The sequence below is a fragment of the Panthera tigris genome, chromosome E1 (genome assembly GCF_018350195.1).
Source record: "Panthera tigris isolate Pti1 chromosome E1, P.tigris_Pti1_mat1.1, whole genome shotgun sequence".
Lineage (NCBI taxonomy): Eukaryota > Metazoa > Chordata > Mammalia > Carnivora > Felidae > Panthera > Panthera tigris.
The window spans coordinates 1,328,479-1,607,559 of NC_056673.1; the positions used below are offsets into that span (position 1 = coordinate 1,328,479).

A 279,081-nucleotide genomic window follows, 5' to 3' on the forward strand; every position below is an offset into this window, starting at 1 on the left:
GCTCAGGTCATGATCTTACGTTTCGTAGGTTCGAGCCCCGTTTCGGGCTCTGTGCTGACAGCTCAGAGCCTGGAGCCTGCTTCGGATTCTGTGTCTCCCTCTCTCTCTCTGCCCCTCCCCTGCTCACATTCTGTCTCCCTCTCTCTCAAAAATAAATAAACATTAAAAATTTTAAAAAGAGAGAGAGAGAGAGAGAAGGGAGACAAAATTGGCCATCATTCTCCTGAAAGCCTCCAGCCGTCCTCTCCAAGCGGACCGACCCCACTGCCTTCAACCGACACTGGGCGCCCACATCTCCCTGCCCGATCTCACCGGCTCCTCCCTCCTCCATGGGCTCCCAGTTATAGAAAGAGAAACCGAGCCCCGAGTTGGGGTAACAGCCCGCCCCCCAGCACGGGCACACAGCGGGGCAAGGGCACCTCGGGCTTGCACGCATGTGGAATCCTTGCATTTGGGTTTTTTCTCCTGAAACCTGAGTCCTTTCCTCTGGAAAATGGCAAGCGTGGGCAGACGACCTCCCAAGTTGTGGTCACTGAGTCCTTCCATCGGAGACTTGTGTCTTTTGCTCTACAGGACAATTCGTGGCCGAAAGGAATCTGGCTGCTACGTCACCGCCCCCCGCGGTGGCAGCCACCAAGGGTCTCACCGGCAGCAAAGACAATCCCGTTCTTCTGACTTTGGTGCAAACCCAGCAAATACTGCCCCGGTGGGGGGATAGGAACACAGTCAAATAAGCTGTTGCCTTTGAGAGGGAAAAAAAAAAAATCTCCCGCTAACAGGCCAAACACATGTCACTATGGCTACGGTTCTCAAAAGATGATGAGCCAGCCAATGTCGCCATTATTCATAAAGAAAAGATAATGCTTTGCCATCAGCAAATGACGTGCCCACGTCAAGCCACACCACCTGTCCTCGGCGCTTGTGGGAGGGAACACCCTTCGTGGGTCCTCCGGGGACGTTGCGATAATCGGTCCTGCTTCGGCTAAGACCAGGGGTGTGCAGAGGCACCTGTCTTGGAGCGGAGTTATACACCACAGCCGGAAGGGCTGTGGAGGTCGGGCTCCGGCAGAGGGGTCCCCAGCGAGCGTGGATTTGCCGCTTCCCGGGAGGAAACCGCAGGGCGGGCGACTTAGCCGGAGAGGAGGCGGCTGGGACTCCACGTGGCTGCGCTGGGGGGAGGCAGTGGAGGTCGGCATGTGAACCCTCCTTCCAGGGACCGACGAACCCGTGGTCTCCCTGGCCCGGGATGCGTCCTGCAAAGTCCGTGCAAAGTCTGGGCTCCAGAGACGGTGAGCACGGGGTCAGCCTTGCTCTCAGCGGTTCGCAGCCCTCGGTCAGCACTGGAGAGCCCCCTAGAAACACCATGGAGTGAGCCCTGGAAGGAGGTGGCTAATCGATTGGGGCAGGATTGCAAACTCGCCTAACAAGCCGAGACTTTACATAACCTCACGCCTGTTACGGGGAATCAGGTCTGGCTGTGTTGAGTCCACAACCCGACAGAGGGAGACCCATCTGGACCCGGGTGACAGCTGCCGTGTAGACGGACACGGGGTCTCCAGCCCATGCCACAGCCCAGCTCTGCCCTCGCTCCAGAGGCATGAGTCCAGAGCCTTCCGGAGCCTTCTTTACAAAGAAGAAGCTGAGGGATTAGTGACCCGAGGGCCAGAAGTTCTCCAGGCTGAGAGGTTAAGAAAAATCCCGGCCCGACAAGCAGAGCTGTGAGAGCGGATGCACACGGGCAGGGGACGGGCCTGGCATCCGAGTCGGGCTCCGATCGGCCTGAGTGAGGGGCGGGAGGAGCGGGAAGGGGGTCGCTGGAGGGACACACAGGGAGATGGCATCTGAAGTAAACCAGGAACAGAAGCTGAGGAGGAGAGGTGGGAGGGTAGCCACGGACCCACCGCAGACCGGCTGCCCCGCGTAACAAAGCCCCGTGGACTCCGTGGGTCAGAGCTTGCAGGGGGCCCAGCGGGGACCGTCTGTCTCCTTTCTCCCTGCGGGGGCCTCAGCCAGGAAGGCGCGTCGGCTGCGGCTCTCGCGATGGCTGAGGCTAGAATGCCCTGTGGGCGTCTTCATTCACGGGCCCCGGTGCTTGAAGCTGGCTGCTGGCTGGACCTCGGCTGGGCTGCTGGCCAGAGCCCCCCGTGTGGCCCTCCACACGGCCTCGCCACATGGCCTCCCTCTCGGCGCCGTGGCTGGCTTGCAAAAGCATCTCAGGAGAGCCGGGCCGAGCCCACGGCACAGGGATGGACGGTCAAGCCTCAGAAATCCCACGGCACGTCTCCGGCCACGCCCACCGCATCGGTCAGGACCGTCACCCAGGTCTGCCGGGTTCCGGGGGACAGGATGTGGTTCCGCGTGGGAACAGCGTGGAGCCCACGTCGTAAGATGCGAGCGGTCAGACGTCCCGGGGAGATACAAGGTGCTACCTTTGGCTCTTTGGAAAGATCAACACAACAGACTGAATTCCCCGCCCCCAAGCCCCGCTTGCTTGTTCACCCCAAGACCCAAGATCGGGGGAGGGATCTGAGCTGGGAGGGACAAATGTGGGCGTAAGTGGCACCTCAGGACCCGACAAAGGGTGAGGCCACCGAGGGCGGGAGCACAGCTGAGGGAAGAAGAGAGACACCGGGCAGAGCCCTGGACCCCCTGGTGTTTCAAAGTCTGAGAGGTGGAAGGAGCGAGGGAGGGGGTCCCCGGGCCACAGAGTCCCCCTCGGAGAGCTGGGTCTGCGGCTGGAAGTGCAAGGCGGTGTCGGGCACAGGTTGGGGGTGACAGCAGGTGGGCCCGTGTCGCGGGACAGTTGGCTCCCACAGAGGCACACAGGGCATCAGCCTGGGGTGCCCGCCTAACCCCACCCGAACCTCCTCCATCCCGCGGCCCCCAACTTGCCACAGCCCCGCCGGCGAGAGCGGAACCATCAGGCAAAGGTAGGGGTGGGGTACAACCACACATCCCCACCGGGGAGAGGCCGCCTTCCCACGCGGGCTCGGTGGGAGGAGCTGGGGGAGCAAAGCTCTGTGTTATTAATAAGAACGGATTTTCCAAAGGGCCGTGGCAACTGCCTTACAGCCTCTGTTTGGCCCCAATTCATTCTTTTTTTTTTTTTAACGTTTATTTTATTTTTGAGACAGAGAGAGACAGAGCATGAACGGGGGAGGGTCAGAGAGAGAGGGAGACACAGAATCCGAGACAGGCTCCAGGCTCCGAGCTGTCCGCACAGAGCCCAACGTGGGGCTCGAACCCACGAACCACGAGATCGTGACCTGAGCCAAAGTCGGACGCTCAACCGACTGAGCCACCCAGGCGCCCCGCCCCAATTCATTCTTGATCAGGAGTCTCGGCTTTCCTCTACGCGTGTGTCGAAGGCCTTGAAAAGAACAGTAAATGTTAAAGTGAAAGCCGGTGGACAGATTCCCGTGCAGAGGCCCCGACAGAAGGGATAAATGTTCCCAAGGCGTCTGAGCACGTTTTCTTGGCTTCCCCCGTCTGGCTTCTACACCGTACACGCCGCAAGGGCCTGGCTCCCTCTTTGACGCCTTCTCTTTCTTCTTGCAATTGGTTTCGCCCTCACAGCGTGGACTCTGTGACTGGCAAGGAAAGCATGGTCTCCTGGACGGTCAGGCCTGTTCTGTGTCCCCCAGAAATGCAGACGTAAGTCGCTGTGAAAGGACCAGCCACCGGTGCGATGTCTGCCTGTTCGGGGGGTGTCGCGCAGTCCGTTGTTTGTGATGGCGGACGTCTGACCGTCCGTCTGGGAGTTCAGAGTTGCCACGGGCTCCTTGCGGCTCAGATCCGTCCGTGGAGATCCCGGCCCCAGGGTGATGGGGTGAGGGGGGCCCTTGGAGGTGCATAGGGCACGAGGTGGGGTCTCATGATTTTCACCCACGTGAAAGGGTCCCCGAGCGAGGAGCGATCCCACCCCCTTTCCGCAAGGTGACGTCGTGAGACGCTGGCCGCCAGAAGCCCAGGACGAGGGTGCCCACCAGACATCCCCCCGCCCCCCCCCCCGCCGTGCCTGCACCCTGATCTCCGACCTCCGGCTTCCAGAACTGTCACAGGTACATTTCTGCCATCTGTAAGCCACCCAATCTATGACACTTTGTTGTGACAGCCCAGACGGAAGGAGACAGCGTCCCGGGGCTCATCGGGGTGGTTCGAACACTGAGGATTCAACGCCCCAACGCGGAGGGGCAAGTGCTGCCTTAACAAGCTTTTTAGCTTCTGGTTTACTTATTTATGTATTTCCTCTCTAATCCATTGACTTAATTTTTTTTAACATTTTATTTATTTTTGAGACAGAGAGAGACAGAGCATGAACGGGGGAGGGACAGAGAGAGAGGGAGACACAGAATCTGAAGCAGGCCCCAGGCTCCGAGCTGTCAGCACAGAGCCCGACGCGGGGCTCGAACCCACGAACCGAGAGATCACGACCTGAGCCGAAGTCAGACGCTCAACCGACTGAGCCACCCAGGTGCCCCTAATCCGTTGACTTTAAATAAAAAAGATTATTCTGGGGGCGCCGAGGTGCCTCAATCGGTTAAGCATCCAACTCGGTTTCAGCTCAGGTCATGATCTCATGGTTCCTGGGTTTGAGTCCTGCATCCAGCTCCATGCTGACAGCGGAGCCTGCTTGGGACTCTCTCTCTCTCTCTCTCTCTCTCTCTTCCCTCCCTGGCTTGTGCTCTCTCAATAAATAAATAAACTTAAAAAAAAAATTATTGTGGATCCTCTGGGTGGGCCTGATTCAATCAGGTGAAGGGCCTTCAGAGCAGGACTGAGGCTTTCCTGAGGAAGAAGAAAGTCGACCCGCGCACACCCGCTTCGGCCCGGGGAAGAGCACACACGGGTTCCTCGCGGTAGAGCGCACACGCCTTCTGCTTCTCTGTTGGAACCTGCCTGATACAGGGAAGGAGGGGGCACGGCGGCCCCGGAGGTCCTGGAAGGAGGCTGGCGGGAGAATCAGTGGATGCCCCTGTCGTTGGCCGTCACGATGCCCAGAAGGAGGGCTCTGGCCATACCCAGGAGCTGCCTGGGTGTGGCCACCCCCAGACCAGCTGGCCTCAGCATCCAAGAAACTCCAAGGGCCTTTGCAGAATGGCGGGACCTCCCTGGCCCCTACGCCCCCCTCGCCCGCCCACTGGGGGACTGAATTCCAGCCTGGCCTGGAGCCGGGGTCACCATCCCTCCTGGAAGCCTATGCTTGCTGACCTCCGAGCGGCAGAAACCTCGTCTTCCGCCTCCTTCGCGGCAGAGCGAGCCCGCAGCCGGGCCCGGGTCGTCACAGCCCCTTACCGGTGAAGCCTCGGTTTCCCGCAGGTGCACTGTGGTTACCGCCCTCGGGCCGCTCACAGGCCAGCAGTGGAGACAGAGGATAAATGCGGGTGGACAGAGCTGTGCGGTCAGGAAGGTGCTGGAGGGAAGCAGGAGTCGAAGGAGGCAGAGAAGGGGGTGCTCGCTCTGGACCAGTCGACGATGGGGGGTGACCCCGGTGTGGACCGGGAGGCCCAGTTTGAGAACCTCTGCCCCCAGACTGCATGGACCAGACAGGGGTGTCCCCGGGGAGGAAGGACGTCATTGTGCCCATGCCCAGTGAGTGCAGGGAGGCTGACACAAAATCTGCCTTCCTGGGGCGCCTGGGGGGCTCAGTCGGTTAAGTGTCCCGACTTTGGCTCAGGTCATGATCTCACGGCTCGCGGGTTCGAGCCCCATGTCGGGCTCTGTGCTGACAGCTCGGAGCCTGGAGCCTGCTTCCGATTCTGTGTCTCCCTCTCTGCCCCTCTCTCTCCCTCCCCCTCTGAAAAATAAATAAACATTTAAAATAAATCTCCTTTCCCTCCCCCAGGTTTGGGGAATGTCCCTGATACACCCTCTTCCACGACAGCCAGAAAGTGAAATTATAATAAACTCTGGTTTGAGTAAAAATAAAATATTTAAACTTTAAATAATACCACGAGTGTTAATACACCTGCTCCTTTATTTTTCAATATTTAAGCGAACGCTTTGGGGACAAAAACACATCAAACCACACGTGCACGATCTCGCGTTTTCCGGCTCAGAAAATCGGCACGAGAATCGGTAGATCCCAAAATACGTAAAACGCTAACGTTCTTGTTCGCTGTGAACTTTTTGTTTGCATTCGTTTTTATTTTTTTTTTAAGTTTATTTATTTTGAAAGAGAGCTGGCGTGCACACGAGCGGAGGAGGGGCGGAGAGAGAGAGGGAGAGAGGGAGAGAGAGAATCCCAAGCAGGCTCCGCGCTGTCAGCACAGAGCCTGACGCGGGGCTCGAACTCACGAAGCCGTGAGATCACGACCTGAGCCGACACCAAGAGCAGGACGCTCAGCCGACTGAGCCACCCAGGCGCCCTTGGTGTTTTAAAATATTGTCTACCTTGGTCCCTGGGTTTGGAGGCACCTCTTAGATTTTGCATGCAGCCCGGTGTTCCCTCGCCCCGGTCACGGCCCCGGGCAGAGCCAGGAGACCCCTCTGCAGGGCTGGGGTGGCGGAGGGGGGGAAAGTCATTACCAGGGCAACGGAAAAGAAACTCCAGGCCCTTCTGTGCCACAACCAAGAGCTCACATTTACCGTGTGGGCAGCGGGGACCCACAGGAGCATTTTAAGAAAGAGAGAGACAGGGCCAGACTTGTGTCTTGGAAACGTGGCCCCAGCTGGTGGCCTGGAGGCAAGGAGCCCCCCAGGAAGGCTGACACGTTGGTCAGGCAGGAAGGGACAAGGCCAGGGGTGGGGGCTGTGCTGTGCAGATCAAGGCTGGAGTCACAGGGCTCCCAGGGCGAGAAGGAGCGAGTCCCAGATGACCAGGGAGCCCACCCTGGGTCCGGGAGCCCGCAGGGGCAGACACTGGGGGTCCGCCGGGGGACTCGGCTCATGATGGCCCAGGAAACGGCGAATAGTCACCCTGCGCAAAGCCCCCAAACCCTCTTCCCCGCTGCTCCTCAGGGTGGGGTTCGGCGAGAGGACTGTGACGGTCACATCCGGAAATGAAGCATGTAGTCCTACAAATTGTGCAGGACCCCGGAGGGGGCCGATCAGGAACCGGAGGGCATCAGAGACGCGGAAACAGCAGACCCTTCACTTTCAATTTCCCCCCACCGATGTCCAATGACACGTTTGGTTCCCGAGGACCTCCGGGAAGCTGAGGTCCCCTCCTCGCCTGTGTGACAGCCCGTGATTTCACACGGACTCCCCAATAAATAAACGATGTCTCCAGAAGCAATGCCCCGGGCATCAACCCGTCTTTCAGCCTCACGCCCTGTCCTCCTTGCCTGTCCTTCCAGGACCGGCTCAGCTAATGATTTGCCTTCAAGTTCGTACCCAGGACGACCCAGGCCACAGCGGGACAGCGTCTGAGCCAGAAAAAAACCCTAATGATCCTCTTAAAGAGAGAGGGAGAGGGGTGCCCGGGGGGGCTCAGTCGGTTGAGCGTCCGACTTCGGCTCAGGTCATGATCTCACAGTTCGTGAGTTCGAGCCCCACGTCGGGCTCTGTGCTGACAGCTCAGAGCCTGGAGCCTGCTTTGGATTCTGTGTCTCCCTCTCTCTCTGCCCATCCCCCACTCATGGTCTGTCTCTCTCTCTCACAAAAAAAAAAAATAAACATTTAAAAATTTTTTTAATAAAATAAAATACGTAAACATAAATTGAACGATTTTTAAAAGAAGTGGCTGATGTGTGCTGTCCTTGTTGTCGGAGAGGAGGGGACACGTGTGCCTCCCAGATGGGACGGCTCCAGGAATGCCCTGAGCTCTCACAGATGCAGGAAGTTTCCAGCCTTCACTGTCTCCTGGGGAACAGTGCCCGGGGCCGCCCTGCTCCTGAGTGAGGGGACAGCTCCGGACTGGGAGGGACAGACCTTCCCCTGGGAGGGAAACAGGCAGTAGGGGCCTCTGGACCCACCCCTGGCCAGGCTCCGGATGGTTGAGAGCTCCGGTGACCAGCCCAAAGCGGGGAGGTCACGGTCTGAGCACGGGGGAAGCCAGGCGCCACGGAGGGGAGGCCCAGAGCCGCTAGCAATGCTGTGCCCAGGTAGCTGCTAGGGAGGGAGCGGATGTGCAAAGGCCCAGGGGCTGGCACCATGTCGGGAGGCCAAGAGCCACGTGAAAAACGCCACATCGTTACAGGACGTTGTGGTCTGTGTTTGGAAAAAACGGGTTCATCATTTTTAGCACCACAGAGAGGAAGGTGGCTAACAGGGGGATATCATTAATTCCCACTCGAAGCGTGTCTGTACTGATCAAAGGACAACCAAGCAGGACACCCAGGAAAGCAACAGAAAGAGCCGGAATTATTCACGGGAGCGAGGGCCTCTGCGGCCGCTCAGTGCGCACACACAGCGTAGAATAACTCACTTCTGCGAGCATACGGCGAACTCTGGCGCGCGCCAAGGTCCTGGGGTGGGCCCGGGGTGATGTGGCACCTCATCGAGGGAGGAGGCTGTCGGGTGTGAAAGGCTCTCGCCAGGCAAGCGAGACACGCAAAATAGCGAACGTCAGGGCACAGCCCCCCGCCGTTCAGAACCAATGTGGCCCTGACGGTGGGTCCGGGCAAACAGGTGCTACCGGCCTGGGAGGGCCCTGCTGGCGTCTCAGCCCGGGACGGTCCCCTCTGGACACGCGCGCTGGGGGAGTCTCTGGGGAAACGTCCTTGGGGACCTGGGCCCTGGCGTCGGCCTCGTGACCCTGTATTTCTCCCTCGGCTCACCTCACGACCCCCACTTTCGGGAGGTGCCCACAAGCCCTAAATTAAGAGCAAGTGGGTGCAACGTTATGATGTGCTGCTCTCACCTCGGATCCAGCTGGAAATCCCAGGGCGTACTCGGGTGGCGGTGATGGAATTTTAGAAGATTGGTTGAGGGGCGCCTGGGGGGCTCTCCGTCGGTGAGGCGTCCGACTGCGGCTGAGGTCATGATCTCACGGTCCGTGGATTCGGGCCCCGCGTCGGGCTCTGTGCTCACAGCTCAGAGCCCGGAGCCCGTTTCAGATTCTGTGTCTCCCTCTCTCTCTGCCCCTCCCTCTGCTCTGTCTCTCTGTGTCTCTCAAAAATAAATAAACATTAAAAACAATAATAATACATTTAAAAAAATAAAAGATTGGTTAGATTACTTGTGTGAGGCCCACCCAGCCCCCAGACACCTGGCCCTTGCGGGGAGGAGCTGCGACTATACGGCCTCGTATACGCGGAGTTGCCTTCAGAAACTAGTGGAGGAAGCTGGAAATGACAACGTCTTTCTTTCTCATATGAGAGAAGCCCCAAGATAGGCAGTGGGAAGTTTTCCGTGGTAATTAGGAGCTGATGTTCCGTCTTTCCGCCCCACCCTCCGCGGGAGCACGGCCTCCATCCTCAAGACCCAAGATGACTGCTGGAGATCTAGCCATTACGTCTGTGTTCCAGGCAGAAACCAGGCAGAGGAGAGAGAAAAGGGGAAAGGGACAGCTTTCTCGGAAGCTCTACCCAACCACTTCTGTCCCCAACACGTGGGATAAAGTTGGGGTTCCGTGAGGGCAAAGAGGAGGATGGATAGTGGGGAGGCAGCCGGCGTTTTTGCCTCACCCCGGGCCGGCTGAGGACCTCCCGCCTGGAGCGGGGGAGGGTGGGGGAGGGTGGCGTGAAACCTGCCCGCCTCCCTGCCCCCCCTCTTCTCCTCCTCTTCCTCAGCCCCCACCTTCCTTCCCGCCTCCTCCCCGCCCACGTGTCAGCCCCGGACTGACTGTCCCACAAGCGAGGACCCCCGCCGCCCCGCCGCTCCCCTCCCCCGGGCTCTGTGCGCACGTCACCGGCTCTCAGCACAATTTCTGGACAGGTTCACGGGCGCAGAAACGAACCAGGAAAGGCGCCCCCCACCCCCGGGGGCTGAGCTCGCTCCCTGAGGGATCGTCTCCGCGCAGGGGAGCACAGACCCACCAACAGGATCGCCTGGCTCCGCCCGGGACCGCGTCTCCGAGGAACAAGCAGCCCGAAAAACACGTTTGTGCAGGAAGAGGAAGGACACGGGTGTCAATTGCTCAGAAATAAGCCTCTAATGTGCACAATCAGAAGGCAGGAAAAATCGATACACTTCTTCTCATTGTGTAAAATTGGAAAACAAGCTGCATTTTACTCCAGCCCCAGGGAGAAAAGAGCAAATTAATGGTTCCTGTCAGGGGCCCCGTGTTACCTCTCTGTGCCCGAGCCTGGCTCGGGAAGGCGCCCCTGGGTGGGTTTCGAGGGTTCTGATCCGGGCCTGGTCCCCGTGTGATTGCAGGGCGCAGACACGTGCACCCACACATGCACACACACCGTAGGGGGTGCATGCACGCTCATGTACAGACACGTGCACACACAATTCCCAGGGTGTCACCTCTGCCAGGATCCCTCCTGTGGACAGAGCTGGGGGAGGGGGTCCCACTGGGGAACAGGAGGGGAGGTCCCATCGTGTGGTGTGGACAAAACGCACGGTCCTCATTCACTGCTTCACTCAAGCCTCTCCCGAACCATCACCTTCAACGCAAGAACACAGACGGGCCTCGTGCCCATCGGCTGACAAAGACCCAAGACAACAGCCATCCTGCTGAGCACAGCCCAAGTCACTGACCCACAAATCGTGAACGAAATAAATAGATGATGTTTTAGGCGGTTTCTTACAACGGAAACACCCCCTCCCGACCGCACGGCACTGGGGTGTTCTGGGTGGGCTCTAATTCAACTAGGCCTTTCCCAACCTCGTTGCCCCTGGGCTGGGTGATGGGGGGAGGGGTGCGGGGGGGGGGCCCAACCAGCAACAGGGACTCCGAGCCATCAACTTGCTCGGGAAGGGACACGTCACCCAACTGTCACCCAACTGCAGCCTCTGAAGCATATGAGGGAGGGGGGGTTGCTGGAAGACCCTGAGAATAAAGCTTCCTGTCTTTATGAAACGTTTGCCAGAAGCCTTCTCTTCCTCTGGGTTTTACAACGTGTGGATGCGAAGCCAGAAACTGCTTCCTCTTTTTGCCTCCGTAAGCAAAGCGGGTCTAGAGACAAAGACAAAGCACGAGGAGAGCACAGATGAGGTCAAGGCGGGAGAAACGCACCCTGGGCCGCTGCAGAAAGCCAGACCTGAAGCCAGTGGACTCCACATCACGTGAGCCGACCCATTTGCTCGCGGCGTAAGCCGGTTTGGGTCAGATGGTGTCCACCTTGCAGCCAAAATCATCCTCATGAGGCGTCTCCTGCCACACGACGAAGGGTGAACGTCTCCCGAATGACCATGCTTCCTGCCCAACCTTCTCCACTCTAGGAAGGTCCAGTTGAGGACCCTGGTCAAGGAATGACCATCTCCCTCCTGAGTCAATGGATCTCTTTCCTGGGAAATGTTTTATTTTTTTTAAATGCTTATTTATTTTTGAGAAACAGAGAGAGAGAGAGTGCGTGTGAGAGCGGGGCAGAGAGAGAGGGAGACCCAGAATCGGAAGCAGGCTCCAGGCTCCGAGCTGTCGGCACAGAGCCCGACGCGGGGCTCAAACCCACAAACCGCGAGATCGTGACCTGAGCTGAAGTCTGATGCTTAACCGACTGAGCCACCCAGGCGCCCCTGTAGAAACATCTCGATCGTGCACAGCGTTAGCTGAGTGCTCCTTTAATCTGCAGTTACAGGTGAATCAATTGAGTGTCGGTCAAGGCTGAGTGAGCAGACTTTGTTATTACACCATCCGAGAGACTGTAACTCGCCCCATGATTTGGCAACAATGTGAAAACATATAACCAAACTTCAAATATACAGAAGTCCCCCGATCACACCTCTAGAACTGATATCTTGTGAAAGCACAATGTTGTCACGTTGTTTGAGGGGGGGAAATGTGGAAATCATCTAAACGTCTGTCCGCATCTGAATGAATAAATTATAGGACCTCCACACAGCTGAAATTCTACACGACCGTTTTTAAAAGCACCATACGCACAGACTTGGAAAGATGTCTACAACATACTGTAAATTGAAAAAGGAAGTTGGACACTATGTATAGTGTTAATACTCATTCTTTATTAAGGTTTAGTTATTTATTTCGAGAGAGACAGACACAGCGTGAGAGAGGCAGGGGCACAGAGAGGGGGAGAGAGAATCCCAAGCAGGCTCAGCACGGAGCCCGATGCGTGGCTTGAACTCAAAACCGTGAGATCACGACCTGAGCCGAAACCGAGAGCCGGACGCTTAACCGACTGAGCCACCCGGGGGGCCTCGCTCATTTTTTATTTCAAAAAGCCACATGTAATGAAAACTAGCTAACGATTTATTGAACACTAATTTTTTGTCAGGCACTTAGCTAAATATTTAATCGGCAACCTCACGAGATGAACACCCTCATCCCGTGTTTCAGAAGAAGAAGGGAAGGTCCCGTAAATCTCCCAGGGAGGCGAGGTTAGCGAGGGCTGGAGCCCGGACCGAGCCTGGCAGCCTGGCCCCTGAGCTGGCCCCTCCAACCGCTGCTGCACGTGTCGCAAGCAAAGAAAAAGGGCTCAGACCAGGAGGAGGAGGAGGGGCCTTTCCCCACCTGCCACATTCACGTCTGCGTTGTTTGGGTTTGTTACAATGAGCATGTAATTGAAAAATAAAAATGTTATAAAAGCACCCAGCCATGTGGAATCCTTGCCTGGGATGGGAGCCAAGAGGGGGTGGAGGGAACCACAGACACTATCCTCAGGCTGGGCTGAGCTCAGAGCTCACTCTGCATGGATCCCCCCTCCCCATATACACCTTCCTCCTCGACAAGGGGGAGTGGGTGCCAGGGGAGGGACCAAGTTCAGCAGGAGACAACCTGAGTTCAGTCCGGCTGGGTGGCTTTGCCAAGTATGTTGACGTCTCTGAGCCTCTGTGTCCGACCGGCCGAGAACTACTGTCCCTGCTACGGGCTTACCTAGGGACAAGGGTCCGAGAGCAGGTGGTTCCTCTGTCCCAGGCTCCCTGCAGCTGTGGCTCCTGGGGACCTGGCATCACACGAATTATGACCTCATTTGCGAAGGCTTTGCTGTCCCATGGGGCCCTCATCCAGCTCTCGGGTCCAAACCCACTTCAGAGAGGGGGACTTCTGAGTGCACCGGCAGGGAGGAGCCTGCCTGGGATTCTCATTCTTCCTCTCTCTCCGCCCCTCCCCTGCTCGCACTCTCTCTCTTTCTCTCTCTCTCAAAATAAATCAACTTTACTTTAAAAAATATTAGTCCTTCAAATCCATGCAGGTACTCATTGTTACCTGCAGGGATCAGGTTGCCCAGATAATTTCTCGAATTCCCACGGCCCCCAGCCACTCGGAAGGCCCTCGAGGCACCCAGGTGATGCTGTGAAATGTCCCCGGCAGTTTTGTTTATCCCGTTGTGGTTTGTACACATTCTTCGTTTAATGACACCCCTTCAGAGGCAGCAGCGAGGGCACCAATCAGCACTTGAATTTCCAGGAAAGCAGCCAAACTCATTAAGTTAATAAAGGAAGGTGGCTATATAGAGATGCCTCCCTCACATGCTTTCCCGAAACACCCGCAGCCACCCCCCTGCTCCTCGGCGACCGTTAGACCGCCGCCCCCCACCTGCAGGGTGCTGGCCCCGCGTGGTGAGGGTGCCACGGCCGCCTGGGCTGCCCAGGACAGAGCGCCTGGCCACGTGGGTGCACAGGTCACAGCCGCCAGCCCTCTCCTGTGCCCCGAGCCCCGTCTCCCAGCCCCAGGGAGTCCCAGGGAGCCCCCGCCCCGGCTCAAGATTCCCAGAGGAAGCAGCACCCAGCACAGCACCTGGCCTTCACCTGGGCCCCCCTCCCACCCGACCCCACCTCCCCTTGGCAGACCGGGCCATCCTTGCAAGCCATCAACCTATGTCACCCCTCGGCCACACTCCTCGAGTGGCCCCCCACTGCTCTCGGGGGGCGGTTCCCCAAGGCCCCGGGCCAGCGTGGGGCCTCCCAGAGCACCTCCTGCCCCACCTACCCCTGCCGTCTGCCCTGTTGCCTCCCGGCCACCACCGGCCACTGAGCTGCCACATCAGGCCCCGCTGTCCCGCCCACTCCGGGCCTTTGAGCGCCCCCCCAACCCCCTGCCCCCTCCTTTCCCCACGACTCAGCCCTCGAGTCTCCGCAGTACCCCTTGTGAACACGTCCTCCCCTTTCCTGGTCCCCAGGCCTCTCTTGTCCACCGCCCTGGCCCCCATCTGTCCTCCGAGTCCTTGTTCCATGAAAGTCGTGCTGTCTTGTCGAACTGAAGGGGCATCGTCTTTATTTCTTGCTTCTGAGGAGCGACCGGTCCCCCCTGCCCGCGACCCCCCCGACGTGGCCCGCACCCCTCCCCCAAGCGGCCCATGGAGCCCCTACACCCCTAACCCCTCCAGCGGTTCCCAGAGGCCCTTCGCCTCCTGCCGTCCCCACAAAGAGCAGGGAACACCTATGGGGCCAGCCTTGGGTCCGCCCGGCCCAGCCTCTGGCTCCAAAAGCGACACCGTCTCTGCTCCAGGGCAGGGATGGTGTAGTGAAGACTCACTCCCCTTAATAACCCACCCGGACGGACCGCGGGGTTCCGCGGGGCCTCCCAGAAAGGGTTTTATGTTTCTCACTGGCACCCGCTCTCGGCATAATGAACTCCTGAAGCTTACCACCCTGGGAGGGGCTTCCAACACTGTTCTCCAGCACGAGCATCAAGGCTCAGCAGGTCCCTCGCATCCTGGACGCAGGGGTCGTGCACCCGCCCCTACCTCGCTCTGCCGGGATCCGAGACCCTCTGTCCCAGGGCATGGGAGGATCGGTCCGGCCGAGGGTCCGGATCTCCAGAATCACCCAAAGGGAGCCTTACGCCCCATGACACCGAGGGACAGCTCTGGCGCTCACATGGGCTCTTACACCCATTCGCGGGCGGCTTGCAGGCATGCTGTGATCAAGGACCCCTGTGAGTAGAAGCAAGGACAGAGGCTGGTCCAGGACTGGACGTTCAGGGGCTCCAATCCCCAGACTGTGGCGGCCAGGGGCCCGCTGGGAAAACAAGGCACTCCCCTATTTCAAACACAGGGAATTTAATGCGGAGCATGAGGAACCCAAAAGTCAGCAACCATAGCAGGATGCCAGTGTCCCTCCGGGGCTGCGGGACCCAGAGAGGTGACAGTTTACAAACCCCAGGAGCCGGGGCCATCCAGCCGGAGCGAGGGCCCACACGGGGACTGCCGGGCAGGACCTCGACCAGCAGGTGTGGCTGCGGCCAGACAACGTCCTCGTCTGCCCAGAGCAGAGGAAACGCCTGACGTCTCCCTCCCTCTCGTGCTCCGGCCTCCCGCCAGATCTAGACAGAAACGGGTGGTGAGGGGCCCAGGAAGCCGGAGGAGGGAGGGGTGGGTCTGAAAGCAGCTGACACTGGCCAGTCCAGGGATGGAGGGACACAACGACCCCAGGAGCTCATGTCCCCGCTTGGCCCTTCTTAGCGTTTCACAGCCTCTGGGGTGACCTTTCCCTGCCTCTGTCTTTCTGGCGTCTGTCCCCAGGGCAGCCCCTGTGTCCACCCATCCTACAGGCTCCATTAATTCTACAAACCTCCCAGTTTTTCTTATGCAGCCAACACACGCCGGGCACCCGGTGGGGCAGCAGGGGGAGGGGAATAGGGAAAGAAATCAGAAATCGGATACAACCCTCGTTCTCAAGGAGCTCATGGTCGGGGGGCCGGGAAGCACGCGGTCTCTGTAAGGGGGAGTAAGTGGCTGATGTGACACCAAAGCGGGAGCTGTGCTGGCAGATGGGAGATGGCTTCCAGGAGGTGGCATCTGAAGCAAACTTCGGCCGAGGAGGACCCCAAGGACTCCACCAAGTGGGGCGAAGGGGCGGCCTGACCAAAGCCACCAAGAAGGCGGCTTGGGGACACTGAGAACACAAGGCTGGCAGGAGAGGGCACGGGAGAGGGTGGGCCACGGTCAGAGGGCCCAGGGCGCCGCACGGCAGAGTAATCCGTATCAGGGGTTGACCCAGGGTGCGGCGTGGCTGGGGCGAAATTCTAGAAAGTTCTGTGGCTCCCTCGTGGGGGACAGGGCTGAAGCGGTGAGAACAGAGGCAGGGGAAAGGCGGTGGAGGCAAGGGGTGGAGGCCGGAAGCAGAGACCCCCCGGGAAGGGTCCGCGGGAAGGAGGGTGGAGAGACGCAGGGCCTTCCGCGGCTTCTGCGGCCTCGGCGCGTATCCTAGTGGGTGCAGAGACCGGGTCCTGGAGTTGCACAAAGAGGGGAGCTCGCCTTTGACACTGAGTGACGCCTGGCCTTGGGGGCCTTTTGCCGCTGGTCCGCATCGGGGTCCCTGCATCGTACCGGAGCTCACAAGGTCCAGTCGCTTCCCCAAGTGGCTCCGTGGGTCGGCTCCTGGGTCGTGTGTATTGATGGCCCTGACACTCTGTGTCTCCAGCTCTGGATTGAGAGCCGGGCAGCAGGAAATCCCTTTCTCCAGGACGCGTTTGCCAAACCGTGGTCCCCGGTCCCGGGTTCGTTCCCCTAGATGCCCCTTTTGTTCCTGATCGGAACCCTCCTCCCTCTGCCCCCACCTTGTGTCATAGGAGCGTCCACGACGGTGGCAGCCAAACGGAGGCACTCTCTGTTCAAGGCAGACTCGAGTAAACCCCAGTGACGCATCCGTGGAAACAGGGGTCCTTCCCCTCCCGATTCTCAGGGAGCGTTAACTGAGCCATTCCGGGGGCTGCGAACTGGATCCCCGTTTCCCACGCCCCCCGCACGCTCCCGCACAACTGGAAATCACGCCCCTTTGACAGAGCGCCCGCTCCGTGCCTGGAACCGTGCGAGGCTCGCACCCTGCCCCACGGTCTGATTGTTCCGGGGCCGCGCCTCCGTGAGAAGGCGGACCCACCCCCCCAGGGGGTGGGGGTTGGGGGGGAAGCTTGGCCGGTTAAAGGCCCGACTCCCGATTTCGGCTCAGGTCACAGTCTCACGGTTCGTGAGATCGAGCCCCCTCGTCGGGCTTGTGCTGACAGCGCGGAACCTGCTCGGGATTCCCTCTCTCTCCCTCTCTCTCTGCCCCTCCCTGGCTTGCTCTCAGTCTCTCTCTCTCTCTGTCAAAAAATAAAGCATTTTAAAAATTAAAAAAAAAAAGGTGAACCCTCTCCATCTGCCCACAATCCACTGGGCCCTGTCCTGTGATCTGAGCAAAAGTGACCAGCCTGGGGGCCCGGGACCCCCCCGGAGGGGCACGTACTTCCTCCGCTCTCAGGAGAGTCTCGCCCTCCAGAGACAGGCCCCCTGGTGGCCCCGCTGCCCTTCGAGTCTGCGGCTTCCGGGGTGCGGCCTCTGGAGCCTCAGAAAAGCCCACAGACTCACTTCTGCCGATCTATCCCCCACCGGTGGCCAAAGAAAGTGTTGTCAAGAAAAAAGAGCCTTGAGGGATGAAGTCGAGTGGCCGGTTGACCCGAGGATTCGTCGCGTTGTGTGCAGGCTTACCTGGGCTGCCACAAAGGCCTCGCTAATTCTCCCGGCTTAGCCCCAGGTGGCTGAGGATTTGGTCCCTTCCCACCGGCTCGTCACCGCCCGGATCTGTTCCTACACATGGCACGTGGCACACGCCCTACCCGGGAGCGAATCCCGCACCCTCCTGCTGCACGTAAGTGTTTAGTCTGAGGACATCCGTGAGCTGAACACACTCCGGGGTCATCGTCTAATCTCTGTAGTTTCTAGCTCAAAGCTCCACCTTGCTGGGGGGAGGGCGGGAGGAGTGAGAGGCAATCCCCTTAGAGCAGAGGACACAAGTGTGTTTCTAGAAGGCTTAGGCCTTTCCCAGTCTAAGGGCCAGAGCAAGCCGAGGGTGCACACAGGCCCAGGTTAGACACAGGCCCAGGGAGCATTCAGGCCCAGGGAGCATAGAGACCCAGGGAGCACACAGGCCCAGGGAGCACTCAGGCCCAGGGAGCACACAGGCTCAGGGAACACACAATCCCAAGGTGCACACAGGCCCAAGGTGCACACAAACCCAGGATGCACACAGGCCCAAGGAACACTCAGGCCCAGGGAGCACAGAGGCCCTGGGAGCACACAGGTCCAGGGAGCACAGAGGCCCTGGGAGCACACAGGCCCAGGGAGCACTCAGGCCCAGACAGCAAGGGAACCACAAGCGGGTCAGCCTGCTGGAGGTGGACACACTGCGGTCACCCTGAGGGCACACCTCACACCTTGCAGCCCCCTGCAGGTGGCAGGAGGCGCAGGGGCGAAGACGTGAACCCTTGGAGGCTCTAGTCGCCGTCGCCAAATAAAGACGAAGATCCCCCGCTGAGAAAATTGTTGGCGAGGTAAAGCGAGCGAGTCTGCAAACCTGCCCGAAGCCAGTCCCCTCCCACAGCTGTCACCGCCCGCCCCCCCACCCCCACCCAGGACCACCGGGGCCCGGAAAGGTCTGCTCAGCCTCCTCACGTCCTCACGGCCCGTCCTGTTCCGGAAGGACTCGGCGTGCAGACGTGCACGCGTATAAAGACGTAAAGGAAAATTAAAATTGCGTTAAGTCGCTGCACGGGTCACGCGAGATCGCGACGGGGGCCGGGAGGAAACTGGAAGTTACCCTCCTACGTGAAGCCTGTGCTTCAAGACCCCCTTGTGTGCGCGTTTTCAAGACGCGGGCCAAATGGGTTCCTTGACAATTTCCTAGAGGAAATTTTAAGCCAAAGAGGCACAAAGGTGTGCGATGGGGTCCTTGGAAGGGAAAATTAGCGAGTTCCCAGGAAAAGCACGCTTCTGAGCCCAAAGCTTTAAACGTGTGTTCCCTTCGATCCGGAAGTTTCTTTCTTAGGGCTCTGCCTCTCGGAGGGGCTCTCAAGCGAGCTCAGAGACGTCCGGATGTACAAAGCTGAGCCATGGTTGCTGACAGCAGAGTATAAGTGGAAGCTAGCTAGATCTCCACCCAGCTGGACTGATTACAGAAATTACAGGACATGCAGACTATGGGACACCAGGCAGTTACAGAAAGGAGGACAGAACGACAGACCCACAGGTGCTAACACGGAAGGATCTTCCAAATAGTTCAAGAGAGGAAGAACCGACGTGCAGGGCGCCCGGGGGGCTCCGTCGGTTAAGCGTCCGACTTCAGAATCAATTTTTCTTTTAACTACAGGATTCAACTATCGCTGTTCGGTGCGGAGTTTTACCCCAGCCTGGAACACACAGACTCTGGGGAAGTGAACTGGCAAAGGGCCGGGATTCCTTGCTGGGTTCCCAGGACCGACCACACACCCACACCGATCATCCCCGAAGGAGGTGAATTTTGGGGGCTAGGGGGACAGGGGAAGCCTGCTCTCCTGCTGGGGGGTCTGAAGCCACACTGCCCGGCCTCGGAGGCGGGGAGGGGGCCGGGGAATCCCGGGGTGGGGGAGCCGGGCCTTGTCAGAAAGACACCAGCCAGGCCACCCCCGGCCAGCCGGGAAAGGGACGCCCAGAGGACCCTGGCCCGCCAGCTCAGAGAACACGGCGGGAGAAGACACGGTACGCGGCCCTCCGCTGGATTCACTGTCCTTCCCGACCTATCGGTGGAGCCCAGCCCCGGAAGACGACAGACGGGGTCTGAGGCCAGGAAGGCCACAGGAGGCAGTGGACGAGGTCAGGGAGGAGACTGAGGACGGGTGTCCTGGATGCTTCTCAGACGCCCGCTGGAGGGAAATGTTAAGAGGGCCGATTTCCAGAAGTTATCCTGGTTTGAATTCGAGTCATAATAGTTGGAATATAAAAAGGGGGCATCATTTTACTTCGTGGCGTGTGGGATGTATAGCTTACCTGAGTACTAATGTATCTTTTCATAGAAACTAGCCTTATTCGGGGCACCTGGGTGGCTCAGTCGGTTAAGCGGCCGACTTCAGCTGAGGTCATGATCTCGCGGTCCGTGAGTTCGAGCCCCACGTCGGGCTCTGGGCTGACAGCTCGGAGCCTGGAACCTGTTTCAGATTCTGTGTCTCTCTCTCTCTCTGCCCCTCCCCTGCTCTCTCTCTGTCTCTCAAAAGTAAATAAACATTAAACATTTTTCAAAAAGAAACTAGCATTATTTGAATAAAATAAAAATAAATAAAATATAAAATTGTTAACGTGTTTCCAAAAGGCCCAGAAACATCAGACACCTGAGGCACCAGAACCAGGAAGGAAACATCCAGACCCTGGAGGGAACACACCTGTGGGGCTCTCAAGCCACAGAAAGTGCTAGGGTGCCACCCGGTGGCCACAGTGAGCAGGACAGAGAGGAACCGGGCAATTAGCTTGCATGGCGCCGATCCCGATCCCACGGCGGCCGGTACCGCTACAGGTCAGCAAAGTGGCCTCAGCCCGTCTTCAAGGAGCGAAATCCTATCGGCAGGTGAGGGTAACAGGAAGCCAGTGAGCACACCCGTGAGGCCAGGTGGTGTGAGGGGTCTGGCGGGGGCGAGGGGCGCGGCTCTACAGGAGGCGAGCAAACAGACCTTCTGCCATCTGGGGAAGTCAGCCCAAGAGGCGGGGAGAGCTGGTGCAAAGGCCCTGGGGCGCGGGTTCCCCGTGCGTTCAGGGAGCAGAAAGGAGGCCCGAGGGGGCAGAGGTAGGAGAGAGAGCCAGAGACACCAGGGGCCTCGTGAACCACGGGTGGGACTTTGGTTTTACTCCAAGGGAAATGGGGAGTATTGTGCGATTCTGAGCGGGGAAGTGACCTGACCTGCTTCACGACTGAAGTGGGTACTTCTAGCTGCCAGAAAGCAGGCATCGAAGGGGCGACATCGCGGTCAGGGGTGGGGGCCGTGAGGGGGCTACTGCAGTGATCCGGGTGGGAGAGGGTGGCCGGCTGGGCCCCGTGAGGTCAGGCTCTGGACGTGGGGTTTGAGAGAAGGAGAGGGGTCGAGAGAGAGCCCCGTGACTGGGGCCCGAGCAGTTACTGACTGGAGGGAGGGAAGGGCTGGCAGGGAGGGCGAGGAGGTGAAGCCACGGCAGGTGGAGGGGTTGGACAGAGACCTGGAATCCAGAGGCACGATGGGGGCTGGAGACACAGACGTGGGGTCACCACGGAGGCCGTGAGACCGAGTGGGGCCAGCAGCCGGGGGAGGGTGGGGGGGTCTGGGAGCCCGCCTGGGCCGGGCGTCCCACACAGCGAACCCCAAGGCCATCAGGGGACCCGGATTGCAACGTGAAGCCTCCTTCCCCACGGGGGTGACGGGCAGAGGGAGACCGCACCTGCTCCGTGTCTGCCATATTCCCTGGCGGCCGGACGGGGCCGGGGCCGCAGTCACCTGGAAGGCTGCTTTGCTGGGTTTTATTAGACGCAAGGGCGCCTTCAGGGCTCTACCCCAGGAGACAGCAGCGATACCCCAGAAGGCTCGTGCAGCAACGCCCGCCTCCGAGTGTAGGAGTATACGCAACGAGAAAGGGTAAGCGTGTTGTTGAATAAAACGTGGTGTTACCCAGCAAAGCGACATATTTTTTTTAATGTTTATTTATTTTTGAGGGAGAGAGAGAGACAGAGCGTGAGCAGGGGAGGAACAGAGAGAGAGGGAGACGCAGAATCCGAAGCAGGCTCCGGGCTCTGAGCCATCAGCACAGAGCCCGATGCAGGGCTCGAACTCACAAACCGCGAGATCTTGACCTGAGCTGAAATTAGACGCTTAACCAAGTGAGCTACCCAGTCGCCCAGAAAGCAGTGGGATTTTTTTTTAATTTTTTAATGTTTACTTATTTTTGAGAGAGAGAGAGAGAGACAGAGCGTGAGCAGAACAGAGAGAGAGGGAGACACAGAATCCGAAGCAGGCTCCAGGCTCCGAGCTGTCAGCCCAGAGCCGGACGCGGGGCTCGAACCCACAAACCGTGAGATCATGACCCGAGCCGAAGTCGGACGCTCAGCCGACTGAGCCCCCAGGTGCCCCTCATCTTTATGATTTAAAATCTGGGATTACCATCACCCATCCCAAAGGATCATCGTGAGAGCTCAGAACGTAAGGGCCTGACCTAAAATGGATATTCAGTAAATGACAGTTTCCTTCCTGTCTCTCCCCCGCACCCCGCCCAGGAGACCCTTCCTGGCCACTTTTCCACATGCTTCCAAACTCCCCAGACCAAGAATCGCCACTCCAGGAGTCACCCAATGCCCCGACGTCCACGGCGGTGCTGGGGGGCTGGGAGTCCCCACTTCAGCTCAGCCCAGAGGCCAGAAAGCAGGAGGCTCCCGAGGCTGGGTGACCTCTGGCTGAGACGTGCGGAAACTGCGGCACAGGTGAGGCCCTGCAGAGCTCCTGGCACCGGGGAGGGGGGGAGGGGGCCGGGGGCAGGTCCAGCACATCTGAAACCTCTCCCCAGAAACCCCTCCGCGGGGTCCCTCCAGCGGGGTAAGACACTGTTTCCAGGCGCACCCCCTGGGGCAGGAAACACATCAGGCTCCATGCCTGGCGTGTCCCCTGCACGTCCGCTCGGATTTCACAGCCCCGTCTTCCACGGGACGATGTCCACCCCATCGTGGGGATGAGAGAAGCTGGGCTCAGAAGGGTACCGTTTCCCAGTTGCCTGAGGTCGGAGGTCGGGTGGAATTGGCTCTTGTCCTTCTGTCTGAGCCACGGTCCACATCTGTAACCCCCACATCACACTCCCTCTGCCATCTGGGCAACAGGGACAGTCACAGGCTCGTGGGGTCCTGATGCCACTATCAGCCACGGCCGAGCCATCCCCTGAGACCTGTCCGTAATGCTAGGAGATGCCCCCTTTGAAATCTGGGAGGTGTTAAGTTCAAAGGATTCTTTCTGCACCCAAGTAGGAGTGAACTTGTGCATTTTGGTCCTGAAATGTGTGTGGCCCAGGCTCCAAGTGTATCGATTGACTTAACTAGTTGTACCGCCTTCTAGTCAGAAAAGGAAGGAAGGAAGGAAGGAAGGAAGGAAGGAAGGAAGGAAAGAAGGGAGGGAGGCAGGGAGGAAGGAAGGAAAGAAGGAAAGGCAGGCATTTTACAGAAACATACAAATGCAAAAACCTTACAATGAAAAAGCAAATATGAAAGCCATGATGACTAATCATTTACAAATAACTATTAATTGATTTTGAGCATCCTAGCAACCAGGGCAAAAAGGGAAATATAATAGGGTTACATAATACCTGTCACTCAGTAGAAAAGATCAAATCAAGAGAAATACTTTTTCCTGATTCTAAATTCTTTGGGGTTTTTTCCCCCAGCTTTATTAGGGTATAATTGGCAAATAGAATTGTATGTAAAGTGTACAAAGTGATGATTTGATATACCTACACACTGAAGTGATCACCACAATCAAGCTAATTAGCACATCCATCACATCCGTGCGCGTGGGGGGAGAACACTTAAGATCCAGTCTCTTCACAAATTTCCAGTATGCAGTACAGCATTAGACCCTCAGAACTTAGTCATTTTATAAGTGAAAATTTATACCCTCAGACCAACGTCTCCCCATTTCCCGCACGCCCAGCCCCTGGCCACCAGCACTCTACTCTCTGTTTCCATGAATTTGATTTTTTGTTCACATTTCACATCTAGGTGATACTATGCAATGTTTGTCTTTCTCTGTCTGGCTCATTTCACTAAATAAAATGCCCTTCAGACTCATCGATGTTGTCACAAATGACATAATTTCCCTCTTTTTATGGCTGAGTAACATTCCGTTGTCTCCATATGCCACATTTTCTTTATTCTTTTATCAGCCAGAGGACACCTAGGCTGATTTCCATGTCCTGGCGTGAGTAATGCTGCAGTGAACATGGGGTGCAGATATCTCCTCAGGATACCAATTTCGTTCCCTTTGGGTGTATACCCAGATGTGAAATTTACTGGATCATATTTTTTAATTTTTTAGGAAGCTCCATACTGTTTTCCACAGAGGCTGTACCAACTTACATCCCCACGAGGGGTCCCTTTTCTCAACACCCTCACCAATACATGTTATCTCTTGGCTTTTTGGCGATAGCCTTCCAGACAGGTCTGAGGTGCAATCTGATGTGCGTGTCCCTGATGATTAGTGATGTTGAGCAACTTCTCATGGGCCCATTGGTCCTTTGTACATCCTCTTTGTAAAAAATGTCCATTTGGGTCTTTGGCTCATTTTTCATTAGATTATTTGGGTTGTTTTGTTTTGTTTTGCTGTTGAGTTGTAGGAGTTCTTTATATATGTTTTATATTAATCCCTTACCTGATATATGGTTTACAGATATTCTCCCCCATTCCGTAGGTTGTCTTTTCATTTTATTGATCATTTCCTCTGCTGCGCAGAAGCTTTGTAATTTGATACAGTCCCCCTTTTGTATTTTCGCTTTTGTTTCTTGTGCTTATGGGGTCGTATCCAAAAAATTATTGCCGAGACCAACGTCAAGGAACTTCTGCCCATATTTTCTCCCAGGGGTTTTATGGTTTCAGATTTTGCATTTAAGTTTGTAACCCATTTTGTGTTAATTTCTGTGAGTGTTGTGAGGTAGGGGTCCAGTTTCATTCTTTTGCACATAGATATCCAATTTTCCAACATCATTTATTGAAGAGGTGATCTTCTCTGCATTGAGTATCTCAGTTCCCTTGTCAGATTTCATTGACCATATATGTGTGGGTTTATTTCTGGGCTTTTCAATTCTGTTCTGTTGATTTATGTGTCTTTTTTATGCCAGTACCATACGGTTTTGATTATTGTAGCTTTGTAATAATGTTTGAAATCAGGAAATGTGGTCCCTCCAGCTTTTTCTCTTTTCTCAAATTGCTTTGGCTATGAGGTTTTTGTGATTCCAGAAGAATTTCATGATTGGGTTTTTTCATGGGCATGAAAAATGCCATTGGAAATTTGATTGGGATTGCACTGAATCTGTAGATTGTTTTGGGTCATATGGACTTTTTAACAATATTAATTCCTCCAATCCAGGAAATCCAATCTTTCCATTTATTTGTGTCTTCTCCAATTTCTTTTGTCAGTACCTTATAGTTTTCTGTGTACAGGCTTTTCACCTCCTTGGCTAAATTGATCCCAAAGTATTTTATTGTTTTTGATGCTATCTTAAGGTCTCTTTCAGATAGTTCATTGTTAGCATATAAAAATGCAATTGATGTTTTGTTGATTTGATTGATTTATGTCGATTATGTTGATTTTGTATCCTGCAAGTTTACCAAATTCTTTTATCAACTCTGGCAGGTTTTGGTGGAGTCTTTAGGGTTTTTTATGTATAAGATTATGCCACCTGCAAACAGAGACAATTTTACTTCTTTCTTAATGATTTGGGTCCCTTTTATTTCTTTTGCTTGCCTGACTGCTCTGACTGGGACCTCTGGTACTATGTTGAATAGACCTCTGGTAAGAGTGGGCATCATTGTCTCATTCCTGATCTTGGAGGGAAAGCTTTCAGCCTTTCATCATTGAGTCTGATGTATAGCTATGGGCTTTCGTATATGCCCTCCAGCGTGTTGGGATATGTTCCTGCTATGCCCAATTTGTTGAGAGTTTTTAGCGTGGAAAAAAAGTTGAATTTTGTCACGTGCTTTTTCTGCATCTGTTGAGATGATCTTATCGACTTGCCTGTGTTGAACCATCCTTGCATTCCAGACGTAAATCCCACTTGGTCACGGTGTATGATGCTTTTAATGAGCCGTTGAATTTGGTGTGTTAGTACTTTGTAGAGGGTTTTTGCGTCTGTGTGCATCAGGGATGTTGGACTGCAATTTTCTATTCTTGTAGCGTTCTTGCCTAACCTTGTTGTCAGGTCAGAGCTGGCCTCATCAGGTGACTGGAGAAGTGGTTACCTACTCTTCCATTTTTTGGAAGAGTGTAAGAGAGATTCGCTTTAATTCTTTAAATATTTTGTAGAATTCACTAGGGAATACACCTGGTTCCGGATGCTCTTTGTGGGAAGATTCTTAATTACTGATTCAGTTTCCTTACTAGTTAATGGATCTGTGCAGTTTTCCTATTCCTTCATGATTCAGTCTTAGTAGACTGAGTGTTTCTAGGGATTTATTTGTTTCTTCTAGGTTGTCCTGGTGTACGATCATTCACAGTAGTCTCATGGTCCTTTGTCTCTCTGTCTGCAATTTCGGTTGTAATGTCTCTCTTTTCTGATTTACTTACTTGAGTCCTGTCTCTCTCTTTTTTCCCTTAATCTCGCTAAAGGTTTGTCAATTTTATCTTTTTTTAAAAGATTAGCTTTTAAGTTTGTTATTTTTTTGTTTTTCTAACCTCTCTTTTGTTTATTTCTTCTCCAATCTTTGTGATTTCCTTCTTTCTGCTAACTTTGGACTTCATTTGTTCTTCTTTTTTAGTTCCTTGCAGTGTAAAGTGTATTTGAGATCTTTCATTTTTCTTAACGTAGGCATACATCACAACCACATATTCCCTCTAGAACAACTTTTGCTGCATTCTAGATGCTTGGTATGCCCTGTTTCCATTTTTATGTGTCTCAAGATCTTTTTTATTTCTCTTTTAATTTGTTCTTTTAACCTATTAATTGTTTGAGACGGTTGCTTAATTTCCACTTGTTTGTAAATTTTCCTAGTTTCCTGCTGTTAGTGATTTCTAGTTTCATACCATCGTGGTTGGAAAAAATACCTGATGCGACTTCAGTTTCTTAAACTTGTTGAGGCTTGTTTATTATCTACCCTGGAGAACGTTCTGTGTGTGTTTGAGAAGACATACATTCTGCTGCCGTCGGATGGAATGTTCTCTATGTCCAACGTGTATGTTCCATTTGGTCTAACGTGTGGTTCAAGTCCAGTGTTTCCTTGCTGATTTTCTATCTGGATCACCTCTCCATTGTTGAAAGTGGGGTACAAGAAGGTCCCTACTATTATTGGGTTGCTGCATATTCCTGCCTACAGACCTACAGATCTGTTAATGTTTGCTTGACAAATTTAGGTGTTTTACTGTCCTGATGAACTGACCCCATCATTATTATAGGATGACCTTCTTTTTCTCTTGTTAGTTTTTGACTTAAAGTCTATTGTGTCTAATATAAGTATAACTGCTCCTATTGCCTTTGATTTCCATTTGTGTGGAATGGCTTTTTCTATCCCTTCACTTTAGCCTAAATGTGTCTGAAAAGCTGAAATGTGTCTCTTTCAGGCAGCATATAGTTGGGTCTTGTTTTCGTTTTTTTGTTTTAAGATTTTATTTTTAAGGAATCTCTATACCTAACGTGGACCTTGAACTCATGTCTCCAAGATCAAGTCACATACTCCTCCAACTGAGCTAGCCATGAACCCTGTTTTTTTTTACTTTAAAACACTTTTTTAAATGTTTATTTATTTTTGAGAGTGAGATAGAGGGTAAGTGGGGGAGGGGCAGAGAGAGGGAGACACAGAATCTGAAGCAGGCTCCCGGCTCTGAGCTGTCAGCACAGAGCCTGATGCGGGGCCGGAACCCACAGACCACGAGATCATGACCTGAGCCAAAGTCAGATGCTTAACCGACTGAGCCACCCAGGCGCCGCCCCCCCCCCCGTTTTGTTTTTTTAATTTTAATTCATTCAGCCACTCTGTCTTTTGATAGGAGAATTTAATCCATTTACATTTAAAGAAATTATAAGAACACCTGGGTGGCTCAGTCAGTTGAGCATCCAACTTCTTGATTTCAGCTCAGGTCATGATCCCAGGGTCATGGTACCGAGTCCCCCATCAGACTTCATGCTTAGCTCCACGCTGATCATGGATCCTGCTTGGGATTCTTTCTCTCTCTCTCCCTCTGCCCCTCTTCCCTTGTTCTTTCCCACCTGGTCCACCTGTGCAGAAATTCCCACGGTACAAAGTGACTCTGGTCCCAGCCCAGGGGATTTCTGGGGGCCCTGTGTCTCAGAATTGAGAGAGCTTGGCCAACTCAGTGGGCTCACCTCCGGCAGAGGCTCTCTGCCTGTGCCCAGCGATGAGAGAACTGAGTCTGTCCCAGGCCATGGAGCCCTGAAAAGGCAGGTTCCTGAAGGTTCCACGCTGCAGTCTCGCTCACTGCCTGGTGCCAGAATATTCCAGGAAAACCTTCAGGAGCCCAGGGCCTGGAGCCAAGATCCAGCAAAGGGCCTGAATGGACAAAAGACTGCCTTTCCCTCCTGCTTCTGGGACCGCCCAGAGCGCACACCCCTCTAGGTTGCTCCTGGGCTGAGATAGTAGGTCTCCATCACCCATTTAGAGGGAGAGGCGGCAGAAATAGGACACACGCATCAGGGAACTGAGTCTGTCCCCCCAGAGGTCCTATCCCCATGTGGGCGACGCCCCAGCCCCACAGGGAGTCCCAGGACACAGAAACTGATGGGAATACTGGTGCTAAAACTGATCCTAACAACAACCAGCAGCCAGCCCTGCCTAGTGTGCTGGGAACTGCTCTGGACAGTTCTGCAGACAGGGTCACACTTGATGCTTATGACCCTGTGAGTCCAGCGCCAGCATTTTCTCCAATGTTCAAATGGGGAAACTGAGGCTTGAGAGGCGAGGGAACTTGTCCAGGATCTGTCACTGGGCTCCAGGAGCCTGCCCACCTCCAAGACCAGGTCCTGTCTGCCTTTCCTGGGCCACATCCTGGTCTCTGCACGTCCCGGTCTTTATACATCTTGGTCTCTGACTATTTTCCTTTGGAATCTACACACACAAAGCAAGAGACGAAATTCGCAGAGATCAGTGTTATCTCACCCTGCTCACACCCAGCTGAGGAAACAAGCCTTGTGGTTGAGTGAGGGGTGGTTGCGGGGAGGGGGGGGTGTAGTGGGGGAAAGGGAATGTAGGGTAGAGGGGAGTGCAGGGTGGGGAGGGGAGTACAGGGTGGGGGCAGTGCGGGGTGGGGAGGGGAGCACAGGGTGGGGGGAGCACGGCGTGGGGGCACACGGGGTCTGGGAGTGTAGGGCTGGAGGAGTACAGGGTGGGGGGAGCGCGGCATGGGGCGCACGGGGTCTGGGTATATAGGGTTGGGCGAGTGCAGGGTGGCGGGTGCTCGCACCGGAAGGGGAGGAGCACGGAGTGGGGGAGGGGTGCTAGGGGAGCGGGCCATCCAGGACCCCCTGCAGTTGGACTGCAGCCGTTCTTATCCTGGAAACCTTGAGTGCATCTGAGCACCGGCTCTCACTCCGCAGCCCTGGGCCCTGACTAGGGCGCCCCTGGCTGGGGGCTGGGCGCTGGGCAACCAGGATGCCCCAGGATGGCAAGGAGAGAAAGGCCGGAATTGGAAAAAAGCGAAGATGGCCGTTTTTGCATTGTTTGGATGGCGAGATCACGGGGTGGTTTCTTTCTCGTTTTTCCAGACTTCTTGCGCCATCGTTAATGAATCTTCGCGCGAGCAGAGCCGCTAATAGAGAATCCAAGTCATGTGCCAACGGGCCACTCTCAGGATTAGTAATGCCCAGGGATGCCCACCAAGAGTGAGGACCTCCCCCGACTCTCTGGAGGGCCCCACATCGCCTAGCAACCCCTGCCCCACGCCGTTGCTAGGAAACCGGGGACAGAGCCAGGGCTCCTGACTAGTGCCGGTCTCTTCCCGTCCTGCTCCCTAGCACCCGAGTGTCATGGTCCCATCTGGCCGCTCGGCTTCCCCCGCTGCGCTGCCTCCAAATTCCCCACCTGCCTGGGGCTCACTTGCCAGCAGCTCTGGATGGCCCCTGGCAGCCGGACAGCCCACGACCACGGCACAGGTGACCACGGGCTCCACGGGCCCCCCTCCCTTCCCCTGTTCCAACATTAGGGCCCGGACCAGAGTATGTGCATGGCTTAAAGCTCAGGTCTGCACTGTTCTGTGTCATCATCAGAACGAGTATTGCCTGCAGCTCCTCAGGGGCCCTGAGGGAGTGATTCTTTCAGAAAAGCCCGGGGCTCCTCCCCCAGCAGCCCCTGACCCACCAGAAGCCTTAAATCCATGACCCTCGGATGAACGCTTTGGCGGGGGTCACGTGGACATCGCTAAGGAGCTTACTTCAAGGAGAGGAAAATTCCTCTACGGTGGATTCGCCTGCAACACGGCGATTCTGGGCCACCCCCAATTTTCCGTCGCTGTAGAGAGTGATCCATGCTGCTTTGCATGCCTCATTCCGGCACCTTCGGCTCGTGGCCCTAAGGGAGCTGTCTTCCACCGGCCCCCGATCCCCATCCGCTCGATGGCGAGCCAGAGAGCCCTGACCAGGGTGGGCTGAGGCCGACAACCTCCTAGACAGGTCCTCCCCTGGGACCAGGGATGGCTTCTCACAAGTGGGAATGCTGCTGGGAGCGGATGGCTCCGTGGCTGGCAGAGGCTTTCCCGGGGGGAGGCTCCCGGCTTCGTCACCGTGGCACAGACTAGCTTTTGCAGACCGACCCACAGATCCAAAGAATCAGCGAGGTTTCTGTTGCCTATGATCCGAAATGACAAAGGACTGTCCGTGTCTCCTGCGAACCAAGGGAGTTGGGAGAGAGCCAGGTCAAGGGCAGGCCCCCTCTCCTAGCTTGGGAATATGGCAGATTTGACTGTCAGCCAGACGACTCCCAGGGCGCAGGACGTTCAATGTAGAAGAGGTCGTCGGAACTCGGTGCAGGAGACCGCGGCGTGTGCCGTCTAAGGCCAGGTCACAAAAGGATACGGATTCCACTTCTCTCCAGCTGAGATCCGAGCCCTTCCCGATTTTTTTTAAATTTTTTTTTTAACGTTTTTTATTTATTTTTGAGACAGAGAGAGACAGAGCATGAACAGGGGAGGGGCAGAGAGAGAGGGAGACACAGAATCGGAAGCAGGCTCCAGGCTCTGAGCCATCAGCCCAGAGCCCGACGCGGGGCTCGAACTCACGGACCGCGAGATCGTGACCTGAGTCAAAGTCGGACGCCCAACCGACTGAGCCACCCAGGCGCCCCCCTTCCCGATTTTTAATGTCTGGAGCAAAATACAGTTTTGTCGCTGCTTAAGCCATAATCACGGGGCGGGGGTGGGCAGCGAGAATTAAGGGAGAGCATGGTTACAGGAGGGGCTGGGGAGGGGGGTCCGGTGGGAAAGACAGAGCTACCTGAGCCGGCGACCGTTCGGCGGTGAGATGGGGCCAAGCAGAGGACAGAGGCGTCCGGCACGGCGAGGGTCCTCTTCCGCTGCAGACCCGCGGGAGTTCTGTCTGTGGACACCTGGTCTGACTGCTGAGCAAGCGTGCACGTCACCTGTCGGGTGCTTTGCTGGGCTGGGACACAGGGATGGCCGTGCACGTGGGTCAAAACCGTCACCCCCACAGAAGGACAGCGCTCGCCCACAACACGATGCTCAAGGTCAAGGCTGGTCCCACGGGCGGGACCAGCTGGCTCTCAGGTGGTGAACTCCTCCTCGCTTGAAATGTTCAGAGATGGGACGGCCACCTGTACGTGGTAGCACTTCCCGGCTTTGCTGAGGCACGTAGGGCATCCAATAAACGGTAGGGACCTCAAGGGCCACACCAATGGTTCCCCGCGTGTGCAAACCCGCAAACCCACAGCCAATACCTATCGTCGATTCGGAATCCCTCCTCCCACCCCACCCTCAGGCAACCACTAATTCGCCTTCTCTTACTACAGATCTGTTTGCATTTTATGTAAATGAAATCACACGGTTGTCCCCCTATTTCCTCTGGGTTTTTTCACAGCATCGTCATTTGGAGACTCATCTGCGTTGTGGTTGTGTTAAGGTTTTTTTTCTTTTAATTTTTTTTTTGAGAGAGACAAAAAGAGCATGAGGTGGGGAGAGGACTGGAAAGAGAGAGAGAGAGAGAATGAATCCCAAGCAGGCTCCATGCCTGGCAGGGAGCCCAACCTGGGGCTCAATCCCACAACCCTGGGATCAAGACCTGAACCTAAATCAAGATTTGGATGCTCAACCGACTGAGCCACCCGGGCGCCCCAGGGGGTTCTTCTTTTTCTTGTTGTGTAGGGTTTCGTCATCCGGTAGCAAAGCTCTAGCTCCTGAGGCCAGAAAGAGTCGTCTTGTGAGCTCCCCCTGCAGGCGTGGTGGCACCTGCCCCCTTCCCGGCCCTGCTCAGCCCCGAGGGACACTCCCAAGGTGCTAAAACCCATTGCCACCTTCATACTACTGCTCTTTTCCTACCTCCCCCAAATCCTGGCTCAGGGGGAGGAGCCCCGCCTCGGGGACGTGCCCTCACGGGTGGTGCGCACGCATCCCGAACCAGACCCTCTCCCTCCATCGCCCCCATCCTGACCCCAACCCCTCAGCCCTCCAGCTCCAAGCCTGTCTTCTCAGTGGGTCCCCCAGACCCACCCCGCCTGCCCCTCCACCCACACGGCACTCAGGTCCTCCAGGCCGAAGATTTAGGTGCATCCTTAACCCCTTCCTCTCCCCACACAAGTCAAGTCCGTTGGCTCCACCCCCAGAGGGAACCCCGAATCCGTGGACATCCCCCCCCACCCCCCGCCCCGGGAACCTCTGCCTTCTGGCCCGACCCGTCTTCCTCTGTGTCTGGCTACCCTCGCTGAGCTCGGCCACGCCCCCTGTGTGCCTGAACCCTTCTGTCACTCAGGCGTCAGCTCCGATGTCACCTCCCCAGAGACGCACCCTGGACCCCCAGAATTGGGGGTCACCCTCTTACGTGGCCTGCCTGGGTTTTCTTCACAGCCCATTCTGGTTCTCGGTCTCTGTTTCTTTTATGATTTATGCAGGTCTCATCCTGTCTGGATGTCCTCGGGCCAAGGGCGGGGATTTGTCTGCCTTGTGACTGGACTGTCCCCGCCCCTCGGTGCCCCCGTGTCAGACACCAGCGTCGCCCCATCCTGGGCGCGCCCCTCCCCCCAGCTAACCGCCTCCATGCTGGTCTTAAAGCACCATCACTGTCCCCCAGGCCCGCCTCCCGTCTGCCCAACGCCGCCCCGAGGCACGGCCGCAGGTGTTCCGGGCACGACCTCTGACCTGGCCTGCTCACCCCGGGATAATTTCTAGCTCCTCGGAACTGGACACAGTGTAGCGGGAGCCCACGTAGAGGGAGGCTGGGGGGGGGGGGGGGGGGGGGGGCAGGGGGCGGCTTGTGTATCTGCACGAACTGGAACTTGTTCTCTTCATTGTCTATGGCCTGCGGGGCACAGGGAGCGTGGTCAGGGGACGGGGTGTCTGGCGTGTGGCTGGGAGGCTCCGTCCCACGGAATGTGGTCAGAACCGAGTGAGGTGGGACTTAAGCACCTCCCTGCCCCGTGGCAGTCCCTCACGGGGCCTCTGCTGTGTCAGGGTGGGAGCTGGGGCCTCCCCTGGGCAGACGTGAGAGGGGACAGGAGGCGGTTCCGGGCACGGAGCCCTGTCATCCGCAGACACCCGGCAAGAGGCCACATAAGATGAGTCCCGGGGGGGGGGGGGGGGCAGCGCCCAGCCAGAGCCAGCCCAGGGCCGGGCACAGGGACACAGGGTCACTCACCCACCTCCAGGCTCCGCTCGTAGGAGGCCCGCCCTGACCCCGGCTGGCCCGTCGAGGGGGCTCTCTGGTTTGCCCACAGCCCGCCCTGGCCCAGGCCCTCTGGCTCCGAGGCCACCTGGCGAACGGAGCAGTCGCTGGGGATCAGGTAGAGGTGGAAGACGACTTCCTCGGGGCGGGGGTTGGGGCAGAGCAGCACCGTGCAGGTGGCGGGCACAAAGCACAGGGCAGCGTGCAGGGCCCTGAGCAGGACTCCTATGGGGGAGAAGCTGGGGTTCTCCAGGACCACGTGGGACGGCTCCACCCGGCCTGGCTCCTTCACGAGTATCCCCTCCTCCCTAAAGTGGGCCACTCGGAACAGGGAGCCGTCCACACGGCCCCCCGTCGAAGGATGGATTCGGGAGACCGGGATTTGGTGCCTTCATGGCGTCGGGCTGGGTGGGGGCAGCGGGGGCCCAGGAGGGGGGCTCGTGGCCGGCCTGGGGAGGGGCCTTCGGAGGCCGTGGGCAGTGCTGTCTCCAGGGCGAGAGCAGAGACCCCCAGAGCCAGGCCCACAGAAGCCCCAGCCCCTGGCCCTGGAGCTGGGGAGACGTTGCCCCTTTGCACCCGTGGTGGCGTGGACGCCGTGACGACGAGGGCCGGTGACAGAGGCCCGCAGGTGTGACTGCAGGCAGGGGAGAACGAGCCGGGGAAGGGCCAAGGTCCCGCTCTGTGAGAGCTGGTGTGCTGGTTCCATGCATCGCTCTGCAGATGGCCAGGTGGGAAGACGCACCGGTCCCGGCTGCCTGAGCCAGCGCTGTGTTTTCCCCGACGTTGACCCGTGTGGACGCGTCTCTACGGCCGCAGAGCCATCTTGCACATCCCTGCCCATGTCTCACTCTGGAATCTTCCCCTAGTGACCCCGTCTGTCTGGCCAGGTGACCCCGACCCCTCGGTCCCGGCCCCCACGCTCTCCTCCTGCGGCTTCAATGGTTTACTGAACCTTTGCGGTATCAGCAAATGAGGCTTCTGGTCCCGCGTACTGGGCAGTGTCTTGCCTTTCGTTCTTCCTTCTGTCCTTTTTCCTTGCTACGAGTTTGTAAATTATTCCTCTTTACCTATACGTTCTTCGACTGGTGACCGCAGTATTTTTTTTTAATACATTTTGATTTTTTTTTTATGTTTATTTATTTTTGAGAGAGAGTGTGTGTGTGGATGGGAGAGGGGCAGAGAGAGAGGGAGACGCAGAACCCGAAGCGGGCTCCGGGCTCCGAGCCGTCAGCCCAGAGCCCGACGCGGGGCTCGAACCCACGAACCAGGAGATCGTGACCTGAGCCGAAGTCGGATGCTTAATGGACCGAGCCACCCAGGCGCCCCTGTTCTTTCTGTTTTAAATCCCCCTGTGCCAGACACTGTTATTTCTGCTCTGTGCAGTCGGTGTTTTGGTAGATTTAGCCACGCACGTGCTAGCTTCTTTGTGATGACTCCACGTTGCGTCCCACCCCTTCTACGTGGGATGGGATCATTCTCTTTGTGTCCACGGCGCGTCCTTTGGCGGTTTCTTCCGTGAGGATTTGTTCACGGAAAGCTGCCTTGGTTTGCGTGTGCTTTAAACTTTTCAATAGTTTTACTCTTTATTTATTTTAGGCTTAACGCTTAAACGATTTTTCTGTGCTTGCCCTTTCTTGAGGGACGGTTGCTACATCAGTACCTTGGAGAGATCCTCCCACTGCCCCTGCCTCCCATCGCTGCCGTTCAGAAATCAGTCGTCAGCCCCACTGTGGCAACTTTTGAGGTCTTTGTCCTTCTGGCTGATTCCGTGACCCTCCCTGCGGCTTTGGTATTCTATAGTGTCACTATGGTGGGTCCAGATTCCTCTCTCCTCTGCCTGGGTTTTTGGGCTTCCTCATTCTGAGAAAGAAGTTACCTATCCCAGCGACTGCAGAAAGTTTCTCGGCGATTCTCTCCTTGAACGTTCTATCATCCCCATCCTGTCTGCCGCATCCTTCCAGATTCTGATTACATGTATGTTAGGCTTTCTCATGGTCTGTTTTATGTCACTGGATCTTTTTTTCCCCAGGTTTTAAAAAATATTTTCTGAAATTTAGTTTGATTCCAAACTTGATTTACCCTTTTTTTAAAAAAAAAAAATTTTTTTTAACATTTATTCATTTTTGAGAGTGAGCAAGACAGAGCATGAGCAGGGGAGGGGAGGGGCGGAGAGAGAGGGAGACACAGAATCCGAAGCGGGCTCCAGGCTCCGAGCTGTCAGCCCAGAGCCCGATGTGGGGCTCGAACTCACGGACTTCAAGATCGTGACCTGAGCCGAAGTCGGACGCTCAACTGACTGAGCCACTCAGGCACCATAATTGATTTACACTTTTTAATGGCTTTTTGCTTCTTGCTTGTATTTTAAAGGCTCCTCCTTTTAAGCCCATGGAACATAGTTATTTGCTCTTCTGTCTCTGATCATTTCCATGTCTGAAGTCTTTACGGGACTGATTCTGGTCCTGCAGCACTGCTTCTCACTTATGGTGCCTTGTTTGCTATGTGTGAGATTTTTGATTGTGAGCTTATATTTCTTGGAAAGTTATCTGCGGGAAGTCTTTGGGAGCGAGAGAGGTCAGAAAAGATGCATTGCCCCTTATAACTACCGATCCTCCTGGCAAGCCCCTCATTCACGGCTCCGGCTTCCAGAAGGAATCTGGTGACACGGTGTCTTCTCCCTGCCTGTAGGAGTAGTAACGTTCCCCCTCCGGTGCTAGTCCCTGGGAACCCCACCATCCCCGATAGTTCATTTTACCTGACGTCGCAAACAGCCCTGCCTTTGAAAAGCCTCTTCAAAAACCTCAACTGGGTATGCGGTCTGTCTCCTGCTGGGACCACGAGTGATGCAATCTGGGTAAAACACACTTAGTAGACAGCAGTTAACAGTGTTATCAAGGAGACCACTTTCGATTTAGGGAAACTTGCAAGTAATTCAGGCAAGAAGAATCACGAGGCTAAAAACGCTTCCAAAAAGATATGCCCAGAGGACCACACTCCGCTTCTGTAACACTCTCAGTCTTTCTGAGGATGCCACGCACTCCTCCCCCAGGACCCCGCCACCCAAGCCCCTTCCAGGCCCATTCTTACCACCATCACCTCCCCTGCGCGCCTCCCTCCCACTTACCTCGGAGATCCCCAGAGCGCGGGAGGTACACAGCCGCCACGGCCCCTGGCTCGGCCTTGATGTGAAACAGAGGCCCTGCCACCATCCAGCTGTGCTGTGGGACCGTCCTGCGCAGGTGCTGGTTCCAGGCACAGAATTCGATGTCGATGGTCGCTGGCCCTCTCACCACAAAACGGAGACCCGTGTTGGGCCAGTGGTAGGAGCCAGCCACGGGCAAGCAAACCCTGGATGGAGCAGGGAGAGGCAGACACGGAATTAGTCTATGCAAATTCACAGAGCAGACACCAGACCCTGGACAGGGCAACGTGGCTCTAATTGAACGGTCACAAATCCAGACGCCGTAGTCAGAAGGACTTGGGTTTGAGCCCTGGCGCCTCTGCTCTCCGACCGTGGATCCCTGAGCATGTCGTAGAGCCTCCCAACCCCAGCTTTCCCATCTGGAAATGGGGTTGATACTAGCACCCATCTCAGAGTTTTGAGTCCCAGCTGACCCGGTGCACGCGGACAGCCTAACACATGGCCGGTGGGGCGGTTAGCTGTTTCCATGACGATGAGGGTGGTGAGGAACCAGTAAAGTGTCCTGGTTTTTAAAAGGCCTATTTGCTGGGGTGCCTGCGTGGTTCGGTCGGGTAGGCATCCGACTCTTGGTTTCTGCTCAGGTCATGATCTCAGAACTCGTGAGTTTGAGCCCCACATCCAGCTCTGTGCTGAATGTGGGGCCTGCTTGGGATTCTCTCCCTCTCTCTGCCCCTCCCCTGCTCACGCTCTCTCAACATAAATAAATACACAAAATAAAGACAAACAAACAAACAAAAAACCACAGGAGTACATGCCGGAAAGAGATTTAAAGGAGCTCTAAGAGGGGCGCCTGGGTGGCTCGGCCGGTTAAGCGTCCGACTTTGGCTCAGGTCACGATCTCGAGGTCCGTGAGTTCGAGCCCCGTGTCGGGCTCTGGGCTGATGGCTCGGAGCCTGGAGCCTGCTTCCGATTCTGTATCTCCCTCTCTCTCTGCCCCTCCCCCGTTCATGCTCTGTCTCTCTCTGTCTCAAAAATAAACGTTAAAAAAAATTAAAAAAATAAATAAAAATAAAAAAAATAAAGGAGCTCTAAGAGACACAACATTTGATCAGAACCGACCACCCGCAGGGATGCATTTTAGACAAGCGAGCACATTTGAATACGGACTGGGTATCAGTTGACTGGAAGGACTTGTTGTAAATATTAGATGTGCTAAAGGTTATCGTGGTCACAGAAGAGAAGGTCTTTCTTTGCATCTTTTTGCAGTGCATCATTCGGGGCGCCCTGGGGGCTCGGTCGGTTGAGCCTCCGACTCTTGATCTCGGCTCAGGTCATGATCTCATGGCTCGTGGGTTCAAGCCCCAAGCCAGGCTCTGTGCTGACGGTATGGAGCCCGCTTGGGACTCTCTCTCCCTCTCTCCACCCCTACCCCACTTGTACGCTTTCTCTCTCTCTTTCTCTCTCTCAAGATAAATAAACTTCAAAATTAAAAAAAAAAAAAGAAATGCATCACAAAATATTTAAGGGTGAAATCACTCGGCATCTTGGATTTAAAATGCTGTAACAACAGAAGACGGGAAACTGAATAAATTTGGCACAACGGCTGTTGAAGGTGGAAAATGGACACGTGGAAATTCCTTGGACTCTGTTTTCGTGTATGGTGGAAAACTTTTACAATAAACCCCCTTTTCCACAACAAAAGCACTGGCTCCGTCTCTGGGCCGTGTCCTGCCCGCTGGCTTGGAGGGGAGGGGACCCTGTGACCAGGGGTATGCTGCTGACTGGCCGTGGGGAGGGTGACGTGGGAGGCCAGCCTGGGACAGCAGAGTCCCCCCTCCCCACTCACCAGTGTGAGCTTTTCTCTTCGGCAACCCCTTTGGTAGCCACAGGCCCCGTGGGGCCCCAGAAGCCGTCCTCGGGCCCCAGAGGCTCCGTGTGCAGGTCCTCCAGACGGGCAGGAGAAGGCCGACAGAAGGGTCCCACCCGGCGACTTGAGGGGAGCTTCTCTCTGGAACAGGCAGGACAGTGGTCGGCTCTAGGATCTCCTGTCTGGGCTCCCCCAGCCCCTGCGGATGGAACAGCCCGGGCCCTATCCCAAGGTAGGGCTGCCAGGATGGAAAAGAGGTGGCAGGGGGTCTGAGACTCATCACTGAACTGGATGCTGCCTGAGGAGACCCAGCCCTGCCCTCCCAGCCCTGTCCCTGCCCCAGCCCTGACTCCCAGCCCCGCCCACCCAGCCCTGCTCACCCAGCCCTGCGCCTTTACCAGCCCTGCCCACCCAGCCCTGATCACCTCAGCCCTGCCCCTGCCCCAGCCCTGCCCCCCCAGCCCTGCCCCCCCAGCCCTGCCCCTGCCCCAGCCCTGCCCACCCAGCCCTGCTCACCCAGCCATGCCCCTGCCCCAACCCAGCCCTGCCCACGCAGCCCTGCCCTCCCAGCCCTGCCCCTGCCCCAGCACTGCTCACCCAGCCCTGCCCACACAGCCCTGCCCCTGCCCCAGCCCTGCCCACCCAGCCCTGCTCACCCAGCCCTGCCCCTGCACCAGCTCTGCCCACCCAGCCCAGCCCTCCTAGCCCTGCCCCTGCCCCAGCCCTGCCCTCCCAGCTCTGCCCATCCAGCCTTGCCCACCCAGCCCTGCTCACCCAGCCCTGCCCCTGCCCCAGTCCTGCTCACCCAGTCCTGCCCCTGCCCAGCCCTGCCCACACAGCCCTGCCCCTGCCCCAGGCCTGCTCACACAGCCCAGCCCCAGCCCCTGCCCACCCGTCTGCAAGTGTTGTTCTCCCAGCACGGGCTGCAGGTGGGCAGCTTGTGAGAGGCACAGGGCTCCACAGATGGATGGCAGGGATGGAGAGGTGAAGATGGCGGGGCCCTGAAGCCCAGAGTGGCCCTGGAAGGCCGGGCCCTGCTTCAGAGTCTGAGCCTCGCCGCGGATGCTCTGGGAGGAGCGGCCCCAGTCCCCGAGGCTGGGACAGAGGGGGGCAGAAATCCTGCAAGTTTCTAGGAGCGGAAGACTTTGCATGGGGTGGGCTCTACTCGGTGGGGAACCCACCCCAGAGGCAGGGGGATGGAACTGCCCCGGGAGCAACCCCGTCATGACGCCCCCAGCCCGGACCCTTCAGACCACCTGATTCTTGTCTCTGCTGCTTGAGTGAGGACCCGTCACTCGTCTGTCCTTCACCCGGTCCCTCCCTAGGGATCGTCACACTTGGCTTCCTAGACACAGAGGCGTCCACTGTCCCTGAGACCTCAGAGGAAGCTGGGGCCCTGTCCGTGACACCCCCACTTAGACTCAGGCCGTCCCAGTTTGCGCTCGTGGCCCAAGTCCAGGCTGTAAATGGCCTCATCTGCCCAGCCCCTTGTAACAGAGCCGGGGGTCCTCCTGACTGCCCCCCACATCCCCTGTGAGAGCTGACTGATTGACGGTGGAGCCTAAGGCAAGCTGAGGGCCAAGTACAAGCTACCCACCCCCCCCCACTCCGTCCCCCATTTGCGGATCACTTAGTAACCGCAAGAAAGAGGCAGTCATCCCTTGCCCAATCCCCAGAAACCTATAGACTCCGTTTCCTAATATCACCTCATCAAGACGGAAAGGGGTTTAAGCGCAGCCATGGGGATGCGGGAAACTAAGGCAGATGAGAAATTAAACTGCCTTACTGCCTACAGCCACTGACAAGTCCTTGTAACCCGCAGAGTGACCTCCCTCTAGGAGCTCAGCTGCCTGGATGATGACACTTTGCTGGGGGCAAAAGGGAATCTTGGCTCAACATTGTCCTGACCCCCCAGGATCCTGTGAGTCTACTTAACATGAAAATCCCTTTGCAAACCTCCTTTATCTTTAACCCCCAAGTGTATGCTGGCCATCCTCCTCCAAGCTTATGGCCCCCGATATACATCTGAGGGGTCTCGTGACTGGGGTCTTACTAGACGGTAATAAATGATGTTTTGCTAACAGCAGCCCCTCAAGGGCCTGGAAACCTTGCTTCCAAAATTCCTTAGAGACTTACACGGTCCCTGACCCCCTCCCAACCTGAGGATATATAACCAGTTACCCGTGACGACCCAGTGTAGCTCTTCCTGCCCATGGGTCCTGTCCCCGTGCTTTAACGAAATCACCTTTTGTTGCACCAAAGACCAGCCCCAAGGCTCCCTCCGGCTCCCGGGCCCCCCACCCCCTGTTCCACCGTGCTGTGGCTTTCTCAGTTCTCAGCCTCACCCATACCGTTCAGTGCCCTCAGATTGTTCTTCTGGTGTGCAACTCGAAAAATTCCCTTCACCAGGGGTCACTTCAATGGTGAAGGGGCCTCAAAGCGATAGATCCAGTTGGAAGGAGGGGGGGGGCGCTTGAAGCTGTTTGCATCACGTTAACAGTTTTAAGTAAAGCTGAGAAAACACCCATTGCCCATATCGGGCAGAATATGGGAAGAATGGGGTGGAGTTTATGGGATAGAGTTCCATTTCCCCTAGAACTCACCACGGTCTCTGCAAGAGAGGTGTTGTTAGTAACATTCACGCATGCTTGCAAAGAGCTGCTCAGTTAAGAGCATTTTCACATACGTCGTCCTGGCATTTCCCAAATTTGGGCATTCCTCACCTGACCTGATTGTCGCCGTGTCTGTGAGCCATCTGTACAGTTTCATGACTTAAGTTTTTTTCTTTTGTTTGTTTTCTTTTTAAGACTTTATTTTTAAGTAATCTCTACACCCAACAGGGGGCTCGAACTCACGACCCCGAGATCAAGAGTCGCACGCTTCACCGGCTGAGCCAGCCAGGTGGCCCCACATAACTTCTCTCTTTAACTTTAACTCACTTAAAAATTGTTACACTTGTCCTAAACAGTAGTATCTGTGAAATCTATGAAAAGTTCAGCGCACTGGTTATATTTTTTTCTAAAACGCAACAATCAAAGGTCGCTCATCCTTCGGCCTCATCTCTTCCCTCTCTCCTGGGCGATCTCGTCTACACCTGCGGCCTCACCCGTCCCCTCCACACCAGTAATTCCTGAATCTGGACTGCTGGCTTAGACCTTGCACCTGAGGATGCTTTTGGCCAAGGGACCTTGCCCCCCACATCTCCCAGAAGGACCTCAGAGCCAACTCATCACCTTCTTCTAGATCTACTGGGGAAACTTCAGGTACCCACACCTGTTCCCCACCCCCATCAGTTATTGGCAAAGTCCCACCGTAGCTCTCAAACGTCCTCTGCGTTCTCCCCTCTTCGTCCCCACGGCCACTTGGGCCCCCTTTCGGCTCGAGCCTGGTCTAATGAAGTCTTCAGGGGCCACTCTGCCACAGACCGCTGCCCAGCCTCCATACCAAGACCAGAGTGAGCTTTCCAAAATGCCAATCGGCTTAAACCTTCCAGCGGATTTCTAGTGCCTCCAGATAAAGTCTAAACCCCTCTCTGCCTCTCGCACCACGTTCAACCAGCACTCTGTGCTGGTTGGTAAATGGCATAGTGGGTAAAAGTGGGAGCACCAGAATCCGTACTAGCCATGGAACCCTAAGGAAGCGGCTTGACTCTCTTTTTCTCTATAGCAACTCACAGAAGGTGCAACTCACAGAAGGTGGCCACCAGTTCTGCCCATCACTCTGCGGTGGGACTCTGCACGGACTTTGAATCCGGATTTGGCCGTGTGACTTGCTTTGGCCAGTGGGACAGCGAGTATAATGCAAGCGGAGGCCGGAACAGTCCGTGTGCCTTACAGCATCCCCTCTGGCTGTGCCTGGAACCCTGAGACCAGCATATGTGTAAGTTCAAGGTCACCTGCTGGAGCAGAACCAAGTCGCCTGATGGACGGCTTACCCACAGAATCACGAATAAAATCACACCGTTTTTGTTTCGGTTTGGTTAGCCCACCCAGTATCTAGGAAATGATAACTGGGTGTAGTTTTTTTTTTGCTTTTTTGGTTTTGTTTTTACATTTTTGTTTATTTATTTATTTACGAAGATAGAGGAAACTCTATTTAAAAAACATTTTTAATTAATTTTTAAAAAATTTTTTTACATTTATTTATTTTTGAGAGACAAAGAGACAGAGCATGAGTGGGGAAGGGGCAGAGAGAGAAGGAGACACAGAATCCGAAGCGGGCTCCAGGCTCCGAGCTGTCAGCACAGAGCCCGATGTGGAGCTCGAACCCACGAACCACGAGATCATGACCTGAGCCGAAACCAAGAGTTGGACACTTAACCGACTGAGCCACCCAGGTGCCCCAGTGTAGTTGTTTTTTTTTTTAATAATGGCCTTATTGAAGTATAATTCACACACCACAGAAGGCACATGCGTTAGGCATGCACATCAATGAATTTTAGAAATATAAAGAGACATGGAACCATCACCACCATCGGGGTTCAGAACATAACATCCCCGTCACTCTAAAAAATTGCCCTGAGCCTGTCTGCAGTTCCTTTCCTCCCCACTCACCCCCCAGCCCCAGGCAACCAGCCATATGCTTTCTGTCTCTGTAAATAAATGCGTCTCTTCTAGACGTTTCCTGTAAGTGGGATCATACAATCTGTGCTCTTGTGCATCTGGCTTTTTTCCACTTCGTGTAACGTTTCTGAGGTTTGTGCGCGTTGTAGCATTGATCGGTAGCTACCTTGTTTTTATTGCCAAATGTTATTCGATTGCGCGAACCAACCAGCCACATTTCGTTCATCCATTTACCATTCGATGAACGTTTGCCTTGTTTCCAGTTTGGGGCTGTTACCGATAACGCTGTTGTGGACACCAGCTTACGAGTCTCTGTTTTGGTGGGAAAGCACGTCTTCGGTTTCTCGTGGGCAGAACCCTGGGAGTGCAACTCCCGATGTGGCGGGTGCACATTTAACTTCCTATGAAACTGCCAAACCGTTTTCCAAAGCCGCAGTACCTTTTTACGTCCCCAGCGGCGATGTTGCAGGGTTCCACGTTCTCCGTGTCCTAGCGGGCTAGAAGCTCTGCGAGTTGGGCTTGCTAAGCTGCGAGATGGGCTCAGCCATCCATTCCTCATATCAGAATATCAGCAGTATTCTGAGTACCTCCTGCTACGTAGGAGCCTCTGGCCCTGCAAGATATCGCGGGCAACACCCTGAGACGGAGAGAGAGAGCACCCTGGTGACACCGCTCCTGCACCCCGGGCCTGGTTCCCAGGGGGCCTCTCCCTTACGGGAGGCCATGAGTTCCCTGGTGACCGTCTGAGTCGGCTGCACCTGCAGGGTGGCCCAGCGCGCCCCTCCAGTTCCCTGGGACCCAACCCAGGCCCAGTGGCCGTGCTGCCCACATTCCACAAGGCAACCGCAGCCAGCCTTGGAACCTCGGGGGGGGGGGGGGCAGCAGCGTGTGACACACGAGTGGGAGCCAGAGGAGGGCCTGGGGGTGCCCCGAGGGGCCTGACTGAGGGGGGGGGGGGCGTGGAGAAAGCCCTAGCTCCTAATGCTCCGAATCCTCCGAGAGCCCAGGACAGGCAGATACAGATGGCGCTGTAGGGAGAGGGCAAGAAAGAAGGAAGGAGAAACACCATCCATCTCTGGGCCTTGGGAAGACGCGAGGCTTTGTTTCGTGGCTGCACTTGCGCAAGGCGCTTCCCAACTTCCACGTTTTCTGCAAAGATGATGAATTCGTTTCCTCATGTACGGAAATTTAGGTTAAGAAAAACAAAAAACAGAAAGACTCTGAAGAAATCGTTTCTTTTAAGACAACGCCCCTCCCCCCCCCCCCCCCCCCCCCCGGGAAGCTCGGCGCGCAGCTGGGATCCAGGCGCCCCCTGCTCACATCCCTGGGGGGTGATCCCCGCTCGCAGCTCTCCCCCCGCCACCGCCCCCGGTTGCCATGGGAACGCGCCGCGGACGCGGGGAGCGGGTCTCGGGCGCGGGGAGGAGCCGGGGAGGCGCGCAGCCCGGCGGCCCCGCCCCCTCCGCGGGCGGACCCTGCGCGCGGCCGAGTCCGCAGCGACCCCCGCGCCCCGCGCCCACGGCGGCCGCGCTCCTCCGGCACGAGCCCCGGGACCCCGCGCAGACCCGCCCGGACCCCGACGCCGACTCCGGGGGCCTGTTGGACGAGCCGCCCCCGGAAGAGCCCCCCGCGGCCCGCGCGCCCCGGTCGGCGTCGGCCGCGGGCAGGAGGGCTGGTCGGCGCGCCGGCGGGAGGGCGCGGGGGGCCCGCGCGGGGCAGCCCCCCAGGGCCGAGACGCGCGCCCCCCCCTCCCCCGGACGAGGGCTGCTGCCTGGACCATTGCCCGCACCTGTCCGTCTTCGTCTACGCGGCCATCGCCTTCTCCATCACCTCCTGCTTCTTCAGCTAGGTGCACCTGCCGCCGTCCCGAGGGCCCGGGCGCGGGCGGGGAGACCACGGGCGCGGCCTTTCGTGTCCGGGACGCGCGCCGCATCCCCTCCTCTGGCTTCTCACGCTTGTTACTTTGTCCCCTGCTCGCCGCCGCCTCTGTGTGACCGCGCGTCCGCGGGCGCGTCCAGAGCCGCTGCCCTGATGAAAGAAGGGTGTTTGCAGCTGAGATGGGGGGAGGGGACAGTCACACACACACACACCCGGCGTTCAGAGTGTCGGGGTGCGGCCCGGGACCCTACCCTTCAGCGGGTGGGAGCGCGCGCGGGGAGCCCAGCCCAGCCTTCGGTTCCTTAAAGGACCAGCCGGGCCCCGCGGGGAGGGAGGGTGGGCGCCCTGACCCGGCCGGGCCGAGCCCTGTGATGCTGCATCGCCCGCCCCCCAGGAGCGCCAGCCGGGCCCCGGAGCTGGGGCTGGACCGGAGCGCAGGACACGGTGAGTGTGGCGGCTGTCGGGTGGCCCGCCGCGTGCTGACCCGGACTGTGCGTCTCTCCTGCCTGAGGCTTTGCTGCGGCCGCCGGCCGGGGCCGAGACCGCCAGCAGGAGAGGCTGTCCTGGCAGGAGGCCACGCTGTCGCCCTGTCGTGGACGGCGTGGGCCCCAGGGCCTGCGCGGGATGAGCCTCTGGGGCCCTGGTCGGGGTGCGCGGGAGGGCTCTGTGGGGTTGGGGAGTGCGCGGGGGCTTCATCCCGACCCGAGCTCCTCCGGGTCCCAAAGCGAAGGGCGTGGGGTGTCTGTCATTGGCAAGAATTCGTGCGCGAAAACGACCGGACTCCTAGCTGGTTTCCATCCCAGACCCAAAAGGCCTAACCCCAAAACCCACCTGGGTGGGTTATTCGCGCATCTGCCTTGTCCTTTTATTCATGGACGTTCAATGGCATCATCCCTGCGCGGCCTCATCACGTGGATGTGTCTGAGGCTCCTCTCACTTCCCCTGAAATAAATCCCTGTTTCAGCCTCCTGTGTATTCAGTTGTCCATTCATCTGCCGCCGTGCCAGGCTGCCCCGGTTTCACCCAACACCCCTCCCAGCGCCCGGACCTCCCCTCCCAGACACCTGTCATCCCGCCAAGATGGGGCGTCTCCCGCCACTAAGTAGCCACACAGGCCTCTCTCTCTCTCCCTAGCAGCTTCCCACGACGTGTCCAGTTCTGTCCCCTAACGGGCCTGTGACAGTCCCCTTGTGGCTTTACTCCCTGCTTGCCTCCGTTACCAGATACTTCTGCCCCAGTACCGTCCCCTCCCCGGCACTGAGCTCTAGACTTTGCCCCCCTCCGATTCACCCAGGTTGTGTCTCCACGAGCCCTGTGCACTCTGACATCAGCACCTTGTCACTTCCCATGTCCATGTGCCCATGACCCCAGATCGCCGCGGGCCTGCTGAAGTCGGACGCTCAACCGACTGAGCCCCCCAGGCGCCCCTCGGCCCATATTTTCTAACGATATTAAAATTCCAGTACTCTCACACGGTCACGTGAACTGTCGGCGATCGCTTTGTGTCTGACCCGGACACGTTGCCTCTTACACGGTTTAAATGCCCCACGATATTTGAATTACCGCTCCCCTGTTTTGAGCTCCCAATTGTCCCTCAGTTTCTGGGCTTCCAATATGAGGTTTCCTTGTCCAAAATATCCAGCCTCTCCCCTCAAGTACTAATGGACAGCCTTTAGGGTTCAACTGTAAAAACAAATGGACTCATTTTGGGGGGTCCTTTTAACGTGTTGCTCAAGAGTCAAATCCTAGAGAGAGTCTCAGTGACCGGCTAGGGTCGCGTGCCCACCTTTGTCCGGAAGGCGGAAGAGATGACTTAGTACGCAGTCCCAGGAAAATAGCACGCTATAGGAAAGAAATCGTCTCCCGAAGGAAAATCCAAGTCGCCACGACCATGGCGGCTGGGCAGGCAAAACTAACAAGACGTCCAGTAAACGGACTCTCAGCAGATCACACACGATGGCGGGAGAGACGACTATTTAGGGCAGCTTGGTCCTGTTCTGTGTTGGGCTGTCAGGGGTGGGGAGATACACGGAGACAGCGGACAGTGGCTTCTGAATGTCGTGGGACACGAGGACGTTCGCGTTGGGGGAGACAATCGGAACTTAGCCACGTGGGATAGCGGCAGCTCAAATTGGGAGAATACACGGATTAAGTTTTTACGCATCTCATTCTTTCCTGGGAGTCTAGCACGGGAGGCAGTGATTAGCAAAACAGGGAGAAGTCTCACTGTCCTGGAGCTCGCTAAATTCGTTAATAATCGAACTTACCGTGTGACGGGTTTCACGTCTTCCGTGGCTGGAATTCTCACAGCCCCGTGAGGCGTTTCTTTTCATTTCTGCATTTTGCAAAATGAGGAAAGAGACATAGGTGAAGGGATTTGCCCCAGGTCACAAGACGGGTGATGGAACTAGATGAACCCAGGCATTGTTTCTGGAGTGTAATTTTTACCAGCATAATTGACATGTAATTCACCTACCACAGAACCCATTCATTTAAAGTGTACAACTGGGGGTGCCTGGGTGACTCAGTTGGTTAAGCGTCCGACTCTTGATCTCCGCAGCTCAGGTCTTGATCTCAGGGTCCTGAGTTGAAGCCCCACGTTGGGTTCCACACTGGGCATGAAGACTACTTAAAAAAAAAGAAAAGTTATACAACGTACAGTTCAATGGCTTTTAGTATATTCGTGTATTTGTGCAGCCACCCTCCTACTCAATAGTAGGATATTTCATGACCCCTGCACCCCTCACCCATCTCCCTCCAGCCCCCCCCCCCCAGCCCTAGGCAACCACGAATGGACTTCCTGTCTCTAGGGATCTGACTGTCCTGCACATTTCGTACAAACGGAATCGTACAGCGCGTGGCCCTTGGTGACCAGCGTGTCACTCGGCGTGTTTTCGAAGCCCACCCCCAATGTAGCGGGAATCTGTGCTTCCCTTCTATCGCTGAGCAAGAGCCCACTGTACGGACCCCCCGCATTTTGTCCGTTAGGTGGGTTCATTCGGGTGGTTTTCCACTTTTTGGCTACTATGACTAAAGCTGCTGTGAGCATTCAGGCACAACTTTCTGTGTATGTGTGGACACGTGTTTTCATCTTGCTCAGGTTGGGATTGCTGAGTCGTAGGGTAACTTCCTGTTTAACGGTGCGAGAAACTTCTAGACTGTTTCCCAAAGTGGCTGTACCATTTTACATTCTTGCCAGAACCGTAGGAGGGTTCCAATCTCTCCACTTCCTTGCCAAACTAAAGCTTTTTTTTAAGGTTTTATTTATTTTTGAGAGAGAGAGGGAGAGAGAGAGAGAGAGATGGCACAAATAGGGGAGGGGCAGAGAGAGAGAGGAAGAATCCCAAGCAGGCTCCGCACTGCTGTGCAGAGCCCAACGCGGGCTCGAACTCATGAACCGTGAGATCATGACGTGAGCCGAAATCAAGAGTCAGACACTTAACCGACCGAGCCCCCCAAGCGTCTGATAACCTTTTCCTTTTTTAAGACATAACCTTAGTGTGTATGAAGTGGAATCTCATCATGGTTTTGGTTTGCATTTCCCTGATGGCAATGATGTCGACGATCTTTTCCTGTGTTTACCAGTCTACCTTCTTTGAAGAAATATCTTTTCAGATCCTCTGCGCCTTTATAAAATTGGGCCTGTTGGGGCACCTGGGTGGCCCAGTCGGTTAAGCGTTTGACTTCAGCTCAGGTCACGATCGCGCGGTCCGTGAGTTCGAGCCCCGCGTCAGGCTCTGTGCTGACGGCTCAGAGCCTGGAGCCTGCTTCTGATTCTGTGTCCCCCTCTCTCTCTGCCCCTCCCCCATTCATGCTCTGTCTCTCTCTGTCTCAAAAATAAAATAAAACGTTAAACAAAATAAATAAAATAAAATTGGGCCTGTTGAAAAAATGCAAAAAAAAAAAAAAAAAAAAAGCTGGGGGCCCTGGCTGGCTCAGCAGGTGAACCCTACAAGACCTTGATCTCGGGGTCGTATATTTGCAAAATGTTTCTCCCGTGCTGTGGACTGCCTTTTAACTTTTGTGACAATGTCTTTGAAGTACAAAGGTTTTTTTAATCTTTGATTTTTATCTTTTATTTTTAAGTAATCTCTACACCCAACACGGAGCTCGAACTCACGACCCCAAGATCGAGAGTCGCTCACTCCCCCCACTGAACCAGCCAGGTGCCCCATCAAAGGGTTTTTTTTGATCTTTAATCTTGATGATGTCATTGATCTTTTTCCCTTTGCTCCTTGTGTTTTGGTGTCCTAAGAAACGACTGCCTAATTCAAGCTCAGGAAGAGTTAAGCTTATGTTTTCTTCCAAGCATTTTTACAGTTTTAGCATTTATATTTAGATCTTTGATCCATTTTGGGTTCTCTTTTGTACATGGTGTGAGGTACGGGTCCAACCTCAAACACCAATGGCCATTGATGTATGTGACGCAGCCTGAGTACAAACCCCAAAGGAGGGGGTTTGGAAAGCTCCCACATGCCGCCACACTGGCCCCAAATCCCACGGGGACAAAAACTCCTTCGTTTGGGACCCCGTCCTATATATCTCCCCATCTGGCTGTTGATTCATACGTCCTTTGTAATAAACTGTTAGTCTAACGGTAAAAAGGTCTCCCAGGTTCCGAGAGCCACTGGAGCAAATTGAGCCCAAGGAGGGGGTCGTGGGAACCTGTGACCGATTGACAGGCAGTTGGTCAGAAGCAGAGGCTAACCACCTGGGCTTGTGGCTGGCGTCTGACGAGCGGGCAGCCTTGCTGGACTGGTGAATATGATGTTACCACGGCGTATATACGGTCAGAATTGAGTTGTAGGGGACCCAGGTGGTGTCCAAAAGTTACTTGATGGTATGGGGACCCCCCACCATCCCGTGCCGGCACACACGCACCGGAACCGAGCGCGGAACGTCTTACCTGGCCGCCCCTCACGTAGGGTCGGTAGTCAGGAGGCACGCTGAGAACATCCCTCCGTCTTGCTCGTGTTCTCCCCACGACCCTTCTTGCGGCCACGTGTCCCGGGCCCCGTGGAGGTTAATACACATACCTTAGAAACGCCCACCCAGGTCAGGATCGGGGGAGGTCTGTTTCGGCCTCCCATGAATGGTAGGGATTAACGGTCTTTCCCCTCCTGATGTACAGGGAGTGGCGCCATGTGATCTGATCAAAGTTTGGCTGTACATCAGGTGCACGTGAACCCTGTGACCTCACCACAAGGCCCTACCGCTCGTCCCTTGCTCTGTAAAAGTCTGCGGACTGAGGGCCAGACGTGGCCGAGAAGAGCCGGGCAGCTGGATGGTCGGCCGCCCGATCCCGCGTCAGTAAGTTACCCTGAAGGAAACTGTTACCTGTGTGGGGTCGCCTGCTGCTCTCTGGTCTCAGAGCCTTCTTGATCCGGGGGACACTCTACCACCCGTTCCCCACCTTGTAACGGGACCCATGTCTGCTCTTTATTTTCCATTAACACCGCGCCCAACTGTCTACCAGCTGCCCGGTGCCGCGGCAGCAGGATGGGGGTACCCAGCGGGCACGGGCCTGACACCGAGGGGGAACGCGTACTAGGAAAGCAGGGGAGAAGGCGTCCGAGGAAACCGAAGGTTGGGATTCGCGTAGAGGGGAGCAGGGAACAGGGGGAGACAGAGGCTGGATGGGAGGGGCCGGGAAGCAGAGTGGGTAAGCTCTGATTTACTTCTGACTCTTTGGGGGAGGAATTGAATTCTTAGAGGATGATGGGGCCAGGTGGGTGACTGCACCTGCTGAGACGCTACCGGGGCAAACGGTATGAGGAGCGGCCAATTGCGAAGCACTCACTCAACGTAACACGAACTCCTGAGTTCTAAACGCCGTGGACTTCGCCCTTCTGTCCAGGTCACGTCTATATTTTAACAGCATTCAGACAAACCCTCTTACTGCATATATGGGACCACCAGCTTTCAGGCACTGTCTCCTCAATAAACAGCCTCCCTCCTTCCGAGCATGAATATGCTGGTTTAATTAGGTGTATTAGCTTCCCGTGGCTACCATAACGTGTAACAGACCCAGTGGCTTGAAACAACAGGAACGCACTCCCTTCCGGTTCTGGAGACCAGAAATCCAAAACAAGGGGGTCACACTCCCTCTGGAGGCTCTAGCGGGGGTTCTGGTCCCTGCCTCTGCCAGCCGGCGGTGGCTGCCGGCATCCCGGGCTTGTGGTCACGTCACTCCCGCCTGCCTCTGCGGTCACACTGCCTCCTCGTCTCGTCTCAAATCTCCCCGGGCCATTCTCTGATAAACACACTGGTCATCGGATTCGGGGCCCCGTGCAGATATTTCAGGACACTCCCCTCATCGCCAGATCCTTGATTATTCCTGCTAAAGACCCTTTTTGCAAATAAGGCACAGTCACAGGTCCCAGGAATCAGGACACGGACATGCCTCTGGGGGGAATCACCATCTAACCCTCTATACTAGGAGATTTTAAATAAACTACAAGCATGAAGCACCGGGCTGGCTCAGTCAGTGGAGCACAGGACTCTTGACCTTGGGGTCAGGAGTTCAAGCCCCACGTTGGACATAGAGGTTACTTAGAAAAGAACAGTAATAATAAGCTACAAATGCAAAAATAGAAAATTTTCATTTGGGTAGAAGGTCATACTGAAAAAGGAAATATATCATGACATTCTAGACAGCAAAAAATCAAAAACCAAAGCCTTTAAAATATATGCATTTAATGTACAGGAAAAGACTCTTTGATAATACACATATTCCAGGTAAACACAGGCATCTTTAATCTATGAATATTTAATTGCAAATATTAATGCCCTGAGTTCCTCTTCTATATAAAGGAGAAACTCCAAACCCTGTTCTTTAGGAAGACGTGGCAGGCAAGCAGCACTATTTATCCTCTTGCTCTGGGGACAGGACATTGTACGTGGGTTACAGAAGAAAAGTATTAGACTCCACTAAATTTAAGCACAAGACACAGCTAAAATTTCCCACTGCGGGAACTAAATATTTGATGCTTAGGAGTGTCAATAAATAAGATAATTAAATATTAGGCACAGCGCAGATTCCAAAACTAACTGAAGTGTGAGAAAAAATGATATAAATACCTAGCGGTCATTTCATATAAACCTTCCTACTGGCTGCGTTCCAGGCTTCCCTTTCTATTCCAGAGAGATCTGCCAGTTCCTTGTCCACGCACGGTCTTCCACGGCTGGGCTCCCAGACAGCAAACCGTTTCCCGTCACTGAAAGCCTGATCACGAAAGGATTTATTTTAGGAACAAAAACAGCTTCTTTCCTCTTTACTAAAGAGCACGGGTGTGTTTTCTGCTTGCTTCTGTCCCTTGGCTAACTTCCCCACGTAAGACACGGGGGCGGGCACGGGCAGGCAGTCTGTGCTGGCTCTCTCCAGGGGCAGTGGCTGGGTAATAAGGAAGCCACCCACTTAACCCTTTTCTCACTTGATCGCATCCAAAGAGTAAGTCAAAAGGATCAAGGTTACACAGGACTCGTGACCAAGGCGGAACGTTTAGAAACATCCCTGACGGGCCAAGCCGGCTCTGCCTCCTCAGTCGCGCCCCGCGGTGAGCTGTTACTGAACCAGGGACCCTTCCCACCTACTAGAGTCTCTGAGGGACGGACAGATGCTCCAGAGATCAGCCCAGGCGGGCGTGGGGACACCTCAGGAGAGCAGGCCAAAAAAGAGGGGGCTGCGGAGTACAAGAGAGCGCGAACAGAGCAAAGCCGAGAAACGTATGGTTCGCTAGAGTAAGACTCGTCCTTGACATAAATCCTCTGTGACTCTACTGACGGGTCCTGTTACTGCCTAGAAGTTAAGATGCTTTCAGTCTTTTGCCTTCCCTTTCCACACTGTCCCTAATATTCTGTAGTTTCCTGGAGTTCTGGACCAGGAACGCCAGGCTCTCCCTAAAATCACTGGTCCCCTGATCTCTGCCAGCATTCTCAAGCTCGTCAAACAAAGCCAGTGTCTGTCTGAGTTTGGCCTGAACAATCTTCTGTTCCTCCAGTTCTGCGAGCAGGGCCTGCTGGGCGCGTGCTTCAGTCTTGTATCTCTCCTGCAACTCTTCAATTTCTCTCTGGAGAAGCTGGAATTCTTTCTCACCACAAGGGTGCATCTCCTGGGCTTTATCCTCCGGAAGCAAGACGTTTGGGGGGATGCGCAAAACCAACTGTAAAAACAGCTGTTCCATTTTGCCAAAGAGGCTGTCAAATCGTCCTTTCATGAAGCCAAGAAATTTCTCCGTGCATTTACGAATCTGGACGGGGCTGATGTCACAGCCCGGGATGCCGTCCAGCTTCCTCAGGATAACCTGCTCCACGGCCTGCGTCACCTCGAACAGGTAGTCCTGAAACGCGATGTAGGTCCGAAGCATGCACGTCTGCGGCGTAAACCCAAAGAACTGGGCCTCGTAGGCCATTGGGTCCACAGACATCGTGGCTACTTCTGCTGTGTTAATTTCCACGGTGAGAAATCTGCAAATGTCAACAGGAGAAAATCCATTTGGACAAGCAATCATCGGACGAAAGGAGCAGATTGTATGACAGACAGCGGTGAGCGAGCAAGCAAAAGGAAGAAGCCGACAAAACCTAAGGAGTCTGTGCGCCCTGATGCGGCCTGCTCATCCTCGACAGGATACAAACCGGGCCTCCTGGAGGCTCTTCCCGCCCCCCCCCCTCTCCCCCGCCTCATTAGCCAGGGCTCTGGGCTGGGGCTCAGTCTCCTGAACTGTTACCATCCAGGGCGACATTCACATTTGGATGGATGACCTAAGACTCCGTTTCTTGGGTTTTGACGGTTTTCGTCCCTTTTCTCACCTGGCCGCCGCTATTGGTAACCCCTCCCCAGCTGCTCCCACATACTGACCATGACCTCATACGCCATTCTCCAACTCCTCTCTTCCCGTAATCAAATGACACCACAGCCTTCAAGGCCCTCAGTGCTGAGATCCGCTTCCTTGCTTGGTCCACCCACTGCACTTAGGCTCTGCCACCCAGCCCTCCAACCACACCCCTGCCGATGTCCTCAACCTCCCCCCGCCCTGCACCCGCCACCCTACGAACCCAGCCATCTGAAAGCCCCAGCTGCCGCTGACCGAGCCTCCTGTCAGCTTTACAACCACGACCTGATTTTTCAAGGGTCTGGGGGTCATTCCTTTCGAGTGTAAACATCTAGGAAAATAGCACTCAGACCCCCTCCCCCCCCCCCAGCACTGCGGGGATTTAACCAAGGCACCCTTTTCCGAGCTGTACACTACGCTTATTCTAGAAACGGGAGTGGCCTCATCATTCCTTCAGATAAAGGCAGTCAGTTCAAACAAACGGCCAGCTCAACCACCAGGTGAATGCGGGAGAAACTTCATGAAACAATTTGAAGCAAATGGTGCAGGCCACAGGCTCCTGGGTGGCTCAGTCGCTTAAGCACCTGACTTCGGATGAGGTCATGATCTCGCGGCCTGTGGCTTCCAGCCCCGCGTCGGGCTCTGTGCCGACGGCTCAGAGCCTGGAGCCTGCTTGGGATTCTGTGTCTCCCTCTCTCTCTGCCCCTCCCCAACTAGCACTCTGTCTGTCTCTGTCTCTCAAAAAATAAAATTAAAATGTTAAAAAAAATTTTTTTAAATAAATAAATTTAAAAAATGGTGCAGGCAGGGGCGCCTGGGTGGCGCAGTCGGTTAAGCGTCCGACTTCAGCCAGGTCACGATCTCGCGGTCCGTGAGTTCGAGCCCCGCGTCAGGCTCTGGGCTGATGGCTCAGAGCCTGGAGCCTGTTTCCGATTCTGTGTCTCCCTCTCTCTCTGCCCCTCCCCCGTTCATGCTCTGTCTCTCTCTGTCCCAAAAATAAATAAAAATAAATAAATAAATAAATAAATAAAAATAAAAAAAATAAAAATAAAAAATGGTGCAGGCCAATTTTTTTACAGGAAGAGAAGGCATCGTTAATCTCGAGAATTCGTGTTATATGACGGCTAAATCGTGTTCAACTGGTGGGCTGCCTAAAGTGGGCAGAATTTCTGGGGCGCTTGGGTGGTTCAGTCGGTTAAGCGTCCAACTCGGCTCAGCTCATGATCTCAGGGTTCGTGAGTTCGAGCCCAACATCGGGCTCTGTGCTGACAGCTCGGAGCCTGGAGCCTGCTTCGGATTCTGTGTCTCCCTCTCCCTCTCTGCCCCTCCCCCGCTCGCAATCGCTCTCTCTCTCTCTCTCAAAAACAAATAAAACATTAAAAAATTAAAAAAAATAAAAATAAAGTGGGCAGAATTTCTTTCTGCCTTTGTAACCCCACCCACAGACGACACACGGTGACCTGGACATGTGCACCCACGTCTGTAGAGAGGACTGTGGCTTGGCAGGATTTCCATTTCCTCGCGCTCCCCAACGCCTCCCTTCAGATCAAGTTCAAGCTCTTTGGACACGGCTTGCAACGGCCTTCATCCCGTGACCTCCCCCAACAGCTGTCTTCCCGGCTAAGGACCTCGGACGTGCATACGGAGTATTTCCTATTTCACGGCACTTTTTGGTCCTTCCTTACTGGATTCTCCCGTCTTTCAGCTCCCATAGGAACCTGCTCTAGTGTTTTAACGTACGTCTTTTTCAGTCCCCCTGTCATTGATCTGCTAGGTGTCAGATATTCCTGACACGTGGTTTTGTATACACACGCACGCTACGTTTTCACGTCTGCAGCCACGCCACGTCATCACACTCCGCGTTCCGACGAAGTTTTCCACCGACTCTATCACACGCGTGAACCACACTGGACGTGCCCACTCCGCTCTCGGCACCTTGCTTCCAGAACTAACCGTGTAAGGAACACCCTCCTGTAATGTTTCCCCGGGGACCTGCAGGCTATTTACACAGGCAAGTAGTTGCCGGGCCACGCAGCTTACTCATGCGTGATGCCACTAAATACCGCCAAAATGTTCTCCAGAACTCCGGGGGAGGGGCAGAGGTGGCAGTTCAGGCTGACTGACACACCCCCCTCGCAGTCCGAGAACATTTCTCATGTCTTCACCAACACCTGACACTATCCAACATCCTAATTTCTGCCAATCTGGTAGGTGTAACATTGTTTATTTCTTATTACTTTTTGAGAGGGAGGGGGAGGGAGCAGAGAGGGAGAGAGAGAATCCCAAGCAGGCGCCACACTCAGCACAGAGTCCTACACGGGGCTCGATCTCACGAACCCTGGGATCGTGATCTGAACTGAAATCAAGAGTCCATGGGGCGCCTGGGTGGCGCAGTCAGTTAAGCGTCCGACTTCAGCCAGGTCACGATCTCGCGGTCGGTGAGTTCGAGCCCCGCGTCAGGCTCTGGGCTGATGGCTCGGAGCCTGGAGCCTGTTTCCGATTCTGTGTCTCCCTCTCTCTCTGCCCCTCCCCCGTTCATGCTCTGTCTCTCTCTGTCCCAAAAATAAAAATAAAAAAAAACGTGGAAAAAAAATTAAAAAAAAAAAAAAAAAAAAAAGAGTCCGACGTTTACCAGACGCCCCAGGCACCCAAATGTTTTAGAGTGTGGCTTTGTGAAAACCAAAAGTACGTACCCCACACACAGCCTGGGCGCTGAGGGCTGAAACTACCTACACTCTCCCCACCCCCACTTTACTGTTTACATTAGCGTGACTCTACTATCCTGGGAGACCAGAATATTTTCACTATTCAAACGGCTTGACTGTGCAGTATGAACCCCCCAAAAGATGGATCAACTCTTCAACGGGAAACCTCAATAATCTGCACCATGAGATTCTCTGAAACCCTCGCCTCTGCTGTTTCCACCAATGCTAGGCGGTTAGGGCAGGATCCTGACCCAATCCCGATCAAGCCCCCAGGCGGAAAGATCCCCCTTAACCCAACCCTGCGGTTCTCAATACTTTCCCAATTTGCCAGTCATCCCTTTGAGAGACCGACTGCCAAAGCTCCGAGGAGGGGTTCCCACCCCCACCCCCCCCCCACCAGGGCAAGCAATACATTCAGCACGGTTTTACCAAAGGGTCGTGAGGGTGGTACTCGGGGAGCAGACTAACTTTTTTAAGCTAATTTATTTATTCTTTAGTCCTCTCTGCACCGGCGTGGGGCTCTAACTCCCCTCCCGGAAAGGAAGAGTCGCACGCTCTCCGGACCCAGCCAGCCAGGCGCCCCCAGGCGAGACTATTTTAATGCGGATTTCTCTGATCGCTGGTAAAGTTGGGCAACGCGGCGTGTGCAGACCCGCTCCGGGGGGGGGGGGGGGGTTCTCCCCGTGCGGTACCCACTCCTACCCCGTGACAGCCCACCCTCCCCAGCCTTGCGCTCGGGCCCTTCGTCATCCGCCACCACACCTGCCGCTCACTCCCCGTTCCGGAAGCCGTCACTGCTTCCCGACCGCCACCCCAACGCGCCGTGACGCTCCTCGCTTTGCCGGCCAGGACCCGACCACTCTCTTCCACCAAACCCAGCAGCCTTCCTTCCCGAGGTGTTTTCGTCCCCCCAGGGAAGGGCGCCGTGGCCCAGCACCCGCTCCGAGCCGCCGCCACGGCTGGGATTCTCTCCGGTCCGCCCGCCTCGCCTCCGCCGCTCGGGGACCGCCGCGCAGCCCCGACCCCGCCGGGCGGGGACCACTTCCGGCGCGCAGCCCCCTCCCGCCGGGCCCCGCGGCATGCCGGGATCTCGGGGCAGGCGGCGCGCGGCCCGGCGGGCGGGCGCCCGGCGGCGGTGCCGAGCGCGGCCCCGTCCCTGCCCGCTGGTCCCCGGAGGAGACGCAGCCCCGCGGCCCTTACCCGAGCGAGCGGGAGGGGGGCGAAACCGAGCACGCGCCGGCTCCCCGCCACCGCCTTTGAACCACCGCCTGCTGCCGCGGAGAGGCGGCTCCGCGGGCTCCCCGGCAACGGGCGGATTCCGGCCTCCGCGAACGAGGGCCCGGGCGGGACGCCGTCGGGCGCCTGATTGGCCGGCCGCGCGGGGCCGCGCCTCGCTCAGACCCGGGAGGGGGCCGGGCGGGAAAGCCAGCTGTGGCCGGCGCGGATTGGTGGAAGGAACCGGGACTGACACGCCTCTCCTCGACGTTGGTGGGCTGGTGGGTGGGGCAGCTGGGCGGGGCCCCCGCGGAGCCGCAACTCGCGGTTGGCCGGCGCGCTTTCCTCAGCGCTCTGGCGATTGGTGGCGGGCCGGGCGCGCGGCGCTGATTGGGCGGCAGACCTCTCCGGCCCCGCCCCGCCGCCGGGGCTGACTGGCGGAAGGGGAAGTGGGGGGGCAGGCGGCGGTGGGGAAGATGGCGTACCAGAGCCTCCGGCTGGAGTACCTGCAGATCCCACCGGTCAGCCGCGCCTACACCACCGCCTGCGTCCTCACCACCGCCGCTGTGGTGAGCAGCTGCAGCGCCCGCTTCTCGCCGTCCGCGCTGGATGCGAGCGGGGCCTCGGGAGACTGGGGTCTAGGCCTCGGGAAAGCCCAGAGGGGCTGGTCTCGGGGGTGGGCGGAAGGCATACGGGGCTCACTCTGGGGTTCAGGATGACCCCGGGGGCGCCTGTCCAGTGACCCGAGGAGGGAGTGCTGCTCCACGAGGGGTTGAGGATCAGGGCTGCTGGTCAGTTCCTGAGACAGGAAGGCCGGACCTGTAGCAGGTCGGGGATCCGGGAGCCGCCCACCCTGGAAAACGAGTCTCAGAGCTCAGGCGATGGGCAGGTGCTTCCGTGGTGGCTGGTGGCGAGAGGGTCCGCTCGGTGAAGAAACTTAGACGTGGAAGACAGAAAAGTGGAAGTTGTCGAGAGGGGAAAGTCTTGAAATAACGGGAGCCCGGACCTAGGGGTTGTCGGTATGCACCCGGCCCCCACAGCGGCAGGGTCTTCAGTCTCGGTTCTTTGAGTGCTGCGCACAGCGGTTTCAGGTGGTGGCCAGGTGTTCTAACGTGCCTTGTGTCTGAGATGTCACTACCTGCCACCTTTGCCTTCATGTCAGCCTCGACTACTGCAACATGGAACCCAGTTGTGTCCTTGCGTTAGGTGTGAGGGATACAAAGAATTGTGCCACTGCAGCAGAATTTTTTACCAGCCTCTTCCTCCCTCGTTAAGAAAGCCTTAACGGATGGAGCCAAAGCACCTGGGAGTTGGAAATCCTGGGCCTCCTCCTCTTTTGTTGTAGATGTTTTGTTTCTTGATCAATTTGCCTTAAGAAGCTCTTTCTTTCTCTTTCAGCAGTTGGAATTGATCACACCTTTTCAGTTGTACTTCAATCCTGAATTAATCTTTAAACACTTTCAAGTAAGTCGTGCATCACAACCACAGTTAACGTTTCAGTGTTTTAAACTTGCTTTTTGTGCTTTTAAGTAGCAAATCTTTCCATATGCTATCTGAAAAGAATTCAGCGGGAATATTCGATTTTAAGTCTTATTGTCTGTGGGGGGGTCAATAAAGCAGTGATTCTGCACCCCGACTGGGCTTCAGAATCACCTACAGAACTTGGAAGAGATGTTCAGGCACCTCATCATGTACCAAAATCGGAATCTGCAAGGGCAGGAATGAAGAATCTGTATTTTTAATTTTTTTATTTGTAATGTTTATTTATTTTTGAGAGAGATAGAGACCGAGTGCAAGCGAGGGAGGGGCAGAGAGAGAGGGAGACACAGAATCGGAAGCAGGCTCCAGGCTCCGAGCTGTCAGCACAGAGCCCGACGCGGGGCTCGAACCCACGAACCGTGAGATCATGACCTGAGCCAAAGTCGGGGACACTTAACCGACTGAGCCATCCAGGCGCCCCGAAGAATCTGTATTTTATTTGTAAAGTTCCCTGAATGGTTTTGATTTGATGTGTCCAGTTCCTGTATTTAGAAATTACCGGCTCAGAGTTAATATTGTAGTGTGAGAGTAGACTGGTGGTCTCTTCCCAGGGAGGGTCTCACAGGACGCCCTGTTTTGTCCACTCGCCACCTCGGGGTCATCACTGTGGTCCATTTCGGAAGCCCACCTCTCTTAGTAAATTGATCCGTCTTCCAGGGATCAGATGATAATCACAAAAATATCAGTGAACCCTCAGGTGTTTAGTGTATAGGTCTCTGTGAATATTTCCACCTCTCGCTCTGTACTTGTGCTTCCTTATATGCTGGTCTCCTGGCTGAGTTGGGGACTCTGAGATCCTGGATGCAGTTCGCGTGCAGAACGGAATTATTTCAACTTTGTTTCCAATCCTTAAGAATTTAATGATGCGCGAAGCAGGCCCGTGGACTCCCGTCCCTGCCTTCGTCGTTCACTGATCCTTCACTGCTCACCTGGCCTTTGCTGGGAGCTGTGGCTCCATCCAGGCATGCTTCCTGTTCATTTGCTCGGCTTGGTTTTGCCTGGGGTTAAACTCTTGACGACACCATGTATCTGCATTTGGGGTCGGGGTTCCAGGTCCGACTTCAGAGTCTCCCTGGTCCAGCTCCCCTGGGCAAGCCATCTGAAAGCCCTCCGAGTCTCCGTGTCCCCATGTGTGACACGGGGATGGTCGTACCAGCTGTCGCCGCACGTGAGATCATAGACCGTGTTAAAACATTTTAAAATGTGAAGCGCTCTCCCGTTGTGAGTAGCCGTCTTTATTGTGGGTGTGGATGGGTAGGGAAAAGTAAAGGGTGGCCGCCATGAAAGCTAGTGTCCTTGTTTCTGCCGATTAGACTCCAATTATTAGAGCATTAGGTTTTTACTTGTAGGGAGTTGGCCGTTTACTCAAACTGGAACTGGAGTCTTTGCTTTAGAATTACTCTTTCCTCTGGACGGTTCTCACTAATACAGAAACGTTTCTCAGCGATTTATTTTAGATCTCTGGAGTCTCTCTCCGGCCTCTCGAGGCTATTGGTCAGACCCAACACATATGAAAGCACTCTTCTCTATTCTGCAGATTAACGTAGTCTTTCCGTCCAACTTTTTCCATAATTTGCCTGACCGTATGGTATGGGCTTTTTTTTTTTTTTTTTTTTTTTTTTTTTTTAAATAAGACAATGACAGTCTCAAGTTTTCTGTCCTGTTGTCCCTACAGATTTCAGGGGCAAGTGGTACCTTCCAGGAATTCAGCTAGAAGCACAAAAATCCTGTGTCAGATCGCGTGTGCCCCACTCTTTGGCTCAGATGGTGGCATCACTTATTCGTGGCCTTTCAACCATTGCAATCCTAGGATATCTCTTTTGTCTTAATACGGAAACGTTTCCTGGTATATTTTACTTAATCTTTTCTCTTGATTTTTTTCTCTTAACAGATATGGAGGCTAATCACCAATTTCTTATTTTTTGGTCCGGTTGGATTCAATTTTTTATTTAACATGATTTTTCTGTATCCTTTATTAAGTGGGGGTTAGCATGAAAACTTTAGGTTTACTTAGGGAAAACAAGTTAAAGCTATTAATGTTGTTATTTTTGTTACCACCTTAGCTGTAACTTCTGGGTCCTGGATCAGGGGTACACAGAGTAGCTGGTCAGAAAGTCATGTTTTGAGGGTGTCTGTCGGTCCCTGTTCCGAGGGGAGGTATTTAACCATAAGTGATTCCCCTTCTGCCCATCGGTCACTTACAGATCAGATCGAGGGGGAGGAGAGGTGGTGTAGGCGAGGCACCCAGATGCACTGGTAACTGCCAGGGTTTGCTACAGGTTCGGGAGTGGGTTCGGGAGGAAGGGCTAACATGAGGTGTCCCTGGGCGTTGGTCGCCAGCCCTGCTGGCTGAAAAGACCGTGCCCTGCGTCTGCCCGGCCTGCCACGATCTGGTTGTTGAAAGAGAGGACAAGGCCTTCTGTGCTCAGATGGTAACTGGGGCCCCTGAGCAGGGCCTCCCTTCTCCGTGGGGGCCCTCTGGGTCGAGAGGGGAGTTAGAGCTCATCTCACCTGTAGGAGACAGAGGGCCTTGTAGGGGTGACGGGGTCCCTGCCCTAGGGTGGGATCTATCGTTCTAAGTGGCTGATAATTAATTTTTCCATCATAACGTCTCTTCTTGGATTAAGGTACAGAAATGCTGCATCTGCCTGGCCTGAAAGAGTAGATTATCACACAGGCCTTCTCGCCGGGCACTTCTTCCATCAGGTGGTGAAAACGCAAGGCTTGTGCCCATCGTGGCACAGCCAAGCGCGGGAAGGACGGGACTGATTGGAACAGGGGGTTTGTGCAGCGTCGGGCCTCGCTCCCCAGTCGCAAGCAGCGTGTGTAAAATGCGCGGCCGGCCTTGGCCCGCCTGAAAGGCCTGGTGGAGAGGGAAACACGCTGCCCCTCGTGAACATCCCTACAGAAGCGAAGCCGTGGCTGGGTACAGATAGCACGGAGCCCACGTGGACTGAAGGGATACGCTAAATTTTACTTTCTTCACGTCTGTGCACTTAACATTTTCTTAACTTGGAACCCTAAGATACCGTTACTGTCGAATGCTAGAAGAAGGCTCTTTCCGAGGCCGAACGGCAGATTTTGTATTTATGTTCCTTTTTGGTGGATTCTTAATGACTGTATCCTTCAACAAGTAGAGCAAATACAGGAAAACATTGAAGGACACCCTCTGTCTTCCTCAAGCTCTCCGCCTGTCCTAACAACTCACTAGATAAGCTGAACCAACAGATAAAGGCGGACCTCCAGACTTTAGCCTCAGGGTCCCACTATCTGTTTTACAGTGTGCTTTCTGTGACCGCTCTCTGAGCCTACAGGTTGGACAGGATGCTTTTCTCCCGTGAGCCAGTCGGGGGAACTTTTAACCCAGGTGGGTTACGATTAAGTGCGTTAGCTGTATTCTTGTCGACGTGTATATATTTAAGCTAAGTTGCCAAGACATTTATTTGGATAGCACCCAAACTGATAAATTATTATTATTTTTTAAGGTTTATTTCTAATTTAAAAAATTTAAACGTTTATTTATTTTTGAAGGAGAGAGACAGAGTGTGAGGCGGGGAGGGGCAGAGAGAGGGAGGAAGACAGAATGCAAAGCAGGCTCCGGGCTCCAAGTTGTCAACACAGAGCCCGACGTGGGGCTCGAACTCACAGGCCACGAGATCATGACCTGAGTCGAAGTCAGACGCTTAACCGACTAAGCCACCCAGGCGCCCCTAATGTTTGTTTATTGTTTTTATTTATTTATTTTTTTGAGTTTTTTAACGTTTATTTATTCTTGAGAGACAGAGACAGAGCATGAGCGGGGAAGGGGCAGAGAGAGGGGGAGACACAGAGTCCGAAGCAGGCTCCAGGCTCTGAGCCGTCAGCACAGAGCCCAATGCGGGGCTTAAACCCACAAACGAGAAGATCATGACCCGAGCCGAAGTCAGACGCCTAACCGACTGAGCCACCCAGGCGCCCCTAATGTTTGTTTATTTTTGAGACAGAGCACAAGCAGGGGAGGGGCATAGAGAGGAGGGGACAGAGAATCTGAAGCAGGCTCTCTGCTGTCAGCAGAGAGCCCCATGTGGAGCTCAAACTCATGAACCGTGAGATCGTGACCTGGGCTGAAGTCAGATGCTCAACCGACTGAGCCCCCCAGGCATTGCGATAAATGGTTATTTAAAAAAAAAACAAAAGACTATTGTCACGGGTATAACAGAACGCCATCCTGTCTGACAAGGTGGTTTTGGCCCCAGTTGGCTCTACTCGCCTCATAAAGGTGCTGATGGCGAGCGAAATTTCATGTAATTATTGACCAAGGAACTAATATATTTTCCAAACAGCGGAGAACTTCATGGACACAGAATAGTAACTGGAAGCAGCTACCCTGGAGGAGTTTGGGCCCGCGCAGATTTTTGCCTGGTCGCTCTGGGTAATGGTTTTCAGGCTTTTTTTTTTCTCCCCCCTCGAGAGGCGTAAGTACCGTTGGAGCTCCGTGACGCAGACCCGTTAGAGCACAGCTCTCTGTCCTGGCGCTCAGCCTTCCCCGTCACGCTTCTGACGCTGACCTTTTCCTTGACGCCGTGTGCTAGCTCTTTGGGCTGTTCGTGAGTCTGGTTTTCCTGGGCCAGGCCTTCACCATAATGCTCGTGTACGTGTGGAGCCGAAGGAACCCGTACGTCCGCATGAACTTCTTCGGCCTTCTCAACTTCCAGGCCCCCTTCCTGCCGTGGGTGCTCATGGGCTTCTCGCTGTTGTTGGGGAACTCTGTCATCGTGGACCTCCTGGGTGAGTCTCGCCACTACTTCGTGCCCTCCGTAGCCACCCTTTCTCGCGTCTGCGGTCCGGCCCTCGCTCGTACGGGACCGTGTTAGGGTCATGCGCTCCAAGACCCCCCCCCCCCCCCAGCAGTATTTAGTTTTTTAGCGCTTATTAATCGTATCGACGTTTCCTAAACGCGTGCGGTCTGTCGGGGGTCCTCCCCTCATTCTTCCTTTCTCGGGGATTCTAGGCATCGCGGTTGGACACATCTACTTTTTCTTGGAAGACGTATTTCCCAATCAGCCTGGTGGAATCAGAATTCTGAAAACGCCATCTGTCTTGTGAGTATTCGCCACTGGGTTGCGTGTTGCTTGCAGAGAAACCGGTGCGGGGTCCGCGATCTGTGTTCTTGGGGGGCTCCCGGAGGTCCTAAGGACAGTAAGTATTTGCAGATTGAGCCCCTGGCTGCGGCTGAAGAGCGTGTCGATCGGGCCAGAGGTGGTGCCCGAGGTGGGCAGGAGCGAGGTCAGCAGGCTCGGGACGGCCGGAGAGTGGCGTGCCGACGGCCACCCACACCTCCTGTGCCGAGGGGGGGCCCGCTGGTGTCCGGGACAGCTACTGTCTGGGCTTACGGGGGGGAGGTGGCAAAGTGGGCAAAACTGGCCACAAGGAAGTTTCTAGGGGTGGTATTTCTGGCCTTCCAGAAAGTAAGATGAGTAGAGAGAGAAGGAGCAAGCCGGACTGCAACCCCAGTGCAGGCTGTTCTGCCGATCAGCTGTGTGACATTAACACAGTCCCCCGTTGGGGGTGCCCGGCCGGCTCAGTTGGGGGAGTGTGCAACTCCTGATATCGGGATCGTGAGTTTGAGCCCTATGTGGGGTGTAGAGACGACTTGAAAGAAATCTCAAAAACAAAAGTCCTCCTGTGTTTTGCAATTTCCTCTCCTGAGAATAGAGCTTTGATTTGTAAGACCTTTTTCTACTCCAGAAAGTTGTGTCCTTGAGACATATGGCATTTAAAAGGGGCCACCTGAGGGGCGCCTGGGGGGCTCAGTTGGTTAAGCGTCCGACTTCGGCTCAGGTCATGACCTCACGGTCCGTGGGTTCGAGCCCCGCGTCGGGCCCTGTGCTGACAGCTCAGGGCCTGGAGCTGCTTCGGATTCTGTGTCTCCCCCTCTCTCTACCCCTCACCTGCTCACGCTCTGTGTCTCTCTGTCTCTCAGTAATAAATAAACGTTAAAAAAAATTTTTTTAATAAAATAAAATAAAATAAAATAAAATAAAATAAAATAAAATAAAATAAAAGGGTCCACCTGAGGAGTAAAATGTGAATTTTTAATCAGATGTTGGGGGCGCCTGGGTGGCTCAGTCGGTCAAGCATTTGACTTGGGCTCAGGTCATGATCTCACCGTTTGTGGGTTCAAGCCCTGCTTTGAGTGAGCCCAACTTCTCTCTCCCTCTCTCTGCCCCTCACTCACTTGCACCTTCTCTGTCTCAAAAAAAGCCATATGTGTGTGTGTGTGTGTGTGTGTGTGTATAAAACGTTGGTTGTAGAACAGTTAAGCAAAACAGTCAAGTCCTACGTAGTCCTACCACTCAGCCATAACCCTGGCTGTCATGGTTGACGTTGTGATACATATTCTTCAGTCTTTAACTGTCTGCACTTTTTAAAAATGCCGTTTCGTAACCTTTTCAGTGTAAGAAGTCGTCCTCATTTTCCCATCACGAACGTCCTACGGAACTAACAACCGCGTGATAGCATGTGGTCCACAGGCGGCATGGTTTCCTTTGCATCCCTGTGGCTAGACGGCGACATTAGTGGTTGCTTTTCCCTCCCGCGCTTGGCGTGGCTCACATCCGCGGTCGTTTTCCAAGGATGCGTTCCCATTTGTTTGGTGTTGAGTCGCCATCCAGAACGGATGCAAGTCTCCGTGTCCGTCGGCAGGGCAAAGCTTCCGTTTCCCCACAGCCGTGTCGAACGTGGGAGTAGCGGGCTTGCCTTTTCTTAGGTGGACAGCTGTAAGGTGGCCGTGTTTTTATGATGTTCTTAAACGTTTACTTATTAGAGAGAGAGCACGTGTGCACGTGAGCGGGGACGGGGCACAGGGGTCAGCTCCGCGCCCCGCGGCTTCAGGAGTGGTGTCAGCACGGTGTGTGTGCACTTACCCCTTTGTGTGAGGCCGCTTTCGCTCACTCGAACGTGTTTGACATTGACCTCCATCGTTGCACGTATTGGGAGTCAGTTCCTTCTTCTGCCGCCTGGTGTTCCGCCCTGTGAACGTACCGGTCTTTTCCGTGGTTCCCTATTCACATGGACGGTGAGGAGCTGTCCTTTTTTTTTTTTTTTTCCCTTTTTAAGTGTATTTTTGGGAGGGGGAGAGAGGGAGACAGAAGTTCTAAAGTGGGCTCTGCACTGACAGCACAGAACCCGATGCGGGGCTCAAACCCACGAATCGTGAGATCGTGACCTGAACCGAAGTCAGACGCCCAACCAACCGACTGAGCCACCCAGGCGCCCTGAACCCGACTCCTATTATCATGAATGTATTGACTATTCAGTGAACCCCACACGTAACCAGTCTTGCATCGCTGTGCCCCTCACCCCCCACGTGGACGCCTTGTTCATCCTGCTCTGCCTCGGCCCCCCGTGGTGGCCTCTGTCTCACAGGGAACGTCCTCTTGACCCAACTCAGGCTTTGCCACCCTGTACCGGCCCCTCCGTGCGTGCACGCCCCGGTTGGAATTTCGACTCCCTGTGCCAGGATGTTCCTGAAATCCCCGTGTCGCCCTGGGCCACCATGGTTCCTCTTCCTTGCGTGGACACCTACTCTGTCCTGTTAACGTTCGGAAAGTAAAAGTGTCTCGGCTTTTAACATGCTTCCTTTTCATCAGGAAAGCAAACCTTTTCATGTTTATTGGCCATTTGGGTTTCCTGAATGGCCTTTTTACCCCTGTATTTTTCTACTGCTGGGTGTTTGCTTTTATGGTTAATTTGTAAGAATTATTCTCTTTTTTTTGTTAATTTTTAAGAACTAAAGAAGCTCACATTGAAATATAGATGCTTTTTTCTGACCCCAATATAAAACAGAAGTTTCCAGATACATTTCTAATTTTGTCAACTGTGGGGTAAGTGTAATCAGAAACATGAATGTAAATAGTGGATGCTGCTTTAATGGTTAGTTCTTTTTTTTTTTTTTTTTAATTTTTTTAATGAATATTTATTTTTGAGAGAGAGAAAGAGAGATACAGAGCGTGAGCAAGGGATGGGCGTAGAGAGAGACACAGAATCCGAAGCAGGATCCAGATTCTGAGTTGTCGGCACAGAGCCCGACGCGGGGCTCGAACCCACAGACCTGGAGATCATGACCTGGGCCGCGGGTTCCTTGTATGCGTGGGTGCGTGCACCATTTGTCCCTTGTGACAGGCCTGTTTCACGGAACACCACATCCTCCGGGTTCATCCACATCGTAGCAGGTGTCAGAATTTCCTTTCTTTTTAAGGCTGAATAACATTCCTCTGTGATTTTGTCTGTCTGTCTGTCCGTCACTGGACACTGGGTGGTACCTTGGTGGTGGGGAGACATTCATAATAAACTTAGTGAAAATCAGGTTACGAGGTAAATAGTGTGGCCTAAGTTTCTTAAAAGCGTACGTATGAAAGCTCTGCAAGAGTGATGAGAACATGAGCCACGATTCTGGAGATTTAGGATATTTATATATACTTCTTGCTTTCTTTATAGTTAGCATTTATTGCGTTTGTAGTTAAAAAAAAAAAAGAGGGTGCCTGGGTGGCTCAGTCGGTTGAGCGTCCGACTTCCGCTCAGGTCGCGATCTCAAGGTTCGTGGGTTCGAGCCCCGCGTCGGGCTCCGTGCCGACGGCTCGGAGCCCGGAGCCCGCTTCGGATTCTGTGTCTCCCTCTCTGTCTGCCTCTTCCCTGCTCATGCTCTGTCTCTCTCGGTCTCAAAAATAAATAAAACATTTAAAAAATTAAAAAAAAAAAAAAAAAAAGGGTCCGGGAAGTAAAAGTTAACGTAAACGTGAAATAATCGTGAAAACTTCCACGGCGTGAGAAGTGTGTGCTGGGCGGGCGGAGATGTTTGTCCGTTGGCGGAGGCCCCGCGGGACGGGACCTGCCGGGACTCTGGGACTAAACGACCCCCGTTGCCTTTCAGGAAGGCTATTTTCGATACGCCAGATGAGGATCCAAATTACAATCCGCTACCCGAAGAGCGGCCCGGAGGCTTCGCGTGGGGCGAGGGCCAGCGCCTCGGCGGTTAGAGCAGCAGCGCCGCTAACGGGACCGGCCGGGAAGGACTCGGTGACACACCCGCGGGGGTCGTTTTATCCTTTGTGTTGCAAAAGCGTGGACACTTGGCGGCTTGGCAGAGCTCAACTCCAGAAGCACTTTATGGAATGGTACAGTAGTGAACCCAGCGGGCGCCGGGGGCGGTCGGCCCGCGGCTTCTCGCCACGCCGGCCCCGAAAGCGCGACCCCCGGAGCCAAACAACTGGAGACACAAAGCCGCCGCCGCCGCCGCCGCTCGCGAGCAGGTGCGGGAGGCCGGAGCCGTGTGGTGTGGGCTCAGCTTCCCCTCCTCCTCCTCTCTGACAGACGAGGCCGTGGGGTAAATGGAGGTTTCAGAGAGGACAAAATAAAACTGAATTCCGTCTCGCTCTCGCTGAATCCGAGCTTTTGTGTGCGATCCGCTGAATCGCGAGGTGCTCGTGCGGGCCCGGGCTCCTCCCGGGCGCCTCCGGGGTCGGCGCGGCGTTCGCCGGGATTCCGTCTCAACGTGGGACGCGTGTGGCGGGCGCGCCGTGACCGGCGTCCGTGGTCCTCGTGCACGACGTGGCTCCAGCGGGAAGATCGGGTTCCGTGCAGACAGTTCGTTCTCCGGCTGGGTTTTGCAAAACTGCGAGTGGTCAGATGAGCGGAGAAAGGGGGGGGGGGGGGGCGGTTCTCGTAGCAGCGGGAATCTGGTGGCAGGAGGGCCGGCTGCGGGCTCGTGTGGCGTCGTATTTTCTCCGCTTGAGTCTCTCCATCAAGAAACAGCCGGGCCAGGACCGGTCACGGCCGCCCTTCTGGAAAACAACAGGAAGAGCTCTCTGAGGCCTGGAATGTTGACTGTGGAGGCAGATGAACAGGTGCCCGTCAGGCAGGGGTCCACGGGTCTCCGGCTGGTTAACTCTGTCGTTCCGTTTCAGGAAAAGCTGAGAAGCTTTTCGGAGCCATGCATCTGGTTGACCGTCACAATCAGGTAGAAATCAGTCAGGGTCCAGAGGAGCAGAGACTTCATGCCTGTGATTGCATAAAAACTGTCCAGAACATTCGTCTCCCTGGGTCCCAGCGGGTTTGCGCTCACCCGGTCTAAGCTGTCGAGAGCCCAGACGAACGAAATGGACACCCCTAGAAAAGAGATCATTGCACATACTTTGAACACATAGCATGCAGGGGGCGTGTGGGTGGCCCAGTTGGCTTAGCGTCCGGCTTCGGCTCAGGTCGTGGTCTTGCGGTTCATGAGTTCAAGCCCTGCACCGGGCTCTGTGCTGACAGATCAGAATCTGGGCCTGCTTCGGATTCTGTGTTTTCCCCTCTCTCTGCCCCTACCCCACTCACGCTCTGTCTCTCAAAAATAAATAAATGTTTAAAAAAAAAACAAAAAAAAACCGTAATCAACACCCTAGGTGGGGATTTTCAGACGGTGAAGTAGATAGTAATATCTCTAAACAGAACAGGAGTAAGTGATGGGATTTAATACACATGTTCTACATGGTGTCCATAACTTTATGGTTGTTGCAATTTTATGGAATATGGGTTAATGGGACTGCTTTTTTCCCTAAGTGATTAAAAAACAAAATCTTGAGGGGCACCTGGGTGGCTCAGGCAGTTAAGTGTCTGACTTTGGCTCAAGTCATGATCTCACAGTTCATGAGTTCAAGCCCCGTGTCGGGCTCTGTGCTGGCAGCTCAGAGCCTGGAGCCTGCTTCAGATTCTGTGTTTTCCCCTCTCTTTGTCCCTCCCCCATTCACGCTCTGTCTCTCTCTCTCTCTCTCTTTCTCTCAAAAATAAACATTAAAAAAAATTTTTTTAATTAAAAAAATTAAAAAAAAAACAATCTTGAAATGCTAGTCTTAGAATGTACAATCCTTATAGGATTCTTAAGTTTTGTCATGTCTTTGTTTAAGAAAGCTCAAATTTAATTAGGGTCTTAGAAATTCCTTATCTCGGGTCTCAAAATAGGCATCTCTAGTTTTGTTTTCCGTTAGCTAACTTTGAGTTATCCCGTTCCCGGAGCTGTTGTGGTAAAACTGTGATCCTAGGATCTGTTCACTGTTCATCTTAGTAGGGAATGTCTGTACGTATCAGTGATGGTAAAACAGGAAACAGATTTTGAGTCTGCGGTCTGCCGCGGGATTTTCGTTTCCGTGGTGTTATGGGATGAGAATTCCCAGGATGCCGGTCTGTGCACCTCCGACGTGTCCTGGGCAGTGGTGACGCCAGTCACCGACATTGTCACCTGACCCCCGCTTGCCTGGGCACAAGGAAAATTCTCACTTCTCCAGCTTTCCCCTCCGTCTTGATTCTTACAGACCACCCTGCTTTTTGTAATGCATGTCAACCGAAAGTGGGAATCGATACGCAGTATATGGAATCTTGTGCCCAATTTACCCGACACATATAATTGAAGGGACTCCTGGGTTCTACCAGTGACACCGAAAAGCACTAATAAGTCAGTTTGTTGTTGTAGAAATACAGTAGACATTCATTTAAAACAAATGGATGTGTAAGTTGCACCTGACCAGGAGAAACATTTTCTACGCGTTTTGGGGTGTTTTCTGCACAATGGAATTCTTTCACTTCTCTCTTCCACCCATGTTCTTTTCCGTACCTTCGTGGATCCTAATATCTTTCATCCTTTTGTGTGGTCTCTAAGCAGAGAGCACCCAAGTCCCAGATCCTGGCAGCAAAGCCCTCGCTCTGTCTGGAGTCTGTGGAAATTAGGAAATAACTGAGCCACTGGGTAAGGGGCTCCCTGGAATTGTCGTGTCTCCCTGACAGCCTGCGTTTGACAGGTGAGTGCCATCCCGGTCGCCGGTCACGATCCCGCCAGGGATCTCGGTGCTATGGGACATCCCCTGAGCTACTGGCGCATTTCATGAGTTTGCATTAAAGTTGTTGAACTTTAATACGCACAAGCCCCTTCTCTGCTCAGAAATTCATGGTGGCTTCTTAACCCCCGTATCAAAAGCACAGTGTCTGTCTCCCTCTGAACCCTGCCCCCATTGCCACCTATTGGGAACCGAAGTCTCTTCAAGGCCTGGTCCTGTTCCCGGCTTCTCAAGAAATCTTGACTCTACTCCATGGTCTTTCTTTGAATCCCTCGAGTGCATACAACGTACTCTTACACCAAAGTATGTATCGTCTCGTACTGTTGCAGCTGCTACACGTTTACGCATCGTCTCCCTCACGAGAACGTAAGCTCCTTAAGGGCAGGGTCCGTGTCTTAAAGTTTTGTCTCCCACGGTATCTAGCACAGGGCTTGGTGCGTGGGTGCTGAATACGTGCTCTGTTTCTCGATCAGCAAACTATTATCTGGTATTTTTAATTACAGAGGGATCAACGTATGTACGTGCAAACTTGGACTAGCGGCCGAGGAGGCTCAGGGTTGTCTCAGTGGGACAGAGAACTGACCATGATTAAGGGCAGCGGTCTGGTGGTCAGGCAAGCCAGCCAACCACACTGACCACCAGCCGTTATGATCGCGACAAGAGCAGCCAGTCCACAGATCATCCCAGACGAGACGATTCACTTCCTGGGAGAAGAGCCCGGACGTTCTGAATGGTTATTATCTTGTGATCATCTGCATACGCAAACAATGTTAACCACGAGACTTCCTTGGGAGGGACAGCAGATTTCAGACTTCGATCGGGGCGGGAGGTGTGGGTGGGTGGTGCCTATGTAGGATTTTAGTTTTCAGCTCTTAGCTGTGACGCTGCAGAATAGCTGGGCCATCAGGCTGGAGCCTGTGAATGCCTTACCTCCACGTGCGGTTTACTCCGCCTTCCTGCACCATTTTCAAAACTTGAGCCAACACTTAACACGGACAAATGTCACGTGAAAATCTCCATTTTGGGCTTTTCTTGAAAAACATAGGGAGATCTGGCAATGCCAGGTCTCTAAGACAGGCCATGTGCTCTATCAAGAAGTTATTTCATTCATTCCTATTACCTACTTGGGCTCTTTTTTTTTCTTTAATGTTTGTTTATTTATTTTGAGAGAGAGAGATACAGAGAGCAGGGGAGGGGCAGACAGAGAGGGAGACACAGAATCCCAAGCAGGCTCCACACCGTCAGCACAGAGCCTGACGTGGGGCTCGAACTCACGAACCGTGAGATCATGCCCTGAGCTAAAACCAAGAGTCCGATGCTCAGATGCTCAACTGCCTGAGCCATCTGGGCGCCCCCGTACCCAGACTCTTGAAATCATTAGGAACATATCTCCTCCATTAGGTTAGTCTGGGGAAAGCACCCTGGGAAAAAGGACTGATGTCCGTCTGTTACATACTCAGGGTTCGTAATTTGACAATTAACATTTAGTTACTGCTACGATGTGAATGTTTGTGCCCTGCCCCCCCCCCCCAATTCTTATGTTGAAATCCTAATCCTCTATGTGATATTAGGAGGTGGGACCCTTGGGAGGTACTTAAGTCATAAGGAAGGGGCCCTCATGATGAGATTAACACCTTACCAACAGCTCCAGAGAGACCCCTACTGGCTCCCACCGGGTGAGGACACGTCAACGGACCAGGAAGAGGGCCCTCACCAGAAGGCAACCATAAGGGTGCTTTCCAAGCCTCCAGAACCGTGAGCAGTAATGTTCTGATGTTTACAAGCCCCTCAGTCTGTGCTATTTTCTGTTACAGCAGCCTGAGCAAGTTATTTCCCTTTTATTTCCCTTTTATTCGTCCCTTTGCACGGATTGCCGTGCAAGTTCATATTCAGGGGCAGGAAGTGAAATTCTGCCAATTTATTCTAAACAGGCACCTGCTAGTAATTCAGCATGCACATTTTCACTCACCCTTGATCCCTGCACCATGGGTAGCTGGAGAAAAATGGTCTCTTACCTGGAGGATTTTTCACACGTTTACAGATAGGACGAGTTTCCTGGAGCTGGACTTGAGAAGATGCCCGAGGCCCCGGGAAGATTTATGATGAATTCCCTGGAAATCCCATTCCCTGCCCTCAGCTGCCTGCCTCTTTCTGGGGGTAGGTTAGCATCCCAGAGCTTTGGGGTTAGGACGCAAAGGAGGGGCCGGTTGTATCCCCTTTTCCCCGCCTTTACTGGCGTGTGTGGGATGGGGCCAGGCGGCCCCCAGAGACCTCGAGAGTCCGGCGGGGACAGCCGAGGACCGGCAGGGCGGCAGGCAGATTCAGGGCCTGCATCTCGGCGGGAGAGGACCAGGAGAAGACTGCCGCTGGGACACTCTTCTGAGAATATTCGACCATCATAGAGCATGTGCTTTAACGCCCTCGTCTTCTGTAACGCGAGGTGGGCCACATCTGGGCGACTTTAAGGAATTTCAGGGGCTCGGTTTCTTCCCGGGGCCACCATCCACGTAACACCTGGAGAGGACTAAATCATGCAAATGTTGGCGTTCTGCTCTCAGATTTTACAAAAGTAAGCAGAGCGGGGATTGCTGCGGGCAGAGAAGGGGAAACGCGCGTTCACTGGAAGGACACAGTCTCATCTGGACACCGACACTGTCCAGAAGATCGTCGTCTTTATCCCGGGGGTGGGGAGAAGGTCGAGCGGAACCTTACGCGCCGCCCCTCGCTGTTGTCGCTCCGGGCCGCTTTCGCGGTCGTACCACGGGCCGGGTTCTGCCCGCCGTCGCGTGCACGCCGTCCCAGGCGCCCAGTGCATGCTGGGGGGCGCGGGCCCGCCCGGAAGGCCGGTGGCGTCCGTGAGGTCATCAGCGGTCGCCGGCAGCCCCGGCAGGAAGGGGCGGTGCGCGCTGGCCGGCGCCTGCCGGGGCCTCGGCCTCCAGTCACGGCGCGCGCCCGACATGCCGGAGGAGGCGGGCTTCCCGCCGGCCAAGAGGTTCCGGCCGGGCTGCGGGCCTCCCGGGGGGCGCGTGGTGATGCTGCTGACCGCGGGCGGCGGCGGCGGAGGCGGCCGGAGGCAGCAGCAGCCGGCCCTGGCCCAGCCCGCGGCCAGCCCCTACCCCGAGGCGGTGGAGCGGCAGCGCCGGAGCCTGCCGATCTTCCAGGCGCGGGGGCAGCTGCTGGCCCAGCTCCGAAACCTGGACAGCGCCGTCCTCATCGGTGAGTGGCCGCGCCTCGTTCTCCGGCCGCCCGAGGTGCCCTGGCGTGCGTCTCCGAGCCAGCCCCGGAGCGGCCCGGGGGGGAAGCCCCGCTCTGGAGGCGCCCACAGCCCGGGGGGCAGCGACCGAGGTGCCCGGCGGAGAGCCGCGCGGGGGACTTTGGGGCTTGCAAGAGTGTGGGTCCGAGCAGGTGTGGGAGGCGGCCCCGAGGGAGGGCCTTCGCGCCTGGAGGTGGGGAGCCTGCTGCCTGGGAGCCGCCTGCAGGGGAGACTCAGGGGGCACCGAGAGGGTGAGCTTCAGAGGGAGGAAGATCTCGGGAAGCGTAGCCAGAGGAACAGATGCCCCAGCGAGGGCCCATAACACAGGGAGCAACCACGCAGATCCCATCGAGCGCTCCTTCAGCAGAGCTGTGGCAGGTGGGAGTTCATTTGTCACTGGGCTGAGCAGGGGTGAGGGAGGAAAGGCAGTGAGAGCAGGCTCCTGTTGGAGAAAGGGAAGGGAGCTGAGGGATTCGAGAGGAAGCGCTCAGTGGAGAGGGAGGCTGAAGATGGAAAGTGGGCACTAAGAGCAGAGACTGGGGGGGGGGGGGCTGCCAAAGCGGGGGCACTTGGACACAAGGGCTAGATGCCCGGCTGGCCTGGAATAGGAGGAAGGGTATCCAGCAGGCTGGGGGCTGGAGAGAGGAGATGACCATGGATGCGGCTGGGGAAGAGTGTGTAGGGGAGGGGGACTTGGCTTGTCGTGTGGAACAGGTGCAGGAGCTCTGCTGAGCTTGGGAGCCACGGGGCGTGAGGCAGGCCCTGGGGGGAGGATGGGGACAGAGGGAGGCCACAGAAACAAGAACAGGGATCGACGGCCGTGCCTCGGCCCCACTGCCAGCTCACAGATGTCTCGGTCTGCACAGATGGGTGATTTTACCTTAGTAATAATGCTCAGTCGCCTGGTGTAGGAGCAGAAAAGACGGACAGGGAGACGTTGGTCCACTTTTGGGGTTTTGCCCGGTGGGTTCAGCAGAAGGAGTGCAGCAGAAAAATCAAATTCTTAGCCTGCGAGGATAATTGGATTTTGGGCGCTAAGGTAGAAGACGCGGTGGCCAGGGAGGGAGGGATGCCCAGGTTTCCTGAGTTCTTGGTTCTACTTAGGGACCAAGGAACCCACGCGGACAGGAAATAAGGTGTGCTTGCTGCATGTAGGATGCTCAGATCCGGGGAAGAGGCAGGTGGGGACCTTCTCTGCCCTCCGGGAGCTTCTGGCATGGAGGATGGAAACTTGTAGACACTTCTGCACGGTGTAAGGTGGTCAGTGCTGGGAGGCGGTGCGGAGGAGGCCGCCGGGGCAGCCCCAGGGAGAGAGCGTGCGGGTCTGACTCATCCTGTGGAGTTTGCAAGGGAGATGTGGCCACGGCAGGTGTTGCCTAATGGTGCGGGCCAGGGGTCTGAAAGAAAGGACAGTGGCTGCTGTGTAGGAGTGCGTGTGGCTTCCAGTGGTCCATCTCGTTTATGATCTTTCTTTAAATTTTTTGTTTTTTTAATGCTTACTTTTGGGAGAGGGAGACACAGAACTGAATCAGCAGGCTCCAGGCTCCGAGCTGTGAGCGCAGAGCCCAACGCGGGGCCCGAACTCACAAACTGCGAGGTCATGACCTGAGCCAAAGTCGGATGCTTAACCGACTGAGCCACCCAGGCGCCCCTCGTTTATTCTTTTTTACGTAACAGTTGTAGTTCGTCACAGTTGAACATACGTGTTGTTTCCCGTTATTTGCCGTCATGAGCGAAGCTGAATAAAACCTATCTGAAACTATACCTTTACACACCTCTTTAATTATTTCCTCAGAATTAATTCTTGCAGGTGGAATTGTGGGTCTAGGGTGTGCACATCTTAAAGATGTTTCGAACATAATTCGGCCTTCCGAGAAGCAGTCCCACCTAACACTCTACCAGCAGCGCACACGAGTGCCCGATGTCCCGTGGCTTTCTCGGCTCTATCAACTTCCAGTGTTTTATCTTTTTCTCCCGACTTTGGTGAAGTTTGTTTTAGTTTGCACATAAACGAGACGTGTTTCCTCTCTCAGGGGAGACGGGCTCTGGGAAGACGACTCAGCTCCCGCAGTACCTCTACGAGGGGGGCATTGGCCGCCAGGGCGTCATCGCGGTGACCCAGCCTCGCCGGGTGGCCGCCGTCTCTCTTGCGTCTCGAGTCTCGGACGAGAAGAGAACTGAACTCGGGAAGCTGGTACGTCACCTCCTCCTTTAACGACAGCCGCCCGCTCCCCCGCGCTGTGCTTTCCGGACAAGACTCCTGTGCAGGGAGGCCCGCTCTTGCCACAGTCCTTAGGCCTGTCCCCGAGTCTTTCTCCAGCCCCTCACACACCGCAGGGCCGACAGGCTGTCAGTGCCATGCACTTTGCTCTCACAATCTGTTGGCAAGTCGGATAGCTGTTTCCTCGAGCATGTTTCAGGCTTCAGTAACTCCATTAACTGTCTCGTCCGTATATGTGTCTATACATACATACAGCGTATATATGGGTATTGGGAGTGAGCCCCAGAACCGTGTGTAGGTCAGCTCTGTGTGTGCTTGTGCACGCACACACTTGAGAACCTTCCAGTCTTCTCCCAGCTGTACGAAGCGTCACTCAAAATTATCAAGTACCTGGGGAAGTAGCCTCATTTTAGGTTCCTTGCAACGTGTATCCTAATCGCAGCTAAAGGGACCTGTCCTCTGTCTGTCTGTGCCCTGTCCACTGTCTGTCTGTGCCCAAGGGAGCAGGGGAGGGTCGGCGTTGGCCTCGTCCCCCGTGAGGACACAAGGGCCTGCTCGGCGCCGGTTACGCGGGTGCTCACCGAGTGACGGTGGGACCATCCCCCACGCAGGTTGGCTATTCCGTGCGCTTTGACGACATCAGCTCCGAGGACACCAGGATCAAGTTCCTGACGGACGGCATGCTTCTGCGAGAAGCGATTTCAGACTCCTTGCTCCGGAAGTACAGCTGTGTCATTTTGGACGAAGCCCACGAACGGACCGTCCACACGGACGTGCTCTTCGGGGTCGTGAAGGCCGCGCAGAAGCGGAGGAAGGAGCTGGGGAGGCTGCCTCTCAAAGTAGGTGTGGTGCGCTCGCCAGAGGGGCCCGCGCTCTGCTTGCCAGTGCGGGGAGGCTCACTGTCACGGGGAGGGCACAGAAAGGCCGGCCCGGTGTGGCCTCCCCACCGCCCTCTTCCGTCCCGGACGCAGGTGATCGTGATGTCCGCCACGATGGACGTGGATCTGTTCTCGCAGTATTTCGGCGGGGCGCCCGTCCTCTACCTGGAGGGTCGGCAGCATCCCATCCAGGTGTTTTACACCAAGCAGCCTCAGCAGGACTACCTGCACGCCGCTCTGGTCTCCGTCTTCCAGATCCACCAGGTACGGGCAGGTGCGGGCGGGCCCCGCGGAGGTCTGGCTCCCCGTGCCGCCTGGACGAGAAAAGCTACCGACCGGGACAGCCCACGAGCTGTGCCGTTGAGACGAGGGGCCTGTCCGGCCTCTTGTTCTTTTTTATGGCAATTCTCATCTTCCCTGAAAAGAAGAATAACTCAGCTGTGCCGGCATCACGCCTCAGCCGAGCCAGGAAACATCCCGTCAGAGCAGACTGATCGAAAGGCCCGTAAGAAGGGCATGACGTGTAGCGGGAGGAAGTCAGTGAGACGCTACATCCTCTGCTGTTGGCCGCGTCGTTGTTAAAAAAGTTGGCATCGACCCGAAAACGGGTTGCCATTTGTAGCTTTTGGCTTTTTTTTTTTCTTTTAGAAAAACCGAATTAGAGAAACGTGTCAAAATTTCTTCTCATCTTATTAAAGACCTACTCAGAAGTTTGAGTGGTTAAATCCTCTCGTTTTTTTGTTTATCTTATAAAACTCGTACCTTTCTGAGAAAACCAGAGGCAGATTTTTTAAAACTAATTTTTATTCCAATCTAAGTGGTGAGTGTGTAGTTTAAAGTTTAAAAAGTCAGCAGCGGGGTGCCTGGGTGGCTCAGTCGGTTGAGCGTCCGACTTCGGCTCAGGTCACGATCTCACGGTCCGTGAGTTCGAGCCCCGCGTCGGGCTCTGGGCTGACGGCTCAGAGCCTGGAGCCTGCTTCCGATCCTGTGTCTCCCTCTCTCTCTGCCCCTCCCCCATTCATACTCTGTCTCTCTCTGTCTCAAAAATGAATAAACATTAAAAAAAAATTTTTTTTTTAAATAATAAAAAATAAAATAAAATAAAATAAAAAGTCAGCAGCTAGCTGTGTAGGGACCGTGAAACCGGCAGCTGATTTTAGTGCCGTGTTCCAGATCCCGTCTTTCGGTCCCCTGACTGCTTCCTCTGGGTTCACGTTACTATTCGCAGTGTTACCCGCCGATGCTGCTCCTGCCGTGTTTTAAGTTTCCTGCCGCGGTAGGTGAGGATTTAGACACCTGCCTCCCCGCCTCTTGCTCTGTGCATCTGTCTGGACTCTTCCTTCGGCCACACCTCTGGGCCGAACCGCATCCTTGCCTCCCGTGTCTTCCCGGCCTCCTCCCTCGTAGGTGGAGGAGGGCACGGGGTCGCCCGCACCACCCTCGGCTCCACCTCCCCTGACCCGCCTCTGCCTCACTGCCGGGTCCTGGGCCTTCCTTCTCCGGGGAGACGGGCCCATCTCCGGTGGCCGCGGACCCTTCAGACCGCTCCCCGGCTGGAGCGCCTCCGTCCAGCACGCCATTCGCTCCCCGTCTCCTTCGTCTTTCAGAACAGGGCGAAGCTTCTGATCCCTTTCCTCCTCTGCTGCCTTTGTTGCTCCGGGCTTACCGCTTCACTGTCCTTTAGATCAAGGAAGGCGTCCACCTGCCAAAAAGCAAGCTCGGGGAGGATGGGTCCTGAGTGGTGGCTGCAGGTGTGTTCGGGCTCCGTGGTGGCTTTGATGAGTCCCGCGGATGAGGTTTTGACGGTCTCAGATTTGTCCCGTTGTGTGTACTTGTGAACCTTTGTCCTGTTAGTACCGGGCTGTAAAAGCCACGTGCACACCCACGTAAACGCACACACGTTTTCGCATATAGACACGCGCGCGCGTGTACTTAGCACGGTTCGGCGTTTTCAGCTGTCTCGTCACGTAAGCATCTTGCTGATTAAGATACCTGAACAGACTTGCAGGAAGGATCGTGTGCAGGAGTATGTCATTAACGCCCGGACGCTGCTGACCTTGCAGGGGTGACGGCCCGTCAGGTCCGGGGTCTCAGGCACTTGCCCGCGTGCGGCATCGTTTGGCCGTGCGACCGTGCTTTTGGCGGCATCGATGAGTGAGGGCTCCTCTTCCCGCGCGACTGCTTCTGGCCGCGGTTTCCCCAAGGTGGCCTCCGTCTGGCCGGCTCCAGGGAAGGAGGGAGCCTTCTGCAGCTTTCTTGGCCGGCTTGTGCCCTTCGTGGTACTGTCCTGTCACCTTGCCGTCTGCTGACCTTCCCCCGGTATTGCCTCAGCTGGCTTTTGAACACACTCACCGCCGTCCTGGCTTCGTGCTTGACTGGTGGGGCCGCCCCCCCAGGGGAGACCCCCACGTCGAGGCTCATTTACACGTTGTCCACGTTAACAAGATCACCCCGGGAGCTTCACCACTGACCCCTCTCCTGCTCCCCGGGGCTGTGCTTTGGTCGGCACCTGGTAATCCGGCGCTTCCCCTTCCGCAGGAGGCCCCCCCCTCTCAGGACATCCTGGTGTTCCTCACCGGCCAGGAGGAGATCGAAGCCACGAGCAAGATCTGCCGAGACATCGCCAGGCACCTCCCGGACGGCTGCCCCTCCCTGCTGGTCCTGCCTCTGTACGCCTCCCTGCCCTACGCCCAGCAGCTCCGCGTCTTCCAGGGAGCCCCGAAGGTGAGGGCGCCGCCGTCTTGGGCCCCAGGCGGGTCCCACGCCGACGTACGAGCACGGAGACCGTTGTCGGGTGCGGGCGGGGGCAGGGGCGGAACGTGAACGGCAGCACCCCCCAAGTCCGACACGGACCGGCCCCGTTCGCCCACGACGTTGGGCACCGGGCGCCGTGCCGGGCACTGCACGCACCCCGCGTGTATCCCGCGTACGCCCTGTGCACACCCTGCATACGCTCCACGCACACCCCGCGTATGCGCCGCCCACGCCCCCCGTGCGCCCCGCGCACACGGCCTCACCCACTGGAGAACTGACGAGGTAGGTGGCGATCCCATTCTGCCGGAAACGCGGCAGCCCCCGGAGGCGAAGTAACGGTGCTCGGGGAGCACACGGGACGTCCCCGCCGGGGCCAGGGGTCCAGCCCACCCCCGCCTGGTCCGCTCCGTCTCGTCCCCTCGGAATGAGCTTTACTCCCCCATCTGTAGTGGTTACTCGTCAACAATGACACCGTGGGTTCTTGACTGTGGATGGACCGTGGAGGTTGATGGTGAGGAGTGTGCCCTAAAGCTTGTGAATCCCGTGTGCGCCACACGCCTCTTCTGGTTTCTCCTTCCTTTCAGGGCTGTCGCAAAGTGATCATTTCCACCAACATTGCCGAAACCTCCATAACCATTCCGGGAATAAAATACGTAGTCGACACGGGCATGGTTAAAGCAAAGAAGTATAATCCCGGTGAGAAGCTAGCCCGCGGGCGCCCCTTCCCCGCAGTGAGCCCCCCGGCTTCTCCCAGTGAGCGCCTTGTGCCGAGACTCGCCACCGTCGACGGGGGTTCGGGGCGCACGGCGCGAGGGAGCCTGTGCCCCAGGAAGCGGCCCCGCGGCAGCAGCGAGGGCGAGGCAGGGCAGGACGGGAGCCCAGGTCCTGCCACGTTGAGAGGAGTGGCCGGGCACGACCTGACCCCGCAGCAGGACCTTTGTTGGGAGGGACGTCTGGGCTCCGGCTTCCTAGGAAGGAAGCCTCCCTGGGCCGGGGAGGCACTAGCTGATCCCCAAGCGTGTGCAATGCAAGCCGGCCTGAGGTCCAGGCCCCGTCTGCTCTCGACCTTGCTTCGGTCCACAGAGGATTAGAGGCAACGGAAGCGATCGCTCCCAAAAGCCTGATCGAAACGCGCTGCTAAGCATCCGAGGGCACAGACCTTCACACACGTGTTCTTAGGGGTGGCGTGTGGCAGGACCCGTCCCCCAGGCCTGCCATAGGACACGCCTTAATCAGGACGCTCGTCACTCTGCTCCTGGGAGTGACACCATCACCTCGCCTCCCTCTTAAAGCAGAGCCGGGGCCGGGTGGGCGGGGGCGCGCTGCACAAAGGACCGGGCGTATCCGGTCCCCGGGCATTGATCGGGAGGGTGACCGGCCACCCTCGTCTCCCGGGCCCCGGGAAAGCCTCGGTCCGTGGCCTCAGCCGGAGCCTGGGGCTGCGGTCCCGGCCCCTGCAGCACGCACGCGGCCGTCTGCCATTTCAGCAACACGCCTCGCGCCGCCCACGGCTGAGCAGTCTGGGTTCGCTCTCCAGCGCAGCCGGGACTTTTCCGGACTCTCGCGTGGCAGGGAGGACCCCCGGTGCGGCGTCCCGAGGAGCGCCGCAGGAACGGTGGGTTCGCGTGCTGCACGTGGCTCTGACGCGGCCGTTCTCCCCGCAGACGGCGGCCTGGAGGTGCTGGCCGTGCAGCGCGTGTCAAAGACCCAGGCCTGGCAGCGCACGGGCCGGGCCGGCAGGGAGGACAGTGGCGTCTGTTACCGGCTGTACACGGAGGACGAGTTCGAGAAGTTTGACAAGATGACCGTGCCAGAGATCCAGAGGTGGGCCCCCAGCGCTCCCGCCCTGCCGCCGTCCCGCACCCCCGCCCCCCCCGGCCGGGGGAGCCGGCCGGAGCCCGGGGGCCACCCGCGTCTCCCTCCTCGCAGGTGTAACCTGGCCGGCGTGATGCTGCAGCTCCTGGCAATGAAAGTCCCCGACGTGCTCACCTTCGACTTCATGTCCAAGCCCTCTCCAGGTAGGCGGTCGTCCGCGTGGCCCTACAGCAAACGGTAGACTCGCCAGGAAGCATCCGGGGGGCTCTCTGTTTACTTTCGTGTGGTCGCATGGCAGCACCAGCTGTCGGGGGGCGCCCGCGGATCTCGAGGGTACAGATTCTCCCGGGAGCCGTCCTCGCGGGGGTCCCACAACGGTGGGGGGTCCCGGGAGCTGCAGCGGCTCCCAAGGCCGGCGGAAGGGCCGGCGGAAGGGCCGGAAAAGTTCTTTGCTCTGGACTAGAATTTGATGGGTTCCTGGCTTCTGTCGGTGGTCCCCCTGGAGGGAGGGAGGTCACTGGGGTTCTTGCAGACGGTGGCTTTGGCTGCTGGCTCTCTTCAAGAGCCGTTTTCTCTCTCTCGTCCCCTTCTTGCTTTTTCTTTGGTTTTGTTGGTTTTGTTTTTTAACGTTTATCTATTTTTGAGAGACAGAGAGCACACGCAGGGGAGGGGCAGAGAGAGAGAGAGACAGAGTCCAAAGCAGGCTCCAGGCTCTGAGCCGTCAGCCCAGAGCCTGACGCGGGGCTCGAACCCACGAGCCGCGAGATCATGACCTGAGCCGAAGTCGGACGCTTAACCCACTGAGCCCCTCAGGTGCTCCTGGGAGTCTCTGCTTCTGGAGAGACCAGTCCCTGTACCACATACGAGTGTACCTGTGGGCGGGATTCGTGCGTGTGACGTAGCTGGGTTTAAGCTGACACACATCCTACCGAACACAGGCCATTACTTTAGAAGGCAGCGATGTCGTTAGCGGCCTGGCCCTGGGGACAGTGGTGGCTGTGATCGATGCTGCGGCTCGACGTGGCGCCCTCAGAAGCGGCCACGGCGTCTTCGTCTTTGCGACGTGTCGCTCCTTCTTCTGTCCCCGTCTGCAGACCACATTCAGGCGGCTGTGGCACAGCTGGAGCTGCTGGGAGCCCTGGAGCGGAAGGACGAGCAGCTCACCCTGACTCCGCTCGGAGGGAAGATGGCAGCTTTCCCTTTAGAGCCCAGGTTTGCCAAAGTGAGCGCCCCCCCCCCCCCCCCCCCGGCCTCGGTCCCCCTTCGCGCCGCTGCATGCCAGCCCTCGCGCAGCAGAGGGCTCACCGCGGCGCCCCTGGCTTCATCCGCACACCGTGCTTCGTGCGTGACGCGGACTCCCGTTCTGTGTTTGAACACGCATTCGAACCCGCACAAGCACGGGCCCCCCCATCAGGAACGTGGGAATCCGCGGGAGGGCAGTCACGGGCTCTACGAAAACGTGCAGTGACGTGAACATAGGTAGGCCTGGTTCGGGCAGCATGTGCCCCGCGAGGCCTCGGAAGGGAAGCGCGCAAGCGTGTGTGTGTGTGTGTGTGTGTGTGTGTGTGTGTGCGTGTGTGCGCGCGCGCGCGCGCGCGCGCAAAAACCGTGTTCGGATGCCGGGGAGACCGTGCCTCACGCCGTGTGTGCCTTCGACGTGCAGGCCATCCTCCTGTCCCCCAAGTTCCACTGCACGGAGGAGATGCTGACCATCGTCTCCCTGCTGTCCGTGGACAGCATCCTGTGCAACCCTCCCTCCCGGCGGGATGAGGTGCAGGCCGTCCGCAGGAAGTTCGTGTCCAGCGAGGGCGACCACGTCACCTTGCTCAACGTCTACCGGGCCTTCAGGAACGCCGGCGGGAACAAGGTCAGTCTCGCGTCTCCCCCGAACACGCCTCCCTCCCGCCTCGAGATCGGAGCACGAGATCCTTCCTCTCTGGCAGGAGCTCCCACGGAGCCGCGAGCCGACGCGCCTGCGCACGGGGGTCGCCAGGCCTCCGTCCTGCTTCTGTGGAACTGGTGCTCCGAGGGGGCAAGTTCCCCGTGTTTGGTGACCGCGCTTCTTAGCCACAAATGCGTTTTCCCCGCCTGCCCCTGACTTTCCTCATGGCGGCTTTTGCTCGTAGGCTGTTTCGGTTCCTCCGACAGGACGGAAGCGCCCTTCTGGATCTTCTCCGAGATCCGAAAGTGGCGCGTCCTGTGAAACGTTTCCTAAGCCGAAGGGGCGTAAAGTGAAGAAGCAGTCGTTAGTTTATGTGGAACTTTCTTGTGGGTTCCCAGACCCCAACAGTAGCCTCTCTGGGGCTTTCCTGATACGTGAGGTCACATGTTGCTGACGGATACTCGGAGTAACGCAGGTAAAACGCAGGCGGAGCTCCAGGGCCGGGAGCTTGGCGGTGCGGGCACGGGCGCGGGCGCGCTGCCTCCTAGGGGCCCCCGCAGAGCAGACGCGGAGCTGTTTCCTTTCGCCCTTTTCCATCAAAGCAGAGATCCTGCTGTGTTTCCCTCGCTAGCGAACCCGAGCGCTGACGTGAGCCCTGTCCACGAGCGAGGCGGCCCGATGCGCGCCTTCGGAGACGCTCGGGTCCGTCCTTCCGTCCCTCAGAGAGACCCGTGTGGTGCCCGTGTGCGCGCCCTGACTGCGTCCGTGTCGGGGCACGGTCCCTTCTGAACAGCCCCTCTCAGGTCCAGGAGTTGCAGACGTGTTCTGTAGTTGCCTCAGTCTATGTCTAAGGACAGAAAACGCTGTCCCGTCCTTCCGTCTCGTCACTGCCGTCCTGACGTCGGCCGTGTTCCACACGACCGTGTGCTTTCGCTTCGGAGCCCCCACGTGCCACACCGTGAGCGCCGCGTCTCCCCGCGGCCCGTCCTCCCTGGTCATCCGCCCGCGGCCGTGGGTGGACATGAGCCCCCGCTTCGCCGTCCTGACTCTTGGTCGACGGAGACAGAATCGCGTCTGCGTTACTTTGCCGCGATTCCTCAGGGGACGGCGTCCTTGCAGAAGATGATTGGACGTTTGAACTAACTCTTCTGTGCGTCGTCTTTTCTGCCCATTTTTCTGCCAGGTTCTTGGTCATTTTCTAATTGATACGGAGAAGCTTTTTAAATCTGTTCTGGAGGTGATTTATCCTTTATCGGCTGTAGTGATTCGAACACCCCAGTCTGGCTCTTTTATGGCGACCTGACATAAGGAGACTTTTTTTCTAAGTTTCGTTTTTGTCAATCATCTCTACACGCAGCGTGGGGCTCAGATGGGGCTCGAGCTCACGACCCCATGGAGGAGAGTCGCACACTGCCCCCACTGAGCCAGCCAGGCGCCCCCACGTGAGGACGGTTTTAGTTTCACTCTGAGGTGTTACTGTTTCCCCTTACGGTTCGTGCTTTTTGGTATAAAGCTATTTTCCTATTTACCTCTACTGTTTTTTGCTGACTGAAGTCCTCCCTCTGAATTCAGCTGTTCTCCGGGTCCTGTCGCGTTTTTCCCTCGGCAGAAGCGTGAGGGTTGTGACGTCTCTCTCTCTCTCTCTCTCTCTCTCTCTCTCCTGTTCAGGATTGGTGCAAAGAGAATTTTGTCAACAGCAAGAACGTGATGCTGGCAGGCGAAGTCCGAGCACAGCTGAGGGACATCTGCCTGAAGGTACCTCTCCTCCTGGCGCCTCTGGGGCTCTAACCTGTCCCGTTTCCAGGCAGGAAGTCTTAAATTGCTCGTTGCTAATGGTTACGAGAGAAAGCCTCATCATAGGGAAATGTAGAAATAAGGAAGGAAGTAAATATTACCCACAGTCTGACGTATCACCATTTCTGTCTGTTTTCTGCAGCCTTGTTTTTTGTTTTGGTTTTTTTTGTTGTTGTTTTAATTTTCTGTTTATTTATTTTGAATGGAGGGGCAGAGAGAAGGGGAGGGAGAGAATGTCAAGCAGGCTCCACGCTGTCAGCACAGACCCCGATGCAGGGCTCGAACTCACAAACCATGAGATCGTGACCTGAGCCAAAACCGAGAGTCTGACGCTTAACAGACTGAGGCACCCAGGCGCCCCTCAGCGCTTATAAACTTTAAAATTATTTTTCAATTCTGAGATTTACTTTTTTGGTGGGAATATCTTTGTTACTTTGTTCAGATTACTTGGTTGTTACAAGTCGATACAGCGCGGAAAACAGTGGCACGGGCGGGCTGAGGCAACTTCTCCCACATCCTGCCCTTCCAAAGACAGACCAGGGTTAGCGGTCTGGCGTAGATCCTTCGTGCCCCGCGCGACACTCACCCAAGTGCTGGTGACCGTCTTCCTAGACACACATCCATGCTTCATGCGCGGAATGAACCTCCGGGTGGGATCTAGGTTGCGAGACACCCGCCAGATCGCCCCCCAAGGTCGTTTTTCAGTGCGGCTGGCACACGCGTTCCGTCGTTTTCGGGTTTACAGCCACAGTGGTGACCGCGCCCCCGCGTCCCACGTATTTCGCCACTGGGAGGTCGCACCCCCCAAGTGTTCTCTTAGCTTGTGCTCCCCCTCAGAGCCCGTGGGGCTTCCGAGTCCTTCCACACGCACACCGACGGCTGTAGGACACTCCGCGTCTTCCCGCAGAGGCGAGTGGCTTACGTCGGCTGCTCCCGTGGTCGCTCCCGTGGTCGAGCGGTCACGAACTCCGTGGTGGAAGTCCCTGCCTCTTCCGAGACGGCCCCTCAGTGTAGGCCGTGTCCGCGCGTTTCCAGGGGGCCGCTGTCCCCCCGCCCCCGTCCCCAGGCCCGCGTCTGGTGCCATCGCCCGTCGCTGGCAGTTAGGTGATTTCTTGTCGTGATTGCCGTGTTCCGTATCTCACGTGGTTTCCCGGGCCCTCTTGTTCCTGAGCAGTCGTCCTGCCAGGCCGTCCCGTGGCTCCCTGGGTTCTCCCTGTCGTCACCGGCAGCGGAGGCGACGCCCTGCTCCTCGTCCTGAACTGAGGGCACGTCAGCAGCCGGTGGTGCCTCCGCGCCAGGCGTCGGTCGGGGTCCTGGGCTTTGCAAATGGGCCTCACACTCCTCCTCTCAGGGAACAATCCAGAGGGCAGGTCTGGCGGCGGTAACGGTGTGGCTGTGGTCTGTGAAGCGCTCACGAGGCACCGTTCTAAGTCCTTTTCACGCATTTCCTCGTTTGAAATCCTCATCTCGCCCTGATGAGGTTCTGTGTTATTCCTGTTTTACAAATGATGAACTAGAGCCTAAAGAAGTGAAGGCATTTGCCCCGAATCACAGCCGGTGGGCGCCAGAGCGGGCCGCCTGGAAGGAGAGACCACAGCTAGCTGCAGGACTCGGGGGCTCCCTGGAGGTGGTGACAGCTGACCGTGTCCCCAGAGGAGAGAAAGAAGGTCTCGTCAGGCGGGGATCAGCAGTTTGCAAAAAACAAACCCCTCGAGCCATCTTTGTTTTAAAGAAAATAGTTTTTTAATGTTTGTTTATTTCTGAGACAGAGAGAGACAGAGCATGAGCAGGGGAGGGGTAGAGAGACGGGGAGACACAGAATCGGAAGCAGGCTCCAGGCTCCGAGCCGTCAGCACAGAGCCCGACGCGGGGCTCGAACTCAAAGACCGCGAGATGGTGACCTGAGTTGAAGTTGGACACTTAACCGACTGAGCCACCCAGGCGCCCCTGTTTTTACTTATTTTTGAGACAGAGACAGAGCATGAACGGGGGAGGGGCAGAGAGAGAGGGAGGGAGACACAGAATCCGAAGCAGCTCCAGGCTCCGAGCCGTCAGCACAGAGCCAGATGCGGGGCTTGAACTCACAGACTGTAAGATCATGACCTGAGCTGAAGTCGGACACTTAACCGATTGAGCCACCCAGGCGACCCACCCCTCGAGCCATCTTAAAGGGACAAGTGGGGATAGAACGGTTTCTGTGGGAGCCTATGGACACAGTCGAGCCCCAGAGGGACAGAAAGGAAGCGGGAAGCAGAGGACGCTGCCAGGAGCCAGGAACGTTCCGGGTGCTCGTCCCCTAGTTGGCCTCTGTCTGCACGCCCCTCTTCCCCCTGCTTCCTGCCTTCTGCCTCGGCTCACGGGAGCAGCAGAGCGGACAGATTTCCTGCCCTTCCCATCCCTCCCCATCCCAGGAGATCCCTCCCCATCCCCCCATGCCTGGAACACCGGAGCCGGCACTGCAGGGTCAGGCAGGTGTCCACCCGCGGTCTGGTCGACTGCGGCCTGGGGTGTAAGGCGCTGTGACCTTCCCGGGGGCACGTGCAGGTTGACGGAGGCCCGGACTTCCCCTCGGGAGCAGGGGGGGAGGGGCAGGGATCTTCTGGAACCGGTGCGGGAGGCTGAATGCAGGAGGCGGGGCCGGAGCCCTGCTCCAGGGAAGAAGGAAGCCCCTCCTCGCTGGGGGTGAGAGGGCCAGGCCCTTGCCCCGGTCCCGGGTCGCAGCGGGCGGGGTCCCCCGGTGGCCCGTGTGCTTCCCGGTGGCCGCTCTCCTCCCGCCCCGCGGTGTCCCAGGCAGCAGAGGTCGGGGCCTTGCCCGCCAGTGCTCGCTCTGCCGGGCTGGCGCGCGGGCCGCGTCTGCGCCTGACCGCGGGCCGGTCTTTCTGTTTCCTCCTCCCGAGACAGATGTCGATGCCCATGGTGTCCTCCCGCGGGGACGTGGAGAGCATCCGCCGCTGCCTGGCCCACAGTCTGTTCATGAGCACCGCCGAGCTGCAGCCCGACGGCACCTACGCGACCACGGACACGCACCAGCCGGTGGCCGTCCACCCCTCGTCCGTCCTCTTCCGCTGCCGGCCGGCCTGCGTCGTGTACACGGAGCTGCTCCACACCAACAGGTGCTACATGCGGGGCCTGTGCGTGGTGGACGCGGACTGGCTGCACGAGGCCGCCCCCGACTACTTCCGGAGGAAGCTCAGGGCTGCCCGAGACTGAGCCGCTGCGCCCGCGACCCACCGGCACCGGGGGGCGGGGGGGGGGGGGGGGCCCGGGGCGGCCGGCCCCACCGCCAGGAGCTCGAAGCGAGCTTGTCCCAAGCGCCGAGACGGAACCGCGGACGCGCGGCGGGAACCTCGGCCCTGCGTTCGGCGGCTGCTCTGTGGCTCTGGGTGACCGCGAGCCTCGTTCCTCATCCGCCACGTGGGGTGGTCAGAGCGGCGCCGACAGGCTCGGGTTTGGGGAGCGTGGAAAGGGAGTGCCCAGGTCCCCCCCTGGCCCACGATGGGCCGTCGCGCCCGGCGCACCGCTTTCTCCTGACGGACTTGAGTCCAGAGTCCCCGGGGTCCCGGTGACTGAGAGGACTTTCTGGAAGGGACCCCAGCAGGTCGCTGAGCTCAGCTGTCCTGTCGTCTGTCTGTAACTCCCGTAGAGGTTTGAGGAGGGAAATGCCGCGGTCTTAGCTCCTGGGCTCGCCTCCCCTCGTGAGCCTCACCCCCGGGGGTGAGGGCGCACTCGCAGGGTCTCCACAGTCTCCTCCCTGCCCCGTGTCGTGAGAAGGGAAAAGACACCAAAGTTGCTCTTAGCCGTTTCATTATGGGAAGCAAGTAATCTTTCCGCAGACGGTGTCTTGCCCTAAAGGAGGCCGAGTTAGCCTTTCTGTCGTGCTTCATTCTAAACCGGGATGCGCGGGGTCTCGGTCGTTCCTCGCGCAGCGGGCCGTGCGGTTTCTAGGCAGGGGCCACACCGCCCGAGAGACGCTTCAGCGGCTGTGGTGAGTCTGCTCTGGGCCCAGGGGCCCCTCTCCCAGACCGTCCTGCTGGCGCTCTCCGGCCTCACCCGTCCGTCCTTCCGTCCATCTGTCCGTGTGCCCGTCCGGCCCGGCTTCCGGCACCGGCCGAGCCCGAGCGCCCGCGTGTTGGGTCAGCGTGAGGGCCGTCGGGCACCTGGACGGACTTCCGTTAGAAATAGCGACGTGCGGGCCAGATAGGGTCCCACAGGTCCGAGATGCCCCATTTTACTGAATTCTTAGACTTCCAGTCGGCCTTCCTCTGACCGCCTTGTTCTTTACGGTTACTGACTTTCTGACGAGTTTTTCAGAAAAAGTTTTAACTGTATTTTTCTCACTTCTTAATAGAGGCCTGGGATGTTCAGCCTGACTTGGTAAAAGAAAAAAATTGTATTTTTAATAAAACATGAATCATGTTGGTAAAAAAAAAAATTGGGAGTGGGTGATTATGTTCCTCAGAATTTGTTCGGCGAATTCGGTCTAGAGTGTTCTCTGGGGCAAGGGAAGCTTAACCTGCAATAATTTAGTCCCGGTGTAAGTACCAGAACACTTCCCAGAAATGTGGATTGTGCTCTGGGCAGGAGTCAGGGGTCAGTAGCTTCCAAAAAGCTTTCATGTTTCCCTACAGAAATACCTTTATCACCGGAGCGTTCTGGTAGAGTTTTAATACTGTAGTTTTTTTTTATCGGGGTTTTAAAACAGTTAATTTTTAATCCTGCTGCTCGGGGATTGAATCAGATTGGAGAACCGACTCTGACCACGTGTTACTACAAAGAAATACACGGCCGTTTACAGGGGACCCAGTGCTTTCTTCAGAAAGTGACATGTCTCACAACGACGTCGCAGAAACAGTCGTGAGCTCCCGTTCGCTTGGTGGAACCTCTGAGGGGAGACCCCTCCTCTCCACGCCGTGAGATCTCTGTCTGGACGGGTCGCCAGCTCCCAGAGCAGCTGCACGTAAACGCACGTCCGCCTCCCGGGGTCTCGGGGGAGCAGCGGGCAGGGCGGCCCGGAGTCCCGCCGGGAGGAGCCGCGGACCCGCGGTCCCGGATGACAGCCTGACTGTGCGCGGCCTCTCTGCCGCCTGTGCAGAGTGCCTGCCCTGGGGGGACGCCGGTGACGTGCCGGGACGCCCCGATCCGCTCACTCCCGCCGTCCGGAACCACGTGCGTGCGTGCGAGGTGGGGTCCCTTCCGCGAGCGAGGGGACGCCACACCCGTGGGCAAGCAAGGGTTTGGTTAGGGTTTGATTCGAATGTTCCAACTTGCGGGAAAAAACCCAGCTTTGTTCAGGTTTCTGTTGGATTTTCAAGCTTGTTCTCAACGCGACAGAAACCGCTCGTGTGTGTGATGCTCCCGTTTGCAGGTGCCGAGGACTCTCGTACGTGCTGCGCTGTGTGCGGCTGGTTCTTGGGTCTGCTCTCCCTGCTGCTCAGAATATATGTTATATATTATATACATATATATATATATGTATAGTCTCAGGGCGCCCGGGTGGCTCAGTCGGTTGAGCGTCCGACTTCGGCTCAGGTCACGATCTCACGGCTTGCGAGTTCGAGCCCCGCGTCGGGCTCTGGGCTGACGGCTCGGAGCCTGGAGCCTGCTTCGGATTCTGCGTCTCCCTCTCCCTCTGCCCCTCCCCTGCTTGTGTCCTCTCTCTCTGTCTCTCTCTCCCTCAGAAATAAATAAACATTAAAAAGAGTTCGGGTGGGGAAAGGGATGCCGTCTGAACACAGGTGGAGATTTATTAGCACGGTGCACTTGAAGGCGGCTAACGCATTAAATGTCCACCCCCAGGGTAAATCTTAGTATTCAGGTGAGGGAGGCGTGAGGGAGGGAGTCCGCGAGAGGGCAGAGCTGGGTCCTCGTCGGCACAGACTGCTTTGGTGAGGTCCTCAAGTCGGCATCCTCCCTCCACCTTCCGGCAACATGTGCTACAGGCATAAAGTCTTAGCCCTTTCCCCCCTCCTCGGGGTCGGGGTTCGGGGGACCCGAGTCCAGATCCTGCTCCGTCTAACACGAGTCACAGGCAGAGACTATACGCCAGGAGCGGTGGTCACACGGGAAACTTGATCTGGGCAACTCAGAGACGGAGGGGAAGAAACTCCAAGGCCGGGACTCCCCGCGCAGAGATGGATGAGCGGGTTCTTTTCATTTGGGGTCCAGCGAGGGGAGCCTTGTCACTGCAGGTAGAGGGAGGCATGAGGTTGTGCGGGCATCGGGCATAAGCTTGAAAAGCCCGAGCTCCCAGCCGGACACTTTAACATTATAATGAAGGAGAGGACACTTGTGTGTGGGGGGGCGGTGGTTGGGCACACCCCCAGAGCCGGGATCTTGGGCTCCTCTCCAGTGAGGATGCGGGGCCTTGCTTCCTTTTGAAACAGCAGTGGGGTTTACCACGCACTTATCTCTGAGAAGTGACAACTATGCTACAGGCTAGTGAGTTTCTGCCTTCTCTTTATTACCTTGAAATCCTCATCCGCTGAGGTTTTTGCATTTCTTTGCGATTCTGACGCCACCTAGGAAGTTCTGCTAGAAGCGGCTTGGACAAGTAGGGCTCCGATCACTGAGCCTGGCTGGGCCCCTGAAGTGACCTCTCGGGTCCTGAGAGCTCTCTTTTTCGGGGACCCTCGCCCCCACTCCCAGCTTCCTGGCTCCAGAACAGTGCCAGGCGGGCCATCAGAACCGGGGGCACGCCCGGTGGGGGTATATGCCGGCGGGGAGTGGTGCACACCCAAGGTAGAGCGCGTGTGGGAGGTGCACGCGGGGGAAGAGGATATGCGTGCCAGAGGAGGGGGCTGCACACAAGGGTGCATGCTGGGGAAGGGGGATGCAGGCTGGGGGGAAACACGCCGACGGGGTGGTACACGCTGAGGAAGGGGGGAGATACAGTGGGGTGCATGCGAGGGAGATGCACTCCGAGAGGGGGTGCACTCGGAGGAGGAGGAGGGAGGTGCGGCTCGGGAGGTGTGCGTTGCGGGAGAGGGGTGCACAAGAGGAGGTGCATGCCGGGGAAGGGGGTGCACGCGGGGTGGTATACGCTGGGGAGAGGGGTGCACGGGGCGGGAACGCACGCGAGGGGAGTGCACGCGGGGAGGTGCACGCCGGGGTTGAGGGTGTGCATGCCGGGGGAGGGGAGTGCACGCTGAAGGGGGGGTGTCGTAGCAATTCAGAGGGCCCGCCCTGGAGCTAAGCGGCCCGCGGGGCGGAGCGGCGGGGCGGGCGGGAAGATCAGGTCCGGGCAGCCGCGCTGACCTCGGGGACCCAGGCCCGCGGGTCGCACCGCAGGCCGCCAGCAGAGGGCGCCGCGCAGCCCGGCGCCTCGGGCCCTCACTGCGCCGGGGCGGAAGCGCTCCCGGCGGGGGCGGGACTTCCGGCGGCGCGCGGGCGGGGATCTCGGCCGGGGTCGCCCTTCGCACCCGCACGTGTCCGCCGCCGCCGCCGCGATGCTCCCTCTGCTGCGCCGCGTGCCCCGCGCGCTGGGCTCCGCCGTCGCCGGGCTCCGCGCCGCGCCCGTCCCGCCAACCCGGCCGCTGCTGCAGCCCGCGCCCCGGCCGTGCGTGCGGCCTTTCGGGCTGTTCCGAGTGCGCGCCGGCCTCCTGCTCCCCCGCGGGCCCTGCGGCTGCGGCTGCGGCGCGCTGCACACCCAGGGTGAGGCTCGGGGTCGGGGGTCAGGGCTGGGGCGAGGGGGGCGTGGGGTCGGGGGTCAGGCGGCGAGAAGTTGGAGGTAAGGGCTGGGGGGGGGTCGCGAGGGGTCGGGGGTCAGGGCTAGGGGGTTAGGGGACGAGGGGGTCGGGGGGTGGAGGCTGGGGGACCAGTGGCAAGGGGGTGGGGTGAGGGCCAGGGGGTCAAGGGTCGGGGGTCCCAGGGCCATGGCTCGCGGGGGTCAAAGGTTGAGTACCGAGGGGTCAGGCCGGGGCTGGGCGGTCGGGGCTGGGCGGTCAGGGCTGGGGGTCGAGGGGCTGGGGTCAGGGCCGGTGACCCACGGGGCGGGGGGCGGGGGATGTTCTCCTCTGCTGTGGGTCCTGGGCACCCAGTCTGGCGCATTCCCCCACTGGTGGGTGACCAGCGGGTTGAACCCGTGTTCCTCCCCCCACGGGTGGGGATAGATGTGATTAAACCCTGCGGGCGGCTTTGTCTGAGCCTCCGAGATGGACCGTTGGGGAGCCCGGGGGTCAGGGGTTCCAGGTGTGGTCAAGCCTGGCAAAATCGTTTTCCTAGAGTCTAGGTCAGCTTCCTGGTGAAGTGTTTCCAGCATTTTTACAGATGGGGAAACTGAGGCGTCACGGGTGGGAATTGGACCCTGTTTGTAGAGCCCGGTTGGCAGCAGCACAAGGATCAGAAACGATCCCAGGTCTAGGTTTCCGGCTGCAGTAACCCCAGGTCTCGGGTTTTAGACGGACTGGTTCTTTTTCTGTGTCTTACGGACTCTTAACCGTAGGAGACAAAGCTTTCGTCGAGTTCCTGAACGACGAGATTAAGGAGGAGAAGAAGATCCAGAAGCACGGGTCCCTCCCCAAGATGTCTGGGGGCTGGGAGCTGGAAGTGAACGGGACAGAAGCCACGTTAGTGCGGAAAGTGGCTGGAGAAAAGTAAGTGCGGGGGCCTGGGGTCCGGGGAAGCGCCCCCCGAGTGGGCCTGCCCGGTGCTGCGTTCATCGGGACCGTGAGGGAGCCGCACAGCAGTTGGCAGCCGGAGGCCCGCGAGCCTGGGGGGCCGGCTATCCTTCCTGCTGGGGCTGGGCGCGCAGACCCCGACTGTCCAGGGCGCTGGCCGCCGCCTCCGCGGGCTCTGGCTGAGGATCGGGGTCCCTGCGCCCTGAACGCAAACCTTGTGCCTCGCCTGTAGGACAGGATACGGTGCAGTGAGTGTGGCCACCAGGAAGGTGGGGGGCTCTCCGCCCAGTTCAGATGTGTGACCCCCCCCGCCCTGTTCTGAGTCCATTTTCGTACGTGTTGTAAAGGAGGGTTCTGATTCTTGGGTTTTTCTGCCTAGAGTGGGTCCTGTCCCCTAGGGTCAGCGGTGTGCTCTGTGACGTCACCAAAACCGTTTTCCTGGGGCGAATGGAGTCGCAGCCGGTTTGGGGTCTTTCTACATAAGGTTCTCGTGAATAGAAGCATTTCTGTGCCCAGGGGCTCACCTGGGTCAGCGCTCGGGCGGGTCAGACAGGTCTTGTGGCTGAACGTCCAGCCGGCCCTCCTGCAGGAGGGGGCTTCTGCAGCTCCAGGGGGTGGCGGGTGAGCCATACAGCTTCTGCGGTCCCCTCGCTGAGGTTTCCACTTGAGGCTCGGGGCCTGATTTGTCAGGTGAGGAGGATCCTTGCGCCTTAAAGTTGTCAGGAACTGGGTGTTTCTGGCCTGGTGTGTGAGTGAAACTTGCACTGCTGGGTTTTTTTTTATTTTTTTTTAAGTTTGTTTATCTTGAGAGAGAGAACTGAGCAGCTGAGCAGGGGAGGGGCAGAGAGAGAGGGAGACCAGAATCTGAAGCAGGCTCCAGGCTCTGAGCCCTACGTACCTGGGGCTCAAATTCATGAACTGGACCTTGAGATCATGACCAGAGCAGAAATTGAGTCAGACTATTAACTGACTGAGCCCCCCAGGCTTCTCTTGGTCCTTAGCCTCAGGCCGCTCTGCTCTGTCCCCCAGCCCCCCAGCTCCTTGGGGGTAGCTTTCCCCAGAGGCTTCTCTGCCATCCCAGCTCTTTCTCAGTCAGTGCCACCGGAGGGCGCCCGGGGCAAGAGCAGGGTGGGCGGAGGCCCTGGGGAGATAACCGGTGGGTGTGGCCCTGGGGCGCCACCGGCCGAAGGGGCCCACACAGGACTGGATCTGGTGGAGATAAAGGGGGGCCAGTCTGGGCCCATTAGTTTGACTTCCAGCAGCTGACGCTTAGGGGGCACAGTCACGGCTGCTAAGTCCATCTTGGGGCCGGAGCCACCCGGCTGTTCAGGAAACTGTACAGTCAAGTCCGTAGTATCAGAGACATTGTTTCCATCGGCATTTTTAAGTGTATCACAGCTCGGCACTTTACTCAGTTAAATACCGAGTGAAAACAGCCCTTCCTGAGGTTTGTCTCGCCTCTGTAGGATCACGGTGACGTTCAACATTAACAACAGCATCCCGCCGACATTTGCTGGGGAGGAGGAGCCCTCCCAGGGGCAGAAGGCGGAAGAACAGGAGGTGAGCAGGGGATCTGAGTGCTGACAGGTCATTCCAGGGCCTCGGGGAAGGAACGTGTTGTGTTCTGATTCCTCCGCTGTGGGAAGGGAGGTGCGGGGAGGCAGGGGGCCTCTGTCCTCGGGGCTCTCCTCCCGGAGCAGCGCTCTCCGGCTGTAGCACCAGCACCGGGAGGCCCCCTTTCCTTCCCAGAACTCAGGAAGCTGCCCCCCTTCCCCCCCGCCCCCCCCCATAGGCTTACAGTGTGGCCTGTGTGCTCTTAATGGGAAGAAACGAGCCTCTTTTAAGCCTTCTCGCAATCGGGAGATGTTTGCAGTGTTTCCGAGCAAGGAATGTTCTGACGTTTCACAGGCTGGTGGTAAACACCAGCCACTGATCCAGGGTAGCAAAGCTGGGGTGTCAGAGATTGGGACACCTGACACTTTGGCACACGACCCCTCTTGGCCGGACCCGGATGTGCCCGGTCCTCAAACATCTTAAGAGGCCGTGTGCCTGGCTAGGAGCCGGCTAGTGTGAGGGTCACAGGGTCCCCGGACTTCCTGACTAAGCAGGTGTTGGACTCGTCTCATGACCAAGCACCGATTACGCCCCGCCCCCCCGTGTGCTTCTGTCTCAGCCACCCCGACTGCGGTCCCCCGGTATCGGACGGCTCCCCGTCCAGTACAGAGGAAGACCTCGAAATGTCAGCGGGAAGGAGAGAGGTCGCGGGGGTCTGGGCCAGCTTTGCAGCCTGAGGATGGAAAACCGGGCCCCGGGGGAGGAGGTGAATTAACTTAGCTGGGGCCGTAATTCAGATTTAACTCTAAGCGTGGCAAGTTCTGTGAACAAGTAAGACGCTGACAGGTGCGAAGCCGCGCCAGCTGTGTGACCCCCTGCCCTCGAAGACCTCGTTTAGAAGTCCAGAAAGGACCGACTCAGGGACAGGGTAGCCCGGTCTCCCCAACGAGCTGGCGCGTGGCCTCAATGCCGTTAGCATTCCAGGCTGTTCACTTACGGGCACTAGCGCGTATCGTCTGAACGCGCCGACTGCCACCCCAGCCGTGGGCATCAGGGCCCCGCAGGGTGAGCTCTCCGGTCCGGGCAGCCGCCCCCCTGCCGGCACGGCACGCGCTGACTTGTTCTCGCTTCCCCAGCCCGAACTGACGTCCACTCCCAATTTCGTGGTGGAGGTTATAAAGAACGGCGGCAAGAAGGCCCTGGTTCTGGACTGTCACTATCCAGAAGATGAGGTGTGTAGGGTGGCGTGCCCGCCCCCCCTGGGGACGGGGAGGGCCTCCAGGGACCTTCCTGGGCCCGTTCAGGGGCCAGCAGAGCAGGGGAGGACGTGGGGGGTGAGGGCGGGTTAAAATCTGGCGACTCTCAAGCTGTTAATGGTCTGGTTTGTCCCAGAAGCCGCTTCACTTTCCCCAAATCCCGTGTCCTTTCAGGTGGGGCAGGAAGAGGAGGACGAGAGTGACATTTTCGCCATCAGAGAAGTGAGCTTTCAGTCGGTTGGCGAGTCTGAGTGGAAGGACACGAACTACACGCTCAACACGGACTCCCTGGACTGGGTGAGCCCCCGGGAAAGGTGGGCGCGCCCTGGGCCCCGCGGGGCGAGCGTCCCGGTCCGGGGAGGGACACGCGGCATCTTGGTAGCGAGTGGCGTTTCCGTCTCCAGGCCTTATACGACCACCTGATGGACTTCCTGGCCGACCGGGGGGTGGACAACACTTTCGCCGATGAGCTGGTGGAGCTCAGCACGGCCCTGGAGCACCGGGAGTACATCACTTTTCTCGAAGACCTGAAGGGGTTCGTCAAGAGCCAGTAGGCCGGACCGGAGCAGACGTGGCACACCTTGCGTTTACGGCAGGCTTGGGCCAGGGGACAAGGCCACTCTGGAGCTAGACACGCGTGCTTGGAGACGGTTTTCGTGCTAATATCATGGAAAATAATTCAGATTTAAATTATTTCTGTTGCCCTCTTATTTACTGTTCGTTGACTCCTCCTCTAGGCTCTGTCGCTCCTGGAATTTTGTATAACAGAATGACGGACAATAAAATTGGTTTCGCTCCCCCGAGGTGTCCCGTCTTCTCTATTCCTTCCCTCAGCCTGAGTCACAGAACACCCGACAGCAGAGACGTTTGAAAATTTTAATACAAAATAAGTTATAAATTAAACGTTTCTATTTACAAGGCCCTTTGTCCGATGGAGCGAGTGGGGAGGTGTCCGGGCCGGTTCTAGAGGATCGCGGTCCAAGTGTCACAAGCCTGGAATGTGGACAGAACTCAGGGTGTGGTTCGGGTCTAATCAGCAGTGACATCTGTGCTGCAGGCCGTCAAGTCACCGGCTGGTTTGGGCGGTGTGGCGCCGGCATGGAGAGCCTGGCTCTGGGGCTGTGCTGGGGACCGCCCTCCCGCAGCCCCAGGACGACTGCCTTGGCCTTGGCTGCCAGCAGCAGCACGGCCGCCTCCAGCTGAGATCAGATCCCAGAGACACTCAAACGCCCTCCCCCTTGGGACGGGGAAGCCAGAGGCCAGATTCAAGCCTCTGACAGCTGGTAGCTTTTGCGGCCACGCGGGGAGGTGAGGCTCCTCCCACTGAGCCTGGGCCTCAAACAGGCATGTGCCGCAGGGGGGTACAGACCACGCGTGCCCCCCGCGGGCAGAGCCCCAACTTGAGGCCCGGTAAGCATCGGAGTGAAAACGGGCTCCTGACTCCCTGACCGCTCGCCCGGCCACCATGCCACGGAGTCCCCAACCGCTTCCACAGGGGATACGCGTGACTTTCTGGGGTCTAGCGCCCTCCAGCCTGTGACCAGCCCGGACCGCTCGCACATCTCCTGCCTCCCGTGTCCTCGTGGCCACGCGTGACCTTTCGCAGCCCACAACCTGCGGCTTGGCCTCACGCCCCACATCCAGGCCGAACCCCTCAGCCTGACCCCTCGGTCCTGGACTCCCCCTCACGTGAAGCCAGAGGCCTGGCGACCCGAGTTCCAGCGCTCCGGGCGCATGAACTCAACCCTGCTTCTGGCACCCTCCGGCCCCACGGCGGTCTCTCCCCACGGGAGGGCCGCGCTGGCAAGCTGTGCCCAGGAGGGCTGGCCTCGCCTCCGCCCGCCTTCCCTCTGCTCGGAGCTTCGGGGCCCTGACCCCACGGACCGGGGCCCGCGACGGCCACGCGCTGGGGTGCCGCGGGGTGCTCCCAGCCACTCCCTCCAGCCCACGGCTGGGGCTCACGTTCCCGCGCCACACGCCTCAGGTGGCTGGCTCGCCCACGTCCGCAAGGAGGCGGGGGCCGAAGCCACTTGACCTGCGCCCCCACCCCGACCTCAACCCGTTGCTGCAGACGCATCAGGCACCCGCCTACGTGCTGGGGCTGGGAGGACAGTGAAGGTGTGGGGTCGCCCTCAAGGACGAAGGCACGAGTGGCGTGGCGGAGACGCGGCATCAGGCACAGCGGGAGCCCAAGGACAGCAGGACTCGGGCTGCCACGGTGCACGCGGCAGTGCTCAGTCACGGGTGCAAACCAGCCTCGAGCGTCGGACGCAGAGCGGGAGCCCCCGGAGGCGCCTGGTCCGTGAGGGGCTGGAGCAGCCGGGGCGGCCGCCGGCCACTTAAACCTCACCCAGGGTCCTGCCCACCCCGCCTGCGGGAAAGCCGGTCCCCACCGGCCCGAGCCCCGAGCAGGGAACAGCGGAGGCCCTGGAACCAGAGACCCGGACTCCAGGGCCGGCTCGGTCTCCCTGGAGGACGAGCCTGACGCGAGCCCGCTTCCCACCCCCAGCAGTGGGGACACGTCCCCTCGTCACAGACGGAGCCCGCGGCCCAGCTGCCTCCCTCCCCACCGTCCAGCCCCCTCACAGGGGCACTTGTCTCCCCAGTGACCCGACACCCTCCTGCTTCCTCCTGCACAACGGACCCGGGCCGGCCTGTCTGGGTCTCGTGAGTGTGACAATGTCCGCTGACTCTGAGCCAGGCTCCCCGCTCCTGGGTGGCCTCTGTCCCCTCCCTTCCGGTAGCTTCAGCGGCTTCATCTTCCTGGGCAAGTAAACCCCTCAGAGAACAAACTGCACTTTTAAACCCCTACCCGGTTCAAAAGAACACAGTTTAAAAGGAGATAAGAAGATAAACGTCTCCCTGTTTCTGAGCTGGGATTTCTCCCGGTGCGGGAAGAGAACCTACGACTGGCCCGCTCTCGCCACGGGGTCCCCGGCAGGCTTACCAGGCAGCTCATGAGAAGAGTGGGCCTTTCTCCCGTCGCCTGTGTGACCGAAAATTCAGGCGTGTGGGCACAGTGTGCGCTGTGCGCGTTCACGCTGTCCTCTATGCAGGCGCGAAGCCTTTGCTCCGTCAACTCCGGAAACTAGGAAATAAAAAAGTTAAGCTACAACCCAATCCAGCTACCCCAGAGTCAACAGCTTGAAAATCAGTCCCCGTCAGGTAAGAGGTCACGGGAGCTAGGAAGACAAGCACACTCCCGGAAAGATCTGGAGCGCCGGGGCCCTTGTGTTTAGCAAATGGCTGCGGGGGATGGGGGGAGGGTGCAGAGCCGGCCACGCTCCAGCCTCCCAGCCGGGCCTGTGTGAGTAGGACGTGGGGCCGGGAGGGAGCCCCGGAGGCTCCCCGAGAAAGCGGGTCCGCGCGGAAAGAGGACACAGCCACCCGCGTGTGGAACTTACGTGATTGGAGAGGTACAGGCCACACGGACACGTGACCACGCCGCTGGCTACCCTCAGGTTGGACCTGGAAGCAGAGTCGGGGTCACAGACGACGGCGGCCAGCAGACCTCTCCAGACAAGCGGTGTCTGGCGGTGGGGCGGGGAGGTGCGCCACTCACCTGGGGGCGGGGGCGGGGGCGGGGGGGCCGATAACGCCGGAAACGTTTCGAAGACTTACTTTGTGCACACAGGACAGATGAGGGGGTTTGCTTCCCATTCAGCCAGTATGATGCTGAGACACCGCTCGTCGAACTGCAAGCTCTTCTCATACTCGCCGATGATGCTCCGCTCTGCAAGGCAAGGGGCAGCTGGCTGTGCGGGCCGGCCCCGCCCCCTCCCCGGCCGGCCCGCCTCCCCTGCCGCGGGCCACGCCCCGCCTCCCCCCAACCCCGGCCGGCCCCACCCCCACCCCACCTGCTCCCCCACCCCGCGCCGGCCGGCCGGCCTCCTTCGCCAGACCCCGACCCCGCCTCCACGCCAGGGGCCACTCCGAAGGCTTCATCCCAGGACAGGATAATTTCAGGCCAAATCATGCTACCAATCATAAGCCATTTACTGCTCTGTCAGGCTCCAACCTGTTGCCCCTCCCCTCCCGTCTGCCTGTCCTCCGTGAGCACCGGCGGGAAAGTGGTGAGGACAAGGGACAGGGACACAACGTTCACACACCGCTCCAGAGGCTGCGGGAGCAGAGCGTGGTGGGTCAGGGCCCTGGGGGCAGCTGGAGAGAGGGGACACTTACAGGGCACTTCCTGCCGTCGCCCAGCCCACCCTGCTGAGTGTGAAGTGCCCTGTTCTCCAGCGTCCGTATGCTCGGTCTGTGTCCTGCACAATCTGTGTTCTTTCATGCGGCAAGCGGGCCACGATGCCCAGGACGTAGGTGGTAGGAAAGAGGGACAGAGGTGAAAGACGCCGGTCCCTGCTCTCGATGAGCTCACGGTCTAGGCTGCAGCGCAGGGGGTCAGCAAACCACAGCCCACGTCCGACTTTTCAAATAAAGTTACGTTGGGACGGAGCTGGGCTCGGTGTACTATTCCTCTGTAAACAGAAAGGAACCGCCACACAGAATAAACACGGGACCGCGTTCCACGGAACGGATGCTGCTTCCCGGCCGCACCCCGAGCTGCGCCACCCGGGCGCGACACCACTGCCTTCTGTCTCAGGGTACCTTGTCCGCTAGCCACCAGGAGAAAACAACACCACGGAACGCAGAGTCTGAGCACAAGGCCCAGCGCCCAAAAGACTTATTCTCGGGCAGACAGCCGAGACTTGAAAGTCAAAACAGGGCCTTCTGACACCCGCCTGAAGCGAACGTGGAGGCAGAATTAATCCTCTCTGAAAAGTGGGCAGCGGGGCGCCTGGGTGGCTCAGTCGGTTAAGCATCCGACTTGGCCTCAGATCACGATCTCACGGTTGGTGAGTTCGAGCCCCACATCAGGCTCTCAGCTGTCAGCTCAGAGCCTGCTTCAGATCCTCTGTCCCCCTCTCTCTGCCCCTCCTCTTTCTCTCTCCAAAATAAACAAACGTCGCGTCGCGTTAGCATAGGGACGAGCAGGCGGAAGGATGACCCCAGGGCACACCTTGGTCGGCCAGCTCCTGCTGGATCTCCTCGAGCACAGCCAGGTCCACGGGCTCCTCCAACTGCAAGAGAAAGTGGGCTCGCGAGGCTTCAAGTCCTAATCAGCCAGCAGGCCCCAGCCCCACTCCTACGTGGAGGCTGGCTTGAAGTCAGCTGTCACTGAGGAAACCGGCCCAGTCCTTCTGCAGGATTTAGCGATGATGTGGTAACACGGTCACGCCAAGAAGCCATCAACGAGCCACTGAACCCCCAGTGACAAAATAACGGTCCCAAATCTGGGGGGAGACAGCCTAGGGCAGCAGCTAAGTATTTGTTCTGCCAGAGCCAAGTAAGTGCCGGAAAGTTCTGAACCTCCGTAAACCTCACCTCGGGCCTCTGTGAAGCGGGAATAAACCTACTTGAAAGCTCCTGTGAGGCCGACGGTTACTCAGACACGGGGCGAGCGCTGGCGCACGTGGAAATCACCCAACAGTGCGTCATCGCTACAGACAGCCCCGATGTTTCCCAGGCAGCGTACTGGCATTTTCTCACGTTGCTTGGCCAGCGCTACCTTCTTCGTGGCACGAAGGTGAAGCGAAGCTCAGGGCACAGGAGAGGCGAGAGCGCAGAGCAAAACCAGGGCCGGGATTCCAGAACCACGGACCTCCAAGCCAGCGATCTTCCTGGTACGCGGTAACCGGTTTCCTGTCTGCACCCAGCCCCCCCACTCTGGCTGAGATTGGGATCAGAAAGCTCCGGGACCCTCTACAGGACAGAGCCTCCTGGCCCTTGCCTGCCGAATCCAAATCTCCAGGGGAGGGGAGCCGAGCAGTGCAATTTCTTTCTTTTTAGTTTCATGAGATGCAGTGACACAGCACACTGACAGCCTGGGGCTCGTGAACCAGGAATCCAGAAGAGTCTAACGTTCAAGGTGGAGGAGCCTGGGTTAAGGGTAGTTCGAAAGCTGAGCGGGGGCTGGCGGACGGCGGGGTTAGGGGACTCGGGGAAACGGAGAGAGGACACCCGGCGGTCCTGGGCTGTAGCCCCTCCCCGAAAACACACCCCCCAGCCTGACCTGAGCCGAGGCCTCTGGACGGCCCTCCACCGACCGCAACGCACTCCACGCCTCTTCCATCACTTCGTGCACCAGGAGGGTGCTCTGAGCGCTCCCCGGCACACCGCCTCCTGCCTGGCGGTATCTGTTCAGGAGCCTGTCCCGGCTGTTTCTCATTCTCTCCAGGCATCCCTTGGAAGGAAAAAGACGGGGAGCAGTTCCGTTAAAAAAAAACAATTCCTGGGGCGCCTGGGTGGCTCAGTCGGTTAGGCGTCCGGCTTCAGCTCGGGTCACGGTCTCGCGGTCCGTGGGTTCGAGCCCCGCGTCCGGCTCCGCGCTGACAGCTCGGAGCCTGGAGCCTGCTTCCGATTCTGTGTCTCCCTCTCTTTCTGGCCCTCCCCCTCTGACACTCTGTCTCTCAAAAACGAAATAAACATTAAAAAAAAATTCTTAAGACTAGGTGTTGAGACATTAAAGGCAATTTACAGACAGGAAACGTTCGGCTGTAACCTTAATTATTATTTCTGCGTATTCCTCTCCAGCCCTTATCCACACACAGACAGATGGAATCACAATGCTTTGTTTACGGAGCCCAGATCGGCATATTTCACAGCCTGTCTTCAATGCCGGCGTCCTGACTCCCACATCCCTGCCGCTCTAGCTACGGCGATGATAGCCGCCTTCCCGGACACGTTTCTCAACGCGGGACGATTTTTAGCCCCCAGGGCACATTTGGCAATGCCTGAAGACATTTTTTGTTGTTGTCACTTGAATTGTGGGGCTACCGCGTCTAGCGGGTGGAGGCCAGGGACGCTGCGAAACATTCCACACTGCGGGGAACAGCGCCCCCAGCAACGCAGACCTGCCTTCCTCAAAACGTCCACAGCCCAGGTTGACAAGCCTCTGCTATTAGCGTCATTTCTAGCATCCCAGTATTTTCCTAGAATACAGGATTTCTACTCCTTTCTGGAAAGGTGGACCACATGACGGGAAGCATGCTGATGTCAGAACAGGTCACAAGTGAGGCAGGCGCACGTCCCTGCTGAGGCACAGTTACGGAGACGCAGAAACCAAGTCTGGAGCAGAAACAGGCATCTTTTCCAAGTACTTGACTCCCCTCTGGCGAGGAACGGAGGGAAGCCGAGCGCCTCCCCGGCGCCCACCCACCGCCCCCAGCAGGTGGTGCTGGGACGAGGCCGGCTCGCCAAGACCCCGCACGCAGGGTCCAGAAACCCCGAGAGCGCCCGGCTCGGTCCAGTCCCGCTCAGGTCCAGCTCCAGGTCCAGGTCCCCCGCCACCGCCCGGCGCTCGGGCACCTGACTTGCCCGGCACGCGGGAGGGCGGCTCCCCGGACGGAGTAGGGGTAACGGCGGCGCGGACGAGGCTTCCCAAGCCCCACGCCCACCTGCCGAAAAGCCTCTTTCCAGGACGGCGAACCCGTCGCCTTGTATAGCGAGCGGCGCCCCGAGCCCGGCGCCTCGGCCATCTCCTCTCCGCGCGAGTCGCCGCCAGGAAGTCCCGCCCCTGGGGGCGCGCAGAGCCCTGGGAATTGTAGTTTCCGGGCGCTCGGAGCTCTCGCTCTCGGGGAGTTCCGGGAAGGGCAGTCTCCTCGGCCTACCCCTCCCGGAGACACAGTTGAGGGCGACCCCGAGTAGTGGCATTTGTGAGGTCAGCCCAACCCGGGCTGAGGGAGGTAGATCCTGAGGGATGGCTAGGCTCAGCCAGGCGGAGGTGTCCAGCCAGCAATAAGAGACAGTCTCCGGCCGCGGCCCGGGGACTGGCCTTCCCGCAGCTGCGGAGCCGTCTCTGCGGCCCCGACTACACGCCCGCCGGGCGCGCAGCCCTCCCTTTGGCCCCGCCCCCGTGGACGCGTGCTTCCGGCCTGCCTGCTCGGTGATTGGCCGAAGGGCGACCGGCCGCCCGCGGATTGGCTGCGCTCTGCGGCGCGCGGAGCGACTGGGGAGACCAGCGCAGTTGGGCCAAGATGGCGGCAGCCGAGGGGCCCGCGGGCGACGGGGAGCCGTGGCAGTCCTGGCTTCCCAACCACGCCGTGTTCTTGCGGCTCCGCGAGGGGCTGAAGAGCCAGAGCCAGAGCCCGGCCGAAGCCGAGAAGCCGACGTGTTCCCCGTCGCCCTCGTCGCCGCCGCTGCTCACGAGGAACCTGGTGTTGGGCCTGGGCGGAGAGCTCTTCCTGTGGGACGCGGACGACAGCTCCTTCCTGGTGGTCCGGCTGCGGGGCCTCGGCGGCGCGGGCGAGGAGCCCTCCCTCTCCCAGTACCAGGTACGGCCCCGAGCAGGGGCCTGCCCGGGGTTCGGGTCTCCCGCGCACGCCGGCAGGTGTGCCGACAGGTGTAAGCCCTCGTCCCTTGGGGGGCGCCCAGCTGAGAGCGGGAGGCGCCTCTCCTCGTCGTTTTGGCCTCTGGCGGCCTCCCTTTGCGTCTTTGTTCCCTCGTCAGAGGCTTACGGTCTCCGACACCGTTAGAGCAACTCATGCTCTCGGGGCGCGTGGGTTCTTGGGGCCCGGGCTCAGGGCAGCGGCCGTGCAAGCCGCCGGGAAAACACCCGCGATGAAGGGGAGCGGAGAGAGCGTGGGGGTGCGGGGGGCGCTTCTCGGGAGGCTGGTTCTGAGAAGCCGGTTCCGCGACGGGACGCCCGCCAGATAATCGTAATCCTGACTCCCTCCTGGGGTTGCGCCGAGCGCCGAGGCAGGGGTAGACTTGAAAAACCCGGGTTTCGGGTTTTGTGCCTGCCGTGCGGGAGTCCCCTGTGAATTCCTTCTTTTCCTTCTAGAAGATGAGCTCGTTCCCCAAGTCGGAAGGGAGGGAGTTTTGCTCGTTTCTGATTGTAGCGGACCGCGTGTGAAATTGGGGCTAGACAGAGAGCGGCCCAGACTTGCTGCGGTCAGTCGTTGCGGCCTTTGCTTGTAATTACCGGCTTCCCTTCTTTCAAAGATTAAAACACAGAAAACGTGCCGCCTGTTCTACCGCATGACCTCTGCCCCGAGCCGCTGGCGGACTCTCGCTGATGAGAAGTGACTTGATTTTCACGGGGTGATTAGCAGGTTTCTGCAGTCCTGAAAACGGCACGGGTCTACACAGGCTGACCTGATGGGGGTGCAGAATGCAGGTGGGGAGTGGGACTGCCAGGGGCAGGCTGGAGTTTGGTCGCGAAAAGGGAAATTATGGGGCGCCTGGGTGGTTCAGTGAGTTAAGCGTCTGACTTCAGCTCAGGTCACGATCTCATGGTTCGTGAGTTCAAGCCCCGCGTCGGGCTCTGTGCAGACAGCTCAGAGACTGGGGGCCTGCTTTGGATTCTGTGTCTCGCGCTCTCTTTGCCCCTCCCCTGCGCGCACACGCGCTCTCTCTCTCTCACTCCCTCTCTCAAAAATAAAGCAATTAAAAAAAATTTAGGGATGCCTGGGTGGCTTCAGTCAGTTAAGCGTCCGACTTCGGCTCCTGTCACGATCTCACGGTTTGTGAGTTTGAGCCCCACGTCGGGCTCTGTGCTGACAGCTCCAAGCCTGGACCCCGCTTCGGATTCTGTGTCTCTGCCCCTCCTCCGCCTCCCTCCCTCCCTCCCTCTCTCTCTCAAAAATAAACGTTAAAAAATTTTTTTTAAGAAAAGGGAAATTATGCAGAGTATTTATTTTGCAGGGTAGGGAAATGTGGTGCGTCCCTTGTAACATTCCAGTCTCAGTGGTTAAAAATCTTCCAACAGTTAACGGCCCAAGTGTTAGCCGTTATCCAGGCTGCTTCATTGTCCTACGGCGAGTCCTGCGTTAGCTGTGGTGCACAGCTGTAGCGTAGTATCGGGTAACTTGTGCTCCCAAGCACCTGCCACGTGTGTTTACCTGGACACGAGCTATTTTGACCAGTTTGTTTTTAATTTCCAGAGGTTGCTTTGCATAAATCCGCCCCTGTTTGAAATCTATCAAGTCCTGTTAAGTCCCACGCAGCAGCATGTGGCACTCATAGGAATGAAAGGACTTACGGTGTTAGAGCTGCCCAAAAGATGGGGGAAGAATTCTGAATTCGAAGGCGGAAAACCGACGGTGAATTGCAGGTAAGTCGTACGTCCACGGAACGTGTGTTTGTGTCTCCTGTCGTACGTGCGGACAGTTGTTCGAGCCCCGTGGTGGTGAAGGTGCGTTTTCTGTGCCACGAATCGAACATTGCGGTGTTGCAGCTGGTCTGCACCTTGGCTGCCTGTCGCGTCTGTGCTATATGTAAGGTCACGTTTCTTCTGCCCGAACTGTCGAAGCGCTGTCTAATCGGGGTTCCGTCTTCAAGTAGGTAGAGGCAGCATGACGTGTCGAAAGCAGCTAGTGTCTGGGAGTCAGACCGTTTGCTCGTAGTTTAACTGAGTTTAGTTTTGGTGTCTTGTGTTTTTCAACAAATCCAGACAAGCGAGAGTCTGACTCAGATTTGTAGAAAAGAGTGCAAGCTAGAAACCCCCCTTGAGCGCCACAGCGCGGAGACCCGGTCCCCGTAAAACGTCCGCTTTCTAAATCCATTTCCTCGCTTCCGCAGCAGTGATGGTAGTTCCCGAGCAGTTTCTCCCAGGGCTCCTGCAGGGATCAAGTAAGACGTGACACCTAAGATCACGTATAAGGTCATTTTTAGAAAACACTCTGTACTTTAGAAAATCTTTTTATTTCGGTTCTTACTGATATTGACTGAATAGATGCTTTGCTCTCAGCAAGAGTTGAGAGAATATTTGACGGAAAGGACCAAGCGGTAGTAAGATAGATTTCCCTGTAGAAGGTTTCCATTCACGTGCCGCAGAACGTTTTAGGGAGCTGTTGTCCTCGCTTTAGCACCACGCCTGTCGCCGAGAGGTTCTTCACCAGCTCGGCCTCCCTGACCCTGAAGCACGCCGCCTGGTACCCGAGTGAGCTGCTGGACCCCCACGTCGTGCTGCTGACCTCGGACAACGTGATCAGGTACGCTCTGTTTCCCTCTGGGAGCTTTGCGAGGGGAGATTCTCTTTCCGCTCGTTGGCTGACAGCTGGGGCTCCACTGAACGGGTCCCGGGACGGCCGACGGCTCTGCCTCGTGGCCCTTGTGACCAGTGTGCAGGCAGGTCGTCTGAACGCCCTCCCCTGCGTGCCGGAGCCACTGCCGCTCTGTCTTGGCTCGTCCCGTCCGTCTCCTTTACCGGTCTGCTGGCACGTCCCCTCTCAGCGTGTCATCTTGGAGGTCGTGTACCATCGGGAAAAGAATACAAGTGGGAGTTGAGAGATTTGAATTCTTGTCCCGACACTGCCTCTGTCTTCGAGATCCGAAATTCTTTTTAGGGGAGCCTCAGTTTCCAATTTTGTAAAATTAGCAGGTTCGATCTGACAGCTTCTAAACGCCCTTCCGGGTTTTGAACTCTACGATCACATGCCCCAGTCCTCCAGAGATTTCTATAACGTTCCCAGTTAACTTTCTGGATCTGCCTCATGTGAAACATTTACTGGGGAGACCGAGCTGATGGGTCCCTCTGGTTTTATTTTTCTTAATCACCGTTTTTAGCTGTGCCTTATCAGCTTTTCCTTCCTTGCTGAATGGTTGATCCCTTTCTGGCCTCTTAGATCTCAGAGCTTTCCGGTCACTTTTAGTTAGTAAAACTTGGTCTGCCTAGTTTAAAACTCTGATGTTCGGTCCACATCAGCAGCATGTCGTGGCCCCTTCTCACAGGCCCAGACTGGGGCATCTGAAACGGGTGGGGAGGGCCTGGTCTGCTCTGGCTCTTGTTTGTGTCCCCGCACCCTGAGGTGGGGGCGACGTGTAAGGAGGGGCTGCCTCCTGCTTCCTCTGGGTCCAGCTCCTCGGTAGTGGGGGTAGGGAGAATGGGGCAGCTGAGGGAGACAGCTGTCTGTAAAGGGGGTGGGCCTGACCCCGGTCCCCGTTTGGTCCTGTCTGCCACCAGTGACCTCCGTTGACGTGGTAGGCTCCGTGCAGGTGTGTGCCTTCCCCCCCCCTCCCCCCGCCCCCGCCTGGCCCGGGCGGCACTTAGCCTCGGGCCGCTGGTGACGGAGGCGCTCTGCGAGCGGTAGTGCCCTGGGCCCTCTCTCACGGTGGGGCGTACACACACGTGCTATCTCCTGCACCCTCAGCGTAACCATTGTGCCCTTTCCTGTGGAGTCCTGGGACCTGCCAGGGTCCTTTCCTCTGCCCCCCAAGGGCCACAGGGAACTGAGCACCTGCACCATAGTCCCGACGCTGTTCCAGCCCGGCCCTAGAAATTTCTGTATGGGAAGTAGATACCGTATAGTACTCCCGTGCCACCAGCCCTGGGATGTGAGGTGTCAGGTTCAGCCGAGAATTCCCCGACCTGGTGGCCTGTGGCTCCCGCAGCACGTCTGGCATTCGGCCGGGACGTGAGACACGAGTCTCCCGTTACTACGTACAGGCGCCTCTAAGTCTGGCCGAGTGTCGCCCTGCTCACCCGTCTGCCTTGGAAAGCAGGAGGGGCCGCCCTCCCTTCACAGAGCTCGTCCTGAACACTGACGGGCTCCTGGTCTTCCTGTCACGTGGGCTGAGAAACCGGCTGGGGGCCGGGGTGTGGCCGAGGCCCTTCTCATGTGACGCCCAGAAGGAGGTATCTGGTCCCAACTGTTGGAGGTTCTTTTTAAAATATGGGGTGTTTGGGGCGCCCGGGCGGCTTAGTCTGTCAAGTGTCTGGCTCAGGTCGTGACCTCACGGTTCATGAATTTGAGCCGCACGTCGGGCTCTGCACTGAGTGTGGAGTCTGCTTGGCGCGCGCGCTCTCTCTCTGTCTCTCTCTCTCTCTCTCTGTCTCTCTCTCTCTCTCTGTCTCTCTCTCTGTCTCTCTCTCTCTCTCTCTCTCTCTGTCTCTCTCTCTCTCTCTCTCTCTGTCTCTCTCTCTCTGTCTCTCTCTCTCTCTGTCTCTCTCTGTCTCTCTCTCTCTCTGTCTCTCTCTCTCTCTGTCTCTCTCTGCCTCTCCCCTGCTCATGCGTGAACGCACTCTCCCTCACAATAAATGAACTTGTAAAAAATAAATAAGTACGGGGCACCGGTCACTTCCCTCCCCCTGACCTCTGGAGCCTGTGGACGGCTTCGGGGCAACAGGACACCCCTCGACGCTCTGTTGTGCTTGCTGTCCCTTCCGCTGCCTTCCCTTCTCACGCGTCCCATCTGGTATTAGCACGCACCTTGAGGTCAGGAGCGCGCGCGGGCAGCCAGGAAGACCACCGTGCGTGCGTGGTCGGTTGCATCAGATTTTTGTTGAAAACGTCTATTAAATGGTATTTCGCTGGTAACGGAGCAAACGGAGTTTAAAACTTCTGAGGGTGGGGGCGCCTGGGTGGCTCAGTCGGTTGAGTGTCTGACTTCGGCTCAGGTCATGATCTCACAGTCCGTGAGTTCAAGCCCCGCATCGGGCTCTGTGCTGACAGCTCAGAGCCTGGAGCCTGTTTCAGATTCTGTGTCTCCCTCTCTCTCTGCCCCTCCTCTGTTCATGCTCTGTCTCTGTCTCAAAAATAAATAAACGTTAAAAAAAAAAAAATTTTTTTTTTTTTAAATAAATAAAACTTCTGAGGGTGGTCGGACGAGGTAAGTGATTGACTCCATACGGGCTTCATAAGGGGTGTTAGGTTTCTGATAACGATGTTATTGGCCTTTTGAAAATTCTCCTTTTAACTGTAGCCACATGTGTCGTTGACTTTATTGCTTTAGATTAAAACGATTTTGGCAAAAAAAATTTACAGAAAGCATTTCCGGTTTTATGCTGCTGCCCTAGTAAGTAGGGACGACGTGGTGCTGCGTCTCGTCCAGCTACGCGGGTCGTTGGGGGCCGGGCGTCCCTCCCTCTGCGCCCGGTGGGCGTACAGGGGGCGGCGGACGTGGCTGCAGAGTCGGGGTGCGCGCGCGGGGGTGCTGGTGCACTTGGGGCGGTTGGGGGGACGCTGGGACGAGGTGAGTGTGCCTGCGGACTCAGGGGTAGATCCAGACCCGTGACGGGGTGCGGCGGGCTCATAGGGCTTCGGGGGCGAGAGAGGGTGTTGGTGCAGGGCCCACGGACACAGGCGAAGTGGGCTGCTTTGTCAGTGCGAGCACACCCTTTGGCAGAGAAATGGTTGTAAAAACCAGTAGGAAGATTCTCCGGCAGCGATCAGATGGAGAAGGGCGCTTTTGAGATGAAAGAGTTTTGGGGCACCCGGGGGCTCAGTTGTTTGATTTCAGCTCGGGTCAGGATCTCACGGTCCTTGGGACCGAGCCCCGAGTCCGGCTCCGGGAGGATGGGGAACCTGCTTGGGATTCTGTCTCTCTCGGCCCCTCCCCCACTCTGCGTGCGCGCACTCCGTCTCTCTCTCAAAACTTTGAACGTTGTTAAAAAAAAAAGAAAAGAATTTTAAGTGCGGGCTCTGTGCTCTTCTCTTCGCCAGGATCTACTCTCTCCGTGAGCCTCAGACACCCGTCAAGGTCATTGTGCTTTCAGAAACGGAAGAGGAGAGCCTGATACTCAATAAAGGGTGAGTTATTTGTGTCACAAAATAGTTCCTTTATTGGGCTCGTAAGTGCAGTTTCAACAGAGATTATAAGGTTTTCCAGCGGTGACCACACCGCCGGGGACCTGAGGAGTGAGCAGAAGTGGGCGGCCGGACAGAGTGGCTGAGGGTCACTATCGCTGCCAGCTGCTCCCTTCTTGAGAAGGTTCTAGAATGACTGCCTGGCACGGGCTCCCTCCTGTGTCCTGACGGAGGCGATGAGTTATGTCATGGCAGAGGTTCGAGGTCAGAGTGTCGGGCCGCCTGCCTCCCAGACCGTGTACACCCAGAACCTGGAGAGGAAGAGGGAGCCCTTCTGACTCCGGCGCCCACCCCCCCCCCCACCCCCCACAGGGGCACGCTCCAGGCTCCCCAACCACCAGCGGTCACCCTTGGAACTCACAAACCCCGTCCCTCTGGCCTCCTGACCGGTCTTTCTGGTGATGACTACACAGGACCGCCCACAGCCTGTGCATGTAGAGTGACGTTTTTAGTAGCTGTATTTTTAGAAGTTCCATTTGGTTTTTTCCATGTCTCCGTGGTGGTCGTCTCTAGTAGTCGTGTTTATTCCTGTTTCCCAACTCTTCGTCCTGTGACTACTTCCCACGTAGCTCTTCGGTATGTGAACAGCGTCGTGGGGCGGGGACAGCGGGGGTCTAGATCTGTACTGCCCTTGCCCCTGACCCACAGTCCCCGCCTCACCCCGTGAGCTAGGGCTGTGAACTTACATTTATTGGATCTTAACGTTTGGGAACGTGGAGAACCCGCGTTGGCGCCCAGTCCCAGGTTGCCGCTGACCTGGGGCCGATTTCACTCTCCGGGAGAGTCTCAGGGTGAACGTTTCAGCTCAGCCATGTCAGTGTCGGGCAGTCGCTTCTTAAATTAAAGCTTCCACCCCCGCGTGGCAGGTACCGGCCTCCGGGACTCGGCAGCTCCACCCCACCCCCGGGGTCGGGCACCTTCCCTGCCCGCGCACTTGTTCCGAGCTCCAGGCCCCGGGTTCTGATCTCCGCCCCGCCGCGTGTTCACTGTGGCGCACGCCGGCCGTTCAGCGGCCCCGAGCCTCGTGTCCGTGTTCCGTGAATATAGAGTCACGGCGCTTTCTACTAGGATCGCCGTACGGGATGGACGAGGTGATGCATAAAAGTGCGTAGCCTGGGTCCTGGCACGGGGTTGGCACTCACTCATCGACACCTGTCATCATGGGGAACACACCTGCATTTATTAAGCTCTTGGTAACTTTTGACAGCCAGGGGTCACTGAAGTCTCTCTGACTTCCATGTCTGTTGTCCCTTCATTGTCGTGGTCATTTAGTTGAACGCAGGCTGTTCTTTTGTTCTGATTTGGGGCTTCCTCATTTTTTTTCCCTGCCTCCTGACACCATATACCTTTCCACGCGATAAACTCACACGTGGTGGTTGCAGCACAACAAAGTGACATCGCTCCTCCAACCGTATGAGTTTCTTCTACCCGCACTTAGTAACCCTCTATTGAACTGGAGTCTCCTCGGATAACCCGTCATACTGAACTTTAAAATTACGAAGTCGCGTGTTTCGTCATTTGTTTTTCCTGATGATAAAGATAATATGTGTTTATTGTAGAAAATTGGGGAAACCTACAGAAAAATATTAAGAAAAAGAAATCTTTGTCATCTCCTATAGTTTCTCCTTAACGTGGCAGCCAGAGCGACACTGTGGGTATAAAGCAGGTCATTCCGTTCTATTCTTTTTTTTCAACGTTTACTTATTTTTAGAGAGAGAAAGAGCACAAGTAGAGGAGGGACAGAGAGAGACGGAGTCACAGAATCCGAAACGGGCTCCAGGCCCTGAGCTGTCAGCACAGAGCCCTAAGTGGGGCTTGAACTCACGAACTGTGAGATCATGACCTGAGCCGAAGTCGGACGCTGAACCGACTGAGCCCCCCAGGCACCCTTCATTCTGCTTTATTCTTGACCGCAACCCACAGGATGTCCCCTCCAGTTTCTTCCTCCCTCTGTGTCCCGGTTCTGAGCTCAGCCTCTTCGCTGTTCATTCCTCAGACAACATCCACCCCGTTCCCATGTGGCCACTGACGCCTCCCCTCCTTCCTTTGAATCCGTGCTCAGACATCACCGCGTCAGGTTCCTTCCCAGGCAGCCCAGCCCGAGGCAGCCCCCCTCCCCAACTTCATTTTTCTCGACAATGTCATTTTCTGGCTTTGTGCTGCGTGTTCCTTTCTGCGTGTGCCCTGCGTGTCTCACTGGAGGGCGGGGCCTTGGCTGAAGTCACTGGTGGGTCCCCAGCACCCCGTGACAGCGTGGGGCCCGGGACGCGGGGCCGATGCGAAGGAGATACTTGTGGGGTGAACGTGTCCCTCTGCTCAGCGTTTGCTTCCTGTTTCTCTCTGTGTGTGCGTGTGTGTGCGTGTATCTGTCCTGTCTGCGTGTCTGTACGCTTAAACTAAGAGGAAGCGGGGTATAATTTCGTGTTTCTGTCGTTTAATTGTGCTCTATTTTGTGTCATCCGTCGAGCGCAAACTCCATCCCCATCTCCTGTTAGCAGACGTTTCGTTTTCATTCTTGTTTTTGACACATCGGTTTTTAAATGTCTTTTCAGAAGGGCATACACTGCGTCTCTGGGCGAGACAGCGGTGGCGTTTGACTTCGGGCCATTGTCAGCGGTCCCGAAGACCATGTTTGGACAGAAAGGCAAAGGTGACATAGTGGGGTACCCGCTGTACATCTTGTACGAGAACGGAGAGACCTTCCTCACGTACGTCAGTCTGGTTCACAGGTGAGTGGGGGGGTGCCATCCACGGGTGCCCCTCGTGGACCGGCCCGGCCAGACTGGGGTCCGTGGGTGGGTGTCCCGTCTCTCGACGTGTGGCAGCCTCTTGATGCTTGCTTTGCGTATCTTGGGGAAAGATGCGTACAGACCGTTTAACCTTTGGTTGCCTCGTATTATTTGGGTCGGTTCTGTAACGTTCTTGGATAATCACCGAAGACTGGATTTGTTTTCACAAAGTCTAAACCACAAAAGTGTCGTGCATCTCGTGTGAGCCAGGCACTGAGAGGGCAGCTAGTGGTGGGGACCTGCGCCCCGGCTGTGAGTCCCCGGACCACGCACGGCGCTCGGGCGGGAGGACCCAGAGGAAGGAGAGCGTGCCGCGGCTGGAGAAGTGGGGGAGGTTTTCGCGGACGGGGACTGACCTCTAATGAGGATTAACCGAAGGTCAGGGAAGGGCATGACTGCTTCAGTCCCGAGGGCGTGTGTCTCTCGCGGCTCAGTGGTCAGGCTCTCGTGGCTGGAGCCGTGGTTTCGGCTGCGGAGCCTTACGTGGTAAAGCCGGAAGTATCTGCCCGGGGGGGAAATTGGGAGGAGCTAAACACCACGTTGGGGGACGTGGGGTCTTTTCTGTAGGAATAGGGTGGCGGGAAGCCAGTGATGGTTTCTAAACAGAAGGACAGAGCAGACGGTTAGGGACAGAGAGACCCTCTCTGGGGCAGAGAGACATTTAGAGACGCTGCTGCAGACGTTAGCTGACCGTCTACGGGATCGGAACGGGGGCCGTTCCGAAGCAGGGGCAGAAGCGGACACGCTTCCTACGGAGGAAGGGTCCGTAAGACTCCGTTCCCGGTCGGGTTAGGGGGTGAGCCGTGAAGCCAAAACTGGGGTCAGCAGGGGCGGCCAGTGGGGGTTGTTACTACAGGTGGTCACTGGGACACGGTAGTGGGCTCATGAAGTGGAAGCGGTCCGTGGACAGTCAGAACTAGGGGACCGGACAGAGAGGATCACCAGTCCGGGTGACGGTCGCGGGCGGGAGAGGGCGAGGATCCTGGCCCGTTTGTAACCCGAAAGGCGTGAGGCCAGAGGCTAACGGACTTGATTCACTTATGAGTCGTCTGGCCCCCTACGAAGTCAGGGCCCCGCGAGCGGCAGGTGTGAGTCCTAGGCCTCGGGCGCTGCAAGAGGGCGGGGTGAGCTGGGGGGAGGAGGGTGGCCCCCGGCATCCGAGCTCGGGCTGAGGGATCCGCTGGGTCCCTGCGGGAGCAGAATCACAAAGGGGAGGACGGGGACCTCCGCGGTCGCCGCGGGCGGGGACTCGCTCTCAGCCGCATCCGCCTCCACCTGAACGTCCCCTGCTCGGAGTTGGCCGTCGTGGTAACGCTGTCGCCTCCCTCCGCCCACGGCCAGCACCCACCTATCCGCACCTCATCACCTGGTCGCCTTCCACAGCCTCTCGGGTCCAGCCCAGCCCCACATTCTGTTGCCCTTAACCGCGAAAACTCCCTGAGCGCCAGCCCCCTTCTCCGTCCTGCTGTCCTTGCTTCGGACCCTCATCTCCTGCCCAGACCCTCGTCCCCTTCGGTCGCTGCCCTGAATTCCATCTCAGTCCCCTCGGTGTCACCCCCTCACTGCTGTCAGATTGATCTTCGGAAAGTGAAGCTCTGTCCCTCTTCACGTGAACCTCTGCTGACGCTGTCGCCCGGCAGGGAGGCTCTGAGGGCCTTGACGTGGCCTGCCGACTTGTCTTCTGTTGTCTTAGAAAGCCAAGTCTCCTTCCTGCCGGTCCTTGTCGTTCATGCTTCCAGAACTTTCCAGAGCTGTTCCTTAGCTTGGAAGGTTCACCACCCCTTCCCAGAATATACTTTCCCATTGATCTTTTTTTTTTTTTTTTTTTTTTTAATGTTTATTCGTTTATTTTGAGAGAGAGCAAGCAGACGAGGGGCAGAGAGGGAGGGAGAGAGGGAGAATCCCCAGCAGGGTCCACGCTGTCAGCACAGAGCCTGACGAACCTTGGGATTGTGACCCGAGCCAAAATCCAGAGTCACACGTTTAACCTTCTCAGCGCCCCCGGGCTTTCTTGTGTTTGACGCCTTTCTTACCTCACTCTCTCTGTACCTGGTTCGTTCTCGCATTGTCGCACTTAGCACGTGGTCTTGTAATTCTGGACAAACGTGTGTTTGCCCGACATCACCGGTTCCTGAGGGTGTCACCCAGCACCCAGTCACTGTAGCTCTAATCCAGTTAAATACTGGGTCCGAGGCCCCGGAGAGCAGTTCCGTTCGGGGAGAAAGTACAGGCTGTCCGTAGTAGTTCCGGCCAGGCGTGGCTCGGTGTGCCCTCGCGTGAGTGTGTGCTGTGAAGCCAAGAGGGCTTGTAACAAGATGCTGGGGAGCGCCAGTATTTTCGAGCCAGAAGTGAGCGAGGGGTGTCCGGAGGGGCCCGAAGAGAGCCAGGAGACCGGACTGCACGCGTGAAGGATGCGGGACGCAGCCGTGAGCCCACAGTAAACGCGGCAGCACGTCGGGTTGGTGGCCCGCGGACTTAGCAGCGGGGAGCTCTCCTCTGGCCTTTGCAGGAGCGCGGCCTCGCTGGGGTGAGGGAGGCTGGAGCCAGAGTGAGCAGGGGGCACGGCCTCTGGGCCCCTGCCCCGGGGTCTCTGCGCTGAGCGACTGCTGCGGAGGCATCCTGGGGGGCGGGGCAGCGTTGAGCTGCATCTCTGCTCTGGACACCAGTAAGCGCCCTCCCGCCCCCGCCTCCCCGGCCGTGACAACCAGAAATGTCTCCAGACGTTGTCGGCGTCCCCTTGCGCACAAAGTTACCTCCAGTTGAGAGGCACCAGGGAGACGGAAGTCCAGGGGAAAGTGAGACGTGGAGACATCAGGAGTACCGGTGCCACGGAATTTTCTGCTTCTGTTTTTTCTTAAAGCTTCTGGTTTCTTTTCTTTTTTCTTTTCTTTTTTTCTTTCTTCTCTCTCTCTCTCTCTCTCTCTCTCTCTCTCTCTGTTTTTCTATGTCTACCTCTGAGAAAGTGGAGGAGGGGGAGGGAGAGAGAGAGGATCCCAAGCAGGCTTTGCACTGTCAACCTAGAGCCCGATGTGGGGCTCAGTCCTACGAACCTCAACATCACGACCTGAGCCAAAATCGAGAGTCAGACACTCAACCGACTGAGGCATCCAGGTGCCCCCGTGGCACTGTGTTTTCAGATGGGGCCCGGCAGCTGCAGAAGAGGGGTCGCGGTGGCGTGGTTGTCTTCCGTCCACCTGTCCGAGTATGCTTTCCCTCTTCCCTCAGCCCCGGGACCGTCGGGAAGCTGCTAGGCCCGTTACCCATGCACCCCGCGGCAGAGGACAACTACGGCTATGACGCCTGTGCCGTCCTCTGCCTACCCTGCGTCCCCAACATCCTGGTGATTGCCACGGAGTCGGGCATGCTGTACCACTGCGTCGTGCTGGAAGGGGAGGAGGAAGACGAGCAGACGGTGAGCCAGGCCCGTGTCTGCGTTCGCGTCTCCGGCGCCGCGTGTGGTTCCCGGGCCGGCGAGGACGCTCAGGACGCTAGGATTTCCCTTTATGTCTGGCACCTCTGTGTCGTTTGGAAATTAGACACCTAGCGTTAGGTGAAGCCCACCTAAAAGCCCACGTGGCGAGACGTTAGAAGGCGCCCACGTGGTCTGTCCACGCTCGGAGTGGCGGGCTTCAGGGACCTCAGTGACACATACAGAGAACCCACGAATCGCTAAACTGGCTCTTCTCAACTCGATTTACGACCTTCCAAAAGGAGGGAGGCCTTTTTTCCCTCTTTTGAGAACATTAAGGCCCTGGTGAGAGGGGTGGAATTAAGAATTTCTTCTGTTCCGAACCGTGTGCATTTTCATACGAGCGTGAAGCCTGAAACTGCCGGTTCTCTTACAGTCGGAGACGTCCTGGGACCCCAGGGCCGACCTCGTCCCCTCCCTGTACGTGTTCGAGTGCGTGGAGCTGGAGCTCGCCCTGAAGCTGGCGTCCGGCGAGGACGACCCCTTTGATTCTGACTTCTCTTGTCCCATCAGACTTCACAGAGGTAACGTACTGGTGGAGTTGACTCTTGTCCCGTCCTGTTTCCACGGAGACGGTCACAGGCCATTCCCGGGCACCTTGGTTTGGGACCCAGCTGTGCAAAGCCAGCCACGTTCCGTGGCTTCAGTCACCACGCTGCACTTGGGTCCAGGAAAGGCTGGGTGTGCTTCCCACATTTTAAGATCGTGGTCTGTGGTCTGGTTCCCCCTGGAGTCAGAATAGTGAACTCTTCCCGGTCTACTCAAAAGTTGGCTTCGTGATTCAACTACTTAAACGTATGCAAATAAACTTTAAAACGAACTTTAAAAATCAAACGATAACACGCTCACATTAAGATCGCTCTCTAAAGCCTCTTTCTTCGCTTTAGAGCACGTTACGGAGTCTTGTTAGCCCCAGAGCCAGTTTGAATGTTGTCCTTTTTATCTTTTCATTTTATTTTAACTTACCTGGGTTGGTATCTTTCCGGCAACTTACCTCTGTTCGTCCGGGGAGCTTTTGAGTAGATGCTGAGTCGGCGGAAGCCCGTGTTGTTGAGACGCCGCGGGGCTGAGTGGAAGGAGCCTGGCGCGTGCTGGGCTTCGCTCATAGTTGTGACGACGTCAGGCATTCGGTCAGCCCCCCTGCTGTCCGTTTTCTCATCTGGAAGCGGTAGGGGCGACATCCGATGACCTCTGGGGTTCCTCTGACACGAGACCCTGTGACCCTGTGCCCTCCCACCACGCCTCGGAGCCTCCTGTCGGTTTCCTGGGCCCGGTGCGGAGAGAGGGGGGCTCGCCTCTGCCTGGAGGTGGTCCAGCTGTGCGCCTGGTACGGCACAGTCAGGGGTCGTAGTTCCTGCGCAGCAGACCGGCGTAGGGAGCTCACCGAGCGTGTCTCGCGGAGCCATATCCACAGAGGTGTAGTCTGCGTGGTCTCCGAACTTGGCTTTAGGGCTGAGGAGACTGAGACCCAGTGTCGTAGGCGACAAATTCACTGGTTTCCTTATGAAGGTACGTAATGTCTTTGGGAAATCTTTTTTTTTTTTTTATTTTGAGAGAGAGCGAGCACATACGTGCGCAGGTGGGATAGGGGCAGAGAGAAAATCCCAGACAGGCTCCAGCTGTCAGCACAGAGCCCGACGCGGGGCTCAAGCTCACGAACCGCGAGACCGTGACCTGAGCAAATGTCTGACACTTAACCCACTGACCCACCCAGGCGCCCCTCTTTGGGAAATCTTAAACGTAGGCATTTTTGTCTTCTAATGAGAGTTAATTATTTTCACATCTGTGAAACTAATAAACCGACCTGTTCATGTTTTTACTTAGGGCACCTTCCAATCATTGAAACATGCCCAGATTTTTATTGACGTGAGTGGATGACCACCATGTGACAGGGACGCCTGGCAAATTCCTACTTCAGTTACTAACGTTGCCTTTTTCTGTAACAGATTTCTCTTACTTCCCAATATTGAGGTTTTTCTATTAACGTCAGCACCACAGGCACATCTCGAAAAGTCGTTGGAAACAGTAGTAGACCTAATGAGAGGATTTGAACCTGAACGAGCGGCAAGTGTGGGCAGAAAAAAGGAAACTTTTTGATATTTTATTGTTCAGAGAGAGGATCGCCATAGACCAGGAGTTTTAAAACTCTTCGTGGCACGATGCTGTTTTCAGAACCCCGACGTGTAAAATAGAAAAGAAAAACTAGTATTTGCTTTACGATATTTATGAACCACGAAGTTAAAGGTAAAGTGAGGCTCTTGGAAGGAAGTTTCATTTAGGGGTTTATGGATGACGGCTGCATCTTAAATTAGCTTTCGCGTGTAAATTATTTCTGTATCTTGCTTTGGTTGCTTAATGTTTTAGAAGTACCGAGTCACGGAGATAAATATTCAAAAGTAAAGTGTCCAGAACTCATCTTTTAGTCTCATGTAGCCTCACTAATACTAGGGGTCAAGAGAAGTAAAGAAGTTTTCATTAAAATTCCGTAACGGTTCCTCGTATTTCTTAGTATGAATAGACAGGACTGTCAGGGCGCCTGAGTGGGTCGGTCAGTTAAGCGTCTGACTCTTGATTTTGGCTCAGGTCGTGATCCCAGGGTCGTGGGATCGAGCCTCCTGTTGGGCTCTGTGCTGAACTTGGAGACTGCTTGGGATTCTCCTCCTCCCTTTCCTCCCACATCCTCCTCCTCGCCAGTGCTCTCGCGTGTGCGCTTGCTCTCTCTTGCCGCCTCTAGAATGAATGAGTGAATGTCAAACAAGAATTATAGCAAGGAAAAAAATTGACTTGGGGTGCCTGGCTGGCTTGATCGGAAGAGCATGTGAGTTTTGGTTCAGGGTTGTGAGGTCGAGCCCCACGTTGGGAGTAAAGGTTACTTAAGGGGAAAAAAAGAGAATCGTATCCAAACTTGAACGTAAAGACTGTAAGTCCGCGTTATCAAGACAAGTAAGACTTGGCATTTCCCAGCTGCCTGGACGCACCGTGACGACAGTTCGCCCCGCAGCCACGGCCGGGCCTCTGACCCGCTCGTGCGCTTGCTTGCACAGGTTCGCGTGGGTCGGTGATGCCGGCACAGGTGTTGTCCAGAGCCGTGACTTTCTCAGGCACCATGTTGTCCTCAGAACGAGAGCTGTAAATGCGTGTGCTGAGGGGGACGGACAGGCAGCCGGCGGTGGTGTTTTGCTGAACTCTCCTGTGAAGGTTTAGAAGTGACGTTTGGGTTGTGTTCATGACTTTGAAAAATACTTCAAACACATTTGAAAGTTGGATTCCAGTTTTAAAACGTCAGATCCCTGCTGTGGTAGCATCGCGTGCAGGTCCCGTCACCTTCTGTCACTTCGTGGACCGGTGCGTTTGCGGGCTGCCGGGGTAGGTGCCTAAGACCCATTTTCTAACACGGCCTGTACTCCGTTCGCGACTCCGTTTGCAGATCCCAAGTGTCCCTCGAGGTACCACTGCACTCACGAAGCCGGCGTCCACAGTGTCGGGCTGACTTGGATTCATAAGCTTCACAAATTTCTCGGGTCAGGTGAGTCCCCTGAGCCTTTTGATATGTTTCCCAGATTCTGTCGAAAAGTCGTTTGCAGTAGAAAAGTAATAGAGAAAATCAGTGAAACCAAAGACTGTCACTGGAAAACGTCAACAAGACGGACAGACCTTTGGCGAGACCAACCCCGCGAGGAGACGCTACCGCTGACCTCACGGCGACGGTGTTCAAGGTTATGACGGGGAACCGTGAACAGCTCCGCGCCACGTAGGGCCCCAAGGCGAGACGGACTCGTCCCTAGGAAGATAGACTACCGACACCGACTCAAAAACCAGAACGTGAGCACAGACCTATAACCAGTGAAGAGATCGAAACAGCAATCAACTACCCGAAGAGATAAGCTCAGGACAATGAGCTCTAAAAGTTCCGCATTTAAAGAAACCAGTTTTCGACAGGCTCTTCCAAAAACAGAAGGGAGAGGAAGCACCCCCCGCCTCGCTCGTGGAGGTCACTGCTCCCCCGACACCAACACGAGACAGGTGTGCAAGGACAGGAAACCGCAGACACACACCCCTCACTAACACAGATGCAAAAAATCCTCAACAGAACGTTTGCAAACCGAATCCAGTGACGGACGTACAAACAGGACGGCGGCCCAGGACTCCGTGGGATTTATCCCGGGAACGCGAGGTTGGATTCACATCCAGAAATCCATCAGCGTAGGACGCCGCACGAGTAGAGGACATAAGCTGCATCATCGTCTCAGACAGAAGAGGCGTCTAAGGAGAGGCAGCCTTTCCTGGTCCCAACACTCAGCAAACGAGTAATGACAAGTTCCTCAGGCTGCTCGGGCGTCTACGGAAGACCCACAGCCAGCCCCACGTTTGATGGGCAAGGGCCCAAGTGTTTTCCGTAGCTGTCTTGCTGCTGAGAGAAGTCACCGCGAACTCAGCGGGCCGCAACAGTGCGGATTTATTACCTCACAGCTCTCTAGGTTAGGGGTGCTGGGATGGCCTCCCTTTCTGGAGACTCTGGGAGAGACCCCATCCCTAGCCTTGTCCAGTCTCCCCGGCCTTCCCTTGCCCGGAGTCCCCTTCCTCCGGCTGCGAAGTTAGCAGGGGGCGCGGGGGCGAGTAGAGTCCTCCTCTCCTTTTCTGCTTCCCTCTTTCCCTCTTAAGGAAGCTTGTCGTAGCATCGGGCCCACCCGGATAATCCAGAATGATCTTTGAGACCTCGACGAGCAGCGCTTATTCCATCCGCGGCCTCTCTTCCTCTTTGCCTGTGGCCTGACGATTCACAGGTTCGGGGGATTTGGGTACAGGCCCCGTTGGGGAGTCCGTTGTTCTGTCTAGTCTGTTGCACCCCGTGGCCTCCAAAGATTCACACCTGACCCACGTGCCAAATACACCGACCGTAGCATCGTTATAGCAACGCGGACGTCAGAGGCGCCTCTAAATCTCATGAGCTTACAGGTCCCCAGTCCTACCTGAATCTTCTACGTCATCCAACTCAGATATGTAAAGACTCTATCCTGGGGCAGAGTAGATTCTATCCTGGGGCAGAATTCCTCTCCCTGGACCTTGAAACTAGAAAACAAGTTCTCTGTTCCCAGACCACAGTGGTGGGACAGGCATACGTATCATTTCCAGACGTTTCAGGTCAGAAGGGGAGAAAATGGAAAGGAAACCGCAACCATGGGTCCTACGCAGTTTCAGAACTCAAATTCTAGTAGGTTTCAAGGCTTGGCGATAGTCCTCCGGGCTGGCACTGTTGCCCTCTGAGCAAACCTTCATCTTTTCCAGAAAGGTAGCACTTACCTATGGTAGGCTGGTTTATTACCCAGTTTTCTGCCTGCAGAATTTTGGGGGTGGAACAGCCTTTTCTCATCATCTCCGTGACCCTTTCAGTCTAAGGCAAACAGCGTTTATGTGGCTACAAATTCTGAAGGACTTTTTTGGGTCCCCTTGTGTATATCGCAAGAAGTCCATTCACCCACAGGCCTTTCCGGGGGATCCCGTCTCTATTTTGGGTTCTCCTCACGTGGCCACAGGATCAGTCACACTCCTAATCTCTTCGGAGAGCCCTTGTGTGACTGGAGATTGAGACCTTTTGATCTTTCTGAGGTATGAGTACATCAGTGGCTTTTTCCTCTAAAGCGTGATGTCCTAACAGTGAATCTCTTCATTTTAGTATCTTTTGCCGTTCGGATAGGTGGAGAATTTCCTAACTCATCAAATCTTTGGGGTTTTTGTAAAAACCCAGTTGTATTTTTTCTGACATTTTACTGCGATTGGCACAATGAAACCAGGACACGTGGCCAGGGTTTTGCTTGGAAACCTCAGCTGAATGTCCAGTTGAGTTGTTTACACGTCTGCTTTCCACACGTTCCCCTCAAGATCCAAGAGGACACCGCTCCTGCCGCTTGCATTCCATGTAATGGAGGTGCCAGGCAAGGAAATTAGCCAAGAAAGTGAAATAAAAGGCATCAGGATTAGAAAGGAAGAATGAAAACGCTCTTCTCTAAAAACACGATCTTTTACATAGTAAGTCATAGGACACCTGTTAGAAAAGGATCTATACCAATAAGTGAGCCCAGAGCGGTTGCAGAACCCAGGAGCAGTGTGCAAGTATCAGTTCTGTTTCTGCCCGCTAGCAGTAACCCAAAAGGAAATTAAGGAAATGATCCCGTTGGTAATAGCATCAAAACACACAAAATAAGACTTAACTTTAACGAGAGTGTAAAACATACACTTCTAAGACTATAAAACGTTACTGAAAGAAATAAACCTCCCACGTTCGTGGACCAGAAAAGTTAATACCGTTAAATGGCAGTCTTCCCCAGATCGATGTGCAGATCCGGTGCCAGCCTGTCAGAGTTCTAGCTAGCTTTGCACAAATGGACGAGCTGACCCTAAAATTCATCTGGGATTCTACAGACCTAGAAGAGCGCGAACAGTCCTGACAGACAAGAACAAAGTTGCAGGACCCACACTTCCCTATTTCACGGCTCCTTACAGAAGGCACGCCAATCCAGTGTGATGCTGACACAAGCATACACGTGTGGGTTGACGGCATGGGACCGGGAGTCCAGTTGGTTTCCACAAGGGTCCCAGGACACATCAGCGTGGAAAGAAGAGTCTCTTTAAGAAGCGGCGCTGGGACCAGGGTGCGTGTACACACACGAGAATGAAATTGGACCCCTGCCTCACACCATAACAAAAATGACTCAAAAGGGATCAAAGACCTGAAAATAAGACCTAACCCTGTAGAACTCTCAGAAGAAAACACGATTACAAGAGTGCAGAGGTAGTCCTCGGAATGGGAGTGAATATTCGCAAATCGTGTCCAGTCACGGACTTGAGTCTAGAACGTGAAAGAACTCAGTAATCAGTTAAAGAGCCCAATTTGAAAAACGGACAGAGGAGTTGAATAGAGATTGTTCCTTTGATGAGGTACAGAGAGTTAAGCCCACGAAAACGTTCAGCGTCATTGGTCATGAAACAAGATGCCACAAAACCACTTTATGCCCATTAAAGCAGCTAAAATCAGGACAGTAACCAGTGTTGTCGGTGCGGCGTTTATGGAAACGTAAGACGTCCCAGCCCTTTGGGCAAACGGTGTGGCGGTTCCTCGGGTGATCAAACCTCCAGTTACAGCGTGACCTCTGCCCAGCGCACACCCACGAGAAGTGGGCACATTGTAAACGAATGTTCACAGCAGCATTACTCCTCAGAGCCAGATGATCACCCCGGGTACACAGCCATCTATCCGACGGCATGTCGTGCAACACGGAAGGGCCCGAAAACGTGCTGAGTGGAGGCAGCCAGGCCCAGACGAGGACGCGTGTGATGCGATTTACGTGACGTGTGCAGGGTGGGCGGGTCCGCAGGGACAAAGCGGATCGGTGGTGGCCGCCTGGGGCCGGGCCAGCGGCACAGCCGAGGGCTTCCTTCTGGGTAGCGAGGGTTCTGCAACTCCCGTGGCGACGCTTGTACAGTTCTTACAACGCACTAAACTCCCACGGAATTCCACCCTTTACACGGATGGGTTGTGTGCGTTGTGAACTGCGTTCGAGCAGCTGTTGTGAGACGCCCGCTGTGGGCGAGGAAGGGACGGGATGGGAGTGTCCCCTCGGGGCACACGGCCGACCGAGGAAAACGCGCTCCCCTCGGGCTGAAGCCGAGCCCCGCCGTGGGAAGCAGGTGTCTGCGGCGGGAAGGCGTCGTGCTTGGGGAGCAGCGGCCCGGGACGGGGTCCGGGACGAAGCCTTCGCTGCATTTAACTTGCAGACCTGCGTCCGCGCGTCAGTCACTTGTGTGTGTGTCTGCGCCTTTGCAGATGAGGAGGACAAGGACAGCCTCCAGGAGCTCGCTGCGGAACAGAAGTGCTTCGTGGAGCACATCCTGTGTACGAAGCCGCTGCCCTGCAGGTGAGGACCCGCCCTCGTCGCCCACCGGTCCCACTCTGCCTGGAGGGCGAGGCGACCCCGACGTCCCGTCCGGCCTTCAGAGGGGCCTTCTCTGCCCAGCGCGTGTTAAGGTCGCCGTTTGTGTTCGGAGAACGTGCGGTCGGTCAGGGCAGAGCCCGGGTCTGCGTGCGTCACGGTGCGCTGTTGGCCTCGCGTCTGCGATACCGTTTCTATGGACCGACGCACGGTAAACGTTCCGTGAACAGAGGAAAGGGGAGAACCTAGAGTGACTGCCGTGTGTCTACAGGGGTACCTGCCTCCGCGTGGTGCCCTCTGGACATCTGGGCCACAGGAGGAGGGTGGACCTGGGAAGAGGGAAGGTGTGGAGGGGCGCGTGCGGAGGGGTCCGTTCCTGCAGGGTGGCCCGGCGGAGGGGGACGCTCCTGCAGGGCGGCCAGAGCGCCGGGCCGGGGGAGGGCGCAGGGGGAGGAGAGCAGGGCTGAGGGTCTGCAGCGGCCTTGCTCAGCAACGGTGAGGCGGCCGGAGGAGCTGGGCCGAGGGGGGGGCCGGGGCTGACCCGGCAGGAGGGAGAGCCTGGGCCGGCGGCACGGGGGCTCCCGGAGGACGGTGGCGAGGGCACCCCTGGGGCCGGGGAGGGCGGCCTTGGCACCAGAAGGCGAACGGGTGAAGTGGGTGACGACTCCCATCCGCTCCTCTGACAGGTAAACACGAACGGCCGCTGGGGAGCGGGTCCCTAGACGGGAAATCCGTGAGCGCCGTCAGGGCTGGGACGGCCTTGGCTTCCGTTGGGGGGAGGGGACCTTGTGAGCCGGGAGGTCACACGGGGGCCGTCGTCCCCACAGTGGCCTGGCTCGCAGTCACAGGATGCCGTGTGCAGGTCTCAAGCCCGAAAGACTTTTAACTCCCCCGCCCCCAACCTCACCTCCCCAGAAAGGTGAAAGGGCACCGTGCAAGGAGCTGCAGGGCGGGGTGCTGCGCTAGCACTGCCGCCCGAGGGCAGGGGAGTGGGGAGATCTGAGGGCCCGGGAAGCTGTCCCTGCGAGTCCCCGGGTCCGCCCTCTTCCACCAGGCGGGGACGGGGACGGAGATGGTAGGCGAAGCCGTGTGACCCGGGTGCTGGGCTGTGCTCCGGCGCTGCGCGGGGCATCCGGTCAGGGTTGGGCGCCGGCGGGGCAGACGGCAGGGCCTGGGTGGCGGGCAGGGAGCTGCGTGTCAGCTGGCGGGAACCGCCGGGTTTGGGCGAGCCAGATGGCCTCTGGGCTGTTAACTCGGTTTCCGGGTCCCCGCGTCCCTGTAAGTCAGCGGTGGCTGTGTCGTTCCAGGCAGCCGGCACCGATTCGAGGGTTCTGGATCGTCCCAGACATCCTGGGGCCCACGATGATCTGTGTCACCAGCGGCTACGAGTGCCTCATCAGGCCTTTGTTGTAAGTCTGTCCTCGTGCCCACGCGGCTCTCATTCGCTCTGTAGAACCCGCGCGGGGAGCGAGCCTGTCGTTCCCACTTGGAGACGCGGGACTCACGCTCCGCAGGCGAGAGGGGTGGAGGTTTCTGCTGTCGCTGCCACGCCTGAAAGGACTTATTTTAGGCAGAGAGTCGGGAACTTTACTTCCCAGTGTGGAAAAGCGGTAAAATACCGAACTCTGCTGCTCACGTGACTTAGTGGAAATGGCATCCACGCCGTCCCTGTGCCAGGCTCCAGGGTAGCCCGAGCCCCCCGCAAGGACGGCACCGTCCCTTCTGTGCGGGGAGGTGACACCGTGCTCAGGTCGCCGGAACACATCCGCTGGGGCTGTAGACCCGCAGCCTTCTGACCCCCTAGTTTCCCGTCTCCACCGGCCTCGGAGCGACACCAGGGGACGTGAACTCAGCAGTGGGGAGGCGGGGGTGAAAGTGGCCTCCTGATCCTTCCCTTCGAGGAGCTCCCGTGAAGCTACAAGCACCACTTACTGTTGGGCGGCCCTGAAGGTCACCCATGGGTCACAAGCGCGGGAGCAGGAGCCACCGGAGTGTCGGGCACGCGACCCCCTCCCGCCCCCAGTTGCCCCGTGTCGGTGCAGAGCACGGGCTTCTGCGCACAGACCTCGTTGAGAACACCAGCCCCGCTTGACGTCCTTGGAGGAATCCCCACAACCTCTGAAGGGTGACAGTTACGCCACTTGGAAAGGAAGATAAACAATTCACCATCAATTTTGTGTTTTTTCTACTAAGACTGAAAACGAGCAAGACTAAGGTGGGAAGAAATCACCTTTTCGCCTGTTACCTCGACACATTTGCTAACACGGTGACACCCCGTCACACCAGGTCCCTTCGGAATGAAACCATTAAGCCCGAAGGGAAAAACCACACATGCGCCAGCTCCCCGGGGACCCAGGTGTCCTTACAGTAGCTCCTGTCCCACAGACGTAAGGATGCTCGTCGGGCGCCCGCGGGCGCGTCTGCTCTCCCGCCACCGCCGCTGTGAATATCTGTAATATTCGAGTGAATCTCCTTTTTAGGATCAAGTTCAACAGAGCAAATCCAGTAGGTACAGCGGTTTTCTGGCCAAATCTGAAATGACACCTAGGAAACGAGTCATTTATTTTTGTTTGTGACTCCGGTTTACAAATGGCTCTCCCGTCCTTTGCAGAAAGAGTCCCCGATGAGTTTGTTTTCGTGTTGCCTTTGTCAATCCAAACTATCTTTTGGAAAGACGGAGTGCAGAAATGCTTTGTCAGAGGTCGGTCCTGGTAGAACAGGGACCGCTTTCCCCAGGTGACTCTTCAGGGCAGAAAACACGTCCTGTCACACAAGTAACACTCTCTCGCCTCCCGTGTTCTCACGGCTCAGGGAGCCGCGGCCCGTGCTTCCCTGGGGTCCTCGCCGTAGAGGACACCGCGGGAGATGGCGTCTGACTCACTTCCGTATTTTGCAGAAGCACGGTCCATCCGGTGTCCCCTCCCCTGCTCTGCACCCAGGAAGACAAGGCAGCGGAAGAGTCTCCCCTCCGCATTCTGGCCGAAACCCCGGATTCCTTTGAAAAGCACATCAGAAGCATTTTGCAGCGCAGCGTTGAGAACCCGGCGTTTCTGAAGTACGGGATTTGGGGCGTGTGGGTCTGGGGAACGGGTCCCGCCCGTTTTCACACTCGCCGTGTGTCGCGTGGTCCGTCCGCTGTCTCGGGCGGCACCTTTCCGCGTGGGCGGGTGGGGGGGGGGGTGGGGCCGGGGAAGGACGGGAAGGCCGGAAAGGAGGGACGGCGCCCCCCCGGCCTGAGCCCGTGCGGCGGAAACCCCGCCGACAGGTCGTGTGACAGAGACGCGGCCCCTCCGCCGGGAGAGAGCCTGCAGCTCCTCAGCCGGGCCACGCAGGTGTTCCGGGAGCAGTACGTCCTCAAGCAGGACCTGGCCAAGGAGGAGATCCAGCGCAGGTAGGGTGGCGGCGCAGGGCCCCTGGCGGGTCGCGGCCTCGGCCTGGCCTCCGGTCGCACCTCGCTTCTCTCGTTCTCGAAGGGTCAGGCTGTTGTGTGACCAGAAGAAGAAACAGCTGGGAGACCTGAGTTACTGTCGGGAGGAGAGGTGAGCGCCGCGGGGGACGCGGGAGCGTGGCTGACGCGCGCCAGCGCACGCCGGCTTCCCCGTCGGGGTGGACCCCAGGACCCTTGGTTTTCTGCCCTTAGGAAAAGCCTCCGGGAGATGGCGGAGCGCTTGGCCGACAAGTACGAGGAGGCCAAGGAGAAACAGGAGGACCTCACGAACAGGTCGGCGGGTGGCGCCGTCCGGACCCCCTGTGGTGACGAAGCGCGCGTCCGAACGGGGGTTCGGGAAGACGGGCCCGCGGCGGCTGCCGCCTGGCCTCGGAGGCGCCGGGGGCGGGGTCTGGGGCGCGCGGGGGGGCGCTGGGGGCGGGGTCTGGGGCGCATGGGGGGGGCTGGGGGCGGGGTCTGGGGCACGGGGGGGGGGGGGGGGTGTCCCGTGTGGCCCAGCCGCCCACCGCCGCCTCCTCCAGGATGCAGACGGTGCTGCACAGCTTCCGCGCCCAGCTCCCCGTCCTGTCCGACAGCGAGCGGGACATGAAGAAGGAGCTGCAGCTGATCCCCGAGCAGCTCCGCCACCTGGGCAACGCCATCAAGCAGGTGGGCGAGGGCGCGCGGCGGCCGGCGTGCCTCCCCCCGCCCCCGCCCCCGCCCCCGCCCCCGGGGCCAGCGAGCGCGCGCGGACCGCCGGGGCCGACGCGCGTTCTGTTGGGTACTCGAGGTGACCATGAAGAAGGACTACCAGCAGCGGAAGATGGAGAAGGTGCCGAGCCCTCAAAAGCCCACCATCGCCCTGAGCGCCCACCAGCGCAGGTGCATCCAGTCCGTCCTGCGCGAGGAGTGAGTGCGTTCGCCCGACGCGGGGGGCCGCCGGGCGCCGGCGCGTCCCGCGCTCACCGGCCCGGGAGCCGGGGGTCACACGGGCCCTGGAGCGCGGGGGACGGGTGGGGGTGGGGGGCGGAAGCGGGGCTGCGTGGCGGTGGCGGGCGCGCTCCCGTCGAAGCCGCGCGCCGGGGATTTCGGCGGCGCGTCTCCGGCGCGCGTGACCCGTTTGCACCCTGCCGAGTCCCTCTGAACGGCCTCCGGTCTCGCAGGGGCGAGCACATCCGAGAGATGGTGAAGCAGATCAACGACATCCGGCACCACGTCACCTTCTGAGCCGCCGCCCGCGGATGCACACGAGGCCGCAGAGTCGGGGCTCGGGCGCGTTTGTGAAACGGACAGGTGGCGTCATCTCATTTGTAAGGCGGCGTTTCGGATGAACTTTGGCTGCGTGATTCACACGTTTCGTACTTGTTTTGTAGTTACTGAATAAATGCTTTTATCTAAAAACCGGAACGTGCTTTATCTGCACTCAGCGAGGGCCCGGGATGTTTTAAAACTCCCTGGAGACCTTGAGCTGCGCTCTGCCAGCTGCCGTGGGTCACACGGAGTCGTCTCCGAACCCGAGCAAAAACGAGAGCCGCGTTGGAACGCGGGGGCGCCGGGAACGCGACCGTGGGGCCGACCCCGAGCGCCGAAGGGAGGGGACCGCGCGGCGAACGAGGTGGCGGCTTTTTAATTTGAACGTTCTTCGAGGCGCCCCTTCAGGACAGACGGCTCCGCGGAACGTGTGTGGGCTCGGAGCCGCGGTGCTGAGGCCGCCGGGGCCCATCGCCTCCGCAGGCGGGATTACCTTTCGGAGCCGCGCTGGGTCGCGCCCCGTCCCAGCACGGTCACCGTGGGTCTGTGTTCCGATCGGCGGTCCTTCACGCCCGCCGGCGCGTGGAGCTCCGAAAGGTGACCCCGCACCTGCCCAGGGACGGCGGAGCGACACCGACTGAAAGCCACGCGGTGAGGTGGCTCACAGGTAGGAGGCAGGTAGGTGAGACGCGCGTGGACGGACGGTCGTGCGGCCCGGCTCCCCTCCCTCTGTCCACACGGCTGGTGCCACCTTCGCCTCCGCTTCCCACTGGACAACACAAAACCCGGCCGAGAGGGGTATCCCGCAAGGGTAGCCTCACGGTTTCATGCCAGAAAGACTCTCAGTTCGGGTTTCACGGGATGCTTTTCTCGAGGGACTTCGAACAGTTTGCCTGTGCGGCCCTAGACACCACGGCGAGTCCCTGATCCGGGGTCCCCGGCCGGTGCCTCTTCGGCGAGAAAGGTCCGCAGAGCGCCGGTCTCGACGGCGCGGTTCCCTGGCAGCTTTTCTTCGCGATTACAAATTTCCCGCCTCGTTACTGGTGCCAGTTTTAACGCCTTGAAATTAGCTGGGGGCTGCTCTTAACGCTTGATGTAGAATTTAAAGCGATTGCGTTTTGGAACTAGAATCCCGTGTAACTCAAGGAGGATATAGGTGTTTTTTAAACCAATTAAAATGTTTGACGCATGGCAAGCCTATAGCACTATTTCCATAGTTAGTATTAAAATTTCTAATTATCAGTAAGAACAGCAGTGACCCAGGGATCAGACGTGTAGCCCTCATCTTGGCCTGTGGAAGACAGACGTCCCGATTCTTAGGGCTTAGGGCTGGTGAATCAAGGACGGTTCACGCTAAACTAGAAAAGTCCACGGTGGCCGTGAGCCAGAGCCCGCCACCCCACTCCCGTGAGCCGGGTTCCCGTCTGCGGGCGGACTCGGGACGCCTCCCCGGCCACTGGCCTCGCCGCGCCCGGGCCGGCGGACTCCGTGCAGCACTCGTGAGGCCGCATGGAGCCCGCCTGCTCGCGGACACCTTCCCCACAAAGGGAAGGAACCGAACCTGACACAGGCACCAACGGCCGCACTGACTGGTCCCCCAGGGACACACGGGACCTACACTGAGAGAGGGAAACGGAAACTAGGTACCTTGTCAACCCAGTCACGTGTCTGTACCGGATGCCTCAGAGACTACCCGGCCCGCCGATGGGAGTTGAAAAGAAGGCAGCAGATTGGTAAGTTTATACTAGATGTCAGACATAGCTTGCTTTATTATTATTTTTCCACTGATCCAGTAACTAAACTAAAACAGTTTTCGAGAGTAGACGTGCCAGTTCAGCTTAACCCTGGTACCTGCGGGCCCACGAGACGCGTCCGGGCGGCAGAGAAAGTGCTTCCGGTCTCTTGTGCTTTTCCTTTAACCTCGGCTTCCGACCCAGAGAGCGCCCAGCCTCGCTTTCAAGCCCTCGCGGTTAATCCAGCCCCCGAACCGGTCTCGTCTGCCGCCGTCGGGCGCACTCGGCAAGCCTCGGTAGCATCGGCCTCCGACGCGAGAGAAGATGGCAGGAGAGAGACACACGGAGCTCGGAAATTCGGTCACTAGCCAACGGCCTGCTCTCAACCTTCGTATTTTAATATAAAATATCCGTACGGCAAACGACACGTCTGCGTGCTAGCTGGGGGCTGTTACTGGTGAGCGCCGGGCGACGGGAAAAGGAAGCGCTGTCTCCGGCATCGAGGAACGGAAAAGGTCATTCCAAACGCGACTGGGCTGTTGCTTTAAAGGCAGGGACATCTTACAGCAGCACTTCCTCTGTCACCCCCGAGGCCCGTTCCCGTCCGTCAGCGTCCCCGCGGGGAAGTCCTGCTCGCGGCTCCCGCGCCACGGCCTTCTCCCGCCACGGGTGAGCCTCGCTCCTGTCCTCCTGTTCTGTGACTTCTTCAGTTAAGAGTTAAAGAGTAATTAATGTTGCTCTAAAGAGGAGTTAAAAGCCCAGGGTGCGGGCCACGTCCTGCGGCGGGTGTCATGTCTCCGGGAGCTGGTTGATGTCCGTCAGCTTGGTGTCGTTGAGAATCGCCCGGATCCTCTCCAGGGAGCCCGCCTGCCGGATTCGCTCCAGCTGCACCTGGGGGGCGACAGCGAGTCAAGTGCGTGGCCTCCTGCCGGGCCCGGCCCGTTGGCTCACCGAGACCGGTCACCGCAAGAACGAGCATAGGCGAAAGACAACCCCCCTGGGGCACCCCGGGGGCTCCGTCGGTTAGGTGTCCGACTCTCGATCTCACAGCTTTGTTGGTTCGAGCCCCACGGTCACCGCAAGAACGAGCACATGCGAAAGACAACCCCTTCTGGGGCACCCCGGGGGCTCTGTCGGTTAGGTGTCCCACTCTCGATCTCACAGCTTTGTTGGTTCGAGCCCCACATCGGGCTCTCTGATGACAGTGTGGAGCCAGCTTGGGATTCTCCCTCTCCCTGCCCCTCCCCTGCTCATGCTCTCTCAAAATAAGTTTAAAAAAAGGCTAACCCCCCAGAGCTGTGTCCGGCAGGCCCCGTGAGGGGCTAGGACCACGGGGAGGGGGCGGAGGCTGGACCCCTGAGCCCCAACACTGTACAGCTGAGTCACAAGAAAACACAAGAACCCAGCTTCGAGGGTCCGGAACGATACACTGTCACTGTAGGTGTCCGTCGGGGGACCTAGGGAAGGGAACGCAGGGGGCACGCGGTGCTGGGGACGAGGAGCCACGGTACTTCAGGGACCCCAGGACACAACACGTAAAAGGCTCTCGGACAGAGAAACCAAGCGTAAGGACGGGCCCGGCGGGAGGGGTGTCAGCGGCACGCCGAAGAGGGGGCGCTTTGCCGGGAGACGGGCCTCGTGGCCAGTGCCACCCAGGCGTCCGGCCCGCGGGGTCGTGCGTCTGCTCACGCCTCTACCCCGCAAGCTACCGGCGGCGTCGAGTCCGCGCCCGGCAGGTTGCCGGGGGTCCCCACGTGCCTCACCTGCAGGGTCTGAGAAAGCTTCACAAAATCCCTCTGTACTTGCTCGCTGACGTCTAGTTCCGTCTGCAGCCTCTGAGCTTTGTTCTTCTCCTCAAACAGGAGCTGTTCCACAGTCGCCTACAAAATACGAGTTTTGCCTGAGAATTAACGCCAAGGAGCCGCGGGTCCCAGTCCTCCGGGACAGCCAGGGACCCGGGGGAGGGGTGGGGTCCCCCCCAGCCCGTCAGGCTCCCTCCGCGGGCACGGCCGCCGGCGGCCTACGAGCTTGCTCTCGGTCGCCCTAAGATGGCCAGAAGTGAAAGCCAAGCCCCCCCCCCCCCCCCCCCGCCCCGTCCCACCGCTCACCCTCACCCCTCGTGGCCCGGGGACCACGACTCATCATCAAAAGGCAGAAAGCAGCTGCTAAAATCTGGAGCTTTCCCGGCAACGTGGACAGAAACTTCGGAATTAACCAGGACAATCCACACACCCAGAAGTCTGCACTCGGAGGTGTGACCCTGCGGCTCCAGGGGACCCTCCTAGGAATCCTGCCCCATGGTCGAGCCCACGCACTGGGGTTGTATCTGGACTCCCCTTGGGTGGCAGACACTGGGGAGGTCGGGCTCGCGGAAGGACGCTGTGACAGGAGAGCCTCCGGCTGCGGGCGGGGCCCGGGACACGGGCGTGACCCGACTCCAGCAAGGGCGTCTCGTCCTCCTTCCGCAAGCGGGGAGCCTCGGTGGCTCTCGGGGGCCCTGTGCTGAGCTGCGGCGCTCCTCCCCAAACAGGCAGGATGTGACTCCCTGTGCCTGGCACGACTGTCACTAAACGATCAACGACAGTGTCACCTTCGCGGCCGTCTCCTTCCTCAACTGCTCTCCCAACGTGCTCTTCGTCTCCTGAACACTGTCCAGCTGCCGAGACTTCTCTCTCAGCGACGACTCCAGCTGTGGCATAAAGACGGACGCGGGACCTGAGGACCCGCCCGGGGCCCCCGCGGCCCTCACCCCGAGGGCCTCCCAGCCGCTCCTTGCAGCGGGACCTGGCCCGACCCTGGTTTGTCGCTTGTGTCCAGCCAGGGGGTGCCACCGCCCCCCGCCGGCCGCCCGTGGGGTGAATGTGACATTCGTGACACTCACCTGTCCTTTTTCCACTCTTATTCTTTCTAGTTCGGCTTTTAGGCTAGAAACGGAGGCTAGAAGGGAAAGGGAGCAGCGCCAGCATTTACTGATTACTTTGCACATTCACGTTGTTTTCGCTTACGCCCCTTCCCCCGCCACCTGCGGCTCAAACTGAAAGGGGTCAGACCCTGATCCCGGGGAACCGACGCCCTTCGACGACCCCACCGGCCGGCAGCGGCCTCGAGCCCAGGCGGACGCAGGGTGGCGCGGGCCGTGTGGACACCAGACGTCCCCGTCGAACTCGGGAGGAGGGGGCGGTGGCCCAGCGGGGCTCTCCTGACACGGGGCTCTTGGAGGGAGGGAGCGGCTTCCGGCGTTAAGGCCCAGTTGGATCTGGATTCGCTCGGGACGAGTCACAAGTGAGGACCCTTCCTCCACTGCTTCCTGCCCGTGCCCGCGCGCCGCAGCCGCCCTCACCTAGCTCTTCCTTGCAGTTTTCTATCTCCAGCTGCAGAGTCTCTTCCAGATTCTCCTTCAGACACTGCTCCGCCCGAATCTGCTCCTTCAGGAACAGGATCTCGGCCTTGAGCTTCTCCTCCGTGTGCTCGGCCGCGGTGCGCACGTGCACGATGCTCTCGCGGTAGCTGAGGGCCAGTTCCCGCAGCGCCTGCACGGGGGACACGCGTTACCGCGCTGGCTGGCGGGGCGGCCACGCATCTCCCGCGACCGGAACTTCGGGGGTTTCGCGCGGTTCGCTCGCCGCGACTCGGCGCCAGCTCCCTGGGGGCAGGGGGCTCGCGTGCTCCCGTTCGGCACAGTGCAGATACGACCCTTCGGGCCAAAAACGTGCCCCGTGGACCAGACGGCTCTCCCTCCCAACGGTCTCCTACACAGAAAAGTAAAACCGTTCCTGACGGACAGCGTGGGGGTCACCCTGAACGGCCAGGGGCTTCCACAACCAGCCGGGGGAATCTGAGGGGAGGCCGGGGGTGAGGACCGGACAGGCGGAAACTCGGAAGCCAGCGTGGAATCGGGGCGGACCGAGCGCGCTGACTGGCTCACGTACTCACTCGAGCGCTGCGCGAGGCCAGGGGCACGGACAGCGAAGAGCGGCTTTCTAAGGTGACCAGCTGTTCTTCCAGAAGAAGTTCAGTTGACACCTTGTTCCCCTAAACTGAGTTTTCTTCTTTAAAAGAGTTCAAGTATTTCCTAACGCTAATGTAAACACTGGGATTAATCTTAAGCTACCCACCAGAAGTACGTAAAATAAATACCAGCAGTAAAAAGAGGAAGGAAAAAACGATGACAAAAACGTCCTAAGATTTATTCCTGGGGCAGCTCTAAGAATCACGGCTTACAGGCTACACTGGTTACATCCTTGGAGCGTTCTTGGAAGTTGTTCTAAATCTAGGAATTCCAAGTCTGGAGAGCTTGGAGAAGAGGGATCCCCTGCCCAAAGGGACAGCTCGGCAGAGGTGAAAAGTGGCCAAGAGCACAAGCAGACAGGTCCCCACGCTTTCTCGGCCGAGATCAGCCACCAGTTCAGAAAGGAGAGCGAGCGCCCCCGGAGCACCGGTGACCTGCAGACATGATCGGGAGGGCAGGGCGCACGCGGCGAGGGCGGCAAGGCGCCCAGTGAGTAAACAGAAACGAAAACCAGAAGTTGGTTTTTAAATAGTTCTTAGTATTAAAGGGACTAAAGTGGCGCCTGGGCGGCTCGGTTAAGCATCTGAGTGTAGATTTCAGCTCAGGTCACGATCTCCGAGCTCGTGAGATCAAGTTCCCGCAGGGGGCTCAGGGTGACAGCACAGAGCCTGCTTGGGATTCTCTGCCCCTCCCCCCACTCAAGCACCTGTGCGTGGGCGCTCTCTAAAGAAGAAGAAACAGAAATGATCTGGTCCCGCACAAGGAACTCACAGACCGATTCGGCTAAGGATTCTTGGGATGCTGAGAGCACGAGTGACAGGAGAAAAGCCAGGCAGGCTGCACCTTCTCAAAGATCAGAACTTTTGTGCTTCCAAGTGCACCATCGAGGAAGTGGGAGAGCGCGTCCACGGGACGGGAGAAAACGTCTGCCGACCATTCACCCGGTAAGGGACGTGCATCTGGACCATATACTGAGCCCTCATCACTCAACAGTAGAAAGCGGCCAGCCCAACTGAAAAACGAGCAAAAAGAGGGGGCGGGGCGCCCGGGTGGCTCGGTCGGATGAGCATCTGAGTCTGGGTCTCCGCTCAGGCCTCGCTTTCAGGGTGGTGAGTTGAAGCCCTACGTCGGGCCCTACCAGCGCGGAGCCTACTTAAACCAAACGTGAAAAATAAAAGCGGAAGACCCGAATAGACACTCCTCCGAGGATGACCGACGAACGCGCAACACAAGGAGAGGTGCTCGGTACCGGCCGTCAGGGGCGGCGCAAATCAGAACCACGGCGGACGCCGCTTCGTGCCCACGGGCACGACTGGAGTAAAAGCGACAAGCGCCAGCGAGCACGTGACAAATCGTCACACGACTGCCGTGGCCCCGCAGCCCCAGTAGAAATAAACAGGTCCGTCCACGCCCAAACGTGTACACGAACGTTCACGGCAACATCATCCGTAGCCGTCCGCGCGGGGGAGCGCCGCCAGCAGCCAGGCGGAGAAACAAACCAAACGGCCCTCCGGCGGCCAGTGGGAAGGGCACCCGGGCCCCCCCTATGTGGAGTGCGGGCGAGCCTGGCGCGAGTGCCCGTGTGGAAGCCAGACACAAAAGTCACAGTCCTGGCAGCACAACAGGTTAGCGGTTGCTTCTGGCTGCGGGGGGGGGGGGGGCGGGGGGGGGGGCGGGGAGAACGAAGCGGGGGATAAACACGTTCTGAAATGGACTGTGGTCACATCTGCGAATACCCGAAAAACCGCTGAACTGTACACATTAAACGTGTGACTTCTTTCGCATGTGATTTATATATTGGTAAAGCCTGTTTTTAATACTTAAAAAAATTTTTTTAATGTTTGCTTATTGTTGTGAGAGAGAGAGAGACCGAGCACAAGTGGGGGAGGGGCAGAGAGAGAGGGAGACACAGAATCCCAAGCAGGCTCCAGCTGTCAGCACAGAGCCCGACGTGGGGCTCAAACCCACGGACTAAGAGATCCTGACCTGACGTGAAATCCAGAGTCCACTGCTTAACCGACTGAGCCCCAGGTGCCCCGGTAAAGCCTGTTTTTTAAAAAAACCGGTAGGGGCGCCCGGCCGGCTCAGCCAGCGGAGCGTGCGGCTCTCGATCTCGGGTCGTGGGTTCGAGCCTCGCGTGGGGTGTAGAAAGGACTTGGGAGTAAAGCCTTAAAAACTAAGAGGAAAGCACAAGCTAAAGAAGCGGTAGCCACTTCAGAACGTACGAGTCCTGCGTCCGCACGGCGGGGGACCAGTTACCTCTACGGTGTCCGGGAGGATGAAGTTCTCCGCCTGCTGCAGGGACGTGTGCAGGCTGTGCTTCCCCTGCAGGCTGTCGTTGTCCTTCTGCAGCCGCGCCAGCTCTTCGGACACCCGCTCCCGGGACTGCGTCAGCACGGCCTGACACCGAGACAGAGAAGGTGAACCCCGCGCTCGCGGCCGGGCGCCACCAGGGCGGACGGCGGCGGGTGCAGGGTGGAGGCCGGGGAGGCGCGCGGAGAGCAGCCCCGGGGCCTCCGTGTGGACTTCACGCGGACTCGAGGACAGAGGTGCGAAGGGAGCATCCGGGCTCGCTCTCCACGGTCCCCACCAAAGGCTCCGAGTGGTGAGCCCCCGGCCCACGTCCCCGCACCGGACAAGCGCCGCCGTCTCTGCTGGGCGGAGGCGGCGGAGACCATCACGACTTCAACCAAACCGAGCGTGAGCCGCAGGATGACTGTCTCCCCCGGCGCGTATTCGCCACAAGCCCGGGGACCGAGCCCCGCCTTCCTCCCCCACCACACACGTCAGGAGCACAGAGCACGGCCCCGGGAGCCCAGACCCTGGAAGAGAGCACTCGGGGATCTCCGCGTGGGGGCTGCAGGGACGCCAGGCGGCTACTCTGCGCGCTGACCGCGACGCACCTTGAGGTCTTTAGGGAGGCCTCGCGTCAGTGAAGAGTTACTCTGAGTATGTGATAAAATCCTACAAAAGTGCTGCGTTTCTGCTCATTTTTAATACTGAGGCATTTAACTTACATGACGTACAAACGTGGAATGCTCACTCCTCCGACATTTATTAGCAGCTGCCTCTCCGTCTGGGCATTTTGCTGCTTACCGGGACATGGAGACACAAGACCGACACTGTGCCCCAGAGAAGCTCCCGGTGCAGCGGAGGGAGAACCGACCCTGACCCGGCCGAGCTGCAGGTGCGGCCAAAGAGACGGGGAGCAGCAGGGATGCAAGGACGGGTGGGGGGGGGGGGAGGCGGGGAGCACAAGAGCATGGCCCAGAGAGGGCAGCTGCTGCGTCCTCAAGGACACATAGGCTGCTGGCTGCTGGCGGGCAGACAAGGTCTTGCACAACCTGGCAGGTTTTACTTGCACTGACTTCAGACCAGACTCAGCCGCGCTTCGGGCTCGCTCCTACCCATTCACAACAAAATACCGGCGTCCGATCGCTGGCATTTGAAAGAAGGGAAAGAATCAAATGCATATATTTGCTTACTTTCGTAACGAGAAAAACACAAGGATAAACCAAAAGTAAGTTAAAATGATCGTACGTGGGAGGGGGCAGGAATGGGGTGAAAAGATTAGAAAACAGAAGAAATCTGAGTGTTTGCAAGCTTGCACAGTTCTGCCTTGTGAGCCGTGCTGGGTGTTCAAGGAAAAGTGAATCCAAAAATTAATACAAACAGAAACCAATAGAGCTAATTTAAGTAACTTTTAAACACAGTACTCAGACTGTAAATCCCTGGCTGGGATACAGTCTAAGAGCCAAAAGAACCACAGAGAAACCCTGGATTTCGCTTAATAATTTTGCAGTTGGTGGCCGTGTTAACGGTCCTTCTGCAACAATTCCGTCCCCACCTTGACCAAGCGGTCACCTTCACATCACCGATAACGGGGCACCTGTCAGAACGTGCGCCTCGCTGCCCTGAACTCCCGCTGAATCCGTTCATCTCCGGGCTGTTCTTGCCCAGAATCTAGCCTGAATCCAATCACGGAAACAATCAGACACGCGATTCTCCCAGGCAGCCGGTCTGGACCCTTCAAAAGTGTTAATGCCATTAAAGCCAAAATCAAGTGGTGACGGCTGGAGATTAAAGGAGAGGAAACTGACAAGACATCCTGGGCTGGGTCCTCCATCAGAAAGTCAAGGTAAGAAACTGGAACCACCACTGAAAACCATCATGGACTCTGGGGACAACGGTCACGCCTCTCTGTGCTGAGAAGATGTGTGTGGACGCACCCGGCAGCGCCTACTTACAGCGGCTCAGGAAACACGGGTACGTGTGTGGACGAAAAGAGTGACATACCACTGCCACGCGTGTGAAAACGTGGCAAAATATTAACAACTGGTAAATCTAACTGAAGGTTTTCGGAGTGGAGTGTTCATTCCGCAAACCTCTCGAGGCTGAAATCTTTTTGCGATGTTAGGGGGAAACGCTAAGATCCCAACCCCTGCCATGTCTGCGCTTCTCGGAAGGCGCACCAGAAATTGAGTTTCTTGCTCTCAGTGCAAGAACCTTCGAAGGTAACCTCCTGAAAATGGTTCCCGGGACCTCAACCTCATGCAACACTCCTCCAGTGTCACCCACAACACACTCGCTTAAAGCGGAATCCACTGGAAAGTGTTTGCGAAGGCAGCCGGGGCTTAGAGGGCACGCGGGGAAGAGTTGAGGGAGGACAGAGAGGAGCACTTGTGGGCATCCCCAGTGGTTCCTAGGCAACGACTATGATCTCGAATTCTCTGAGCACTGAAAAGACCCTACACTCCCCCGTCAGTGACCAGAAGGACAGCTCCTCACGAGACCAGGGCCAGAATTCAGGGATCGCCTCAAAGGCCACTCGGCTGCTGACCCAATGCCGATCAGAAACAGCATCTCCATGTGGCCAGAGGCGTCTCTTCCCCGTCAGGAGGTGGCTCCGTGGGATCACTATGAAGGGCCCTCAGACGTAGGCTCCGACTCAGGAAAAGCACGAACCCAGCACATGGAACCAGTCTGGGGAGAAGCGAGGCCCAAATCTGGGGGGCTACTCTGCAGGGGTCCCAGCCAGCCCTTCGTCAAGAAGCTCTCTGCTCCCAACCCCCTCAGGGCAGACGGCCTTCTGGAAGCTTCTCCATGCCGTCAGGATACCTGTGAAATGAACCGGACTGCTTTAAATAAACGAGCTGTTAAGGAAAAGTGCAGGACTGTTCAAAAACTCCATCTGTTGGGCTTTGGGAGATTTCGATATTCAGCATGTACTTGGAACCCACAATTAAAGGTTAGTCCAAAGTTTACTCTGTTGAGGTTTCCGAAAGCAGAAAAGTAAAGCAAGTTAAAGGTAAGAATATGTTTTGGTCACGAAGGCAGGTCTGCAAAAGAGCTGCACCTTCACATGACCTTGTCTGGTACAGATGTCACTTAGGCCCCGGACAACGGAACAGTGTAACCACCTGGCCAGGAAGGTAAAGTAGCAGAGAGGATTTCAAGACAAAACAAAAAGGAATATATTTCACATAGTTAACGTTTACTGAAACACTGACTTACCATCTGTTCCTGAACATCCCTTTTTGCCTGGGAAAACCCCTGCTGTAAGTCCTCAAGCAAGAGCTCAGACGCTTGGGCTCTTTGGACAAGCGCAGAGATCTTAAAAGAAAAAATGCACACACAGAAAATAGTCAGGAACCTGGTTATTCTGAAACTAACCATCCCATCCCTGCTCGTCTGCTGCCCAGAACTGACGCTTTATTCAATTATCGTGACCCACTCTCATCTCTATACCCCAGAAGCGCATACACCTTCCGTGTCTCAGACCTTCCCATCACACAGGGGCACCAACAGCTCCCGGGGCCGCACACACCGTACATGGACAGACAGCACAACAAGGACCTCCAAACACAGATGTTAATTAATACATGCTACCTACTTTACTCTTAAAGGAGCCTTAAAAAAAACTCAATAAAAATTTTGAAACTCTGTCCACACACAAAAAAGCAGCATAAAGCTTAAATGAATCTTCTCTGAACTAGCTTTAATCTTCCAAGATGATTTACTTAAAAGTGAGAAACACATGATTAACATTACCAAACTCTGAACTCTAATGTCTATTTATTTTTGAGAGAGAGACACACACAGAGCACGAGCTGGGGAGGAACAGAGAGACAGAAGGAGACACAATCCAGAGCAGACTCCAGGTTCTGCATTGTCAGCACAGGGCCCGACGCGGGGCTTGAACCCACGAACCATGAGATCATGACCTGAGCCAAAGTCAGATGCTTAACCAACTGAGCCACCCAGGAGCCCCTAAACTCCCTGAGAACATTCATGTGAAAGTTGGTGACTCATACATAATAATCAAAATACATTTGTTTAGACGTTTAGTTTTTTAATGTATTGATTTCTTTTGAGACAGAGCAGGGTGTGTGTGGGGGGGGGCAGAGACAGAGAAAGAGAATCCAACAGGCCCCGCGATGTCAGTTCAGAGCCCAACGCGGGGCTGGAACCCACGAACTGTGAGATCATGACTTGAAATCAAGAGTGGGACACTTAACCGACTTAGCCACCCAGGCTCCCGTGTTTAGGTGTTTACAAAATTATCATTGCCAGAATTCTGCTGCCAGTAGTGGCAGATTGGGTCATGTGAACCAAACCTCCTTTGAGAATTCAGAAAACCAGACAAAAATATGAAAGGTATCTACCCGAAGGCACCAGAGAACAAAACAAAAGGAATCACAGAGCCGAGGACCAGAATCAGGACCCCCGGAGGGAGGGTGGAGCAGAGCAGCGTCTGGAACAGTCCTCTCTAGAAGCACGTGCCGGTCCCAAGAGAAACAGCGGACACGGGAAGCTGAGCACCCCACGACAGAGTGACAACAGAGAAGAGTCCAGAACCCACGATGCAAAGGGACCCTGGTAAGCACACTGCACTTTGGACTGGGTCCCCAGAAGGCTGCATCCTAGGGTAAGGGAAGAACTTAAAATAACCCAACCTTCACAAGTTCAGAAAACGTCAATTTCTATGTCTGGTTTGGGTGGCCCAGGATTGTTAGCACCACCAGTTCCTTGCCTCTCATCAGGAAAACGGCTTTATGTTATTCCAGCATATTCGCATACAGCGTCAAGCACACAAGAAAAATGCACAAAGAAAGGACAAGAACAAAAAGAAACAAAACCAAAACAGGTAACAGAAACACCTAAAATGAATCCAGATGTGTGGATTATTGGAGACAGAGTTTTAAATTAACTATATTTGACTTGTTCGGAGATTTAAAAGACAGAATTTAGAATTTCCAGAGAACTGGAAACAATGGAAAATAACTAAGTGGAAATGCTAACTGGAAAAAAGAATCAATTAAATTAAAAATTCAATGGATGAATTAAACAGATTAGACCCATCTGAAGAGAAAATTAGTGAACTGTAAGACAGATCTGAAGAAAATAAACAAAGACAAGAGATGGAAAACACAGAAGAGGCTTAAAAAGCCATATAGATTAAAACATGAAGGTCTCACATGTATAAACCTTTAAAGAAATATGGCCAATGGAAAAACGACCAGGAGAGCAAAAAATAATTTCCGTGTAACTTCACTCCTAGATATCCTCCAGAGAAACGAGGCCACACACCCACCAAAGACACACAGAAGCATTAGAAAACGTACTCGTTCACAACAGCCAGAAACTAAATACAATCCAAGTATCCCTCAACTGCAGAATGGATCGAGCACCGACATCCAACTACTGATACACAGAGCAACACGCAGGAGTTTCAAAGAATCGTCAATCAACGGCCAGACGTGAAAGGTTCCGCACGACAGGACTCCATTGATATGAAGTTCAAGAACAAGCACTACAAACAGTGTCAGAAGTCAGAATACCGCCTGCCTCTACGTGCAGGCAGGCCAGGTGTTTATTTAGAAAGCGCATGAGTGTACTAGAAAGTTCTGCATCTTGCTCAGGTGATGATCACCCTGGTTACGTTTTTTCACATGTTAAAATTCATCCAATTTTACACTTGAGGTTTCTATACTTTACGTCTAGCTTGATAAAAGCAAGGTTTTAAAAGACTCATAATGGCTTATGATGTAAGACATCAATTCAGGAATCCAAGAAACCCTGTGAACTCCAAAAGCAGGAGAAATATGAAAAAAAATACACATAGGTACAGCACAGTAAAACTGCTAAAACAAAAGCCAAAAAGAACATCCTTAAAATAGCCAGGGGAAAAAATAACATTATACCTTCAAAGAAGCAATAGTAAGACTGACAGCTGACTTCTCGTCAGAAACACGAAGCCAGAAGCAATGAACAGGAACTTCAAAGCGCTCGAAGAAAACAGCGTGAGCGCTCGGGATTTCACAGCCAGCCAAGTACCCTTCTTGAAGGTGGAAACGTAAGAATCCATCTAATGGATAAAAATACGAGAGACTGGAGACTTCCGAGATGGACTAAACCCACGGTGGCCTTTCTCTACGCTGATGACTACAGACTCTGGATAAATACAAAGGGCAGGGACCCAAGGACGCTGAACACTGAGCAGAAGCAGAAGGTGTAGAAAAGGAAGTCCAAGCGGGAAGAAGCACCAGGATGGAATTTACCGCTCATGGGGCAGGGGGGCGGCTACTTCCCGGCAGCAGAGCAGCTCAGCGGACAAGACTCCACCGACCACAGCACCAGCGCAGGGTCCCCACAAGCTCAAGAGCAGGGGTGCGTTCTCAGGGAGGAGGGTGAGAGAAAGGGTCCCCGCACAGGTCCCACACCCGCCCCTGCGCTACACAAATGAACACATCCGAAGGCTTTGCAAAGACGTTGAAAACCAAGCTGGTGTTAAAGCACCACTCACAGGGGTCAAGTCACAACCTGCTAACTGAACTTAATCAGATGAACAGAACCCTGAGTCGCACACACAATATCCACAGCTCCCAGGATACAATCTAGGAGCACGTGGCATGGAGAGAATCAGGAAAACGGGCCCCATTCTCCAGGGAGAAGGAACGCACACACGCCGACCCCATGACGGCGCGGGGGAGTCATCAAAGGCCGTGACGCGGATATGGTAACTGTGCTGCGTGAGGCAGAAGTAAATGCTTTGAAATGAATGAAAACATGGTTCTCGGCAGGGAAATAAAAACTTAAAAAAGCAGCAAATGAAACATTTGCTATCAACCACAGCACGGAAATTGGCACCAATGGAAGAGAGTCCTGACCCTGACCCCCCACACATACTCACTTGATGAGTGACAAAGGTGACCTCGCAGAGCAGCAGGAAAAAGGTGATCTCACTAAATGTACAGGAACTGGCTATCCATATGGAAAACTTAAATCTTTACCTCACCTATAGTATAGACATAAAAGTCAGTTCTGGATGGATTTCTAGATAGAAACGTGACTATATACTGAACATATATGAAACGTCTTTATGATCCCAGGGCAAGAAGACATTCTTAAAAAACAAAACAAAACACACAGAACAAACATCAGCAATCATAAAAGACCAATGGGGTGTCTGTCTCTGGGTGGCTCAGTCGGTTGGGCATCCAACTCTTGATTTTGGCTCAGGTCATGATTTCACGGTTTGTAGGTCTGAGCCCCCCATCGGGCTCTCTGCTGACAGTGCAGAGTCTGTTTGGGATTCTCTGTCCCTCTCTCTCTGCCCCACCACTATTCGTGCTGTGTCTCTCTCAAAATAAATAAACTTTAAAAACAAAAGATCAATAAATCTGACTACATGAAAGAACTTCTGTTCAAAAAGATACCATTAAAATACTGAAAACATAAAGCACTGATGAGAAGACATTTGTCCCACATATCACCAAGAGGCTCTAGTAAGGTTATGTAAAGAATGTCTAACAAATCAGAAAAATAACCAAAAACAAATAAAACCAAAATAGACGACACAATAGAAAAATCAGCATAAGGCCTGAGAAGGAACCACACACACACCGACGCCCCGTGGCCGATAAACACCAGAAACGCTAAGTACCCGCAGCGGTCATCAGAACTGAGCCCCAGTGCACCACCCACCCACCCAAATGGCTACAATTAAAACAACAAAACGAAGTCACTGGGCCCCAGGAATCACTCCCACGCGCAGCTACAAGCTGTGGGAAGCTGGCATCGTCACCTACTGGAGTTGAACACAGCTTGGACACTGACCCAGGCCGTCCGCTCCTGGCATCTACGCAGCGGGAGCACAGGCCACCGGCCCGACGCAGACCTTTCAGAGAACAATTACTCCTAATTCCCCAGAGCCGGAAACCGGCCCAGCGCCCGTCAGGACGGACAGACTGACGCACGGGCACAAAGGCTCAAGGAGAACACAGCGTGGCCACAGGCACCGGGCCAGACTCTCGGGACGCGCGAGGAGGGACGGGGACAGGAACACGCACCACCGACCCGACGGCGTCGAAGTCAGGACGGGGGTCGTCCCCTCTGGCGAGGGGGAGGGGGGGGGGGGTCCCGGGGCCCTGGCCCGGGTTCCATTACGCGATCTTGGCGGCGCTCACACAGAGGTTAGTTCCGGTAAGTTTGCTAGATCTGTGTTATGTTTGAGAGTTTTCCGTTTGCACGCTTTTCAACAGTCAGAGCATAACTGGGATCGCTCCTGTCAGGAAGGTGTTTTGTGCAGCAGAAAAAAACTAGTAAAAATCAAAGAGGAAAGGAGAACCCGAGCCTGACGACATTCACGAACCAGTTACTGCCCAAGGTATAGGTACAGATGTATACTTTTTTAAAAGAAATCTGTAAATCGGCAGCAGAAAAAGGTCAGTAAGAGGTCTTCGCTATCTGGGGACGAGAACCGCCGGGTCTCGAGGCCGAGGGTGACACACGCGTGTCCTCCGCGGCGAGCGCGCGCACCTGCTGGCTGCTGTCTTCCGCGCTCCGCTTCAGCGACTCCTCCAGCTCCTGCCGGTCCCTCATCGCCTTCTCCAGCTGGTCGTTGGCTTGCCTCAGCATCACCTGCAGCTTCTTCACCTGCGCGATTTCCAGTGCCAGTTAGAAGAAAGTACCGGAATTCATTCATCAACATAAAGAAAAAGCCCTAATTCCAATCGTTTTAAAACTCTCAATCTCATCTTTGTTCTCCCTGAGAAACGGCACAGATTTGCCAATTCAGAACGAATGACCTCACGTGATGACCGCAGGGCGCGGTACGGCTCACCAGCCACTCTGCACGTGGTGATCTCGCCCTGAGTCCTTCCGGCCAGGGCCCCGCCCCTCGCCCTGGCCCATCCTCTGCCTTCCCGTCGGCAGTCGGCACTTTCACTATGAATCGTCTACACTAAAGTCAAAACACGTTATTTCCCTACTTAGAATTTGCAACCTCGGCCCAAAGTCTTCGGGGTACAATTCAAGTGCCTCCACCCCTACCCCGCCCCTCCGGGACCTCAGCCTGGCCTCCCTTCACCAGCATCCTTCCTTCCCCTTCCCTCCAGCCCCACGCCGCCCCGCCTGTGAGCTGTCCGTTCTGCCGTGCCCGCCGGGACCCGAGTACCCTGGACCGGCGAGGGACCTGCACGGACAAAGCGTCAGCACAGTGCCCACCGAAGGGACCGGGTGGTACCAGAAGAACTCCTCTCTTCCTCCTACGGACTCTGGCGAGCCTGCTGTCCCGAGGTCCTACGTTTCCCCAATGCTGCTGACGAGTCGCGATCAGACGCCCAGACAGGCGCTTGTCACTCTCTGCACGCCCCGTCGACCAAATCTCAATGTCTGTGACCCCATAAACTAATCTCAACGGAGGCACACGTTTCTGACAGGGAGTAGGCGGTAAGCGATGAGGATGCGCCCCTCTCCCACCACGTCGGGAAGCGCGTCCCGTCGGCGACCACGCCGGGAGCGCGTGCCCCGCGGCGCTCCTGCTCCTGCTGCCCGGGGGCCGAGCCCCCCGCGTGGTGCCGGGCGAGCTGGGCCGGCTGGGCTCCGGTGTGCGCTCACCGGAAACAGAAGTGACGCTGCACGCACCGGGCCGCCGCGCGTGTGACGCGGATGCACTTCAGGGAGCGGATGGGTGGGAAAAGGCGCTTCCCCTCTGCGCCCCCGGCGCCAACCCCAGCCGCCCACCCGGCCGAGCACACCCACCTGGTCTCGGGTCTCGGCCTCCTGAATCTGAATCCCTTGCAGCTGTGTCTCGTAATTGGAACACATGTCACAGCGCCTGCCGAGCTTGTTTCCGGCGTTATGTACCTGAAGGCACCAGAACGACGTCTTACCAGGCGGAACGAGGTGCTCCTACGTCGTGTACGTGAACACGTGCACAGCCTGACCCGTGTCACTCCGAGAACGACACGGGGGAGGTGGCTTCTGCGGAGACTTGCGGCAAGAAGCTACGATACAGGGTCCCCAATTCGAGTATGATCGGAGACCGAGGGACCCACCTCATAACCGGGTGGCCAAGGGCCGCAAAACACAAGGCAAGAGGCGCCAGGCCGGGACGCTCACAGCCTAGGTGGGTGCTGCCGACCAAGGGCGGGGGGGGGGGGGGGGAGGGAGAGGTGCGGGGAGGAACCAGCGCCCCCTCCCCCCCCCCCCCCACCGCATGCAGGCAGCCCCAACGCGAACCACCCGGAGCGCCCTCTCTCGCGCGTGTTCCACACGAGGCCGTGGGGAGCGGTTTCTGTCAGGCTAGTCAGCGATCCCACTCATGGAGCCACAGCTGCTCACAGGGACGGGGCCCCGGGGAAAGAAAGCACTAGAAGTCACAACACCTGGCCTCTGACCCACGTCTCCCTGCTCGGAGGAGAAACCCAAGCGTTTCTTGTGGCCTGAGACCAACCCTCACCTGCAGACTGGAGACAACGTCATCACTACCCAAGGTTCGAGCAGGCAGGGCGGGGGACGGCGGGGACGGCTCCGTCACCTCCGAGGCCACGTGCGAGTGCGCACGGACACTTCCGGCTCCCAGTCGTACGTCTACGTTCGCCAACGCTCGCAGGAGGCAAGTCAACCTGTCCGGTATCCCACCCCCTCCTCCAGCCCTCCCGCGGCACCAAGTGCCGACAGCATGGGTGCTTTGCACGTCCAGGGAGTGAGCAGGAGTCTGCCAAGCGAACCACATCCGGGCTGTGCCAGCGTAAACTCGGCCATGCCCCGGCTTCAGGCGGGACACCGGGCGGAGGGGGGTCACGCAGAGCGTGACTAGAGGCCCCTGCTCTGCCACGGTCACCGGGAGCAGCGGGGGCGCAGCGTAACAGGCCGAGGACGCGTGCGCACGGCGACCCCAGGGGTGCCTCTCGAGTGAACGCCAAATCCCAGAGCTACCCGGGAGCCCTCCAAGCGGACAAGAGGGCAAAAGTCAGAGGGCGGCTCACCTCCTTCTGCAGGAGATTCCACTCTGTCTCGCTGACTAAGCGGTAGCCGCTGGGGGACACGTACGCACTCTCCACACCCTGGGTGACGCTGGAGAGGAGGGACGCGGTCTCTTCCTGCTCTGGTGTCATGGCCTTGATTGCTCTTTCCTGGTCTTTGGTTAACATAAACCCACTTGGCATCTGCAGCGACCCCAGGGAGGCGGTGTCGAAGTTCTCAGACACCGAATCCGCTCCCACCAACGGCCCAAAATCCGACTCGTCCAGGTTTCCAGCAGACTTTGCCTTGTAGTTGCAGCCCAAAGCTTTGGATTGCAGCGAGCCCGAAGGCCCCAGGCTGTCCGTGGACTGTGCTCTCCTGAGGCCGTCTTTAAACGTGTCGCCGTCCGATTTACTGAACGGGTCTCCAGACGGCAACAGCAGGTCTGCGTCTAAGGAGTGCACGGAGCCGCGGGTGCTGTCCAGGCGCTGCTGATCCTGAGATGGGAGAACGCACAGCGCCCAGTTAGACGACCCTCTAGACTCAGAGAGAAAAGCCACCGTACACGTTACGTGGGACGATCGTTAGCACGCTCCTCCACACGCTCTGAACATTTACTGAGTGTCTGCTACATGCTGGGCACGAACCCAGGCACTCGGGACGACTGCAACCCTCACCTCGACGTGTTCACGGTTTCGTGCAAAAAACTAACAAGCAAGCGGGCCATTAGAACGCCCTCGGTAATAAAATTACAGGCCAGAGACCTGTGCTGGATGTTCCGGGGCCTCAAGGAGGGGCTTCGGCCCAGACGGAGGGGGTCAGGGAAGGGCTCCTTGAAGTTCAGGGTCAGGTGTGCTGAGTGGGAGGTGCCTGCTGCATATCCACATGGAGATACCCACCCGATGGACGGACGTAGTCTTTAGAGGCCGGACAGTGACCACCATATAATGAGAGAGCGTCCACAGCAAATCAGAACCCCTAGGAGGAACGCCGAACCTGTCCACTTTGGGGATGGACAGAGGAAGGAGTAGCCTAAGTAGAAGGGAAATGAGGAGAATGTCGTGTGCCGGAAGATGTGATCAACACATCAGATGGGGTGCGCTTGTGAAAGGAACGAGACGCAAAAGGTACCACGCTGTGTGATCCCATCCACGTGAAACACCTGGAACAGGTGAGGCCACAAAGGCTGGAAAACAAGTCAGTGGTTGCCAAAGGCTGAGGGGAAGGAAACCGGGCAGTGGCTCCTTAGTGGATGTGGGGTCTCCTCTGGGGGGATGAAAATGTTTTTTTGTTTGTTTACGTTTCGAGACCAGACTGAGATGTTGGTTGCACAACGCTGTGTAGGTACTTAAATGCCACTGAATCGCGCACTTGTAATGGCTAATTTTACGATGCGTGGATTTCATCTCAATTAAAAACCGCCTGGTGCAGCACATTCCCAGGTCAGAAACGCACACAGTGCTTCCAGACCCAACCGCACAGTTACCGGGAAAATCGGAAAGCGAGAAAAAAGTCGTAGGTTTTTCTTGAAATTCAGTGTATTCAATTTAAAGGACTAGTCTTTATTTTAACATAACATCCTGTCTACTTCTTATCGTTTAATGATTTTAAGTTGGCTTATTTATTTTGAAACAGAGTGCAAAGGGTGGGGTGCTGTCAACACAGAGCCCAACACGGGACTCAAACCCACAAACTGTGAGATCATGACCTGAGCCAAAGTCAGGCACTTAACTGACTGAGCCTCCAAGGCGCCGCTAAAAATGCTTGTGACCTTAAATTCGGCAGTTCTCTCCCCGAAGGCATCAGTAAGTCCGTGATGATTTTTGCCCAGGGAAGAGTTCCATATAACGGCAATATGGTATCACTTACAACGATCAAAGCTCCCAGACTAGTGAAAGACAGAACCAATCTGGCTGTTAGTCTCGCAATCCTCTTTCTGATTCTCTGTATTTTATGATGTTTTGCCATGTGAGGACCTTGCTGGCCAGGCACAGACCGCCCCTCCAAACTACCTAGTGCCTCCAATCAATAAAAACTCACCCGTGAACACGCCTCTCACATACACCCGACCAGCCCCGTGTCCAGCCTCCTGTCCCTACCCTTTTCACGCTTGCCTCACTACAGTAAGCCCATGCTCCCCTCACCCTGAAGCAGCACGGGGCCAGGTACCCGAACTGAGGACAGACGCCACCCCAAGGCCCGCCACACCGTGCACGCCAGCTGGCCTTGCCTTCCCTCCAGGAGTGTCAGAAGCGGCTGCGACCCAGGACCCCTCCCCACAACCTGCTCCTGCTGCCTCACGACCGACTCGGATGGATCTCGGGGGGCTCTACCCGGTGTGCGTGTCACAGGGTCCCTAGAGACCGTGACATAAATTTCTCTTTCAATGGCACTGACCTTTAAACCTGGGCACAAATCCACGAGTATGGCCGTGAGAAATTACGGAATATTTGCACCCCGAAATAGCGCCGGCCGTTAAATACCGGTTGTGGGCAAACGTTAGCAGCATGGTATCAGCTGAAACCTTTACGATGGATTTCAGTGAAAAACAATTTACACAGAACATCACGTCCAGTTGCAAATGGGCTATGTTTAAAAAGCAAAAATAGAAACACATATATGTTAACTTTGGAAATGAAGAGAAAGAAAGAAGAGGTACACACCAAAACGCCAGTGGGGACTCTCTCTGGGCAGGAGGGTCACCTACCGGCTCTTTTTGTTTCAAAGGACCTGTCTGCACTTTGCAAGTTTTCCGCACCGAACACACGCTACTTTCGTAGTGAGAAAAGGACACTCTAATCCTGAGGCTAAACACAGGAGGTCCCACAAACTCCAATTGTCTTCAGCTAGAAATCGAGGTCCTTCAAAGCAGCACCGACTAACTTTACGTCCTCAGGTGAACATGAACCGTCAGGACACAAGGCAGGTGCACTCGGCATTCAAACCGCAAAATGCCAGCCCCGAGAGCCGAAGGTATTGAAGAGCCAGGAAATAGTGCTGAGCGCAATACATACTACAGACCAAAAGGGACACAATCAAAAGACTTTTGAAAAGCCTCATTGTAAACGACAACAAATAAATCTCCCTTTCCTGTTTTCCTGCTCAAATATTTTCTGCGAAGTCTGACGTTCTTCAAACGTTCCTGCACACGGATACCACATGATACTCGGCAGGACCCGGAAACAGAGCCCTTCTCCTGGGAGGCAGGCTGTTAAAAGGCACTCGGCAGAATCAGACCGCTTGGTTCTGTGTGTGCACCCCAGAATGAAGACAGTGCACAGCAATTACGTCATGCTTCTCAGCGTCCATTAGGGTGTTTTCACTTAAAAAAATGAGCAATCCATAAACACGGAGACAGAAGCCACGAGGACGCAGATGACACACAGCCAACACGAATCCGCACACGATCCAGAAGCACAGTCCCCGTGACCACGGCACCACACCCTCTCTGTCACCCTGTGTCACAGGCCAGGAAGGAGGGGCGGGGGGCAGCACGAACAAGGGTTGTGGGCATGGACGCGGCGTGGGGTCACCCAGCCGTGAAGGCCCTGCCGTGGCCAGCCAGGGGCTTCACTTTTACCCTGGGCGGGAACATGAGCCTGTCCCCTGCTGACGCGGGAGATGGCCGAGAGGACCCAGCGCCCAGAGAGAGGTGGGAGCCAGGCAGCACCCCAGGAGAGGGAGCCCGCGGCGCACAGGGCGGCACGACGGGACAGCGAGTGTGGCCACAACCGCGCGGATGACCAGGCGCTGTGGCACCCGCGCAGGATCTGCCGGGGCACGCAGGGGGCAGCGGGTGGACAGGCCGCGGACTGGCCACCTGCGGAGGTGCCCGCTGAGGGGGAGGGGTGTGTCTGCGCGTGCGAGCACGGCCCCGGGGCCACAGGAACGCCTCTGTCCACCTTGGGGCTGCCCGCTCCACCTGACGCCCCAGCCGGAGACCTCAGATCTGCTAACACGGGGGGACGTGCCGTAGGGAGTTCAGTGTTTGAACACTTCACACGCTCTCTTCTAAACAGAAAGCTCAAAGTATTAGCAACATTTAACATTCACATCAGAAAAGATTTTACAGTTTTATCATGTGAAAGTTTTCTCCTACGGTTTTAATTTTGGAACCACAGGGAAAGAGAACGTCTAATGACTTCGGAGATGGTGACAGAAGCCACCACGCGTCTCCAGGAGCACCGCCTAGGGTCTAAAACAGACATAAACACTGCCGTCTTGTCGAATGCCACGCGACGAGCTGCCTACGTCCTCCTCGTGAAGGACGCACCCGACGCAGGAGAAGCAACACGTGGTCATACCACGTGCGCAGCGACCCTGAGGGCAGACTCACTGTACCTCCTCGTTTGACAGCTGGGCTGCAGATTCCTCCTGCGCTAACGCGCACACCACTGGCGCCTTCACCTCCTCCTCGACCTCTGCTTTTTTATGGTCCTTCCTCTTGTTCAATCTCTGTTGTTCATCTTCCTCCTGAAAGTCACAGAAAATGCATACGTGCGTTACCCAGGCGGTCCACACCTAACGATCCATACGGTTCTTTAGCCACTCAAAACAAACAAAGAGCAAAGCCTTACGAGGAAACTGGACACTGAAGCCTGTTTTGGGATCGCATCTAAGGGTATCTGGTCAGAACAAGGTGTTGCAATACTAGAGGCACAAAGAAGGAAAGCCCGTCACGAAGACAAACCAGGACACAGGTTCCAAGAAGAGTGTGCACGTGAAAGAAACACGAAACAAACCGCCCCCTCTTCTTCAAGAGAGAAAACGTACATGAACAATTCTCCGGGTGATGAGAGAGACTGCGAGGGCAGGACGCAGCCATCAGAAACACGTACAAATTTACGTGGAACACACAGGAAGGCTTGAAGCTGATGTGACAGTGCGCTCGACAAACATGAACAGGCTACCTCGGTGCCCCAAACGGCCTCATGGGAGGGACAATCACAACACAGACAAGGACGGATGAGGTTCTGCGGCACAAAAGGACAGTCTCATCGGGAGGAGCTAGAACCGGGCCCAGAAGCAGGTCAGCCGGGTCTGGAAGCGGCAGTGACAAGAGCCTGCCGACCGCGTGAGAGCGGTAAGCAAGGGTCCCGGGAAGGCAGGCGGACGGGGCAGTGTCGAACACTCTCCGGGGCCGAGAAGACACAGCTCGGGAAATGAGAGGCGAAGACCGGGGCAGGGAGGTAGAGATCTGCCATCAGCCCCCACCTCATCCGGAGAGTTCTGTGTTCTGATACCCATACCGCACCCAGCTCTACATGTAAAACCTTAGCACGACGCTGACATGTGGAAAACCCTCCGTAAATGTTAGTTAAAGGCCTTAAGTGACTTGGACGGTCTTAACGGACAGCAGGAGGGCATGGTTAGACCTGTACTTTAGAATCTAAATCCTCAGGGTGGCTGTGTCTGCACAAAAGAAGGATGAGTCAGAATTAAAAGAAAAGACATTTTATGGGGCGCCTGGGTGGCTCAGTCGGTTGAGCGTCCGACTTCAGCTCAGGTCATGATCTCACAGTCTGTGAGTTCGAGCCCCGCGTCGGGCTCTGTGCTGACGGCTCAGAGCCTGGAGCCTGCTTCGGAGTCTGTGTCTCCCTCTCTCTCTGCCCCTTCCCTGCTCATGCTCTCTCTCTGTCTCAAAAATAAATAAAAAACATTAAGAAAAAAAAAATAATTTAAAAGAAAAGACATTTTAAGGACGGAACATCTAAAAACCAAAACCCAACCCAAGTCACACAAGGTCACTTGAAAGCGGCTCACGGTCCCTAGAAAGCTTCCACGCGGTTTCCCCGGGGAGGTATTTGCACCCACGCACAACGCACTACGGGGCACCAGCTGCACTGCTACCAGAAATGGAAAAGAAACAAAGACGACGGGACCCGCGTGGAGAGAGCAGGGAGGGGGGTGGCGCGGCGCTTAGCGAGGCCGACGGCTGCCTGCGGGAGCAGGTGCCCCGCCACGTGGTGAGGAGAGGAGGCCGTGGAGTGCCTCTGCTACACGCCTGCGCGACACGAGCCAACCCCAAGACGCCCTAAAACACGGCAGCGCCCGGGAGGCGGCCTCCCAGGCGACGGCTGCGGATGACACCCGGTCGTCCCCAAAAGGAGGTGACCGGCAGACTTTATCGCTTTGCCTTTGCCACAAATTTCTTTGGCAGGAGATGTATCTGTGTACTGCTCGTGTCGGCTCAACAGGTTTTAAAGGTAAGGAGAAAAGAGGGTCTCGGGCGCGCGGCCCGCCAGGCTCCGGCTTTTTCAGGCCGGTCCGCCCCTCCCTCCCCACGCGGTCCCTTCCGGTGCGGCCGCCAGGGCCATGTCAGAGAGACGCGGCCCGGACAAACCTAGTCCGGGAGCCCTGGGAGCCCCGGACAGAGCCGCACAGAAGGCTCTTCTCGGAAGTGCGCACCGTTCCGAAGACGGTGGTGGCGACGTGGGCTCTGGGCCCCAGACGCGGCCATTTCCAAAGCCGCGGACCCACACCCCTCCGCCCGCCGGAGCTGCTCCGACTCCGCGGTCGTGGGGTGGGGGGCGGGGGTGCCGCTCACCTGGTCTCTCCTCCGCAGCGCCTCCACCCGCCGGAGCTGCTCCGACGTGAGCACGACCTCCATGCGCTGCATGTCCCTCATCAGCAGGCGCTGGGACTCCAGAAACTGGTCGTTGGCTCTCTGCCACGTGTGCTTCAACTGGTTGTGTTCCTGTCGCTCTTGTTCCAGGAGCCGGCACACTGTCGGGGACCCCCAACCAAGACACCGAACTTGAACGGCAGACCGTGCCCGCGGCACGGGGCCGCCAGACCGGGTCTGGCCGCTGGCCTGTCCCGCCGGGGTCGGGATGAGGACCCAGGGCCGACCGGCCGTGGGACACACGGCAGCTGTCCCGCCTCTCCCAGAGCAGACCCTCCCCGAGCCCCCCGTAATGGCGGCGTGGACGAGGGGCCCCCGTGCTCAGGAAGCGCTAGAAACCCTGGTTAAACGAATCTTTGAAGGTTCCTTTCCTGCAGGACCTGGAGCTCGGCCTCTCCAGCGTGTTCTCTCAGAGGAGCTCCCAAGTTCACGTGACCGGACGTCCCTTCCCACACCACTCACCGCACACGCGTGCTCGGGAACGCGCCGTGGGAACGGCCGCTCCGGAAGCCGAAGGCACAGTAACCACTCCCCAGCGTCCTTACACACTCACTGATACACCTATCACCCAGAGACCCGCCCTGAGCCCGGGCCGGCCCTGACCGCCCAGGGTCAGTCACGGGTCCCGTGTAATGGCTGGTCCTGCCAGTACTCGGCGCTCGGCCGTCTTGCACCGACGAACGAGCGGGTGGCATCGCCGTCACTCAAGCCACAAACCCGAGAGAACACTCGTACTGCTTTCTCGTCTCGCCCCAACACAGCCCTCTGTGACCGTGCCAGGTGACGGCCAGCCTCTGCCACCCGCCTCGGACCAGCCCTCACGGCTCAACCGGTACGCTTCCCGGCCTGTCCTCCGGACTGCTGGCAAACTGAACTTTCTGAACCGCACAACTTAAGTTACCACTCACAGTTTAAAGCCCAACAGAGAGGCCAAGCACGAGGCCCCATACTGTCCAATGCCACTCAGACAGAAGTCCAGGACAGGCAAACCTGTAGGCACAGAGAGCAGACTGGCGGCTGCCAGGAGCTGGGGCGGAGGAGGACACGGCGAGCGACTGGGAACGAGCACGGAATTCCCTTCCGAAGTGGTGAGAATGTCGTGGAATTAGCGGTAACGGCTCACACCACACCTCTGTGAGAACAGACTTTAAAAGAGCCAACACCATGGCATGTGAATTAGGTCTCCATAAAGCTGTCATTTAAGAAAAACATTTGAAAGAAGCTCGTTCCTGCCCACAGGCCAGAATCCGAGTCCCTGGGCAGAAGGCGTCCACGACCCAGGTCACGTCAGCACGTCAGCCTCTCCCATCACGTCTTGCCCTGCTGCCCTCACGTCCTAACTTGGCCGGATCTCCTCCTTCGCCTTGTCACACCACGTGCAAATGGCCTGGGACATCAAGTCCATGTCTGGCCACCTGACAAACACCCACCTCTCTTTCAAAGCCCCGCTTTACAACTTCTCTTAAGAAGCTCACCAGTGGCACTGCCGTCTCCAAGCCCAGCACCCGTGACCGGCCACAGCGGTAACTCGGTGGCATGGCTACTGTCCCCAAGTCAGGCTGCAGGCTACACGGCCGCTTGACTGTTACCGGCCTTCCTTTCACTGACCTACGATTTTTGGTGTGAGTCCCCTTACTCGTTTTAATGAGACTGTCAAGGGGACCGTTTAAATGGAAAGCCCTACTTCTTTTGGACATTTTCAGAGTTTGCATGTCTTTTCGACGGCAGCAGCACATGAGAAACATGCTTCCAGAAAGCCAGAGACTCACTCAAGCTTTGGGTCATATTCATAACGTTTTGTGAGATAATTCCGTAGGCCTTTATAATTTCAGCTTTCCACTCCCGGGGGAAAGAACGGACTCATTCACAAACCTAAATTACTGGTGGGAGAGCTGTATTTCCCAAGGCACTTGATACACTTAAAAGTGCCCACTGGGGGACTCTGACCCCACAGTCCTACCCTTGCCCGTTAAAATATGTTGCTAGTATCGCCCTCAACGTGGACGAGATTTCAGGGGGTCCATGCATTTAGGTGAGGAAAAAAGCTGGATCTTCATTTTCACTAACTCCTAACTGAAATGTATCATTTCCTTTAATTATAAAATGTGGGCAAGCAACCACGGTAAGTATGACAATACTCACGACGGTCACCGGCACGAGCCGCGGACGTGACATCTCTGTACAGCAGCCGCAGATCTTAAAAGATCACGGAGCTCAGCACTTCAAAATTACACTAGTTACTTTTTATTTAGTGCCTTAATAAAGTAGCACCCTTGTTCCTGTATCTTAAGTCTGCAGCCATTTATATTTTGATCACCATTTTACAGTAAGTCGTTTCTTCTGTATTTGCTATTTTAGGGACTAAAAACACGATCCTAAGAGGGTCTCACGAGACCGCCAAGAGAAGTTCGTGACACAACAAAGGTTAAGGACCCCAGCAATTAAGACTCGCTAGCAGAATTAAAGACAAAAGTGGATCTTTATTTTAATGGGGAAAAGATAAGCCTTCTCGCCCAGGCCGGGGAAAAGAGAGTCAATTTCCGCAGAACCCCGCTACCAGCCTCGTGAAATCAAAACCACTCCTCACAAACGGAGATGCTGCCCTCCGGCCCCACTTTCCCTTTTGCAGAACTACCCCCATCAAGTTGGGTCTGGGGGCAAAAGCAGTTTAAGCAGAAATTCCCGGCCCTCCTGTCTCTCTGCCCACACCTCGCGCCTCGTGAAGCTGTTCCGTTACAGCCGCGAGTCTTTAGGCCTCACGGCTCCCAGGACAACACTCCAACCGACTGCAAGGCTTACGGTGAATCCCTCATGTGCGGCCTCTCGGATTTGTTCTGGTTTTCTCAGAGACCGAGACTAAAACTACAGAGGATACGTATTTACCTTCGTGCAATTCCTTCCGAAGTTTCTCGGCATCTTCCTGTAGGACAGACTTCTGAGTGTTCAGGACGGCTACGTACATCTCCAGATCAGTCCTGCAGGATTTCTCAGCTTCCAGATAGTGATTCAGCTCCTTAACCTGAAACAGAATGCGATGCTATTAAAGTAAAACCTACCATAGTTTCTACCTGAGACCTATCGGTGATGTATATGTACGTGTATCTGAACGTGCCTTGAAAATCACTTGAGTTTGTATTCACAGAAGTTGAAAATGTTAAACGATTTTTAATTAGAGAACACACACACACACACACACACACACACACACACACAGTCTTCTTGATAACTGTATCCCCAGAGTGACACCGTATGGGACACTCCTGTGCCTCGCTTTCCACAAAGGCAGCTCCAGGGTGTACTCCCAGAGCGACACGTACACGTGCTCATTTTGCCACCCTCAGTCACACGGAGTTGTTGCGGGTTCTTTTCAAAACAGCAGTTAATTTCTAAAGATAAAAATAGTACCACACTCTTGTAAATTTGCTTTTCTTTGATTTCCGGTGAGGTGATCCCAAATGCCTTAAACTTATAAAAAGGACACGTTTCGAACAGGCACATACATTGGAAGGAAAAAAGAGGAAGTCATAATGGAAAAAATAGTCTCATGCTGTAAAAAACACAAACTTGGAGGCAAGTGTGGGGTATGTTTTAAAATCACATCTTTTAAAGTTTACTTATTTGAGAGAGTGAGAGAGAGCACGAGTCAGGGAGGGGCAGAGAGAGGGCGACGGAGACAGAGAATCCAGGCGGGCTGTGCACCGTCAGCACAGAGCCCAACGTGGGGCTCGAACTCACGAAACTGTGAGATCACGTCCTGAGCTGAAATCAAGAGTCAGGATGCTTAACCAACCGGGACACCCGGGTGCCCCTAAAATCACATCTTTTAAAACAGGTCTTACTCCTGCTTAACAATTAACTGTAATACTCAAATATCACCAAGACAGTCTAATGTGTGAAACAGTTACGACCAAAGTGAAATGCAGTCTTGCCCCAGAGAGTGATCACAGAATCACTCGTACTGTCTTATAAACCGCCCATCCTAAGTTCTGGCTACTCGTGTCAGCTTTTTCCGTGGTTACGTCCAACTTCACTTTCAAGGCCACTTCCAAGCTTCTCTTCTTCCTACTCCTTCAAACTTGAAAATGCGGGCAGTCAAGTTTGCAGTGAACTTGACCACACGTTAGTACTGGTCACAGGCTAAAATGATTGTTGAAGCAGCCACCTGACGCTTCCCTGGACGTGGTCAGACGACCGAAGACATGAAGCGGGTGTGACAAAGCACTGACTGCTGGGAGGCGTGTCCCTGTCACTGGAGAGGGCGGGACTCCAGCTGGTGATGAGGAGAGTCGGTGTGCAGACACACAGCGGTGGTACGCAATCACTAATTCGACCTGCTGCTACTTCTTAGCGCGAATGCCTGACTCGATTTGTGATGGATGAATCTCTAACCTCTGAAAGCTACCAAGCAGAACCCTGGGAAAGTGGTGCCACAGTACGCGAATGCCCTTGAATTCCATCTGCCCTAACACATAACAAAGCCAAAACACACACGGACACCCACAAACATCTAGGTGAGAGCTGGAGGGTGGGGTCAGGAAAGCTACCTCTGGGGACACCTATGGTACCAGCATCGACATGTGGCGGAGGGAAGGGAAGCGATGACGACCCAAGGACCCCGTATTTGTCACCTGGGGCTCCAACCGGACAATGGCAGCTGAAAGTGCAAGAGTTTCTCGCACGTTCCAGTGGTGTGTAAACATGACCAACTTGTGTGGTGGACTTACAGCCTGCTGAGGGTGGGACACAACTCCCCTGTCACGTTCACACCCGGGTCGCTGTCCCGTGTCCGGGCAAGTGTCTCCACCCTGCCTTCCTCCAAACTGTCCCGGGTACACTTCTGATCCCCCACTTCTCCGTGTGAATTCTGGGATCCACTTACCGTGTTGCTTATTAAACCCTATTGGAATCTGGGTGGAATTCTGAGTTTACAGATGAATTTGGGGATATACTACCTGCCTTATAATACATTATCTTTTCATTCCAGAACACACGTATTCAGACCTTCATTATAATGTATTCTGTAAAGATCTTACCCGTTTTTGTTTAGATGTATTCTCGGGTAACACACAGTGAGGCTTTTTTGGTGTTTTTGTTTTGTTTTGCTTTTGCTACCGTGAATGGGATCTTCCCCCCATTGGGCAGATTACTGGAGGACACAAACACTATCACGTCTGTCTGTTGCTCTTGTTGGAACAACGTTCTTGAACTGTGGTCAGGTCTGACAATGTGTCTGTACGTCGTCCTGGTTTTCTACATAAACCACCAAGTCAATTTTGTTGTTTTCATTCGGTTAAGCCCATCTCTCCGTCTCATCTTGCTGTGTCATCCAGGGCCACAAACACAATCCGCACAGAATCACGGACTACGGGTCTGCTCACGTGGTTCCTGTCATGAATGGTAAGGCTGCTGAACACTCCTCATTAATCATAATGTTTGCTGATGGTTTGATAAACAGTTCTTATCAAGTTACTGGATGTTTAAATTTATCAGATGCCTTTCTGAAGCCAAGAACACACTGCCCTTCTCCTACAATCTTCTCATGTGGTGCGTAACAATAGTGGGATTTCTGATGATACACCCTCCCTAAATTCCTGGGAATATATCCTATTTGGTTAAGATGTTTTTCTTTTTTTTTTTTTACACTGTTGAGAATTTTTGTTTCTACGTTAAGTGAGATAGATCTAGAATGCCTTTCCTTCCTACCACTTTTCTGTGTGCTTGTAATGAAATCATGCAGGTCTCACAAAATCAGCAGGAGAGCTTTCCTCCTGTTCTCTAACACACACTGTAAAATATAAGGATCATCTCTTTCCAGGTTTGGAAAAACTTGCCTGCAAAACCCGAACGTCTTTCAGAGAAGAAACAGGAGAAAGGAAGATTTGACTCTAAATCTGACTATAAATTCACTTTCTTTAACAGTTACTACTTTCGGAGCGCCTGGGTGGCTCAGTTGGTTAACCGTCTGACTCGGTTTCAGCTCTGGTCATGATCTCACAGTTCGTTGAGTTCGGGCCACACGGCAGGCTCTGTGCTGCCAGCACAGACCCTGCATGGGATTCTCCCTCCCTCCCTCCCTCCCTCCTCCCACCCTCTGCCTCTCCCCCACTCTCTTGCTCTCAAAATAAACTTAAAAAAGTTTTCATTTAACCAAATTTCCTTCATTTCCTATTTGTTGGTATGACACTGTTATGAGTATGTTTTGTTTTCAAGTCTCTACTGATTTCTGGTTATGTCCCCGTTCTGATTTCTAATGGTTTTTTTTCTTGATGAGTCCTATTGGAGGTCTGTCTTACCAGCTTTCCCATTTTTCCCATTATGCTGATATTCTCAAGTTCTCTTCTGCTTTTCTGTTTCACTCATTTCTGCTCTTACGAATATTATAGATTTCCTAGTGTTCACATTGTACTATTGTTTGTTTTTTAGATTCTTGAGTAACATATTCAAATCACTCTAAATATCTTAGAATTCCTTTTTCCATGATTTTTTTCCATTTCCAGAGATTTTATTTTAGCTGCCGTTTTACTCTAAATAATTTAATTACAGAGATTTGAGTCTGCATAACAATCCTTCAAAACGTGTTGACGCTTCCTTTGTGTCATTATGAGAAATATCATGTACCTGAAACTAACAATACTTTGTCTCACACACTGTCCTAAGTGTTCTATAGAATCCTATTAATAGCCTTACAAGGCACGCAGTAGGGGTATCTCCATTTTATAGTTGAGAAAACCAAACAGTAAGCTTAATTTCCCAAAGGTTCCCCCCTGCTACTAAATGTTGAGCTCCTAACTCCTACACTCTACGACTACAGGAGATACAGTCCCCCTTTCCTGGCTACAGAATTCTGTGTGTATGTTACATCTAAATTGTTAATCTGGTTATTCAAAGCCCCCATATCCCTACTAATATTTTTTTCTGCCCACCTGATCACTTGCTATAAATCAGTTCCAAGCTCCTACTATAACTGTGAAAGTTAGTTTCCCCTTAATTGTCCCTTGTAATTCACAGATTTCAAGGTGTGTAAGAAACATTCAATCATGACTGTCCTATCCTACTGATGGATTATTAGATGGGGTCTCTCTATTCTTTTTTCTATTACATCCTAAATGTTTCATATCACAGCTGCTATATCAACTTTCCTTTGGTTAGAATTTATATGACATACCTTTAAATATCCCATTATTTTCAGTCTTATAATTTTATTTTAGGTGCATCTATTATAATCAATATAAATTTACGTTTTTAAAAATCCCATCTCTTTCAGTAGGTGATTATCAGTTCACATTTATTAGGGTCATGGACACATTCCCCTTTCCACACTCCTATGCTGTGCTTTTGTTTACTGCCTTTTTTAAATTATTTTCTTTCTTTCCTACTTTCAATTAATTGTTAAAATGATCGACATTCCCTCTGCTGTGACTTCATGGCCAGCAAACCCAGCCACGCTCTAACCACATCATCTCTCACACATCAATTCTGGGGCCAGCTTCAGGGAATGAAGTCAGCTTGGACCCATTCATTTTCCTCAACAAGAAAACGGATGAGATCAGGTCTCATTCTGACAAGAAAATGAACACTAACTTTGTACCAAAGCAAAACAAAACGGAGCACCACTATGGTGATTATTTAAACCATCCATACAAAATCATCTCCAAACTTTTTCTTTTTTTTCTTTTTTTTTTTCTTTTTTTTTTTTTTTTGTATTTTAAAGAAACCAAGATTCTTCGGATTCACAGTCTGAATGCCAGGGTCTGCCCCTCCATGACTAGCTGTGCTCATGGCATCAGGTCAGGGCACTGGGTGCAAGAACGGGCTACAACATCTCACAACCTTTGAGGCCTCCAGCTCTTTAACCTTGTCTTCAGCCTCCGTCAGCTTCTCTTTCAGAGCCGCAATCTCCTTCTCCATGGGCATCACAACAGATCGAAGCTTCTCAGCATCCTCTTGGGCCTACGGTTAAAAAGAATTAAATGCTACAACTTACTGGCTCGTTGCTTTTCTGAGAAACTCTGACTCACACATCGTTAGACTGAACACAAGTAAGCCCACCGGGCGCCGTACGAGTGCTCATTGAACTGAACCACGTGTGCTTTCCGGTGCCGTAGGACCGTGCAGGCCAAGCCATCATCCCAATTTTCCCAGTGTTCCACTTAGAAATGGGAGTGGGTAGGAAAACGGATTCACTATGACACTCCTGACTTTTTAAATCAATTCATGAAATTCGAAAATACCCTATATATAAAAGGAAATACACATAACACTTTAAGTTTTACAACTCCAGTTACTAAATTCAGGACATGATACTTTCTTTGGAAATGGGTGGATGGGGGCGCCTGGGTGGCGCAGTCGGTTAAGCGTCCGACTTCAGCCAGGTCACGATCTCGCGGTCCGTGAGTTCGAGCCCCGCGTCAGGCTCTGGGCTGATGGCTCGGAGCCTGGAGCCTGTTTCCGATTCTGTGTCTCCCTCTCTCTCTGCCCCTCCCCCGTTCATGCTCTGTCTCTCTCTGTCCCAAAAATAAATAAAAAACGTTGAAAAAAAAAAATTTTTTTTTTAAAATAAAATGTTACAAAATTGTGTTGCTATTAAAAAGCTTTCATCTTAGTTATTTCATTTAAAAACACATTTTTTTGGTGGGGGCGCTGGGTGGCTCAGTCGGTTGAGCGTCCGACTTCAGCTCAGGTCATGATCTCACGGTTCGTGGGTCACAGCCAGCATCCTCGTGTGTCTCATCTTCCAGGGGAACAGTTCTGTAGCAATTACGGTATTTACATTTTCATTTTTGATAAACAATGAGACAGGGGACTTACTTGCCTTCTATGAATTTCCTTAGGATTCTTTTTATGCCTGGGTGTTGCATTTTATTGTCACCTCATTAGACTTATTCTTTAAAACAACAACAAGGAAAATTTGGGCCAAGAGGAGCCTAAAGACACACGTGGCATCCTGCAACGTGGTGCCTGCGTGAGATCTTAAAAATAGTGAGCCAGGGCATCAGGTAAAACTAATGAAATCTGAATACAATGAATGGACGTTAGCTCATCATACTCAATCATGGTTTACTAGTCGTGACGATGTACCACACCAACGTAAGATACTAGTAACTGGGAAAACCAGACGTCGACCACACAGGAACTCTGTGCTATCTACACAATCTGACTCCGTAAATCAAAAACTGTTCTAAAAAATAAACTTTAGTTTACTTTTTTTTTTAACGTTTACTTATTTTGAGAGAGAACACGCACATACATGCCCAAGCAGAAGAGGGGCAGAGAGGGAGAGAGAGAATCCCAAGCAGGCTCCACGCTGTCAGCACAGAGCCCGACAAGGGGCTCAATCCCATGAACCGTGAGATCATGACCTGAGCCAAAACCAAGAGTCGGACACTAAACTGACTGAGCCACCCAGGTGCGCCAAGTCTATTTTAAAAATAAAAATAAATTTTAAAAGCAACAGGAAGTGGCACGTTGTGAAAAAATCAGGAACAACTGGAAACAAGGATCTCCTGTTACGGCCTGGACCGGAATCCCCAACGACAGCATCGAACAGGAACTATCTCCAACAACCTGAGGGAGGTGACTGTGGACAACTCTGTTAGATGGCTAAGTGACTAGTGGTGAGGAAGATGTCGGATCCTCGTGAAGACGCTGAATTACAGTCTTCCCCTGGAATAAAATGGAGTGGAAGAAACGGTTCTTCGTGTTTAAAGCTTCTTTCTTGGGTATTGGGTTCTCAGATGATTTTTCGGTTATTATAAAAACTAAATCACCTTCTAAATACACAAAAACAGTCCTTGTACGGACCGAGGGTTGGGAACCAAAGATGATGATTAATACGAATGAAAGATAAAGTCAAAATCTAGTTGTAATTTTATATATAATGTGTGATTTAAAATAGAAGTATGTACACACATCAGTAGGCTACAAGTTTATATAATTAAACTGGCCAAAGAGCTTTCACTATTTTCTTCATGAAAAAATACTGCACCTTCTCCAACGCCCCATGTTCAGGCATCTTGCTATGTTCCAGCATAATATGCGGTACATTTGTCTCACGGGAACCCAGGGATACTGAGAGAGACGGAAAATCAACATCTGTTCTGAAGGTCCGGCTTAGACACACTCACCTGGCGGCCACACTCCTTCGATAAATATTTGTGAGCCCCTGCGTGCTAGACACTACCGTGGGCACGCAGGACACGCAAACAAACGAGGGTCCTGGCTCACGGAGCTCACGTTCTAGCAAGGAAGGGAAGGCATGATCAACAGGTGAACTCTGTGTGTGCTGTAGGAAAGGACAAAGCACCGCAGGATATGGCGATGGGCGGAGCGGTGGCAGGTGCAGGGGGGAGGAGGGCAGGCTGTCGTGCTGAGTGGCGTGGTCAGGACAGGCCTCCTGCAGCGGAGACATTTGTTTCGGGATGTGAAGAAGGGGCAGGGAGGTCAGCCACGCACACGTCTGGGGTCAGGGAGTCAGGCTACCCAGCGCTACATTTACGTGTGTGTCCAAACAATCCCCCAAACAGAAACCAGGAAAGTCCGCCTATGGCCACAGTAACGCGGGTGGAGGCATCCTGCATTCGAATTCGAATATTCCTACAGGTGAATACGTTCCTCGTACCTTTTTCATTTCGTTTTCTAAATTCTCCTCCTCTTGACCTTCCGACAGCCTTCTCCTTAAATCCGCAATCTCCCTCTCCGCGGACTCCCGGTACTGTGCCCACTGGCTTCGCTCCTGCTCCAGCCGGAGGTGAAACTGGTGCTCGTAGTCGCGGACCGTCTCTACAAAATATCACCAAAGATCGCAGGTCTGAGCGCTCTGAGGAAGAATGTTCTGGCACACTGAAATTTTAAAAGGAGTTACATAAAGAGCGTATGCCTGGATTCTGGAAATCGTCGAATTCACTTTAAAAACAAAACAAAACTGGGGCGCCTGGGTGGCTCAGTCAGTTAAGCGTCTGACTTCAGCTCAGGTCATGATCTCGCGGTCCGTGAGTTCGAGCCCCACGTCAGGCTCTGTGCTGACGGCTCAGAGCCTGGAGTCTGTTTCAGATTCTGTGTCTCCCTCTGTCTATGACCCTCCCCTGTTCATGCCCTGTCTCTCTCTGTCTCAAAAGTAAATAAACGTTTAAAAAAAAATTAAAAAAAAATAAAAACAAAACAAAACCAACTAAAACTCAAGCAAGATTTCTGGTTCTTACTACGTGCACAAGTGTCGTGAGGGCTGTGACTCATGCCTGCTCTTCACGACGGGCCTGTGCCGTTCGTTCCCTCGTGGACGAAGAAAGCTTAGGGAAGGCCAAACACTCTGGCCGGTGAACATTCCACAACCAGAGCAGCAGGGCTGGCTCGGACCCGGGGGCCGACCTCAGCCAGACCGCTGCTCCCACACACGACGCTACGGCTCCTGAGACAAATGGGACTGTCACCCCCACCCAACTACTTGAATGTGAGAGAGAAGGGATGCGCTTCTGGAATATTTTGCTGTAACTCAGATTCTAAATTGAGACAGATTCTATAAGGTCTTTGTTAAATGACCTTATCTTTAATATAATCTTAACACATCATGGGATAAACACGTATGTCTGTTAACTTCCACTGCTCCTTTGTCTTTTTGTGTATGTTTTTTAATGTTTATTTTTTAAGAGAGAGAGAGAGACAGAGCGTGAGCAGGGGAGGTGCTGAGAGAGAGAGAGAGAGACAAAATCCGAAGCAGGCTCCAGGCTCCGAGCTGTCAGCACAGAGCCCGACGCGGGGCTCGAACTCACGGACTGCAAGTCGGACGCTTAACCGACTGACCCGCCAGGCGCCCCGCTTTCTTCCTTAACAACAGAACCCCAATTTCGTTTAGGAAGTCGGTGGTGCACTTCACAAACGAGATTTTCCAGTTGCCTTTGTAGCTGTGGGTAAGCACACGCCTCAGCAAATGCGAGGGGGCTGAAGGAGGAGCAGCTCATGTTCAGCCAGGAGGACGACGGAGCTGAAAACCGTACGCTACGGATGGAGGAGGACCGAAGGAGCCCAGGACACCGGTGACCCCCTGGGGTCCCCACCCCTGGGCTGCTGCTTCCGTGCAAGAACCGGACTCCTATCTGGGGGCCAGTCCCCGGGTGACAGCCACCACGCTGGCTGTCAGGGAGCACGGAGGGAAACAGGACCCGAGCGCAGACGAGAGGAGAGGCTCGTCCCTAGTTCACGCCCACGGCAGTAACTGGACCGACTTCAGGAACCCGAAGATTCAGGGGCAACTTGCTTCGGGTCACTGTCACCTGAGAAACGCAGGCTGTGACCGAGCACTAGTGTGGGCAGCAGACGGACGGGAGACGGCTACTCTTCCTTTGGTCCGAGGGTCACGGCCCACGAGGCCTCCGGAGCCCGTGCCACTCGGCCACAGAGACCGCCGCGAAGAGGCCCAGCAAAACCCGGGCTCCCCCTGAAGACGTGGAACTGGCCGCACGGAGCGGGCGGGCGCGAATCCGCTGGGACCAGCGAGTGGAAGCAGGGCCCGGAGGCCTCCCGTGGGAGGTTCTCCAGCTCCGCGCACTTCCCGCAGCCACGCAGCTTCATCCCGCGTCAGGAGGAGCCGGCTCCTCCAGAACACCCAGAGGACAGACCCGTTCACAGCACCACTGGCGCCCGCGGGAACACGCGAGGCCACAAACACCACTCAGGATCCGGTCTGAGACGCTCCGAAAATGGTCCGTCACCGGCATCGGTGTCGCCGGGAAACGACAAAGCAGACGGAGGGCTCCCTCCTTACCTTTCATGACGGCCTGGAGCGAAGCCACCTCCTCCCTCCACTGTCTTTTCACCTCGTCGATGGCCTCCTGCTTGGTGTTCTCCGAGACCGTGGCGATGGCCTTGATGTTCTCCACCTCCGCCTGGGCTTCCCACAGCTGCGTCCGAAGCTGCCCCAGGTCATCCTGCGCGGCCTGCAGCACCGCATTCTGCCTCTTCAGGTCCTCTGCGGGGAGGGGAGAGGAGAGGAGGGGAGGGGAGGGGAGGGGAGGCCTCCGGTTAGGGAAGGGGCCGCACTGGCACTCGGCAGGCTGACAGCCCAAGGAACAAATACAGCGTCCCCTTTATAATGCTAACAGTCTAACGAAGGAGCTAAACATTAAATTCAATGTTAGGTAACTTAGAAAACCAATTATTTTAATAAAGCTAAGACTCAGGGTGTGCAGGGCATCACAAGTCCATTCCTTACTCATTATCCAACCAGCCAGTGATGAAGGCCATAGTTTTAAAGCTAAATTTAGACTCTTTCACTCACTGGCTAATCAACTTATTTAACCTCTCTGGCCTCAGTTTCCACATCTACAAGACGGGGATAAAAACACCCATCTCAGAAGGTGGTCTTAGTGATAAACAATTTACTGAAAATGCTCGGGAGTACAATACTTGCACAAGGTGAACATTTGAGAAACGGTTAACACGGGAGAAAAGAAAGCCGGACCACACCGCAAGCTACAAGATCAAGATCAAGGATTTTTAAAAGTCAGGATTAATTTTCTCCTCATCCCTTTGCCACCTCCTCAATATCGAGCTGACACGGTGAGCCAAGTACAGACGTAAGCCTATGTAAGCCCGGGGTTTGGCCGAATGGCCCTTCAGACGAGGCGACCACCCCACCCCCGCCAGCGTTCAGGGCCGTGTCTGCTCCCTACACACTTACCAACAGTCACTATCTTCCACTGTCCCTAATGTTGCCAACACCATGGGGACGAAAACGGTGACAGCTGTCATCTGTATTTCTCTACCAGTAGTGAGGCTGAGTCTCTTCATTACATTGATTAATGTCTGTGTTTCTTCCCTGGTGATACCCTTTCCCTGTGCTCATGAACAGTCTTTCCTCTGATTGGGAACGGTATTCTACATACAGTGAATATCAGTCCTTTTCCTCCAAAGCTTTTCCAGCCTCGGTGCTCTTGGTCGCTTAACTTTTCCGTATCTTTTGCCATACAGAAGTTAGGAGACATTTATGCAGAAGAACCCTTCACCTCTATGCAAAGTCGTCAATTCCCTTTAGCGAACACGGTAACTGAGCTGACAGCCAGCAAAACAATCTGACTTAGGCTCTAACTCGATTACCAGCGGCCATGGGATCTAAGGAATCACACAGCCCTCGAGCCAGATCAGCAGCAACGCTTCTCTGCCTGACTGTCTAAGTACTTGAAAAAATCAGATAGGTAAAACCAAGGCACTTTCACTATCAAACACACACAGGAATTAACAGCTTGGTAGTCCAAGTAACGGGGGAAACACCAGACACGCTGATCGTAACTGAAGCCGTTTAAGAAACCTTTATTCGCTCAGCCTCAGTTTTCCGCTGCTTGTCACTATTAAAATATCCCGAAACACCAGCCACAGAAAACTTACAAGAACATTAATTACAGAAAGTAATTATCTGAAGTGTCCAGAAGGCAAGCCAGACCCCTGGGACACAGTGGTAGGTGTGTGGGAATGATCTAGAGACAAAACACACAAAGCCACAAAAGGGGTGTTCTGGATAGAAGAATGTTTTCGTAAAATGTGAAATAAAAGAAAAACCATGATCTCGGAATACTCTGTTCGTTTCTGAGAACCACAGTTCCGTCAAGGCTCAAGTCCACGTGCTCTCCCCTCCTCCGCTGATTCTCCCTGATAACGTTTTGTTTCTTGGAAATCGCCCAGAGCTGCATACACTGTTGCGTCATCACTACGGACACAAAAACTGCAAATACCAAACCTAAAGACTAATCTGTGGCATGTTTCCACAGAGTTAAGAGCAGCACAGAGAGCCTGAAGGAAGATTCGGCCAAATGTTGCTCCTGACTGACTTTACGTATTTACCTAAGTCTGTATTATATGCTATGTATTACACATATATATACACACACACGCACGCACACACACACGTACACACACACACACACACACACACACCTTTAAATGAGAAAACAAACAGAAGTTAGAAGTTAGAAAAACCTACACTTTCTGTACCAAAACATTTCAAATCTATCTGCCAGTAGCACAAGTTATTATTAAAGAATAGTTACTGGGGTGCCTGGGTGGCTCAGTCGATTAAGCATCCGACTTGGGCTCAGGTCACAGTCCCGTGGTCCGTGAGTTCAAGCCCTGCATCAGGCTCTGTGCCGACAGCTCAGAGCCCGGAGCCCGCTTCTGATTCTGTGTCTGCCTCTCTCTCTGCCCCTCCCCTGCTCATGCTCTGTCTCTCTCTCATAAATAAATAAACATTAAAATTTTTAAAAATAATAATAAAGAGCAGTTATTACCCATTCTGGCTTTGTAGATGTAATTATAAAGATTTCCAAACGCATTCGGAAGGTGAGAATACAGTACAATCTTTCACACGCCTATCACCAAGATTCATCAATTACCAAGACTTTGCCACATTTATTTCAACTACCCTTTTTCTTTGAAGTATTTTAAAAATGAGTCCCAGAAACAATATTACATCACCTAACACACTACACATGCCTCTCTAAAAACAAGAATATCTTCTTACACAAACACGGTGTCACTGTCACACCTAACAAAGTTAACAACTGTTTGATATAATCTAATACCTGGTCTGTAGTAAAACTACTCCAGTTGCCAAAAAAATGTCTTTTTGAAGTCTGTATGAATTAGGATCCAAACAAGACACTTCATTTGGATATACTGACACTTTATACAACATTTCAAACATAAAGACAAATATAGAGAATTACATAATGGACACCTATCACCTAGCTTCATCTTTTTTTTTCTAGATTTTATTTTTAAGTAAGATCTGTACCCAACATGGGACTTGAACTCACAACCCTGAGAACAAGAGTCTCATGCTCCATGGCCTGAGCTGGCCAGGCGTCCAGGCTTCATCAATTATTAATATTACTGCTACGTGTGTTTCAACCTCTTTTCAACTTCAAGAAGTAAAACATTACAGGGGCGCCTGGGTGGCTCAGTCGGTTGAGCGTCCGGCTTCGGCTCAGGTCATGATCTCACGGTCTGTGAGTTCGAGCCCCGCGTCCGGCTCTGTGCTGACAGCTCGGAGCCTGGAGCCTGCTTCCGATTCTGTGTCTCCCTCTCTGTCTGCCCCTCCCCTGCTCATGCTCTGTTCCTGTCTCAAAAAAAAAAAAAAAAAAAAAAAAGAAGTAAAACATTACAAACACCCTACTTCCCTCAGAAGTAACAACTATCAGGAATTTGGAGGAATCATTACCATGCGTATTTTACACCCTTGCTCTGCTACAGGTTTTCAAACCCCAGTGCTCTCATAGAGTCGTATTCCTCTTTAATTACCTCGATCTCTTAACATCGTTTCGTTCCTGAGATTGTTCACACACGTGACTGCTTCGATCATTCGCTGCCATATGACAGTCTGGCGTATCAGCTGTTACGGCCGTGGACATTCAGGTGTGGGGTAGGCATCTGCCTATTCTACTCGCATGTTCCCATCGTTCTAAGCCCACTGTTCTGGGCTCTTCCCAAATTTATAATGCTATGTCAAATATCAAATTTCCATACATTGAGAACTTCTATAAAAATTATGGAACTTCTAGAAAAATGCCCCGTTCTCATGCCAATACCATGCTGTCTAAACACAGCAGTATTCATACTATTTTGTCTACTCTCGTACACATTGTAAAGTTTCCCATAATAAACAGCTTAATAAAAACACTGTAGGTGGTGCCTGGGTGGCTCAATTGGTTAAGTGTCCCACTTCTGCTCAGGTCATGACCTCACAGTTTGTGGGTCGAACCCTGTGTCGGGCTCTCTGCTGTCAGTGCAGAGCCCACATCAGATCCTCTGTGCCTCCCACACTCACGCACATATTCTCTCTTGAAACATTAAAAAAAAATTTTAATTGAAAAAAAAACCACTATAAGGGATGCTGAGTGGCTCAGTTGGTTAAGTGTTCAACTTGAGCTCAGGTCACGATCTCGTGGTCTGTGGGTTCCAGCCCCGCGTCGGGCTCTGTGCTGACAGCTGAGAGCCTGGAGCCCGCTTCGGATTCCGTGTCCCCCTCTCTGCCCCTCCCCCCGCTCGCGCTCTATCTCGAAAATAAACAAACGTTAAAAAAAAAAAAAAAAAAAAAAGAATGAATGTTAAAAAACCCCACTGTAATAGTTTTGAATGAAGTGGGGACACTTCCCCTACCAGACGTAAGTTATTATCACAAGCCTCACGCACCCGCCGCCCAGCTCCAACACTCATAAACCCGCGGGCAATCTCGTCCCTCCATCCACTTCCATTACACAACACACTGTCTTGAGACCAGTCTCAGACATTTTGTGAAACTAATAAACTTTATTTTTTGGAGCAAGTTAGGTTCACAGCAAAACTGAGCAGAAAGTAGAGTTCCCAGTCCCCCCTCCGCACGCGAGCTCCCCTCACCCGCAGCAGGGCGCCCGACTTGTAACCGCAGAGCCCACGGGGACACGCCGTTATCAAAGCCCGCGGTCTCCATCAGGACGCTGTATCCAGCCCTGTGGGCGCACACGACGGTTCCGCTGCCTCGACGCCCCCTCTGCCTGTCCGTTCCTCCTTCCCTCCTGACCCTGGCGGCCACCACCGTGTCCACTCTTTGCCTCGTCCGGGATGTCACACGGAACCATACACCCATCGTCTTTTCGGGGTAGGCGAATAATATTCCACCGCCTGGGCGTACCAGTTTACCTGCTCGGCTCCCAAGTTCTGGCAATTATTAATCAGGTTGCTGCACACATGGACGTGCGGGTTCTCGCGTGAACCCGGGTTTTCATTCGGGGATGTACCGAGGAGAAAAACCGGTGAACCCCGTTAGTTAAAAGTATGTTCGGGGGGGAGGGGGTAAAAAAAAAAAAAAAAAAAAAAAGTATGTTCGGTTCCGTAAAAAACGGCCAAAGTACCTTCCGAAGCGACTGCACCATTTTGTATGCCCGCCAGCAATGAGTGAGAGTTCCAGCTGCCCTACATCAGCAGCAGCATTTGGTGGGGTGTCTCAGATGTCAGCCACCATAACACACGCGGAGTGACAGCTCACTGCTTTACTATGTTCACAAGCTCACACAACCGTCACCACAACCAGTTTCGGAACATTTTGATCCTCCCAGAAAGAAAGCCAGTGCTCTTGATCACCCCCTCCCCCCGACTCCCCGGGGCCACCAGTATCGGGGAACCACTCACCTGCTTTCTATTCCGATCGATCACGTGCTACCCTGGACATTTCGTACAACTGTCCTCATACGATGAGTGATCCTTTGACTGGACTCTTAGCACAAAGCTTTGAAAGTTCATGTTACAATGAGTGCCAGTATTCGATGCATTTTCATGGAGAAATGAAATATTCATTCATCAGCTGACATTTGGGTTGTTCCCCACTTTCTGGCAATTAGGAATCATACCGCCGTGGCTATGTATATGCAGATGTACACAGCACATGCTTTATCATTCTCTTGTGTATATACCGAAGAGTGAAATTCTGGGTCAAACAGTAATTCTATGTTTAACCATTTGAAGCACTGAAAGACTATGTTCCAAGCCCCTGGACATTTAACACTCCTGCCAGGAGTGCACGAGGGTGCTTACTTCTCTGTGCCCTTCAATACCTGTCATCGACTGACTTTGTGATAAAGGGCTGCTAGTGGGTGTCAAGGGGCATCTCAGTATAATTTTGATTTGTGTCTCTGATACCTAACACCACCGAACATCTTATCATGTGCTTTCTGGCCATTTTGAGTATCTTCTTTGGAAAAATGCCTATTCAGATCTGTTGACCATTTTTCATTGTCTTTGTATCATGGAGTCATAAGGGTTCCTGATACATATAGATAAAAGTCCCTTATCTGATATGCCATTTGCAAAAATTCCTCCCACTCAGTGGGCTTTTTATTTTTGTGACAGTGTCTCTGGAAGCACGAAAGCTTTTGAACTCTGATGAAGTCCAATCTACTTCATTGGTTGCTTCTGCTCGTAATGTACTATCTAAGATATTACTGCCTAATTCCAAAGTAGCAAAGATTTATCCTTATGTTTTCTTCTTTTTTAAAAATGTTTGAGAGGGGCGCCTGGGTGGCTCAGTCGGTTAAGCGTCCAACTTCGGCTCAGGTCATGATCTCACGGTCCGTGAGTTCGAGCCCCGCGTCGGGCTCTGTGCTGACAGCTCAGAGCCTGGAGCCCATTTCAGATTCTGTGTCTCCCTCTCTCTCTCTGCCCCTCCCCTGTTCATGCTCTGTCTCTGTCTCAAAAATAAATCAACATTAAAAAAAATTTTTTTTAAAATAAAAATGTTGAGAGAGAGAGAGAGTACAAGCACGGGAGGGACAAAGAGAGGGGCTGAGAGAGAATCTCAAGCAAGTTCTGCAGTGTCAGCACATAACCCAACTTGGGGCTCGATCCCACGAACCATGAGATCATGACCTGAGCTGCAATCAAGAGCCAGATGCCTAATCAACTGGGCCACCCAGGCGCCCCTATCCCTAGGTTTTCTTCTAAGAGTTTTATAGTATATCTTGACACAGTCCAAGTGAATTTGTTAGAGTCCAATATCATTCTTTTACATGTGGATATCCAGATGTCTCAGTGCAATTAATTGAAAAGATGGTTCTTTCTCAGTAGAATTGTTTTGGCATCTTGTAGAAAATCACTTGATCTCATATATATCTGAGGCTTATTTCGGGATTCTCGACTCCATCCCATGGAACTACTAGAATTATGCCAGCACCACCTGTCTTGATTACTGTTGCTTTGTAGTAAGTTCTGAGATCAGGGTATGTGAGTCCTCCAACTTTGTGCTTGTTTTCCAAGAAGGCCTTGGCTATTCTGGATCCCTAACATTTTCATATAAATATTAGGATCATCTTGTCCACTTCTACAAACTACGCAACCAAGATGAAGACACTGCATTAAATGTGTAAGTCAATCAGGAGAATACTGCCAGTATTAAGTCTTCTGACATATGAACATAGGATATTTTTCAATTATTTAGATCATTTCAAATGTTTTCAACACCATTTTTAAAGTTTTCAAAGTACAAGCTTTACACTTGTTAAATTTTTCTTCCAAAATATATCATTAATTTTGATGCTACTGTAAATGGAATTGTTTCCTTACTTCCATTTTCAGATTCTTCATTGCAAGGGTATAACTGGTTTCAACCCCGGTCAATTACTCTTTGACAAAGCAAGAAAGAATATCCAAGAGGAAAAAGAAAATGTCTCTTCAACAAATAGTGTTGGGAAAACTGAACAGCGACATGCAAAATAATGAAACTGGACCACTTTCTTACACGCACTTTCTTACACACAAAAATGAATTCAACATGGATCAAAGACCTAAATGTAAGACCTGAAACCATAAAAATACTAGAGGAGAGCACAGACAGTAATTTCTTTGACGTTGGCCATATCAACTCCTTTCTAGACATGTTTCCTGAGGTAAGAGAAAGAAAACAAAAATAAACTACTGAGACTTCATCAAGATAAAAGGCTTCTGCACAGAAAAAAATAGTGTAAAAAACAGGGTGGGGGACAAAACATAAGAGACTCTTAAATATGAAGCACAAACAGAGGGTTACTGGAGGGGTTGTGGGAGGAGGGATGGGCTAAATGGGAGAGGGACATTAGGGAATCTACCCCTGAAATCACTGTTGCACTAGATGCTAACTTGGATGTAAATTAAAAAAAAAAATTTTTTTAATTAAAGAACCAAATGGAAATGAAAAAAATAAAATAAATTAAAATGAAATAAAGCTTTTGCACAGAGACAAGGATCTATAAAATTTAAAAGACAACCAACAGAATGGGAGAAGATATTTGCAAATGACATATCTGATAAAGGGTTAGTATCCAGAATACATGAAGAACTTATAAAATTCAACACCCAAAACACAAATCATCCAATTAAAAAATGGGCAGAAGAGGGGCACCTGGGTGGATCAGTTGGTTAAACATAGAACTTCGGCTCAGGTCATGATCTCACAGTTTGTGAGTTCGAGCCCCACGTCGGGATCTCATGCTGACAGCTCAGAGCCTGGAGCCTGCTTCAGATTCTGGATCTCCTTCTCTCTCTGCCCTTCCCCCACTTGTGCTCTGTCTCTCCCTGTCTCTCAAAAATAAACGTAAAAAACAATTTTTTTTTAAATCGGCAGAAGACAGGACTAGACATTTTTCCAAAGACATCCAGATGGCCAATAGACCTATGAAAAGATGCTCAACATCACTGATCATCGGGGAAATCTAAAACAAAACTACAATGAGACGTATCACTTCACACCTGTCAGAACGGCCAAAATAAAAAACACAACAACAGGTATTGGCAAGGACGTGGAGAAAAGGAACCCTCTTGCACTGTTGGTGGGAATGCAAACTGGCACAGCCACTCGGGAAAAATTAAAAATAGAACTACCCTGGGACGCCTGGGTGTCTCAGTTGGTTAAGTGTCTGAGGTTGCCTCAGGTCATGATCTTGCGGCTCGTGGGTTCGAGCCCCACGTTGGGCTCTGTGCTGACAGCTCAGAGCCTGGAGCCTGGTTCGCATTCTGTGTATCTCTCTGCCCCTCCCCGTTCATGTTCTCTCAAAAAAATAGATAAAAAACATTACAGATTTTTAAAAAGAAAATAGAACTACAATCCAGCAATTGCACTACCAGGTATTTACCCAAATAATACAAAAATACTAATTCCAAGGGATACATGCACACTGATGTCTAGAGCAGCAGCACCCACAGTAGCCAGGTAATGGGAACAGCCCATGTGTCCATCGACTGATTACTGGGTAAAGAAGACGTGCTGTGTGTACACACACACACACACACACACACACACACAGGAATATTACTCAGGCATAAAAAGAATGAAATCTTGCCATTTCATTTGCAAAGACAGCATGGAGCTAGAGAGTATCACGCTAAGTGAAATAAGTCAGAGAAAGACAAATACGTTATCTCACTTATAAGTGGAATTTAAGAAACAAAAGAGCAAAGGGGGTAAAAAAGGCAAACAAAGAAAGAGACTCAACTATAGAGAACTGATGATCCCGGGGGGGGGGGGGGGGGGGGGGGCGGGTTTGAGTGAAACAGGTGATGGGGATTAAGGGGCGCGCTTGTGATGAGCACTGGGTGATGCACGGAACTGTCGTACACGATACTGTGTATCTGAAACTAATGTTATACTGTATGTTAACTAACTGGAATTTAAATACTTAGGAAAAAGAAATACGACTGGTTTTTGTTTTCTTTTGTATCCTACAACACTGTTTTACCTCATACGATAGTTCAAATCGTTTTTCAGTGGATTCCCTTCAATTTTCTATTTAAAAATCATCTGACAGCAGAATATAGCTTTACTTCTTTTCCGACGTCAAACTTACACAACTTTAATACCGAAGAAATATAGAAATGTTACTCCTCGATGGCTCTCTTATCCCATATCTATGCGGTTATTAATATGCTGTCGTCTAGATACGCTACAAACACAATGATACGTTGCTGTAACTGTTGCTTCACATAATTTTCTTTTTAAAGAAGTTATGAGAAGAAAGGAGACCACGTGTGTATTGACAGCTTGGCTTTCTTCACTTGGTCCTTAGGATTAGAATTACCATCTGGTGTCACTTCCTTGGTCGGATGTAGCTTTCCTTCCACTCAATTCCTCTGTGCTGACATTGGCAAACATACTACATTCCCATGTTACAGGGCCCATAAAACAGTAATACACTTATTGGCTTATATAACTGCTTTCCAAAATCCATTAAGTAATACTTACATTCTGTTGTGATTACGCAATTATCCTTACCAAGGACTTTTTTTCCCCACGTAAATTCAAATTACTGTCTGGAATCACTTGCTTTCCTTTAAGTATTTCTCATAAAACAGTCTTCTAGAAAAAAATACTCTCAGTTTTTGTCTCTCTGAGATAATGTATTTCACCATCTTCTTTGAAAGATACTTTTGCTGGATATAGGATTCTTGGTCAAGTTTTTTTTTTTTTTTCCTTTGAGCATGTAAAATGTCATCCCACTGCCTTCTGGCCTCCGTTGTTTCTGATGAGAAGTCATCAGTTTGTGTCACTGAAGCGCTCCTGTTGATGACAAGTTGTCTTTCTCTGACTCCTTTTAGGATTTTCTCCTGCTCTCCGTGTTTCGACATCTTTACTATGATGTGTCTGTGGCTGTGTGTGGATATCCTCGCACGTATCCTGTATCCTACTTTGAGTTCCAGGAGCTCCTTAGGCATGGAGACTACCGTTTGTCATCAAAATGGGGACTTTTCAGCCGTTCTCTCTCTTCAAATATTTCTCTTTCCCTCTCATCTCTACTTCTGGCCCTCCCGTGACACATCTGTTGGCAAACTTAATGATGTCCCACGTTTCTGTTAGGCTCTGTTCACTTCTCTATTTTCTTTCTGTTCTCCAAACTGGATAATCTTCAGGGATCTATTTTCAAGTTTATTCATTCTTTTTTTCTGCCAGTTCGAATCTACTGCTGAGCTCCTGCATAAGTTTTTCTTTTAGTTGTTTATTTCTTTTAGTTACTATACTTTTCAACTTCAGAATTTCCACTTGGTTGTTACCATTTCTTTACTGGCATTAAACACTGTCACACACTTCACACTTCACTAAGCACTGTTCTCTTTAAACACGCGTGTGACTACCCTGAAGTCTTCATCGAATCTGTACCTGGTCACGCGACAGCCACTGCGTGTTTTCCTCTGCACAGATCACACCTGCCAGTTTCTTATGTCCCAATTTTTTTGTCATTGAAAGTGACTTTTTTTGATTTTTGGACAATATACTGCAGCAACTCTAACCCACTCTCTCACCAGCTTCTTTTCATCCGCCACTCGGTAGCTGACCGGATTTTAGTAAAAGCTGGGCTCTCCTCCCTGACTCGCACAGTGTGAAGCCGCCACCGTTCCTCCTCTGGAGGTAGGCCTTGGGCCCGTGCGGAATCACTCTGGAATGACCGTGGTCTTTGCAGGGCTCCCCTGCCACCGTCTCTTTACCTGACCGCATCCCCCAAACTGCACTTACTTGCTGGAACTGTTCTAAGCGACAAACCCGCTTTAGGACACGGGGCGGCGGGGATCCAGTGGTCGCCCCTGTCTCCCATCATGGAACCTCCGCCCAGCCCCCCACAGCCAAGGAGGGGCTTCTACCCTAGAGCGGAGGCCGGGCGAGCTCTCAGCCACACTCCCCTGCATCCTCGCCTCTACAACAGGTAGCTGGGTGGGACGGGGAGGGGGGTTCCAGTCCTCAACTGTGAGCCGGGGGGAGAGCGAGACCTGTGTTCTCAGCATCACGTACCTGGGGTGCAGTTTCCGTGATACCAGCCTGGGCGGGGAGGGAAAGCAGTGGCTCGAATGCCACAGACTCTTTCCACCAAGACTCAGTGGATTTTCTTGAAGAAATGTTTCTTTTGCTGTAGAACCACTTCTGGAAACTTTTAAAAAGTTTTACTTAAGTAATCTCCACACCCCACGTGGGGCTCACACTCGCGACCCCGAGATCTAAGAGTTGTGTGCTCTTCTGGTTGAGCCAGCCTGGCACCCCTCCACCTCCACACACTTTAAAGGGTTGTTTTTTATAAACAATAATTTTCACCAGTTTTGCTGGGGAAAGGGTCTGCGGTTCGTGTTAACAGAGAAGTGGAGCTCTCAAACTTATCATTTAGCATAAATACTTGAGCACGTACCGCTAAAAGGACCTTTGAAAACACACACACACGTGGCATCAGGGCACCTGGGGGGCTCAGCCGGTTAAGTGTCGGACTCTTGATTTCGGCTCATGCCATCATCTCGTGGTTCATGAGCTCGAGCCCCACGTCAGGCTCTTGCGTTGACAGCACGGAGCCTGCTTCGGATCCTCTGTCTCCCTCTCTCTCTGCCTTGCCCCAGCTCACACATGTGCCCGCTCGTGCCCTCTCTCAAAAATAAACACTAACAAAAATTGAAAACCATAAATTTACCACCTTAACCACTTCAAAGTGTATACTTCAGTGGTGTTAAAAGTTATTCACACTGCCGTACAACGAATCTCCACAACTCTTCACCTTAAACAACAGCAAGCACACCCATGAAAAACTCCCCCTCCTCCAAGCCCTTGGCAATCACATTCTACTTTGTTTCTGGAAGCTTAACTATTCTAGATACCTCATGTAAGTGGAATCACACATCATTTGTCTTTGGCTGGCTAATTTCACTTTGTAAGGATCATCTTCACAGCTGAAAAAAATTTGACGATGCCCAAATAAACATCCAATCAGTGTTGAAAGTCCGGTTGTCTACAAAGTTTTTTTCAGTAGTTCAGGCCTTTGAGTCAAAATCCAAATGAGGTCCATACGCTGGTTAGTTAATGTGCATTTTAAGTCTCTTCTGATTGATGGGTTGCCCTTGCATCTCTCTCTTCCTTGCAATTATTTACAGAGTAAACCAGGTGGGCCTCGGAGCCTCTCACAGTCTGGGTACCACTAACTGCATACCTACGACGTAGTTGAACTACGCTCCTCGGTTCATCGTATTTCCTACAAATCGGCGGGGGCGGGTTCAGTACAGTAGGGCACCATCCTCTTGGCCCTATCCTTCCTTGCACAATTGAAGACAGTTTAGAAGATCCGTAAGGGAAAAAACAGAGACCTTGGCTGGAATTGCTCTGAATGTACAGACGGGGAGTTTGCTTCTTTACAACACGGAGTCTCTCCACCCACGGACACAGTATTACATTCCATTTACTCAGGCTTTCTTTCACGGACTTCCACACTGTTTCCTAAGTCTCCTCTATAAAGCTTTTACACAACGTTGGCTAGACACATCCCCAAGGGGCTGAACATTCTGATTTTGTTGTCTGCCTTTTATTTTCTTCAGGATTTTTCTTCTACTGCTTTCCTAGTTACTGGTAAAGAGAAACATCCCTGATTATTCTATACTGATCTTCATCCCGACGGTGTTGTAACTAACAGGTCTGACAGTGTGGATTCTCTTGGTTCCTCTATGTCAATAACCATGGACTCCACAGGGAGACAAAACTATCCTTAACTTTCAAAATTTTGTAACTCATTTGTTTTCATTTTATTGCGTTGGCGAGAAGGACCTCTAGTATAAAAATGAAGGATTGACAATAGGCTTATCTCATTTCACTATTAAGTATGATATATGCTACTGGTTTCTAAGAAAAACTTTTTCATAGGCTAAGGCAGGCCCCCACCATCCCAGTTTGCTAGGAACTAGTGTGAACTCATTACTAAAGCATGCTAAATTTACTGAATGTCCTTTTGGTTTTTCTTAATTTGTTAATGTAATAAGTTGCACCAACACATGTTCTAATGTCAATCTATCCTTGTATTGCTGCTACGCAACGTCACAGTGCAGTATTTCTAAATATTCTACTGAAGTCAACGTTATTTAGGATTTTAAACTCTACGGTCATAAACGAGACTGGTTTATCTATATTCTAGTATTAGTGTTTCTTGTTTAGGTATTAAAGTTATACTAATCCCACAAAATGAAATGGATGGCTTTTTCTTTCTGACACAGCAAATAAAAGGAATAAATTTTCCTTGTAAATTTAACAAGATTTGTCTATGTCTGTGGCATCTTTTATATATAAGAATTGCTTATTGTTTTTTTAATGTTTGTTTACTTTCCAGAGAGACAGAGCACTTGTGGGGGAGGGGCAGAGAGAGAGAGGAAGACACAGAATCCGAAGCAGGCTCCAGGCTCCAAGATGTCAGCACGAGATCCCGAGGTGGGGCTCGAACTCACAAACTGTGAGATCATGACCTGAGCCAATGTCACACACTTATCCAACTGAGCCACCCAGACGCCCTTTATTAACTGTTTCTCTTATGGTTATGGTTTATTCAGGTTTTCTAGTTGAAGTAATTTGGGGAATTCATATTTCCTAGGATATTATTCATTTCAACTAAACATCCAAAATTTCTGGCACAGACACATACACAGTACTGTATCAATAATTGTCTCATTTTCTTAGTTTTTTCCAAAAAATGTGCTTTTGATTTTATTGAGCTTAACTGTTAACTTTGCTTTCCATTTAATTAATTGCTATTACTATTTTTTTCTTCTTTGTGTTTACTCTTTTTCTAGCTTCTGGAGTTGAACACATGGATAATTTATTCTCAACTTCTCACCTTTTTAATTTTTTTAAGTGTATTTTGAGACAGAGAGAAACAGAGCACTCACGTTGAGTGTGGGAGGGGGAGGAAGAGAGCGAGAGAGAATGAATGAATGAATGAATGAATGAATGAATGAATGAATTCCAAGCAGGCTCACGTGTAGAGATCTGACACAACTGTCAGATCACGACCTGAGTTGAAACAACAGCTGGACACTCAACCAACTGAGCCACCCAGGTGCCCCCTCATGTCTTTTAATAATATAATTTTAATAGATGCTTTTAAAATTAAAAGCTTATTCTCCAAGTCTTGTTTTAGCTGCTTCCCAAGTATCTTTACCGTATTCTCGGATTTTGCGATCTCCATTGTGATATTCTTTAACTCAAGAACAGGAACGCACTGAATTCTTAGTTTCCAAACTTTTAAATAACATTTACATGGTTATTTAAAATCTTTCCAACAGTGTTCGGTAAGAAAACGAAGTAGCTTGATTTTTTTTTTGATTTTTTTTTAATGTTTTATTTATTTTTGAGACACAGAGAGACAGAGCACGAGCGGGGAAGGGGCAGAGAGAGAGGGAGACACAGAATCGGAAGCAGGCTCCAGGCTCCGAGCTGTCAGCACAGAGCCCGACGCGGGGCTCGATCCCATGGACCACGAGATCACGACCTGAGCCAAAGTCGGACGCTCAACCGACCGAACCACCCAGGCGCCCGATTTTTTTAATATGTTGAATCTCTGAGATATATGCATGTAGATAATTTTTTAAGTGTTTCTTATTAATATTAAAAAAATGAACTTTTTTGGTTCCTTAGGTACAGAATTCCTAGGTCAAGTCTTTTAAAATTCTGTTGCTCAGGGGCGCCTGGGTGGCTCAGTCGGTTAAGTGTCCGACTTCGGCTCGGGTCACGAGCTTTGAGAGTTCAAGCCCCGCGTTGGGCTCTGTGCTGATAGCTCAGAGCCTGGAGCCTGCTTCAGATTCTCTCTCTCTCTCTCTCTCTCTCTCTCTCTCTCTGTTCCCCCCTCACGCTCTGTCTCTCTCTCAAAAATAAATAAACATTAAAAAAACATTCTGTTGCTCAAAGCTATTATATTTTTTAATTTTTTTTGAAAGTTTATTTATTGTAAGAGAGCACATGCATGCGAGCAGGGGGAGGGGCACAGAGAGAATCCCAAACAGGTTCTGTGCTGTCAGCACGGAGCCCGATGCAGGGCTCAGACCCACCGACCCTAAGATCCTGAGCCAAACCAAGAGTCAGATGTTTAACCAACTGGGCCCCCAGGCGCCCCCAAAGCTACGATCTCTCTACCTGCTGCTGCTGGAGCCAGCAATCGCTACAATGCTAAGCATACCCTCCGTGTGCACTCATCAGTTTCTTCTTTGAACTCCATCACCTTCTGTTTACATGACAAGGCCTGGCGATTTTGTTAGGTGCACACGACTTCATGACTGTTGTCTTCTCTAGGTAGACCGCTGCTTTCATTATGAGACCGTCTTCTATATCCCTCCAACACCTCTTGCCTCAAGCCCCAACCCTGTTATTGTCTCATTTTTTTTTTCTACTTTCTTCCTTTAAAGCATAACATGAGCTACGAAGTTTTTTTTGGTTTTTGGGTTTTTTTTACAGCCGGACTTCTCAGTTTCTCTATCGGGATCGTGTCTTCCGTCCTGCCTGCTCCGTTTACTCTTGTGTTTGCAAATGTTCTCTTTACTCGCTCTTCTGGTGATTTGTGTGGGTGATAAATGCTCTTAGTTCTTATATGCCTGAAATACCTGTATCGCTCTCATTCTTGAATAATTTAGCTACATTTTAGGTTGAAATTTTAGGTTGAAAATGACTTTTCTCTGCACTTTAAGGATCTTATTTCATTGTCCCCTGGCATCTATTTTGCTTATGTGGTATCTCCCAACAACACAACTATTTCTTCTGTCAGCTTTCAATATTTTCTTTTCATTTGCATGTAGATAGTTTAAGATATGTCAAAATATGAATTTATAATTTTTTGCCTACTTGGTACTCAGTATTTATGTTGAGGACTTACTTTTTCAAATTAATCCCTGAAAACTCTATTATTATCTCCTCAAATATTCTACCCTCCATCTCTTCCGCTTCAACTCTTTTCAGAAATGTGTTAGAGGCTCACTTTATCCTCTATGTCAACTGCTCTTCGATGCTCCGGCCTCTGTCTCACTGAGAGGGAGAACTGCCAAATACTGTTTCCTAATTTACTGAACTAAAATCTCTGTGCCTTACCTACAATTTAAACCATCTATTTACCTTGTTTCAAGTTGTGTGTTGTTTCCAAGATTCCTAATGGCTTTTAATTTTCTTTAAGACACTCTAGTTTTATTTCCACATCTAGAATCAAGCTTATGACAAAGATCTGCCTTAACCTAGCTTTCAACTACTGAAAGAATCTCTGGCTAATTAGCATCAAAGCTTTATATAAATGATCACCACATACTCAATCGTTCTGAACATGCTAGAAAATTTCATGGTCTCCTGGTGGTTAACGCGGGCTCTATTCCTACAATTTTCCTTCAAATCCAGAACGCTATGGCCTTTGGCGTGCTGCTTCACGTAACAGGCTCCACCTTACTGCCCAAGACCGAGGATTTTCGAAACACAAACTCTGCTGTGGTGCCAAGCTTTGTACTGAGGCTGGCTAAAGAAGAAAGCTAAATCGAATACTTTTTTTGAAAGCTAAATACATTTTCTTCAAGTTCAACAACAGACAAGCAACAAAGCTTTCAGAAATATCTACGACATTCGCAGTTGAAGTCGGCTGGGCCAAGAGCGGGCGCTAAGCAGGAGCAGGCAGGCAGGAGCGCAAAGGTAACAACCTCTCTCATTCGCATTCCTCACTGCCGTCCGGACCCCTGCCCAGCTGTTCTCCAAACAGGACGGCACGGCCACTGCAACACCAGGGCAGAAGCCGTTCCTATCTGTCAAACACGGAGGCTCGGACTTCCAGAGTTACAGTGCCTGGTTTGCTGAAAGAGAAAACAGACAGGCTGCTGAACACGTCGAACCCACGGCTCACGCCGCCACCGCCTGCGAGAATCGTTAAGACTGGCTTTGCGTGTCACAGCCGGCGCCACAGAACTGCCTGAATTCGATTCTGATTATGAAATAGGCAAACCGCCAAGACAGAAACTGAATCAACGTTTACGTTTTACACACTATGCGTTTTCCTTAGAAATGACACCAAAAACTCTCAGAAAGGTCACATTATTCCTTTTGAAATTCTGTAGAAAGTCACCCGTTCTCTGTGGCCCGCCGAGCTCACAGAGGACTCCAGACAGCACAGAGGGACGCCCCCACACAGCTTATGTATCAGGTGGAGATGTAGTTAAAGCGATGTTAACGCAGCAACTACGTTTTCTGATGGAATCCACATGACAAGCTGTCCAGAGCGGATTTAAAAACGGTAACTGATCACGTAGTTCAGGAATGAGAGGTTCTTGGTCATTTTCATGTCTTCGGAATTTTACAGAAAAGGCCACTTTATAACTGAAAAGAAAAAATAAGAAAGGAAAGGAAAACCCTAACGGCTTTATCTGGGGACAGAGAAAAACAGGAAATAAAACAAGCAAACGCGGGGCAAGATTAAGCTGAATTGACTGAATAAGCAGAGACTGAAGGAAAAAGGAGGGTCCGCCTGCGGGGCCGCGGAACGAGGGGCGGCCAGCCAGCCCGGCAGCGAGCTCTAACTGCTCACCAGAGGAAGCAATGCCGGGACGTCGTACCACACACGGAAGGCGCCACGCGTCACCTTGACGAGGACACACCGCTGCACAGGGTTGAAAGCGGTGCCTCGTCAACTCAAGGTTAGAACAAGTTTGAGGAGGGAGCGTTAACAAAGAGAAACACACTGAAGACCCAGACGTAACTTTTCTCAAGACACACAACATATACTCAAACAATGACGCTGCGCAAAATGTATCATCTACCCCAGTAGACTATACTTTCTTGAAGACGCGAACCCTATCTCAGGCGTCCCAAGCTCCACAGTGACGTGCAGAGTGCCACCAGGCCCAGACAGAACACCAGCCTTCCTAACTCCTCGTGAGCCTACGCAGGAACAGAATCAGAGAGAGGCCCGCCTACAAGTCACAAGAAAACGGAGCCCCATCCCACACTGTAGTCAGCAAGCCTTTCCAAGTCGGGGCTGGATCGGTGAGGCCTCCTACACAACGCTGGCTGTCCAACGTCTCTGACCACAATTCACAACAAGGAACAGACTTCAGGGCGCCTGGGGGGGCTCAGCCAGTTGAGCGCCTGACTCTTGATTTGGGCTCAGGTCATGATCTCTCATGGGATTGAACCCCACGTTGGGCTCCGTGCAGAGTGGCCTGACAGCAAGAAGCCTGCTTGGGATTCTCTCTCCGTCCCTCTCTCTGGCCCTCCCTCACTAGTGTGTGCTCTCTTTCAAAAATAAATAAAAACTTTTTTAAAAATTTATTTTATATCACTTTATACATAACACATATATGTCACTGAAACAAAATATTTCATGCAACTATACTTAACTGAAACTTACAAATATAATATACTGTTATTTTCCTATTTTCCATTTTATTCCTTTTTTTAAAAGTGGTGGTCACTGCCCGCTTAATTTTTTTTAATCCATCGAAGGGTTATATAAACCTAAAGTCTGAATAACACCACTCCAGGGCAGTGATCTTCAAAGTGGGGAACATGTACGCCTGGAGATACGCAAAGATTTTCCAAGGATTCACAGACACATGATGTCTTAAAGGAATCAACTTCTAGATCCTCACCTCGCATAAATACTCTTCCCCAAAGCACAGCGGTATTGAAGTACAGATTCTTCCCGTCCACCTCCCTTTTCGAGACACCCTTTCTCCTATGTAACAAAAGACGGGTTTCCTGAATGTTCTATGAGTCACTGCCCTGTTGTGTAAAAACTCCTCTGTCGTATCAAACCAGAGGGACAATTTAAAATACCAACATCACGGGGGCACCTGGGTGGCTCAGTGGGTTAAGCGCCCAACTTCAGCTCAGGTCATAATCTCACAGTTCATGGGTTCAGGCCCCGCGTCGGGCTCTGTGCTGACAGCTCAGAGCCTGGAACCTGCTTCGGATTCTGTGTCTCCCTCTCTCTCTCTCTCTCTGCCCCTCCCTCACCTGTGTTGTGTCTCTCTCAAAAAGGAATAAACATTAAAATAATAATAATAAAATATCAATGTCAGTAATGAAGTGAATGACTAATAACTGGGCAACAAATCTTCTGGCAGGTTAGGTGACTGCAGAGTCTGCTTTCAACAAAACGGAAGGAAGCCTAACTGAGTTGCCAGCCAACAGAGCAAGGGTATTTTTGAAGCTGAGCACTATGTGACTTGACACAGAATTCAGAGAATTAAGAGAATGGAGTAATATTCACTGCAAAATAGGGGTGCCTGGGTGGCTCAGTCGGTTAAGCATCTGACGCTCCATTTCAGCTCAGGTCATGATCTCAGTTTGTGGGTTCGATCCCTGCACTGGGCTCCGTGCTGACAACGTGGCGCCTGCTTGGGATTCTGGCTCTCTCCCTCTCTCCCTCTCTCCCTCTCTCCCCACCACCTGCACTCTCTCTCTCAAAATAAGGTAACATATAATAATCATCACTGTAAAATAAAATTTATATTTCCATCTACTTATTTATGAGACTAAGGGCTCTCAGCACTCATACATATTTTTTTAAAAATGAAACTTACCCTTTTCTAGAAGTAAATATAATTCACCCAGAGGACAGGACTTAACTGGGAGGGAGACCCAATTACATCTCATAAGACCTACATTTCCAGGGGCGCCTGGGTAGCTCAGTTCGTGAAGCGTGCGGCTCTTGATATCAGTTCAGGTCATGGCCCCAGGGTTGTGGGATCGAGCCCCACGTCGGGCTCTGCACTAAGCGCGGAGCCTGCTTAAGACTCTCTCTGCCTCCTCCCCTCTGCCCCTCTCCCCCACTTTCACATACTCTCTAAATAATCGTCTTCTTAAAGTAAAGACCTGCATCTCCAGTGCTTTTTACACTTTACTTTTTAAATGTGTAAAATATTTATGGAGCAGCTGCACACTTATGAATAACTGTAATGATGACTCAGTACAGAAGATATTTACATGCACATTTTTCTTTTTTTTTTTTATGTTTATTTATTATTGAGAGACAGAGGGACACAGAGCATGAGCAGGGGAGGAGCAGAGAGAGGGAGACACAGAATCCGAAGCAGGCTTCAGGCTCCGAGCTCTCAGCAGAGAGCCCGACGCGGGGCTCAAACTCACAAAATGAGATCACGACCTGAGCCAAAGTCGGTCGCCTAACCGACTGAGCCAGCCAGGTGCCCTACGTGTGTATTTTTCTTACAGTGAAGTCTGACCAAATGTTCTTTAAATGGCTTTCAAGCACCAAATATTACCAGCGGTTCTCAAAGTGTGGTCCCTGCACCAACAGCATCAGCATCACCTGGAAACGTACCAGAAGTGTGAATTCTAGGATCTCGCAAACCCAACGGATCAGAAGCTCTGGGGGTGGAGACCAGCAATCTATGTTTTAACAAACCTTGCAAGTAGAATTCCGATGCATACTCGAGTTGGTGTTCCAAAAAAATAAATAAATAACAACCACCACCACCACCACCACCACCACCACCAAACACACGACTTTTTAGAATAAAATTCTGAGGGAGATGTAAACATGAAAACCTAATACCAGGATGGAAAAAAATATAACATTTCTGCTAAAGAGCTTATTCAAAGTTGTTTTTTTTTTTTTTAATGAATGGTGACAGATATTAAATCACTATGACTGATTCCACTGATACGTTTAAGACCATGAAGTTTTCACTTAAATTCTTAGTGCTGACAATATGACAGAATCAACACCTTTTAAATTCCTGAATAAAAAACTTGAAACGTCAACTTAAAAAAACGGTGTGAGGGGTGTACATAAAGAACTATTTCGTGGAGTGAATACACTTAAAAACAGGACGATCACCAGCCCAGAGCAGCGGTTCCCAAACTGTGGTCCTTGGCGGCAGTACCGGGGTCACCCGCAAGCTTGTCAGAAACGCAAATTCTCAGGCCCCACCCCAACATGCTGTGTTCTAACGAGCTCTCCAGGTGACTGCGATCCACGTGACCGTTTGAAAGCCACTGGCCCACACCAGAACGCTGCTTCCCAAAATCTGCCATGTATTGAGTCACCTTCAGCACTGGCTGCTGGACCCTTAGACCAGAGTTGCCGATTCAGTTAAGTGTGAGAGAGGACCCCAAACTTCACACTTGTAACAGGTTTCCCAGGCGACGGCGATGCTGATGCTGTTAACGCGATCACGCTGTGGGAAGCGCCAGGCTGGACGGCTGTGGAAACCACAGGTCAGTGCCCCACGTGTACCCCTCTCCTTACCCTTCAGATCCAGTCCCCCTCGATATGCTCCCACGGATCTGCCTTGTACACTCTCCCTCCGTCCTCACTCGAGTTCACGTTCTAGGAGTTAAAGATCCGTGTGACTCTGGCTCCTCGTTTACACCCGTCACCCGGGCACGACGTGTGCCTCACGGCGGATACTGTCCTTCCTGGTACGCAAGCGAACGTCTGTCGGAGAAACTCCAGGAGGCGTCAGGACGTGATGTGGCAGGGCTCTTCCCGCAACACCCACGAGCCTGCTCTGCTCTGCCTGGGGCTCCCGCTCAGGTACTCAGGGCACCCGGAGCCCCGTGTCCCAGGATGGCGCAGTCTGCCTGCCTTAAACATCATCACTAAGGTGGACAGACAAGGAAAAACCCGAAGGCCGCATTTTTCAACTTGTTTTATCAATTCCATTCTTAACCCTAGCCTCTAAATGGACTTTTATTGTATAATGTAAGTACAAATAAAATCAAGGCTTATTCAATGATAATATTAACACTGCACCACCAAGAAACTCGACAGTTTAAGGCAGTCTTAGCATGGGGGGTTAGACAGAGACTTAGGAACTTACCCTCTTTAGCCAAATATAACTCTTTAAATTTTGCTCTCTTTTGATTAAATTCTTGCTCAAGCTGCTGCTGTGCACGTAAAAATTCTGCATTAATTTTTTCCAATTCTGCTACCCGTTGCTGAAGAGAAACTGGAAAAAAAAATACTAGTTAACAAGTAATAACTTTTATTTATAAATTAAATTACAAGAATAAGTATTCTAGCTTCACATTTCTATAATGAAACAGTCAAACTTCTTCTGAAGACCCAATATGTTCCAGAAAATTCTAATTTTCACCTCTACTAGACTTAAAACACACTACAAATGAATCATATAAAGTGCAACAGCATATATAAGGAGAATCACATAAGGCAAATTTCCCTAAAGAGAGCTTCTCAAGTTCCTTGGTATAACCGACAGAATGTCAGTCTACTTCTGGAGTTATTAAATACTGGATTACTTGGGCTATTTACCCCACGAATAAACCCACTGCCAACCTTGCGGGCTCTGGTTCCTCTTGAGCGTTCTGAGCAAAATGTAACGGGCTGATTAGGACAGTCACAGCAGCCTGAACTGCTCTCCCAATTTCGGGATGATTCACTTTCATTGTACTGAAATCACAATCGAAAACCCTTTCACAGAGAAAGGATACAGAACCAGACGTCATGCATGACTCTCAATTACAGGGAGCTCCTCCAGTTTCCAGATTAAAGCAGACCGTGGTGTGGCAGGGGCTGGGACACACGTTCAGTTCGGGGGCTTATCTTCTGGCCGCGGCTGATCAAATAAATGCCCATCCTGAGCAAACCCAGACAGTCTTCTGGTTCAAGCACCGGGTGGGCAATCCAGAAGCACAACCCCACCTCCTCCTCTGCCCCAACAGCAAGCCAGCCACAAAGCAACCACCCTAGTCCCTCCGGGGGACATCAACTGGTCCTAATGCCACCACTACCCAAACACCAAGGCCAGCAGAAGCCCCAGTTCTCCAGCACAAACCACTCCAGATAATGATGGTTTGCTCACAACGTTAACCGCGATCTGAAATGATCTCTGAAGGCCCTACCTTCCCCCAACCCAGTACTCAATGTAATGGAGAGCTACTTTCATAGAACACAGAAAAACACTGGGGAAAAAAACGCACCAATGATTTTAGATAAATCCTAGAGGGACTAACGGATTGGGGCTGATTAAATTTCTTCCACGTGGTTCCCAAAGTTCTCTAGGACTCCTCTGATAATAAAGAATGAACTAAAACCATGTTCCTTCCCTCCACATCTTCAGACCAGCCTCACTACAAATCTGACAGTACGGACGAAATCCAGGTCTGAAAGGGGAAGTGACTGCTACTCTGAGTTCCACTGTTTGCGATTACACGTAAGGAGTCATTCCGAAGAGCAAGTATCTAGGGTCCTTACGTCAAAGCAAAGAATGACATCTGGTCATTAGAAGATCTGATGACCTCTGGAGAAACAGAGGGATGGAGCATCCACTGGAGAGGGAAATAACGCAGTTATCTCGCACTTACTCTCTGAAATCATGAAGGAAACTTGTTCTCTGTGCTGTTTACTTCTCTTGGTACTTTTACTGTCCAAATCCCAGTTGTTAAATAAACAAGTTCTCCACTTAAGACTGTAGTATTACTTGGAGCTACTGATGACTGTGTGAGGTCAGGAAGAGCGCTGGGGAGCTGGGGAACCCAGAGAGAAGGAAAAGCAATGTCCTCTGTCCTTCCTTTTTCCTAACAACTGCCCGATCCCTCCCCTACCTTCCACCAGAACACGCACACAAATGGCCGTAACTTTCAACACTGCATCTAGGAACTGAAGCCAGTGAACCGATAAAAACTGAAACGCAGCCACCTTCGTGTGTCTCCACCACTCCCGGCCTGCCCCGGCCCCAAGTTCAGGCACAGTCCGTGCCGTGGGCCTGGCCGCCGCTCTCCGGCTTCGGGGCGGTTTCAAGTCCAGGGATGTGACCCCTTGGAGGTCACACCCACTGCCTTATTAGCATTTGTTGTTTTAATTAAAACACTTCAAAGCCACCTCAAGTACTTCTAACATAAGGCACTTCTACAACAAAGAAAAAGGCCAGAACAACTTCCTCTTAAAACAAGACCACCTCTGCTGCTGTACCTGGGGAACCAGCTCGGCCTGCACAAGACAGCAGGAGGGTGCACGTGGGCACGTCCTCTTGCCCGAGCAGCCGACCACAGATTAAACGGAAATGAGCTCTCATCACACAAAAGATGACACAGTTCTCCTAACACAGTCACCAGCAAGTTTACAGTAACTAGCTAACAGCTCATGTTAAAAGGACTCAGCCCAGCATTTAGAAGGAAATTGATAAACATTAGCTGTAATTATTAAACTAGAGATACTTCTCCAACAAAGACAGAAAACAGGCAGAGCGATCAAGTGACACGTGTGCAGCCACAAAAGACCAGAAGTCACTTCCAACCTCCTGATCCTGACTCAGTTCCCGTGCTTAGACGCCCAGCTCATGCCTGTCCCTGTGACCATGAATCTTCATGGCGTCATGAACAAAGCTCAGTAGAAACGCCAGACCTCAACAATATTAAGCCTTCTGTAACTTAGCGGCCAAGAGCTATTAGCGTATCGACCTTCTTTAACCACTCGACACATTCTGCACACTGTCACCTCGTTTGGGTGATAAGGAAGAGGGGGGCGCCCATTGGCTCCGTTGGTAGTGTGTGACTCCTGATCTCGGGGCTGTGAGTTCAAGCCCCACGATGAGTGTAGACACTACCTACAAATAAAATCTTAAAAAAAAAAAAAAAAAAAAAAAAAAAAGGAAAAGGGGAAAACTATCTCCTGCAATGGCTACTTTTAACGCTTGACACCCAAAGGGGGAAAGTTGTCATTATCAATTACTCAAAATGTCTGAGATAAGCAACCATACAGAAAGGAAAAACAAAAAAAGAATAATCTGGTAAATAAATGAAGAGAAGAGTCAGTACCTCTTAGATATATCTCCTTCCCCGATCTTGACATGAATGCAAGAACATGTAACGACCCAAAAACACTTTTAGGTCCTGAGCTGTGTCCCACACTCTTACGTTCCTCTAACACTGTATTAAATTTGATAAGACACAACAACAGGAGAAGAAACCAGTCTAAGTCAAATAGTACAACATGTTCAAGATCCAAAGAAACACCTATTTCAAGGAAAAAAAAGACGTAACTTCAGTAAAACAAAAGACCAAACACTTTCTGTAACTCAGAAATCTTAATTTGTGCATAAATGGGTAAAATGAAACTATTAAGTATGGTAGGAGTGTCCATCCCGTGGAATAATACCAAGCCAGAAAAATTATACTAAATAAGAAGAAAATACAAAATTATACAACAAAACATGAGCTATGCAAAAATACACAGAAAAAAAACTGGAAAGAATATGCCAAATTACATTCAGAGGAGCTGCCTCTCTGAATCGAAGGGTAATTACAATTATAAATTACACTGATCACACTGATTTAAACTAAAAGGTAATGAAGTGACTCATCTTTTTTTTTTAATTTTCAGAATTATGACTTCATCTGACTGCTACATCCCAATCTCTCTGCTCAAAAAAAGGGCACATAATTTACTTCAGTGATCTTAAAATGTTTTAACACAATAAATAATCATTGTTTTAAAACTACATTTCTATTTTCCCAGGACAATTTGCTACAATAGACAAATTTCCTAAAAAGGCAAAACCTCTTGGTTTCGGTTTCAGAAGTGGCCTTCCAGCTAGCAAACTGCCTTCTCTTGCTGCTCTAAAAACTCACCATGTCCAACTTCTTTCAGGAATTACTAAAAATGACTATTCCCACACTACATCTACCCACGGAACTGTGCTTTGTTTAGGCTAATATTTCAGTAACAACCCCCCCCCCCCCCCACGGAGGAAACGTGGAGCGGGTGGGGCCAACTGGGAATCTAGGCTTCCCCGCGGATAACTGCGCTGCGGTCAACAACCATTCCACAGTGTTGGAGCAAACGGACGTGGCCTGTGGAATCACTTCGTCCACATGACTGAATAATCGTAATTCTTCAGTACAAGAGAAAGTCGTCATTTCACTTCACACAATCCCACTTCATTTTATGTAATCTCCAAAACATCGGACTTTAGCAACTTTAAGTAAAAAACTGCATCCTTCTACCCTTGGCCGTTTACTCACATAAACCAGTTCTGAAACAGAGTAACATCTGGCTAAGAAGTGTACACGGACCACCTTCCTTGTCCCTCCTTCCGTGAATCAGAACGAAAAACCTTACTTTGTCTTACTTTTTTCTTTGTTGCAACTCTCAAAGCACTTGGGCGTCCAAATACTTCAGATAAAAGAACACTTTTAAGATGATGTGTTTCAAATAAGAAAGCCAATTGTTTCCTATGTAAAGGTTAGTGGGCATTTGTGTAAACTACCCGAAGACATCATGAATCTGGGAAAGGTATTAACTCAAAGAACAAACTGGCACCAAATGTTCCTTCATTCAGAGGGAAAATGAGATCACGAAAAAGTATTAAGGAAGAGATTCTTCAACAAGAGAGAGTGGAATTAAAGAGAAGAAAGGATGGAAAGCCTGATGTGGGGGAGGAAAGACGGGGGTAGAGGTGGGAGGAATTAAGAAGACATAAGAATACACTGTCATTTTCAGCCTCCCTAAAGACAGTGATGATCGAAATTCATGAATAACCACCAGGCACCTGCAGTGTGGAATCTTCTGGGTCTCCTTTAGTTCTGGGTTACTGAGTAGGCACAGTCAGAGGATCATAGTTCTGCAAGGATTTGAGATTACTCTAGTCCAGTATATTTCAGACTGAGCCTCAATCTATTAATGAGTTGTTGAATTTAGTGATTAGCAACCTCTTTAAAACTAATGCAATATAGGGGCGCCTGGGTGACCCAGTCCATCAGGCATCCGGCTTCAGCTCAGGTCATGATCTCACGGCTTGTGAGTTTGAGCCCTACATCGGGCTCTGTGCTGACAGCTCGGAGCCTGGAGCCTGTTTTGGATTCTGTGTCTCCCTCTCCCACTCACACTCGGTCTCTCTCTCAAAAATAAACTAATAATAAAATAATTAAAATAACAAATAATAAACTAATAAAATAATAATAAAATAATAAAACTAATGAAAAATAACAAAATATCAGCAACACACTCAATATGGGTATATGTTGGGGCGCCTGGGTGGCTTGGTCGGTTAAGCGTCCGACTTCGGCTCAGGTCACGGTCTCGCGGTCCGTGAGTTCGAGCCCCGCATCGGGCTCTGTGCTGACGGCTCAGAGCCTGGAGCCTGTTTCAGATTCTGTGTCTCCCTCTCTCTGCCCCTCCCCTGTTCATGCTCTGTCTCTCTGTTTCAAAAATAAATAAACGTTAAAAAAAAATTTTTTTTTTAAATATATAGGGTATATGTGGTGTCATGAAATCCGTATCTCAGATCCTCACACATTTATACTGGGTCGTAACAGAAAATGAGATTCCTACTACAGAGAAAGGTCAAAATAGTCTGAAAACCACCACCTCCTAACTCATCCAGCACTCCACTCCTACAGTATCACAGACAGGCAGTCATATGGCTTCCACATGAACATAAAACTAGTAACTCACTTCACTGCCTCATGGGGCAGACAGTTCCACTGTGCAGAGATAATTAGATTACTAAACTCCCCTCTTCCCTTGGATAACTGGTCATCTGTTAGAAACACCTATTTTCAGGGGCGCCTGGGTTTCTCAGTTAAGCGTCTGACTTCGGCCTAGGTCATGATCTCACGATTTGTGGGTTCAAGCCCCACATCGGGCTCTGTGCCAACAGCTCACGGCCTGGAGCCTGCTTCGGATTTTGTGTCTCCCTCTCTCTCTGCCCCTCGTCTGCTCATGCTCTGTCTCTCAAAAATAAACAAATGTTAAAAAAAAAAAAAAAAAAAGAACAGAAAAGAAAAGACATACCTATTTTCAGGAGTGCCTAGGTGGCTCAATCGGTTGAGCGTCCAACTTTGGCTTAGGTCATGGTCTTGTGGTTCGTGGGTTCGAGCCCCATGTTGGGCTCTGTGCTGATGGCTCAGAGCCTGGAGCCTGCTTCCGTTTCGGGGTCTCCCTTTCCCTCTGCCCCTCCCCTGCCCATACTCTGTCTCTCAAAAAATAAAACGTCAAAAAAATGTAAATATATATATGTGTGTGGGTGTGTGTGTATATATATATGTATATATTTTTTCTTTTTTTTTTTTTTTTTAGGAATAACCCTAAATTGGCTTCCTCAGAGATCTTACTTAGCTCTACCCTACAGAATGAGGAACAGGTCTACTATTTGATATCGCACATCTGTCCTCTCCTTTCTTCGCCCGATGAAATACCTCCTGACCCTTTAATAATTTCTAAATTCTTCATGATCTCAGTTGCTCTCCCCACATAGTATAGTCAAAATTCTGCATAAAATAGGACACTCTGATCCTAACACATTACCAACATAGAGTATAGTAGAAATACTGTTATCTAGGAACTATTCCCTTAATAGTGTACCCCAAATTTGCCCTAGCTTTCTTTGACCACAACCCCATACTTCCATTCTTAGCCCATGAGATTAATGTAATTCAACACTGTCCTCAAGCCCTTTTTGTCTGAACTTCAAACACGCCAAGGCCCCCTCCAACCTACACCTGGTACAGTTGAAGCCATGTGGCAGAGTTCTGTTTTTATTATTATTTTTTTTAATGTTTATTTATTGGGGGGGGGGGAGAGTGTGCGTGCGTGCGTGCTGGGGAGGGGAAGAGAGAGAGGGAGATAGGGGATCCCAGGCAGGCATCCCGCTGACAGCAGAGAGCCTAATGAGGGGCTCGAACTCAAGAACCTGAGCCAAAGTCGGACACTTACCGGACTAAACCACCCAAGCGCCCATTTTTGTTTTTGTTCTTAAAACAAAGTTTTAAGTTAGAACCAAAGATACAGCCCATTAGCACATCACTTAAGATGCGGGTGTAGGTTGATACTGACATTAAATCGCTCTATTAGTTACAAATTCATTCCAACTATCATTAGTATCAAATCACAATTCTTCATCTAATCCATGATTTTGTAACAGTGTAGCCAAACATATTATTCAAATTCAAAGATAAGGGGCACCTGGGTGGCTCAGTCAGTTGAGTGTCCTTAAGCATACAAACCTGGATTTTGGCTCAGGTCATGATCTCACAACCAATGTGAGATTGAGCATCCCTCACACCCTGGGCGTGGAATCTGCTTAAGATTCTCTCCCTCTACCCTCCCCCAGTGCACATATTCTCTGTCTAAAGACAATAAAAAAATAAATAAAAAATAATAATAATAATAATAATAAAATAAAACTCAAATATAAGCTATGTACAACTTAGGAGTCAGAAAAGAAATTGTGCCTCAACCCAAAGCCAAGCTTTCATTATGCGAACCGGGGCAAAGGTTCAACCTTTCGAAGATTTCATTAAAATAAAAACGACACCCATTTTGAAGACTGCCACATGCTCTGAGGATTAGAAATACCATCATACAAAAGCAAGTTACACATAACAAGTATCAAATGATACTTATTGTTAACTTCAGAATTTAATAGTTTCAGGTTCAAAATTCTGCTAAAAAAAAATAGAGATCTTCATTTGGCTCACTTGTTCTAGAGATTCTGCCTAGTGATAACTACAAAATCACTTTATTTCCCAAAATTCTCGTAAGCCACTTGTTCAATAATCTGGTTTTTTTAATGTTCCAGAAATTATATTCAAGCGAAGTTACCAATTAAGACAAGCATGTAAACAAAGCTTTGAGAAGAAGTAAAATATACAAAATAACTATGAACCAAAAAATGGGGATTTCCCTGACTGTTCGGCAGGCAAACAATGAAGCATAAACTATACTCCAGGCTCTATTCCTGCATCACTATAATAAGCCTACAAGGCTACCCTCCACCACATACTCCCACTTGGCATAAACAATGTACAGCATGAAAAAAGTCTCAGTTGCCAAACAAGAATAACTTCAGAAATAAGCCAACTACACGGCTGAAATAAACTCTGAGCATTTATGAATACTAGTCAAGATACACAAAACCGTGCGAGCAACATCACGTGCATTTTACCAGGTAGCTTTTTTTTTTTTTTTAATTTTTTTTTCAACGTTTTTTATTTATTTTTGGGACAGAGAGAGACAGAGCATGAACGGGGGAGGGGCAGAGAGAGAGGGAGACACAGAATCGGAAACAGGCTCCAGGCTCCGAGCCATCAGCCCAGAGCCTGACGCGGGGCTCGAACTCACGGACCGCGAGATCGTGACCTGGCTGAAGTCGGACGCTTAACCGACTGCGCCACCCAGGCGCCCCAACCAGGTAGCTTTTAAATCGCCTTCATTTCTAAAGGCCTGTAGTTCAGCTGCCATTACTGTCGAACGCTGGTGTTCAACAGCTGATACACGTATGCGTGGATAAAAATGGGCTGCTAATCTATTCAGTTTGTACAAACTGGTGTTATTCTATTTCCCAAGTGTTTCAAACACCATATGATGCCAAGCCAGATGGAAAAGCATGACTGCCACTGGACCGATCAACAGGTAGATCTTCTAACTTTGGATATTTAAATATTTTAGTTGCCACTTACAAGACAAAAAAGGCTACTCAAAATTTAACATCTGGCTTACTTAAGGAAATGGCCAAAGGAATTCAGTTTTCTGCCTGTAACTCTAGTGGCGTTCAGAAGCACAACTATACGAGGCCACTTCGGGACGTGGATTAGGACTCCTAAAAATTCACTACCAGTGGAGTTAGATTTAGTCCTTACTTTGACACTGAATTTACCAAGTGCTGGTAAGGCTGCTGGTGGGAACGCCTAACAGTACAATCACTTCCGAAGAGTCTGGCTGTGTCTTATAAATGCACACTTACCGTACGCGCCACCAATCCTACAAACAAACACATATTTCCACACAAAGATTCGTGTAAGTGCTCACAGGAGCCTTACTTATAAAAGCCAAAAGTTGGAAACAACCAGTCAGTTAGGCATCTCTTAGTTTCAGCTCAGGTCATGATCTCACAGGTCGTGAGCTCAAGCCCCGAGTTGGGCTCTGTGCTGGCAGCGTGGAGCCTGCTTGGGATTCTCTCCCCACCACCGCCCCGCCCTCTCTGTCTCAAAAATAAATAAATGTTAAAAAAACAAAAAAAAGCTGGGTTTAGCCTCCCCATGGTGGAAGAAGTGATGGGGCAAGTGTGGTGGCGGGAGGAGGCGCCCACCCACGCGCCCCTTGGTGGCTCCTCAGGGAGCTCTGTTTGTGGTGGCGGTGGACATACACAATGGGGCAGATTCTCAACGTGACAGAAAACGGAGCCTCTGCATAAGACCCCAAGCAGCCAACACATTAATTTTGGCCTGAGGAGACCAAGCAGAGGACCCAGTCAAGCCTGCCCAGACTTCCGACTTCTGGAATCGTGAGGGCTACTTCGATGACCAAATCGAAGCACAGCTGGCGGAGGGTCCAAAACGTCACTACGGGTGGGGAGATACAGCAACCAGAGTCACAACAACGGAGAGCAGGAAACACGCTCCAAAAAACACCTCCGGAAGGGCCAGGCCCTGGACGGTGTAGGACCCCTCTGTGATACAGCAGTGCCTGCGGGCAGGACACATAACAAGCTTTTACAACACAGAAGGGACAGAAAACTAGCCCAAATGATGAAACGGAAGAGTTCTCAAAAGAAATTCCAGGAAGAAATGACAGCTAAAGAAATGATCAAAACAGATACGAACAATATATCTGATCAAGAATTTAGAATAACAGTCGTAAGATTAATCGCTGAGCTTGAAAAAAGCATAGAAGACAGCACAGAATCCATTGCTACAGAGATCAAGGAACTAAACAACAGTCATGATGAGTTAAAAAATGCTATAAATGGGGTGCAAAATAAAACGGAGTCAGCCACAATGCAGACTGAAGAGGCAGAGGGGAGAATGGGTGAATGAGAAGATAAAATTATGGAAAAAGAGGAAGCTGAGAAAAAGATTAAAAAAATTCTGGATCATGAGGGGAGAGTTAGAGAACTAAGTGATTCAATGAAACGGAACAATATCCGTATCACAGGAGTTCCAGAAGAAGAAGAGAGAGAGAAAAGGGCAGAAGGTGTACTTGAACAAATCAGAGCTGAGAACTTCCTGATCTGGGGAAGGAAACAGACATTGAAATCCAGGAGGCACAGAGAACTCCCTTCAGACATAACTTGAATCGATCTGCACGACATATCACAGTGTAACTGGCAAAATACAAGGATAAAGAGAGAATTCTGAAAGCATCTAGGGATAAACGGACCTTAACATACAAAGGTAGACACATAAGGGTAGTAGCAGACCTATCTACTGAAACTTGGCAGGCCAGAAAGGAATGGCAGGAAATTCTCAATGTGATGAACAGGAAAAATATGCAGCCAAGAATCCTTTACCCAACAAGTCTGTCATTCAGAATAGAAGGAGAGAGAAAGGTTTTCCCAGACAAACAAAGTCTGAAGGAATTCATCACCACTAAACCAGCCCTACAAGAGAACCTAAGGGGGACTCTGTAAGTGGAATGTTGCAAAGACCACAAAGGACCAGAGACTTCACTACCAGGATGAAACCTACAGATATCACAATGACTCTAAACCCGTATCTTTCAATAATAACACTGAATGTAAATGGACTAAACACTCCAATCAAAAAAGATAGGGTACCTGAAAGGATTAAAAAAAAAAAAAAAAAAAAAAGACCCATCTATTTGCTATCTACAAGAGACCCATTTTAGACCTGAGGACACCTTCAGATTGAAAGTGAGGGGATGGAGGGGCGCCTGGGTGGCTCAGTCGGTTAAGCGTCCGACTACAGCTCAGGTCATGATCTCACAGTTTGTGAGTTCGAGCCCTGCATCAGGCTCTGCGCTGACAGCTGCTTGGAGCCTGAAGCCTGCTTCTGTGTCTCTCTCTCTGACCCTCCTCCTCTCCTTCCCTCCCTCAAAAATAAGTAAACATTAAAAAAAAAATTCAAAGTGAGGGGATAGAGAACCATGCTACTGGAAGTCAGAAGAAAGCTGGAGTAGCCATACTTATATCAGACAAACTAGATTTTAAACTGAAGTCTGTAACAAGAGATGAAGAAGGGCATTATATCATAATTACAGGGTCCATCCATCAGGAAGAGCTAACAACAATTATAAATGTTTATGCATCCAATTTGGCATCAGCCAAATATACAAAACAATCACAAACATAAGTAACCTTATTGATAAGAATACAGTAACAGCAGGTGACTTTAATGTTCCACTTACAACAATGGACAGATCACCTAGGCAGAAAATCAATAAAGAAACAATGGCCCTGAATGATACACCTGACCAGATGGACTTGACAGATATATTCAGAACTTTTCATCCAAAGCAGAATACACATTCTTCTCGAATACATGTGGAACATTCTCCAAGATATATCACATACTGGGTCACAAAACAGCCCTCAATAAATATAAAAGAACTGAGATCACACCATGCACATTTTCAGATCACAATGCTATGAAACTTGAAATCAACCGCAGGAAAAAGTTTGGAAAACCTCCAAATGCATGGAGGTTAAAGAACATCCTACTAAAGAATGAATGGGTCAACCAGGTAATTAAAGAAGAAGTTAAAAAATATATGGAAGCAAATGAAAATGAAAACACGACAGTCCAAACTACTTGGGATGCAGCAAAGGCAGTCCTAACAGGAAAATACATTGCAATCCAGGCCTATCTCAAGAAATAAGAAAAATCCCAAATACAAAATCTAACAGCACACCTAAAGGAACTAGAAGCAGAACAGCAAAGAAACCCCAAGGCCAGCAGCAGAAGAGAAATAATAAAAATTAGAGCAGAAATAAACAATACAGAATAAAACAAAACAAAAACCAGTAGAACAGATTGATGAAACTAAGAGCTGTTTTTTTGAAAAAATAAACAAAACTGATAAACCCCTAGCCAGACTTCTCAAAAAGAAGAGAGGACCCAAATAGATAAAAACATGAATGAAATTGGACTTATCACAACCAACCCCTCAGAAATACAATTATCAGAAAATATGATAAAAAGTATATGCCAACAAACTAGACAATCTGAAAGAAATGGACAAATTCCTACACACCCACACACTACCAAAACTCAAACGGGAAGAAAGAAAAAATTTGAACAGACCCATAAGTAGTTAAAAATTGAATCAGTTATCAAAAATCTCCCAACAAATAAGAGTCCTGAGCCAGACGGCTTCCCAGGGGAATTCTACCAGACATTTAAAGCAGAGTTAATACCTATCCTTCTCAAGCTGTTCCAAAAAACAAAAATAGAAGAAAAGCTGCTGTACTCATTCTATGAAGCCAGCATTACCTTGATTCCAAACCGGATAGAGACCCCATAAAAAAGGAAAATTACAGGCCAATATCCCTGAGGAACATGGATGCAAAAATTCTCAACAAGATACTAGCAAACTAAATTCATCAGCATATAAAAAGAATTATTCACCATGATCAAGTGGGATTCATTACTGGGCTGCAGGGCTGGTTCAATATTCGCAAATCAATCAACGTGATACATCACATTAATAGAAGAAAGGATAAGAACCATACTTTCCTGTCAATAGATGCAGAAAAAGCACTTGACAAAATACAGCATCCTTTCTTAATAAAAACCCTCAGAAAGTCAGGATAGAAGGAACATACCTTAACATCATAAAAGCTGTATATGAAAAGCCCACAGCTAATAACATCCTCAATGGGGAAAACCTGAGAGCTTCCCTGAGAGCTTCCCTGCCCCCCCCCCCCCACAGAGATCAGGAACACGACAGGGATGTCCACTCTCACCACTGTTAACATAGTTTTGGAAGTCCTAGCATCAGCAGTCAGACAACAAAATGAAATAAAAGGCATCAAAATTGGCAAAGAAGAAGTCAAACTTTCACTTTTCGCAGACGACATGATACTCTACATGGAAAACCTGAAAGAGTCCATCAAAAAGCTGCTAGAACTGATACATGAATTCAGCAAAGTCACAGGATACAAAATTAATGTACAGAAATCGGTTGCATTTCTATATACCAATAATGAAGCAACAGAAAGAGAAATCAAGAAATTGATCCCATTTACAATTGCACCAGGAACCAGAAGATACCCAGGAATAAACTTAACCAAAGATGTAAAAGATCTGTATGCTGAAAACTACAGAAAACTTATGAAGGAAACTGAAAAAGACAAAGAAATGGAAAAACATTCCATACTTATGGATTGGAAGAGTAAATATCATTAAAGCGTCAATATTACCTGGCACAAAAACGGACTTTCAGATCAATGGAACAGAATAGAGAACCCAGAAATGGACCCACAAACGTATGGCCAACTAATCTTTGACAAAGCAGGAAAGAATATCCAATGGAATAAAGACAATCTCTTCAGCAAGTGGTGCTGGGAAAACTGGACAGCGACATGCAGAAGAATGAACCTGGACCACTTTCTTACACCATACATGAAAATAAACTCAAAATGGATGAAGGACCTAAATGTAAGACAGGAAGCCATCAAAATCCTCGTGGACAAGGCAGGCAAAAACCTCTTTGGTCTTGGCGGCAGCAACTTCTTACTCAACACGTCTCCGGAGGCAAGGGAAACAAAAGCAAAAATGAACTACTGGGAGCTCATCAAAATAAAAAGTTCTGCACAGCAAAGGAAACAATCAGCAAAACTAAAAGGCAACTGACAGAATGAGAGAAGATATTTGCAAACGACATATTAAAGGGTTAGTATCCAAAATCTATAAAGAACTTATCAAACGCAACACCCCAAAACAAATAATCCAGTGAAGAAATGGGCAAAAGACAGGAATAGACACTTCTCCAAAGAAGACATCCAGATGGCCAACCGACACAGGAAAAAATGCTCAGCATCACTCATCATCCAGGAAATGCAAATCAAAACCACAATGAGATACCACCTGACACCTGTCAAAATGGCTCACATTAACAACTCAGGCAACAACGGATGTTGGCGAGGATGCAGAGAAAGAGGATGTCTTTTGCACTGCTGGTGGGAATGCAAACTGGTGCAGCTCCTCTGGAAAACAGTATGGAGGTTCCTCAAAAACTTAAAAATAGAACTACCCTACGACCCAGCAGCTGCACTACTAGGCGTTTATCCAAGGGATACAGGTGTGCTGCTTCAAAGGGGCACATGCACCCCAATGTTTACAGCAGCCCTATCGACAATAGCCAAAGTATGGAAAGAGCCCAAATGTCCATCGACGGATGAATGGATAAAGAAGATGGGGTATGTATGTATGTATGTATACATATATGCATATATATATACATGTATACATATATGCGTATACATGTATACATGTATGCATACATGTATACGCATATATGTATACATATATATGTATATATACACACATATATACATATACATGTATATATACACATATATACATATATATACGTATATATACACACATATATACATATATACACACATATATATACACACATATATATACATGTATATACACACATATATATACATATATATACAATGGAGTATTACTCGGCAATCAAAAAGAAGGAAATCTTGCCACTTGCAACTACGTGGCTAGAACTAGAGGGTATTATGCTAAGCAAAATTAGTCAGAGAAAGACAAATACCATATGACTTCACTCATGAGGAGTTTAAGGCACAGAACAGATGAACATAAGGGAAGGAAAGCAAAAATAATATAAAAACAGGGAGGGGTACAAAACATAAGAGACTCTTAAATACAGAGAACAAACAGAGAGTTACTGGAGGGATTGTGGGAGGGGGGATGGGCTAAATGGGGAAGGGACACTAAGGAATCTTCTCTTGAAATCATTGTTGCACTATATGCTAACTAATTTGGATGTAAGTTAAAAGAATAAAATCTAAAAAAAAAAAAAAAATGTCAATACTACCAAAGTAATCTACACATTCAATGCAACCCCAATCAAAATTGTACTGGCATTCTTCTCAAAGCTAGAACAAACAATCCTAAAATTTGCATGGAACCACAAAAGACCCTGAATAGCCAAACTAATGTTGAAAAAGAAAACCAAAGGCATTACAATCCCAGACTTTAGTCTCTACTACAAAGCTGTAATCATCAAGACAGTATGGTATTGGCACAAAAACAGACACACAGACCAATGGAATAGAATAGAGAACCCAGAATTGGACCCACAAATGTATGGCCAACTAATTTTTGACAAAGCAGAAGAGTATCCGATGGAAAGAAGACAGTCTCTTTAGCAAATGGTGCTGGGAGAACTGGACAACAACATGCAGAAGAACAAAACTAGACCATTTTCTTACACCATACACAAAAACAAACTCAAAATGGATGAAAGACCTAAATGTGAGACAGGAAACCATCAAAACCCTACAGGAGACAACAGGCAAAAACCTCTTTGACCTTGGCTGCAGCAACTTCTTTCTCAACACGTCTCCAAAGGCAAGGGAATTAAAAGCAAAAATGAACTATCGGGACCTCATCAAGATAAAAAGCTTCTGAACTGCAAAGGAAACAATCAACAATATTAAAAGGCAACCAATGGAAGGGAAAAGATATTCGCAAATGACATACCGGATAAAGGGCTAGTATCCAAAATCTATAAAGAACTCACTAAACTCCACACCCGAAAAACAAATAATCCAGTGAAGAAATGGGCAGAAAACATGAATAGACGCTTTTCCAAAGAAGACTTCAAGATGGCCAACAGACACGTGAAACTATGCTCAACGTCAATCATCATCAGGGAAATACAAATCAAAGCCACACTGAGATACCACCTCACATGGGTCAGAGTGGCTAAAATTAACAACTCAGGAAACAACAGATGCTGGTGAGGATGTGGAGAAACGGGAACCCTCTTGCACTGTTGATGGGAATGCAAACTGGTGCAGCCGCTCTGGAAAACAGTGTGGAGGTTCCTCAGAAAATTAAAAATAGAGCTACCCTAAGACCCAGCAATAGCACTGCTAGGAATTTACTCAAAGGATACAGGAGTGCTGATGCATAGGGGCACTTGTACCCTAATGTTTATAGCAGCACTCTCAACAACAGCCAAATTATGGAAAGAGCCCAAGTGTCCACCAACCGATGAATGGATAAGAAAATTGTGGTTTATATACACAATGGACTACTACTTGGCAATAAGAAAGAAGGAAATCATGCCATTTGCAGCAACATGGATGGAACTGGAGGGTATTATGCTAAGTGAAATAAGTCAGAGAAAGACTGATATCATATGTTTTCACTCATACGTGGAACTTGAGAAACTTTAACAGAAGACCATGGGGGAAGGGAAGTGGAGAAAACAGTTACAGAGAGGGAGGGAGGCAAACCATAAGAGACTCTTAAATACAGAGAACAAACTGAGGGTGGCTGGGGGTGAGTGGGAGGAAGGGGGAAATGGGTGATTGGCACTGAGGAGGGCATTTGTTGGGATGAGCACTGGGTGTTACATGTAAGTGATGAATCACGGCAACGTACCTCCAAAACCAAGAGCACATTGTACATGCTGTATGTTAGCCAATTTGGCAATAAATTATACTTAAAATAAATAAAATGGACATTGTCAGAAAAAATAAACATTGAAAAATAAAATATTCCAATAGAAATAAAATGAAATTTAAAAACAAAAGTTGGAAATAGCCCACTATAAATGCACAAATAATGATGTACACGTACAACGAAATGCTGTTCCGCGACCAGAAGGAAAGACAACTGACACACACGACAGGAATCCATCTCGAGAACATCACGCCCAGGAGAGAGACCAAACAAAAAGTGTGATTCCACCTACATGAAATTCTAGGCAGGCACAACTGCAGTGACAGCAGGCAGACGGGCACGTGCCCACAAGTAGGGGCAGGAGCGGGTTCAAAAGGACAGGATGCAGCTTTTTAGGGGAAAATCTTCTAGAACGTGGTCATGGTGATGGTTACAGAAGTGCCGGTATTTGTGAAAACTCATGAAAATATACAGTTAGGATCACTATATTTCAGTGTATGCAGACATTATTTTAAAATCAACTTTAGGGGCACCTGGGTGGCTCAGTCGGTTGAGCGTCCGACCTCGGCTCAGGTCACAATCTCATGGTCCGTGGGTTCGAGCCCCGCGTCGGGCTCTGTGCCGACAGCTTGGAGCCTGGAGCCTGCTTCCGATTCTGTGTCTCCCTCTCTCTCTGCCCCAACCCCACTCGCACTCTGTCTCTCTGTCTGTCTCTCTCTCTCTCTCTCAAAAATAAACATTAAAAAAATTTTTTTAATAAATAAAATAAAATCAACTTTACTGAGGTAGGACTTAAAAACTGCAAGAATACATTAGTGCTTTGTAACAGAAGTGATTTCCTCACCAGGCCAACTTTATTGTCCTCACAGCACTTCCCACCATCCACGATCCTGAGGACGTAAATACCGGTCCTTACTGGAAGCGGCGAGAACACAGACGTTCGCCTCGCTGCTGCCTGGAACGGTGGCTGGCACGCAGAAGGTGTTTAAGAAACATTTACTAAACGAAGAAGGGCACAAGTGAGCAGCAGGGCGAAAACCCACCGAGGAAGAGGGACTCAAGTCACGACTTTAAAAGACAGCGAGGATCTGGAGAAGCCGGGAGAGGAGAGTACTCGTCGGGAATAATCAGAGATGAAGGGAGTGCGGACGGCACACATGCATCCAAGAGCAAATGCCTCTGGTTTGCAGACAACAGGGACTCTCCCCACACAGCACAGAGCCCCCTCGACCTCCTTCTCGGGCTGTGTCCGCACACAGATGGCCACCAGCCCCATGCGGCCACCGCACACCTGAAATGTGACTGTCTGAGCTGAACTAAGTATGTTAAGTGTGAAATGCATTTGGAACTTTCAAAGCTTTAGTACAAAACTATCTAAAATCCCTCAATAATGTCTATAGTGATCACATGTAAAAGTTATAACATCTGGAATATGCGGGGTAAATAAGATACATTGTTAAAATTAATCTCCACAGAAAGTTATACACAAACGTCCACAGCAGCATTATTTTAACAGCCAAACAAAGGAAACCCAATGCTCATCGACTCAAGAATGGATCAACAGAATGTGGTACTCATAGCAAAGAAGATCATTCATCCGTGAAAAGGAACTCAGTCCCAACACGCTGGAAGATGGATGGCCCCCGAAAACGTCATGCTAACTGAATGACGCCAGGCACCAAAAGCTACATAGAGTCTGATTCTAAGTAATGCCCAAAAACAGGAAGACCCGTAGAGACTGAGAGGATTTAAGTGGGTGCCAGGGTCTGCGGGAGGCAGGGGAGGGAGGGGAGTGGCTGCGGGTGGTCCAGGGGCTGTTTCTGAGGTGACAAGATTCTCCCAGAATTAGTGGTGATGGGCGCATGGCTCTGCAGAAATTCTAAAAACCAGAGAACGCTACGCTCTAAAACGGGTGAATACAATGGCACGTGAACGGAATCGATAAAGCTGTTGTTTTAAAAAATTAATGTCGCCTGTTTTTCCACTGGGAGGTTTGTTTGGTTTTGGTTTTTCACCCTTTTACCGTGGCTGCTAGAAAACCTCCATCTCTGTGGCTGGGACTGCCCCGCGGGGCTTGCTGGGCTCCCCGGCCATCCGGGCGCCCGTCCTGACCTCTGCCTCTCTGACCCTCTCATTCTCCCAATCCGCCAGCCCACTCCAAGTGGCCCCGTCCTTCGCGGCCGACTGGGACCCCGAGGTCAGCGGTCCTGGAACCCTGGCGCTCTCACCCGGCACACTGCCGCTCGGCTGCAGTCTGCAGGCCGCTACTGCTCTCAGGAGAGGAAGTGGGGCCGCCCTGGAACATTCCTCGGCCAGGCAGCCGTTCCCTGGGGCCCACGACTGACGTCCCCACGGCCGCCCGCCATCCCATCTTTGCAACAGCCTCTCCGCCTCCAGAGACCGCGGCTCCCCTGAGGCCCGTCCTCCCCGGAAACCAGAAGCCCCTCGGAGGAGACGCGCTCGAACGCGACCCCAGACCCGAGCCGGGAGGAGGGAGGAAAGGAGGTTCTGCTCCGGTTCCCGCGAGGCCGTCAGCGGCTGGCCCGGGGGGGGGGGAGGGGGGTGGCACCGTGGAAAGTGGGGCTCCGTGCGCTCGGCAGCAGCACAGAAAACAGCCGCCCGCCGGGCCAGTCCTGCGGCAGCTTCCTGCTGTCCCCCTCAAACTGGGCCCAGAGCATGACCGTCGAAGTGTGGCTTTGAGACCACAGGATCACCACTGCCTGGGAACTCGTTAAAAGCGCAAATCCGGGGCACCTGGGTGGCTCAGTCGGTTAAGCGTCCGACTTTGGCTCAGGTCATGATCTCACAGCTCGTGAGTTCGAGCCCTGCGTCAGGCTCTGTGCTGACAGCTCGGAGCCTGGAGCCTGCTTCGGATTCTGTGTCTCCCTTTCTCTCTCTGCCCCAACCCACTTGCATTCTGTCTCTGTCTCTCTCTCTCAAAAATAAACAAACATTAAAAAATAATAATAATAATAAGGGCGCAAATCCTCAGAGCCAGTCCCAGACCCTGGAATCAGAAATTCTGGGCATGGGGCCCTTAGATTCATGCTAAAGGCTGAGAACCAGTGGCCTGGGACTTACTTCTCCCGTCCTCCCGAGGACTCTGTCAACTACCTCTTATCTTCTCTGAGGTGCCCTGTGGCCTGAAAGCAAACAGTTGTGTTCGCAGCAGAGAACACGGAGAGGACACAGCACACCGCCGCTCCCACCACCATCTCGGAGAGGCTGCTCGTGGGGCGCTGGGCACGGATTTAAAAAATTAATCCACAAGGAAGGAACACTGGTTAAAAGATAGGAAGTGCCCTGGAAAAATCTGCTTATCATCAATCTGGTTGGTTTAGTTCCTAACACTACGTGGGGGCACGTATGGACTTCCTTCCAGAGAGTACATGTGAAGAGGTACCGAAGAGAGGAAGAGGTGGATGGGGGGGGGGAGGGGGGGAACTTCAGCTCCCGGAAACGGTAACACACATGCTCAGCAGGCAAGTCGAGGCTGCCATCAGTGCTGATGACACGACCGGCCCCAGCGAGGGTGGCGCCCTAACCTGGGTGGTCCTCTTCCGAGACCCACCACGCTAGTCTAACCATGAGGAAAACATGGGACAGACTGCAACTGGGGAGACAGTCTACAAAACACCTGACCAGTCCTTCCTGACAACGGTAAGCTCACCAAAAACAAAGTCAGAGAAACTGTCAGTCCAGCGAGAGGAGAAACAGGGACTAAATGCAATGTGCTATCCAGACAGGGTCTAGGCACACGCAAAGGACACTGAGAAAAAGCTGAGGAAATCTGAACACACCATGGACTTTGGTTCAGAATAACGTATCGCCATTAAGTCCACTAACTTGACGAACGTACCGTACTAAAGCACGCTGTTATTAATGGAGGACACTACGTGTGCAGCATGAAAACTCTGTACCCTCTTCCCAGCTTTTCTGTGAGTCCACAACTATCCTCAAATAAAGTTTATTTTTTAAAATGCTACAGGTTAAACTCTGGTCTTCAAATTCAAAAAAATGAATGCCTTTATTGATGCTTTAACTAGAGGTTTGGCCACACTGACCACGCAGCAAAGCCCGAATACCCCTCCACACACAACCACCGCCCTGCCCTCCCACCCCCAGTCTTCACAGTCAATAAGAATGAAAAACAGATGCATTTAAATACTTAGCTGAGAAGCAGACTTCTCTTCCTGTCCTACTTAGTGTTAATATACTCTGTAAGATCTGATTTTATCTCCTAATAACCCTTAGTTTTCTTGGACTTGGACAGAGAACAAGCACAAAGAAAAAGCAGAGTTTAGACAGGACTGCAGACAGTACGTTGAAAAGCCTCAGAAGAGAGAAACAGACCTCACGGACATCAGGAGGCCTGGGTCACAGAGAAAAACAAACCATAACTAGAGCCGAACTAAAATCTCATACCGTTTAATATAAAAGCAAACAAACGTAAGTTCAAAATACACCAGCACTGGAAAAGTCACCAGCTTACGGCTCAGTCCCCAAGCTCATACTCGTAATAATAAATCGTTGATAAAAGATTTAATGATGTCCAGCCCACGTTGTTTAAGGAAACAGGGTGAAGTGTAATTTATTTTGGAACAATAATACATGCTACATCCTGGCACCCAGAATGTGGTCTCTAAATACAGTTTCCCACTACAAGGAACTAGGGCTCCTCAGGGGAAAAAAAAAAGACCGACTCCAGGCCTGGGACAGGAAGTGTACAGAACAAACCTGAAACACCTTGGCATCTATTGGGGTCGTGTCACAGGACTTAGGAGTCTTAGAGGATACGGTGGGCCAAAGAGATCATTTGAACATCAAAGTACCACCGCTCCCCCCCAAGACACGTTCACTTCCTGATCCTCAGAACCTAAAATATTAACCTTATATGGCAAAAGACATGACTGAGGATCTTCAGGAGTTTGTGGATTACCCAGTGGGCCCCAAACGCAATCTATATGCACCTTTACAAGAAAGAAACGGGCGTTGTGAGACACACAGAGGACCAGGCGACAGGACCACCAGGCAGGCATGGAGCCAGGTGGCCAGGGGATGCCAGCAGCCACCGGAAGCTGAAGAGACCAGACCTGACGCCCCCTAGAGCCTCTGGAGGGAGCGCAGCCCTGCCGACGCCTGATGCTCCGGCCCAGAGATACTGATCCAGGACTTCTGGCCTCCTCAACCGTGAGACCGTGAATTTCTGTTGTTGTAAGTCATCCCGTTTGTGGTGATTTGTTGGGGGAGCCGTAGTAAACTAATACAACCAACCAAAATAACGATAACGAAGTAAAACACAAATACGCATTATTTAAATCCACATATTCTTCATGCATGAAGGAAAAAAGAACCTGACTGCTCACCTTGGAAGGATTCTGGGCAACCATGTCGTTAGTTTGAAAACTCCCCAGGGTAAAGTATCACTCCTTTATCGCCCAAGTCCCACACACACTGTACCTTAAAGTAGCAAAACACACACGGAGAATTTTTCTTTATAGACGTAGACAGCTATTAATTACTGTTTACAAACCCTACTGAATGGAGAAATCTAGGAAATGATCATCAATGGCCTTACATCTCAAAAAGAGACAACCTGACACGACGTGCCCCCGACAGACGTACAGACTACTACTCTGAGACAGTCTTCAAAAAGGCAAAACGAGGGGCGCTTGGGTGGCTCAGTCGGTTGAGCACCCACTCCTGATTTTGAGTCAGGTCATGATCTCGGGGTACATGCGTTCAAACTCAGAGTCTGCTTGGGATCCCCTCTCTCCCTCTCTCTCTGCTCCTCCCCTGCTGGTGTTCTCTGTCTCTTAAACTTAAAAACAAAAAAAAAAAAAAAAAGCAAAACGAAACCACCACACACACACACAAGATAACAAAACCATGTAGCAAACCAAAAAACCCAGATCTATGACTTGAAAAATTTTTTAATGTTTCCTGTATTTTTTTTTAATGTTTTAATGGGGTTTTTTTGAGACAGAGCACAAGTGGGAGAGGGGCAGAGAGAGAGAGAGACACACACACACACACAGAATCCAAAGCAGGCTCCAGGCTCTGAGCTGTCAGCACAGAGCCCAACACGGGGCCCAAACTCATGAACCACGAGATCATGACCTGATCCAAAGTCAGACACTTAACCAACAGAGCCACCCAGGCACCCCTGATTATGACTTTAGATCTAACTTCCAATTTAGAGGAAACACAGAAGGCAGAAGCATATGGAGAACACCAAAATATGGACACAATCAGCAAGTTCCAAGAGTGGACATAGCTACGGGATGGATTTCTTCAACAAATGAATTATAAGGGACAAAAAGAGACCAGACGCATCAACCGATTTTAAGAATGGCCCTTATTCTGGATCCTGATTTGAACAAATTCAACTTTTTAAACTGAGACAGAGGAAAAAATTTCAGCCATGACCCGCCTGTGCATTTGGTGATGAAGAATTATTGTGAACTGTTTTTAGTTTTTAGGTGTTATAATGGTACTGTAGCTATGTTTACATACATACCAAACTATTTCCAAATGAAATCGTGCATGCCTGAGATTTGCTATCCAAAAATCCAGGAGAGGAGGTAGAGAGAGGGTTCCAGAAAAAACAAGACTCGCTGCACACCGACAGTCATGACACGTGGACGAGTGGAGGGCAGGGGGTCTACCTACGCATCTTTTTACCTCCCAGGTGTTTACAACATTCCAGAGAAAGGACTCGTAGGGTTATTTTTTTTTTTTTTTTTTGTCTTGCCTCTTCTGTGTTGACAGCTTAAGTCTAAATTAGCTGAAAAATAATATGCTCATAAAACATCATTCCCCCACCATTCCAGATAATGGGGCTTTTATACACATTCACACACACAAGTCACAATGGAGAACTATTTAGTCAAAAAATTTAATTGTTTCTGGTTATTACCCATTCCTTTAATATAAAGTAGTAATTGGTTTCGAATCTTCTTAAGATTTATCATATGAGGGGGCGCCGAGGTGGCTCAGTCAGTTAAGCATCCAACTTTGACTCAGGTCATGATCTCACGGCTCGTGGGTTCGAGCCCCGGTCAGGCTCTGTGCTGACAGCTCAGAGCCTGAAGCCTGCTTCGGATTCTGTGTCTCCCTCTCTCTCTGCCCCTCCCCTGCTCATGCTCTCTCTCAAAAATGAATAGATGTTAAAAAAATAATAATAAAAATAAAATATTTATCATGTATAGGGAAAAAGTCAAACCTTTCTTAGAATCCTGTTTTATCATACTATAAATTCAAATTCCCTATGTACACAGTTCTTCATTCTAACACAGAAAACCTAAAATGTAGATGTAATTTCCGATCTGCCTACACTTGTGTTATAAAAAGGCCACCATCTAGCTACAAAATTGACATTGGAAGTTACTTATCAGAAAAAAGTTCTTCATAAATATATAAAAATACAGAGTTTATATTTTATTTATAAGGCAAGTTGAATGCGTTATTTATGAGCTTTTCAGAAACATCAAGGTCATACATAAGAGGGATCGAAACTTTGGTAAATAGCCAACGTGCCTACAAGTGCATAAAGAAAAGTAATTCTATGTCCCTAGATGGTGACATGAGAAACCAACAGGTAAAACATTTCAAGCAGAGAGCACTGACCTTGATACTGGGGGGGCAAGGGGCGAAATGCTGACCTGCCAAGGCCCAGACAGACCTCCCTGTGACCACAGGTATTTAACACAGGAGATGAACACGGAGCATTCCCTCATCACATGAGTGGGAACTAGAATCAGGTGTTCAGACCACCTCCTAGGGCTTCTCTTTCATTGAGTCGCACTGGTCGCTTACATGCTGAAATACATTACTTACTTACAAATTACTTTCCCTTACAGTAAGAGCATCATACTGTCAGATTATTCTGTTCATCGTGTGCATAATTTTACATCGGAATGGTAAAGGGGCATCTGAAAGCAGTTGGTCATAAACCAGTGATTCTCAACTGGAGGTGCCTCTGCTCCCCAGAGGGCATCTGGCGAGGTGGGAACCGTTTCTGGGCCTCACAGCATGGGGGAGGGGTCCCGGCACCCACTGGGCAGAGGCCACAGATGCCGCTACACCCTAGGGCATACAGGGCGGCCCTGCACAACAAAGAAGTATCCAGCCCGGAGGTCAAAAGTGACAAAGGCGAGCGATCTGCCATCAACTCACAAAGCGAGTGCCAGTCTAGACAACAGGTCAACGGTCCCTACTGTGCAGAGGCCCATCCAAATCGACAGCGGGTCCCCCAAGCTCCGCGGGCGTCCTCTCCGTCCTGCACCCACACTTACCGACACTCGCCATGTCACAGCAGAATGAAGTTTGATGGAAGTACTGCACACGTGCAGGCAAGACCCAGCCATCCTACCAAAACTGTGCAAACACCGCGTATAAAACATCCATGGGATGGGGTGCCTCGGTGGCTCAGTCGGCTGACCGTCCGACTTCAGCTCAGGTCACGATCTCACAGTTCAGGGGTTCAAGCCCCATGTCGGGCTCTGTGCTGACGGCTCGGAGCCTGGAGCCTGCTTCAGATTCTGGGTCTCTCTGTCTGCCCCCTCCCCCGTTCATGCTCTGTCTCTGTCTCAAACATAAATAAAAACATTTTAAAAAAATTAAAATATCCATGGGTATTTTTCAAAGTTTAAAAAACATCTTTTAATGCAAGAAGACAGTGCATAAAGGAAATAATTTCATTTCTTGTCCCAAATTCAACCAGGTCATTCAGTAATAACCAAACAAAAAGGCTTTCCCTTTCTTAATCACCACACAAGAAATACTCTGGTGATGAGAATAAAGAGAAGGTTTCATCCACAAGTGTCTTTAAGGCTGTTGAAAGAGTGGACGTGGTCCACAGGCAGGTGACGTTTCCACCTGTACAGGTGACGCCCTCCCAACACCATCACTTGCTCTCCTTTGATCACTTTGCCAAACTAATTCAGACTGATGGCAACAAAGTTTCACACCCGAAAAAATACCTAGACTTGCTGGAGTAATGCCTTCATATGAAAAGCTCTTAATGAACGATAAAGAGACAAACATGATCTAATGGTTAAAGGATAAAAATAGATCGTTTGCAAAAGCTGAACAGAAACCAAAGAAATGCAAATCTGAACAAGACTCCTGCTCACCAGCCAATTTTTGGGGGACTTTTTTTTTAAGACACCACTACTTAGTGCTGGCGTGCTCAGGCACTGCTGGTGGGAGCACAAAAGACTACAATCTTAAAGGATGGCGTAATTAACGTTTTTTGTTTTCCATATTTTATGAGGCTTTAACATCATGGGGCCCCACTGCCAGGAAGGGACTGCCCCTCCCAGGGCTGGCTAATTCCTCTGGGTAATAATGCACCTATGAACATGCCTACCGCATGCAAACCAACTAATCCCAAGTCCACACTACAACTACCTCACTGATCTAACTCTTATACACCAAGCCGGTACTTCCCCCTGCCCTAAACCCCATGCACGGCCAGGTATCAGAAAACCAGAGACAACCCCCATAGACCAGAGCACTCTGACATCGTTCAAACCATACAATCCTAACCTTGTTCAATCTCGCCTACTCTGTCCCACCTGTTTCCTTCCACAGAGACAATGAAGGCTATAGGCCATGCTTTCCCCGTGCTCCTTCTGCCTATGTGACCTGGCCTTTTTCCATGGGACCCTGCAAGACACAGCATGCCTCCCTCTTGGCGACTGTAAGTAATAAACTCTTCTTTCAAAGGCAGTTGTCTCTGTATCTGTCACCTTACTGTACCTGATTAAAACAAATCCAGGGTCTATTTCAAGACAGGTGATTATGTGGTAGTCAACAACAAGTCTTAAAAGCTGGGTACGCCTGGGTGGCTCAGTCGGTTAAGCATCTGACTTTGGCTCAGATCATGATCTCACGGTTCATGGGTTTGGGCCCCACATCGGGCTCTGTGCTGACAGCTCGGAACCTGGAGCCTGCTTCAGATTCTGTGTCTCCATCCCCCTCTCTGCCCCTCTCTGGCTCACGCTCTGTCTCTATCTCAACACTAAACAAACATTAAAAAAAAAAGTCTTAAAAGTCTGTATATTCTTTAATCAAGCAATGTCACTAACAAGAATTTATCCTAAAAGAGTAATCATAGATACTAATTGCAACAATGTTGACTGTCTAACAATAGAAAAATGACCAAAAAGATTACAAAGGAGCTTTACAATTTCAAGATGAAACCTCACAGAAAACAAAACAAATTCTATCAAATCTATAGGGAATAAATATTTCCTACATTATTTAAACTTTCCTCAGTATAGTAAAAGATACAATATTTCCCAGTTTATTTTACCAGGCTTGGATAATCAAGACACCAAAACCTAAGGTAGTTCCAAAATGGAAACACAGGCCAACTGCACTTACGAATATAATTGCAAAACAGTTAAAACGTTAGCAAATCGAATCTAGATGCATACTAGTTAGAACAAACAACTTGAGTTTATCCCAAGTATACAAAAATTTGTCCAACATTAAGAAATACTTTAATATTATGAAACAGATCAAAAAGGCCTGAAACAAAAACGTCCGATATAAGGATGATCCATGTGCCTTAAGGAGAGGATCCAACCAACATAATAAAGGAAATACTAAAAGACCTAAAGGAATAAATACTCCCAAGGGGCAATCAGAACTGAATCTGCAGGGGCACCTGGGTGGCTCAGACAACTGAGCGTCTGACTCTGGATTTCGGCTCAGGTCATGATCTCCCAGTTGGCAGGATCCAGCCTCACAGCGAGCTCTGCACTATCAGCACAGAGTCGGCTTGGGATTCTCTCTTCCTCTCTGCCCCTCCCCTGCTTGCGTGCATGCTCTCTCTCTCCCTCTCAAAATAAACAAGCAGGTTCACATGGGAGGAAAGGAAAAGAAGAAACCTGGACCATCGCCATCCTCGAGCAGTTGAACCTGCCCTGGACTGCTTTCTTTACTTCTGAACTTGCTACACACGCACACAAACACACAAACACAAACTGAATCCTTTACTTGTGTAAGCCACTAGAGATTGGATTTCCAATTGCTCTGAGAGAAGTATTCCTAACACACAAGAATACATCAAAATGTATATGTATCAAAACTACATATTTTAAAAGTACAAATTTTAAATGTACACAACCTTTGAAACAACTACAGATTTACTGACGGAAATATCTGCACAAATGTTTAGAAACGTATGTGTCAGGAAGTTTACTACAGTGCTATCTGTAATAGAAAAAAATTGAAAACTTAAATATTCATGGAGAATATTACACATATTAGGGAATCCATACAATGTAATACTACACAGTCATTAAAAATAACACTATTTAAGGAGCACCTGGGGGGCTCAGTCAGTTAAGCATCCGACTTCAGCTCAGGTCATGATCTTGTGGTTCATGAGTTTCAGCCTCCTGTCCGGCTCTGTGCTGACAGCTCAGAGCCTGGAGCCTGCTTTAGATTCTGTGTCTCCCTCTGTCTCTGCATTTCCCACTCACGCTCTCTCTTTCTCTCTCTCAAAAAAATAAATAAACATTAAAAAAAAAGATTATTGAATAGATCATGAACATTTCTTCCTGTAAGTGGGAAGAGTATCCTATAAAAATACTATTATATCGAGGCGCCTGGGTGGCTCAGTCAGTTGAGCATCACTTTGGCTCAGGTCATGATCTCACACTTCGTGAGTTCGTGCCCTGCATCGGGCTCTGCTGACAGCTCAGAGCCTGGAGCCTGCTTCGGATTCTGTGTCTCCCTCTCTCTCTGCCCCTTGCCAGCTCACACTCTGTCTCTCTGTTTCAAAAATAAATAAATAAACATTAAAAAAAATTTTAAGGGGGCGCCTGGGTGGCTTGGTCGGTTAAGCGTCCAACTTCGGCTCAGGTCATGATCTCACGGTCCGTGAGTTCGAGCCCCGCGTCAGGCTCTGTGCTGACAGCTCAGAGCCTGGAGCCTGTTTCAGATTCTGTGTCTCCCTCTCTCTGACCCTCCCCCGTTCATGTTCTGTCTCTCTCTGTCTCAAAAATAAATAAACATTAAAAAAAAATTTTTTTTTTTAATTTTAAGAATCTGAAGGAGTAATAATATACTTAATGCATTTAAAGTCTCATAAAGCACTTTAATTGTAAAGATTTTTGTTGGAGATATCTTTACTTTTTAAACTCAATCAATGAGCTTTTCTCTACAGGCCTTTTATGGGGGGGGGCAGGAAAGGGGAGCATGGTGGGCAGACTTAATGTGATCATTCCAAATTTTATCTGAATTAATAAATACCAAAGAGTAGCGGGGGAAAACTTGAGAAGATGAACAATGAGGGGTTCCTGGCTCTTAAAATACTAAAACGTTAGAAAAGTATAGGTACAGCAATTGTTATTGCAATTAGGTACAATTGTTATTGCAAATAGGTACAGCAATATTGTTATGGTATTACACCGGAATAGATAAATTAATAGAACAAAATACAATCCAGAAATGGACTCAAGTATTCCTGGATAGTTAGCATATAATAAACAGTGGCATTTCAAAATCAATGGAGAGAAATGGATTAATCACCACATGGTACAAGAAGTTCTGGTTAGCCATTTGAAAATAAATTGTAGGAGCTGGATTCCTATCTCAGTCCTTACATCAAAACAAATCCCAGGGTGATCAAATATTTAAAAGCAAATACTAGACCACAAAGAGGTAGAAGTAAATCCAGAAGCTATAAAGGAAAACACTTTTAATTCACATAAAAATTAAAATACTTCCATTTGCCAAAACATCTCAAAATTAAAAAACAAACTGGGGGAGGGGCATCTGGGTGGCTCAGTCAGTTGAGCGTCCGACTTCAGCTCAGGTCATGATCTCCCAGCTTGTGAGTTCGAGCCCCGTGTCAGGCTCTGTGCTGACAGCTGGGAGCCTGGGGCCTGCTTCAGATTCTGTGTCTCCCCCTCTCTCTGCCCCTCCCCCACTTGTGCTCTGTCTCTCTCTCTCTCTCTCTCTCTCTCTCAAGAATAAACATTAAAAAAATTTTTTGAATTTAAAAAAACTGGGGGAAATTTCTGCTGCACCTGCTACACACGGGACAAAGAAGTCAACTCCCCCCTATGCAAAGAACTTAATTTGTTAAATTAAGGAGCTAGACATTCTCTCTCATGCCCTGATGGGGAGCCTGTAAACTGTCGAACCTTTTTGAAAGAGAATTTGGATTTGTCATTAAATTTTTAAATGTGCACATTCTCTGACTCAGTAATTCCAGTTCGAGGAATTTATACCACAAAAAACACTCACATGAGTGTGCAAAAACAGGTACAAGAATATTCACTGCAGCATTACTGTAATGGCACAAGTATTTCTCAATGGGAACTTAATTTAAAAAATCATAATGCATCTATATTGTGTAACCACAAAAATTAATACCTATTTAAAAATCGATGACATAATCTATATCAAAAACAAAGTGAAGCTTGAGAATGGCATAGGCAGCACGATTCCACTTTTAAATCATCAGAATGAGTACAATTCTTAAAAACTGGGAAAGACATATACCAGGCCTCTAACAGTGCTTATCTGAGGGATGAGCTTATATGGACTTTTCCTCTCATGTTAGATATTACGAATTATTTTACCACGAACATTTATTATTTCCAATGCAAAAATTTCTTCTTCTTATTTTTATTTTAGAGAGAGCATGCAAGCAGGGGAGGGGCAGAGGAGGAGAAAGAGAATCTCAAGCAGGCTCCACGCTCAGTGCAGAGCCCAATGCAGGGCTTGATCCCAGGACCCTGGGGATCACGACCTGAGCCAAAATCAAGAGTCAGGTGCTCAACCGACTGAGCCACCCAGGTGCCACCGCCAAGTTTTTAATTAAGAAATTTAGGGTGCCTGGGTGGTTCAGGCGATTGAGCACCCGACTGTTGATTTTTGGCTCGGGTCATGAGCTCACAGTCATGAGATCAGGTCCCTGCGGGGCTCCCCGTTGGGGGAACCTGTTTAAGATTCTCTCTCCCCCCTCCCCTCCTTCTGCCTCTCCCACCTTCAAAAAGATAAAAATTTTAAAAAAGGGGGACTCCCTTTGAAAAAAAGAAAAAAGAAATTTAGGAACACATAGCATGAAAGAATAGACAAATGTAGCAATGGAACAAACAGCACGAGAAACAGAGCCACACAAATACCGTCAACTGATCTGTGACAAAGAAGGAAAGACAGTTCAACAGAGAGGACAGTCTTTTCAACAAATAGCACTGGAACAGCTGGATAGCCACATCGAAAAAAAAAGAATCATCTAGATAGAGACCTTACAACCTTCACAAAAATTAACTCAAAATGAGTCACAGACCTAGATGCAAAATGCACAACTATAAAACTCCTAGAGCAAAACCACAGGAGAAAACCTAGATGACCTTGGGTACAGCAATGACTTTTCAGATTCAACACCAAAGGGAGAATCCATGAAAGAAATAATTGATAAGCTGGACTTCATTAATATTAAAAACTTCTGCTCTGCAAGAGACACTGTCAAGGAAGTGAGAACAAGCCACAGACTCAGAGAAAATACTTGCAAGAGACACATCTGATAAAGGACTTGTATCCAAAATATAAAAAGAAACCTTGAAACTCCACAGTTAAGAAAATGAACCATCTGATTAAAAGATGGGCCAAAATTCGCCTGGGTGGCTCAGTCGGTTAAGCGTCTGACTTCGGCTCAGGTCGTGATCTCACGGTTATGGGTTCAAGCCGTGTGTCGAGCTCTGTGCTGACAGCTCAGAGCCCGGAGCCTGCTTTGGATTCTGTGTCTCCCTCTCTCTCTGCCCCTCCCCCCACTCATGCTCGCTCTCTCTCTCTCTCTCTCTCTCTCTCTCTCAAAGGTGAATAAATGTTAAAAAAAATAAAAATTAAAAATAAGTAAGTAAAATTCTGAACAGACACCTCACAAACGATAGAGCAATGGCAAATAAACATACGAAAAGATGCTCAACATCACATCACCTGTCATTAGAAAACTGCAAATTAACACGAGACACCACTGCACACCTACTAGAACGGATAAAACCCCAAGCACAGACAACACCAAACGCTGCTGAGCGTGTAAAGCAATAGGAACTCTCACGCGTTCCTACTCTTACCGTACGGCCCAGCAATTGCACTCCTTGGTTTCACCCAAATGAGCTGAAAACTACATCCACACAGAAATCTGCATTACACAGCTTTACTCATGATCGCCCAAATTTGGAAGCAACCACGACGTCCTTCCACGGTGAAGGGATAAACTGGAACATCCACACAGTGCAACAGCAATCGGTGCCGAAAAGCCACAAAAAGACATGGAGGCTCCTTAAATGCATACTGCTATGTGAGAAGAGCCAATGTGGAGGATTCCAATTATATGACATTCTTGAAAAGGCAGAAGTATGGAAACAGTGGAAAAAAAGATCAGTGGTTGCCAAGGATTTAGGGGGAAAGAGGCATGAACAGGTGGGACACGGGATTCTTAGGGCAGCAAAAATGCGTACTGTATACAACAGCCAATGGATACAGCTCATCGCACGCGTCCAAACTCATAGGATGTCCAACACCAAGAGCGACCCCTGATATAAACGACAGACTCTGGGTGAGAACCATGTGCAGGTTCACCGACTGTAACAAATGTACCACACGGAGGTGGAATGTTGGTGGCGGGGCGTCTGGCGGGGTACGGGGTATAAGGGACGGTTCTTTCTGCTCAACTTTGCTGCAAACCTGACACTTCTCCAAAGGGGCACCTGGATGGCTCAGTCGGTAGAGCATGTGACTCTCGATCTCGGGGTTACACAATCCAGCCCCACGTTGGGTGTAGCGATTACTTAAAAATAAAATCTTAGGGGCACCTGGGTGGCTCGGCTGGCTGAGCATCTGACTCTTGATTGCAGCTCAGGTCATGACCAGGGTGGTAGGATTGAGTCCCGCATCAGGCTCTGCCCTGAGCGTGGAGTCTGCTTCAGATTCATATTCTCTCTCTCTCTCTCTCTCTCTCTCTCTCTCTCTCTCCCTCCCTCCCTCCCTCCCTCCCCTCCCTCCCCAGCTCATTCTCTCTAAATTTAAAAATAAACAAGAAGCTCCACTATGTGTTGTCAAAATGCTGTAAATGAATAAAAGCTCCATTATTGTAATAGCACATTGTCCTTTGACTTTCTTGCAACGAAAACCTATAGCTCATGTGTATTCTATGGCAAACAGTGTGCTGGGGACAGCACCATCAGCCTGCCCTTTCCACATGGAGTCTGTACTCACCACCAGACTTCCAGTCCATAATGAAAGGAGCATTTCTATCGTGTTGTAATATTCGCAACACCATGCCCGCCATGCATTAAGCAGAAACAATAAAATATTTATTTAAAGAATGAAAGTACTAAGGAAAATGGAATGATACTGGGAAAGTCTCATGCCTTTTACCTATAATCAAGTTACGTCAATTATAGGATTCTGCTCAGGCGACACCATGAGGCATATCAACAGAATTCATTCTGCGTCAACGGAAGCAGTAACCAGAAGACAGCCCCACTCGCCCCCTAAAGTCCAGTGCCAGCTCTGCTACGAGGCAGGTCACATCCCTCTCTTTAGTCCTCACTTCCTGGTCTGTAACATTAGGGAAGACAACTAGCCGTTAGGACCCCTCTCGGGAAGACAGCTCTGTACCTACTACTCCCTACAGGCAAAACACATCCAAAGAACATCAGGCGCCACCACAAGTCATTACCAACGGACATCTGTCACAAAGATCAACAAAAGAATGTCAGGCATTACAAACGCACCAAAAAGAATAAAACACCTAAGGGCACCCGGGTAGCTCAGTCAGTTTGGCTCAGGTCATGATCTCGCGGTTCATGGGTTCAAGCCCTGCGTCAGGCTCTGTGCTGACAGCTCAGAGCCTCTGATTCTGTGTCTCCCTCTCTCTCCCCCTCCCCCACTCATGCTCTGTCTCTCTGTGTCTCAGAAATAAACATTAAAAAAATTTTTAATAAGTAAATACTTTAAAAAAATTTTAAATAAGATACCTGGGAATAAACTCAATGAAAGAGGTGAAAGACCCCTATAAACTATAAAACACTGATGAAAGAAATTGAGGATGACATAAACAAATGGAAAGACATTCATGCTCATAGACTGGATGAATACCCTTAAAACGTCCATACTTCCTAAAGCAATCTACAGATTCAATGCAATGCCTATCAAAATACCAACAGCATTTTTCACAGAACTAGAATAATGCTGAAATTTGTATGGAATCACAAAAGACCCCAAACGGCCCAAGCAATCTTGAGAAAGAAAAGCAAAGCCAGAGGCATCACAATCCCTACTTCAAGCTATACGACAAAGCTCTAGCATCAAAACAGTATGGTCCTGGCACAGAAACAGACACACAGGTCAAGGGACTAGAGAGCCCAGAAATAAACCCATGCTTGTATGGTCAATTAATCTATGAAAGAAGAGGCAAGAATATACAATGGGGAAAAGACAGTCTCTTCAATAAATGGTGTTGGGAAAACTGGACACCCACACACGAAAGAATGAAACTGGACCATTTTCTTACACCATACACAAAAATAAACTCAAAACGGATTAAAGACTTAAATGTGAGACCTGAAGTCATAAAAATCCTGGAAGAGACTACAAGCAGTAATTTCCCTGACATCAGACATGGCAACATTTTTCTAGCTGTGTCTCCGGAACCAAGGGAAACAAAAGCAAAAACCATTAGGAGTACATCAAAATAAAAAGCTTTTGCACAGCAAAGGAAACCAACAAAACAAAAAGGCAACCTAATGAACGGGAGCAGATACTTGCAAATGATATATCCAATAAGGGTTACTATCTAAAATACATAAAGAACTTCTACAACTTACCACCAAAAGAACAAACAATTCAATTTAAAAAATGGGCAGAGGGGCACCTGGGCGGCTCTGTTGGTTAAGCATCCAACTCTTGATTTTGGCTCAGGTCATGATCTCACGGTTTGTGAGACAGGGCCCCATGTCAGGCTCCACGCTGTCAGTGTGGAGCCTGCTTTGGATTCTCTCTCTCCCCCTCTCTCTGCTCCTCGTCCACTCTCTCTCCCTCGAAATAAACTTACAAAAAGGAGAAAAAAAGGGAGGGGGGGCAGAAGACCTGAATAGACATTTCTCCAAAGAAGACATCCAGATGGCCAAAAGACACATGAAAAGATGTTCAACATCACTAATATTAGGGAATGCAAATCAAAACCAAATGAGCTATCACCTTACAGCTGCCAGAACGGCTAGAATCAAAAAGACAAGAAATAACAAGTGTTGACAACAATGTAGAGAAAAAAGAACCTCATGCACTGTCGGTGGGAATGCAAACTAGTGCAGCCGCTCTGAAAAACAGAATGGAGGCTCCTCAACTAATTAAAAATAGAAATATCATATCATCCAGTAATCCCTGTACTGGCTATACACCCTAAGAGAACAAAAACACTAATTCAAAAGCATATGTGTACCCCTATGCTTCCTGCAGCGTTATTTACAATACCTAAAATACGGAAGCGGCCCAAGTGTGTTCACTGACAGATGGACAGATAAAGATGTAGCACATATGCGTGTGTGTACACACACACACACACACACACACACACACACACACAAAATGGAATTTTATGGAGCCATAAAAAAGAACGGGCTCTTGCCATTTGTGACAATATGGATGGACCCAGAACGTATTGTGCTAAGTGAAATAAGTCAGAGAAAAACAAATACGGTATGATTCCACTTATATGTAAAATCCTAAAAAACAAATGACTAAAGTAACAAAAGGCAGAGACCAACCCATGAATGAGAACTAATGGCTGCCAGACGGGCTGGGGGCAAAATGGGTGGAGGGCAGAGGGAGGCCCAGGCTTCCAGGAATGGAATGAATAAGCCATGGGGACAAGAGTTTCAGCGTGGGCACAGTCAGTGGTGCTGCAAAAGTGTCATGTGGTGACCGACGGGATCGCTTGTGCTCATAGCATCATGTACAGACCTACCAGATCCCCGTGCTGGACCCCGATGTAACACTGTGTACTAACCACACTTCCTTTTTTTTTTTTTTTTTACAAAAAAATTCTGTAAAGACACCTTCGGGTGCCTGAAAGGCAACACAAGTTTAGGCTGATACAACTGGGGGGGGGGGGGGGGGGACCTCAGGTTATCAAATGAGGAAAAAGAACAAAGATACCTCCCTGCAGACCTCTTCTTGTTGGTGGTAGCAGCTTCGTCTCTGATCCAACAGAGAAGGACCTTCTACCGCTAGGCCCCTCAGTTCACATTAGCGGCCCCCACCCCCGCCCACTCCCTCAGATCAGAATCCTTGAGAGGAGAACTGTGGCTCTCGAATTCATTTCTGTAACCGCCCCCGCACATTACCTGCCACAGCTGTATCACACAAATATGTTTACTAAATACTCCCCTGAAGACGAAACTCAATTTAATGATTATACCAAAAACGCACATCAAATTTCACTGCATAAAGACCTAGTGTAAGATGTAGTCCCAAGATTTTAGAAAGCAGAACCCTTAAGATTCAAAGGCAGTTCTGTCCACAGGGAGCCAGGTAAGACACCCAAATTAAAGAATATCACACAATCCTGGACTAGTGTGTGTGGGGATGTTGGAGTATTAAGACAGGGGGGCTAACTCAGAGCTTCCGTGTTTTGGTGGATCAAGTACCTGCAAGTTTAGTAGTTGGGAGACTTAGGAAGTTATAACAAACAAACAAATTTATGAATTAGTCAATAATGGATGTTAAAAAAAATTGGAAGAAAAATAAAATTAGATCCCTATGTCACATCAAAAATAAGTTCCAGATGCAGGTGGCTTCCCCCGGCAAGCCAGAAGTGGATTTCCAGTAAGTCCTGCAGACGTGGCCTCCCAGAGGGCCAACAGAGTCTGGATCTGAGTTCTGGGAGTGGCCTCTTAAAGATTTATTCCTTCCCTGGGTGCTCTGCCTCAGCCTAGAGGCACTGACTGCTCCACACACCTGCTATTCCTATATTCTTTACAATTTTCTTTTGCTCTTAGGTATTCTCCTATTACTTAATAATTCTTTTTTTAATTTTTTTTTTAACGTTTATTTATTTCGGGGACAGAGAGAGACAGAGCACGAACAGGGGAGGGGCAGAGAGAGAGGGAGACACAGAATCGGAAGCAGGCTCCAGGCTCTGAGCCATCAGCCCAGAGCCCGACGCGGGGCTCGAACTCGCGGACCGCAAGATCATGACCTGAGCTGAAGTTGGACGCTTAACCAACTGAGCCACCCAGGCGCCCCTACTTAATAATTCTTTACACTAAGCCTCATCACCTTCTTCCTAGATGAATGCCTCCCTTTACTGCCCATCTAGCAGCCTGAGAGATTTTTTAAAACCTAAATCGTATCACATCACTCGTCTGCTCCAAACTTTCAATGGTCCCCATCGTGAAAACCAATCAATGCTTCGAGGGCCTACAAGATGTGCCTCCACCCCATGACCTCATGTCCTGGGCTCTCCTCTCCCCTCCTCCCCCACCCCCACCCCCACGCCCCCCCATAACTTCATTCTGGCCACACCGACCTCCAGGCCCTTCCCCAGACATGCCAGACACACCCTTCCTCAAGGCATTGGCAAAAACCGATCCCTCTGTCTGGAACCCTCTTCCTCCAGACAGCCTCACAGCTGACGCCTCTACCTCCTTCAAGTCTCTGCTCCAACATCATCTCCTCAATAAGGCTCCGACCACCCTATTTAAAACCCACCCATCCCCCTTCCTTTTACACTACTTTTTTTCTTCCACAGCATTTACCACCTGACCATCCATACTATTCGCTTACATCTGTTTAGTATCTGTCTCCCCACACTAAGACAGGGTCAGTTATGATCGGTGTTGCCCACTAATGCATTCCAAATACCCAGAACTGTGCCTGGCAAGTACCACACACTCGTATTTGTGGAATATATAGTTTTAAACTGGTCTGTGGGATTATCTAGTCAATGGGCCTCTGATTCACTGCCAAGGAGCAGGGACTGGTCTGGTTTTGTTCACCACTGAATTTCCTAGAACCTAATGCAGAGCTCAGCAAAAACCAGGTACGCAAACATTTGTTAATCGAAGAATATCATCTTTTTTTATCTATCAGAAGATACACATTTAAAATGACGGCGGCATTACCCAGGGCTGGTAAGAGTGTAAAGGAAACCCAATCTCTCATATTGCTGGCAGGCATGTAAATGATGCCTTTTTTGAGAGCAAGCTAGCAATAGCTATTAAAATTTAAACCACTCGGAGCTCCTATCCTTGAATTCAGTAATCTTACAGAAGTAAAAGAGTACCTGAAAAACAGGTACAAGATTATCTACTGCAGCACCGTTTATAAAATAATGAAAAACTTGAAAGCTATCTACTTGTCCATCAGTAGAAAAACCGGCAAATAACTCATGCACAGTGCACGCATGGGATGAAACACTCCTGAGCAAGAGTGAGGCAGATCCAGAACACTGACCCCAGAAAGTAGTCTGTGATCCAGTGAACTGACCAGAGGGCCCAGGCATCAGATGGGCTGGATTTGAATCCGCCCCCACCCCTCTCCCCGCCACATCCTAGCTATAGGTAACTCTAGGCACTTTTAACTTCTTTGTGCTTCAGTTTCCTCACCAATAAAATAGGAAAAACAGTAACATTATAGCAGCAGTAGCCACCTCCCTGGTAGGAAGATCTCCTGAGATAAAGCACTCAGTACTTACAGCACAGGACACAGCCACAGAACCATCTACAAATACATTTTAAATACAGCTAACATTTATTAAGTGAGACAGACAAGTTGCAGACCTATATATGGACAGCCTGTCCACCTCAGTGGCAAATTTAGCATGTCTGTGTAACTACAGGAAAAAAGTCAAGAAGGAAAAACAATAGTGGTGACTTCTGGGAGATGGGAGGAGACCTAGTTTTTCTTAATACGCATACTTTTTTAATGGAGGAATTTTACAAGGCAGTGTTTTTAAATAAAAAATCAGAGCAAATGCATCTACGATGTAGTTTAACTTCGATTTTAAAATACTAAAATTTGAAAATGTGTACATTGTATATAGTCTTTGAATTCTCGAGATAAAATGGGATAATTAAATGTACATGGAATTTCTTTGGCTACTAAAATCACCTTGATTCTAAGTGAATAAACTAAGATGCACCAGCAAAAAAAAACCAAAATACTTTTTCAATAAATTTACAAGGAATTAAAAAGCTTTTAAAAAGTTACATTTCATCCTATGAATTTACACATAAATCAGTTATTTTCTTCATCTACTGTATTCTCATGGAAACCAAAGATCTGTCAACAAATGAAAACAAACAGTATCAACCAAAAGACAGCTGTTTCTAAAATGAGACAGGCAAGATTAAAGTAAAAAACTAAACAGTGATCTTTTACTGGCAATTCAACACAGAAGAATTCTGCATGTATTTTTAAAACTCAGCAGGGCTAAGACATTCGAGTGTGCCGAAACCTAACGTGTTAAGAAGTGACCTATATTAAGTTCGGCCAAAGAGAAAAATTAAATCCCCAAGATGAACTTCTAAGAAGACGCTGACACAAAGCACTCGAAAATACTGAATTCTCTCTCCTTCTGCACACAGTGGCTGTGGCTGCTCACTTACCACACTAATTGAAAATAAATATGGCAATCTACACAGACTAAATCCCATCCCAGAGTCACAGGATTTGAAAAACAGGGAATAAACCTGTACTAAGAATAGCAAGGATACAAGACTTCCTAGAGCTAATTTTTCCTACCCTCCTTCAAGTGCTTAGTCATTTCTGCCTATTTACAAGGAAGACCATTTCCCATCTTTAAAAGAGGAGAGAATTTTTATTCCAGGCAGTGGTGTCACCTGAGCTGCCCCAGACATTTATTTCCATGCAACTCCAGGGAAGGTTGCGGCCAGCTAAGCATACCTACCCCTCCAGATCAGAACCAGAAGCGACTGGAGCTCTCGGTATTCCGCCTCCGTCAGCAGTAACAAAGAGGGGTTTGTGGAAAAGCAAAGTTTTCCTCCCTGACACCAAATGCAAAAGGTGAGAAGTGCGGCCTGACCACACGGCAGCTTGCCTCCCGGGTGCGAGAGCCCACCAGAGATCCCTCCCGTCTCTCCCACGGAAACGGAATGCACAGCAACTCCATAGGCAACTAACAAAACCTAACACCAAAGGCCAACAGGCTCCAGAGCACACTTCCAAGAGAGCAGCTAGCCTTAAAATCTGATAACATTGTTTCGGGCTCCCGGAAGGCAAGAACAAAGACTCCGTTTTCCACGAACGAACCGGCTTTTTACAGAGACAACCCCAAGCAAAGGCAAAGTTTATTAAGCACCTACTGTGCGCCCAGCGCCACACGCCAGCATCACTGCTGACACGGAAACTGCTAGGCACACACGCCCACTGCAGGAACACACATGAAAGAACTTCCTCACCTAGACACTTGGCCAAGGGCCAAGCACACGGTCTCCAAACACAACTCCAGGCGGTAAACCCCGGGACGAGGTGGTCGAGCTCTGAAGTCTTGAGCTCAGCCCACGTCCCAGAAGATCAGGAAGGGCTCTGACAACCCAGCTTGGATGACCTAGGATTTGGGGGGGGGGGGGACCCTCTCCTTCCAAGAGGGCAAGGGCTATGCAGACCCGTTTCCCCGACTCGCACATTCCAACACCACCGTCCTCATTATTCCCGAATGCCCCCGCAAGGATGCTGCTGGCCTGGCGCACACGCAGGTGGCCGTCTTCGCGGGGAAAGTGCAAAGGCACGCGTTGGCCTCTCTTGATGAGCAAGCCGAAGGTCAAAGAGGCTAAATGTGCCCAGACCCGTCGGGGAGGGGGGGGGGGGGTTGGGCTGGGGGGGGAGGGGAAGAGGAGGGTCCGGGTCCTGCAGACCCCCAGGTCCCCGGCACTTACCATCAGGCCGCACCGCCCCTCCGGGAACGCCACCCGGCCCCCGGCGGGGGCGCGCGCGGGGAGGGCCCTGAGCCGGGCGTCCCGTCGGCTCCCGCAGCCCAGGCCCCGCCGGCCGCAGCCTCCCCGCCGCGCGGCCCACGTGCCGGGCCCTCCCCGCGCCCGCCGCCCCCGCGCGCGCGCGCCCCCGCCGCCCCCGCGCGCGCGCCCGCCTCGCCCCGCGGGGCCCCGGGCCCGCGCGCGCCCCCCGCCGCCCGAGTCCCCCCGCGCCGCGGGGCAGGCCGCGCCCGCCGCGCCGGCCATGGTGGGCGCCTCACCGTCGGGCTGAGGAGCCGGGCCCGGCTGCGCCATGGCCGGGCGGCGGCCTCGGGGAGCGGGGCGGGCGGGCGGCCGGCGTCCCGGGCTCCCGCGGGGCTCAGCTGGCGGAGGAGGCGTCGACCGAGCCGCCGCCGCCGCCGCCCAGGGAGGAACCGCTAAGGCTGGAGCCGCCGGCGCCGCCACAGCCGCGGGCAGAGACGGACCCGAGCGCCGACCTCCGCCTCCTCATCCTGACAGCGGGAAATAAGCAGTGCGCAGGCGCGGGAGGGACGGGCGGCACGTGACGTAGCCCGAGGGGAGGGGCGGGGCCTCGCGCGGTGCAGCAGGCGGCGCGCGGCGGGCGGGAGGAGGGAGGAGGGCTAGAGGGGCGCAGAAAGGATGGAGGGACCGAGGGGCCGTGGGGCTGTGGAGGGGAGGGGGGGTGCTCGCAGTCCGCCGCCCCAGCACAGACGAAAGGCCGAGCGAGGAGGCCGGGTGGCCGAGTGAGTGCAAATCCAGCCTCTACCCCTCGTAGCTGTGTGACCTTGGGCGAGTCACTTCACCTCCCTGAACCTCACAAGGGCTCATCTGGGTGGCGGCGGAGGAAGGCATCAATGAAAGAAAGTGTGAGGCACTGTTTCTGGCGTACTTGGCATTGAGCACCTGTGTGCCAGGTGACTTACAGGGACCAGGTACTGTGATAGATGATGGGGACACAGCCAAACTCAGCCCCCGTGCTCATCGGGACGGGAAAGGAGAGGTGATGTGCAGACAGTACCGCCCTTACACGCGACTGGAGAGCCTGCCCGAGGCCCTGTCTGGACACAGTCCTCCCACGGGGTGCAGGGAACATGCCCACCTAACACATGTGCCCCCCCCCCTTGAGGACCAAGTTCTGGGAGCCTGTGACCTCAGAATCCCCCCGCCAGATGGCTGGAGGCTGTGGCCTCTTCCCGGGTCTATCCTCTCCAGGGCAGAGACGGCGTGTGTCCAAGTAGCTAAGCAGCAGCCGTATTTTTAGGAGGTGGCACACCAACTGGACATTTGAGGTGCAGTGTAGACAAAGGGGGCCAAGGGCCAACAGTCCAGCCCCGCCAGGGCTCCCCTTGCCACCCCAGTTAAGTGCATGGATCTCAGGAGTTCTGGAATTCTGAATCCCTGGTCTTCCCCATCACCGAAGATGCGCATTTCTCAAGGTAGAATAGAACATATTAAGGTTAACGGGTGGAATGATGTGTAATTTTAAATAATTTTAGGTGGACGTGTAGCATCTGTTTGTACTTTTGTCCCAAATTCTGCTAGCATTAGGGGAGGACCTGAATACAGACTGGAGTTTTTTGAGCAGTTAATATCCTCAGATGGCTGGTGTGCCTTTGAGAGAGCAAGCAGGATCATTTCCCCTGCCCACTCCCCCCAAATGTCTTCTGTCCACGATAGGGCAGCCCAGTGCATCCTCTATCTTGTGATGACTAACACGAGGTAGGGGCCATAAAGATAGCAGATGCTGGTGTCCTCTCTAGAAGGGACTCTTTCCAGGGAGTAAGAGGCATCTTTATTGCTATTGATAATCTGAGGCTTGAAGCCAGGCCCTCAAGATCAAGGTCACTCAGAAATGGTCAGGCTGCTGGTTTGGACACCCAGAGCTCCCCATGCCAAGCAAGTGTTTAAAAAAGCAATGTTGCAATCAGTTGGGAGCACACAATCAGATAAGAGCAGGTGTACATTTTTGTACTTTTACGTAAATCCCAAGACTCAGCAATTCCACCCATAGGTATATATTCTAGAGAGAACTAGTGTGTGCTCAAAGCCTTTATTAAGTGTAAAAGGCATGATTCCTCTATTCTGAAAGAAGCCGAGAGACAAGATGTAAACACATGAAATAATTACTTATCAATTACATTGCACATGTGCCCCAAGAGACACATACAAGAATATTCAAGGTGGCATAGCTTAAATTTTTTTTAATCTTTATTTATTTTTGAGAGAGAGAGAGAGAGTGAGAGTGCAAGCAGAGGAGGAACAGAGAGAGAGGGAGACGCAGAATCCGAAGCAGGCTCCAGGCTCTGAGCTGTCAGCACAGAGCCCAACTCAGGGCTCGAACTCAAACCCTGAGTTCACGGCCTGAGCTGAAATCGGACGTTTACCTGACTGTGCACCCAGGCGCCCATCAAAGCGGCATAGTTTATAATACAATAAACAACTAAATAACCCAAATGTTCACCAACAGTAGGATAAATAAATTTTAAAATATTCATACAGTGGAATACTCTACAGCAACAATAACGAACAAACTACCCTTACATATTCAGCATAGATGGATCTCAAATAGTTTTGAGGAAAAGCAAACCATAAAGCAATACAATACAGCATGATCCCATTTATATATAGCTCCCAAACAGGCAGAACTAAACATTATGCATACATAGTAAACTAAGCACAGGAGGGAAGCAAGTATCAGAGAAATAACAACGGTCCCTGAACCAGGGACGGAGGGTCATATGATGAAGAGCCCATGAAAGCTTGCCTTCTAAGGTGATGGCTACATGATATTTCTTAACTTGGGTCCATTTAAACTAATTACAAACATGAGACACAGATGTAGTTTAGGTGAGAAAGATTGCAGGATGTTTGCTTAAAATACAAGCTTCAAGTGAGCAAATTTGATGCAACTGTTTTTGTGCTGCACTAATAGAGTCACAGAGTGTAGATGATAGGAGGTGAAACCTGTCCCGCACTTTGCCCCGCTCGGGTCACATCCGCAGGGGTTGGCTGTGTTTGTTCTGGGCACCACTTTTTTGCTGGGGGGACACTGGCCAGCTGGAGTGGATGGAACTCCAGGGAACGAAGAATCTAAAAATGATCCTGTGCAAAGTTCATAGGGATATCAGAGACAGGTACTCTGGGGGAGGGGGGGAGAGGGGGAGGGAGTGTGGGAACAAAGATGACCAGGGACATGAAGCTGTCCTTAAATCCCGGAGAACAGCGGGAACATGTGTGATGTGTGTCCAACGATTGCAGACTTCAACTCAACCCAAAGAGGAACTTTTTCTCCACAAGAGCGAACCAGGGAGAGAAGGGGCTACCTTTCGAGGAGTGAGCTCCCCGTCACAACAAGTATGCAGGGGGAGCTGGCTGGCAATTGGTCAGAGGTGCCCGACAAGGATTCCTGCCCCAGTTAGGGGATGAGATGAGGCCATCGTTATAGTCCTCTTGAGCCTTGGGATGCTATAATAACAACGACAACAGTAAGTTTGCTGCATTTTAAAGTTTACTATGTGCTTTCCCATGTATTATGTCATTTTACTGCACAGCAACGCACAAGGTGGACAACAGGCACAGAGGAGATAAGCCAAATGTTCCCAGATAAAGTCATTTCAAAATTCTATCCTGTGCAGACATGGCTATCAGACCAGGTGTCCCAGCCTGGGATTCAGCTAGGAGCACTCAGTGGTGTTGGGGTTCTCTCTCTCCGCGACCCAGATTCTCAAGGGCAGGAAGGAACCAGGGAGTAAGGTCAAGGCACCATACTTCTCTGGCCTTTGATGAAGGTTATGGGGAAAGGACAGGAACCAAGGGGACTCCCCCAGGGGTGCTGTCTGTATCCAGACACCTGGAGACTTGGGGAGTCCCAACCTGGGTGCTGGCTTCCTCACTAAGAGCGCCCAGGAAGAGCTCACAGGCACCATCATGTCCTCAGCCACAATCCCCCCGCCTGGTCTCCCTGATTACCCCTTGGTCCAGCCGCCCACCCAAGAGCAGCAACCTTCCCCTCCCAGGACCTGGAGTGGGAAGATGGTGATGGGTAATCCTCCCTCCAATCCTGCCTCGCCCCATCCCTCTCCAGGGAGAGAAGTGTACCTACCACGGAGAGCAGAGCACCACAACCGAGGAACGACCTCCCTCCTCACACTCTCACGAGACGCAAGCTGGTGTCCAAGGAAGAACTCCAGGCTTGGAATCAGAAGACACAGATTAGCTCCTGACCCAGAATGCACTACTTTGACCTCTTTGAGCCCCTGTTGACTTAGCTCAAAGGGCGAAAATAGAGCAGCCTCGTGGTGCATCAGGATGGCTAAAGACAGAAAGCAGCCAACGCCTCACGCGTTAGTTTCTCTGCAAACGTCTGCTTCCACCTCTCTGTCTCTCCCCTCCTTCCTTTTCCCTGGGTCAGAAGTTTCCATCCTGGTGATGAGGGATCCCTGGACCCTGGTAGTCGGTCAGTGAAGGTATTTCTAGAAATCCAGGGCAGAAATTTCCAATATTTTCAAAGCTTAACGGAACCATCCCACTCTACATAAGGCCCTAAAGGCTAAAATGTCAAGTTTCTCGGGGCGCCTGGGAGGGCTCAGCATCTGACTTGGTTTTGCATCCGACTTGGTTTTGGCTCAGGTCATGAGCTCACGGTTTGTGGGTTTGAGCCCCACATCGGGCTCTGCAGTAGCTGTGCTGGGCCTGCTTGGGGTCCTCTCTCCCTCTCTCTCTGCCCCTCCCCAGCTTGTGCTTGCTCTCTCTCTCTCAAAATAAATAAATAGGGATGCCTGGGTGGCTCAGTCGGTTGAGCGTCCGACTTCGGCTCAGGTCGTGATCTCAAAGTTCATGAGTTTGAGCCCCGCGTCGGGCTCTGTGCTGACCGCTCAGAGCCTGGAGCCTGCTTCGGATTCTGTGTCTCCCTCTCTCTGCCCCTTCCCCACTCATACTCTGTCTCTCTTCGTCTCTCAAAAAATGAATAAACATTTAAAAAATTTTTTTAATAAATACATTTAAAAGTTCAATTAATTAAGCATCAAGTTTATTTGCTTTGGACCGAAGTTATACCACATTGCTTATCTGATGCTGATTAGACATTCTTATTTCAGTTTTGTTTTAGTTTTTTCTTTTTTTGAATATTTATTTTTTGAGAGAGCGAGTCAGTGTGAGCGGGGGAGAGTCAGAGAATCCGAAGCAGGCTCCAGGCTCTGAGCTGTCAGCCCAGAGCCCCATGCGGGGCTCGAACTTGTGGGCCAGGAGATCATGATCTGAGCCAAAGCCGGACGCCTAACCCACCGAGCCACCCAGGCACCCCTCTTATTCCAGTTTTATATTAGCTGTTGATTAATGATCTAGAGGGATCCATTATTACTTAATATACATAGTTTGCCAGATAGACAAGCACCTTTAGATCTGATGGGTGCTCCTGACTCTTAGAATTCCCCGTTTATAATATCAACCCCACAGTGGCATAACTGCCTGGAAAGAAAAGTAGCTGATGTTTACTAAGGCGTTCCATGGGCCAGGCACTGGGCAAAGTGCTTTACCCTTGTATCGGCTCATCTAATCTCCTTAAGAACCTTACAATGGGGACAGGAGGAGAGCAGAGGTGAGAAATATCGACAACTCATTTTATAGATGATGGGACCAAAGAAGTTAACCAATCCAAGGTCACAGAGCTAGTAAGTGATAGAGCTGGGAATGAGACCCGAGTTTGGGTCCAATGTCCACACGGGTAACTCCCATGTTACTCTGCCAACTAGCTACATGTCCCTTTCTCCCATCGGGGGAAATTGTCAAGTCCCAGAAAAGAGGCACACAGGTATTTTCTTTTTTCTATTTTTTTTGTTCATTTTTGAGAGACAGAGCGTGAGCAGGGGAGGGGCAGAGAGAGAGGGAGACACAGAATACAAAGCAGCCTCCAGGCTCCAGCTGTCACCACGGAGAGCCCGATGTGGGGCTCCAACTTGCAAACCCCGAGATCGTGACCTGAGCTGAAGTCGGACGCTTAACCGACTGAGCCACCCAGACGCCCCAAGGCACGCAGTTATTTTTAATGTTGTATGTCTACAGCCTAACGTAACAAGTGCTCAGCATGTACTTATCGAGCGAATGAATGGATAAGCAAATGAATAACACGAGGAATATATGGAAGAAATAATAATGAATCCTTGGTGGCGAGACCTACAATCTGCAGATTAAATCTGTGTGATTTAATTCATCTGCTTCTCAATTCTTATTGGGTTACAGACCATAATTTTAATCGTTATTACTAATAATTCCCACCGCTTAACTGAGCACCTAGTATGTACTAGAGACTTTTACCTGTATTATGTCAACGATCCTCTTAACAGCTCTTTCCTGTAGATTCCATTTCTTATCCCAGGGCTCAGAGAGGTTGAATGATTGGCCCAAGTCACACAGCAAATGGGAGAACCAGTATTCCAATCCAAGTCGGCCTGACTCCAAAGCTTATGCTTTTTCGCTGCCGGGGCTGGCTAACCGTGTCTCAGGTATCACCAAGCACCCCACACTTCTATGCCGTTGTCAACTAAATTCACTTGTAGAATTTTTTTTTTTTAACGTTTATTTATTTTTGAGACAGAGAGAGACAGAGCATGAACAGGGGAGGGTCAGAGAGAGGGAGACCCAGAATCTGAAGCAGGCTCCAGGCTCTGAGCTGTCGGCACAGAGCCTGACGCGGGGCGGGGCTCGAACTCACAGACCGAGAGATCATGACCTGAGCAGAAGTCGGACGCTTAACCGACTGAGCCACCCAGGCGCCCCACACTTGTAGAATTTTTAACACTAACTCCAGAAGTTATTTTGGTTTTCGCTTCTTGTATACTTTTTTCAAATTACTCCAGGAAAATTCTAATGTTTTTTTTTTTTAATCCAGACAAAGCAAAAGTACCCCCTCAACCCCTCCCTGCAACACGCAAGAAACTCCACACTCCTCCCCAAGGCGAACTACTGGGATCAGTTTCATATGAATCCTTTCAGACAGTTTTCTCTGCACTTATCCGCATGCAGAAACAGGTGTCCCTGTCCCATGTTCCTCACATAGATAAGAGCACATTGCACACAGGATTCTCAAGTTACCCTTCTCCTTACTTCTTTTAGCTCTCACATAATTTTCCATTTTGGTAAATGGAGTCAATTACAATTTTTCCTTACAAGCATTGCTGCAAGGAACACACATTCCCATTTAGGCATTTACGTGAGTGGTTATCCAGAAGTCTTATCTACCTACTTGGAATTACCAGATCAAAAGTCCTGAATGCTTTTTGTTATAACAGAGGCTGACACGTTACTCTCAAAAAGCATCACGCCTGGGGCGCCTGGCTGGCTCAGTCGGTGGAGTGTGTGACTCTTGATCTCAGTGTCATGGGTTTGAGCCCTGCGTTGGGTGATCACTTAAATAAATAAACAAATGTTAAAAAAAAAAAAAAAAGTGTCACATCATCATACACTCCTACCAACAGTGTGTGAACGTGTTCATTTCCGCATATCCTTGCCAACCCTGGCTTTTATCTTTTTTTTTTTGTCTGCCAATCGGGTGGACAAAAGATTACGCAGTAATGTCATTTTAAGAAGCCATTTCCCTGAATATCAGTGAGGCTAGGGATCTTTTAATATTTTTTTAGCTGTTTGTATTTGTCTACTATGGAATTCTATATATCTTTTGCCCATTTGTCATTGGTTGTTTGCCTTTTACTATTTATTGACTCGAAGCAATTCTTTTTTTTAATGTTTATTTATTGGGGGGGAGGGCAGAGAGAGGGGGACAGAGGATCCGAAGAGGGCTTTGAGCTGTCATCACAGAGCCCCATGTGGGGCTTGAACTCATGAACCGTGAGATCATGACCTGAGCCAAAGTTGAACGCTTCACCGACTAAGCCACCCAGGTGCCCGATTCGGAGGAATTCTTAACATATTATTTTTTTAAGTTTATTTATTTATTTTGGGGGGGGCCGAGGGGCAGAGAGAGAGGGAGAGAGAAACCCAAGAGGACTCCACCCTGACAGCTGCTTCAGAGTCTGCTTCAGATCCTCTGTCCCCCCCCCTTTGCCCCTCCCCTGTTCATGCTGTCTCAAAAATAAACAAACGCTAAAAACATAAAATCAAATAAAAATGGAATTATTTTTGTTGCAAGAAATTAAAAAAAAAAACAACCTCAAATGAGTGTTTTAAAATGGGACGGGGTGGGGACTGGGGGGAGGAGGAATTTGTTCATATAAGAGAGAGGTCCCAAACAGCAACTGGTTTGGGGAGAGGCTCTGAATAAAATTAACTAGAGCGGTAGAGGATAGGGCAATTTTTGGCAGAGACCCAAGAGGGAAGATGGGGGCAGCTATGGGAAGACGTGGCAGGAAAGAATATTCACGCAAAGAGAGGACAAACTTGGAAAAATCCTGAGAGTCTAACAAGGCTGGCCTGTTCAGGAGACAAAAGCAAGCCACAATGACTGGGGCAGGGGAAGGACTGGAGGGGTCCAGCAAACGTCAACTTTTGTGAGATGCTGAAGCCACAGCAAGGAATTGAATTACACGTTCTCTTTGATTCCACCTGCTGTGGGAAGCTATCGGAGAGTTTTAAACAGAAGAACTATAAGACTTGATTTACACTTTTAAAGAGATCATCCTGAGGGCACCTGGGTGGCTCAGTCGGTTGAGCGTCTGACTTCGGCTCAGGTCATGATCTCACGGTTCGTGGGTTCGAGCCCCGTGTCGGGCTCTGTCCAGCTCGGAGCCTGGAGCCTGCTTCGGATTCTGTGTCTCCCTCTCCCTCTGCTCTCAAAAATGAATACACGTTAAAAAAAACTTTTTTTGGAAAAGAAATGAATGCCAAGACACATTGCTAAGTGGGAAAGAAAGCAGAAGTCAAAGAGTATATAGCGTGTGCCACATTTCGTGTAAGAAGTGAGGAGGGGCGCCTGGATGGCTCCCTCGGTGGACTGTGCGACTCTTGATCTCGGGGTCGTGAGTTCTAGCCCCAGGTTGGAGGTGGAGATTATTTTAAAATAAAATCTTTTTTTTTAATGGAGAAAGAAGCCTATATATTCTGTATTTCCTAATTTTTACTACAGTCTTATTGAAATATAATTCACAGAACATGAAACTCATCTGGTATTCAGTACATTCACGAGGATATGCAACCATCACCACAGTCAATTCTAGAGCGTCAGCACCAGAAGCGGTCCCATACCCGCCAGAGTGACCCCCTATTCTCTTCTCCCTCCGGTGCCGGGCAAACACTTACCTGCTTTCCGTGTATGTGGATTTTCCCGTTCTGGACATTTCATACAAGCGGACTCATAGATACGTGATCTTTTGTGTCTGGCTTCCTTCACTAAGCATAATGTTTCCGAGATTCATTCGCGTCGTAGCCTGTGTCGATGTTTTGGTTCCTTCTGTGGCTCGCTAGGATTCTCTTATGGGTACGCCACGTTTTGTTTATCCATTCATCAATTCAGGAACATTTGGGGTATTTCCATGGAACGCTGCTGTGAATATTCACGTACAAGTTGTATAGACACATGTTTTCATATCATTTCGTATAACGATGAGTGAAGTCACTGGTTCCTACAGTAACTCTGTGTTTAGCATTTTGAGAAACGGTCAGACTGTCTTCCAAAGAGGGACACCATTTTACAAGGAACTGCACAAGAGGTGAGGGTTCCAAATTTCCCGCGTCTCTGCCAACACTTGTTACTTATTTTCTCTATTTTTCTTTTTTAATTTTAGCCACCCTATTGGGGTGGGGTGGAAGCTTAGTGAGGCTTGGAATGGCATTTCCCTGCTGGCTAAAGATACTGAACATCTTTTCATGTGTTTATGAACCATTTGTGTATCTTCTTGGGAGAAACGTCTCTTCGGCTCCTTTGCCCATTTTTTTAAATTGGGTTATTTTGCTTTATACTGTTGAGTCGTAAGAGTTCTTTTTATATTCTGGATTCAGTTCTCTTAGGACACGTATGATATTTTGAAATCAAGAAATGTGAGGCTTCCAACTTTGTTCTTCTTTGTTAAGATTGTTTTGGCTGTTATGGGCTCCTTGGAGTCCCAAATGAGTTCTAGGATCAATTTGTCAATGTCTTCAAAGAAACCAGCTGGGATATTAAAAGGCATCGTTTTGAATCTATAGATCATTTTGAGAAGTGATGTCATCTTTTTTTTTTAATTTTTTTTAACGTTTATTTATTTTTGAGACAGAGAGAGACAGAGCATGAACGGGGGAGGGTCAGAGAGAGGGAGACACAGAATCCGAAACAGGCTCCGGGCTCTGAGCTGTCAGCACGGAGCCCAATGAGGGGCTCGAACTCACAGACCGTGAGATCATGACCTGAGCCGAGGTCGGACGCCCAACCGACTGAGCCCCCCAGGCGCCCCAGAAGTGATGTCATCTTAACGAGATAAAATCTTCCAAGCCATGTAGATGGTATGTTTTTCCATTTTTTCTGTCTTAAATTTCTTTCAATGATGTTTCATAGTTTTTAGAGTATAGACTTCACTCTTCTTTTGTTAAATTTATCCCTAGGCATTTCATCGTTCTTGAGTTATTGTACATGGAATTGATTTCTTAATTTCAGTTTTGGAGTTTTCACTGCTAATGTATGGACATACAACTGATTTTTATATATTCGTCTTGTATCCTTCACCCTTGCTGAACTCATTTATTAGGTCTGATGGTTTTTAGCGGACTTTCTTAGGATTTTCTGGATACAAGATCACGTCATCTGAGAATATAGTTGTACTTCTTTCTTTCCAATCTGGATGCCTTTTGTTTCATTTTCTTACCTAATTTCCCTGGGTAGAATTTCCAGTCTAATGTTGAATAGATGTGATGGGCATGAACATCTTTGTATGGTTCTTCTTTTTTTTTTTTAAGTTTATTTATTTATTTATTTTGAGAGAGAGACAGAGCGAGCAGGGGAGGGGCAGAGAGACAGGGAGAGAGAGAGAGAGAGAGAGAGAGAGGATCCCAAGCAGGCTCCATGCTGTTAGCACAGAGCCAGACACGGGGCTCGAACTCACAAACCGTGAGATCCTGACCTGAGCCGAAGTCGGGCGCTTAACTCTGCTTGACCCTTCATTTCCTGCTTGTACAAAACCTCAAGGTCGGTTAGAAATGAGAGATTGGGGCCTCTCGAGTATCTCTCACACATGTGCACAGCCCTGCCCACGTGTCCTTCTGGAGTCCCTAGAAGTCCGAGATTATCAAAGCCCTCCGTGGAGGTCTCATTCCCTAGCTTTTCCGTTCAGCTTCTTCAGTCCGCCTCTTATCAGTTCCAACTGGTATTACCACCTTGGGAGGTATGATGTCAAACAATTGCAACTGTTTTGGTTGCTTTTTTTTTTTTTTTTTTTTTCCTCCAACAAATGCCCCGGGGATAGGGCTGTTTGCAGGGAGTAAGCTCTGAGTCAGTTCAAATAAAAACAAGCCCTAAGAGTGGAGATTTTTTAGGAGTCGCCAGACAGATCAAAAGGTGACTGGTCTTCTGGGTTGGGGATTTGGGGGGAAGTTCAAACCTATTCTGGCCCCTCTAGTGGCTTCTAGGCTGGCAGCTGTCATTAGCTACTACAGTTTCCAGTCTATTACAAAGATAAGGAGAGGGGCCGGGGTGACTCAGTGGCTCAGACAGTTGAGCGTCTAACTCTTGAGTCAGCTCAGGTCATGATCCCAGGGGCATGGGATTGAGCCCCAAGTTGGGCTCTGCGCTGAGTATGGAGCCTGCTTAGGATTTTCTCCCTCTCTCTCACTCTCTCCCTCCCTCTCTCCCCGCCCCTCCCCCACTCTCAGGTAGATAGATAGATAGATAAGGGGGGGGATGGGAATAGGGTAAATTAAAATGCCAGAAAGCTTTCTGTTCTTACCTAACTTTGGCTTTTCTCTTCAATAGATCCTTCTCGGATTTTAGCAAGCCTTTGGTTAATTTCTAGAGTTCTAAAAAAAAAGGGGGATTTTGACCCTTTTTGCCAGTGTTTTTGTTGCTTCTATGGAGGAGCAGATTTTCGGAGACTTTTACCCTGCCATTCCAAAGCTGCTTCTATCCGTATTCTTTTTTTTTTTTTTTTTTTTCACGAAAGGAAACAGCATAGATCAGAGTCTCATAAAAATCACCATGTAAGGAGTCATTGTCACAATATTTTGGGTATAACATAGAATAGACCAAATGCACAAATATGTTGATTTTTTTTTTTTATTTGAGAACTAGGACTCTCACCGTGAGAGAGGAAAGATACAAACACAGAAGGACAAAGGCGTGGTGGCATTTGTTGACGTTGCATTGGTGATATTAATGTAAACATATGATTTCTAAAAATGTACATATTTTTCAAGACTCCATGGGGGCGCCTGGGTGGCTCAGTCGGTTAAGCCTCCGACTTCAGCTCAGGTCACGATCTCGCGGTCCGTGAGTTCGAGCCCCGCATCGGGCTCTGGGCTGACGGCTCAGAGCCTGGAGCCTGCTTCCGGTTCTGTGTCTCCCTCTCTCTCTGCCCCTCCCCCGTTCATGCTCTGTCTCTCTCTGTCTCAAAAATAAATAAACTTAATAAAAAAAAAATTAAAAAAAAAAAAGACTCCATGATTTTTGCTCTGTTCACTGGAAGGTCTTAGAAGGGAAGATACACAGAGAACACATCTGGTACCCAGTTCATCTGAATAGCACGCCCCATAAAAAAACAAACAAGAACAAACACAAACACAAAACAGAACAAAAGCAAAGAAGATTAAGACAATTTAAAAAACTCAAACACTCGTAACAACGTGGGCAGAACTAGGGAGTATGACGCTAAGTGACGTAAGTCAGTCAGAGAAGGACAAATAGCATATGATTTCACTCATATGTGGAATTCAAGAAACAAAACAAATAAAAAAGAGACCGACTCTTAACCATAGAGAAGAAACTGATGGTCACCAGAGAGGGTGGGGGTGGGAGTGGGGGAAATAGGTGATGGGGGTTAAGGAGTGCACCTGTCGTGAGAGCCTTGGGTGATATACGGACGTGTCGAATCACTGTATTTTACACCCAAAATGAATATAACACTAAGTTAACTACGCTGGAATTAAAATAAAAACAAGAGGTAAATGTTCAAAAGAAGAAACCAATGCTTGGAGCTACCAAGGAGGAAAGGTGAGTATAATCTTTGAGGTGATCCCTCCCATTTCTAACCCCACTCCTGGTGAATTTGATAGCCTATGTTTTCATTCAGACCATCCTAAGTAGCTTCCAAATTTGATATAAAATGATTCCAGCCGTTGTGCCGTGACAGGGTAACGTTCTTTTCTTTTTATAGATGGGGTGCTGAAACTTTAAAATTCATCGGCTGAGTACACATGTATCGAATGCTTATCATGGTCCCAACACTCTTCTGCACATTCAGGATTATGTGTGTAAGGGAGGGGGTGGGGACATAATCATCCACTCCTACTCTAGTGGAGAAAATAATTCTACCTACACAGTGCAAACGCACCTTATCCGTGTATAAAGAATATTAAAAAAAAAAAAAGAATATTTTAGGGGCTCCTGGGTGGCTCTGCTGGTTAAGCATCTGACTCTTGATCTCAGCTTAGATCTTGGTCTCAGGGTCATGAGTTCAAAGCCCTCATTGGGCTCCACGTTGAGCATGAAGCCTACTAGAAAGAAAGAGAAAGAAAGAAAGAAAGAAAGAAAGAAAGAAAGAAAGAAAGAAAAGAAAAGGGTGCCTGGGTGGCTCAGTCGGTTAAGGGTCTGACATCAGCTCAGGTCATGATCTCGCGGTTTGTGAGTTCAAGCCCCACGTCAGGCTCTGGGCTGACAGCTCAGAGCCTGGAGCCTGCTTCCCATTCTGTGTCTCCCTCTCTCTCTGCCCCTCCCCGACTCATTCTCTCTCTCTCTCTCTCTCTCTCAAAAATAAACATTCAAAAAAAAAAAGACAATCTTTTCATGAACTAGAGAAAGCATTCGTTTAGATTGGTATTATCCTTTCTGAAACGAGATACAGAATATGTGATGCAGGATGTATGGCAAAAGACCAAAGGCATATATTAGCAATATAAATGATAATCAAAGGCTTAATGGTATCATGTATATATTCAGCTCCTAGAAATCGATGACAGCAAGACAAACAGTACCATGGGAAATCAAAGAGGCAAGGGTAGAAATGGTAACTTGGGGAGTGCATGTGGCCATTAAGCAAACGCAGAGAGGTTCAAGCTCTCTAGCAGTCAGGTAAACACACTGTTCACCCACCAGAGGTGCAGGAACCTACCAGGGCCCGGAATAATCTGTGCTGGTCAAAGATAGAGAGAAGGGTACTCTCTCACTTAGCAGGTGCATATGTGAAATGAAATAACTTTTTGTACAATGATCTCACTCTGCGTATTTATATTCTTTTTTAATGTTTATTTATTTATTTAGAAAGAGAGAGCGAGCCGGGGAGGGACACAGAGAGAGAGAGACAGAGAATCCCGAGCAGGCTCCATGTTGTCAGCACAGAGCCCAACGTGGGCCTTGATCCCACAACTTCGAGATCTTAACCTGAGCCAAAATCAAGAGTGGGACGCTCAACCGACTGAGCCACCCGGGCTCCCAGATCTTACTGTACGGATTAAAAGTTTAAATATGCACATACCGGAGCGCCTGGGTGGCTCAGTCGGTTAAGCGTCCGACTTCGGCTCGGGTCACGATCTCGCGGTCCGTGAGTTCGAGCCCCGCGTCGGGCTCTGGGCTGACGGCTCAGAGCCTGGAGCCTGCTTCCGATTCTGTGTCTCCTTCTCTCTCTGCCCCTCCCCCGTTTGTGCTCTGTCTCTCTCTGTCCCAAAAATAAATGTTAAAAAAAATTTTTTTTTAATAAAAATAAAAATAAATAAATATGCACATACCTAGTGACAACAATCCCACTGTTGGGAACCTTTCTACTCAAATAAAAATACTAACATAAAAGAATATCCCTACCAGTACAAGCAAGTTTATTGTGAATTGTTCACGGTAGGGTGAAAATAGTAAAAAACTGGAGTGGCTATGAATAGGAATATTTTTACTGAATGAAATAAGGATGATAAAAATGATAGGTTAATGAGAATTTACCATGTGCTGGAGATTAGCGAAAAACTTACAAAAAAGACACAGAGTAAAAAGCAAGCTGAGAGATGAATGAAAATGTGGAAAGGACACAGGGGCAACTTACAGTGACTCACACTGGCTGACCGGTGACAACACGGGCACCAAGATGAACAATGGTGGGGGCGCCTGGGTGGCTCAGTCGGTTGAGCCTCTGACTTCGGCTCAGGTCATGATCTCACAGTTCGTGGTTCAAGCCCCGTGTCGGGCTCTGTGCTGACGGCTCGGAGGCCGGAGCCTGCTTCGGATTCTGTGTCTCCCTCTCTCTCTCTCTGCCCCTCCCCCGTTCATGCTCTGTCTCTCTCTGTCTCAAAAATAAACATTTAAAAAAATAAATAAACATGAATCTAAATCAAAGTAAACAATTAGAGACAGGTGGGCAAGGGGTTCTTAACCGTAGCACTACTGACGTTTCAGGCTGGATAATTTTTTTTTTAATGTTTATTTATTTTTAAGAGAGAGAGAGAGAGAGAGAGAGAGAGAGCACAAGTCAGGGAAGGGCAGAGAGAGAGGGAGACACAGAGTCCGAAGCGGGCTCCAGGCTCCAAGCTGTCAGCACAGAGCCTGATGCGGGGCTCAAACCCACAGACTGTGAGATCATGACCTGAGCCAAAGTCGGAGGCTTAACGGACTGAGCCACTCAGGCGCCCCTGGATACTTTATTGTAGGGACACTTCTAGACATCGTAGGATATTTGGAAGTGCGTCTGGCCCCTCCCCGTCACATGCCAGTAGAACATTGCTGTAGACTGGATGTGTCTCCCCAAAATGCATATGTTTATGTCCTAATCCCCAGGGTGGTGACATTAGGAGGCAGGGGCCTCTGGACGTGACTAGGTCAGGAGTGCAGAGCCCTCACGAATGTTATTAGTGTCCTTTAACCTATAAAGTGTCCTATAAACGTTCCCTCTGCCTTTCCCCATCTGAGCTTATAGCAAAACGACAGCCATCTGTGGGCCGGGAAGCGGACCCTCGACAGACACTGAACCTGTTGGCCACAGCTTGGACTTTCCAGCCTCCAGAACCGTGAGGAAGAAATTTCTGTTTTTATAAGCCACGTGTCTCAACAGCCTATGTTATTTTGCCAGAGCAATCCAAAAGAACTAACATACGCCTCCCCAGCTGTGACCCAAAACGTCCCCAGGTATTACCAAATTTTCCCCTAGGGGGCAAAATCACACCAACGGAGAAATGCATTCTACAAGAGTGAGTTGTTCAAGTCAACCTTGGGCGGCAGGGCAGGGGGGTGGGGGGGGACAGGGGCAGAGGCAGGGGAGGAGTTGTCTGCTTTACAGTGAAAGAGGCATTCAGGGCCAAATGTAATAGAAAAACCTTAACTGGATCTTGGATTTAAAAGAAAGACTTTGGGGCGCCCGGGTGGCTCAGTCGGTTGAGCGTCCGACTCTTGATTTCTGCTCAGGTCGTGATCCCAGGGTTGTGGGATCGAGCCCCGCATGAGGTTCCGAGCTCAGTGTGATGCCTGCTTGGGATTCTCTCCCTTCCTCTTCCCTCCTCCCACTCTCTGTCTCTAAAATAAATTTCAACTTTTTTTAACTTATTTTTTAATCTACATCCAAATTACCGTATAGTTCAACAATGACTTCAGGGGTAGATTCCTTAATGCCCCTCCCCCATTTAGCCATCCCCCCTCCCACAACCCCTCCCATAACCCTCAGTCTGTTCTCCACATTTGTGAGTCTCTTATGCTTTGTCCCCCTCCCTGTTTTTATATTATTTTTGTTTCCCTTCCCTTATGTTCATCTGTTTTGTCTCTTAAGGTCTTCATGAGTGAAGTCGTATGATTTTTGTCTTTCTCTGACTAATTTCACTTAGCATAATACCCTCCAGTTCCAGCCACGTAGTTGCCAATGGCAAGATTTCATTCTTTTTGATTGCCGAGTAATACTCCATTGTATATATATACCCTATCTTCTTTATCTATTCATCCATCGATGGACATTTGGGCTCTTTCCAGACTTTGGCTATTGTCGATAGGGCTGCTATAAACATGGGGGTGCATGTGTCCCTTCGAAACAGCACACCTGTATCCCGTGGATAAATGCCTAGCAGTGCAATTGCTGGGTCGTAGGGTAGTTCTATTTTTAATTTTTTGAGGAACCTCAAACCCACCTTAACGGTCTTGGTCAAGGGCATGGCCCCCCTCTCACCGTCCAAGCTGACCTAAACTGTGGATCGGGAGCTGAGGAAGAAACAGAGGTGAAAGACACAGCGGAATCCAGCATCTGGTGCCACGGTGCCACTGGTGGGCCCCCGGTCTCAGTGCCCTGAGCGATGTCCCTGCCTCCTTTGCCCCTCCGGGGTGGCAGTGGTGGTGTAGTGTTGAGGCTGGTTCTGTGCCAAACCTTCGGTTGTGGTTCTTGCCCCGTCACCTCGAACCTGGCTCTCCAGCTCTCCCAGAAATGCTTTGGGCCAACCGATGTCTACGCAGTAGACATTTATAAAATGGCTCGTCAGCGATCATAAAACCACTGGTTCGTTCGCAGCCCGAATGAGCAAGTTGGGTTTTCGACAGCCAGCGTATTTCGTGGCCTAAAGGAAGGAACAAATATGGTCTGTCTAGTAATTACATTTTACAGGTTTTATGGTTATCCCAAGTCTGTCGTTAAAGGTTACGTTCCTGTGCAATTAAACGGACGCAAAAACGTCTTGTGCTCTGACGGGGTGGATGTCTTGTGGAACCCCTTCAGTTCCTTCTCCCTGAACGACAGCAAACACGTCGAAAGGACCTGCCAGCACAAACACGAGGAAGCAAGCGTGTCCGGTTTAATCATAAACGAGATCTTCGGTGGCACCTGGCTGGGTGCCTCTTCCTCCTTCTCTTGCTAAGGTGACCGTCACTGGGACAGCCCTGGCGGCCTCAAATAATTTGGGCCAAAATGTATTTCCTTATCAGTCTTCTCATCAAATGCTCTTGTGACCAATTGTTTTTTTTATTTTGAATAAGGCTGGATTAAAATTTTGAATCTTATAATTTTGAGTGTACAATTCTAGCAACTGTACATTTTTTGCCTCTTCCTTCCTTCCCTCCCTCCCTCTCTTCCTTCCTTCCTTCCCTCCCTCCCTCCTTCTCTTCCTTCCTTCCCTCCCTCTCTTCCTTCCGTCCCTCCCTCTCTTCCTTCCTTCTTTCCTTCCCTCCTTCCTTCCTTCCCTCCTTCCCTCCTCATCGTTTCTTTGTATTGGCTAGAACCCGCAGATCATTATTAAGCAGCAGAAGTGAGATGATTGTGGCCATTTTTTCAATCATGCGACTGAATTCCTTCAGTGACCAGCGTAAATCAGTTCTGCAGGGCAGCGGTAACCCGGACTCTGGGAGAGGGACAGGTGGGTGGGACCTACTGTACATACACCAGTCTAATCTCTGTTCTACTCACCCTGGCTCATTATTCTTCCCTCTGTGCTCGGCAATCCCACTTTTGCTTCTTAGACCCCCTATGTTAGTTTTATGGTCTCTCTTCATTTTGCAGATGAGGAACACGAGCCTCCAAAAATTTGAATTTTGAGGCTGAAATCACAGTTAATCAGCGAGTGCCAAGTCTGCCCTGGGTTTTTGTGGCAGCTAGTCCAAACTCTTTCTAGAGTATTCTGTAGCTACTGGATTCTGTGAGTTTGGTTTTTGTAGTCATTTACGTTTTTCTTTTTAATTTTTTTTAATGTTTATTTATTTTTGAGACAGAGAGAGACAGAGCATGAACGGGGGAGGGTCAGAGAGAGGGAGGCACAGAATCCGAAGCAGGTTCCAGGCTCCGAGCTGTCAGCACAGAGCCCAGCACAGACCCTGATGTGGGGCTCGAACTCACAAACGGCCAGATCGTGACCTGAGCTGAAGTCGGACGCTCAACCGACTGAGCCACCCAGGCTCCCCTAAGTTCTTAGAGGGTGGTAACGTATTTTTCTGTTTATATGGTGTCGATCACTTGGTCAAAGAGGACAGACCTTAGAATAGATTCAACAATAAATTTAGTTAAGAAAAAGTTTTTAACTGAGTTTTTAAAAACACTGGAGCCTTGTAAAATAATTTTTCTCACTTAGACAAAAATGTTTATTTTGGTAAAAGATTAAAATACCAGGGACACCTGGGTGGCTCAGTGGGTTGAGCATCCAACTCTTGATTTCAGCTCAGGTCAAGATCCCAGATCGAGCCCTGCTTGGGATTCTCTCTCTGTCTCCCTCTGCCCCTACCCCTCACCCCACCCTCGCTTGCATGAGCACACACTCTCTGTCATCGCACAGAGCCCGATGTGGGGCTTGATCTCACGAACTGTGAGATCATGACCTGAGCGGAAATCAAGAGTGGGATGCTTAACTGACTGACCACACACACACACACAAATCGCTTTTTAATTTAACATGGTTTTCATCTTAGTACTTAATTCGTGGACCTAATTCATTTTTGTAGTATTTTACCTTATTTTAGTGTATAAATGTACTATAGTTATGGTCCATTATCCTACTGATAAATACCTGACTTATCATTTCAACCAATGCTGCAGTGATGAATAGTAGATTCAGAAATACGGCTTGGCCAGTGAATGTCAACAAACTGCATCCCTGTAAGTAAGGTTACTTACAAAGTGGTGGCACCCTTAAAAGTATTTTTGCCAAGGGGCGCCCGGGTGGCTCAGTTGGTTAAACATCCAACTTCGGCTCAGATCATGATCACGTGGTTTGTGGGTTCGAGCCCCGCGTCGGACTCTGTGCTGACAGCTCGGAGCCTGGAGCCCGCTTCGGATTCTGTGTCTCCCTCGCTCTCTGCCCCTCCCCTGCTCACACTCTGTATCTCTCTCAAAAATAAACATTAAAAAAATTTTGTTTAGTCTTTTTGCTAAAAAAGAAAACACTTTTGCCAAAATTCTCTCCAAAACAATTTTGCCAGTTTACATTCCCACCGACGGGTACCCATTTCCCTACATGCCCATCAACACTGTATTCTATCAGTCCTTTCCAATTTTTGGCAATCTGAGAGGTAAACAATGGTATTGTTTTACTTTGCATTTCTCTTACTACTGGCTTCTTCGTAAGTTAATCGTCTGTTTTTATTATTTCTAGTCTTGAATCGCCTGTTGGTTTCTTTTTACCTGTCTGGATCGCTGAATAATATTCCATTGAGTGGACGTGCCCCAGCTTCTTTATCCATTTGCCCTGAGTTTCTTTAATTGGTGTATTGGTCTTTTTATTCACTTATAGGAGCCCTTTACATGTTATAGATAGTAATCTTTTGTCTGCTATATGTGTTACAAATATCTTCTCACAGACTCTTATCTCTCACTTTTTTTTTAAAGTAGGCTTCATGTCCAGCATAGAGCCCCACACAGGGCTTGAACTCATGACCCTGAGATCAAGACCTGAGCTGAGATCAAGAGTCAGACACTTAACCGACTGAGCCATCCAGGCACCCCTACTCACCTTTTAGTATCTATCCCAGTATGGAAGATTCTGGTTTGTAATATATATAAAGTCAGGCTGGTAAATATTTTCTGTATGGCTTCTAATCTTTGTAAATGTGTGTTGTATCTTGCCATTTAACTAAATTGAGCTCAGTCTTAAATGACGAGTATAGTCAGCAGGGTGAGGAAAGAGAACAGTATGCCAAATGGAGAGACCAGAGAGGCAAGTCCACAGACAGGAGCGAGTGCCAGGGTTTCTTCCCTGGGCTGGCTTCCTCCCAAAGTGCATTTCTGCCCCAGGGCAATGTGACTGTTCCTGCTGGGCTCCAAGTAACCTGCTGTTTAGCTACAGGGCAGGGAACCAGAAGGAAACTGTGAGTCTTAGACCTGCCCTCATTTGGCAGGTTACCTTGGCTAAGTCACCAAGGCCCAGGAATGTTTCATGTCATGTATCCATCCATCATTCATCCATTATCCACCCATCAACCATCCATCCACTCATCATGCAACCACCCATCCATCCAACCACCATCCATCCATCATCCATCCGTCTGTCCATCCGTCCATCCATCCATCCATCATCCATCTGTCTGCCCATCCGTCCATCCATCCATCCATCATCCATCCATCATCCATCCATCATCCGTCTGTCCATCCATCCATCCATCCATCATCCATCCGTCTGTCCATCCATCCATCCATCCATCATCCATCCGTCTGCCCATCCGTCCATCCATCCATCCACCATCCATCCATCATCCATCCATCATCCATCCATCATCCATCCGTCTGTCCATCCATCCATCCATCCATCCATCATCCATCTGTCTGCCCATCCGTCCATCCATCCATCCATCCACCATCCATCCATCATCCATCCATCATCCATCCGTCTGTCCATCCATCCATCATCCATCATCCATCCATCTGTCCATCCATCCATCCATCATCCATCCGTCTGCCCATCCGTCCATCCATCCATCCATCTATCCATCATCCATCCATTATCCGCCCATCAACCATCCATCCGACTACCATCCATCCATCCATCCCATACTTAAAGAGTAATTACTACCTACCTATACTATTTTAGGTACTGGGGATAACTGGATAAAAGAGAAAACGTTCCTGCTCTCGCAATACTTACTATCCGGTGGAGAAGATGTAATATATAAGCAAATAAATACATAAATAAATAGGCAATTTCACACAGTGGTAAGTGCTATTTCTATAAACACCATGAGGTAACGTAGCAGCCGGTATGTGCGGCATGTTGGGGGCATAGAGGAGAGTGAGGGTGCTACCTCGTTAGGGTGGTGGGAGAAACTTTCTCTGAGGAGGTAGTATTTGAACTAGGAAGGGAATAATGAGAAGGAAACAGCCATGTGAAAAGCTGCAGAACGTGTGACTCTTGATCTCAGGGTTGTGAGTTCGAGCCCCATGTTGAGTGTGGAGATTACTTAAATAAGAAAGTACAATAATCAATAAAATACGTCCTGCCTCTTTCATCTGCAACCGTGTTTGGGTTCAGACAACAAATTATACAGTTGCCCTCACTTGGGGGCCACAGTAAGGGGCTTGACTATTTTCCCAACGCAACGAGAAGCCACCGGAGGGTTTTAGAGAATCGAGGATCCCATCTTGGAAGCTTCCGGCAGAGACGGCTGCTGCCGTGGGCCTGGCCTCTGTCTCCAGGGGTCTGCAAGACGATCCAGCTGGGTATGATTTTATATTAAATCTAAAATGGTTGACATACGTCCCACGTGGCTCACCTATGCTATGTGGATTGGCACCCGCATACTGGTAATCTGGCACGTAAGCGAGAGGCCGAGGGAAATTATCAAAAAGAATACATATTTATATCTACCGCCATTAACAATGCCTCTCACCCTTAGACAGTATGTTGTCTGTTTTAAGAAAATAATAATGGTACAGGGGGGGCCTGGGTGGCTCAGCTGGTCAAGCATCAGACTCTTGACTTCGGCTAAGGTCATGATCTCGCAGTTCATGGGTTCAAGTCCTGCATTGGGCTCTGTGCTGACAGCTCGGAGCCTGGAGCTGCTTCAGATTCTGTGTCTCCCTCTCTCTCTCTGCCCCTCCCCCGCTTGTGCTCGCGCGCGCGCGCGCTCTCTCTCTCTCTCAAAAATAAATAAACATAATTTTAAAAAATTTCTTTGTTATTGAATACACCAAGCCAGAGCAGAGGGCAGGAAGCAAAGAGAGACCGTCTGCCCCAAGGCAGTGGTGAGGGAGTCTGGGAACTGACTGAATTTTCTTTTTGGGTAACTGCCCGGTGGTGAGTTAGGGCCTGGGGCTCTTCCGAGGTGGGTCGGTGGGTCACTTAACAAGCCCGTCTGCCTCAAGCCCGCTGCCTGCATGTGGCCTCTCCACCCGCCTCCCCTCCGGCAACCACCAGCCTGTCCTCTGGTTCTGCCCGGCCGCCTCCGTTTTGTTTAGTCTGTTCATACGGCCGCACTTCTCAGCCAGGCACACGAGGCGGGCAAGGGTAGGGTCCTGCCACCTCGCAGATCCTTGCCTCACCTTGTCCCAGCCCCCTGTGCTCCCCTCACTCTAAGGGTCTAAGATCCAAACTCCTTACAGTCCCTGAGGCCCGTCCTTCCCACCCAGCAACCCTCTCTGGCTGTATCCCTCCTGCCCTTTGAGACTTGAGTCTGGATGGGACTGTCTTCCAGCAAACTTTCCCCACCCCTCCCCTCCCCTCCCCTCCCAGACCAGGGCCGGTCATCCCCCAGGGACCTTATCGGAGCGCTTTGTACTTTGGGATGCAGTGTTTTGGTCTTGTCCTTGGAAGCAGGATGTGGGTCAAGGTTCCAGTAAATATCTGCTGCCCGAATGAACACATGGGAGAAAGAACGGAGTGCTTGTTTGGGGCCGGTCCTGGGCCAGTCGTCGGATGTCAGTGGAAGGCTCCCTGCAGATCCCCCAGGGGGAGGGCACACCCGACGGGATGCATCCCTTGGAGACGTCGTCCCCCTGCTCGGCTCTCAGCCTTGCCCCCGCTTGGGGCTTGGCCCCCTGCTTTCCCTGGGCCATATGCTGCCTCCCGCCGCACCCCCTTTCTCTGCGTCACCAGGCTGCGGCTGAGCGCTGAGGGCCATCCCGCATAGGAAGCCAGCCAGCCGGGCAGCCGCGGCTATATTTAGATTTCTGTCACCTGAATCGGGGCAGCGGTGGCATCTCGGGAGGGAGCTGAGGCAGGAGACCAGGGCCGTGAGGACACGGGCAGGAAAGTGGGGCACGGACGCCAGGCTCCCTGAAGCAAGTCGCGGGGCAAAGCTGGAGAGGCGAGGTCAGAGGTGACTTTAGAGAACGATCAGTGCCAGCTGGGTGGAGGACGGTGGCCCCGGGGAGGTGAACTCAGAGCCGCTCGCCGGCCCTGGAGGCAGAGCTGAGGCAGGATCCGGAACCCCCACCCCCCCAGCCAGGGGAGGCCGTGGAGTGAGGGGTCTGGGGTGGGCAGCAGGGACATGGCCACGGGACCCCAGACACCGGGAGAAACCAGGAGGAAGCAGACTAGCAGGGTACTTTTTTTTTGAGCCCCAAGGCCTTCCCTGCCCCAGGCCTGATTGATCAAGTTACAGCCCCGGGGGCAGGGACTGAGGCCCCAGTTATCACCGATGCAGTTTTTCCTCCCTCTGACCTCTGGAATCCACGGCCACCTCCCGAAGGGGCTGCTTCCAGACAACAGACAACGCTGCCCCCACCCCTGCTCGTCGCTGCCCCTCAGGCCAAACCCCCAGTGTCCGAGTGCAGACTGCCAGCCTCCCCGCCAGACTCACCTTGAAAAACAGCTCTACTGTGGTCTCACTGACATAAAACGAGCTGCGTGTCTTTAAAGGGTACAACTTGAGGGGCGCCTGGCTGGCTCAGTCGGTGGAGCACAGGACCCTTGATCTCCGGGTTGTGAGTTCGAGCCCCACATGGGGTGTAGAGATTACCTAAAACTAAAATCTTAAAAAAAAACAAATAGGGGCCCCTGGGTGGCTCAGTCGGTTAAGCATCCGACGTCGGCTCAGGTCGTGATCTCGCGGTCCGTGAGTTCGAGCCCTGCGTCGGGCTCTGTCCAGCTCGGAGCCTGGAGCCTGTTTCCGATTCTGTGTCTCCCTCTCTCTCTGACCCTCCCCCATTCATGCTCTGTCTCTCTCTGTCTCAAAAATAAATAAACGTTAAAAAAAATTAAAAATAAATAAATAAAATAAATGAAGCGTACGAGTTGATAAATTCTGAAACATAGCCACTCTGACAGGTGTCCGGATCCCTGAGGATTCTGTTTGCACCCCCTGGTCACTGAGGATGATGAGGGGGGTTTTGTGGGCGTGTTGGCCAGTTGATGAGATGTCTATTCCAATATTTCCCCCGTTTGTTAAATTTAAAAAATTTTTAAACATTGACTTATCTTTATTTTTTTCAATGTTTTTGTTTATGTTTGACAGAGAGAGAGAGACAGAGCATGAGAGGGGCAGACAGAGAGGGAGACGCAGAATCAGAAGCAGCTCCAGGCTCCGAGCTGTCAGCACAGAGCCCGACGCGGGGCTCGAACTCACAGACCGTGAGATCATGACCTGAGCCAAAGCCGGACGCTCAATTGACTGAGCCACCCAGGCGCCCCTGTTTATTTACCTTTAAAGAGAGAGCACATGAGCAGGGGAGACAGAGAGAGAGAGAGAGAGAGAGAGAGAGAGAGAGAGAGAGAGAGACTCTTAAGCAGGCTCTATGGTCAGCACAGAGCCCAACACGGGGCTAGACCCCTCGACCCTGAGATCATAACCTGAGTCGAGATCAAGAGTCGGACGCTCAACCCACTGAGCCACCCAGGCATCCCAGTCCATTTTTTCTTCATTGAATTGTTTGTTTTCTTACCGTGAAGTCTTATATGCTTGAATACTCCATACACAAGACTTTCTCGAATATATGACTTTCAGATATTGTCTTCCAGTCTGTGGCTCGTCTTTGCATGCTCTCGAGTGTCCCCGAAGTGAAGCTTCTAACTGTGATGAAGTCCTCTTTATTTTTCTTTTTCCTATTACGGACAGTGCTTTTGATGTAGTGCCTAAGAAATCTTTGCTGAGCCAAAGGTCACGAAGATTCTGTGCTATATTTTCTTCGACAAGTGTCATAGTTCTACGTTTTACATTTTATGTTATTTATTTAGCGAGCTGGGAACGGGGTGCCCTCTCCTCCACGTCAGGCTGCCCGCTGCTCCCCGTGTTACCAGCATCAAGCTCCGAGCCTCCACGGTTCCGGGGTGGCAGGCTTCCACCGTCGTTCCCAGCTCTGTGTTTGGGAACCACACTCCCCCTGTTAGCAGTTTCCAGATTAGAAGGTGTGGACCACCGCGCCCCCAGCCCAAAGCATTGTTTCTGCCCTGATGGCCCCATCCAGCCCTTTCTTCAACTGCTGCATGACAACGGTCACCTGGCACTCGAGATGTAGCACTAGGGGGTGACCCTCATTCTACGGGTGATGTGGCTGCCGTGGGTGCCGACACGGACGTGGGGTCACGGGGTGAAGAGTGGACTGCACCCCCCTCCCAGCTCCCTCCAGTCTGACCATCTCAGGTTCTGTGGCTTCCAGAGGTGAGGGTCTCTGGGGCCAGCCCCCTTTGGAGGACAGACAGGGCGGGAGGACGCTGATGGGGGGACAGAGGCACCGCGGACGGCCACCAGGGGGCGTCTCCCATTCTCCCTGAGCCCTGGGGCCTCTTCACCCGCCTGGACCCGCAGAGTCACCCCTGCCCGGGGCAGAAGGAAAGCCAAACAGACCGCCCAGCCTCCTGCCCCATCTCGTGGTGGCAAGACAACGGCGGGGCCAGGGGAACAGTGCAGGCAGACCCACAAGCCCTGGTGAGGGCCCCGAGCTTTGCTCTCCAAACACTAGGCCTTGGTCTGTCCGCATTCTCTCTACTGGGCGAACTCCTACGCATTCTTCAAGGCCCACTTCAAATGCCCCCACTGGACCGCCCAGCCCTGCCGCTGCTGTGCTCCCACAGGGTCAGCACCCATTGTTCCCGCACTACGCGTGCACCCTTCTGTCCTGGAGAAGGTGGGCTCCACCAGGGACCCTGACCCGCCGGGCTCCGAGTACAGACCCGTGAGCTTGGGGCCCGCGTTCTGTCCCGCCCTCACCTTCCTCCTGCACTTTGAGAGACTTCCCTGGGGGCAGGAGCTGGCTCTGACCCCCTCCCCGCCCAGCACCGGGCCCGGTGAAGCAGGAGTTTGCTGGAAGGAGGTCGCCTCCTTCCGTGTGTGTAACTCACTTGTCTGGGTGGACGGCGTGGGTTCTTGTCTCAGGCAACACACCCCAACCGGGCGTTCTCTGTCGCACCCAGGGCTGTGAGGGCGCCGCGGTCCGGGAGGGGAGCTGCGAAGGCACCCCGTCCCCACTGGGGACAGCGGACGATCACAGCAGAGGCTCCACGGCTCCGTCCCCGGGGCACCTCGCGTCACCAGTCAGCTCTCTTATTTCGCCGGCGAGGAAACTGAGGCTCAGCCCCGTACAAGGGGCTGTTGTCGAACCACGCCTGGGACTCTGACCCGCCGACCCCGGGTCTGGGCCTGGCGTGCCAGATGCACGTGGGGGTCAGCAGGTGCATCGAATCCGCTGTGTCATTGGCACAGGGCCAGCCCCGAACGCAACTGAAACCACTTACTGGTGAGTCAGCGGGACGCAAACCGAGGAGTCAGAGGATGCACCTGTTCACTTCCCAAAAGATCAATATTTTAGTGTTCATCTATTTATTTTAGGGGCGGGGAAGGGCAGAGAGAGAGGGAGGGAGAGAATCCCAAGCAGGCTCTGCACCAATGCGGGGCTCGAACTCACGAACTGTGAGATCATGACCCGAGCCGAAGTCAAGAGTCGGACGCTGAACTGACTGAGCCCCTAGGCGCCCCCAAAAGATCATTTTATTTATTTATTTTTATTTAAAAATTTTTTTTTAACCTTTATTTATTTTTGAGACAGAGACAGAGCATGAACGGGGGAGGGGCAGAGAGAGGGAGACACAGAATCGGAAACAGGCTCCAGGCTCCGAGCGGTCAGCACAGAGCCCGACGCGGGGCTCGAACTCACGGACCGCGAGATCACGACCTGAGCTGAAGTCAGCCGCTTAACCGACTGAGCCACCCAGGCGCCCCCCAAAAGATCATTTTAAATGTGCCTTTAGGGGGGGTTCTGAGCAGCCCCACTTTGGCTCGACCCTTCTAAGAAAGAGCACAGACTTTGCGCTCGGACAGCCGCGGGGCTCCAAGTCCTGCCCTGGCCCCGGAGCTGACTCAGGCTGTAACCTCCCAGAGCTGAAAGGCGCGGGTGACGGCCGCCAGGCCAGTGGAGATGCGGACAGCCCCCACCCAGGCCGAGCCAGGGACTGTCCTGGGGGTGGCTGGAAAGCGGCCAGAGCGGCAACTGTCCAAATCCTGGAAACTCGCAAACCATGCAGATCAGGAGTCTTGTTTCCTGAAAGCCGGCGGGTAAGCGTGTGCCAGAAAGCCCAGGGTACCGTCACGGTCACGGGCAGCCGGGCAGACGCAGCGCACCGGGGTGGCTATTTTTACCGCCAGGCTGTTTGTTTCAGCGAGAAGGGTCAGGTCAACAAAATGGTTGGTCGGCTGCCTGCCCCGGCCCCCCGTTGTGAGCGGTCGTGGGCGCCCCTGGCGACTGTCCCCGTGCTGACGGGGACCCGGCCCTGCCGGGACGGCCAGCAGGGCCCGGGGCCCAGAGCAGCAGGCTCCCGGCCTCCCCACAGAAGCTGGCCGGCAGCCCCAGGCTTGGCCACAGTGTCCTCCAGTGTCCATCCCACGGGAAGCTCGCCGGGGGTGTCTCGGGGTGGGAACCAGCGTCCTCGCTCTTCTGGGGCTCCCGGCCAGGCTGCCGCAGCCGGGAATGCTCGCTCGGACAGGCTGGTGTGCGGGGACCCGGCGGCCGCCCCGGCCACACTGCCCAGCCCGCCCCCGGGGCTTGACCCCCCACGACCAGGTCGGTCCTCGGCGGGGCCTCGCAGGAAGCGATCGTGCCCCCTGGAAGCGTCGGGACCAGCTTCCCTGGAAGGGGGTGGGCTGCCTGCCATGCGGGCGCCTGGGCCTCCCCCACCCGAGGGCTGAGCAGGAAGGGGAAGTGTGGTCTGGCTGGGGCTCACTGCTCCGGGGTGGGCGGGAAGCCTGTGGGTGAGGAAGGCCTCTCCCCAGCTGTGCCTGAGCCACCACACTCGGGCCCCTGCTGTCCCCTCAGCCGTTCGCAGATGGACACGCTCGCCACCCAGGTAAGCATCTGGGCTTGGGGCACCCGAGCGGCCGCCTGGCGAGGGCTGGGGTTGCAGCTCAGTCCGCGGCTGGGCTCGGAGGGTCCCCTCTGCCCCTCACGGGCTGGGGGACCTCAGATCCCTGCACCCGTCTGCGCCTCCATTTCCCGGGGGTATGTTGGGGCGGGGGAACCTGCCCATCGGGTTGAAATGACACCCGGACGGGGACAGAGACGCATAAACGGTACACAGGTGGTTCCCCCTCTCTGGATTCTGAAGGCGACTTTCGGTGCCTGATAAGCGAGAAGACCCGAACGGGTCTGCGTCGGGGACGGGGTGGGCGAGGGGGTGACAAGGCGGGTCTCGAGCTGCATCTTGGGACTCTGGCAGGAAAAACCTGGAACTCCAGCAGCCTTGACATCTCTGTGCCCCCGTCTCTCGTGTCTAGCGATCTGTAAGGCATCCTGTGTGTTCCCGTGGCCGCGGGTCGAGCTCGGCTGCGCCCCGGGGTCAGATCCCCATGTGGCGAACGGCCGCTGCCCGCTGGGAAATGACCTCCGAGGCCTCCTCGTGGTATTTCCAGTTCTATCTTGTCTCGCATCGCTTGTCCTGAGAACCGCTCCCGCGCCCTGCCCTGAGCGTGGTAAGGACAAGGCCTGGGGCTTCCTGTTTTGTTTTTAATTGTTTTTTGTTTTATCTTTATTTATGTTTGAGAGAGAGAGAGAGAGAGCAGGGGAGGAACAGAGAGAGAGGGAGACACAGAATCCGAAGCAGGATCTGGGCTCCGAGCCGTCGGCACGGAGCCCGACGCGGGGCCCGAACTCACAGACCGTGAGATCGTGACCTGAGCCGAAGTCGGACGCTTCACCGACTGAGCCCCCCAGGCGCCCCATTTCTTGTTACACTTTAGGACCCTTCCCTCCACCCCTCCTGCCCTCAAAAAACTGGAAAACTCCAGAGAAATAGGGGAACAATGGCCCCACATTCCGCCACTTGGGAAAAGCCATGGCAGAGCCTCGCGTCTGGCCTTCTAGTTTTTTCCCAGGCGTCGACACTGTGAAACATCACCGTTGTCTCGTTCTGACGTGAACACATGGTACAGGAAATTCGGGCCTCGCTGCCGTCACCCCCACCCACTGACCACACCAGTGCCGCTGCCAGACAGCCAGCAGGTGACGGGGCTCCAGGGGGCCCCCCCACACTCTCAGAACCAAACAAGCAAGAAGGCCAGCAAGGGCGCGAGACAATTTGGTTGGACCCAAGGAAGGACTTCTGGGTTGCAGACGTCCGGGGATGACTCAGGAAGCCTGAGTGCTCCGCAATTCCGGAAGGTTCTGCGGAAGTCAGACACAACACATAGAACGCCGCGGAGACGCCCGAAAAGCCACCTGCTCAGGAAGGGGAGCAGAGCTCTTGAAAGACGTGATGCGTGAGGTCTGGAAACCGTGTTCCGTTCACGCTTCACAGGGAGGCTGGGTGGTAGAGGTGAAAAGGAGTCTTTCCCTCCGTACGGAACCGAGATGGGGTCTCTGTGCTTCGTCCCGGCAGACTCGGGCCACACGCGCGGGCGACCCGCGCACAGGTGGCTGGCCGGGGTGTCCGCACGGGCTGCGTGTGGCTCTTCTGGCGAAGGGGGGCGCCCCGAAGCTCCCCCCCGGGGCTGCTTTTCACGGGGTTTTCTCCCCACCGCTTGACTGCTTCATCCGAGCCCATCGAGGGGCCCTTGTGCAATTTTCTCCCAGTCCCACGCTGCCTGCTCCCTGCTTATTTGCGCCAAAGCCAACATAGTTCTGCATTTAAATTTTACTTCCTTTGGATTACTGGTGAGGCTGGTTCACTAGAAATGATATTACGGAATCAGAGGAGATGTCTGTGTGTTGTTACTGTTTGCTCCCCCGCACAAACCTTTTTTTTTTTTTTTGGTAAGTTCATTCGTTTGTTTATTGAAGCGGACTCGACACCCAACGTGGGGCTCGAACTCACAACCCCGAGATCAAGAGTCACACGCTCCACCGACTGAGCCAGCCAGGTGCCCCTTAAAAACTTGTAACAAAATCTATATACACTGTCAGCGGTCACGTGGAAGGATCTGTTTCACCACAGCTGCGCCAGAACAAGGTTGATGATTTTTTTTTTTTTTTTTGAGAGAGAGAGAGACTGAGAGTGGGAGCCAGGGAGGGGCAGAGAGAGAGAAGGGGACAGAGAATCCCAAGCAGGCTTCATGCTCCGCGCAGAGCCCAACGTGGGGCTCGATCCCACGACCGTGAGATCATGACCTGAGCTGAAATCAAGAGTCGGATGCTTCACCGACTGAGCCACCCGGCGCCCCTTCACCATTTTTAATTTTTGCTTGCATATAGGCGTGGTTTCTTTTTTTTAATTTTTTTTAATGTTTGTTTTTGAGAGAGACAGAACGTGTGTGGGGGGAGGAGCAGAGAGAGGGGGAGACACAGAACCTAAAGCTGTCGGCACAGAGCCCAATGCGGGGCTCGAACCCACAAACCTGAGATCATGACCTGAGCCGAAGTCGGAGGCTTAAGGGACTGAGCCACCCAGGCGCCCCGGGTGTAGTTCCTAAGTCCGGGCAGAAAGATATGTCAGTGGAGCGACCCACTATGATGGGTGAGAACGAATGAACAGGGTCGAGTCCTGTTACGAAACCCGCGGGACACGAGCCCGGCCCAAGGGCTGCACGGCTCATTCTTTCTTGAAATTGTTTAATGAGGTATAATTAACACCAGGGAAACGTGTCTGTCTCAGATGCACAGTCAACACGTTGGGCAACAGTCTACACCTTGCCTCTTTCATTTCCTGTGTCCAGGACTCATCATCTGTGCTGTCCTGGGCATTGGGAATCCGCGTTTTACGTTTCTGGATGGGGTCTCACTGCGCGAACATCCCAGCCTGTCTTCCCATTCCTCTGTCGAATTCCGTTCTGTCGGTACACGGTTTTACTTGTCTTGGGCTGGGGTCAGTGCGTATGACACGACACCCCCAGGTGCTAAGAATCCGAGCGTGAGCGGGGCAGAAGGGAGAAGAATTGAAAGAAAGGGGGAAGAAGGCTGAAGTTAATTTTAATAACACATTGCACTGAACCCAACACATCAAAAACATCCTTCCCGCACATAATCCATATAAACGTTAACTAATGAGATCTTTTATGTTCTTCCTTCCACACTAAGCATTTTTCTTTTTACGTTTGTTTATTTATTTTGGAAGAGAGAGAGCAGGGGAGGGGCAGAGAGGGGGGAGGGATGGGGAATCCCAAGCAGCCTCCACGCTGTCAGCACAGAGCCCGACGTGGGGCTTGATCTCATGCTCTATGAGATCATGACCTGAGCCATATCAAGAGTCGAACGTCCAACCCACTGAGCCACCCAGGCGCCCCCACGCTAAGTCTTTGAGACCCAGCAGGTGCCCCACAGCCTCGTGGTCTCGGGCAGGGCTGGCCTCGGCCAAGGGGATTAGGCTGGAAGCCCTAACTCCAGGCAGGAGCAAGGGGCGGGGCCCCATCCTCCCGCAGAGCTGCGTGCGACCTGCCTCGTCCCATGGAAACTTCCCCGAAGCCTCTCCAGCCTCCTAGAACCCCATCCCCCCGCCCCCCCACACACACACACACGTTCTCCCCACCTTTTGGGACTCATGACTACTTCAGATCATTCCTTTCTCGTGAGAAAAAGTCGAGTTTTTCAATCACGCAGGACTTGAGCAGTAGCGTGGGTCTTGAAAGAAACACAGGGGCCTCACACCCAGTACTTTTCACGAGCGAGGCTGGATTAGGGGCGAAAATGCTGGAGCTCCTCAGGGGTCAGAGAGACGTTTCCGGAGACGTGTCCTGCATGTGGACGAATGCATGGCTCTCATGTCCTAAGCTATTTCTTACGCTACAGAATTTGGTTAAAAAAAAAAAAAAAAAAAAAAAAAAACACGAAAAAAAAACCCAGGAAGAAGCGAGTGTGGAATCAAGCCAGTCTCCAGAATTCCCAGAGGGGGTTGGACTGGGACTTCTGTCGCCGACTCCCTGGAAATGCCTTTTGGGGAAGTGAGAGCCGGGCCGGGTGGGTGCCTGGCCTCAGTGCCTCCCCCGCGGCGAGGGCGAGGATGTGCGTCATGGGAGGAAGGCAGAGAAACCCGCGCAGGCGGGCAGGGTCTCGGCTTCCCGGGCAGCGCCCGATGCCCGCGGCCGGTGGCGGGTGCGGAGCCGGTGGCGGGTGGCGAGGCCAGGCCAGGCCAGGCGGCTGGACGGTTAGGGGGCAGACCCCAAACCGCCCTCCCGCCTGCATCATCGGAGGCGGAGCGCACCTGTAGGGCCGGGAGAGAGGCGGCAGTCACGTTCATGTGCTCGCAGACCCGCACCGGGCGCCTACTGCGTTCCAGGTGACGGAGACAGTGGCAGAGAGACGGGCCCCGCTCTGGGTGGCGGAGCTGACTCGCCAGTGTGGACCGCCGGGGACAAACGTCCGGTAACCCGCCGGAGTCACGGGACGTGGGCTCACGCACGGGTCTGCCTCCCCCGCCCCTGCCCAGCACCCAGCCCCGGTGGAGGCAACCTTTCCTCGGCCTCAGTGTCCCAGCTTCTCTTGCCTTCTGGGTTTTCATCACCCTGACGGTGGAGCACCTCCCCCACCCCCACACACACTTAAGCTGTTATCAGTTACGGAGGTCGCAGTGTGAATGAGATTCAGAGTCTGTCCTGAGGGCAGGATGACTAAGGAGAAAGGGGAAGAGGGAGCAAAGAGCACTGAGATGGGGGGGGGGGTGACTAGGTGACTAGCAGGAGGAGGAAGCCTGGATAAGACGGTCTTTGTTCCTAAATCGCATTCGGTTATATCCTCTGAGGACTCTGGACAAGATCCTAGGATGCCCCTGCTCTGGCCAATGCCTGAGGGAATTCAAGAAAGGAACCCAGTGCCCTGAGGACCCAAGGAAGTCATTCACACCCTAGTAAAAATCAGTTTCTCTTCCTCAGAGTCTGGCACACCTAGGCAAATGAGTTTGAATGGAGAGGAAGTGGGGAGAGCGGGGAACTTGGCAGAGAAGTGACTTGTCGATGATGGAATTTGGGGCATTACGAGAAGCATCTCGGGCATTTGGTTCGGGGGCTTTTTTGGTGCCTTTCCCTCTCCCACCAGTGCTGCTACCGCCTGTGACTGTGGGGCTCCCTCACCTGCCCCAGCTGGGGGGCTCTGCCAACTGGCCCGACGGACGTCCGTCCCACCCGGAGGCTGAGCCCCCCCGCCCCCCACCACTGGAGCGCTTGTTAAAAATGCTGATCCCGAGTCCGACACTGGACCTACAGATCAGAACTGGGGGCAGAGAAGGGGCCTGGGACTGGCATCTGTGCTTTCACACATTTCCCAGAGCCCCCGTTTGGGGGTCGCGAGTTAGGGTCCTGGAGTCCCAAAGACCTGGGTTTGGTTTCTGGTTTTCCCGCTCACTGGCTCCGTGCCCCTGGGCCAGTAGTTTCGATCTCTGAGCTCCCATGGTCTTATCTGTAAAACGGGGTGGTAACCACAAGCCGCCGTGCAGGGGACTGAATGAGAGGGGCGCGTAGGGCACCGGGTAGCACACGGTGAGGGTGACTTTTCTGAGACGCATTTTCCTACCGCGGTTGTAATTACGCCGAACAGGGCACGGCTGAAGGCTGAGGTCTTGCCCGTGCTGGAAGCTCTTGAACGAGGGTTCCGCTTTCAGTTCTGTTATGAAAAGAAACATTTACCAGCTTGGCGGCAGCCTCATGGGGTAAAATGACCACACGGCCTGGCGTCAGACTGCCCTGAGCTGAAATCCTAGCTAGTCCCTTGCTGGCTGTGTTACCTTGAGCAAATCGCTTAACCTCTCTGAGTTCAAGTTGTTCACCTGCAAACGAAGCGTGAGAACTAACACCACCCACTCGGGGAAGGTCATCATCAGGATTAAGAGATAACGTGTAGATCACCGGTTCTCAACCTCGGCCCGCCGTGTATTAGACTCATCTGGAAATTTTTATTACAACAAAGAAACAAACCCCCCAAGGGCCAGGCCCCACGGGTCCCGCAGGTCAGTTAAATCAGAGTCTCTGACACGGGGCAGACAGACAGACAGCTCGGGTCGTCCGCGTGCAGGAGGAGGCGGGGGAGGAGCTCAGAGGGAGACGTGGCTACGGAGGAACCACCCCGCGGGGCTCGGAGACGGAGGAAGGGGCCTCTAGAGGCCCACAGAACCAGGCAGTGGCACGTCCTGGGGGTGGACACAGCCCTGCCCACGCTTGGATTTCTAGCTCCGTGACGGTGGTGTCCGGGACTCGTGACAGGCCCCGCACTCCTGCTGTTGTATGCCCCTGTGCTCCTGCCCCTGCCCGGGGGGCTCCCCTCTCGCCCCAGTGGGGGGGCGGCCACCCCAAAGACGCTTTAGTCCGATTCCAAAACTTTTAAGTTACTTTCGATTGCTGAGCACAGTTGGTAAAACGTGGCTCATTGCAAAGCTTCGGTTTCTGACTCAAAGCCGCTCACTTTGCCCCAGTGGGAGTGAGTGGAGGAAGGGGTGGGGGCCGCCTCCGCACCCCTGCACCCCACCCTGCGCCGAGGACAGCCAGACAGACGTTTCTCCACGGGGAGTCTCCCACCAGTGGCCTTTCCTGCTGAGGTACTTTGCGGTTTTGGGTGGAGACTCCACGCCAGGCCCGAGAGGTCCCTCGAGAGGCCCCGCAGCGTCTGCGGGCTGGTGGCCGACGCCCTGGGCCCCGCGCTTCAGCTCCGGGGAGGCCTGCGCCCCATGGTCCCGTCCGGGCGGCCGACACAGGTGGCCTTCAGCTCCCACACTTTGCGGGGCGTGAGCTCGGTCCCGCCGGCCACCTGCACCCGCTCCCCGCGGGCTGGATCCCCGCCGTCGCTGCCCAGAGCCCGTCCGTGTCCCCTCTCGGGCAGCACCACGGCCACTGAGCCGGCCTGGAGCCCAGAGGACACCCAGCGGGGACAGGACGGGGTTCTCTCGGGACCCTTCTCACTCAGCCGCCCTGTCCCAGAAAGACAAGCTCGTCTGGGTTCTGCGGAGAAGGCGTCTCAGAGCAGTGCTGTTTGTCTGGCCCTGGGCTGTGGGGGAACTTGGGACTCTTATTCCCACTTGTGGGCCCCGATCCTTCATCCTGGGGAGTCCCGTGGCCCCCACCGTCTCACCACCATGGCTGTGCTCCTTAAAGGAAGGCGTCCCGAACCCCGCTGGGCCTGTCCCCGATGACCCGGGCATCGTACGGACACCAGCAAGGAAGGACTGGCACCTAGAGGGAGAGCATTCAGCCTCCTTCCTGCCGGGTGACCTTGGGCGGGCCGCTCAAGGACGCAGTTAGCGGACAGATGAAAGCACCTGCAGGCTGCGTGTGCACGGATCACACTCCAAACATCTGCTGGCAAGGCGCCTGGGGGACTCAGTCGGTTGAGCATCAGACTTCAGCTCAGGTCACGATCTCACAGTTCGTGGGTTCGAGCCCCAGGTCGGGCTCTGTGCTGACGGCTCGGAGCCTGGAGCTGCTTCGGATTCCGGGTCTCCCTCTCTCTCTGCCCCTCCCCTGCTCGCACTCTCCTTCAAAAATAAATAAACATTAAAAAAAAAAAAAAGGAAGAAACATCGGCTAGCAAAGCAAAGCCATGCCACACGTTTGTAAGAACAGAACTGCAAGATATGCATCCACTGCGTGGTTCTCAAAAGTGACCCAGGTTTCACTTTTCTGACATCATCCTTCTTCCCTGCTTCTCCGGGGAACTGAGGAGAAGGAAACTTCTTTGAACTTGAAATCGGAGGAGGAGCTTTTCATGGGAGCTACGCTAGACAGTTAATTGACTGGGTTGGTTTTTTTTAATTTTTATTCAAGTAAATACACAGGTTTTTTTTTAATATTTACTTTCTGGGGAGAGGGCAAGCAGGGGAGGGGCAGAGAGAGGGGGACAGAGGACCTGAAGTGGGCTCTGTGCTGACAGGCTGACGGCAGAGAACCCGATGTGGGGCTCGAACTCCTGAACCGAGAGCCAAAGTCGGACACTCAACCAACTGAGCCACCCAGGCGTCCCAGTAAATACACATGGTTTAAAAATAATAATAAGAATAATAATAATAAGAATAATAAAATTAAAACAAATAAAAATCAAGTGATTCGGAGGATTCACGGCAGAAAATTGCAGCCCCCTGTCCCCCCACGTCCATCCTTCCACCCCGTTGTGCTCTCGGATGCAACAGCTTTGAACTCTTGCGCCCTGGTGTTTACTTTTATAGCCCTAAAGAGTATGTTTAGTTGCTTTTTGGAGAAATCCTTCAAGATTAAGAAAAAAGAAAAGGTAGAAAATATGGAGGACAAACTAGACAAAAGAACAAGGAGATGCACATTTGAGTATGAGAAGAGAGAATGAGAAAATGGGGGGGGAGAATATTCTGTCTGTTCATCCATCTGTCCATCCTTCCTTCCTTCCTCCCTTCTTACTCCCTCCATCCTTCCTTCCTTCCGTCCTTCCTTCCTTCCTCCTTCCTTCCTCCCTTCTTACTCCCTTCATCCTTCCTTCCTCCTTCCTTCTTCTTTCTTCCTTCCGTCCTTCCTCCCTTCTTATTCCCTTCATCCTTCCTTCCTGCCTGCCTTCCTTCCTCCTTCCTTCCTCCTTCCTTCCTTCCTCCTCCCTTCATCCATCCTTCCTTCCTTCCTTCCTCCTTCCTTCTTCCTTCCTCACTTCTTACTCCCTGCATCCTTCCTTCCTTTCTTCCGTCCTTCCTTCCTTCCTCCCTTCTTACTCCCTTCATCCATCCTTCCTTCCTTCCTTCCTCCTTCCTTCCTTCCTCCTTCCTTCCTTCCTCCTCCCTTCATCCTTCCTTCCTTCCTTCCTTCCTTCCTTCCTTCCTCCTTCCTTCTTCCTTCCTCCCTTCTTACTCCCTGCATCCTTCCTTCCTTCCTTCCGTCCTTCCTTCCTTCCTCCTTCCTCCCTTCTTACTCCCTTCATCCTTCCTTCCTCCTTCCTTCTTCCTTCCTCCTTCCTTCCTCCTTCCTTCCTCCTTCCTTCCTTCCTCCTCCTTTCATCCTTCCTTCCTTCCTTCCTTCCTTCCTTCCTTCCTTCCTTCCTTCCACCCCCAGAGCTAAAGAAGGTCAGGTTCCAATTACGTGTATTAAACAAAGAGTCCACCCTCAGATATGTGGCATTTTCTTAAGTCCAGTGCCCTATGGCCTCACCGGGCCCTGCAAAACCACATTTCACAGGGTCCTCCTGAGAGCCAAGCCTCCAGTCTCCACACTTTCCCTTTTCCCCCTTCTTCGTGTGCCTCTGTTGCTCTCTTCTGTGCATCCTGAAAAGGGGATCTACAGCACAGCCTCTCCTGAGTGCACACCTGGGTGGGCTACCTGGCCGGCCGACACGTCTGTCTTTGAAGAGAGAATCCCCAGCACATCTATCACCGTGGATAAATGGCGCTGAGCGGAGAGCTGAGCCAAAGAGCTGCAGATAACGCGTGTACAAGTTACACACGCTTGGTTTCGCGCCATGTAACCTGATGAATAGCCAAAAACGTGTTCGATCAAGCCAACCTTCACCAAAGAAACGAAGCTGGGGACTGAAAATCCAAATTATAATAGAACAACGTAATAAATGAGGACACTCTGCCATTAATACAAACACGTGTTTAAATAGTAAGCCAACGGGCACCTGGGTGGCTCAGTCGGTTCAACGTACGACTTTGGCTCAGGTCATGATCTCACGGTTCGTGGGTTCGGGCCCCACGTCGGGCTCTGTGCTGACGGCTCGGAGCCTGGCGCCTGCTTCGGATTCTGTGTCTCCTGCTCTCTCTGCCCCTGCCTTGCTCACGCTCTGTCTCTCAAAAATGAATAAACAATAAAAAATGTTTTAATTATAAATAAATAACTAATAAATAGTAAGCCAAGTCCGATGGTTTTGTAGGAACAATGGCCTTAGCAGCCCTAACCTTGTCCCTGTTCCTCTGCCTGGGTCCCTGTTTATATCGTTAATACTAACATCACTCAAAAGCATGAATTGGAAAGGGCTGTACATGAAAATACACGCGTGAGTTTCCACTGGCTAAGTGATGACACAGGAAGTTGATTCTCACACACCCAGAATATGCCAGGTCTCAAGGATCACGTTTTCCTTTAGTAGCCAGACGAACAGGCAAAGCGCCCACGCTTTGGATGAGGGGAGCCCCGCTCCTCCCGCAAAGCCCCTGCATTCCTGGAGGCTCCTCCTACGAGGGCATCCCACAATCGCCTGGGGCCCGGCACCTGCTGTCTGTCCTACTTGTCTGTACGTCATCCCTGGTTGGGAAACCACAGCACACATGTCATTAGTCCCCAGGCTCTGCTCTTACAAGCTTTTATTGTGCAATTGACTTCCAACACGGTACAGGCAACAGCTTCAGACTGAACATTAGTACTAGACATCCTCCCACGGGGACTTTCTAACAAGCCTCACACTTTCTGCACTCTTACCGTTGGCTTTTTTTCCCTCTCTTTCTTCCCCAGCGTCACTGAGGTATAATTGACTTAATAACACCGTGGAAGTTTAAAATGCACAACGTGTTGACTGGATACACTCGTATATGGTAAAACTTTGGTTTGAGAGCATAGTTCGTTCTGGAAACACGCTTGTAATCCGTAGGAATTGTGTATCAAAGCAAATTTCCCCATGAGAAATAACGGAGGGGCGCCTGAGGGGCTCAGTCGGTTGAGCGTCCGACTTCGGCTCAGGTCATGGTCTCACAGTCTGTGAGTTCGAGCCCCAAGTCCGGCTCTGTGCGGACAGCTCGGAGCCTGGAGCCTGCTTCGGATTCTGGGTCTCCCTCTCCCTCTACCCCTCCCCCCGCTCGCACTCTGTCTCTCTCTCAAAAATAAATAAACATTAAAAAAAATTTTTAAAGCGTATTAGAAACGTTAGCTCACCTTGTGGAATGCTCTCAGAACAAGGTACTCGCAATCCAAGGTTTCACTGTATCGCGAAATGCCCGCCACCACAGCCAACGTCACTCTTTCTTTTCTGTCTTGAGAACACTTACGATCTGCTCCTGCCAGACTTCTCTGCTTGCTTCCCGAGCTGGCCAGCTTCCAGCCCCCAAATTCCTGTACATCTCTGATCTCCGTGCGCGTGGCTCCCCTGGGGAGTGGCAGACGGGTCACTCCCGTGCCACATATGAGGACGCACGGAGTTCGGAGGAGATTAAGGGCCTCGCCTGAGGGCTCCCAGTTGCTGATGGGCAGGGTTCGTCTACGCCATCACCTGCCTGACCCCTAAGCAGAGGTATCCCCAAAACGTGGTAGACAACGCCCCCCCCCCAGATGCCCCGTTCACGTCTCATATTCCTCTGTCTCCGTTCTTCTCAGGGTCCCATCACGATGGATTGGTTGAGGGACAATTTCTGGGCCGTCCTAGCTGTGGCCATCTGCATTGTGTCCGTGAGCCTGGCCCTCATCCTGTACTGTGCCTGTAGACAGCTGCTTAGACAAGGTAATGGCGGTCTCACCTGGGCAGGTGGAGGGCGGGGAGGGCTGGGGTGGTTATCTGGGCATTAGGGCTTCTTCAGGGCAGAAAGCATAGTTCTGGGCCTGAATAGGCTGAATTTTGCATTAAGAATCATGTATTCTGGGTCTGAGCCTAGCCCTGCCACTAACTTGCATGTCTGGGCCTCGGTTTCCCCATCTGCATGGCGAAGGGAGGGAGGCTAACTAATCTTCAGGAACTCTTGGGGCCCCCAGGGTGTGGGTGAGGGCAGAACCTGTGAGAAGGCACACGCTGCTCCACGGCTTTCTCTCTCCACCGTGGCCCTGCTCTCACCTTTGGGACTCAGAAGACAGCACGAGTCCAGAGAATGTCAGAGGCTGTCTCAGTTCCAATCACATCGAGTGGTACACGTGTTGTATACACTGGATACGCACAGCCTTTTCTGGGTCAATCATTCCCCAATGAAGCAGTTTTCTAAAAAAACAAAAAAAAAGACTTTCTTGAGGCATGAAATACGGGCTCGGTCCACGATGGACACGCTGGCCACCACCATTGCCTTCTCTAAGGTCAGACTCTGAATCTCCCAGAACAACAGCTGCCTTGGCCCCAGGTTCTTGGCACCCTCCACCTTCGTGGAGGCTTTCCACTAACTTAACATCATCTCCAAGGGGGTTTCCACTTTGCCGTCCAACTCCCATCATCCCTGTGACCCAGGGATGGTGAATGCACCAATCCCCCAGGGCAGTGTGGGCAGGCCACCCTCAGCCACCAAGGCACTGACCTGCCACGGCGTCTGGGACAGCCTCAGAACCCTGCTCGCCGGTCGCCGAAAGGTCCGGGCTCCACAAGGAGTGAGACCTTGTCATCCTCGTCCATCTGTTTGAGAGATAAGAAAGTTAAGGTTCAGAGAGGAAGAGGCTTGACTGAGGCCTCACAGGACTTGGTGCCCGAGTTGGGACCAGAACTTAGGTCCACTGGGCTTCCTGTCCAATGTTCTCTGCCCTCAACCCCTTGATGGTAAGCAGTTGTTTTTGTGTTGTTTTATAGATTAAAAAAAAAATTTCTTTAATGTTTATTTTGGAGAGAGAGAGAGAATGAGTGGGGTAGGGCAGAGAGAGAGGGAGACATAGAATCCAAAGCAGGCTCCAGGCTCTGAGCTGTCAGCACAGAGCCTGACCCAGGGCTTGAACTCCCAAACCCTGAGATCATGACCTGAGCCAAAGTCGAATGTTTACTTGATTGACCCACCCAGGTGCCCCTTTTTGTGGTGGTGGGTTTTTTGTTTTTTGTGTTTTTTTTTAACACAAAGAGTATATTCTGCCTCCTATAGTCCTCTGTCCATCTGCCTTCTTGAAATGTTGGACACAGACGAAGTAGGACCCTGAACAAAACCTGGCCTGTTCTCTTGGACCTTAAGCCACCACTATTACCACGCAGGTTAAAAAATGAACAATCGGGGCGCCTGGGGGGCTCAGTCGGTTAAGCGTCCGACTTTGGCTCAGGTCATGATCTCACAGTGAGTTTGAGCCCCGCGTCGGGCTCTGTGCCGACAGCTCAGAGCCTGGAGCCTGTTTCAAATTCTGTGTCTCCCTCTTTCTCTGACCCTCCCCTGTTCATGCTCTCTCTGTCTCAAAAATAAATAAATGTTTACCAAAAAAAAAAAAAAATGAACAATGACGTGTTCGTCTAGCACGGCCCGGTTGCAAACTTCTTCCCCGGTCTTCCTCTCGCTTCCTCCCCAGCACACAGTTGGTTACCCGTCCCAGGGATGTTTCTGAAAGCCAGGGGGAGACAAGCGGGGCCCCGCGCCGGGCGGCCTGGGCAAGGGCTTGTGGTCAGAAGGCCCGCGTCCAAGCCAGTCTCCACCGCCCGCCAGCCCTGGGCCCCCAAGTCTGTCTCTCCCCGGTGGTTCCTCCCTCACCTGCCCTGCACACGCCCGATGTCTCCGGACTTCTAACAGTCACACCTTCTGCTGATTCTTCCCAGATGATCATTAATGCCTATTTGGTCCCTTAGGCAAGAGGTGGGACGTTGCCAAGCCTTTGGGAAGAGGGCAAAGTGACGAAGAGAAAACGTATGAGTAAGTACAGCCCCCCGCCCCGCGCAAGGTGCAGCTTTGAGAGCCGCCTGGTCACGTGCGCCCGTGCACCTGCTTGTCTCTTTGGGGGAGGAGCCCACTGCACCTGCGCAGCCCGGAGCCGTCTTGTCTGCCAATGCCCCGCCCTCCGGGGAGGGGTCTTGGAGCTTTGGGGCTGCAGGGCACCCTCCGAGGCTCTGCTCTCCCGGTTGTCTTTGTCTGGTCTAGTTTGGTAGAGGTCACAGGTCAGGCTGTGTGTGCTGGGCCCACCCCTCGGGGTTAGGTCTACCCTTTCTTTTTTCTTTCTTTCCTTCCTTTTGTCTTTCTTCCTCTTTCTTTCTCTCCCTCTTTCTCTCCCCCTTTCCTCCTTCCGTCTTTCTTCTATTTCTTTCTCTTTCCTTCTTCTTTCTCTCCCTCTCTCTCTCTCTCTCTCCCCCTTCCCTCCTTCCTTTTCTTTCTCTCAAGATTTTAAGTAATCTCTGCACCCGGGGTGGGACTCCAACTCACAACCCTGAGATCAAGAATTGTAGGCTCCACCAACTGAGCCGGCCAGGCACCCCTACCCTCCTTTCCTTCAGATGGCCCACCAGTGTAGTCCTCTCGAGGCTGTGTGCCTAACGAAACTATGCCATTGGCTTTACTGTTGCATTTTGTGATCTCTTTGGAGCTTTTATGATTGCTGTGTCGGGAGTCCCCAAGATCACCTTTAGGCTTGACGATTCACGAGAAGCGCTCACAGGATCCGGGAAAGCTACAACGGTCACGGTTACGGGTTATTACCGTAGAAGGGTACAGAGTCAACTCTGCAAAGGGAAAGCACATACAGGGTGGAGCCCCAGGGGCAACCAAGCGGAAGCTTCCAGGACTCTTCTGCTGGTGCACCATGCTTCATTCTCCAAGCATGGATGTGCGGCACCACATGCAAAGCATCGCCAGAGAGAGTCACCGAGGGTTTTTACGGGGGGGTCAGTCACACAGGCAACAGAGCGCCCACACGACCCACTTTAGCTACTCAATCCCCAGGCCCTTTCAGAGGCCAAGCCGATATACCGCATGACCCGGGGCCCCAGGCAAACACAAGCAGGCATTCACCAGCAGTCACCTTGTTAGCAAAGACCATCTAGCTGAACGCAGGCTCAGGTATACAGACACTACCATCAGGAAAGATAATCCGAGAGCTTAGAGGTTAAGGGCCAGGTGCTGCTCAAGGTCCAGTCCTTTCTTTGGAATGTAATGCGTTGTCTGAAACAAAATCTGTGCTTTTCTTTTTTATTTTTTTTAATGTTTATTTTTGAGACAGAGAGAGACAGAGCATGAACGGGGGAGGGCCAGAGAGAGGGGGAGACACAGAATCCGAAGCAGGCTCCAGGCTCTGAGCTGTCAGCACAGAGACTGATGTAGGGCTCGATCCCATCAACTATGAGATCATGACCTGAGCTGAAGTCGAATGCTTAACTGACCGAGCCACCCAGGCGCCCCGAAATTTGTACTTTCCTAGAGTGACTTTTGTTGTGGATCCAGCAAATAATAGACCTCTTCCCCACCAATTCTGACCCCCTTGAGGAGTAAGACAAATGTGTCACGCAGGTAAGTAACAAAATATTGCCTTTAATGAGAATAAACCCGGCGTGGCACAATGGGGCTCTTATCCACCGGCAAGGGCATTTGCTAGTTCAAAACCAGGCAAACTTTCCGATGCAGGGCGCAGCCTGGAGAACCTCAGGTCACCCGTGTGGGGCAGCCCCTTTCTCTGAACAGCACAGACTCGAGCACAATGTGTGTTTTCTGCAGTCAGGCTGGCTCTGGAGGAGACAGTGGGAGAAGAAGGTTCTTCCCAAAGGCAGATCAACTTCCCTCCTCTCCTGGGAGCAGCCACGAGGGGTGGACAGAGGCCACTAACGGAGCTCCTGCCACACAGACCCTTGTCCACATATCCCAACAGGCTTGTGCACCCCCAGGGGCGCTCAACCACATACAGGGGGCCAAAACTTGGCTGAGAACAATCTCTTCCAGTTTGGAGGTCAGAGCACATGGAGGGGATCGTGGGTCTAGGCCAAGAGGCTCCCCTGTGGTCTTTGTTGGACCTTCTTACCAAAGTATGATACGAATGCAGAAAGGTGTACGAAGTCAAGCAGGGCTCAGTGAATTTCCACAAACTGGACAGACCCAGGTGGCCAGGGCCCAGATCAAGAAACAGAATCACCAGTTCCTCAGTGACTTATATTCCCTTCCAGCCACCATACCCCAAAGATAGCCACTCTCAGAAATAGGAAAGGCTAGTTTTTTCTTGTTTTTATGCTTTCTAGAAATGGAATCAGCCAGGGGCGCCTGGCTGGCTCAGTTGGTTAAGCATCTGACTCTTGGTTTTGGCTCAGGTCACGATCTCGTGGTTGGTGAGTTCAGGTCCCGCATCGGGCTCTGCACGGACAGTGAGGAATCTGCTTGGGATTCTCTCTCTCTCCCTCTCTCTCTCTGCCCCTCCCCTGCTCATGCTGACTCTGTCTCTCTCAAAATAAATAAACTTAACAAAAATTTAAGCAATAGAATCAGCCAGCACACGCTATCTAGGGTTTGGCTCCTGTTGGTCAACGTTTCTGTGCACGTCATCGTGCGTGGTTGCAGACGGTTCGCCCTCATGAATTTATCCACTCCGCGGCTGATGCGCATTTGGGTAGGGTCCAGCTTGGGGTTCACGCTGCCACGAACGTTCTCATGTCATCTGGTGGCCACATGCAGGCATCTCAGCAGGATGCACCGAACAGGCAGTCACGCGCCGTGTGCGTCCCCGTGTGTGCCGTTAGTGTTAGGAACACGTGTATCTTGCAAATGAAAACACACCTGCTACTTACCTCCCCCCCCACCCCCCACCCCCGCCCTCTCCAGCTCCGGGGATTCCAGGAGGACGCGCTCCAAGCGAAGTCCCTTCCTTCCCTCAAATCCAGCTGTTCCCGGGGCTGGAGGAAACAGTTTCTTTACAAACGGGTACGACACCTAGAGAAGGACGGAGTGCCTCCAGCTTTTAGGAATGAAGGTTTCAATGTTCATCCGTTTTCTGATGTTTTCCTTTCGTAGGCTGACGGACACGCTCAAAACCACACCCTGACTCCTCCTCTTTCTGTCTTCCCAGGAATGTTCTTAATGACTCACCCGTTCAGTTACCCCCTCTGCCGCCCAGGGGTTTGCTCTTCCCAGAACACACCCGTAAGTATCTGCTGCTGGTGACACTCAGGGCAGGGTAACAAATTCATCTAAATGTCTTAGCTCAGGGGCGCCCGGGTGGCTCAGTCGGTGAAGGGTCCGACTTCGGCTCAGATCACGATCTCGCGGTTCGTGGGTTCGAGCCCCGCGTCGGGCTCTGTGCCGACAGCTCGGAGCCTGGAGCTGCTTCGGATTCTGTGTCTCCCTCTCTCTCTACCTCTCCCCTGCTTATGCTCTGTCTCTGTCGCTCAAAAATAAATAAGAAATGTTTAACAAAATTGAAAGAGACAAATCAATTAAAAAGGGGGCAGAGCAAATAGCAAAGCTCCTGATGGTCAATGTGTACGTTCACATTCAAATCCCAGCTCGGAGCACGAGTAAGAAGGAACTTGGGGGGTGTCACCGGGACTCCCCCACTTTGCATCAGAAGAGCCCTGCCTGGTTCCCTTGACCGGAATGTTCTTCCTCGAGCTGCCCCTGTGGTGGTGCCCTTTATCCTACCCACTGCCACGCGGCCACTGCCCTCCGCCCTCTCTAAAGTGAGCCCGCTAACTTTCCTTTCGAAACGTTAAGGCAGCTACCCGACCTCGTCTTACTTACCTGCTGCTCGTGTGTTTAAGATGTCTCTCCTCCCCTGGAACAGAAACTCCGGGAAACAGGGGCCTCTCGTCTTCCTCACCACGGTTTACCGGCCACTAAGAACGGTGCCTGGAGGTTAGGAGACAATTCAGGTCTTGACCGAATGGACACATAATAGCTTACATGTATGGGGCAGCCCCCGTGTGTCCGGGCCCGTGTGACGCACTTCACAGGCACGATCTCCTGTCGGCCTCTCCACAGCACTACGAGGCGGGCGCATTTATTATCCCCCTTTGACAGATGGGGACACTGAGACACACAGAAGTTCAGTGTCTCACCCAAGGCGACACAGGGAGTGACTGCTGGAGCCTGGATGTGAACTTGGGTCTCACTGCAGGGCTGTGCAGGGAATGATGGCGGTCTTCTTCTCAGGTCCTCTTGGGAAAGACAGAGTCGCGGCAGAGGCCGCGGCGACCCCATCTGAGGGTCTGAGGTCTAGCTGCCGTTTCGTCTTCCTTCCCGCGGCCACCTTGGGGCTTTTGCTACGTGTTCCCTCTTCACTCATTCTACCTTTTGCAAACCCCGCTGTCCCTTCTGAGCAGAGATTCGTGCCCGAGCAATCATGGAATGTCCTGGAAAACACTAAGTCACTGTGAGGGATGTGCCAAAAAGGAAATAAGCTTCGTATCACTTCCTCGTGAGAATGAGGGTCTCCCATGACCGTGCTCATTCGGGGACTGGCTCGGGTCAGCGTGCCATCTGCACTTCTGCTTTGCGGGCTCAGGCAGGGGGACGTGGGAGCCAGGGCGTCTGACTGCCGTCTGCCATTCACCCACTCGGCTGATCCCGAGACGGTGTCCTGTCTGTACAACAGTGTCCCCCATCAAATGGGGAGCTGGCCCACCAGGAAGTAGCCAGACCACCCAAGCCCATGAAAATCATGCTGAGTCACTGGGTCAAAAATACATATGGGGGCGCCTGCGTGGTTCAGCCAGTTGAGCGTCCGACTTCTGGTTTCGGCTCAGGTCATGATCTCACGGTTTCGTGAGTTCAAGCCCCGCGTACGGCTTTGCACTGGCAGCACGGAGCCTTCTTGGGATTCTCTGTCCCTCCCCCACGTGCACTGTCTCCGTCTTTTTATATATATGTGACAACACACAGCAGCTTGGCCTGCAAGGACCTTTTCGTGTGCTCTAGTCCCACAGGACACCCCGAGCCAGCCGCCGGCCACATACTCGCTGGTCAATAAGGTTAGAAATAAGACCCTCTCCATCCCGAGCTACATCGAGCCTCTAGATGATTATGATGATGTCGAAATCCCCGCAAATATGGAGAAGCGTCACTTCTGAAACACCCGTCCCTTCTTTCCGGCGAGCTGAGGAGGGTTCGCGCGGAGGACTATACGCCAATCGAGAACGGAAGCCCTTCGGTAACGGGATC

At 52.6% G+C, this 279,081-nt stretch overlaps 8 protein-coding genes and 1 non-coding gene across 30 annotated transcripts; 5 read left to right on the forward strand and 4 right to left on the reverse strand.

Moving 5' to 3' along the window:
- Positions 1-3,223: 3,223 nt before the first annotated feature.
- TRNAQ-UUG lies at positions 3,224-3,308 on the reverse strand. The gene has a single exon. It is a non-coding gene; the product is annotated as a tRNA-Gln (tRNA).
- Positions 3,309-51,412: 48,104 nt separating this feature from the next.
- On the reverse strand, positions 51,413-57,759 carry MIS12 (MIS12 kinetochore complex component). 2 transcript variants are annotated; one of them, XM_042966079.1, is made up of 2 exons: positions 57,470-57,759; positions 51,413-53,199 (listed from the first exon to the last, which is right to left on the reverse strand). In XM_042966079.1, exon 2 carries the CDS (start codon positions 53,157-53,159, stop codon positions 52,539-52,541), a length of 621 nt encoding a protein of 206 aa, XP_042822013.1. In that variant the 5' UTR covers positions 53,160-53,199; positions 57,470-57,759; the 3' UTR covers positions 51,413-52,538. The 2 variants fall into 2 exon arrangements, with proteins under 2 accessions (XP_042822013.1, XP_042822014.1); XM_042966080.1 differs by lacking the exon at positions 57,470-57,759 and adding an exon at positions 57,032-57,285.
- Positions 57,760-57,789: 30 nt separating this feature from the next.
- DERL2 (derlin 2) lies at positions 57,790-68,467 on the forward strand. 8 transcript variants are annotated; one of them, XM_042966071.1, is made up of 7 exons: positions 57,793-58,053; positions 58,883-58,948; positions 60,915-60,988; positions 62,049-62,142; positions 63,595-63,790; positions 64,014-64,104; positions 67,939-68,467. In XM_042966071.1, the coding sequence occupies exons 1-7, from the start codon at positions 57,961-57,963 to the stop codon at positions 68,369-68,371; spliced, it is 1,047 nt and encodes a 348-aa protein (XP_042822005.1). In that variant the 5' UTR covers positions 57,793-57,960; the 3' UTR covers positions 68,372-68,467. The 8 variants fall into 8 exon arrangements, with proteins under 8 accessions (XP_042822007.1, XP_042822006.1, XP_042822005.1 ...); XM_042966075.1 differs by having other exon boundaries at positions 57,796-58,053; positions 58,886-58,948; positions 67,935-68,131; XM_042966074.1 differs by having other exon boundaries at positions 57,798-58,053; positions 67,935-68,131.
- A 5,311-nt stretch (positions 68,468-73,778) lies between these two features.
- DHX33 (DEAH-box helicase 33) lies at positions 73,779-88,706 on the forward strand. Of its 3 annotated transcripts, none has more exons than XM_042966600.1 (12): positions 73,779-74,088; positions 76,159-76,319; positions 76,958-77,185; positions 77,318-77,488; positions 79,763-79,948; positions 80,563-80,674; positions 81,643-81,802; positions 81,908-81,996; positions 82,888-83,015; positions 83,457-83,660; positions 83,920-84,150; positions 84,307-85,435. In XM_042966600.1, exons 1-11 carry the CDS (start codon positions 73,830-73,832, stop codon positions 84,127-84,129), a joined length of 1,908 nt encoding a protein of 635 aa, XP_042822534.1. In that variant the 5' UTR covers positions 73,779-73,829; the 3' UTR covers positions 84,130-84,150; positions 84,307-85,435. The 3 variants fall into 3 exon arrangements, with proteins under 3 accessions (XP_042822534.1, XP_042822532.1, XP_042822531.1); XM_042966597.1 differs by lacking the exon at positions 83,920-84,150 and adding an exon at positions 88,371-88,706 and having other exon boundaries at positions 73,780-74,088; positions 85,344-85,430; XM_042966598.1 differs by having other exon boundaries at positions 83,920-85,435.
- A 4,160-nt stretch (positions 88,707-92,866) lies between these two features.
- On the forward strand, positions 92,867-97,694 carry LOC102950708 (complement C1q binding protein). Its single transcript, XM_042966007.1, has 6 exons — positions 92,867-93,119; positions 93,910-94,060; positions 95,551-95,644; positions 96,775-96,870; positions 97,069-97,191; positions 97,299-97,694. Exons 1-6 carry the CDS (start codon positions 92,915-92,917, stop codon positions 97,446-97,448), a joined length of 819 nt encoding a protein of 272 aa, XP_042821941.1. The 5' UTR covers positions 92,867-92,914; the 3' UTR covers positions 97,449-97,694.
- Positions 97,695-97,756: 62 nt separating this feature from the next.
- On the reverse strand, positions 97,757-104,757 carry RPAIN (RPA interacting protein). Of its 4 annotated transcripts, none has more exons than XM_042966008.1 (7): positions 104,352-104,733; positions 102,968-103,138; positions 101,915-101,975; positions 100,516-100,627; positions 100,299-100,362; positions 99,842-99,982; positions 97,757-97,887 (listed from the first exon to the last, which is right to left on the reverse strand). In XM_042966008.1, the coding sequence occupies exons 1-7, from the start codon at positions 104,430-104,432 to the stop codon at positions 97,858-97,860; spliced, it is 660 nt and encodes a 219-aa protein (XP_042821942.1). In that variant the 5' UTR covers positions 104,433-104,733; the 3' UTR covers positions 97,757-97,857. The 4 variants fall into 4 exon arrangements, 3 of the variants coding, with proteins under 3 accessions (XP_042821942.1, XP_042821943.1, XP_042821944.1); XM_042966009.1 differs by lacking the exon at positions 104,352-104,733 and adding an exon at positions 103,457-104,106; XM_042966010.1 differs by lacking the exons at positions 97,757-97,887; positions 100,299-100,362 and having other exon boundaries at positions 99,885-99,982; positions 104,352-104,752.
- An 80-nt stretch (positions 104,758-104,837) lies between these two features.
- On the forward strand, positions 104,838-130,496 carry NUP88 (nucleoporin 88). Of its 4 annotated transcripts, none has more exons than XM_042966002.1 (17): positions 104,838-105,227; positions 106,839-107,008; positions 107,763-107,888; positions 111,339-111,425; positions 114,035-114,211; positions 117,497-117,683; positions 118,117-118,264; positions 121,168-121,266; positions 125,563-125,653; positions 126,976-127,077; positions 128,565-128,723; positions 128,934-129,059; positions 129,142-129,207; positions 129,309-129,389; positions 129,638-129,764; positions 129,886-130,004; positions 130,259-130,496. In XM_042966002.1, the coding sequence occupies exons 1-17, from the start codon at positions 104,931-104,933 to the stop codon at positions 130,320-130,322; spliced, it is 2,226 nt and encodes a 741-aa protein (XP_042821936.1). In that variant the 5' UTR covers positions 104,838-104,930; the 3' UTR covers positions 130,323-130,496. The 4 variants fall into 4 exon arrangements, with proteins under 4 accessions (XP_042821936.1, XP_042821937.1, XP_042821939.1 ...); XM_042966003.1 differs by having other exon boundaries at positions 129,886-129,977; XM_042966005.1 differs by having other exon boundaries at positions 129,692-129,764.
- A 1,552-nt stretch (positions 130,497-132,048) lies between these two features.
- On the reverse strand, positions 132,049-232,072 carry RABEP1 (rabaptin, RAB GTPase binding effector protein 1). Of its 5 annotated transcripts, none has more exons than XM_042965998.1 (18): positions 231,843-232,072; positions 191,038-191,166; positions 168,722-168,925; positions 166,583-166,743; positions 163,795-163,914; positions 158,848-158,983; positions 155,887-156,065; positions 153,681-153,812; positions 149,363-149,836; positions 148,134-148,238; positions 146,910-147,026; positions 141,603-141,701; positions 138,348-138,488; positions 135,420-135,609; positions 134,961-135,016; positions 134,670-134,768; positions 133,843-133,959; positions 132,049-132,970 (listed from the first exon to the last, which is right to left on the reverse strand). In XM_042965998.1, exons 1-18 carry the CDS (start codon positions 231,874-231,876, stop codon positions 132,869-132,871), a joined length of 2,595 nt encoding a protein of 864 aa, XP_042821932.1. In that variant the 5' UTR covers positions 231,877-232,072; the 3' UTR covers positions 132,049-132,868. The 5 variants fall into 5 exon arrangements, 4 of the variants coding, with proteins under 4 accessions (XP_042821932.1, XP_042821933.1, XP_042821934.1 ...); XM_042965999.1 differs by lacking the exon at positions 231,843-232,072 and adding an exon at positions 215,893-216,071; XM_042966000.1 differs by lacking the exon at positions 191,038-191,166 and having other exon boundaries at positions 132,050-132,970.
- Positions 232,073-260,268: 28,196 nt separating this feature from the next.
- On the forward strand, positions 260,269-278,990 carry LOC102956408 (SLP adaptor and CSK interacting membrane protein). 2 transcript variants are annotated; one of them, XM_007091638.3, is made up of 5 exons: positions 260,269-260,352; positions 271,670-271,793; positions 273,804-273,867; positions 276,992-277,065; positions 278,839-278,990. In XM_007091638.3, the coding sequence occupies exons 1-5, from the start codon at positions 260,332-260,334 to the stop codon at positions 278,988-278,990; spliced, it is 435 nt and encodes a 144-aa protein (XP_007091700.1). In that variant the 5' UTR covers positions 260,269-260,331. The 2 variants fall into 2 exon arrangements, with proteins under 2 accessions (XP_007091700.1, XP_042822866.1); XM_042966932.1 differs by lacking the exon at positions 260,269-260,352 and adding an exon at positions 260,901-260,974.
- The last annotated feature ends 91 nt before the right edge of the window (positions 278,991-279,081 follow it).

Coding starts and splice junctions, on each gene's coding strand:
- LOC102956408 (XM_007091638.3), top strand. CDS start 260,332: ATGGACACGCTCGCCACCCAG. Junction 260,353..271,669: donor TGGACACGCTCGCCACCCAG/GTAAGCATCTGG, acceptor CGTTCTTCTCAG/GGTCCCATCACGATGGATTG. Junction 277,066..278,838: donor GCTCTTCCCAGAACACACCC/GTAAGTATCTGC, acceptor CGTGTGCTCTAG/TCCCACAGGACACCCCGAGC.
- DERL2 (XM_042966071.1), top strand. CDS start 57,961: ATGGCGTACCAGAGCCTCCGGCTGGAGTACCTGCAGATCCCACCGGTC. Junction 58,949..60,914: donor TAATCTTTAAACACTTTCAA/GTAAGTCGTGCA, acceptor TTCTCTTAACAG/ATATGGAGGCTAATCACCAA. Junction 64,105..67,938: donor CTGAAAACGCCATCTGTCTT/GTGAGTATTCGC, acceptor CCTTTCAGGAAG/GCTATTTTCGATACGCCAGA.
- RABEP1 (XM_042965998.1), bottom strand. CDS start 231,876: ATGGCGCAGCCGGGCCCGGCTCCTCAGCCCGACG. Junction 168,926..191,037: donor GTTATATTTGGCTAAAGAGG/GTAAGTTCCTAA, acceptor CCCTCCCCGCAG/AGGACCTGAAGAGGCAGAAT. Junction 141,702..146,909: donor CGGAAGACAGCAGCCAGCAG/GTGCGCGCGCTC, acceptor TTTTCTTTTAAG/ATCTCTGCGCTTGTCCAAAG.
- NUP88 (XM_042966002.1), top strand. CDS start 104,931: ATGGCGGCAGCCGAGGGGCCCGCGGGCGACGGGGAGCCGTGGCAGTCC. Junction 125,654..126,975: donor ACGAAGCCGCTGCCCTGCAG/GTGAGGACCCGC, acceptor GTGTCGTTCCAG/GCAGCCGGCACCGATTCGAG. Junction 127,078..128,564: donor TGCCTCATCAGGCCTTTGTT/GTAAGTCTGTCC, acceptor CGTATTTTGCAG/AAGCACGGTCCATCCGGTGT.
- RPAIN (XM_042966008.1), bottom strand. CDS start 104,432: ATGGCCGAGGCGCCGGGCTCGGGGCGCCGCTCGCTATACAAGGCGACG. Junction 101,976..102,967: donor GTCCAGAGGCCTCGGCTCAG/GTCAGGCTGGGG, acceptor TTTCTCTTGCAG/TTGGAGGAGCCCGTGGACCT. Junction 99,983..100,298: donor GCCTGTACCTCTCCAATCAC/GTAAGTTCCACA, acceptor TTTATTTCCTAG/TTTCCGGAGTTGACGGAGCA.
- DHX33 (XM_042966597.1), top strand. CDS start 73,830: ATGCCGGAGGAGGCGGGCTTCCCGCCGGCCAAGAGGTTCCGGCCGGGC. Junction 74,089..76,158: donor GGACAGCGCCGTCCTCATCG/GTGAGTGGCCGC, acceptor TTCCTCTCTCAG/GGGAGACGGGCTCTGGGAAG. Junction 80,675..81,642: donor AGCAAAGAAGTATAATCCCG/GTGAGAAGCTAG, acceptor TTCTCCCCGCAG/ACGGCGGCCTGGAGGTGCTG.
- LOC102950708 (XM_042966007.1), top strand. CDS start 92,915: ATGCTCCCTCTGCTGCGCCGCGTGCCCCGCGCGCTGGGCTCCGCCGTC. Junction 96,871..97,068: donor GTCACTATCCAGAAGATGAG/GTGTGTAGGGTG, acceptor GTGTCCTTTCAG/GTGGGGCAGGAAGAGGAGGA. Junction 97,192..97,298: donor ACACGGACTCCCTGGACTGG/GTGAGCCCCCGG, acceptor TTCCGTCTCCAG/GCCTTATACGACCACCTGAT.
- MIS12 (XM_042966079.1), bottom strand. CDS start 53,159: ATGTCTGTGGACCCAATGGCCTACGAGGCCCAGTTCTTTGGGTTTACG.